Source organism: Chrysoperla carnea, chromosome 5, assembly GCF_905475395.1.
Source record: "Chrysoperla carnea chromosome 5, inChrCarn1.1, whole genome shotgun sequence".
NCBI lineage: Eukaryota > Metazoa > Arthropoda > Insecta > Neuroptera > Chrysopidae > Chrysoperla > Chrysoperla carnea.
This window is the reverse complement of record NC_058341.1, coordinates 27,978,049-28,266,406: the sequence shown is the minus strand read 5'-3', so window position 1 is coordinate 28,266,406 and position 288,358 is coordinate 27,978,049. Positions and strand designations below refer to the sequence as shown.

Here is a 288,358-nt window from a genome sequence, read left to right as displayed (position 1 = left end):
AATCGGTTAAAAACTTTTCTCTATAATTTCTTCCGGATATTGTCTATAACCTCATTCGAAATTCAATAAATAGACGAATAAAGAACCGTCTTTGCTACTTTTGAAATTAGTTAATTATATCCGAAATGTAATTCGAATTATCACCATAGCCTAGGTTAGGTTAGGTTAGGTTATATTGGCTGTCCCCGAAGGACATACTTAGGCTATAGATTCCATTGTGATACCATATTATGTTTTTTACCACCTTTCCGCTGATAATTTCATTTATCATCCCCTAAATTTCAGAGACTGAGTGCACCTCCTTCATACATGTACCATGCACTACACAAACCCATCACAACTATTAATTAAATTAATTTTGTTGCGACGGCGAGAATCAAACCTGCTACCCTAAGCATACCGCGGACGGAATTGGTTACGCCTTAATCAACAGACCTAATAGGGCGACAATTATGATCATAAGAAACAAAACATTTTGTTCGAATTGATTATTTTAACTTAATATTGAAGAATGAGCTTTTAAAACAGAATTTTTTTAATCAAGGTATCCCGTACAAAAGGATTGTAAAATAGATTAACCTTTATCACTGTGGTCTTAAAACCTGACATTGAAGTATGAAGAAAGGGAGTTATTTCATTTTAGAAACAATTACTTCAAACATCTGCATTTTAATTTCTTTGTATATTACTTTATTTTTAAAGTGATTTTTTTTTTTTTTTTTAAATAAAAAGTGTGACAGTAAAATTTGAGAAATAATAGAAGGTACCAAAAAAAAAACAATTTCTTAAGAATGTTAGGGAAAAAACTCACATATACCTACACCTGTCTTAAAATAAAAATCTTGGATGGTATACATTTAATAAAAAGGGTTGAAACATGGTGTAATATATTTAATAGTCGGTAGTTTTGATTTTTACTACTTAATTAATTTTTGTATTTTTTTTTTCATAATGCTTCTTAGTTTTAATTCTAAATTTTTAATGAATAGTATTTTTTTCTAAACGTTATTAAATTAATTTAGATGGAATAATATGATTCACCTGTTCATTTTTTTTCTGTGTCTTTTTCAAACGAACAATTATTTTGTTTTCGAACCGTGTTTATAAAAAATTTCAATTTCATTTTTTAAATTGTCTTACGTCAAGTTTTTGAATTGAATGTTTTATAATAAGTCATTATTTTTTATATGATACAAAATTTCTGTCTGGATGATTAAAGGATTTGAATATCTAATTGCTAAGGTATTATAATGACTTTTTTAAAGCTGTTTTTAAGTGGGTCTCTTAAAGAAGAAGCCAACTGTTGAAAGTATTTCAAAAATTGGAAATTAATCAGTTTTTTCGTAGACATGTTAATTTTTTTAACGTCAATTTTTTAATTTTTTTAAAAACGGGTTTATTTCAAACAAATATTTTGGTTCAGAAAAAAAATCCCGACATTGATATAAGCAAAACAAGTAACTTCTCTCAAGAATCGGACGAATAAGCAGCTGCGACCTTCCCTTAATCCGTTATCTAGGAATTTAAATAGACTTAATGATTTCAAAAAAATGCTGGAGCACACAAAAGATATTTCTGTGTCATGCGATACAATTACCATCAAATGACCAACCCCTACAAGTTGCGATAAAATAACATTGCTCGTATAGAATTATTTATTTGTGTAAACTTATCATTTCAAATATATTTAGAAAGATTTGTTTGTTAATTTATTTTGCAAAACAAATTAGAAAGATATAAACTAAAGTATTTGATGTACATTTTAAGATTATTAACACCATAAATAGAAATTGAAATTATTACCAATATTTAAATGTGGATAATAATATGTAGATATTTATAATGCATTTTAAAATTTTTATTGAAATAAAATACATACTTAGTGGCTGATCTACACGTATACTCAATGTCACAAAAAATGCTCGTTTTAAAACATTCTAAGTGTTACTATTATAACATAACATATGATGCGTACGCTTAGAATGTTTTAACTGTGGCACTTTTTCTGACAGTGAGTGTACATATAAAACATATTTTGCCTGAGACGAAAGGAATACAAAATTTAATAGGTGGTCCTAATATTAAAATTTAAGGAAAGTCAATGTGTATTAAATATACTAGAATCGGGAGTAAATTGACGGTTTAAAGTCCACTCATTATTCGTAGCATTTCTATAAAAAGAACTATCGGCCAAATGTTCACGACGATTAATGTTGATTGATATAGTTATAAGTTACTTTAACATAAAAATTCAAAATTTAGGTAATACTTAAAACAAAAGATTTTGTCAAAAAATATCGTTCTCTCATGTCATATTTCAGTTTTTTATACAAATTACATTGACACATAGATATAGTATAAGGTATTACATTGAAGATACATTCATACAAATTAGACTTTAATCAAGTGAAAACAAACAATTGAGTGAGTTAATTGTTGAAATACCATGTATAGACAGTGTTGATTACTCTGTCACATTACACATACATACATGTCACACAGACATAACTGATATTCCCATATAGTATATACTTTACAATTTGCGCTCTCACAGATCAACAGTGATGCTTACGACAAAAATGTTTACAACAGAAGTTGTTTACTTTTTTATAAGGAACTCTTAACATTTACACTTTACATTTAAACTTTTTTTCTAACTCTAACGATTAACAGGGAGTCAAGACCTAGGGACCCAAGACCTATGATGCTCATTTACTAACTCGACATCACTTTTTACGTCCTTAGCTCGCTATAAAAATTTCAGCTTGATATCTCTATTCGTTTTTGAGTAATCGTGATGACAGACGGACGAACGGACGAACGGACGGACGGACAACCGAAAATGGACTAATAAGATGATTTTATGAACACCTTTACCAAAATTTTGTTCATAGCATCAATATTTTTAAGCGTTACAAACTTGGGACTAAACATATAAGTTTCTTGGTATATTTCATGTACATGATATAAAAAGTTAATTTTGGATCAGGCATTAAATTCTAACTAAATATATTTAATAATATGAAACATTGTATGGGTGTAATAATTTTTTTAACATTATAGTATTTCGAGTACACTATACAAAATATAATAATAATTCAAATTGAAAACAAATTTAAAAAAAATGCAAATCAATAAAGTTAATAATACCTTGTTAAACCTATGATTTCCAATGGTATCTATGTCATTATTATGCCACTAAGCATTTAAATTTTGGGCTTACTTTTGCTATTTACAATTCCAAACCTAAGCAACAAATATTTATAAAAAAAACCATATCTACTGAAAATAAATATTTTGCTCGCACTATAATTATTTTCCTTAAAGGTCGCAAATGACGGTCAAGTTATTTCAGTCTTTCGATTTAAGTCAGTTGTATTTTTTTATAATAGAATTCGGAAAGTAGAAACAAATATATTTTGAAAACCAGAAGACTTAAAAAATATTTGCAGAATATACAAGTAGAATTGTAAAAAAATTGAAAAGTAAAGTAATAGTTTGTGTATTAAAACCAGAATAACAGGATTTCTGGGATCAAAACGCTACGAAGAAGTCGTTATTGTTTAACAATTTCAGAAAAACTCAATTTCCACAAATTAGACACTCAAACCAATATTAAAGCTTCTTTTTAACCCTCGAACCAAAAAAGGGGTGTTATAAGTTTGACCGCTATGTGTGTCTGTCTGTGTCATCGTAGTGCTTAAACAGAGGAACTGATTTGATTCGAGGTAAGGGTTCCGTATCCGAAACAACAGTTTGGAGAAGGCTCCAATGAAAAATTAATTTAATGGAGTGTTCTTAGATACGTTTTAAGCGCGAGTTTAGGATTCCATACTCTAACAATTGCTTGGGGGGTTTTGACCCGAAATTTCGTATATGTTTTATTTCTAATTTTTTTTTAAATCGACCCTGAATTTTATGAATCAAGGATACGAGAGATTGAGTAATATTTATTTTATATATGATTTTTAACAGTGTAAAAGATATTACTTTCAGTTTATATTTAATAATATAGACAATAATAATAATAAACCAATAATCATAATAATATTATTATATTTAAACGAACGAACCAAAAGGTGTTTATAGTATAAATTATATTCAATGTCTGTGTTCAATTTTATACACAAAAGTTAATTCTTTTTAACGTTTTTTAAAAAGAAAAAAAGTATTATTATATGCATATTATTTTGTGGTTAAAATAATTCCATTCAACTAACAAAGTTCATATAACAAGCTCCTTCCTCTCTAATAATAATACTCAAGTTGTGTGGGCATTTATCCATTATAATATATTATGCGAGTGTATCAATATTTTGCAATTTGATTGCCTTCTCTCAAAGGTGATACCAACTGTAAGTGTGTTATCTATTTTTTTTTACCAATAACAATTGAATCTAAAATGCTCACATTACTTGTATGTACAAGTGACTATGTCTGGCAAAATGATGTTCAATGCAGATTTGATATTCTTAACATATTCTTTGATGAGAATCTAACAATATCTACATCGAGATTTTACCAATAAAAGCAGGAAAATCTTTTTACATCGACAACAAAGTAATTTGTCGAAAAAAATAGAATTAAGAATTTAAACAGATAGAAGTTTCAAGAACTGTTTTTCCCCGGTTTATTGAAGTAATATTGTTCTACATCACGCAAACAAAATTTTATTCACTAAACAATATTAACAAAAACCAAACAATCTTGAAAAGTAATATAACTTGAGTCCCACTGATGCTAAATTTTATGGAACGCAGTTTTGCTTTTTGTTTGTGTTTTTATAAAAACACCAATTTCAGCGATGTAGTAAAAACGACTGTTGTAAAGCAATCGTGAGAAGTGCAATGCAAAAATTTCCAATCAATCTCAATTAAGTACCTGCTATTTTCTTCAATTTTTTAAACTATAACATTTACTTAGCTTGTTACAATTTTAACAAATTTGGTCATAAGTTAGGATTCTGTAGAGTTACTTCTCAAAAGCTATCAAAAAATATTGAATCATATAAAAATAGATTTCTTGATGTGTAGATGGAAGTAATAATATTAGAATTCATACAAATACCTACTCATCTTGGTTAAGAAAGTTACTCATATTTGGGCAATGACCTTTATTAAAAAACCTATTAAAATATTATGATTATTATTTTAAATAATAATTAATATCTACTTATTTAGAAATATCTATTAAATTCAATCAATATTGATTAGAAAATTTATTTCCATGTGAAGTTCTTGTTTACTCAAAAACTCATGTATTAGAATCTACAGTCTTAAAAAAAGTTTTATGGATTTGAGCAATATCAAGAAATTTATTTTTTCTCTAGACGCTTAATTTTCGAAATAAAAATTCTTGAAAAATAAAAAATGCAATATTCGATTTTAAGAAAAAAGTGATATTTTTTCAATCTCTGATTTTATGTGGTTTCTAAGACTGGAAAATTGTGGAATCTCACTAATATTCCTTACTATTTAATTGCGCGGACTCAATTCTGAAATTAGAAGCCTATATTTTTATTAACCCACGATGAAAAGGGGTGTTTTAAATTGACCGCTATGTGTCTATTTGTCTGTCTGTGGCATCGTAGCGCCTAAACTGATAAACCGATTTTAATTTTTTTAGTTTCATTTGAAAGGTAATTTAACGGAGAGTGTTCTATGTTTCAAGTGCGAGCTTAGACTTCCGTTTTCGAAAAACTAAAAAATTGGCGATGATCTTCAAAATCGATTCAGTTTGTAAAAGTCATGACGTATAATTTTAACATATAAATAATTACTATAGAAATGAATGAAAAGTGAAATGGTTAAATAATTAGGTAATTCAAAACAATAATTTAAAAGAACAAGGTCAACTCAAACATATCAATTTTAATTAAAATATTTCCAAAAATTTTTCCCAAAATACGATAACTCTCTACGTATCGTTTTCATCTCATCTGATGTCCTTGACCATAACTTTGATAATGATTTAAGGAGGAGTGTTATTTGTTTAAAGTGTTTGTCTGTGCGTCTGTGTGTTTTTCAGTGGCATCGTAGCCCCTAAACGGTCGAACCGCCTTAATTGAGAACATTTTATAGCCAAGTTTCCAAAAGTCGGTTTTCAAGGAATAAATCGCATCTGTCGGAGTTTTGTAAATTTCACTTGTGTTTTTCTGGTATTTAAAAAAGCTGTTTTATTTTCTCGTTTAAAAACGTTAAGAATATTATTTTACTTTAAATTTATTTTCATTTTTCAATTTGAAAAAAAAAATTACAATAAAAATAAGATAATTGTTTAAAAAATAAAAATAAACATATTATTATAATAAATCATACATAAAAGCATAAACATAAAAACGATGTAATAAATGTTTTAAATAAAAATAATATTGAATATAAAGGAAAACATTGTTTAGTTATTGAACGAAATATAGCAAAGCATTATATTCAAGAGATGAGAAATATCCATCAATCATAAAATAACAATTTTAAATCTGACACAACATTTATGAATTTAATATATTTATTTAAATCATAGATATAGTTACATAAAACGTATATATGTACATAGAAAAATTGTTTTAAGTTTTGTTATCATTTTATGAAACAAACAACGCAACGTATAAAACTTTTATTATTTCACTTTCTTCTTCTAGAAGAAAGTACACGAGATATTTGAAAAAGAAAGGATATCTTTATCTACGTAAACCTCTTTTCATATTTAATTACATTTTGTTTTATACGGCAAAAGTTGTGTACCTTCTAACGTCTCTCCATTTGACAAATAATAAACTATGCATTTAAGGTAGTACCAGCATGAAATCACTTTTCGACAGATTTGGCCGAATTTTTTTTCTCGGGTTATAATAGCTTTATTTATGAATTCCTAAAATTTCATAATTTTTGACCGTTTAGATCGCGAGATATTTAAAGACAAAGTTCGCGATTTTGAGGGTCATGTCCCATTTAAAGCATGTAAAATGTCCGGTCTCTCCAACTATTTTTTATGATATTATTATATATTGAAGAAAAAGTAGAAAAAAATGTTTATACAATAAAATTCTAAAAAAAAAATTTAGAAATTAATTTTCACTTTCGAGATATTAATTTTGACGTAAATTGATTGAAATTGGGACGTTGGCATAATTATTTCCCATTTTAAACGGTCAAAATTTCTGAAACTTTGGGAATTAATAGTAAGCATTATTAAATTCTTAAATTTAATTTTTCGTTAAATTCTGTCGAAAAAAAAATTGTACCATTGCTTTAACATAGAAACTGCAAATACCATGCTGGAACATCCTTAAGGATGCCTATTGTATTCGAATGTCTATGACATGAATTCCTATTCATAGAACAAATAAGTTAAATTTACAAAACTTAAAAAATCTTCTACAAATTATTCGGGTATGGAACCCGAAACTTGCACTTGAAACATATCTAAGAACACTCTTCATGAAATTACATTTTTCTTAAGAGCCTTCTCCAAACTTAATCGATTTTGAGAATCACTGCCAATTTTAAGTGGTTTCGGCTATGGAACCCTTAAATCGCACTGGAAACTTAGCTAAGAACAATCTCTTTTAAATTACCTTTCAAATGAAACAAATAAAATCAAACTCGATTCATCCGTTTAGGTGATACGATGCCTCAGACGGCAGACGGACAGAACCACAAACACACAGCGGACAAAGGAACTACTTTATGGAAAAACATACCTTTTTATTTCTAAAATTTTTGAGTGGTGTCAAGATTCTGCAAAAGACATGCCAAAAAACAGTATTTTGGAAAAACTTTTCATACCTCTTTTGCCTAAGTTGTACTGTTTGTGGAAAAATGTTTCGAACAAAAAATGTTACTTTTTGAATCGCTAACAATTTTCTAATTTAAAGGGTTCATCTTGTTACCAGTTTTGGAGTATACTAAGCATTTCATAGGTCAAGTAGATCAAGTTTAATGTCTAGGTAAGATATAGGCTCCACATTTTTTTCTTGAAGATGACATAATCTGAACCGAAATTGATCAATAATTTATGAAATAAAATAAAATGAACCAAAATAAGTGTGACAAATAAACAATTGATAAAAATAGCTACAAATATTTAAAATAAATGAAAATAATTCACTGATTTTGATTGGAATATTTTTGTTTCACCAATTATAATGAATAACAACTCTAATGAAATTGACATATACGAACATTATATGTATTTTATAACATGTGGTAATAATTCGAAACATAGATAAAATCTGGCAGACCAAGAACATCATCATAACACATCGTCAACCACAAAGTGAGTACCACAATCACCGCAAGTCAGATGATAATAGCGGTTACTTCGGTCTTACCTCATTTAGCCGTCTATTTTCTATATATTCTAAGTGAAAACACGTGAACATATATGCATATGAGCCCTATGAGAATATAATACGTTTGGCTATGTTACTCAATTTAATTTATTTTTCTAAAAAAAAAAAAATATGTATATAGAGCCGTGGATACGAGCATGCAGATATCATAAATAATAATTTCTTTATTTATAGTAAGGATTCGTAAGGATTGTGATTGAATGGTATTAAGAATTGTTAGTGAATGATATATGCAAAGAGAAGGTGTACTCAGCTTATTAAAATAATTGATTAGCTGATAGATGAAATAATCAGCGGCAAAGGTGGTAAAACACATACATGGTATCACAATGGGCGCTATGGCCTAAGTGAATCTCTCGTGGACAGCCAATATAACCTTACATAACCTAACCTCAGAGTACTTCAAGAAAATTCAAGAACGATGACTGAATAGATTTATACATAAGCCGTATCTTAGTGTAAAGTAATAAGAGTCAGCAGATCTTCAGTTTTATATTCAGGCATTATAAAATTTTACACCAACGACCGAAGTTACTTGTCACATTCGTATGGTAATTGGAGTGTAAGTTTTGTATACTCAATCAATGAACCAATTTGTCGTACAAAAAGCTCGATAACAATCGAGCGGTACAATTTGGGTCTACTCTCGTTTGTAATTGACAATGACATTCGTTACCCTGCATATAAGATAAGGTTAGCTTGCCAAGACTGTGCTAGTTGACGATACTTATGTTATATCTCATTTATTTTGAAAGGATGAGTGCACCACTTTTATACACATGTAATTTATTATTTTGTACTATTGCTTCACACCAGCCCATAGCAACTATTATACCATGTATATGAAATATACATAGTATATTAAGTTGAGTCCCAAGTTTGTAACGCTTAAAAATATTGATGCTACGAAAAAAAATTTGTTATAGGTGTTCATAGAATCACCTAATTAGCCCATTTCCGTCTGTCTGTCGTCTGTCCATCTGTCATCACGATTACTCAAAAACGAAAAGAGATATTAAGCTGAAATTTTTATAGTGTGCTTAAGACGTAAAAAGTCAGGTCGAGTTCGTAAATGAGCAACATAGGTCAATTGGGTTTTGGGTCCGTAGGACCCATCTTGTAAACCGTTAAAGATAGAACAAATGTTTAAGTGTAAAAAACGTTCCTTATAAAAAAATAAACAACTTTTGTTTGAAACATTTTCTTGAAAACATCACTGTTTACCCACGAGGGTGCTAATTAGGTGAAAATTTTATAATATATATTAATATGGGAATATCAGTTGTGTATGTGTGGCTAAAGAGTGGATATCTTTCTTTATTTGCGTGACTTCAAAAAACAAACGATTGCGTCATCAACACTGTCTATACATGGTATTTCAACAATTAACTCAGTCAATTGTTTGTTTTCACTTGTTTAAATAAAATTCAAACTCGCAACATAAGATATATCTCGAGCGGATATTGCTACGTTTTAACTAACTTAGTCACTTGATTCGCCCCTCTCCTATCAATATACAATCTGAATGTTTTTTCGTCATAAAATTTAGATATTAATTTCAAAATTGATAAACATGAAAAAAAATTATGTTGTTTATTTGAATTATGATGTGCAATTATATATAAATATTTTTTACGCACAAATTATGTACTAAACAGATTAAACGAATAGCAAAAAATATATTTAAAAAAAATTGAATAGCTTACGGTAGAAATATATTCTATATACTTTGTTTTAAATGATAATAATTATTAAAACATTAAAACATAAGTATTGTGTATTAAAGTTGATTAATTATTATGTGAAAGAATACATTTTAATGTCACTGATAAATGCATTTGTGCGTTTGTATATGTATTTCATGTATTATATTTTAAATAGTATAGTAAAAAAAAACGTTGGCCTGAACGCCACACAACTTCAGTATAAGCATGTAAAAGCACGGAAAGCACGGAATCTTGGACACGTTAGATAGCAAAAAGCTCTTAGCTTTCGCACCATCCAAAGCCATTTTTTCGTCTGCGAGGAGTTTTTTTATAACAAAGCTATAATAGAACTTTTTTGTTAACTTATTTAAATCAAAGGTGATTTCATTTTGGCATACGAAAGTTTCAGGATGATGATAATTAAAAGCTACAGCAAGTTGTTCTCGAAAGGATAATTTGAAAATAATTTCTTTAAATTCAAAAAAATCATTTTATCATACAAGAGTGTTGGGTGTAAAATTTCAATTCTTGTAAATATTTTATATACAGATATTGGTAAAAGTAAATTCATTTTAAAATATCTTAAAAAGCACCCCACGCTTTTTTGCGATAAAATGTTTTTTTTTTTTTTAATTCAAAGAAATTATTTTCTAGCTTTTAGCTCAGATTGTTACAACAGCGTGTTTTGTTGGTTTCTTTAAACTATTATTTATTTTGTGTTTTTTAAATATAAGGTATACTAAGTTTAGTCCCAAGTTTGTAACGCTAAAAAATATTGATGGTACGCAAAATAATCAACACTGTCTATGCAAGGTATTTCAACTATTAACTCAGTCAATTGTTTGTTTTCACTTGTTTATCAAAAATTCAGTATGAAATATAGTGGGAGCGCAAATAAGTGTGTATATTTTCACATATGGAAATCGTCAATCCTGAAAATCCAATAAACTTAAATTATTGTATTGTCATCGGTTCTCCTAAACTTCGGGTTCGTAAACTTTGAAAAAACATTTTATTTCGTTGTAGTCCTCTATATAGAGGTAAAAAAAATATAATAACACAATTAATCTTATCATTGAAAATTATCTTTAATGATTTATATTAGTCGTCTGTTGTTTTTGTAATCTAACTTATCGACAAGAGAACATTGTACACTGTTTTTTAGTAATAAATATAGAATGGGATATTTTTACTTCCATGATACTTTTATTTAATTGAAGATGTGCATTCTCCATTCATGATCTTACAAAAATAATAAGCATTTTAAGACGCCTTCTTAAAAACCTGTCACTAAATTTTAAGAAACTCAAGAAAATTTTCAAACTATCGATACTGATAGTTTTTAATGAGTAGACTATAAAATGGCTCCACGAAGTAGTAACTGCTTGAAAGCTTATCTCTAGCGTAATATTCACTTTCCAATAAAAAGCACTTTATAATTATTATTATAATTTTAACTTGTCCAAAGAGATTAATAAGGTACACGAAAGTATATTTTTCATCTTATGAATATCTGTGTCATGCTTACAATATAAGGAACATAGATAACATACAATTATGGATCCAAAAGACCTCAATACATGAAGTTTTAAAAACTCCTTATTATAACCTTTCCAAGGCTTTTATTTCTAAACTTTTAAGTAAAAAATTGGATCATGGTCCTTAAAACATAAAATATAAAGGAAATTAAAAAAGTTATTTTTAACACTATGGCTATACCTTAACGATATACTTTGATGGTTTATAATGGAAGTTTGTTGATGGCGTATACAAAGTTGGTTTTTTTTTCTTTATAAATTTTATTTACATATATTTTTGTGAAGTAACATTCTTTGTGTCTCACATGTAATATGAAATGGAAACGAAGATGTTGTTTACCATAATATCGTATTGTCTTTGATCACACAATTCAATTCATTAGAATTTAATTTCTTCATATTTTATTCGCATTCCATTTGATAAAATATAATTTTATTTCTTCGTTATCAGTTATTAAATTTTTTTATATAGTTTGATCTAAAATTAACAATGCTTAAAAAATCTTAATGTTTTTATACATTTTAAGTTTTAATGACTTAATTAAAATGTTCAATAAGCGAGGAATTAAGATGTAAAATATAGATAAAATTTTTGTATAATGGATTCGTTTTAATTTTATAGATAGAATTTGTAAAATAATTTACAAAAAAAAAAAAAAATTAACTTCTTAACAGGTGTAGTTATTATTTTTATTTAAATGTCACACGAAATAAGGCGAACAATCAGACAAAATAAGATGAACAAGAAAGGCTTAATTATAGTACACTATAAGACACTATTTGGTGTAGAGTTGTTTTCAGGAAAATTGGTAAGTAAAAATAACTAAATAACTTTTGGAAATTTTTGAGTGAAACGTGTATATAATAACACATCGAAAAATTCGGAGTTTGAGCGAAACATGGGTGACTTTAACCTTCATAATAATCTTTAATTTTTTAGGAAAATAGTGAAAATGATGCAAACTTCTCCGTGTTGGGTCAATAATGATTAGAAGTTTGTCATCACTTTTTTAATTTAAACAATTTATTTTCTATCTTTTAGTTCAGCTAGTTACCAAAGCGTATTTTTAGTTTTTTATATTAATTATGTATTTTCACGCGTGCTTTCAATGAAAAAAGCACAAAAAAATATTTTTGAATCCTATTAATGAACGGATAAATAAGAAATCTGAAGAATCAAAGTTATATGAACATTTAAGAAAAAACAATTTTAGAATCACGAATTTATTCGTATCGCATTATCGGTTACTCTAAGATCACGCATTCAAATAATATCGTTCAAACAATTAAATCGAACTATCCATAAATTCGAATTTTATATACCTTAACCTTATTTTTTCTAGATTTGTGTCACTATTAGCTAGTTTATATAAAATTATGTCAAAATTCGATGGGATATTTCTTAATATCTTCGAAAATTTTTTATATATTTTTATCATAAATTTGGGAAAAAAATCAGTTTTAAAATAAATAAGATCTGTCTTTAATCGAAATCGGAAATTTTCCACTGGGTACCTTCAACAAGCAACTTTCATTACCATTATCGATCGTTTATTTCAAAGTATACACCGAGTAAATAAATAATTGACTTCTGTCAATTGTCACTTTCAACTTGTATATTTAATATTTAATGAAATACTTTTAAATAACATAATTGTATGTGTTATTCGCAATACCAGAAGTTGATCATACCCTGACTTATTTGTCTTTTCTCAGTTTTAACTTGTAGGAGAAGACCAAATTATTGTTTAAGTTCCAAGGATGCCTGATGTTTCTGCTACTATCGAGTGTAATTGCGAAGTTCTAGCTTTCGAGGATAACAGCTCTTGTAGTGTGGAGGAGAAAAAAAGATCTAAGCAATTTTGTAGTAATTTTTATTGCTCGAGATGCCATATCGTCTTTGCAATAGATGCTGTTTTTCTTTGTTTTAAGAAAGAATTTAAGAATACTCCGATAAATTATATTTTATAATATTTCATTTTTGAGTATTTGAGGAATGAACAAAAAGATCATTGCATATTTTTTACGCATGAAAAAAGCAGAATGGATAGATTACGCCCTCAGTTTTCGATATTAGTCAATGCCTACACAGAAAATCTCGAAATGATAGTGACTGCTCAACTGTTAGATCATTTATAACTGTAGTAAATATTGTGAAAAATATTAATTTAAATCGGTTTCTCTATCTAAGTGTGACAAATTATTAGTTCGTAGGGCCATTAATATATTAAGTTTGAAGTGACCGTTTTCAGAACTTCTGCTGCTAACAGTACTAAAAGTGTTCCTTTAACAAGTGAAAACAAATAATTGACTGAGTTAATTGTTGAAATACCACGTATAGGCAGTGTTATGATGAAGTTGTATATTTTTTATAAGGAACATTATTTCACTTAAACTTGTGTTCTATCTCTAACGGTTTACAAGACGGGTCCTACAGACCCAAGACCCAATTGACCTATGCAGCGCATTTACGAACTCAACCTAAATTTTTACGCTCGTACCACGCTGTAAAAATTTCAACTTGATATCTCTTTTTGTTTTTGAGTTATCGTGTTGACAGACAGACGGACAGGCGGACAGACAACCGAAAACGGACTAATTCGGTGATGTATGTGATGTATGAACACCTGTACCAAAATTTTGTTGGGACTAAACTAAATATACCTTAATATATTTCATATACATGGTATAACAACCAAATAAAGCTTAAAGTTAATAGCTAGGAGAGTACTCTACTGTCAGTAGCCTTTTAATCGAAACATTGTGTATAAAAAAGTTTTGGTTTATTGCTGAATTCGTTGGTTGCAATAACAAACATAGAATCCAAAAACATAATATCACTGTGAGTAATCGTCAGAGTGTACTTTATTTGATGCTGTATGTATATATATACTAGTGTGCTGTACATATTTAAGCATATTTTAATATAATACTCCAAACTAAATTCCAACACGAATACTGGAATGTAGTACACATACATTTTACAAACAACACACAATATACTAAAATAATCATCTACCATATTGCAAAGGCGAAAAGTTTAATGATACGAAAAATGAACTTTCATTGATTAAAATACATGTCGAGAACAAATATGTAATTTTACACTTCAATTATATTATGTACACAAAAATTAAACTACTAAAAACTTATACATTTACTATAAAAACATGCAATTATTTTTATTCAATGTGTGATAAACATGCATTTTTTGTTTAGGGAAATGTGTGATTTTAAAAACACTGTAAAAAGAAACCCCTCAAATTTTTCTAAATCATATTCCAACTAGCTAAAACTACATAAATAATAGTTTAACAGAGAGCCATAAGGTATAAATAGTTCAAAATTTTGGAATCCAGGGCCGGTGAATGAATCTTTACAAAAACTGTTCGACTACACTGTTTAAAACTTACTCAAAGAAGTTAGAAACATGAAAATGAAAAAAGTTTCAAGTCATTTGCACAAAAATTAACGGAGTTAAAGTGAAAACAAAGTTTCTTGCACCCTTTCTTTTTATGTTTTATTCAGCACAAAAATCTTACCACTTTCCAATTTACTTTATTTAGGTACTGGTTACATTCTCAAAATGTTCTGGTTGTAACGAATATATAAATGCAAAAATTTTTTTCGAAAAATATAAATAAATAATTTTATCTTTAGATAAATCGAAAAAAAAAACAAAGTTAAAAAAAAGTTTAGTAGGTAAAATATTTTGCTGAAAAAAAGCTATATTTGTTCCCTCAAACTTCTTTCTGTTTACAAAAATTTTTACCTCTAGGTGGGCATTTTACTTAAATTAAAACTAATAAAATATATAAAACCTCGTTACTTGAATTTCTTCTTACTTTACGTAGTTTAGAGTGGTTTAATGATAATTTGAAAATGTTTTTAAAATTTAATTTTACACCCTTTTCAAAATTCTTTTTCCTACCTGCATATTCATTGTTTTCTTCAATTTATTTCTCATTGGACACTTTTTAATTAAATACGAACAATATATTTAACTTCAATACATTAGATTAACAAATTGGTTTATAAAATAAACATAATCAATAAAACTCAAAGTAAATTACGCTTGATAAAATATCTCGGAAAAATTATTTGTCGTACAAAAATTTAAGTATAGGATAAATAGAATCTGATTCTTAAATTTTTTAGATGGAAATTTCAGATAATGCTCCTCCTTTGAAATCGAAACTAATAAATGTATTTTCCAGCACCCTTCGAGACCGAAACATGGAGAAAACGTGTCACCTTGATCATGATTTTGATTTTGTCTTTAGTTGAAGAAAAACCGAATAAGTTTTCTTTTTAATTAAAAATTCTATTTTAATTGCGTTGATTTTACTAACAACCAATTATCTTCAGAAAGTGGACTTCAAAACTTCAATGAACTTGTTTTCATTCCTTTTATTATTCATCATCATCACAAATGTACAGAGGTGATTATCACATAAACCTAGCATGTTGAATCAGATGAAAGTTTTTTTTTCAATGTTTTGACTCTGATAAGTATAAATTACTTTTAAAATTTCTGTTTGACATTTGTAATGAAAATGACAGATTTCATTATGTAAGTTAATTCAAGTACATTGTTTACATCACCAATATTTTGTAGTTGAAGGGCATGCTACAAAAAGAAAGCTATTACAATCAAAACAAATGTTAAACATAGCACAGTCATATTTTTTCTTATCATAACTATTTTAACTCACTGCAATGAGTATTACTTTTATTTATAAGATCAGTAACTTAGCAGGTAGTAGTAGAAATAGGTGTATTTAAGGCTAGAGAGTATCAAGTGTTAATGCATAAATTATTTGCTGAGACTTCTTACATAACTTTTCAAATTGTTTGTACAGAATCCAGTGCTGGATTTAGGCTTAGGCCCGTGAGGCCCGGGCCTAGGGCGCACAATTTTAGGGGCGGCAAAATATTCGAAACGTCAAAATTTTAAAAGCAAACCATTTCAAGGGCAATCCCAATTTTTTTCAATAAAATTTATTGAATAATCTAATGATTGAAGTTACTTTTTAATGTGCCGCAATGTTAATTTTTTAATAGATCAATTGGCTTTTATCAATATTAGTTTTATCCATAAGTATTATGGATTATTAAAAAAAATAAAAACAGAATGCTGAATTGAAAAATTTTGAGAACTTATGTACCTCTTTTGTATTTTCAGTGAAATTTTTGTATTTTCAGTATAATTAATCTCATTTTACAATGTACAGAACCCTGAAACAATTTTTATTTATATAGTTCTTCATTAATTTACCTAATTAAGCTACTTCCGGTTGTCTATCTGTCTCTCTGCCAACACGATAAATCAAAACAAAAAGAGATATCAATCTATAGCGTGCTCAGGGCGTAATAAGTGAGTTTGAGTTCGTAAACGAGCAACATAGATCAATTGGGGTCTTGTAATTGTTAGAGATAGAACAAAAGTTTAAATGTTAAAAATCTTCCTATAAATAACGGCTGAGAGGGCGGCATATCAAACCGGGCCTAGGGCGGCATTCAGCCTTAATCCGCTACTGACAGAATCTAACCTAAATAAAAGAAAAGCAGAGGACAAAGTATTTCAAAATTTTTTCTATACTATTAGTAAAAAAAATTAAGCTATAAAACAAATTATCCCTATGTAGTTGTGTATTTAATCCTTTTCATTTAAGAGAGTTCTTACAAAGTTTATCGACTCAAAAATAGCACCTACAAATAAACATCTATCCCCTATTTAACAATCACTTCATTTTGAAAAGTAAAATGATAGCTCTCTGAGTATCCTTTTCATCTCATCTGATGTCCTTGACCATCACTTTGATAATGATTTAAGAAGGAGAGTTGTAAGTTTAAAGCGTTATTTGTGCGTCTGTGTGTTTCTCAGTGACATAGTAGCCCCTAAACGGTCGGAAAGAATCGGAATAAGTCGGGTGTTTTAAATTTTTTAATTATCACTTCTCTTGTTTATTCAAATTACAAAACGTATCGTTATTATTGAAAGATACTATAATTTTGATTTAAATTTTCAAGGTGAATACTAATAATTTTCTGCCGCAAAAGTCTAAAATTCCAAGAAGGTAAATAAATATGACATTACAACATAAGTTAGTCTCTCAGATAGTTAGCCTCCTGTTGTAGAATGTCATATCCCAGTGTAGTATACATATATACATTCAATCTCAGTTTATTTATCGTTTGTATTATTCTATACTCAATTCAATGGATAGATAATAATAATATAACAAACAGTCAGCCATTGCCATATGGATTCGATGGTTTTTATTATTATTTGATATTGTGTGCAATAAAATCAGAAATAAATCAATATACAATTCAATAAACATTATTATTATTATTATAAGATGGGTACCTATAGATTGTTGTAACAAGATTTCGATAAATAAATATGATTTCTATTTGTTCGTTTCGAAAATATTACATAGAATGGTATAAGTATTACGTCTTTTTGTGTCTTTTATTTATTTTACTCTTTATCGAGGTTTTCTTACAAACTTTTGGTAAATTAGAAAATATGGATAGTATGCTTATTGAGAAATACTAAACCATGAGCCGTCACAAAGAAGATAAAATGTTGCCAGCTTGTCACAAAACCACACGCTTTAAGGGCATGCTCTGGAAAACGCGTAAAATTCAAATCATATGTAGCAAAACGATTTAGATACCATATTCATGGAAAAAAAAGGAACCATCCTGTAGACACTTTCGAGAGTATGAGTATCAAAACTTCCCCAAGACTATTAAAACTTTTAGATAGGTATTGCCTGCTAGTCCTACTGTACCAGTTTCGGTGTTAAGTGTTTTTAAGTTATCGTGATGACAGATGGACAGACGACAGACAGACAGACCGAAAATGGACTAATTTAATGATTTTATGAACACCTATACCTAAATTTTGTTCATAGCATCAATATTTTTATTATTTCATATATTTCATAGCATCAATATTATTTTAGAGTTACAAACTTGGGAACCAAACTTAGTATACCTTGGTATATTTCATATACATAAACGAAAATACATAAACAAAAAATCGAAAAAAAATTATGGTTTCTGATTTGAATGAAACTTAGTATATAAGGTAATTTTGACCCAAAAAATTCAAAAATCGTATTCATTTGATGATTGGAAGCATAGTTTTTGAAATATCACCCATTATCCCATATTTAGGCTCGATATCTCCGAAACTAGTTTCCTAATCGTTATATAAATACGATTTTTGTAAATTATGGGTCAAAATTACCTTATAAACAGAGTTTTATTGAAATCGGAGCCAACATTTTTTTTTCGATTTTTTCGATTTTTGTAAAGGGGTACCCCTTAAAAGAATTCCAAAAAATCGAAAAAAATTTATGGTTTCTGATTTGGATAAAACTTATTATATAAGGTAATTTTGACCCAAAAAATTCAAAAATCGTATTCATTTGATGATTGGAAGCAAAGTTATTGAAATATCACCCATTATCAAATATTTTGGCTCGATATCTCCGAAACTAGTTTCCTAATCGTTATATAAATACGATTTTTGTAAATTATGGGTCAAAATTACCTTATAAACAGAGTTTTATCGAAATCGGAGCCAACATTTTTTTTTCGATTTTTTCGATTTTTGTAAAGGGGTACCCCTTAAAAAAATTCCAAAAAATCGAAAAAAATTTATGGTTTCTGATTTGGATAAAACTTAGTATATAAGGTAATTTTGACCCAAAAAATTCAAAAATCGTATTCATTTGATGATTGGAATCATAGTTTTTGAAATATCACCCATTATCCCATATTTTGGCTCGATATCTCCGAAACTAGTTTCCTAATTGTTATATAAATACGATTTTTGTAAATTATGGGTCAAAATTACCTTATAAACAGAGTTTTATCGAAATCGGAGCCAACATTATTTTTTCGATTTTTTCGATTTTGTATAAAGGGGTACCCCTTAAAAACATTCCAAAAAATCGAAAAAACCAATACTTGTAATTTTGGAATAATTAATAATTTTGAATGGAATACGCAAAGTTAATTTTTGATAAGGAACCTTTTTTACATTTAAACTTTTGTTCTATCTCTATCGGTTTACAAGATGGGTCCTACGGACCCAAGACCCAATTAACCTATGATGCTCATTTACGAACTTGACTTCACTTTTTACGTCCTGAGTACGCTGTAAAAATTTCAGCTTGATATCTTTTTTCGTTTTTGAGTTATCGTGTCCACAGACGGACGGACGGACGGACGGACAACCTGAAATGGACTAATTAGGTGATTTTATGAACACCTATGACAAAATTTTTTTCCTAGCATCATTATTTTTAAGCGTTACAAACTTGGGACTAAACTTAATATACTATGTATATTTCATATATACATGGTATAAAAATCGATCTATTGTTAGATAATAAGCAGTTAACCTCTCTACAGAGTAAAAACATTTTACATTTATTTATGAATCTCATGTTACACTCCTCCAATTCTCGGCAAAAATTACAACCCAATTCAGCTTCGCATTTATAGCAATTGACAAAGGAGGTCGTTGGATTTTCTCTACGATTAATGATGAATTAATATCGATTGAAAATTAAACAAGCTGTTTTCATAGTCGTGACAAAGTCGACATTTTAAGGAAACTTATTATATAGAAAAAAGTTTAGAGGTTTTTGTGATTAGCTTTATTAATCAAGATGAGTGGTTAAATGTGTCTAACCTGACAAAAGGTTAATCAAATTAACTAATCGACTAAAAAATTATTCGATAATGCCAATACTGTCAAGCACATAATATATTTTAGAACTAATATACATATAAAATATCTATAATGATATAAAAAGAAGTTTTTTTCATATTTTTTGTTTATATCTAGATATTTTTTGCACAAGTAGGTAAGTATGTGTGTACCTACTTTGATCATACATTATATAAGTGCACACATGAGACGACATTTTCCAGTAAATGATATTTTATAATATCGTCTCTAATAGCTGAAAGAAGTTCTTTCTATTATAGTAATAGATACATATATACATATACATAGCATACCATCATATTATCTAGTAGTCTACTTCGTTCCAGATAGAAAAGAGTTGTGAATCACTCTCAAAAGGATTTTCAATGTTGCATGTCACAGAGATACGTTATGTATAAACATATACCTATCGACTGAATCCATATGTCGAAAGTTTTCCAGTTAAATGCACAAATATCAAGTAAGAAATATGGGTATATAATGTTTTATACCACATCTTTCAAAAATTCTACATTTAAAATAACGCAATGCTATTAATAAACGAAGAACAGTTTAAATTGAATAAGGCCGTAACACAGGTGATTTTTAAAAAGTATCCTATCTTTTTCAAAAAGGGTTTGGAATATCAAAAAACGGAAAATGCTGGTCCAATTTTACTTTCAGCGGGTGTCTTTAAATGCAACAAGTTATTTTTTGTAGCAGATTCAGATCTTTGGTTAAATCAAGTCTAATTTTATTCGATTTTTTTTAATTGACTTCAACTTTTGGTATTTTATTTTACGCATTTTATCAGGCTAGAATCTGTAGGAATATTCTAAGCAAAAATTACTTTTCGATATAAAATACAAATTTGTACAAAAAATTATTATTTAATTTTGTTTAAAATTTTTTTAGTGGAAGCCTTATAGTAACTAAAAAGGGGCCCAGAATTGAGGTATAGGAAAAAAGTTCTCAGATAAAAGTGGTTTTTTTTTCGGCAAAGAATCGAAGTGTGGTAGAAAAGTATGTAATTCAGTTTTGAAAATTGATTCCTGATTGAAGACGCTCTCAGATAATAAAACTTGATACATTTTATTAATTCCTCCCGAAAATAAGTAATAATTTCGCCGGTGTTTTACCGTCTTTTAATATTCCTGTACGTTTTCAAAAAAATTTGCTGAAAACTTTTAAATAAATCACCCTGTATATTTAAATGTGTGTGACAATTAGCTACGTTGTAACAAGAGTAATACTCTGTACTTTTGCTAAGTAGATTTCGAAACCAATTAAGATAAGTGATCAGGACATCATTTAAAGACAGTTTTTACATAACTATGCATTTGGTTTAATAGGTACTGTACCAAAAGCTGTACATTGTCTTGATACCGTTTCCCTTCTACTTTTTTTCTTACCGCTTGGCAAAATGCATATTGCTCTTGGCTACTTTTTAAATTGGACATTTGATAAGATGGAGAAAACCCGATCAAAATATACCCTTTTATAGATTACGTAGGAAAGCGTCCCCAGCTCAATGACCATAGTGGCAGCAGTACATGTACTTAACATGTAACTCATCACTTATTTTCTAAAATAAATATTTCAAAGTAATTGGCATGGAAAAAAGGGAAATAGTTATTGGATCAATTTTTTAATAAATACTACAAAGATTTACAAAGATTACAAAGATTTTAGTATTTTTCAATTAACCTAAAAGAAATTTCAGACTTTTGATATACTTTGCAAATAGATTAGGAAAATGTATATATAATAAATTGTGATTTCTTTTATGCAATTGATATTGAAAATATACATTTCAATATTCATAGGGAAAGTCTTGGAATAAATATTGTAAAATATGTTGATTTTCAACAAATGTCATATCCACTTTCTTAAATGAAAATTTGACGTCAGAAAGTCTCCATAAATAAAACTATAAATATTTAGCTTTCGGTTGTAATATATTTTAATTTTTTTTTACATTGACAATATTTACGTAAAAGAAACGTCGTTTCTTAGAAGAGGCAGATTTATTACCGATAAGTCAATTCAATTTACCTAATTCAATTAGATTATTCTTATTTTAACAATACGAAGATTGTCCAGAACATATCATAAATGATATAGGGTAAACGAAAGGAAGCGGTAGGTAAGCAGCTATGGCCGGGTTTGACCCTTGGCTAGCTTATCCGGTATTCACCTTTGTGTACATCCAAACCATTGCTAGAATATCTGGCACTCATTACTTATGATGAAATACCTCTCGAGTATCTTGCATAAAGTGATTTGGTAAAGAATGTTGAAGACGTATCGGAATTAAACGAAGCACATAAAAGTTTAAACTGTAAATTCTAAAGTACAAAAAAAGTTAAACTAAAAGATTTTCCCCAGATGAATAGATATTCAATTTTTTACAAAATTGGTTTATTACACCGAATACCGACCGCAACAGATATTCAACAATATCTCTGACAGAATTTTAAATATTTCTGTTGAAAACTATCCACCTTTCCCAACAACATTGCTTTTCTAATTTCAAAAAGCTCGCTGTTTTTTAACCAAATAAAAAACTTGTTTTTAGGATTAGTTATTCATCGGATAAATGTTATTCTAATGCCTTATTTCTACCCATGTTTCACAACAGGAAGTCATAATAAATTGATTCGTACAAATTGTCGTAAATTTCAAATTTCAAGCAGGTTAAACAAAAAAAATAAAAGTTTAAATCCAAAATCCCACATTCGTTAATAAAATGTTCAAAAGAAACATATGCGCATTAAAAAAATGTATTTAAACAAATATTTCCCAAATTCCCACGGCTAACAATCTTAAACAAAACATTCGAAATCGTAATCAGAAGTTGACTGATACAAAGTTAATCGATTTATATTATTGATTTTTCTCACCACTATCAAATTTTTATGATTTCTTCCGCTCATCTTTTTCTCTTAGCGATAGCAAACAATTAAAATTAAATTAATTACATCCGAATTTAAATTCCCACACACATCCTTACAATACTTTTCGGTAATAATGGTTGGTTATTTTTCAAAATAATTTATAGGTAATAGTAATTATTTTTATTGATCTAACCAAAATATAAAAATGTCACAATGTAACCTGAAGACTTAACCATCATGTTTGAAAAAAAAGATAACTTTTACACATGAAAACAGAAAACACACACATGTACAAGAATAAACGTGATCACATAAACACCTGGATTGTGTGTATGAGGGTTGCAGGTAAAATGCGCGAGTTTTGAAGAACATAAAGCCAAACCGTAGGTAAGCGATAGTGAAAACAAAAGGTCTAATACATTCTTGGTTTCCGAAATTGGTCCCGATGAAAAGATGAAAAATTGGAACAATCATAAAAAAGTGCGCTGAAAGAATCCCTTATAGAAGTGCTAGGTTCAGCAGTGTTATTACAGAAATAATTTTTCTTGTTGATAACTTATCACTTTGTAAAGAAGTAAATTCTGTTTACATTCTTATCACAAATATAAATAAGTAACACATTATTTAAATTTTTCGTTGTGTAATCGTAGCTAATTCTTTCGAGGTCATCGTAATTCCAATGCGTGGAATATATTTGTAAATATAAATTTAAAAAAAATAATTCTGTATAAATATATTGTAAAATTAAATCATTATTGATACCTTTGTAATTTTCTCGTACGTATAATCGGGGTACAATACCCATATTGACGGAGAATCGTACATCTAACATACGATAAGCGCCAGCCCTTCATTCGGCAATTATTCCATCTGAAAGTACACTAATCATTGCAATACACTGAATATCTATGTAAATCTGGTCTCTCTGGGATTTTAATTTGTACATTACTTTTGTTTGTACAGTGGCCATGTTTGCTTAACTATTCATTAAAAGTTAAGAGCTTAATAAAGGAAATTTAAAACCGGGAAAAACATTACGAAACTACAAATGAAATATATAGTGAAATGAAAAGTAATTTTCTATATTTTGGTTAGTTTTGAAATATCGAAGAATAGAATTTCGGTTTAATTATTCTTCGGCATTTTTCAACTGTTTATCTAACGAGCTCGTACTTCCTTAATAAAACATGTGTGTTTTAATTGGTGGAATTTACTTGCTGGTTGTATAAAAAACACCTTTTTCTGTTATTCAATCTATTCTGTTTGAATAAGAATACCGTATCTACTATATTATCGTAATTTAAATTGATGAATAATCAATCGATCGATGAATGAATATTAGAATATCAGACAACATTAATGGATTGTAATCACAGTATTTTAATAGTAGTATATGGGGTATCGTGTTTTTTTTATATATTATATGGCTTTTTAAAGAATTTTGTTCTTTATTAATCAACTTCAAACAAGGAATACTACCAAACCTGATGAGTTTTGACCCGACGTTCATTATCGCAAGTTACACATATTTTTGAGGATGATGGCTTTGCTGGAAAACATTTACCTTCGCAAAATAAATTTCGTTTTCAGCTGAAAATGTTTCAACTATATTTAGTGTTTAAAAAAATTTGAATGTCGGAACCATGTAAACTTTTCTTCTATTTTCTGTAATACGTGAATTGTTATTTCTATACTATTTACCTGATATTCCTTTCAATGTCAATGAAAAGACAGAAAAACAGATTCAAGCTAAAACCTTTCATGGATTCAACTAGAATTTTTTGTTTGTTTGAAATTTTGAGTGATTCAACCCTTATAATAAATGCAATCCGAAAAATCGTTTCCAAGAAATAACACGACCATTCAGTTGTATTTAAAAATACAGATTTTTTATTATTGCATTATCAATAACAACCAGTTATGCTTGTAAATATGACTTATGCCAAATATCCTATCATCCGAAACTAATCACCCAGTACTTAACTCAATTTGTTATGACTTTGGTGGTAATGAAACTTTATATTAATTTCTTAATTACGTATTTACAGAATAATGTAGTGATTTTGAAATGGTAAATAGTAATATTTTAATTAAAATCGAATAATAGTTATGAATTTAATTAACTATAACTAATTAATCTGATATTCATTTATGACTTAATACGTTATGTAGACTTTAATCATAATTTTTTGTGTCATTAATAATAACAGGATTGGTATATTGAGTTTATTTTCTATTGGAATTACATGAGCGTTAAATAATTACAAAAAGATCTTTGACTCACTGAATAATAGACTGGAGTTGGGCTTGTCTTAAGATGCATTCCGATTCTGATACAATCCACATAAATTATGGGGATAGAGCTATGAGTTTTGGAGCATTGTTTTAAAAATATCTTTATTTGTTTTTGAAATGTGCTGTGTCATTTAAAATTAAGTTCTGGCATTCAAATAAATTTTTAGTTCACGTCACAGGGCCTGTAACATGCGGACGATCAAGACGCTTCCAGTGATAACGCTTTTGTCAAATGATGGTAAGTAGTTTAGAAGTTATGAGGGAAGATATGAACATATATAACGGCCAAACACATAACCCTCGCCGCCGTCGGTGTAAAAATGAATGCGCTTATGAAAATTTTGTTTTTTATACTAAAATTGTAGGAAAATTTTTACAAATTATTTAAATTTTTAAGATTACTTTTAAAGTATTTAATTAAGTACCATGTTGTACCTTAACGTATTTTACAGTATTAAGGTACCAGGTATGCAAGCAATTGTTTTTGATAACAATGAAAGACTACAGTTCCAAACATTAGTTAAACATGAAGTTAAATAAAAAAATAAGCTGTACTATTAATTTAAAATTAATTTTTTGTATAATTATAGTTATAATTTTAACAAAAGGTTGGTCAATTTATTACATTCTGAGTGAGAATTATTTTTCTAGAACGAAAACCAATCTACTTTCATTGCTACTTTATCAGTTTTTCGAGCGATCCATCGCAAACTGTGAAAATTTGATGTTTCGAGAATAACAGCTTATAATAACAACATGAAAAGAAACTATCATCTTATCCTAAACAGTTGCATGTCTGAGCCAAGTGTAATTCTAGAACAAAAAGCGAAAATGTTCAAAATTAATTTTCGATTTAGTAGTTTTCAAGTAATTTGAGAAAAGTGTTCTTTTTCAACTTTCATATCTATTTCTCAATTGTTATGCTTTTTCTATGATATTTATAAAAAATTATCAATATTACAGTACACAGTAGTGGAAATATAAAATTATGTCAATATGAGGAAAAAGTGCAAACATTAAAAAAAATAAATCCACATCCATGTCCACGTAAGGGTTTTGTGACGGTTTTTGCTGCAGGACATTTAGGTAATCATATAAGTCAATATGCTGGTGTATGGTCTGTTGGCCGCCTTACAGGATTAATGCCAATTGTTCCAGGTAATTACTTTAACTAATTATGCATTTGATTCAGCAACATATTACGTGTCAAAGCCTTATTTGCAAACACATTTAGATCATTTTTCAAAAAATATTTTATTACTCATTTTAAGGTTTTAGCCTTAAAACTTGGCAAAAGTTTTTGACTGTCAATATAACTTCATTATTACACATTAATTGGATAATATCTTTCAACTCTTTATAACTGCTTTCCTTTGTAAAAACCCACATAGTTAAAAAGGACCACGGATATAATACCTACATTGTTTTTTAGTTTTTTGAAAACTATGGATTAACGTAGTTTTGATCATGCTAAGTTCTTGAGGGCTCAATCCTTAAAAACCCTTCCCATTTGAGCTACATCCCTTCAAAGACGATGCGTTTTTACATAATTTTTCAGAATGTATTCGAGATGATTTAGATAATCTGTTTGAAAATCTGTCGCTACCCTCATTTAGTCAGTTTCATCATTGTCCAAAGCTACAGGATCCTGTTGTATTAGACAGAGCAAAAGACAAATCAACTGAAGAATGGAAAGTTTTCAATCAAAGTGTAGTATTATACCATTTTTACCAAAATTTTGATATAATTATACCATGGATAAAAGAGCTTCGACAAGAATTTAAAATTAAAAAAAATTTGATGAAAATAGCACAAAATATTTTACATGACGCCAAATTAAATGTAACTGAAAGTAGCCAAAGTATTAATTACGAGATAACGTATATTGGTATTCATGTACGACGTACCGATTACATTTCACTTTTGAAAAGATATGGTGTTAAAGGTTTCGTTAAACCAGAGTATTTTTTACAAGCAATGAAGTATTTTGAAAATAAATTTCCCAATGTGATTTTTATTGTTATAAGTGATGATCCAAAATGGTGTAAGAAAAATATAGGAAACCATCAAAACGTTTATATTGCAAGTAAAATAAACTTATATAATACAACAGAACAAGATTTTGCCGTAATGGCGGCATGTAATCATTCAATTATTGACTATGGTACTTTTGGCGCTTGGGGCGCAATTTTAGCAGGTGGAGAAACAATTGTTTATAAGATTCCAAATATGCAACCGGGTCATACAGGGTCAGAAATAGCTGAATTGTTACCCAATTGGCACTATTTGTAAAAAGTAAAAACTGTTCTATTCCGTTAGGCAACAAAAACATGCTTTGGAATTTTTATTGGGGTTAAATAGAGTTTCAATAACGAGTATATATTTTTCAGACATATATATCAATTTGAAATGGCTGTTTGAAAATTAATTATACTTGTTATAATTAATTCACCATTGGGTTATCAACATTTGTATTCAAAACATGAATCCAAATATACACATTGCCTTCACTGCTTCCAGAACTTATTTAATTTTTCATAGCTTTGTCTGAAGTTTATGTTGTTGTGATTGACCCACAATATCATCACTCAAATATCAACTTATTTCAATTAAACATGAAAAGGCATAAGCAATGGATATAAATAAGATAATCTTCAATGATTGTAAAATTTAAATCACAAAATAATCTGATTTTAAATAAATAAATATATTCATACAATCTCATTTAGTAGTTTATATTTAGTTAATTATTAACATTTGCGCCCTTTTTCTAATTAAAATAAATATATGTAGGTACGTGTCTGATTCCCTTCTTCACCTGTACACGAATGTTATTCAGTCTATATGGAGGAAAATGCGATTCAGTAGAAACGATACGATTTTTGTAGTAAAAAAAATTCTTAGCCATTGACTATTTGGCAGATACTTAAGAATCGTTTCAATAGGAAGTGAAAATTAAAATCGTTTATTATTTCTCACTCCAACCAGTCAAATTTTACGAGAGGAATGAGTAGCAAAATCCAAACTACTCGGAGCATGTGAAGAGTACTCACTCTAATAAGAACCTAAACAAAAATTATCAAGTGCCTTCAGAAAATAATTCCTGTGCTTTATGATTTTTTTTAATTTTGAAATTACCATGTGTTTATTATTTGGGTCAATTTTAACTCTCTTTTATCTCATTTTATATAAATCAATGCTTTTCACACTCTAAGCACCACAAGACGCCTGTGGATTTGGTTTATATATGAATGGAAAGACTCTACTTACCTATTTTAAATAAATTATACATAAATTCAAACCGAAAAGTACACACGGTTCAAACACCTACTCAACACAAGTGTGGACACAATTGGCTCATGAATCAATACTACGCTGTGTATCATTGTGCGCGAATTCATTTGAAAACGTCGCTCATCAAATCTACGCAGCCTACGCCTGCACCATATATTTAAAAGTAGTTATTAACGTTACAGAATTCATCAATCTGTCCACCAAGAACCTGGTTAAATATATGGTTAAGTACACCTTGTACATGCAGTACATTACAATTACCATATTTCTTGAGTTCATTATCGCCGCATATATTTACAGTGGCAATAGGTACCTAAGAATAAACGATATAGTTAATTTACATAAATATAATATTTTATTCTTGCATGTAAGTACTAGGTATCCATATACATCTAGGTACCACTAACAAGAGAAAATACCTATTACTAAATGACTGACTACGTGTGGAATTTTAAATACAGAATGATTCGATTCACTTGCAAAAGTTGAAGTAAATTTATACTTTATGAGGTAAGCAAAAAATTAGGATTATCGGTGTTAAAACTTGTAAGGAAAAACTTAAGCTAATTTGTGCCCTACATACACAGATATCAGGACATTGTGTTTTTTAAATACATTCAATGAATTTATCAAAATAATTTTCTTATATATAATAATATTGGTATGCAACCCGAACAATTTTATTTACTTTAACTTACTCGAATAATTTTCATGAACGTTAAGTTCGAGTAATCACAATCGAAGCTAATTAAACAATCGTTAAAACGTTATTTGTGAAAGAAAGCGTGAATGACAATAAAATAATCAGAGTAGGATTACAAGGAATTACCCCCCCCCCAACTAGATAAAAGGGGTGTTATAAGTTTTGCCGCTATGTGTGTGTGTGTCTGTCTATCTGTGGCATCGTAGCGCCTAAATGGATGAACCGATTTTGATTTTTTTCATTTCGTTTGAAAGGTAAATTAATGGAGATAGTCTAAGGGATGTTTCACATGCGAGTTTAGGGTTCCGTACTCGGAAAAAACTATAAAATTGGCGATGATCTTCAAAATTTCTTCAGTTTAGAAAAAGCTTTAAGGAAAACCGTAATTAAATGAAGAGTCTTCTTAGATATGTTTCAAGTACATGTTTAGGGTTCCGTACACGAAAACTTTCTCGAAAATCCTGATATGAATTTCAAACAATTTTTGAGATACTTGCTTGTAAATACAAAGACAAAAACAAAAAAGTTTTTTTGTAGGTGGTAACGCGTATAGATCTTTAGGTTTTCTCAGAATATCCTGTACAAATAACCAAAAATTGGGAAAGTGAGTTAAATGCAGGAAAAATAATTCTCTCCTCTTTATATAATATAAATGTTACACTTCAGGTACGATCTTTTGTTTCCCCTTGAGTGTTTAATATCGTTAAATTACCAAAAGAGTGTTTGTAAAGTATTAGATACTCGCTTGCTATCGGTATGGTAGTGTATTGTTATTTTACGTTAATAACTTTCTGATGAAAGTTTGTTATTTTAACCCCGAAAACTGGAATAGACGAAACGAATTTTGTAAATCGTAACGTTTTATTAATTTTAAAGAACAATAGGCTAAAAATAATTTTTTTAATTTTATTACCGGACATGTATTTTTTTTTAACTTTTTTTAATGTGAATATTTTTTTTGCGTTTTCTCTATTTTTTCAAAAGGGGTGCGTACCCCTTAATAAAAATTGCAAAAAATCGAGAAATTTTTTGTATCCCCAATTTCGATAAAACTCAGTATATAAGGTAAATGTGACAAAAAAGAGAATACAAAAACTGTAAAACTTCTCTTTTATAATTAACAAAGAAGCAAATTTTGTTCAATTTGACAGTCAAATGTAAAGATTCATCAAATAATCAGAAAGTTGTAAGCCTGGTGGTTTAAAGTCTAGCCACCACAGTGAGCATAAATGTATAAATAAATACCTGGACTGAATTAGATCTTAAGTTTACTGGGCTTGAACAATAGAAGATGCGCATTATAAAATAGGATAGCTCTTTCTGTGTATTTGATAAACTCTTTATTAATCTATCCTTAACTACTTACAGATTTCAATACGCAATCAACCCAAAGTTGCTTGACAAGGCTGTATAAAATACAGAGGCTCACTTTTAATTTACATGAAAACCTAAGCGAAAATCACATTTCCATTTTAACTTTTCTTATTGTATCGTGGTACAATAGAGTACCAAAAACAATTTGGGATCAAGCTACAGGTAACGAGATGATTTATTTTATTTAACCGTTCCATGCTAACTAGTCAAACTGGCACTTGAATAGTTTTATTTTTATAACAAAACTAGCAAATTAAGAACTTTGGTTTTTTTAAATCCATTTTTCAAATTTTACTTTTATAACACTAAATAAATTTCTCTTATATTTAAATTTTAGCTTGTTTATTCCAAGAAAACAAAATTTGTGTGAAATTCATAAAAGTATTTTAAAGCCTTAGAAATCCGCTATGTTAATTATTGACTAGTGAAATTTGTTACTAAAAATTATTACCCTTTTAGCAAAAATCGTATGCAACGAAACATTCCATATTTTTTTGTGATAACTGATTTACAATTTTCTCCTAAAAAAGCATGTTTTGTTAAAGCATGAGGCCATTCTTAACTTTGACATATTCTGTGAATCCAAGACTTCAAAATAAGCGCTATTCAGAAATGATAGTTCGACATTCTAAAATTTGATTATTTGATACGTCAGAAAACGGGTATGGCTTTTTGTTTAGTACGGCAGAAAAAGTACTGACGTGCATTTTGTTTTTTGTTCTGTTTTCAAAATATAAATTTATATGTTAATGAATTACAAAATTACAAAAAAAAAAACAAAAAAACAAAAAAACAAAGTATAAAGTAAATGTCTTTTAAACGATATGATGGTTTAAAATAATGACTTTAACATGAAAAGCTTTTGTAAATTACATATGTGTATATGTTCTCAGATAAAAGCTTTGTGAATATTGTGTGTTCATCACGTAAAATTTGCATTATAATATAATGGTTATATAAGCACTAGATAGCAATGAGATAGCTAAATAATAATCTTTAAAATATATAAGTATACATAACATTTTTAATATGTTCACTTCGTCAATTCATTCGATGTTTTTGCTTTCTATTTGATAAAAAAATATTGAAAAAGGTTTTTGTTGAATATTAATTATTTATTTAGAAAAATGTTTATGAATTTATGTCCATATTTTATAAGCATGGTATTAGAAAAAAAAATTTTGTCTCACCAATGATTTTTATGTAGTCATGCAGGATAGATGGCAGTATTTTGTAAGCAGATTTTGTAAGCAAAATTCAAAAAATCCCGACAAATGTGATTTATTCCTTGTAAACCAATTTTTGGAAACTTAGCTATAAAATGTTCTCAATCAAGTCGATTCGACCGTTAGGGGCTACGATGGCACTGAAAAACACACAGACGCATAGATTAACACTTTAAACTTATGACACTCTTTCCTTAATTATTATCAAAGTGATGGTCAATGACATCAGATGAGATGAAAAGGATATTTAGGGTCCTATCGTTTTTTGGGACAAAATTTGGAAATATTTTAATTGAAATTGAAATATTTGAGTTGACTTTGTTCTTTTGAATTATTGTTTTGAATTACCTTCTTATTTTACCATTTCACTTTTCGAAATGAGTTGAGCTAGGTTCATTTGAGCATTCATTTCCATAGTTATTATTTATATAGTAAAATTATGTCATGCATTTCCAAACTGAATCGATTTTGACGATCATCGCTAATTTTTTAGTTTTTTTGGGATACGGAAACCTGAACTCGCACTTGAAACACAGCTAAGAAAACTCTCCGTTAAATTACCTTCAAATTACCCAAAAAAATTAAAATCGGTTCATCCGTTCAGGTGCTATGATGCCACAGACAGACACACACCACACACATAGCTGTCAAACTTATAACACCCTTTTTTTAGTTCGAGGGTGAAAAATGTATTTATAAGAATTAAACAATAGAAAATAATGTTTTTAAAAAAATCTCATTAAGATCGAAAAAATCTCTATGAATTTTATAGTATCAGGTGTTAAAAACATTGTTTAATGAATTATAAGATTTTATTATTACATTCCAGCATATATTAAAATGATCTGTAGCCTTATGTCAAAAATTATTTTGAACACTTGGATATTTTCATAATGAAATTGACTTTTATGTTCTTGTGCAGCTATTAAAAACTTATACTTTAACAAAATATTTATGCGAAGACCTGGAATATTTTATAAGGTTTTTAATGTGTAGAGTAAGCACATGCTGTTTCTGTCGTGATTGCTTTTTATATCAATGATTTTCATTCATTTAAAAAAATTCATGGTATCGTGAAAGGATTGATTCATAACACTTTAAAATGGAAACCTTAAAAATGTAATTTTTTTATTAATGAACGTACGAAAATCTGTAACAGGTTAAAAATTCATTCAAAAATATTATCATTAAAAATACTTTTAAACAAGCACTTGTACCAACGTATGTTTTATCAGCCAAACACGCATTATTGTCAAGCTTCATTATTGTTGATCAAACTTAGAAACATATTTTACGAGGTTCAAGTTAGTTTTGATTAACACGCTTTTATTAGCTTGACCTGTATTACAACACAATAATTTACCAAGTTTATCCTAGTATCTTGACCAGGATAACCATGATTAATTTAATATTTACTACTTTAAAATGATTATATTGAAATATAAAAATTATTCTCAACGGTCAAAAGGTGGAGTGGCAATGGTGGCCGCTCCTCATGTGGAAGGTCATAAGGTTAAAATACATCTAAGTTTTTTTTTATTATACTTTGTAATCTAAAGCGCAAACAATATTTACCTTAAGACCAGGTATAAACTTTATTAATATATAATTCAAAGCGAGCAATATCAAATTTTAATGGGAGTCTCATGTTTTCCAGTAATAGTTGGGATTTTCGAAGTATGATATTTGTGTTAGCTGAGACTAAATAATTCGCTCCAAAAAAGGTAAAATAATTTCATTTACTGGCAAGGTCACGACTTTTTGTTTTTTCGGGAGGTATACGTGGAATAAAATTAGATAGTATCCTAAAAAATTGACAACAATTTACAAACTCAGTGCAGTATTTGACACCACGAAAACACGCCGCATTGGGTGATTGGGTGATATATTCTAGCGGTGGTCCACATGACAGTTAATCGTTCGGTCAGATCTTCTTTGACAGATTGTTTCCATGCTTAGGAAACAGTTGTAGCTCTTTTTAAGACCATATTTATCATGATTTGAATCGATTTATACAAGAAGTCTGGGTTTTAACCTTTTTATATTTGCTATCTCACACCAAATATCAATAGTAAAACAACTCCCGAAATCGGGTATTGTCAGTAATATTAATTTTAAAAAAGTTTCATACATAATTTAAAACTTGAAAATAAATCACAATCATTGAAGGAGTAAAGTAAGTAAGTATTTTGATATTATGTAAAACATATTTAATATGCTTTCGATTGCCTCCTTTATAATAACAGTTGTTTACTTATTCAAATAATGGAAAAATTGTGCATTCAATATGGCAGATAATATATTTAATGAATAAATAATCGACCACCAGAGACAAGAAAGTATATGGTTTGATATAATGAATGGTATTTTTTTGTTACCATATTGTATTGTTGTCAGACCATATACCTACCTACCATCGTTGCGTGCAAAATTCAAAAGTAATATTATCGAATTACTTATACTAAATTATTCGAAATAACGATATAAAGTTTACATTATCTATTTTATTATTTCAGCTTATAATGTTACTTCTTACATTAGCTGATATGACTCGCCGCTACCAGTAGCGTGATTTTGATTTATCGTGGATATTAAAAAAAAAATCAGACGTGAACAGCCGAGCTCACTACTAATGTCATATTTTCCCCTCATTATATATTCATAATACACAAATATTCCGTTACAAAGATACATTAATACATGGATACATACTAAGCTAATACAAAAAATTCACATTTGATGCTAACCCAATCTGCATATCGATTTTCAACACTCAAGCTCAAATTTGAGAGGTTCTCCAGATGTTTTAAACCATTAAAATAAGCATTAATTATTGATATAATAAGGAGGAAAGGGGCTCTCACCCTCCTCATAAAAAACTCCGACCGACTTTCAACACTATAGCTCAATTTGATGAAGCTGTACTGAAGTGATTGTGCTCAAAACGTTGCTAAAGTGGTATTTCCACCAAAGATCCCCTCTCTTCCCCAAATAAATGCAATTAACTCGCGCCTATATATCATAGATTAACATCGTCAGCAACCCTTCACATCGTATTTCATAATATTTGAATTAAAGCTGGGAATGCCTTAAAGTTGCGAAAAAAATCCATAAGCGTGGGGATGATGAAACCATTGAACTTTGTTCAAGTGCATTAGTCTATATTTTCGGGGAAAATATGACTGAAAAGAAAAAAGAATTAATGGAGAGAGCTGTAATTAATTGTGCTGTAGATTTAATTGAATTTCGTTAAAACATATTATATTTCCAGCTTTTAGTTTATTTGCATGCAGTTCAGTGTAGTTTGTTTAGTTATTTATAGTAACCGATTGTTTTACCTTTCGCCTATAATATATAATTTACTCGTAAGATATGTCTGAAATATTTCAATTTAAATATTAATTATTTTTACTTTAAAATAGCATATTTGACGGAAAAGCATAAAAAACTACTAGAACTAAAGCGGTACTATTTTTATGTCGTGGCAAAAAAATTCTTAAAAAAATTTTTTACCAGTTTTACCATGGGCAATAACTATTTGTTAAACTCAGTATTTCAACAGGCTTCGAATTCTTATAAATCAAGAGGTTTGCCAATTTGCCAACTTTCATCTGGAGCGATTCAGTCATTCGATTTCCGTTGAATAAAGACGAATCAGATTATTATGTTCAACTTCTTTTCTACAGTCCAACTTCAAACGAATTATTTATATAATTTCCTGTTTGGTCGGAGGCGGGTGGCTAATACATCAATTTAATACATCAATTTGTTCAGGGTGTAAGACTATTTTCAATACCTGACTCAGCAATCAATGCCCAACTGCCTAAAATGATATTAATTCACACATCCATACGTTAGAAAATTGTACAAAAAAGTAAATAACATACACAGAACCGTACCGAAAATGTATAAACACTCTGTACATAAAAATATTTTTTCATTATATCCTCCACCGGAAAATAAAATATAGTTTGACCTAATAAATAACGAGACAATTAATGTTGTCAAAAATTAATTGTATTTAAATGAATACAAGTTATATTTTATTATTTATATAACAACAAAATTTAAATTTCTAATTAATAAAATTAATTTTATTCATTAAATAATATTGCTAAAAGCTATATTATTATGATAATTTTATAAATTTATTGACAATTTAACAAGAATGTATAAGATGTTAATTAAATGGTAAAATATAATCGGTTTGGTTAATTATAAAATTACAATTTATAATCGATGTTCTGAAATTTATAGTTTGCAATGATTTTACACTATGATTATTTTTATTTTTGGCCTTTAATTAAAATATGTTTGGACATTTTATTTTAATATGCTAACCTATGAGACATTTTATTTGGCGTGTATAATAAGAATCTACATAGTTTTTTGACATTACGAGATAGGGAGCGCATTACAATTCAATTAAAAAATATTTATATTAACTTTTTTTCCCAAGGAATTGAAATTGTATTGTTTTTTAGATTTCTTTATATACTTACTAGAGTGATACCCACCCGCTTCGCTGGGTTTAAAAGTAAATATTGATAAAGATTGCTCCCGCTTATCCCTTTTCTATAACACTCGAAATAATGGGGATTGCTTTACACAGGTAAAATACATTATTTTTTTAAATGTATAATAGTAATTATTCATTGAGTATATCAGAAAAGATGGCTATGTAAAATTAAATTTAATTTTTTTTAAATATATCTTTATAAATTATATCTCATGTGTTATTTTGATTTATCAGCTATATTGCTGTACAGTTTCATTAAAAACCATTCGCTAGTTTAAGCGTGAAAGCGTAACAAACAAACATGTTTACTTTCGCATTTATAATAATGTAGAGATATCAAAAAATTTTAAAAATCCAAAAAATTTGGTGTTTATTAAAGTTGAAGAAAATCAATTTAGCAATCATTGATACCCTGATAATTTTTTTCTCTAAAACTTCAGAAATAAATTCGATACTTGATTTTATTCAGTTGTTTATAAAAAGCACATATATCTATAAAAATTAAAAAATTATTATTGCAATATTTATTTAAGACAGTTATGGAAAGATATTTCCATCATCTTCGAAAAGATATAACAACATTTCAGTTTTTTTTTCTTCTTATCTTATTCTGGGAACTCAATACTATGGATCTTAATGGTGGCAATACCATGCATGACTTGCTTAAATTAAATTTACGGGTACTGTTGAAATGAACTTTTTAACAATGCAATGACTTTTTTATCCTCTTTTATGGAAAAACATAAAAAAATTTACCCTATGCTTTCATCTGATAATAATAACTTCAAATTGCACATATAAAACCTTTAATTCAATTTAAAACAACTATAATTCCTAATAAAATACATATAATCATATTTTAAATTTACCCTTAATCTACTTACCTCTTCAAAATATTGCAATTATCACCCTTAAATCGTACACATTATAATTTCTTTTTTTGTTGAGGTTTTAAAAAATATTCATACTGCACTTAATCTAAATTAAAATCTAAATATCACGCTGTAGTTAGTGGCTTATAAACTTAGTATATACAAATCGTAAATTTTAAATTTAAAAACATCTGCATGTAATAAAGTTTGTTGCATATTATGAAGCGAATAAGTCATAATGAAAAAATCATAAAACAAATTAAATTATTAATACCTACATCTTTAATCTTTTTTTTAAATCCATAATACGTTGCGTCAAAAACTTCATTGGATAGAATCCAAAAATGATTTTATTGCAACATAGAAGTAAATAAATCGTATTTAGACATCTCTTATGATTACAAGAGTAACTTGGTTTCACTTGAATATGCATGGCATACATATTCTTTTGGTGAAAATGACCAAAAAGCGGCGAAGCTAGATATTAGGGAGTGCGGTTTGGTTCCTGAACTAATAATAATTTCGTAACCACCAATAATAGTTTATAAATGAAAGAAGGAATTCTGCTACAAAAGGAACTTTTTTGGTTTTAATATTAACCATTTCTATCTATCGTTGATGTATTTATTAACACCCGAACTAAGAAAAGGAGTGTTATGAGTTTGACCGCTATGAACTGATTGTGATTTTCTTGGTTTTGTTTGAAAGGTTATTTATTGGAGAGTGTTTTTAGCTATGTTTCAAGTGCAAATTTCTTCTTTATCCGAAAAAAACAAAAATTGTCGATGATCTTCAAAATCGGTCAGTTTAAAGAAGAGTGTTCTTCGATATGTTTAAAGTGCGAGTTTAGGGTTCCGTAGCCGAAAAATTTGTCGGGGGTTTTTTTAATTTTGTAAACACTTGTATTGAAGTGTTTGGCGTCCGAAATAGTTTTATTTAATATTTCGTCAGGCAAGCTTATATGTTTTTATTGTTATATTTTAATGTTTGGCTAGGTTGTAGATCAATGATGCGTAGGTAATTGGTCTCATTTGGGTTGAGGAATACGTTCAAATCGACACTAATTTAGATATTACTTTGATATGAGTTAGATAATGTCGAAAATGGTTGACCAAATGTTATTAACGATAAATAAATCATCCTAAAGAATACATGCCAAGGAGTATCTAGATATGATTAACAAAACAGATATTAACATCATAGTTGTGCCTACTGGAACATTCTGTATATTGTTTTCACTATTAACAAAAATATTATTATATTATCTATTAAATAAACATCTGGTAGTTCCTCTCGGCATCAGACGTGTGTTTTGTTGTATATTGTAATGTGAAAATTTTATACGCTCATAAAAATATTGAAATAGGGATGTTAAATAATAATAACTTCTTATATAATTTAGCTAAGTAGTCATTTTAGAGGCTCTTATCATAAATCAAATAAATTTCGTAAAACAAAAATGCTATTAAAATGTTAGCAATCGTAAAATTTCAAGGTGATTTTAATTTCAATTTGATTCAGCTAAAGTCCTATGAAACTATCAGAAGACTAAAATAGCAGGATTATTTATCAAATTTACAACATTGATGACGAATTTTGCTATAACAAGATGAATTAAGACTAAAATTAAGATTACATTTTTCGATATCTGACTACATTTTTGAATAACTATATATTGAATGATTAAAATGAAATTTCCAATTTTCGATATTTCTTCTAGTTTCGTCAAGTTATCATACATTATCAAAACTAAAAATATAATTTATCCATTAATTTGAAATAAAAATATTTTTATGGACTTTTTTTTCATTTTCATCAGCTAGATCTAGCCGAAAATTATCAAAATATTCCGATCATTAAGACCGATCATTAGACTAACGTCTAATGATCGGTAAAAATCCCTAAAAATTACAGAATTCATTAAGCGTATTTAAATAGTCTTAATATCCTAAGAAACGGTATAAGGTTGACTTGCACCCATCTGATATCCAAATGAGACATTTTTTAAGACATTTTATTGATTAATAAACAATAATTTGATAGCTTGCCTATCGAAAAGTGTTTATGGGTATTTCTATTAAATAAATTAAAATAATTTTTTTTTTCATAACGGCATTTTTTTTATAAGCAAATTTTTTTTATGTATCTTCTGATACCACTTTCGATTGGTTTACAGGTCAGTGTGATACCCATCTATATTGACTTACGGTTTGAACAGGTAATTGTTGTCACTTTCAAAATCGTTTGGAAACAGTTTCGTTGAACAACAAACAACACACTTTAAGAGTGGAGCATGTTTTGTACCACCTCTTTCCACGTTAAACATTAGCTGTTTGTAGGCTTAACTTCTGTTTTTATTTGTTACACAATTTTAATTAACTGATACGTCACTCCTTTTTCGCAGTACCTAATAAAGATCGAAAGAACAGGATTTGCACAAAACCAACAAATTTTCTTCTATATGCAGTACGTCTATCTGTTGTTTTCAAGGATTTCAAGAATAAATTTGACAATATTTGAATATATTTTAAAGACAGTGGCGGATTTTAAAAAAGCTCGGTAGGGATAAAAATGGCAAAATAAAATATTTTCTTAAATGATAGTTATCAAAATGGCGAAATAAAACATTTCCCTAAATGATTGACCTTTTTTGCGAATGTAAGTACAGGGCCTTGACCGTTGAAATTTGCAAGCAATCGTTGGGAACAGAAGGGTTAACAGAATAACAGTCCCATCATAAAATCATTTGTTTTCAATAAAACTAAATTTATCATTATCACGACATAATTTTAGGATTTTAATCGTTTATTGACCACCCACAAATATAATGATTTTTAAACGTCTGAATAAATACAATTTATTATTTAGCCAAAGGAAAGAACAATAATAAACGAAGCTACATGTTTGCATTATAATTTAAATAATTCTTATACTGTTATAATTCATTAATAATATGTTCATATAGGGGTAGTTTAGTTGTTAATATATGTTACGGACATATTTATTTAGGGATGAATATTTATATTTGATTATAGTTTTCACAGCTTTCACTATATATTTCAAACTAAATAAAATATTATGAAGATTAATGTTTTATTTATGACTAACTAAAGCTATTATGTGGAACAAATCATTTTAAATTATTATTATTGTTTGCATAATTATTATTTTCTTTCAACGATTTTTAAGAGTGTACCGTACCCAAATGATATATATTACGAGTGAAATGTACAAAATTTTAAAAATCCCCGACAAATTTTTCGGTTAGCGTAGCCTACAATCGCGCTTGAAACATGTATAAGAACAGTCTCCATTAAATTACTCTTTCCCTTAAAGCATTTTGAAGATTGTCGCATTTTTGAGTTTTTTTTTTTTTTTTTGAAAGACTAAAAATTGGCGATGATCTTCATAATCGGCTCAGCTTGGAAAAGGCATTAAGGAAAAAGATAATTTAATGGAGAGTATTCTGAGATATGTTTCAAATGCAAGTTTAGTGTTCTGTTATTGTCGTGGTTTTTTTAATTTTGTAAATTTCACATGCATTTAAAATTCGCCTGTCAAATCGATAAATTGCCAGAGCGAAGTCCATCATTTTATCGCTTGTGTGCAGCTATAATAGAATATTCGCAAATTTAATTTCGCGTAACGTACAAAATTTTAAATTTTTTCCAAATTAAAAATAGTTTCCTATTTTTTTTTCAGTTTTAGGCAAAAAATTACTCTTCTGATTTGTTTCTCTACGTGCATAATTTTCGAAATTAACATTCTTGAAAAAATTTAAACGCAATATTATATTTTTTAAAGCAGCTTCTGCTCCATGAATTTTTTCAATTTGGTTTGCCAACAATGGTATCCACCTTTTTGAATTCGGCCGATATTCCATCTTCCGATATTTAAATTATATCTTGTTTGATTAAACTTGAATTACTGGTCCATTCGTCGAGAGTAAGTTATATTCTCCCAAAAGAAGGATAAACTAAGTTTGCGGTCAATTTATGGAATAAGACACATTCGTGCTTTCTCTTTTACACTTTGGTGAACCATTCCTTTAAAACTGCTATAGTATATTCAGTAACTAAAGGGCTTGTAAGTACCTAACTAATAGATCTTGAATGTAATTTGCAAAATGTGTAATGTGAATTGAAATGATCTTTTTCCCAATCTCCATAATAGCCTGGGCGACAAAACGTTTTTCGGTATAATAAAAATCAAGTTAATGTTTCGTCAATGGCATCGTTCAACGAAACGATTTACTTTGTTATACATGAAAATTCGATAAATAGTATTTTCTCTTTAACACGGCTTGGAAACATTTTAATCGCACTTGCAAGTAATATTTAGACGGATTAATTAATATGAATAATACATGAAACATATCGATTTGCCCGACTTTTGATAAAATGGGAGGTCCGTTGTCTGATACAACGTACATCATCTTTAAGTAAGTGTCAGATAAAACAATTTTTGCATTTACTATTCAATTATTTGTTTGAAAAAAAAAGTGAAAGCTTATGCGTACGCCTGAAATGTTAACGAGGCGTGTGAAAAAGAACATACCACTTACATACAATAATTTTCGTAAAATAAAACATTTGGAAGTCTTGTCGAAGCAAAACCACTTACGAAATTTAAACTTGACGTTTATATCATCTCGACGAAAACCTTTTGGTCTCCCGGATCATAAAACTATTTAACCAACAGTCTTTTAAAGGTATTTAAAACTATTAATAACTTAGAAAATCATAAAAGAATATTCTTAATACAATATCTAGAGCTAGATAAAAAGGTATGCGAAGAAGTCATTTGAATACTCTAGCATGCATCCATGCATATTTATGAAACTTATTATATTATTATTAAACGAAAGACTTGCGTGCGTGATAAATACAATTGAATCATTGAAATGTAACGACACCCTGGAGCGGCCATTTTATATACATTTTAATTGTTATTTTATTATTATTCTTAAAATTATTATCTTTTATTTTGTTCATTTATTATTATACATATTTATGATTGGTGGTTGCTTGACTTAATGTACTACTTATAATAATACCAGAATACCAGACTTAAAAAATATAATATATTTAAGTATTATAATTATATAAAAATGTGTCTTATAATTATTAATAAGCATATTTTAAATAAAATTATTTACCTTCTGGGCAGGAAGTTTTTGTTTTTGTCTCCGAAAAGTGAAATACAAAATAGTATTGATATTTTGAAGTGTCTATAGAATGATTGAACACTACTTTTTTAGTGAATTGCTGAAGGAAATGGAGCTATTGCATTTGTACTGATGGTGGAATTTTGGAAAAATTTCTTTAAATATCCATTGATCCTACCTTATAGATGTCACAAATGACCATCGTTAAAATTATATGTACAAATATATGTATGTATATGTAGGTATCTATACGTTTATGTGTCTGTAAACTCCCTAGTGGTCGCAATTTAAGACCGGTTAGAATAAAATTTGGTATCAAGGAGGGTTTTTGTATTTGAAAAGTCAAGTTTTTTCGAAAAATTAACCCATAAACAAGAGGTGTTCCGCAAAGTACAAAATTTTGAATTTTTTCTAAATAAAACTTTTTGATTAGTTTTAAGCAAAAAAGTATTCTTGTGATTTTTTTTCTTAACGCTTAGTTTTTGATAGAAAATTTCGATTTTTAGAAAAATGTGTTATTTTTTCTATTACTGAGAGAATTCGCTTAGCTAACGCAGCTCCTGCGCTACGAATTATTTAAAATTTTAAAAGATAGCAGAGCTAAATTGAACTTTAATTTCTAAAGATTACATAGCGTAGAAAATAGGGGCTTGTATTTGAGAAACATAAATATTTTTTCGTAAGTAAAGGTATAGATAGTAAAATTGTTTGACCATTATTAATATTGTGTTTGGGCCTGTTGCCAGTCTAACACACATAGAGTTATTTAAATATATTTCTTTTAAAATATGAAATAATAATTTCGTTTTCTTAATGAAAATTATTTTAATTAAATCGAATTTCAAATGTCTTAAATACTAGCTAAAAGTCAACATGCTTCAACATCCTTTTAACAAACCTCTTAACTGCCTGTTTTTTAACCCGCGAACTAAAAAAAAGGAGGTGTTATAAGCTAGAAAGCTATGTGTGTGTGTCTGTCTGTCTGTGGCATCGTAACATCCAAACAGATGAACCGATTTTAATTTTTTTGATTTCGTTTGAAAGGTAATTTAATGGAGATTGTTATGCTTCACATGCGAGTTTGGGGTTCCGTACCCGAAACAACTAAAAAAATTTGCATTGATCTTCAAAATTGATTGTTTAGAAAAACAGCTTTAACGAAAACGGTAATTTAATGAAGAGTCTTTTGCCATATGTTTCAAGTGCGAGTTTAGGCTTCCGAACCCGAAAAATTTATCGGGGGTTTTTTAAATTTTGTAAATTTCACTTGTTATGTTAATAATTTTTGGGGCAGCTTGTATACATCAATGATTAAAAAAACTACTGATCTTGTTTCTAATGCCTATATTCACCACGTTATTTTCAAATATTATATTTTCTGAAATATGAATATTTTATTTCTAGAAAAAAAATGCATGGTTGGTTGTTTTTTTTACATTTCGTTATGGTAGACTAAATTTAATACTAAACTAATTAATGGGTTAACTCTATTACGGGCATAAAAAACAAAATGGCGGATATATTTGTTGATAATTGTTTTTGTTTTTTTTTTATCAGAGTAGTGTTGTGTGACTTACAAATTAAAATATAATTTTTTGTTCAACATGTTGTTTACTGTTGGTTGGTTTATTTTCCGTTGGCAGGGAGGGTAGAGGGGAGATTTGCGCGGAGAACCAATGTTAAATAATTTTTGATAAATATGAAGGTAAGATAAAGTACCCCGGATAAAATGTACCTTGAACTTATCTTTACTTTCTGGGCTGATATCGGAACTTTATAACAAAAAACGTTCTTTCCTACATATGAAGAGGCCATGTCATGCTTTACTGGACAATTCAGAGAACAGATGCCTGTAAAACAAAACTTTTAGAGTTTCCAGTATTTTAATCACTTATATGAGACTATTTTCTAGACTGAACTGCAAAAATTACATGTAGAAGGCAGAAGGTCTGGCCTATGGAACATGATGTTATTTGACAATGGATCACATACTTTTATGGATAGCTGTTTTATATTCAAATTATCAAAAAATGCAAGAATGCAAGTGTAGGAATGTTATTGCTATGGGAAAAAGACAAGTTATCATTAATATGTTTTTAACCCCAGAACCAAAAAGAGAAGTGTTGCAATCTTGATCTTTTTTGTGCGCCAGTCTGTGACATCCTAGCTCCTAAAAGAATGCATCGATTTTAATGTTTTTTATTCTTTATATAAGGGTAGTTAATGAAGAGTGCCGAAACAGCTACAAAAGGGGCGATGACTTCCAAAATTGGTTCAGTTTGGCGAATGTAATACGGAAAACGGTAATTTAATGGAAAGTGGTATTGGCTTTGTTTCAAGTACGAGTTCAGGGTTCCGTACCCGAAACACTAAACGGGAGACTGTTTAACTGTAATGTAAATTTCACTTGTCAAAAATTGTGTTAATGTTTGATCCCCGACACTAGACTTTCCCCTATACTATAAATTATTATATTATTCATGCATATATTCTCTCTCATGGGACATCGTTAATTAAAATGAAATTAATATTTTTTAAATTTATATCTATTTAAAATTTTAATTAGATCATTATTTATTTATTTATATATTTATATTTTTTTTGGAAATATAACAAAAACACAACACACGGAAGATCTTTCACTAAATTAATAATAAAGTAATAATTTTAATTTGAGAATTAACGATGTGGACGCGATATCGTTTATAAGCTTGTTAATAGATCTAATCACTAAATAATTTTGGAAGCGTTAATTTTTAAATAGCTAAACTTCACTGTAAACGAAATCTTTGATTCTATTCAAGCAACATTTCTAAAATTATTTATTGTTAAGTGAAATTAATTGGTTAGTGTCTGATTCAAAACAATATTTGGGAAAAATTTAATATTCATTTTAATATAGTTATTACTCCAATAAGGTCATTGCATCTTTCATTCATAAACCAACTATTTCATTTAAAAATTGGACTGAAAAGGAATTTTGGAAAATTTTGAAGCTCATTTAATGAAGATAAATCCTAGGGCACGAAAGGGCGATCTTCTTACGGAAGGGCGAAGGATAAATACTTATAAGGAGAAAGGGTCAGAAGATGGATCATGCCAATTATCTTCTCTTTTTTTGATACTTTCTTACATTTTTGAGTTGCGGTTATCGCACGTTCGATGAATGAAGATAGACAAACAAAAAATGGTTTCCACGTGTGATATAAAACCTATGATCAACACATAATGTACTCAAATGACTGATTTAATTCCTTTTGCCTGGACTTATATGTTCTAGTTCCCTAGTAGCTCAGTTGGTTAATGCGTAACTATTTCCGTGCGCAGTATGCCTATAATAGCGGTTTCGACTCCCGTTGTCACAACAATAAATTAATTTAATTAATGATTGTGCTGTTGTAGAGCCTGGTATATGGATGAAGAAGGTGTACTCAGCTTTTCTAAATATTTGAAGAGCTGATAAATGAAATTATCCACGGAAAAGGTGGTAAAACTCATGTATGCTGCCACGCCAATATAATCTAACCTAGCCTATATGTTCTACTGAAATTGAAATTCATCTCTCCATCCTCAAATAATACACAATCAACATTTAAAATTGGTTGATTAATCATTTAATGTAAAAACTAAGACCAATTTGCCATGAATCATAATAAAAAATAGTATAGTTAACCAATAACGTTCAATTTAGAACATTTATTATGGTATTAAATCAAAAATAAGTAATGTGTTTAAGCAAGTACAAAATTAAGAATAAAATAAAAGAAAATAAAAATTATCGGAAAAATATTTGCAGTCGGTAGTTGCTATTATGGTGGGTGGGTGTTGTTATACTTCACACTTAAATAACCGTGTATAGTTCAAACTAACATTGGCACTATGCACCACTGTATAAGCCATTGCCTACAAACAAACTCCACCATGCCTCTATTTCATTCTTCTCTAGAATAATATGTATGCCGTATTATATTGTAATAAATTGTTAAATTATTGCCACTAAGTTACCTTGTTTCTATTCTCCTTTGGTCTTTGCAGACTTGGTGCTGTGGTAAAACCACAATCCTGTATATTTACTTTGTATATATGTCACAGGAAACTTAATTAGTCGTTAAATTAGCAACCTAGCCTTTTTATCAAACGGCACCTTTTAACAAACGGTATTGGTACCTGAACGGTATTCAGCCATTCAATCAAAAAATAGATTAATGACTAGGAGCCGTTTAACAACTTGCTTATTCTATTCATTCTAATTTAGTTCCACTTTCTGCTACCTGCCGCTGAAACCCACACGCTGTCAATATGACGTCGGTACACAACAATATTATTGGTATTTCTCACAGATTGCATTTGCGAAAAAAATACAATTGAAAAGGAACTATGATAGTATTAAAAGCTAGTTTTCACGGCAAGAGTTGCAGTACTTAGATATAAACTATGGCAACGTTATTTCAGAAATTATAATTTCTTTGAGAGAGGCTGTGGCAAGTCGGTTGCCTTTCGGTGTCCAGGGATTCCAAAAATGTAGTTGTAAGCCTCCCGCGAATCACTGTTGCGATAATGAATGTGTTTGTTTTAAAAACAAAGTTCTTTACCGATCAAATTGCCATTCAAGTAAACTTGCGTTAGTACGTAGTATTATTACAGAATTTATAATATAAAATATTTCATCTTTTTTGTAAAATGATCACCCTATTCTACGAATGATCTACGCATTAGCCAGTCAGTTCATTAAATGTCGTTGTATTAAACACTTTGGCTGAATAACATTCAGGACGTTAGTTGAACGGCGCTGTTTTGTAAAAAGCCCAGACTGATAACTGAACGGCTAATCAAGCTAGTTGGCGGCGTCATATACATACAAACACCCATTATTACAACAACTGTATTGGTGGAATACTTATAGAATCTGCAGCAAATTTTACACGGTGAGCCAGATTATAATATCTGATTCATACGATGACGAATAAACATAATCGATGAACTTCTGCTGATAAAGCATTATTGAAGGAACCACGTGTCCATATAGATTTATCCTTGGCTGTCCAAAAATATCAAAAGTTAGTCGAACTTATTTCATTTAAAATATAAAATTTTGTTTTGTTTTTCAATTTAAATATTTCTGGGTTTGAAACAAGAACGCTGTAACAGAAAATGAAGCCGGCAATCGCTTGAATTTTAGACATCAACTGTGTTAAATTCCGTAAGCACACTTATTTCTAGGACTAGTGACTGCTTGAAAAGACTGTGTGTTGTTGCTTTTTTATATTATTTATAGTAGTTTTTTTATACACACGTTAATAATTTCAAGACTACTCATGGTCGAGTTTTCCAATCGAGTATCGAAGAAACAAAGCCACTCCATGACAGACTTGTTTTATAAGATATGGTTACAATAATATATATTATTCATCTTCTAGAATCTTAAAATTAAAACGACCATAGCTAACTAACCCTAATTTACTATGATAGTTTAGTAATGGACGGTATTTATCTTCATATTTTCTTAAATATGTATAACGTACCCAGATTGTACATTACATAAATAATGTACAATGTTAAAGGTCTGGAATATTGAGGGGAATGCAAATTTAGTATCTGTTATAATTCTCTTATGAATACCCTTGATATTTAACCACGTACTGCTGCAATATGAATTTCAAAATAATAATTTGTATGCAACTTACAATCCCTATCCCTATATATGATAAATATGAAAGTAAGGATGTTTGTTACGCTTTCACGCAAAAACTAGTGAATGGATTTGAATGAAATTATACAGCAATATAGCTCATACAGTCTGTCTGTCTGCCTGCCGTCTGTCGTCTGTCATCACGATTACTCAAAAACGAAAAGAGACAGATATCAACGACGTTATTGCGACGTTCTTTTTTTTAACACTTACACATGTATACAGATCGGTGAAATCTGCAAAGCAAATTTGAAACGTGACCATAATATATTATTTCATATTTCTTAACTAAAGGCTTTAACTCAAGGCTAAATGTCGATAATATAGCAAGCTACAAAACAAAAGAAAAATAGATATGTAAATAGAATTCTGTGATATAGAAGGAATTTTATGCAATTCTATGTGAAAGTGTACAAATAATTTTTTTTGTGTCATTATAGTTTTCAATCGTATTCAAATAACATTTCATGTTAAAAACCTATACAATAAATTCTAATAAAATATGACTCATCTAGTATATTTTATATTATACAGGAAAAATAAGGTAATGTGTATAAACGTTTATTCATACACCTATATAGAACATACGATATAAATATGGGCTTTCTACCATAGAATATAGAGGATAAAATGTTGTACCTTTATAACAATGTAACTTCGGTGATTGTAACTTAGTAACAATATATTTTTATGCAAATGACAATGTTAAGTATGTAAAGAAATGACCGACATAAAATCAGATCTGATCTATTTATTTGTGGCATCATATCTTGAATGTTCTATTTTTCAGGAATATCTATCAGACCTTATCATCACTTCTTATTTAATTGTTATCGGGTAGGGAACCTTAAGCTCGCAATTGAAACATACCTAGGAACACACTCGATCAAATTACCCTTCTCAGCAAAAACATTCAAAATCGGTTCATATATTTAGAAGCTACGACGCCGTAGAATCAAGTCTAATCGATTCGCTTGTGGCATCGTAGCTCCTGGGCGGATTAATCGATTTGTTATTTGTTTGCTTGAAAGGTAATTTAATCGAGAATGCTTTAGATACATTACAAGAAAATCTGCTCAGCCATTTTCAGATAATCACCTCTTTTCTAGATTATATTGCATAGGTAGGATCATTCTCAATCATAAAACATCAAAATCGGTTCATTCAATTAGGAGCTAAGAAACCACAGACAAACAAACAGAGAAACATGTACAAAGACACATTAAACTTGCAACATCCCTCTCTATATTAGTGGTGGGCAAAAAACAACCTATGCTAACAGTGCAGTGTGGTTATCCCTTTGATTTTACTGCCAAATTCGGTTATAACGACATAAAGCGGTGCTTTAAAAGTGGTAATATACTTTAATATACTTTAAAAAATGGGCAAAAATATTAATTATATATACTGTGATCAAAGGTACAACACTCTCTCATACTCATAAGAATTTTAAAATAGTTATGTGATAACAGATAACAAACATTTAAAAACAGTAGCATTATAATAACAAAAGTTAGATTAAAAAACAATTTTATAAAATAATGGTAGAAGACATTGATGTAACGTATTCAACTCGTGTTAATTATTTTTAATTCTTTTGTTGTTGTATGAATTAATGTGAACGAAAACTATTTTGCAAGCTAATGAAGTGTATAGTTTTTAGTAATGAACCAGAGCTGTTTATGTTTCGCATAAAAACCATTTTACTGCATAGAAAATTTAATTTAAGTACATGTTATTTAATAAATATTTATAATACCTAATACAATATTAGATTTACACTACTGAGAAGCGGGTCTGCAGTTAATCAGAATCGTATTGAAATAGGGTGGTAACAGTAAAACTATGACCAATAGAAATAATTCAGAAGAAATATTTTCTAGTAAGTTTTTGTGTTCATACATTTTTACTGAAAAAAATTTCTTTTGCGTCGAATTTGAAAGCCTTGAACAGTGACTATATTTTTGTTGGCATTTAAGTAACATAAGTGTTTTGTTATTTCTTTGACACCCGATTCTTTTAAGACCCAAAAGGTGTCACTATATGTTTTTGTTAAATCAGTTCAAAATATAAATTAATGGATCTTCTTATGCTTGGAATAAATACTAAGAAAATTAACCTGCATAAATATTAACCAACAAAAAAATACCTCTAGAAAAATAATATTGAATATCTCTAACAAAAACTAGAACTTCCTACTGAAAAATTCTCTCAGGGAAACAATTACTAGAACAAAAGCTTCCTGAACACAAATAAAGCTGATGGCTGGCTAAACTTCCCATTTATGATGGCTGGTGAATTTTTTGTCACAGGAATTAAAAGTGTAATTAATATATTTGATTCTTCTTTTTGATTTCCACTCCTTTTCCAAAAAAGGTGAAAATTTAAAGAGAAAATTCGTTTATCATAAACCAGATCCTAAACACTAATTGAACTCTACTGCAAATATATTAATCTTTTTAAATATACCGATTTATTGCTTAGATTTCCTACCTTTTATATTTATAAGGCCTTGAGACATAAACATTCAATAAGAAATCAATATTGAAAATAAAACCCTTAAAATTTGTCATGTATAACAAAAAGGTAAAAAATAAATACATTGTTTAAAAAATCAAAAAAGGATCACGCTATATATTCACGTGGATATCAGGATAATTCTGTTTGGTATATAAATACAAATATATCGGATATACCATATAATGCATACAGTTTGTTGATACCTTATACACGACGTTCGACCTCGCGCTTACCGATTTATACCAATAAATCACAATTATCAACCCCTAACAACAAGTACCTATATCTACCAACAACGTTTAGGTTTATACCATTAATAGGTACGACAATTTTAACAAACCTACCCCTATATTATCTGACTTACTACCTATATACCTATTATTATTACAGTTCAAGCAAAATATAATGTATTTGACTCAATATGCAAATACATTAAATCAGAGATGCGTGGAGTGCATGTTTAAGGTAAAGTATTTGAAATTCTATCACAATCTTGTGAAGGGGAAGGTATTGCATGTGGGCCAGTTTTAAATAGCAGACCGTTTTCGATAAATGAATTATGGTAACTGGAAAAAGTAACTATTCGATTGTTATGCACTCAGTGATGTTACGGAAGACCCAATATCGGGGTTTTTTCAGCTAAATTCGATCTAGGCTCAAATATTAGCAATGAAAAGTTATAGAATATTTTTGTTAATTTTTCTAAAAAATTAATTTTAAAATAGCTTTTAGTAAGGAAAACACTTGATATTATCAATATATCAAAGATATTAATTCTAGTTCTTTATAACGATGAAACTTTGAATTGAAAAATACCGAAAATACGTCATTTTTCCTTCGTTGTTAATTTATCTGACACTTCTTAGTTTTTGTATCTGGACTGGAAACATACAGTTGTCATTTTAATTAAATTTAATGCATGTATTCGCCTGCGTACAGTTAGTTGTGCTGTAAGCAGTTGTTTTTATAAGAAAAATAATTTATAATATTTACATAAGCATTTTTGTATGAAGACATTTTTTAAAATTAAAAAGAAGTTTGAAAATCGAGGAACTTTAGAAATACAGGCAAGAATAGGTACTGCCTGGAATCGGTTCTTGAGTTTTAAACTTATATTTAAAAGTAATAATAATATTAAAATAAAAGCAAATGTGTTGAATACATGAATACATTAATCTTGCCGATCGTGACGTACGGTTGTCAAACATTGGCATGCAACCCAAGGTGAATATCGAATGGAAAGATCATTGCGACACATACATCTATCACAAAAATGAAATTCACCAAAATAAGAAATAAAACAGAAATTATAGATGTCTCTATTAACAATCAATGCTTTAAATGGATGATGGTAGAACACATTGCCAGGTTCAGAGACGATCGATGAACGCTAAAAAGTTCTGTATGGACAATATATAGCAATACAAGGAATCGGGGGAGACCGTTCAAATGATAGTGTGCTGTGTTTGTCATATTTACGGGTAAAATACGGATGAAAAGGCTCAGAATCGCAATCTGTGGAAATATTTAGGGGAGGCTTTTGCCCAAACATTAGGGTGTTAGGTTTTATTATAATTTTAATTTAATATTGTTTTCATCAAATTATTATTTGAAGAAACTGTATATTTATTCCAAAACTAGTCGTCAACTAAAGCAAACTGATTACACAACGCAGGATATTGACGTTAAATATGTCTTTAAATATAGCCATTTATCGAATCCAATACCCATTTCGTTTCCATTTTCCGTATACAAATTTATTCCCTATTCATTTCACTTTAAAAATATACAATAGATTTTATATTATAGGTATATATATATTTATGATTCAATATTAACATTTTCTATTTCTATATAAATGTACATAAACTTATTGTGTTTGTCATTTTAAGGGTTGGACACAATCGTTATTTTTCTATTCACCTTATTTTACGTTCATTTTAGTGAATAATTATCATTACACATATGATAATGATTATAATATGTGATTATTTAATTATATTACTATCATATATATTTAAGGGGTAAAACATCCGATTGTAATAAATTAATAATACCTATGTTAACGTACGTACGTAAATTAAATTTGATTCAAAGTAAGGTATAAGGGTTGTGGTTTAGTTACATAGCACATGTCGGAAGTTTATTGATCAATATTGGTTTAATAAATATTGAGACTACATGGGAACCTGCTGGGGCATTGTCAGTTCGCTACTCAGGGTTATTTTAGTTCAAAATAAAAATTTTGTATGGAAATCTACACCACACAAGTGAAATTTTTGGGTACTTAATCCTAATGTCGCATTTGAAACATATCTAAAAACACTCACCATTAAATTGCCTTTTTGCTTAAAGCCTTTTCCAAACTGAGCTGATTTGTAATACCTCCGTCAATTTTTACTTTTTTCGGGTACGGAACCCTAAATTCGCACTTAAAACATTACTAACAACACTCTTCATTAAAGGCACACACACATAGCGGTCAAACTTATAACACCCCTTTCTTTAGTTCGGGGGTTTTAGTTACGATTGCGTAATTAAATTTTGTTACTGGGAAGCAAAGTTACAAATAATGTGGGTGGGATTGGAAATCTTTTAGAGATAAACGCCAGCATGACCTCATAATCTATTGCAAATTCTTCCATAAATTACCCCTAAAATAGTTCGAAAACTACCCGTTAAAAAATTTTGTAGCCGTGAAAGCTTTTGACCAAAACGACCTGAAGAACATTTTGAAGGTGGTTTGAAAAACTTTCACAGAAACCCATTTTCCTAGTCATATCGGTACACTTGTATGTAAACAATTAAAATACATAAGAACTAGTAACTAAGAAAACAAGCTATAAAATCGGAACTCAGTTACTAAACATGTTTGAATTATTTTCAATTTAAAATCTGATATTGTATAGTCCGGTATAATATTTTTTAAGGCCCTGTATATATTTGACAAAGTTTTATCCTATTCCGGTCATTTTCATATTGCTGGAATTATAAAAAAAGATGTTGAGTGGTTTACTTTATTTCCTTATTGAAGTCTTATAAACTCAAAATGTATAGAAAATAAATCATTAATCAGGAACTACTACAACAAAAAATTTAAATAATTCATTAAGAATTATCTAAATATCAAATCTATTTCATTTATTTATCAGTAAACCTTTTTAAAAATGATCTTTTTCATAAATATGTTATTTAAATACGTAATATACTCTATAGTACCTACTAGTGTACAGACAGTATGAAGTAGTCATCACACTTATTATAGTATGATTCCTTCGGCGAATCAATAGACAACAAACTACCGTTTATTTTTGGCAAATTGCCGAAGAAAATGGAGCAAAGTATACGATTTTTAATTTATTCAAATTAAAAAATGTTTGTATTCAGCAAAAAAGGATTATTGCAATTTTTCTTCTAGTTTAATGTGTTATTTTTTCAATCTGTCCGGAAATTTGCTCCTGTGCTAAGTAAGTCAAATTTATGTGGACGTAATCCTTAAGTAGTAAAACAACCATTTCTAATTTGATGAATACTTCCTTCTTTTTTTTATTGAAAGAAGACATTCGAATTCTCGACAATACCGATTCTTTCCGATACTGAACAACATGTCGTGTCCGTAGTCCAACACTTCAAAAAGTTGAATGTTCAAAGTGTCAGACTACGAATCCGTAACTGCGTTGAGTGTGTTCAAAAATCGAAAGTGTTGGTCAGTTGATTTTATTAAGTCAGTTAATTCCTATTAAATCAGTCCTATTTAAGTCAACGATTCCTCTTAAAATATTAAAATTAGAAACATGAAAATTTGCATAAATTTTAAGCTGGGAGTGTAATTTAAAATGCACTTGTATCAATTAGTCAACACAACTACCAAACACAAGACAATATTTTTGATTCATTGGAATAAGTAGCTTTAGTAGTAGACTTGATTAACTTAAAAGATAATTTTTATCAACTTGTCAACGTTAATCTAAAGATAATTTTGGTCGAAAATACACTGTTCACACATTCAATGATTTTTAAAATAATGTAGATTTTTAAAGTAATGTAGATTTTTAAAATAAAAGAGTATGCCTGTCTGTAGGTTTACGCTAATCTCGGTTAATTCGTTTTTAATGAAACTTTCACAACAAGAATGTTTAATGTTTTCAAAGTGAAAAATTTTTCTCATTTCCTGGATACTATTGGATTCGGTTTCCTATAACTGCTGTCTCAAGTTGTTTGAGGATAAATTAACCCCCGAATGATTGATTCATTCCCAGCTATCCTGTAGCTATAGTTACCTAACCACAGTTAGAGTCAAAGTTAGTTAGCTAAACACAGTTACAGTAAAGTTTTGCCTTTTTTGATAGACCGCATTATAAAAATAAAATATATTGTAAAAAAAGCAAGAAATGCCCAGTATATTCATATTCCGGCATGTATTAACATAGGACCTAAATCCTCCGTACTAGTATTTTTTTACCTAATCTACCTAAACTGAATCTAACACACTATTCTTGTATCATATTCCATGTGTTTTTCTATATCTTTATAGTACTTTTACCTATTCAATACCTATTATAATATTACTATATAATATAAATTATGTAGATTAATTGATAATATTTAAAATATGTTGTTCATCAAACGACTATAAAATAAAATATATATATAATTTATTTATCATTATATTTTATTTATTATTTTTATTAATATTCAGTTTAAATATTAGAAATATGAAGGAGAATAAATTAACACTGTGGAAAAAAATATTTACGTATCTTTAATTTTATTGCTAAAAGATACGCTATGGCGTATAATTGCCAAGCATAAAATTTTGAGAAATAATTTTATAGATACAAATTCGTGCCTTAAATAATCTTCTGACGTCATATCGCTTGCACTTTTTATATCATGTATAAATGAAATATATACATTGTATATTAAGTTTAGTCCCAAGTTTGTAACGCTTAAGAATACTGATGGTACGAAAAAATGTTGGCATGAGTGAATCACCTTATTAGTCCATTTTCGTTCGTCCGGTTGTCTCCGTCCGTCTGTCAACACGATAACTCAAAAACGAAAAATTATATATGAAGCTGAAATTTTTACAGCGCACTCAGGACGTAAAAAGTGAGGTCGAGTTCGTTAATGAGCAACATAGGTCAATTGGATCTTGGGTCTGTAGGACCCATCTTGTAAACCGTTAGAGATAAAACAAAAATTTAAATGTAAAAAATGTTCCTTAAAAAAAAATAAACAACTTTTGTTTGAAACATTAGATGCAAACTTTATTGTATGCATTAATATGGGATTATCAGTTATGTATGTGTGACATGTATATGTGTAATGTGCCGGTAGAGTTATCAACACTGTCTATACATGGTATTTCAACAATTAACTCAGTCAATGGTTTGTTTACACATGTTCTGGATTAATTTGAATACTTACACAACATTTTTGAATTCGAAGGTAACAGGCTTCTGAGGAAGAGGTGATATTCTTAGAAACCATTTCCTATTATACTGTTTTGAAAGTTTAAAAAAGGAGCTTAAATCGAAAAAAAATTATTTTATTTTTCAATTTATTGCTTATTCAAATCCATTCCCATTTTTAAATCAGAATAAAATCCATGCCTCACTTCAATGCAATATTTAATTATATTGAATTCAATTGGAACATTAATTTCTTTGATAAAAATTCGATATTCAATAGTTCTAGATTAGGATTGATTTTAAATCCAGCTGAAAATCGTCATCATGTCATTAAACTATGGGTGTCTTTAAGAATTGAACTTAAAGATACGAGCTCGTATCTTTATCCACGACGATATATTTCTTAAGCTTATTATAATTATTATTATTAATTAAAAGAAAATATTGTGTTTAAAATTTTTTTTTTAAATATCTTCAGTCACATCTTTTAAACTTTACATCACAAATCAGTATGTTATATAGTGGCTTCTAAATAAGTTTCCTTTTTTAAAATCAATTAATAAGTAATTTTTGATAATTTATTGCTTAGTTTAAAAAAAAAATATGTTGAATTTAATTAGTTAATGTTGAGTATTCTCTATCTAAAATTTTAATGATTCTTAGAGAATAATCAAAACTTATACTTCTTTTCCTTAAATTTCATTCATACATAAATCCATGTTATTACTAAAGATTCTTTTAAACTTAAATAACATTTAAAATTGCAATCTTAAATCGCAACTTGGTGGAGCAATGAAAAAATATATTCGAGTGGAATTTTTGCCCAATGAAAGTTCGTATATCTTAAATTTTTAATTCGAGCTTATTCAGGCTGAAATAACCAGCTTTTGAATAACCAGAATATTTTGAACTAACTGCTATCAATACTTTAATTGTTTTATCAAGGCCAACTTTTTCAAATTTGAAGGGTGTTTTCGAAACCAATAGTTCCTACAATTTAATTGATTCGAATTTATATATTTGCTCAATATAAGTTATTTTAAATCAGAATTAAAAGATCGAACTACTTAAATTAAACTGTGTGCTTCAAAAATGTACTTTGTTTTTTTTTAAATGTTTGCCTCGACAAAACAACTCAACTATATGAACAAAGTACTCTTTGAAAAACGATCGGAATGAAATTTGCTTTTGGTATAATTAAAACTATTTCTTTTTACCTTTCTTGTTAAAGTACCAAAATTTGGGTCTAAATATTGATAAATCGAGAAAGATACAAAATATATATTAATTATATTGAAATTATAATAACCGAAGCTGTGTAAGTTTGACAGTTAAACTATTATTTTTTATAAGATTTTTTTAAGCAGAATTTAATTCAATTAAAAACAAAAAATATGTTTCTTAACGAACCCATTGTATAATAAATTATTTAAATAAAGTAAAAAATTAAAATGAATATAACAATTAATTAATTAAAATAAAATTGTAGCATGATATATTTATTGTTCTGTTCATTTAAAAATAGTAATAATAGTTTTTTTTTTTTACTGAAGACATATTTCTTTTAATTTCCACTAAGATTTCTTCTTTGTTGTAAAAGAAAAAAACACACAACTGAGTATGTTAAATGTGTTTGTATGCTATCTTCAAACTTATATTTACATTTAGAGCAATTATTTTCTATTATGCAAATATTATACATCGCATAATTAAAGTTTAATATTTCTATAAAAAAATACAGAGGGTTTAGGAAATGTGTTTCGATTCCCGTCATCGCAACAAAATTAATTTAATGAAAAGTTGTGGTGGGCTGGTGTAGTGCATGGTATAGGCATGAAGAAGGTGCACTCTGTCTCTGTAATTGAGGAGCTGATAAATGGAATTATCACAATGGGCTCTATAACCTAATTGTGTCCTTCGTGGACAGCCAATATAACCTAACCTAACCCTAGGAAATGACACTTACCTAAGCAGCATTAAAAAGTTTTACTAAATCAGTATTAACTTGGAAAATAGGTAATTGAATCTTAGATCTCACAACAATTTCGAGAGTCTATTTAGAGACAATCGACTTTCGAATATATACTTCCTGATTGAATTGAGTTGAGAATGAAGTACAGTTTACACGGTTTACGGTGGTGAGCGCTACTTAAACAACTAAGTTTAAGTCTGGCCATTTAAAATTACGTGCATTAATTATAAAACTGAAAAAAGTGGCATGATACGAAATTAAAAATGAATTTTTTTGTTTTAAATTTATGTAAATACTTTTGGTGTCGGCGATTTTGGTACCTTTTTAGGGAATATGTTTTAGTTAACGCAGTTATGGAAATCGCCCTCAGGTGGAAGATTGCGTGTCTTTTTTTTTAATATCAATTTGTTGGTGTTTCCAGCCCTTATAGATACATCAATTGTTAGGATTTCTTCAATTAAACCAAATCCGTTTCAAATTTCAGGGAAAGTGAACCAATACGCTATATTTTACAAGCACTTCCAATTCAGTACTGGTACACCTGGCGATTGGTTTTACTCTTTATTCTATTTTGAATGAAAATTAAAAGACAAGGCTAGAATGATAGGCTTTTATAGAAATGATATTGGTAGGAAATTCTACATTGGCCTATACAGTATTGAGAGGGTCTAATAAATATTACAAATGATGTCTGTTTTATATGTGAAATGAAATATAAAAGATTTAATGTGATTCATGCAGGAGAGCTATTGATATAACTAAAGTTTAAAAAAAGGAAAGAAATTAAGGCAAGTCATTAGAAAATCTCTCATCCATTTTAAAAAGTTTCTAGAAAATAAATTAGGCCTAGAACAAAGTAATAAATTAGGATGACAAGTATAGAGGAATCCTCGTCGTATAAGACGTGGGACCAATTTAAATTTAAGTTTTTGTACCAAGGAAGACTTTATGTAATAAATATGCGGTAAATTAAATGAAAAAATTAAAAAATTTAGTGAAAAAGAAATTTTTAAGATTCTTGAGCTAGGACGCGCAGATGTTGTTACTTTCAAATTTTCTCTGATGAATAATGCTTCTTCGATAAATAATTTTAAACTTTAATGCTTTAAAATTAATAAGCTCTTTATGTATTTCAAATGTTGTCATCTATAAAAACGAATACTTATTTCAGTTGAAATCGCTTATGTGTCAAAGATGTTAAGGTTAAAAAATATCGCATCTTGTGGTTTTTTCAGCATCCTGTACATACACACGTAAGTAAGTGTATATATAGGTACAATATATTATCTATTATTAATTAACTTTGAAAAACACTGATTTGCTTTTATCTGTGATCACAATAATTCTATACTACCTTTATAGTAGGCAATTTTATTATTATCATTATTATTTTTTTAATTTTATTTTATATTTATTTTTATTTTTTATTGTATTTTATTTATATGTTAGTTGTTTGTTGATGTTGTGCTCTGCTTTATTTCAATGCAGTAATTATTTAAATAATTTTTTTTATTGTTTATTACTATAATACATTGTTTATATGCATAGGGCAAAGTGTTATATCTTGGAGACAAAATACCATGAAACACTCACTCTTCAGTTGCACCGCACATAAATTTTATCTATTGAATTAAGAATGTTAAGGATTATTTAAATTTTTTCAAACCCTTCTGAAATTGTGTGAATTTCTCTTATCACGCGACTAAAGATGTAACCAGAAAAATGCTACCTTCGGAAATGTTTAAACCTGTTCCTGTACATTTTTTATTAGTCTAAAGTACACACTTACGAAAGTTTGTGAGTGGCTTCATTTCAGTGTAACCTACAACATTAACATCTACGAAAAATTTGAAATTGGGGAGTTTTCAATATGGGGAAGACGGGAAACATGTCAATTAAATGACCTATATAATAAGAGAGAATAGTAGTGGCCTACAAAAAAATATATATTTTTAAAATAGTTTCAAAAAAAAAAAAAAGAGAGCAAATTATGGCCCAAGGCTCACCAGGCTCCCATATATTTGTACCCCCTTCTATATCGTCATATGCTTCTGCTGCTGTGTAGTTTTCTTAAACAATTATATGCATTTTACAACAAAGTTGTTTGTTGTTTGTTGTTGTTTGTTTGTATGTATGTTGTAGATATTATTATAATTTAATATGTTTATAAAATATAAAGTTATTTATGTAGATCAAGTATGTGCAATGTTATATTTTATGTGCACTAATGAATAAAAAAAATTGTTTATTGGAGGTACGATTCACAGTACTGTACTCGATGAATCAGACGGGAAGAAATTGTGGATGACATTATGGTGGTATTGATAAAAGCGTAAAAACACCAAGTAAAGAATCCTAAAAAAAAAAATTTCAACTTTTTAAACGCTGAAATTGAATCAGTATAGCCAAAGTGGTCATACTGGTTTTTCTCACGATCCTTACTCTTTCCATTGCTTATATATAGTTAACTTTCTTGATACTGTCAATAATACCATTTAAATGTAAATTTTTCTCTAAATAATTTTTCATATGATCATCACGCGAATCTGTTCACCTTTTTTTTGTATATCTTTCCATTCATATTCACAAAAGTAATCGATAGAAAAAAGTCGAATGAAATCATTTATCTCGTCCTGGTAGTGAGCATAAAATTCTCCTTGTTTTATTAACGAATTTAATGGACCTTGTTTGACTCTATCAATAAGAGAGACGCAATTCTTGCAAAGATAAAACATGTATAAAAATGTTCTTTTTTCCTTTAAAGCTAAAAGAAACGAATGTATTAGACTATTGGTACCAACAGTATCCGATCCACAAATGGAATTTTAAGTATAGAGACATAAGACATATTAATAAAGGTATACCGATAAATTAGTAGGGTCCTCTAAATAATTTAAAGATTATCTGAAATGACACATGAATTTTGAAATGTAACCGAACCCTAGGCATAGGAACTAAATGTCGGTATAATTAATTTTTAGGAATATTTAACTGCCCAGTGTAGAAAGTTATTGTAATGGGTTCGATTTTCGAAATCGAAATTTTCAACAAATCAATACATTTCATAGTCAGAACAAGGCATTTACACCATGTGTATGTGTGTGTGTGTACGTACGAACAAAAACTGGTATCGATTTCTTTGAGGTATCCATCGAAGCATATTAACGGTAATATGATCCTTTTTTTTTATTATAACTCTGTTATTTTGGGAAGTTGTTCGTGTGGACCTCAAGGGTCGTACCTACCCCACGGCTTTTTGCCTTAGTTTTGAAAGAGTGGCTAAACAGCTCAAAATAAATATTAAATACAGGAGCTAACAAAGATTATATTTGCCTGGTAACCATATATATTAGTAGCATAGATTCCAAGAAAATCAGGATATTATTCTATAAATATACGAAGTCATAGAAACTATTATTTTTCCAACTACCACATAATTAATTCCAATATATAGATATGAATGTATTCATTACATTTGATTCATGCATAAATTAAAAAATAATTTAGTCTACCATAAATTTAAAAACCAGATCGCATACAATGCAACAATTTATATATCCCAGGCAAATCGTACAACTTCAGCACATCTTTATAAAATACCTGAGAGATCGAAGAAATCTTTTAAATATTAAAAGAATATCGATCGTGGTTTTAGTTAAATGCATGAACTGCTGAAATGGAGTAATAAATGTTCAGTTTTCCAATTTCGGTGCACGAAACTTGGAAAACTGTAACAAATAAAATAAGAAACAAAGATATTGAAGAAAATGGAAAACTAGCAGTATTCAGTCTATTTCTTCACGTTGAGTTAACAAGGTAATGACATACCCCTGTTTGTCTTATTTTTATTTTTATCTTTTTTTAATCTTATTTTTTAATATTAATAATACATCCAAAACAAAAGTTTAATTAAAAATAAGCCAGAACATCGACAGCTCAAATAAGAAATACTTTAGAAAAAAGAAATGCATTGCAAAATTATTCTAGTTGGTTTGACATTTGTTTAGAAGATCTTGGTTACTCCTTTGGCCTTTTCATGTACTAAATTCGAAAAATTCGAAGAATGTCTATCTCGGGTTATAAAGATGACACATTGTTTAATGAAGAAACTTAATATTGGTGTAATGATCAAGTTGTCTTAAGAGCTCGGCAAATGGAAATTTTCGGTATGTTCAGCGCATACCGGCTCAAATGAAATACCTCTCTTACTTTTGGAAACACTAGAAATACTTTTGAGCCTGCTCCAGGAAGTAAGAGACACATGGGATCCCACATATGTTTATTCTATGGCTTAAAACATACAAAATGGTTTCAAATAAGCACTTGATTGGCGAAGATTAAATTTTACAATTCAAAACGATGTTCACGAACCATTCTTTTTGAGGTGATTGTTTACTTACAGTATTGTAAAAAGTTTGGGTTAATTCCACTGTACATACATATAAACCAAATACAGCTTTATCCAAGTAATGAGTTATTTTTAGCTTTACAATATCACGTAACTACAAAAATATATAATATATTGTGTGCAAGTGATGCTTATAAGTTTGATAGTACAGATATCGCTCTTCAATCATAAATACTTATCTAAGTATAGTCGTCTCTGTTCGTCAAATGATGTATCTTTGACGAATAATTAAATGAAAGGTTGTTTTTATACCAACCTTATATTTTATGGTATTATTATAAACTACAAGATTGTCTAAATATTTTAGATAGTTTTTTATCACACTCTCGAGATTTTTTGATATAGAAATATCAAATTGAAGAGGATAATCTATATGAGTCATCATTTTTTCAGCCAACTTTGAACGACAAAATAATGATTAAAAGCCCAATGACCTTGGAATTTTTTGTGAATTTTGGCAAATTTGTTAATCAAAAAATGCATTCATAAAGTTTTATTGGAATCCCTAGTATTATTCAATCCTTGCTTATCTCCTTAAGCTATTGATGTAAAAAATGACTACGGTTTAGTTTTTATAGTTTCTTGTTTTTTATGTCTTGGACTATTATCCTGGTGCTATGCTTGAATTGCACGATATGCCTGAGACGTATAGGCGATATATGTATAATGAACCTACTACCATTATTTATTTATATGCTCGTGTAAATGAACCAAACCTCTAACTTATAATATTATACTGTATGTATGTATGTAAGTAACATGACTTAGTTCTTATTGTTTTGTTCATCAGTTCAAGGTAAACGCAAGAAGAGGTAAACCAATTTGAAATCAACTCCGCCTTTATGAAATCAACATTTCATATTTAATTTAAAGTTATTATATAGATACACATATTTATTTCTTTTTTTTTATTATTCATTTATGAAATATTATAAATCAATAAATATATAATGTTTTGTTAAATGTATTTGATTTGGTTGGGAAGTAATTTCTGTGAATTAAGGTTATTCAATTAAAAGACAATTAAAATTGCTGCGTCGATTGAAACAAAATTTACTTTAACTTGGTTTTTAATAGGCATGACCCAGTAAGTCTATAGGCAATAATCAATTTTGATTATAAACTAGCCGTTCGATCCACATGAGTTCTTGTTTTAAATAAACAAGCAATAAAGCGGCCAAGAAAAAACGTTCATTGAAAAACAGTCCGATTTAAAACTCAGATTAGTGAAAACATAATATCGAAATCACGAATTAAAGATGTTCCATTGAAATCCAAGATAAAAAATGTTCGGGGGCAAGAAGATAGAAGAAGAAATATTTCTTTGGTCCTAGGCTCACAGAGGTTCGAACAGCCAGTGACCCGCTGAGCAGGTTGCTTGCTGTACTGTATGTCTTTTTTATTCAAACTTTAGCGAAGTAAATTTAGCAATTTTTGAACCTTTAATGAATAAGAAGTACACATATCACATTCTACCTACAAAAAAATGAGGCCAAAAGAGATACAAAACCTATTCTAGCTAAAAGTCATTTACATTATTTTTCCTTACACATTTTTTAATTATGAAATCGAAGAACCTTAAAGCAAATAAAAAGTATAATAAAACTTAATTGAAAATTAACATTTTAGTACTTTGATCTGAATACAGTTTTATAGTCGATAATATAATAATATGTATTCATTGCAAAATGAAGTGAAAAATTCTATTTGAACAGGAATATTAATCAGCGTAATCAATTGGAAATTTGTTGTAAATTCAGCAGTGCAATCACACACCTTTCTCATTGAATTGTTTATTTTCTAACTGTAAATTTAATTTATATGACTTATTCTTATCCATCTCAAATATAAACATTTAAGCAACGCCTTTAATAAGTGCGCACCTGTGTCTAAAAATAAATTTTTAAAACTTTTACACAAATAGAGCAAAGTAACATTCTCACATATATAGGGTGGTCCATCATTTGACTCCCTTTTGAAAGGGCTTTTAACATCTTCACATTCTGTAAATGGGTTTTCTGCTTTTTCCAAATTGTTTGTGAATCAATAGTCACTTCGACTCCAAGCATTTCATTTTCCAGCTTAAAATTAACCAAACAATGCCTAATTGTTGAATACCAAATTACAAATGTATCTATTTGCCATTCTAGCCAACTTGATCATCGGACAATTACCCTGACTTGAGAAAAATATTGTTTATGACGAAGCTAGTGTGGCTAATTTCGATATCGAGTAGGAATTAAAACATACGCAACCATGCATTTTTTACAACAGTTCTAAATAAATTTTAATCTACCTCTAAATGCTGGATTTTGCGAAAAACTTACCACAAAACTCATTTAGCCCCGCCTGTTTGGTTTTCTACTTTCATCTGGATTGATATTCAGGATTTTATTGGTTTATGCAGTGCCCCGAGTTTTTTTTTTAAAGAAATACGTTCATTTACATCTCTCAAAATTGTTGGATAAGCTTCCGTGCGTTATTGCTTAATGGAGTCAAGATTTATTTGGAAAAAATCTTGAAAACATTATGTCGTAAAAAAGAGTATTCAAAATGTCCTTGGAAAAATCTCCTTAAAACAAATCCGTAATAAAATGAAAATAGCCTTAAATCAATTTGACAAACATCTCGTGATTGTTCTAACTAACATAATTTAATATTTCTTGGTTGGATGACTGACCCTGCTTAAAGGATCTTTGTCGCTACTTTTTGTATTGGCTTATTATCTCTACTCACGGCACCTGTTATACTACCTGATTTCCTGATGGCTCACCCTTTACATTAACCAAGCCTTTTTAACTACTGGTAATAAAATTAAAAACTAAAAAAATGTATATAATGTTGTTATTCCTTGAAATTACACACACACACACACACACATCAGATCGTATTCCTCTGACAACGTGTATAACGACAATGTGGACTTATTACAGTATTTTTTTGCCAGTTATGTGTATATTTCTACTTTAAACTTACTCCTTCTGCAATAAGTTTGAGTGTTTGCGTGACTTTCGACAATAACATTCAAACGACCAGTGGACCATTGCGACCAAAGTGATTTATTTACTTCTCAATAAACATAATTCTTATTTTATCATTTATAGTCATTTATAGTGTTGGCAGTTTTGTTTTTTGTATTTATATATTATAATATCCAAACATTTATTAAACAATTTATCTTTTTTCACATAAACATATCACACAGCAATGTGAGGATTATTTTTTACTAGTATTTATCCGCCGACTTCGCTGGATAATTTCAACTTCAAAAACCAAGACTACCGTGCTCTAGATTGGATTTCCCTTGTTCTCACCGATCCACCTTTTTGTTTAGAATTTTATGTGTTCAAGCTCTTTGCTGCGACAACCTGATTCTGTTTTCAAAGCCAACCGTATTACTTATTATCCCTGAATAATGTTCTATGAGACACATCTGTACCAAATTCCAAGAGGATGTTTTCTGTAGTTCGTTTTTTTTATACTCTCAAATCTATGTAGCTTTTTACCTCAATAAAATCTATCACACGTGTTAATTCATGGAATATTCCCGAAAATTGTTAAGGCACGTCTATATTTACATTTAAGTTTATACGTCTTTTAGTTTGTTTTTTTATAATCCCATAGGAACCTTACGTTTTTCTAGTATAAACCCTACGTGTAAATTCAGGTGATAAACTATCTTTTTTACAAATTTCGTTAAAATTCATTGCCGTTTTTGCAACATGGGGTAACAAAAATTCAAACATACAAACATACACACTTTAACATTTATATAATTAAAGTAGGACGGGATAAAATGGTTAGTAGCTATACGAGTAGTAAATCCATGGTGACTGACAGACAACAGCACGCTACATAACCCATACCATTCAATTAGTATTGGGTTTTTAAATTGAATTCATGTTTATGTTCAAATAGATTTAATTTATGAAATTGTCATCGAATTAACGAGAAATTAGGACAGAGTTGTTGTTTTTGATATGCAGATACTTGAAATTCAGAGAGATATGTAGCAACATTTCCGCTGCTCGTCAACATACGACAATATTGATAAATATACGCTTTGAAATTATTATGTGACTGAATTGAAACTATGCTGAACATTTTTTCTCTGTGTAGACTTTTGTAAGTGGCCGTGAAAGTTTTTAGGAATTTAGGAAAAGATATTTGCACAAAATAAAAATATCTAATCCAGATCTTTCAAACCAATGATACCCGTTGATCACCATTCCCAACAACCTTTTTCATGATTTTTATGGTTTCGAACGTAAAATTAGGCGCAATAGCAGAATGCTTGTAAACAGTTGAACTGCAAAAGAAACTCTCGAAAAAGTTACTTGCAGTACTTTTGGGAATGTTTTACCAAACTTCGTGATATAATTCCCTGTTAATGTCTAATATAAAAAAAAAAAGATGATGTACCGAGGCAGCCTTTTTCCTTTATCGTGACATTAGAGCTACGGTTAAACCTTAAATTTTCAAATTAATTTGAGTTCAAACTCGCTAAAAAGGTAGCTAAAAAAGGATTTTCACTTCATCATGAACCCACAGTCTTATTCTGTGACCTGGTATAGAAGTGAACAACAAGCAATGTCAGTTTATCCCAAAATCAGTACAATCAATCTACTTAGCGTAGTTTTTAACTCATTTGATACTTATCCATGCCTATTGTTGTTTGCTGTTCGCATTGATCTGATGGCAACAGTATATGTTGGCATGGTAAGAAATTAGAATTCATCGAATTGCTTTTAGATTAGTCCCTCTCCAAAAAAATTGGTGATAAAGCCCTACTAAAAAAGAAGCAAAAGTCTTTGTAAATCCAATTTTCGGTCCATTTTCTATTCCGTTTTTAATTTCAGATGAACAACAAACCTATATGCGTTTTATCAATCACTTTCAGTTTTGGACTGTCATAAATGGAGCTCAAATTTAACGAATAAATTTTTAATTGTTATATATCGAAGTTAACATCATTGAAAATTAATTATCGAAGTAAGCTAATATGTTTTTTGGGGAATATTTTAGCAATAAATTTGAGTGGCGTTCAGATTGGAACCTAAAAGAATTTTTCGGACTATACTCGCCTATATATATTATATAAATTAGTTATTTATCATTTACCTGAGTCCTGAGGGTAATGCTCAACGCAACATGTTCAAAATACGCCTTGTATACAAATCAATGTTTAATAATTTGAATATTTAGTCATAAAACAGTATCAATGTTTACTTATTAAACGCCATTTGAATAATTTCAAAAGATATATACGTACAACAGCATATCCGGTACGTACCTATATGACTTTCATACATAGTAACACAGTAAATACAATTAATTATTAATAAATATAAATACATAGGATGATTATAAATATTTAATAAATGTGCTTTTAAACATATTTGTTGTATAACAACATAGGTACAGAAGAACATATACACTGCGCAGTGTGTTCTTGTTGTTCTTGTAAATTTTTAATATTATTAATTTTGTAAGATATGCTATGCTACAAAGACGCTAAGATAAATTTATGATGATAATGTATTTATTATCTCAAGAAAATGTTATTAACAAACTCATATTTTACAAAAATAATAAACATAACAAGCAATGGTGGATGAAATCGTAAGTGGCCTAGTCTATGTCTTTCTTATAAACAAATTTCTACGCTGATTAATTCGTTACAACTGTTGATCAAATTATTTCTAAGAATATTAGTATAAACGATATACAAAATGGCCCATTTTACGAGACACAACCCCTTCCTGCTAACACCTTTCGAGCTTTGACGACAATTTGATATCGACAGCACAGGATATTTGGGCAAAAAAAAAAGTAGCCACGAAAAACAAATGCTAATATCCCTTGGAAATAGCTATTGGCTATTGTTTCATAGCACGCATTAGAAGAAGAGTAATTATAGATTAACGATTAAATATTTATTAAAAACCCTTTTTTCATACATTTTCCGGCGATTATTCGTTTATTATTTTTGGTTTTTGCAATTCCAATCTTCCCATAAAAAAAAGTTAATTCATAGCAGTCCTACTTACAAACTTTTGAATTGCATTGATAAAAATCTGATGAATGAATTTTCGGTAAAATTTGTATTTTTAGAGTTATCAAGAATTCAAATGTATAAAAAACAAAAGAATATTTTTTTTTTCAGGGTGAACACAATACATTTTTTTCAGACACTTAATAATAAACATAATACTATTAATATTCTCATAAAATGTTTTATTTAATGTAATACGCGTTAAAATTACTACTTAAGTCGATAATATATGTAAGGTTTCTTAAATCTATTTGCAAATTATAATATTAGCACCATATTATAGGACTAAAAATATTCTTTTTATTATTTCTCGGGTAAAATTGATAAATTATGGTAGGAAATTAATAGTAAATCATTTAATAATGAGGAGGCTCAAAAAATATAAGCGATACCAACACTTTTATCTGTAGTCCACTCTTACCTGTGAGAGAGTATGATTTTTCACATGTAGCATTTAATCGAGAGTAAAACAATACTTTTCAGTTTTCACATTATCTTAATGTAATAGAGCTTATATCACCCGCTTTGCTCCAGCAAGCCCAACTTACTCAAAAATATGAACCAAAATTCATTTAAACAATACTATACAATAAACGAACTTTCAGTCACGATACTGTGATTCTGTTTGCAACATTCAATGGCACTCTTTCTTTGAGAAGTCATTTTTGTGGCCCAACACTTAACTGGATGGACCGAACAAGTTTCCCTTTTGTTCTGCCCATCGCAAATGTTTGTTTCTCGATCTTCATCATTGTACTGATTCGAATTTAAAAAATACTTAAGAAATACAATATTATGTTGGGAGTTCAACGCAGTTCTCGATTACCACTTAATTGTCCGATCTGAGCCTGAATATTTTCGCTATTGAATAGGCAACATTTCTCTCAGCGATATTAACTACGTCAATCTTTTGTCGTACAAAATTTTAATATTTGTATAAAATTTACATGTTATTTTTATATTTGGATTATACTTCAAAGGGTTAAATTTTGTTTAATATTAAAAGGTGTCATGAAAAAGTTTAAACTTCGAACACAAAGTGTGTCAAAAGTAAATATACTTGGTTTTTTTTAATATTATTCATTTAGTAGAGTAAAATTACGCCTTGTGTATGGATTAAAAGTTCGGGAAGCGAAACTTTGGGGTTTTTCTATTCACATCAAAAGAAGTATTTTTTGAAATTTTTTACTATCGCGGAGTGGTGCAACATGTCTATCCAACTAAATGGCGTCAAAAATGGAATTTTTTTCAGAAATTTTATCATTTTTATTTTATATTCGCAAGAGGAGACATCGGTGCATATCCAAATTTGGTAGGTTTGTAGTCCACGTTAAGAACTACTCCTCATATTTGGGAGGGGGGTTCTGTCCCTTCCCCTACCAGTTATATATATATATATGTATATATACATATGGTAAAACAGTTCATTTGACTGTAACTTGAAAAATATTTGATTGATTTTAATGAAACTGATATCAAAAGTAGGTTTTATTACTTTCAACTTTCGGTTAAAATTTTAGCGAAATCCGTTAAATAGTTCGGCCAAAATTTTCAATTTAGTGAATTGTTTAAAATGGCTGCCATTTTATGCCATTTTGTCCTACGGGGTTAAATCCAATCCAATTATGATGCTCTACTTGGTATATAATTTGCTTATCACCTAATCCATTTTTCAAACAAAAAGTTGCGTTTTTTTTTCGGGTAAGTATCTCTTTGGTAGGCAGCCATCACTACCTCTAACGTATTGTTAATGGCAAAATTAGTATGCTAGGTACTTAATAAATATTTCTTCTCATTGCATAATACATAATATAACACATCTTCATAGAAGACAGAAAAATAAAAATGAATTTATTATATAACTTCCACATTATTTTTGAATCTTTCTCTTCATATTATGTAAAAGTTGTTCTCTTCTTAGAACGTGAAATATTTATTAATTTCATACGTACCAATAAACTTTTACAGAAATTTATAAACTTTTCTGATTAAATGTCAACAAATTTATGATTAGCGTTCGTGTAAGTTTTTTCATACCTATTATATAGTTAATAATAACGGTTCAAAATATGTATTTTGTAAGCAGATGATTTAGTACAACCCGTACGTTCATTTTATAAAGTACATAACCATATTGAAATTTTATTCATACAAAGTGGCTTGTTGAAAATTAAGTTTATGTAATCAATTTTTCAGTAATAGGTACAGAAAAACGTCTTGTGCCACTGAAATCAATCTCAAACATCTGAGGATCAAAAACGACAGGAATAAAGACCGATACTATGGTATAATGGAATTTCTGAACAAAATGGCAACATAATGATTTGTCAATAATAATAAATTCAGTAGAAAATTTGGTTTACGATTTTCCTTAAAACAATCTTAAACGAGTCCAAATTCTATATCCCAGCAGCATATAAGCAAACAATGTGACATTTGCAGATTGTTCAAATAAAAATAATTGATTCTTCTTTACTTTCTGTACAACTAGTATTTTCTTGATTTTTTTTCTTTTTACGAGAATGTTTCACAAGACCACTAGTTGCAGAAACTTGCAAATTTTAAACTTTCTATCTTTTGGAGAAAATGGACACTAGGGTATTGTCCTAATTTGCACCCTCACGGATAAACAGTTGCGTTTACGAAAAAAAGTTTCAAGCACAAGTTGTTTATTTTTTTATAAGGAATATCTTACCATTATACTTTTGTTCTATCTACAACGGTTTACAAGATTAGTCCTACGGACTCAGGACCCAATTGACCTATATTGCTTATTTAAGAACTTAGCCCCACTTTTAACGTCCCGAGCACGCATAGCCTCACTTTGAAATTTCAGCTTGATTCGTACTATCGTGTCCGCAGACAGACGGACAGCCGCGCAGACAACCGAAAATGGATTAATTAGGTGATTCAATATTTTTAGGTGTTAAAAACTGGGGACTAAACTTAATATACCTTGATATATATCACATATATACAGGGTATAATTAAGATTTTAATTCGATTTGGTGATAATATTAAGAGAAACAGCTATTTCTCATTTTCACGTAAAAATTCTTTTAAGTGTAACTTAATGTTTTATTAGAATTGGATAAAGACTCTTATCCAAGTTATCCAAATTGTACAATTTTGACCAACAAAGATATTTTAACGAAGGTGGTGCCACTTTTATGAAATACGTAGCATTTAAAATAAATGAAACTAATATCTTTAAATGACAAGCAAGCATAATATTTTATAAGTGAACCCCTTGAAAATAATGGCCTAATTGATAACATTTCACTTAAGAACCCATAGTTAACAAACTGATATATTACATAACATAATTACATTACTAACACTTAGTACCGTTACTCTACATCTGTCTATAATATGGTACACATTATTATTATGAATAAAGTGAAAATTACATTCCTAATCAGAATCTAATTAAAATTTTCCTTTTGTGCAATCAACGTTTGGGGAGGGTGATTAATAACTAACTTCTTGGAAGTATATACGAAGTACCTGAAAACTTATGAGACGACATTCAACTCCTATAGGAATACGTATCACGTTTTATATATGAACTTGTATATATAACTACAGCTACACCCCTCATGTCTTTGTTGCTGCTTGTGTTGGAGTAATATTCACTTCAATATTCATTGAAAGAAAATGAACTAATAAACATAGGACTAGGGTTTATGGAAGCTAAAAGTGTTGAAATGAATTTAACTTTTTATTGGGCTAGGTTGTACTCGGCCAGTGGAGACTCAGAAAGTGTTACCTTGTAATAACAACCAATTTATCCTTTGCTATTTATCCAAATTCCTTATTTTGAAAATTTTTTCCGAATGTTATCAAAGCTTCAGTTATTTAGATCATGAAGTTGATGCGACAATACATACAATAAAAAGTCAAAGTGAGCCACGTTTTTAGAATTGACTAATTTATAACTAATTTAATTAAATTTGATTAAACATATACAATTTAGATACTTAAAAAAATCCATGTATGTAAATTTTTTTAAATGCTTTTTTATTCACTTTAAGCTGGCAAAAAATGATTTGGGAAAATTGCACATTATTCTGCCTCACCTAACCCTATTTTTGAATGAGATAAAAATTGAATAGTTAGGCATTTGTTTACACACATAAAAAAATAATAACATATACAGTAAAGAAAATTTTATAACCTAAGCTCACTCAAAACTGTTACTCGATGAGAAATAATTATGATATTCCTTATTGATAATTCCTTTTAAGACTATCATCCGAATTCAAATAGAAATGATTCCACCCACACTACCCAGCCTAGACAAATATATAGTCAGAGTGCTCTATAAAAAGCAGTGGGTTTTTGACAAGTTAAAAATGTTCTGATTAAATTTTATTGAAAGAAATCTGAGAATTTTAATTTTTCTTTGTGTGTATATACTTTTTGAATTTTCTATATTGTTAGTACCCACATACAACATCGTCCGAAGTTTTTCACTATTTAAAAGGTGGGTGGTATTTTCTTTTTTGTTTTTATTTATTTTATTTTATTTTTTAATTACTCGTACCTAATCCTGATTAAGTTTATATAATGAATTATAATTAAATACCTTTGTTAATCAAAGAACATTTTTAATCAAGAGTTTTCATAAAAGTATTTTACTTCTAATGATTGTGTATGAAAAGTCTTTCAGTGTACTTCTATAAAAAAATTAGCTCATTAAAAAGCAATATGTAGGTAGTCTGGAAATAAATACGCTTCCATTTTTCAAACATACTACGAGTAAAATTGATACCAAACGCAAAGTAAAGATAAAAAAGAATTTATAGATAGAGGGAGTGAGCCCTTTTATTGGATCCAAGTTCATGTATGAAATTTGAATGATTCAGATGTTGGAAACAATTTGGTGATGTTTCTTCCGGCCCATTCGTCAACCTCATCATAAAATTATTTTTTAAATCTTTCTTTTAGTTAAACATAGAGGGCTGCATAGCCCGAGTTGACTTCGAATAAACAGAATCAAACATATGAGAGTGATGTAAGAAATTGAACGCTTGGCGACCGGATAAAATTGAGGTTGCCTCTAAGTTCATATCAACAGGATTAATTTCATGGCATTATTTTGTGGGATGAACCATAAAAATGTGAACTATACAAGTTGCATCTAAAATTGCCACTAATGTTCCCTATATTAATGGCTAGAAAACAAGTAACCATCTTCTGTGCAATGCCAAGCACTTGACAGTGATCCCCGCTTTTTAAAGATCTTAAATTCTCCGATTTTCTATTTGATTCCAACTGCATGTACAAGCTTAAATAGAGTGTTTTTTTAACTAAACACTTGCTTGAAATCAAAAAATATATTATTTTAAAAAGAGGCTTCAAAAAAGGTTGACTACAAAAGCCGGAGGATGTTTTTATTCGACAAGCCCTTTCCAAGTCACTAAAAAGTTCATTCTTCTTAAATAACTGATAATAGATACTAGAATACTTTTACTAAAAAAAAGAAAGTATTTTCTTTTAAGCCGATATTTCGAGTGTATGAAACATATTTTTGAAAATCGAATAGAATTTTTGAAAAAAGTACGACATCGAGAAAAATTTAGAAAATAATGTTTATATAAAACATAGAAACTGTTTTTGATTGAAATTTTTTTGTGAAGAGCTGCTACTTACCTTTTCCAAAAAAACAATTTCAAGTAAAACTTTGCAGACAATTTTTGCCTAAGCTAAGAAGTCCCCCTTTGGAATAAGGAACAAATTTCAAATTAAAAGTTTTCTTCTATTTTTTACAATTTTCTCTACCTTATTGAATCTGAAAGGGAAACCTAGATCTACAATAGTGTTTTCGTAATATGTGCACCTATAAACTCAACGGACTTTGTTTGAAGGATTTTTCTCAATGAAATTTCGAGCAAATGTGAAATTAAAAAAACATCCTGTATAAATAAAACGTTTATTCGCATTATTACCTATTATTATAATCTGAAAATATATACCATTATTAATAAATTAACAAACTGAAATAATATTATAACAGCATTAAATATTATTTTATACTTTAAATAGTCTGTCTGTTTGTCAGTCAGTCAGTCAATCGGCAATAGAGGAGCCAACGATTTCAACCCAACAAAGAGTTGTTTATGGAAATTAAATAATCAGCAACAAACATCAATGTAAAATATTTGATACTAGCACGCAATAATAATTGGAAAATATTATAATATCAACGTAATAATAATATATTTAATATTAATTTAATTTATTGTACAACAATTATAGAATGAAATATATTTAATTAAAATATAATATTTATAATTGATTGATTATATTAATTCAAGTTTAATAATGTGACTTCCGAGTATTTATGTGTACCAGATGTATCATCCAAGTATGTAATGTAATTTTCATATAACATGTGATATTTCATTGAAATATATTTCACAAAAAGCGTATATTTTTTACAAAGATTTTGGACAGAGCGAAGAGATTTTCATTTAAAATTAGGAACGTAGTTACTAAAGATATTCGGGAAAATTTACGAAACACCAGTGTTTATCATCCTTTCGATTCAATGGTGACCTATTGAACCGAAATTTCGGAATAAATAAACACAATCTAAAATCTTAAGTCTTTAAGTTCGTACTGAAAAGCAAAATTCTACTTAGTATTAGCAAACGGAATGGTTTACGCTCGGTTCTAACATTGTGCGCAAATTAAAATAGTAAATATTGTATCTAGAGTTACCAGTAGGAGTTATTTACATAAATGTGAGTAGGTATTTAATAATTAAAAAGAAATTCCTAGCGCATGAGCTGCGTTAGCTAAGCGAATTCCCTCAGATATTGAAAAAAATAACACATTTGAAAAAATATTGCATTTTTTTTTCAAGAATTTTTATTTCAAAAACTAAGTGCCGAGAAAAAAAAATCACTAGAGTACCTTTTTGCTTAAAACGTACAAATATATTTTTTTTTGTACTTTGCGGACTTGCTTCATTTCCTTCGACAATTCACTAAAAATATTTTATTTCTCATTATACAAACAGCATACCACTAATATGTTAATTCCAAGAGTTGGCCGGAAGCATAATATTTGACTCGTCTTCGGTTTCATATCGATACAATTAATACTAAATCGGAAAGCTTTTACTATCATTCTCGGGGTCGTATCCACAATGACATATGTTTGTTTTTTTCGAAATAAATTTTCATACAGTGTTACTAAACATTTAATTAGTGAAATATTAAAAACAATTTCATGTTTGTGCAATGAATGCTGTCGCATGATATCACGCTACGCGTTTTCCTCAAATCCCCAGCCATTGCATTCTAACAGTAAATTAATTAATGTTTCATCATATAACCCATATTCTATGAAACTTTAATACGAGTGAAACAAGGTCCTTATTAACAATAAACAAAATGAGCCTAGAAAGTAGGAACATTTGTAAATAACTTCCTTTAATTCTAGCGTTTGTAGCGTTTGTATTTGAATGTTGAAAAATGTAAGAATTTGAATATGAAATGTAATGGTAATCATTGTTCTGACTATGAAAATAACGTTTATGTTGAAAATTTCGATTTGGATTTTCGGATCCATTACCATAGCTTCCTCACGGGAAGTTAAAAATTTATTGATTTATTGTGATCATGAATTTTCTTCATGAACAATTCATACCGTTTATTGTGATCATGAACAATTCATTTCATACCGTAGACAGATTTTTTGGTCGGTTATGTTCGATTATTACGGAAGTAATTTTCCATTTTGAATATTGATACAAAAAAACTTACGTACTTAATAAACTATAATTTTGTACTAGGAGAAATAATGTTTACAATGTTTTAAAAATTCGATGGGTTTTCGAAAACCTGAAAACACTTGGACTGCGCTAAGAATAAATCTGCTCATCAATTTTGTATATTCTATTGGAGTAACCAAAGGCTTAGGTGGTGCTGTCTTGTACGTTTCATTTAAAAATTTATTTTGAACAAGTTGATTTGAAATTATTATTATTATAATCAATAAAACCAATAATAATAATAATCAGCTTTTAATTTGTTGTAAAATAAACAAATTAATGTTGTTTTATTGATATTTACGATTATTTTATACAATATTTATAAATAATGTATTATGCTCATGTACTGGAATAAAACATTGGTTGTAACTCTGTTGGCTAGTTTCAAGAGTTAACAGTGAATCAAACGTTTGGGAGGAAATAAATATAATTTTTATTAAAATTTTATACAAATTATTATTAATTACAAAATGTCATGTTTTTTAATTCGTTTGAAATAACACACTAATTATTTATTTTATTTTGGTACTGATATGTAAATATAAAATATACTGGGGAACCGAAAAATTCACTTTTTTTTTTTGTTGATAAAATGAAAATTGTGTTTTTAATTTCTTATTAATATTGTCCTACGATAAAGATAATAGGCGTATTGGTGTATTTTAACAGTGGTCTAAGCTTAATTGAAAAAGTGACAAAAAACCATTGATTGAGTTAAATGATGAAATACCCTATATAGACAGAGTTGAAAGATGATGCTTGCGTTTTTCTAAATTAGTTTTAAAAACAACATCATTTATGTAGGATAATTTTTTTTTCTGTTTTGGATTCTAAAAACGAATTTTATAATTAAAAAAATAAAATCTTTAATAATATCAAATATGTTTGGAATGGCCTGGTTTGAACTCAGGAAGCTCGGGTTTGATTCCCGACAGTGGATCTAATTATGTAAGCACTAGTTCTTACACATGATGATGCATTTTGAAGAACAAATAAATAATCAAAATATAATAAAGTTATGTCCATAATCTGAGGAAAATGGTTGCTGGCGTAACAAAATAATGTTCCAATATGGTAACCATGGATCTAATTGACCTTTTATAAAAGAAATGAGAAATAAGAATTATCAGGTCATCATTGTATGAAATGGATTGAGTTATCGTGTTCGCGAACAGATAAACAGAAAGACAGACAGTGTAAAATGTGTTTATAACGTGATTTTGAATACTTAAACCAAGCATTGTTAGTACCATAAATTTTATAAGAGTAAGGACCTCGCAAATTTATTAAATTTTTTCTTTTCTTCCGTCATCTTTAGTCACACAGTTATTTTTGTCATATTTTTCGAAATTTCGAAAGTTATGACATTTTAAGTTGTGAAAATAAATTTTCAAGCTAGCTCATTTTAATGATAAGATTAGGAGAGATTTTGGAAGAAGTTTTGCTGTTCACGATAGTTCACGTTCTTAATATTATTATACTAAGTTGTCCATTGGAAAATCAAAATTGAATATTATATCTCTTAAGATTATAGACACAAAAAAACTGTTTTTTGCTTAACAAGATAAAAAATGATTAAATATCTTTTTTTTAATTTCACACCCTATCAAAAAAAGGGAGTAGGTGCACTGAAAACTGATCACACGGTATATAGGGTATATAAATATTTCATCAAATAATGGCGACCTAAAATAATAAACTGTTTCGTGTAATAGAAGATTTATATTCATGTACAAAATGGTTTATTATTAATAAACATTTATTTACTCCTTCACAAAAGTGATTAAATTTCCACATATAATTTAATAAAATATAATAAATTTTGAAAATCTAATTAATTCAAATTGAAGTAAATAATAATTTTAACTCGTTGTTTCAACTTACGAACAATGTATATCAATACATATAATATAGAAATATATTGAGTGTTTCAACAAAGATGGTACTTGTATGTTATGATCAGAGGTGTACTGGGGGTGGCTCGCGGTGCCTCGAGACTCTTGATCTTCTTGGCATGCATTATTTTCCAACAGAAAGTGTTTGAAACAATTTGTGAATGGTAGTAATTTGTGAGAAGAAAACCAATCTATTAATAAATCTATAATTTTAAAACATATAGACAGACAAAAAAAATGAGCATAAAATAGTAATAAGATGATCATTGATCATGATAGCCATATGCAGCCAACGCTACTCTATGCTAAATTTTTTTTTGCTAGAATGAGATAAAAATTAATCTTTGATGGGTTTGATCTTTATTGCTTGTATAGTTTATTCGAAAAATAATTTTTCTCGGCTGTTTGAAAGAAGAAATAAAAAACTGCACAAGCACCCAAAGCTTAAATCGTTATCTATACTTCAAAATACGATGACAATTACAAGTGAGACACACTGTAAAATATTGCAACATACTTTTAGTTAAATAAAGCTTGAAGCGATGTTTGTGACAATGCAGTTTAACAATAATTCTGCATTTGAGGCAAATATATACCAATTTAATACTTAATAATATAGAAATGTTACCCACAATAATAATATAATGTTATATAATATCTATAGAACGGAAAACCACTGTACTAAGCATTATAATAATAATAATAATAATAACAGAAATACAATTATTCTGTCATTTTCTCAATTTTCACAGTCGTCAATGTTACATGTTCTCTAGTTCCCTCTCTTGTGATGTTATATATATTATATCGCTGATGGTAACATTAGAAACATTGTTATTGCCTTCGTATTCTAACTGTTTCTGTAACAGACTGTGACTCGAGCTTGTAAGATATTGATGGCAAGTTTACTTTAATTTTTAAAAATTGGTTTACATGTTTGTGGTAGTGAAAAATTGTAGCCCCAAGAGTACGAAACCTGTAAAGCACTCCTAATCAATATTCAGGAAATATTATATTGGGATATCGTTTATGTATGTGTAACATGTATGCATGTGTAATGTGTAAAAGTAATCAACACTGTCTATGCATAGTATTTCAACAATTTACTCAGTCAATTGTTTGTTTTCACTTGTTTTCCTTAATTTTACGTGTGCTCATAAGATCTAAAAATTTATGAGATACAGGCATGTATTTATTACAGATTTGTCCCAGGCAGAGTTTGAATCAATTTATGTGCTTCTATAAGCCAAGCACTATTGATCACACAACGAAATTCTGCATAGCAATACTTTATTATTTAGCTTTGGCGAAGGCTGGTAAACTAATGTTTGATAGAAAAACTGCTGGCTAAGCATCAATACCACCGTCATCGTTGGTAGATCCTATATGTGCACAGTACCTATTCAAAACTTCTATTAAAATACACATAAAATGTATTATTCGATGTCAATACAACCCTCAGTATATGGAAATGTATAATAGAAATGCAGTGAATATTATCATTATTGTTACAATAGACAACCGGTACCTTAAAATACCTTTAGGCTCTTCAATATTAAGTTTTCCATTATATTTGTACATGCAAATAATCAAATTTGACTAATGATAAAAAGTATTTTAACTTTTCATGTCTGTCTCGGTATTTCTCTGAGCATTATATCGTGTTTTCTTTTATAAAATATTTTCAAAAAATAAAATAAAAGAAACGACTTTAAACAAGGAAAGCATATAACGGAAATACTGTTGAATAATTTACTTCGTTTAGCTGAATCCAGACGAAGTTTTTCACATCTTTTCTATAAACTTGTTGTTTTCACCGAAAAAACGCGACGTTTGAAAAATAATGGTAATTTGGTAACTTAAAAATATGAACGTGGTTACCATTCGAATTTCATAAAAACGTAGAAAGACTATATTGTCAGCTTCAAAGATTTTTCACCACTATTTGCTTAAAATTGTTTATTCACAACCCCATATACAGAAATTAAAAATAATTTTAAAACTAATATTTTAAACTACAAAAACAAATATTTTTTTGGGTTGATTTTTTATTGAAATCTGTTCAGGTAAAACAAACATCCCACATATATGTAGGTAATAATAATATAACTAACTTTATAGACAAATATAAAAAAAAAAATTAATATATATGCTAATTTTAAAAATTGGATCTTCCAATTTATTTAAATTTGACGTTTTATTTTTATTTTTTGAAGTTTTTTATTTTTGATATTAATGAAGATATTTACAATAAAAAAACACACACGAGAATGTGCTAACCGACATCATGGTGAGTTTGTAGATAATAATTTATGCAAAATAATTATGTTAAAAGAACTGTAACAGACAAGTGTGTGTATTGGAAATAAAAGGGGATCCGTAATGATATTGTTAGATGGGATGGGAAGATCTTAAGGTCGATGCCGGGTGCCACATAAAGAGAGAAATCTCGCCTGAATGTAACATCCTCAACAAAAACTTTGGGATTTAATGGATTAAATTAAAACAAACTACCGACATTAAAAATGATTTCAAAATTAAGAAAAACTTGTGAAGCTTATTTTGGAGGTTAAAAAATTAAACTGGATAAGCTCCTATACTGTCTCTTTCTGACCAAAAACTTAAAATCAGAAATGTTCATAATAAAGTCCACTGTTTTGAATAATTCAACAACTTTCGTTTGAAGTATTCTTTCTAGAATAAAATGAATAGGCATTATTGATGTTAAATAATTTTGATTTTGTTAATCTACGGTCCATTAAGAACATAGATTTTCAGTTCGAGATTCCTCAATTGAGTAGAATCCCAGGAATTAAAAATTGAAAATTGTATTATAAGAATTTTTTTGTACTCAATTAAATAATTTTGTTTGAACAAATTATGGAAATTTTTATGTTCATAAGAAATGATAGAGTACCGAGAAAAAAATTTTTGTGTGTGTGATAATTTTGACATAACTGAAACGATATACTCAAACTGATTTATTCAAATTCTCCTCAATTAAAGATCTTACTGGTTTTATGGACTCCAAAGTTAAGGTTTGTTATACGGTTTTGACTTGTAGGCTAGGTTAGGTAAGAGTGGTTGTCCTGGGGTGGGACACATTTAGACCATGGGGCCCATTGTGATACCGAAAAAGGGTTGGCCCATCCCCGGCAACTAATCCATGAACCATTTTGAGCTGTTTAAGAACAGCAGGAATTCTTTAACGTCAATGGACGTTAGATCAGACAGGCCGTCAAAGAGAGGCGGCTCAAATACGTTCATCTCCACAAGGAAAGAGCTGAACAGTGACAGAGAAGATGAGACATCATCTCCTCCTCCTCCACACTGTGACAGCTCCTGCAATAGTCGTGATGCACTGTCAGGCCCAGGCGTTCGGACTTGTAACATCGTTAAATTCATAATTCATTGCGACTTAAACAAGGAAAAAAATTGTTTTATACTAGAATTTATTAATTTAGAAATATTGTGGTAAACAGAAACATAAATTCATCAGATTATTATGTTTACAGGTGTTCTTTCACACAATAATACCATTTTTAGATTTTTTTATTTAAAATTGATTTCACAAATATTAATTTGTAATGATTTTGTTGAAAAGAGGGCTAAAAGATTATATTCTACCTGTTAAAATAATTAAAAACCTTTATTAATCAAATAAAAACAATTTATTGAAAGATTTTGATGCTAAATATTTGTTTTATCAAGTAATTAACTGTTGGTTTTTTTGTTGGTTTTTGTAGGTAAAAAAATTCACCTGTTCTTTTATTTTTAAAATTCATGAATAAAATTTTAATTGAAAATACTTCAACAAATTAAATGAAATAAATACCAAAATTATTCAGTTGGGAGCCAGTAGACAAAATTAGGATCGTATAATTACGTATTATTTACTAGATTTGCCGGAAGATTGGATTTAGTTATATTATAATAAATTGTTACAACAATAATTACTTTACCAGGTGCTTTTGATAAAATTATGTTTAAATCAAAATTAATTTAAGTCTTTGTAAAAAAATGGTTTACCTAGCAAAATATCAAACTATACAGTAACCTTAAAGGTAGAATTTTTTACTTGAATACTGCTGAAAATAATAGATTTTCACAACAAATCTTTCAAACGAAGTTTTTTTTATTCCGTTATTTGCAAAGCGAAAATAAAAATTATACTTACTTCCAAAACGAAGGTAATTTCGTTGTGACCCAGTAATCTTACATTCAATTTTGAGCACTCAGAAAACTACTAGAATGAGATTCTCAATTTCAATAATAAAAAATCTTAGGCGAAGCAATGCATTGGTTTTATGTTTAAAAAAGTATTTTTGATTTAAAGATTTGAATCCAAATGAGACGAATGATTGACGGATACTGATACAAATATCCAACTTAAAAAATGCATTTTTTTTAAAATGAAATATATAAGTAATTAACTATGAAGTAACCCGCTGTGGTGGACCTAGAACCAAGCCACCAAAAAATACTTTATGTATTGTATAACTCAAAAAGATGATATTTGTTTTCTGATTATACTTTCAATATATTCTTTCAATTTTTTAATTTCATTTTCTCCATATGATTAATAATAGATAAAATATATATAATTCAAAAACAATTCAATGATATTATGATTGAACAATTAATTTTTATTTTCAGTTGATGGTCACTGATAGACACTCTAAAAAATATGGCCTTAACCTAAACATGTGTTATTAGGTTTGTAGGAACTTAACGCCAGACTCAATTCGTAATAGTCGTGATGAAAATGATGTCTTAGTGCTAGACCAATAATTATAGTTTCTAATTCGGAAGTAATTTTATGAATTTGTTTATGAAAACTTTTCGAAAGTAAGATGTACATAGTCTTTCATGGATTGTAGAAAATTTTGATCTTTCTTTTGATTTCAAAAATACGAAGTTTAAAATACCCACTATAAGATTATTTGGTCAAATTTTCCATGAAAAACTGTGGGGCTGGTATTAATCACTTGTGAAAAATATTGATCGGTTCACGATCAACTTATGACACGTTTCTTTTTTGCCAGGCGATAAGAATAGAACAGTTAAGATGTAGGTTGTATAATTCACTATCCCTATATATTATAAATGTGAAAGTAAACATGTTTGTTTGTTTGTTTGTTTGTTTGTTACGCTTTCACGTTAAAACTAACGAATGGTTTTTAATGAAACTGTACAGCAATATAGCCGATATATCAGAATAACACATGAACTATAATTTATAAAGATATAAAAAAAAAAAAATTGGATTTAATTTGACACTTACCATTTTTTAAATTTTTACAGAAATCTTTTATTTATGGTTCAAAATGATTATTATAGATGGAGCAGATCTAATATCATCGTTTTGAACCATAAATTAAAGAATTCTGTAAAAATTTAAAATAGTATATGTCAAACAAATCATGGCCAACTATTCTGATATAAGTACTCAATGAATTATGACTATGTTATATTTAACAAAATTGAAAACTTTGTATATCAAGAGAGGATGGAGGCTATAAACCGGTGGTTTTTACTTTACAGTGGGCGGGTATCAATCTATTGAGTAATAAATAAATATTTTTTCAAATATGGTTTCTATTATCAGGGTGAACACAATAATTTTCTTTCATAATGATAATAAAAATTTTTTGTATTGTTCTTAATATTATTACTATTTAAATAAATTATTATTATTTTTTATTACTATATTATTTATATTTTTTTGATAATAAAAAATACAATCGAATTTAAATAGAAAGTCATTTGTATATTAATTAAAATTGTTTTTGTTTTTATTTGATTGAATATAACTTTGTATTATAAAATTTCTAAGAAATTCATTAAAATAGTCTACGATAATAGTGTGTGAAGATCTTCCATGTTAATAACGTTGAAAATAATTTAAATATTAAAGATTTTTCGATAGTAGATATTTTATTAACCAATGTATTTTTCTAATCAATTTTAAAACATACTCGAACCAGTTTTAAGTTTTAAATATTCAAAGGAATAATATCGAATGAATAATAATAATCTTAAGTTATGTGAGGTAAAATAGGGGAAAAATTATACGTTACTAGCATACCTGGTCACGCGTTGCTGTGGCTTCAGCTATGCTAACACCAAAAATTGAAAAAGTAAGAACAAATGAATTTCACTGCATTTTCATTTATTACAAAATAAATTTAGGTTTAGGTCTTTGTTTGTTGATGGTTATAAATGTTTCGTGTGACGGAAACGCCACTTCGCTCAGTGTCGAATGATTTTTGAATTTTTATTTAATTATCTACTTATTTTAGACATAGCGCACAATAGTGAAATAAGTCCGATTTTAAGGTCATGCATCTTGTGTCTCATTCATACGTATAAACCTGAAATTTATTTGTAATTAAACACCAAAGAAAGACGTTTATAAATCTCTTATAGTCAAAAATAACTTCGTATAATCTTTTCCAAAGAAAATAATTATTTAAATCAATAAAAGTTCTTGAATGAAAGAGCAAACTTTTCCCTGCCGTCAGTAAAAATATTTCAATTAGGGAACAAGAAAAGAAATCCCTTACAGAACTAGTTTGCTTATTCAAATAATAATATAAATAACTATTAAGATATTGTAAACATATCTATCTTTGTTCATTGCATTGAAATTGTATTATACGCTCTCTTTGTCTTCTTTTATTATGTGACAAAATTGTTGTTAGGAAAAAAAAAGTTGGAATGTTTTTTTTTACTTTTCTGAATTCTTTCTTCGCTAACTTTATCAATTATCTGCACCCTTTTCATTTCCTTTTTCCTGTCATTAGACTATTATACCACCAGCCTGTTATTACAACCAGCGTTACGCTAACGTATTCACTAATTTGAACTGTTTTGTGATAGCATTTAGTCCAAGCTCCTATAGCAGTAATATGATAAAACCAGCAGATGACGTTTGAAAATAGTTGGCAACAAAAAATGTTAGTTATTCCATTCTGAATTCTTGAATTTGCGGTTCATGGCACTGCTAATCGCTGAAATCTAATAATGTTTGATTTTTTCTGCAAACATTAGTAACCTGATTGAAGAAATTGTGGTTTTTTGCCACATTGTGGTTTTTTGCATCAAATTACTAGTTTTTCACTGAAAAATTTATTTTATAGTGGCAGACCGTGTACCGTGTATAGTGAAGTACCGTGATTACGTTTTCTTATATAAAACAGTATCTTACAAAATATGTTTTAGTATTGATGACTGTTTGAGAATAGATTGAAGTATGAAAGATTAAGGTAGTACGAGCGCCAAGAGAAGTTTAGACTTGTGATTGAAATTATTTGTACCTTATTTCAACTTTGATGATGAATTTTGTTATAACTTCATGAATGTAGACCGAAAATAAGAATAAAATTTTTCTACATCTGTCTTGGTTTTTGAAATATAGAAAGCGAAATAATTTAACAAAATTTTGAATTATAGATATTTTGAAATGACTCCAGAAATCGAAATATTTGATTCTTATTTTTCGTCTTATATTGTCAAGTTATAACATAATTCACCTTCAAAATCGAAAATATATTTTTATTTTTGTGTCCCCACTACCGTGGGTTTTTTTTTTTTTTTTTTGCAAATTTTATGGACTATTTTTTGAGAAATTTATGAAAACATCATCCATCTACCGCTCTTCCATAAGAACTATGCTAAAATATGCCTCCTTTTGAAGTCATTTATTTATTTAAACAATCGGGCAACCCCCTCTAAAATAGAATTGATTTAGACTTAGTTTAACTTCATATAAAAAAAAATCAAGCATTTCATGCAAAAATGATCAGGCGCTCGTACGTCCTTAAGCCGTTGTAATGTTTTATTTCATAGTAACCATTTTTTTCATTATCAAAATTTTCAAAACATTGAATTTATTGGTCTGATTGAGTCTCGCCACGTTTCTGTATTTTTGACCTATTTATTTCACGACGTACCTGTAAGTGCTATGATATCTTGGACTAATAGAAAAGCTGCAGCGCTTACCTCATCTACTACACCTTTTTTTTATCATAGTCTACGTTTCGTTGAGTAGTATCCTGTATGAGAGGTGGAGGATATCATACGAACACTGTGAAAGAGGGTTTATTATTAACGTTCGGCACCCTTCTTTTTATCAACATTTAACCACGAGGAACACCGTGGTTGTTCATTGAGTGTGATTGTATTACATGTATATAAAAGTAAAGCTCAGCTTTTTATTTAATGGTTAAATTCCTGTCAAATGCACACGTGGACATGCTGATGCCAAAGGGCAATTTTAAAATTATTGAATTTAAAAAAAAGTTTCGTTGTGTAATCAAATTTTCTACAATTGCATTTAAAAATTATCCAATATATATTCTTTTGTGTTTTCTTCAAAATCATACTTTTCATGCATTATTTACCCTACATTTTAGTTTTATTTGTAGCTTAGGTTTATAAAAGTTCAAATTCGCCCCAATTTCTAGATTTTTTTGCATCATGTATACGTATTTTCATTTGACATTAATTTAAAAATTTAAAAATCCCTCGTCAAATTTTCGGGTATGGAACCCCAAAAATCGCACTTGAACTTGATTATTCTCCAAATTGATCCGATTTTGAGAAGATCATCGCTCCTAAACTCGCACTTCAAACATAGGTAAAAACACTCACCATTAAATTTCCTTTCAAACGAAACAAAAACAACCAAAATCTTTTTTTCCGTTTAGACATTACGATAGCACATACAGACAGACAGACAGACAGACACACATAAATAGCGGTCAACCTTACTTTTTTGGTACAGCGGTTAAAAATGCTCTCATTTAGAAAGCTAATTTGCATACATACAAAAACTTTAGTTTTACCAAATGTGTTACAAGAAAAAGTCCGTAATTGTTCAAAAAAAAAAGGGTGCTACGGAAATTATTGCGGTATCAAATAAATGATTGTGTTTCTATTTCGAGAAGAATAATGCTTTGAATTGCAAATGTTCCCATCAAACACATTTTTGTTTTATTACAAAATTAATAGATATATTTGCATTCAACCAACTTGTATTATCATCTTTTGGACGTATTAAAAACTTCATGGACTAACTTCACTTGTGTTTTGTTTATTTTTTAAAATTTATTGGCTATCAGTATAAAAAAAACTTTTGAAAATAATTCAAAATTATTCTCTAGATATTTATAATGATTTTAAATTTTAAATTTAATTATAAAGGATACCCTATTCGATATGTAATTTTCTAGTAATGATTTTCAATTAGAAAATTACATGGTGACCTTTTAACATATTGATAAAATAATTACAACACGTGCGTTTTATTCATCCGTTTATAGTTAGTTTGTTCGTATGTGAAAACGCAGAGACTGAATTTACTTTAGGTGCTTGCACTACAATATAACATATTATTGTGTTAAAGTTATCGAAGAATAGCTAGCTATATTCAAAAACTTGGAAACAAACTTTAAAAAAATCTGAACAATTTGCAACAAACATCTATCATAAATGGTAATAAGAGAATAAGCAGTTTTGTAGACAACAGTTTGTAACACGAAAAATGAGTCAAGACTCCTTTCAGGGATCTTCACGCCTATTGCTTTAATTGATAGAATCTCGAAAAGAATATTTCAAGCCTCCTCAAATCATTTTTATTCATGTTTACAACGAAAAATAACTGTTTTCATAAATCGATATTGATAATAAACCCGATTCAAAAATGGGTCAATAATTTGATATTCATGAATTTTACTTAATGTGAACTCTTTCGCCTCAATGTATTCAATAATATTTTACCTGTTTATCAGTTTTGCTTTTATCGATTGTATTTAAACAATTTTAAGATTCCATTTGCCCAACAGAAAGAAAACAATAATTGAATCATTGTTTTTCGAATTTGAGAATTATCGGAGGTTGCAAATACTTTTAGAAGAGCTCTAATAATTAAAGCAAGTAACGTTTAAGTCAGAGTCCCGACCTATTTTTCGAGGTAGGGACTGACCTCTTAATTGAACAACAAAGTAAAACTGTGTTAAGTGCGCTAAATTGCACAGTAAAAGTTTTTATACAGTAAGAGTTTTTGAAAGAAATATGTATGGTATAAAAGTGATAGAGGGTATAACTAAAGTTGACCTCAGAAAATCATTTTTACGTAGAATAAAAGTAAATGTTTTCTATTTAATAAAATCAAACATTTGTTTCCTAATTTTTTTCTCTACCTAATTTTAAGAGAATAAGATAATTAATTAATAGCTTTAGTTGGTATAGATGTCTTGTTTTTATTGCATTTTATCGTACATTTCTATTGAATAAGTGTATCAAACAGAAAACCTTTTATTATTGAAAAAGTTTTATCCCCTACAAACACACACAAACACGTCATTGTTGATAGCTACATATTTTCCAAGAAAAATACTATGCAGGAAATGGAAAGAACATGCAATATTTGCATTGATATTAAGTAAGTTATTATAATTTTAACGATTCGTTTAAATTAGATTTGCTTTTTGTGGTAAGAGTTGCTGATTGATTAGAATATAATTGGGTGTTTACAGTTAGAAAAAGTTTTCAAAACAGTTTTAAATTAATTTTAAGCAACGTAGTTGTTTTGCAAACAGTGCTTACACGAAAACAAAGATCCCGTTGCAACCCATACTGCACTTAACAGTAGGATACCTTTGATCGAATATTTACAATAAAGTAATACACTTGACAGAAAGTTCCAAAAAAATCGGAAACTGCACGAATGTACGAGGCAGGAATTTTATAAGTAAACCAAAAAGTTCCTAATCATCCCTATACATGGTAAATGTGAATGTAGGGTTGTTTATTTGTTTGTTTGTGACGCTTTCACGCAAAAACTACTGAATGGATTTGATTGAACTTTTACAATAATATAACTCTTACCTCAGACTAACACATGAGCATACGCTATCTTTGAGCATCATAAAATAAAGATTTCTTCAAAAATGGTAAACGTAAAAATGTGAAAATGTTAAAAATAAAATTCATGGCCATCTGTTCGCATATACTCAATGAATTATGACTATTTGACATTTAATAACAAGTGAAAACAAACAATTGACTGATTCAAAAACAATCTTCATGAGTAACAATTGCCCAACTAAAAACTTTATAAATGATTCAAATCCCAGCGTTCATTTAAAGCCACGCTTTATTTGTGAAATAACTGAACACAATCATATTTGACGACAAAATACATTTACAAAGGTTTGAAAGGAATTCACCATATTTTTTTTTCCATTCATTAATATTTTTTTCATCCTTAAGGAAAAAAATTCTAGGCAATCTTATAGAACAGTTCATGCGAAAATTTATATATATATTTTTCTTTTTTATACGAAAAAGATATATTCTTTCAATGTGTTTGTCGAGATTTCATATACGGTAGGAACGTGAAATCACACGCGATCACTAACTTAACGGAAACTGCCTTGTGGTCAGTTTACCTTGACAAATGGTATCCGATGTGTACGTTATCAAATACCTATATATATCCAAAATCTGTTGTACACCATCATGCGTATACCCATTATATTAGGTTTTATTCTTTTTCGTCTCTCGATTTGATTTGTTTATCAACATTGGCGTTTACTTACCTAACTGTTTTATAATTATAAATTTACAAGCAGTTGTCAAAACTCGCAAAAGTCACTGGCCACACTTGGACAGAATACTTTTATAAGAAATTATTGCACAACATCACTTCATCTGTTCAATTTATAAATCGATCACGCGTAGTTTTTAGGCAAAGATATTTTCGTAGTTATATAATTGTTTATTTCATTTATTCTTACTTTTACCCGTGGCAAGTAAACAAACAAACATACGGGGTTTCTCCATCGTATGGTTTAAGTTGAAGGTCTGCGACCACAATGATTTTTATTAGCTGAAAACCATTTTAAATTTGTTCTCCGAAGAAAAATTTTGTTAACTGCCAATGGTTCTTTCAGTATTCTTTTTGATTTTCGATACTGAATGAATGATTATGAGCGACTTATGTTTGAAGATAAAACTACAACCAAACCAATATTTATATGCGTTATACCACCAAACAATTTTACTGGAAAATTCTTTCATTTTCGTAATGGTTAACAATATTTCAACAAACCGATATTATATTTGTGAGGTAAAATAAAAACGAAGGTAATCTATACATATGTGCTAGTATAGTAACTTGATGAATTATTTTCGGATTTCCTCAAAAACTTAGTCATGTAAGAAAATAGGTCAAGTGCGAGTAAATAACTAAACAACAAAGGTTCTTTTTCAAAACCAGTCACAGTACTGGATTTAATGAATAATTCTACATCTAGTTGTTTTGTCCATTTTTCTAATAATGATAACATTCGTAATTCATAGAATTATAAATATTGTATCTAGAACTAAACTTTACCAAATTTTATCCAACGGATATGATCATGAATTGAATAATTATTAACTGAATATATCGTCTATTATTTGAGCTGGGCTTAAATTGAAGAGATAAAAATTGAAGAGATGATAATCATTGAAAATGCACCAACTGTTCCAAATACGCGTTATTATGCTCTGCATTAAACATCTACAAATAGCACAATAATTGAAACAGTGAAAAGTCTGATTGAAAATAAAATATCAAAACTGAAATTTACAAGCAAATAATGGACAGAAAAAAATTGAAAAAATAAGTTAATGAGACAATATCATTTTTTGTTTTAATGGTTTAGTTTTGAAATTGAACTAATATACTTATTTGAAATAAAATTATATATTGGATTGTTTTTAAACCTTTGAAGATTTTATTCATCGAAATTCTAATACTATCACGGAACCCTAAACTTTTTTCTTAAATTCACAAGTTAAATTGAAAAATGATAAGAAAAGTACAGTTAAGTTCTTACAGAAAAAAACGCATTTAAGGTTTGTCAAAATGTAAAAATTATTTTAAAGATTATTAATGCCACCCAATCAATGTCAATATAATATTTAGATATTTCTTTTAACCTAATTGGCTTATCCATTTCGGCAAAGAAACATAACCTTATAAGAAAATGTCTATTTCAATTTGCAGATTTAGATTTGGCTGAATTCATGAAAAGTTTGAGGTCAACTCAAATTAATGTCTCATTTCCTATACCTTTATCAGGTATTAGCTAAGAAATTTCGTAGCCTTAAGTTACAGAAAAAACTGCCTTTATTCTGTAACATTAATATTACTTAATATTTTCGAGGGAAATAAAGTGTTAAGTGTAAATATTTTCTAGGGAAATGAAATGTGAAGTTAATTAACAACAAATAAGTAGAAATCAAAATACCAAATTTCGCCATCGTTGTTAATGGTGAAAAGTATTTTCAAATGACAAGTTATGTTACTAATTTCAACACTACCTATTATTTTACTATTAAATGAATTAATTACCATTCCCAAAAATTTTAGAACTTCTCTACATAGAAATGGCGTAACTAAACGCCCAGAAAGAATTCATATTCTACTTTATGTAAAAACAAATGCTCGTATCGTCATTTTTCTCGAAAATATGTATTTCGATGAATGAGTTGATTTTAACAATTAAGTTTTACTATGCTTTTAAAACATTTCGTGATACAAAATTCAAAAAAAAAAAAATTGCAATGTAATTAACACATTTCCAACTGACAAAAAAAGCCTTTTGGTATACCTGTAAAGTACGTTAGCATATGTATATCTACGCTAGTAAAAAAACATTAAAAAAAGTTTGAACCTTTGATAAAAATAAATGGTTGTTAGTAATGTAGTATTTTTTATGCATGCGTTCCGTTTCCAAAAATTTTTAAATATGAGGTATTTGGTTTAATTTTGGAAATTTGTATGATGGTATATCCCGTAATAACCACATTTTTACCGCATAGTTTCTGTATCGATAGCCAGTAAATATTTTTTTTTAAACTCTTTCACATTTAGAAAGATCTTGCCGTTGAAAGAAAATTCTTAAGTCTTCCTGCGATATCCAAAGTTATCTTTGAAAATGGATAGGTGGCATATACAATAAAAAGAACAGTTGAAATTAATTGTAGTAGACGAAGGATAATGATTTCTTTCATATTAAATCGGATAAAACACGTCGAATAATTTTTGTGATGAGGGTTACTATCTAGCAAACTTATAAAATCTGAAAAATGTATATAGAAAAGCGCTATGCATGCATCATATAAACTAATCGAAATTTTGTTCATATTTTCAAATTGTCGCAATGTTTCCTCGAAACACGGCGTTGTTGTTTTTATTAATGTAGCAATACTCAATATTAAATCTTAACATTTTTTATGTTTCTCGCATCGAGAAATTTTATACAAAACCCTTTTATTGAACCTTTTATGTCAAAATTTGATTCACACTTGGCCAGTTTTGTTTTGAATTGTATTTCATTTATATTTAATCATTCATATAGATATCACCATGTAGAATCTATTTTATATGGAAAAAAGGTGAAAAAATAATTATAGGTCAGCATTTTCCATTTCAACTGGTTTCTGAAAAAAAAAAGAGTTTTATAATTGTACATAGCATTGTTAATCAATGGTTTTAATTGAGCATGTTTTTTTTCCTCGCTGTTTTGAAAATTTCAAACGTGTATCAAAGATTTGGAAAATATACTAAGCAAATTCATCGGATGCAGCTTAGCTATTCGGTTTTGATAAAAAAAGTCATTTGTCTGAGTATTATTTGTGTTTTGTCTGGGAGCGATTATCACTGTCGTCGCTTGGATAAGAATGAAGTAACCAACTCGAACAATTTTTAACATTGAAGACATGTATTCTTCATACAGGATACGTGTACTTTACACGATTAACCTATACAGGGTGCTTAAAAATAGAGAGCAAAAGAAAAACGGCGAATAAAGGCTAGAATTCAAAGACTTTTTTGAATTGATCTTTCCATCCTGATACCGTTTATAAATTAGGACATTGTTAATTATCGTTATTAATTTAAATAATTTCCCGGATAATATTTAGAAAACCGAAATTTTTATAACATGTAAAGTTTTAGAAAATAACATTTACTTTTAATATTTAAACGTAAATATATACAGACTTTACGTTCAAAATATTTAATTTGAAATTTTTTTCTGCAATTTCTATGAAATTAAATTTAATAATTTCCATAAAATTTACATTTAGGAATTTTAGAATTTTGAACAAAAATTTGTCAAGATTATTCTTAAAGTGAAAAAATAGTCTGGTAATAAATTGCATTAAATTTTGTTTCTTAAAGAAATCATTATTAAAATTCTATTTTCAAATATTACTTGGGAAATTCTTAAAATAAATAACAATAATTAACGAGGCCCTAACCCGTTAACGGTGTGTCAGATTAAATACAAATTTTCCTGTTGTTCACTATTTTTGAGACACCCCGTATATCCCTCTTTTAAATAATATAATACGTTTATCTTATCAAATAATCGAATCACTAGACTTCAATAGTGTTTTATTCAGTTTTTGTTCAAGTTCAAATCTCTTGGTTATTTTTTTCTTTATCACACTGCGCTGCTTTTTAATCCTAAATCTGGTCTTACGACCGCTAACAAGAGATAACTGATAACAAAACAAAAATATTATTTAAAGTCTTTTTTTTTATTGTTTGGGAGTAAGTATGAACTACTTTACGAATGTTTTTTTGTCCATTGTATGTATGGCATATAGACTTACGATTATTATTTGGTTCAGATTTCTTGTATTTGAACTTTTATACTAATATTTAAAAAAAAAAAATCAATGAGTATAAAAAAAATGTAGATTGAGAATAAACGTTTTCTCTCTCAATTTACTATAATACAAGCTTTATGACGTAATATTACAATTGTAAACTGACTGTATTAACTCATAAACTTTCTATTCATAAGCAATTTTCCGACAAGCCTTTTTGTGTCGTAATTCTTCTCTATTTTATGTGTATATTTACAAGAATCATTTTATTGGATTTAACACATTGGATTCATGTCACGCCACCTAACCAAAGTCAAATAAAATATTTCCAGGATTCCAATGGTACTTCAATAATTTCAGAAGTAAAACTATTCCAATAAAATTATTTGTGATTTACAATGGATAAAACATGGTGGAAATATACAGTTCCTGTATCACTCGGACTCTTTTCAGTTTTCTAACAGTGCCTCATTTATTATAACAAGTGATATTAACAAAATTTAAAAAACCATTGACAAATGCAGTTTTTTCCTTTGGCATCTCTGCAAATAGAACATATTTCTTTGTTGAAACATAGCTAAGAACACTCTCCAATAAAGTGACCTTTCAAAAAAGATATTTGGATAAAATCAGTTATTCTATGTAAGAGCTACGATGCCATGGGCAGCCACACAGATATACACGTTTAACTTATAACATTCATTCCTCTTTTTGCGTCGGGGGTTACAAATCAGTTTAAGTAATCTGATACTCTTTTCACAAATTCCAAAAAACAATAGATATGTAAGGGTACATTTTTTCGAAATAGTCGGACTTTTATAACGATTCGAAGGACGTAGTATAACAATATCGACATATTAAACACAAACGCCCGTTCAATAAGTAGAAATCATATAATACATCCGTTCTACTTATATACAATTCCGAACATCATTGGTTCAATATTGGTAAGTATATCTTATCAATTTTGAAAATCACATAATTCGCAATAGAGTTTCTTAAAGGATAAGATTTTAAGGTACTTTATACTTACCAACCAATGTGAGAACACACACAAAACCAAAAACCACTGACCGTGTGTGTGTGTGTGTGTGTGTTTGTGTATCATTGATAAACATCTACTTCAAAACATAAGTTTTGTGGGTACACACATATTAAAGGTACCTATATACCTACAAAAAGTATATGCCATATAAACTAATATTGGTTGTAAGAAAGGCATGATAGCGAGTAGATACAACTAAAAGGCCTTTTTACAACACATCTGCTTTTACAAACGTTGTAAAAAGGATATTTATTATAACATTATTATTACATACAAGTAACCATAATATACACATATCGACGGGAAATATAGGTTTATGATACTGGGTGAACATAGTTGAAATTGATAAGAGGAATAACATTTTTATTATGATTTTACAACGAAAAGTCTTCTTTTATAACAATCAGGAATTTCCGCGAATGGAAAAGAATAGTGATCCATTCAAGCACAAACAATGGCAGAAAGAATACTACAAACTATTCCTATGAGAAAAGCTATTGATTGATTAGCTAGCAGCACCTATTTTTACAGTTGTAAGTTGTAAACATATTTTGAATTGTAAGTGCTACCAACTAGCCATCATTTAATTGTAAAGAGACAGAACTTTAGGCAGCGTTCAACAGGTTCATGGTTGAACGGCCTTAAACCCTATCAAAATTGAAAAGTGTCCCCACTACCGTACTCATACATCCTTAATTAGTCGGACACAACGAATTTATTTTATTTTCAATAGTTTATGAAGGTTTTAACTTAAATTACATTTTTTTTTAATTACCACGGACTAGTTTTGGTGAAATCTATAAAAACATATCAACCATCGATCGTTTTCCCATAAGATTAATCTTAAATATCCCTACTTTTGAAGTCATTTATTTATTTAAATAATCGGGACCCCCCTCCCCGCAAGATTTTAAAAATTGATTGAGATTCATATAAAAAATAATCAGGCCTTTAATCTAAAATTGCCCTGGTGCTCGTACATTCTTCAAAAGATAAGTTTAATACTTTTGCGGCTATAGGGTTCGAAAATGTGATGTACTACTTGAAGCAACCCTGTATATACTATATAGCTAGTCGATATATCAATCACTGATGGATTTAGCTTTTTCGACAGAAGATTATTAATTTAACATATAAACTGTACTCTATGTTATTCCATAGGATTTAATTTATTTAAACGTAAATTACATATACATACATACAGAATATAAACCATTGATTTTATTTGTGTACCGAAAAACGATAAGGATTAAAAGGACTGGGCGGTTTATGTTTTATATTCATTGACAGTCGTAAGTCTAGTGTATGAAGTATTTATTATTTATAATGTATGGATGCATACATAGTTTTTGGAGAATCATCATTTGTTTATCGTATTCATAAAATTATTAATACATGAAAGAAATTTAATTATGAATGGAATCCAAATGAAAATTATGATATAAGTAAATTTATTTAAAAGAAAAGGGGAAAACGATTAAAAACGAAGTTTAACATGTACGTAAAAAACAGAATTAGATAAAATTTTTATTCAATTTCAAAACTTGTTGCCGTTTGAAGGATGTCCCTTAATAAGATACAATAGTTTGTCGGACGAAAATCTGATTAAATATCATGTTTTGAACAGATAAAACCTATTTTCGATTTTTAAGTAATTTTACGTTAAACAGATAAACAGATTTTGTGAAAAATTTAAAAAAAGTTTGAAAAAACTCCAAAATTAAATTTTTCCTTCTAATCTACATATACCATTGTTCTTCGACTTTCTTTTTCATCCTATGTTTGGGCTTTATGGCGCTCTAGATACCAAACGCAGGAACCAATTTGCCTATTTAATATTTCTTCAAGGTTACTCTACTTAACATACTTAGTGGACCTTCATTTATTTTTTTTCATAATATGACGTCTGGTGGTCGTCATATGAAATTTTCATTACTACCATATCTTTAGTGACCCTCGCCTGTATAATGCCACATAAGAAAACGCATACATACATACATACATATTTTGACTGATAAACCCACTACCATCCCATGAGCATGAGCAGGATTTAAAAATAGTCAGAAGGAGTAACTTATGCTCTACAAAAAGATATGAGGAATGTAGACCGTAATCTCATGTTGAATTAAAATTCTATGATTCTTGTAGCCTTTTGAGGGGAAATCAAGTAATCGATTTTTGTATTTCTACGGTATTTTTTTGCTAGCCGATAATGTTTGTGGAAATTCAATACGAAAATCGAACAACAATAACATTAAAGTCGATTGAATAAGAATTTGTTTCGCATTAGAATTTAGTTTCTAAGGTTTCTAAAGATACACATATTTAAAAAAAAAAAAAATCACAAAATTCAACTAGCAAAGTCAATTGAGGCCTACTATAAGCTCTTCTCATCAATAAACCTGAATGCAGCCAAACAAATAATTGACAATAATTTATTATGAATAATTTCCAAATAAGAAACTATAATCATTATCTCCCGTTAATTAATATAAAAATTGCACTAATAAATTGACTAAATTCTTTACATATATTTTTTTTAATTCCGTTAATTTTATAAATCGCTACAATTCATTTGTGTTTATGTGTAAATGATTTTACACAAATAAATAAATTCAATGAAGAAATGCAGATCAATTATTATGTCTTAAAACAATCACAACATAAAATTTAAACTGTGTGTACGAAACGACAAGACAACAGGTCTTCTCTCTTTGTAAAATGTTTAAGTATACTTATAATATGCGGCCTTTGGAAATACAATTGGCGGTATTTTATAACATTTAAGTATTAAATTTTATTACGTAGAAACTAAACGAACTATAAGAGATTCACTTTATTTTCATCATTGTTGTTTGAGAGAAAGATGTTTTGTTGGCTTGGTAAAAGTATTTTGTATACTACTTAAGTAATGTTTATATAGTCTAAGTAAGGATTATTATTGTCATATGACGACACAACATTGCAATACCACACACAAACTAAGGCTAATTGGCTCTTATTGATTCATTTAAATTAATTTAAATATGTTTGTACAATATGATTCAAGTTTTGAACTATTCACAAAAGATCTAGATAGTTTAACTCCAGACCAATTTTTGGATATTGTAAGTATCCGAGTAATATTAATACAATAAGTGTCCAAGCTAAATCAAATTTTATAGAGTTTACTTTTTTTGTTTGCGATTATTTCCAAGTATGCGACAGTTTCATAAAAAAAGAGTGCTTGAATAATAATTCAATTTTAATTATTTACCTGTTGCTCGTTTCAAATCGAATAGAGGTTAATTATTGTACGTAAAAAATCCTGCGTACCTTACTATTTCCTATCTCAATAATTGAGTGTCAGGAATTCATTATAAAAAACATTTTTGTTAAATATTTTATTTTAATTCACATTCGATTACTTTTGAATTTAAGGTTTCAAACGATAGATGCCATTAAAAAATTTTGCCGTGCAAAGCATAATAACTTGATATAAAAATAGCTGAGTTATATAAATTCAGGCAACCTCTACCAACTGAAGTGGGAAACGAACTTCTAGGTATAGTAAGGGGTGAGGCAAGCTTTCTTTAAGGTAGTACCAGCATGAAATCACTTTTCGACAGATTTGGCCGAATTTTTTTTCTCGGGTTTATAATAGCTTTATTTATGAATTCCTAAAATTTCATAATTTTTGACCGTTTAGATCGCGAGATATTTAAAGACAAAGTTCGCGATTTTGAGGGTCATGTCCCATTTAAAGCATGTAAAATGTCCGGTCTCTCCAACTATTTTTTATGATATTATTATATATTGAAGAAAAAGTAGAAAAAAATGTTTATACAATAAAATTCTAAAAAAAAAATTTAGAAGTTAATTTTCACTTTCGAGATATTAATTTTGACGTAAATTGATCGAAATTGGGACGTTGGCATAATTATTTCCCATTTTAAACGGTCAAAATTTCTGAAACTTTGGGAATTAATAGTAAGCATTATTAAATTCTTAAATTTAATTTTTCGTTAAATTCTGTCGAAAAAAAAATTGTACCATTGCTTTAACATAGAAACTGCAAATACCATGCTGGAAATACCTTAAGTGAATCTCTAAGTATTATTAATTGGCACGTCTAACAGAAACTGGTAGTAGGATAGATTCCAGAGTCGTAGAATCATCTTGCCATGTATGGACTATAAAAGCACTTGATGATTGCTGTAGAAATTCATCAAAGCTACTAACAACAAGTAAAACGCTTATATTATCATTTCAAACAAATGAAAGCAAAGCGGTGACTTTGATACTAACGGTATATGACGTTAGCGGTCAGATTTTAGGACTACTGGTGTTCAAACTTCGAAAAAAAAGTTTAGACTTTATTACTGAAGATATATGACACCAATGATGATATTTAAGGGTCCAAACTAAAAAGTATTGAAACGACCTCTTAAAATATTATTTTATTTTGTGGCCAAAAATCTGCAACATTCATTACTGATGAGCAACGTCTTGTGTATTTACAAGATCTTACGATTCATCATTTATTAGTCTGGTAAGAATCTTGACATCATGCTGTATTACGAGAGTTTTTATACTCTCGTTCTATGAAGATATTTGGAAAATCATATCATAATCAATCCAAAAAGCCGATATCTAAATTTATAATTGATCCCTTCTGTCAACAGGAAATACTATTTATTTATCAACTTATATTTACCTTGACTTCAAAATTAAATATCCTTTCAAATAATAAACCGTTATTTTGAAGACACAGTATTATTATTGCATTAAACATTGTGCTTATTATTAGATGTTTTAGTCTCCCTCCCACAGTATATCCATACCGAAGAGTAATCTTCTTCATTTTCAACGTTTATTATACATCTTTTAAGTCCTTCTTTGGTTGTTTGCTTATATATTTATTTACAGCAAAAAGTATTTAAATATCACCAAGCGTATAATTCTTTCTATGTTTCCTATCTATTCTGAATAATACGGTTTTAATCAAAGAATTTTGTACTACGTATATACAAATTATGTAACTACGTTAATAAGTCTTGTTTTTTAAGGTTTATACATAAATCCTACACAACAAGTTACCTCCAAGGTAACTAGAGTATATTCATACAGTATGTCCTAGAAGAAATATTTCAAGCAAAAGTTGCTCGTATCTAGGATTGGATCTTAACCTACAAGATTAGTAAAATGTGAAGAACGCCACTTTAAATTCGAAATTTGTTCTTTATAATAAGACCGTTATTTTGTTTTTTGTATGATGCTATTTGTTGAAATAATCTTTAGATTTGACAAAAATAGAATGTACAAATTTACTAAAACCACTTAATTTTGGCTACAAGTTTGAAAGTTTTAATAGAAATACATTTTGACATTCAAAAAAACGATCCAAAAATCCTACGCTAGGGCCAAACTAGCGATGGATGACGAAAATAAATCGATGAATCAACTTTCAAAAACATTCGACTTTCAAAAATTAATCGACTATCGAGTGAAAAACATCGATGTTCGATTAATCAGACGGTCTGCTCATACATACTCCAGTAACCAAAATTCCAAGGCATTGCGATGTATACGTAGATATTAACATTCAATTACCGCCGAAAATATTCGTATTTCCAAATGTATTTCACATAAAAATGTTCGTCTTTGCGTAAGAAAAATCTTTGTTATTTAAAGTGACCTGTTATCTGTCACCAGTAATGGACAGATCTTGACCTTTAACGATGGTTCAAGTTCAAAGTCGAGACCAATGAAGGGTTGATTTCATTGAACGGTGGATATGCAATTCTGAGACATGCTGTGTAAAAGTTAAAGTGTGCTTGTATGTGTATAAATTTAATTGAAAATAAAACAGAGGATTTATACTTTTATAAATTGTTTATTAAGCATACAGAAAAGATCTTCGGAAGTGACGTAAATCGAAAAGTCAGAAATTTCACTCAAGTGGCAAAAGTTTTACCAATTTTAATAGGATTTTTTGTATTCTTATCATTCTTCAAGATGTTTCCAATTTTTCTCTACAATGCAAGAATCAATGAATTGTACAAAATTATCTCAGCTCTTTGGTTAAACAACCGCTGATCACAAACCAAAAGGTATAAGATTCTATTTGAATTTTCCGATCACATGGCATTTCCTATCTGGAACAACCGCAATCGGTCTAATCGGAATCGAAAACTAAAGATGCCTTTTCTTTATCATAAAACTGGGTGTTTTGAAGTTTTGCAAAGAAACAGTGATTCAAAATCTTCGTTGCGCTGAGAAAATATAAGATTCTAATTTTAATTCTTTATGCTTCAATAATAGATTTAATATTCGGAATAAAAATTCAAACAAGTTTCTTAATAAACAATTGTTACTTATAATAGAGATACTAGGAAAAATAAACAAAAATTATTGTTTAAAAAATAATCACAACATTTGAATTTTATCCAGCTTGTAAAAACAAATTTGTATGACTTTTTGTTTCAACACAATTATTTCAATAGAAATTTTTTTTCACAATAAATTATCCCTGGGTTTTTTAATACCAAAAAATAATCAACATATACAAATCCATACAGAAAGCCATTGTATATTGTTAGTTAATTATATTTAAATCTGGATTACTGTCGTTTTATCTTTTTTCATATTTTCTCTTCCATAATGATAATATGATGTAGTACATACTAGTTGGAAATTGTCCTAGCTCCCATTGCAGATACAACTTCGTTAACGGAAATAAAACGATGTGGACACTAGATATCTTCTTGTATGCTTTGTAAGACATTTTTTAATGGAAACTTCTCTTTATCAAATTTAAAGAAATTTCCCTTTTTCAATTTTTATCCAAAATTTTAACATTTTACGATTTAGAGTTGTCTTAAATCGACATATCACGTGCAAGTGTACATTCGCAAAAACGATCATTGATACTCAAAGTAATTTTCACCGGAAATGAAAATTAGTCATAGATATGTATAATAATTTCTTTCTTTTGTATACAAGGAAGTTAAAAAATGTAGGTTAAATACATCCAGAATATAAGAAGGCCAATTATCCAGTTGAAGCGAATTACGGCAAGTCTTCAAAGATAAACTTTAAATTAAACTTTAAGCTCTAAATCAATAAACTTAAAAAACCGGCCTTCAAAATTTTTGCTAAAAAGATGCACTTCTTTTAGATATAACTCTACTTATGGAAATGGGATGAATAGCTTCCCATTATAGAGCGGAAATAGCTTTATTTGACTCACCATGACCTATTTGTGTGGGATTGGTTTTTTGATCCAATTTGTTCCATTTTATTGAGTATTATTTTATAGTTTCTGAAATCTACGTGCAAAGCTTCAGAGCTTTACCCCAAAATACATTATCGAACAGCGAACCGACCGTGCAGCTTCGACAATATAGGTAGTACTATCTATAAATAAATTCCAGCAATGTTCATGTTATCAGATTTATACCTAAACTAACTCTGACTCGTTGATAATGACTAAAAGCTATTATTATATATGATGAAATATAACCTCATTCGGCAGGCAGCATCATCTCTAGGTACACATACAGTTTATGTTTCCATGTTCGTAGGCATTCCAAAATGACCTTGCCTAATCCAATTATAAATGGTTTCATGGATTATAAGAGTTGACACATGCGATCCATTCTAGTTGGTGATTAGTTAGACTTTCGCCTGTTTATTTCTTTATAACTTGATTGAAAACACGAAGTAACTTATACCTATTTACCCAAATTGTTTCTTTTTAATTTTGGTGATTGTAATTTAGTGTAATTTATTATAAAGTAACTCAAGCAAGTTGGCTAGTTGAATATTTTAAACCATTTTTTCGATATTGGATTTTGAATTAAAATAATGAAAGCATTTTGCAAAAATTATCACTACAGCTTGTTTAGGTAAAGGTTAGGTTAGATTTGGTTATATTTTATTGGCTGTCCACGAAAGACAAACTTAGGCCATAAAGCCAATGGTGATACCATATATGTGTTTTACTACCTTTCCGCTGATAATTTCATTTATCAGCTCCTCAATTTCAGAGGCTGAGTGCACCTCTTTCATGCATATACCATGCACTAAATCAGCCCATCACAACTATTAATTAAATTAATTTTATTGCGACGGTGGGAATCGAACCCGCTACCCTAAGCATACCGCGGACATTTGTTTATGTAAAAGTTTATAATTATCAATTATTTTATGTCTGGAAAATTGACTTTTAGTAAAATATAAGCTGTAATAAAAAATGATTAACTCACAGAATCCCATCTTTGAGCTATTTATTCACCAACTTAAAATTCTCCGAAATTGTTGTATGAGCTACACAAAATAAATATGTTTTTCAAAGAAGAAAATACGTTAAATATAGAACATATACGAAATACTTATACGAAAATAAATATCGCTTCTAGCCTTTCAACTTTAAGTTAAATATACACAAATTAATTAACTAATTGGGGGGTATGTGTATACACTTGAATATGATTTTCTGTTTTTCATTTTAATTATTTTCACTTTGTACTCTTAAAATAGCTTCACAAAAATTAGGTAAATATAAAATTTACTATCGTATCAACGTAATAATCAGCTTCATAGATATTTATAATCAGTGTACAAACAGTAAATACGTTTATTTACGGATGTACAAATTTGATAAAAAAAATTATTATTGCATTCTGGTTAAAAAATATACTAAGAAACCCAACATTTTTAAGCTTAAACAAGTGAGATTTACAAAATTAAAAAATTCCTCGAGAAATTTTTCGAATACCGAACCCTAAACTCGCATGATTGAAACAAGTCTAAGAACATTCTCCATAAAGCCTGTTTCAAACTGAGTTGATTTGTAAGATCATCACAAATTTTTAGTTTTTTTCGGATACGGAACCGTAAATTCGAACTTGAAACATAGCCAAAAACACTTTCCGTTTAATTACCTTTCAAACAAAATCAAAAAAGTCGAAATCGAAATGATATATTAACTGAAAAATGATAAATGAAAGCTTGTGAGTAAATTCAAAAAGCATAATTTTTGCTGTGAAAGAAAATAAATCGAACAAACATTTAGCACGGAACGGCATAAATAATTTTTTTTTTCTTAATTGCTTGCGGAAAATTTATGCGTTTTATGTACGATTTCAAAGACCATACAAAATAATGAGTTAAATAATTATATTTCCTAGTGATAAGCTTTCAAGTAAACTGAGGTATATTCGATCAGTTGAACAGGAAAACAGAACAATTACAAGTCTGTCTGTCTGTCTGTGGCATCATAGCTCCTAAACAGATTAACAGATTTTTTAATAGAGTGTGTTCTAAGCAATGTTTCAAATGCGAGTTTATTGTTGCGTACCCGAAATAAATAAACTAGAAGAGATATTCTTAAAAATCGGCTCAGTTTGGAGAAGGCTATAAGGAAAAAGCTAATTTAATGGAGGTTTCCCTACCTGAAACAGCTAAAAAAAAGCGAAAAAAGTAATTGAATGTAGATTTTTCTTAGCTATGTTTCAGGTTCAAGTTTCGGGTTCCGTACCCCAATAATTTGCCGTTCAAAAAAATGTAAATAAAATGATTTTTATATTTTGCAAAAATGATTTTTAGATATAATCAAATTATTTTCATTTATATGTACATCATTTGAATGTAAATATTTTATAAAACATTATCAAAGTAAAAATAATATATAAATATTAATTATCTATGTGTGTATGTCTTTAATATGAAAATTTTAATTAACGCTTTCAATAAACAACTTTTTTTTTGATATCGTTTATACGAAGAATCTATTTACATGTTAACACGTTAATAACATCCGTTTGAGCATTTCAAAATGTTTTGCTACCAAATATGACGAATTTAATTAAAACAAGTGAAAAATTTAATTGATGGAGTTAACTGTTGAAATACCATGTAAAGACAGTGTTGATCACGCAATCGTTCGGTTTTTTAAAGTCATATAACTAAAGAAAGATAACTGATATTCACATATAATTTAATATAATTTGCGCTCTCACGGATAAACAGTGATGTTTACGAAAAACTTTTTCAAACAAAAGTTGATTGACATACGTTGTTTAACAAAAAAAAAAAAAAAAATTCAAACAAGATCCAATCGACCTAGGTTTCACATTAACGAACTCAACGTGACTTTTTATTTCCTGAGCACGCTATAGAAATTTCAGCTTTCATAGCTCACATATCTTTTTTCGTTTTTGAGCTATCGTGTTGACAGACAGACGGAGAGACAACTAAAAATGGGCTAATTAGGTAATTTTATGAACACCTATTACAAAATTTTCGTAGCGTCAATATTTTTAAGCGTTACAAGCTTGGGACTAAACTTAATATGCCTTGATATATTTCATATGCCTGGTATAAAAATCGTTGGATTCAGCAACATCATTAACATAATTTGAAAACCCAAAAAACTTGTGGGTTTATAATCCAAATATGACAGTTAATCTAAAGTTAACGTACAAACAGAATTGATTTTTTAAATTAAATATTAGGATAATTAAATAATGCTTAATGTGTCAAAAAAAAATTTGTTTTAATAAATTTTTTTAATTAAATAAATTTACATTAACGCGATTAAGTATTAAAAGATGATCTGTGAGTAATTTCATCCAAATTAGATTGTATCAGCAATCCTTCTTTCGATAGTGTAATCTTGCATCGTGCTGTTTTTATAATCGTGTCTAGGCATATGCAGGGTGTCTTTTCTATGTTGACATATGCTTGAACCTCGATAAATAAATTCAATCGAGGAAAATGTTTCAAACGAAACCTGTTACTTTCAAAGCATACATCATATACCGGAATCGAATTCGATCCGAGTTTTCATGTTCAATTAAAACCTCACTCTGATTCATAAGTGGCAAACATTAAATTAACGCAAAATCTCGTTTTCTACAAATTCGACATTGAAGCCATGATTAAAACCTGTTGTTTTTTATTACAAATTTGTCTTTACCAATCTTCCAATTAGCAAACAAAAATAATCGTTCCATCTTCGCTTCATTATGGATTCACAGTCTGCGTGTTGGCTCTGCAGTTACCGATTAACAAAAAAGAAATTATCTTACCTCTCGGCGTTTCCACCAATTTATCTCGTACAAAAAGATGACTTTTAAATAACCTGTTAATTTCTTCAGAAGTTAGTTCTACGGGTTCATATTTTAAACTCAGTAAAAAACAACGTTGGGAAGGTTAAAATAGCTTTCTTGCGTTCGATTACGCTCGTTGATACTCGAATAATAGTTACACATGCAAAATGCTAAGCAAATGCACAAAAATAATAACTCATATTATAAAAAATCAGACATTCAAAATTTGAATATTAATTTGAAATAAAATTTACTGCTACTACTACTAAACCATGTTTTTTTGCAAATGGATTTAGGCAAAATTGTCATTCAATTCGTTATACTATTATTGATAGATTCAATTCAATTAAAGGGAAATATGTCTGTGAATAAAAACGACATGATTTTTAAAAATAACAAAAAATAAATTAAAACATTCACTGAACCGTATCCCAATCAAATTAATAATGGCAGAAATATAATAACATTTTTTTTCAAAATTACATTAATGTTATCGAATATTGATTCTTAATTTTTTATAATTTTTCCAAAAGTCAAATGCCCATTAACCATTATTATTACATTAGGTCGATTGTTATTTAATTTGTGTTTTAGTGAGTTGTTTTAATAATTATTTTTCTGAAAAAGCTATTTTTAACTGGATACATACAGTGTGGGCAGGAGAATGGTGTCATTTTTAAAACGCGGTAAAATAAAAATTCATCAATTTTTCAAAATTTTTTGTTATCTCTTATCTTAAAATACATGAAAAAATATTTGAATAAAAAAAAAGACACCCTAACATAAATTGAATTTTTAAGTAAATTAAGATTTATAATTTTAAGTAAATATTATTTATCAAATATGGTTTAAATCACTCGAATCTCACAATAAGGGATGAAAAACTTATTAACCTTCATAGATTGTAAAAAAAAATGTCTTTTTTTCTTTATCTGTAAAAAAAAAAGTTGCATTACTTATTAAAAACACCTCGAAATTTTTTTTAATATTTTTGATTATTGGTACCTGATGGTATAGATTTAAATGAGCCCCGACTGTTAAAGTCGCTTTCTAAACTACTGGACTTGTTTCTTTCTTTTCAGATTTTATATATCGCAATCTTAATTTTGAGTTTTTTATTTATTTTATTTAAGACTCTTTAGTGTCCCAGCACTAAAAAAACCCTTTTATTTTACTATTTTAAAACTTTAAAATAAATATACTATTCCAAATTATTTAATTATTATTTTTTTAATCTTGTTTTAATTTTTTTTTATTTTGATACCCTACTATGTGTTTTTTCTAACACATATCAAAGAACACTTGGATTTTTGAGCCAAACATTATAGAACTTTACAAACAAATATAAATACATGCATGCCTACATACATATAAGATACGCGCGAAAGACATAACCACTCAAAGCCTTTCTTGAATTAAATAATTGAAAACAACCTTATTCACATAAATAATTTAATATTTAAAAATATTTGTCTCATAGTATATTGAACAAGTGAAAACAAACAATTGACTGAGTTAATTGTTGAAATACCATGCATAGTCAGTGTTGATTTCTTTATTATAAAATTTCCGCCTAATTGGCGCCCTCACGGGTAAACAGTGATGTTTACGAAAAAATGTTTCAAACAAAAGTTGTTTAATTTTTGATAAGGAACATTCTTTACATTTAAACTTTTGTTCTATCTCTAACGGTTTACAAGATGAGTCCTACGGACCCAAGACCCAATTGACCTATGATGCTCATTTACGAACTTGACCTCACTTTTTACGTCCTGAGTTCGCTGTAAAAATTTCAGCTCGATATCTTTTTTCGTTTTTGAGTTATCGTGTCCACAGACGGACGGACGGACAACCGGAAATGGACTAATTAGGTGATTTTATGAACACCTATGACAAAATTTTTTTCCTAGCATCATTATTTTTAAGCGTTACAAACTTAGGACTAAACTTAATATACTATGTATATTTCATATATGCATGGTATAAAAATATTTATTTTAGAAAACGAAATAAAATACAGAAATATTGAATTGAATAATAACACGACTGTACATTATAAGTTTTACAACATACGGTACAGAACAGACATTATTACATTACATTACATTGCATTTTAATATGTTGTAATGGTAGTAACATAAACTTATACAAGATTTACATTTACTATATTGTATTTGTATGTATAAAATACAAGTATAAGCATACTGAATATAGTTATAGTCTCATATAGTGTGTACTGCATATAATACACGAACGATGTGGACTATATCCGACTGAATAATATGCTGTATGTAGGTATACTATGTACACTTATATTAGGAAAAAGTGATCGACCAGTGTAAACTAAACAAATTAATGGGTGTTCTACTAAGAACGCCGGTTTTGAATTTTAATTAAAACAACAACGGTTTACTCCCGATAACTAAAGTTAGGCAACATTGAGTACACTTAGTTCTAGAATAGGTGATCGCTTGAAAACACTGTGTGTTTTTGCTTTTTTTAAATTTATTTATAATAGTTTGTTACTAAAACGTTAATAATTTCAATTTATAAACTATGAAATTTTAATTTTTTTGAACTATAATTAATTAAAAAGTTTATAAAACAAGCACAGTTATTCTAAAGTGTTAGTAGGATCCAAATTTAGTAGGATTACATACTTGGTTTATCAAAATTGGATAAAATTTGGATGTGATAGAACAAAATTAAATTTTTTGGATTTTGATGACGTCATCAAGTTAAAATATTTGATTTTTTTTTATAACACAGGCAAATTTGATCTGAACTTATTGGAATTTGTTTTGCCATCCGCTAATTTTGGGACATTATTTTCAGTTATGATGTCAATTTTTTGCTAGCTATCACTTAAGAGCCTAACTCCGGGACCAGGATTTCAGATTCTTGCAACCTATTAGAGCTAGGTTAATTTTGATCATAATTTGAAAATTATGAGCCAAATTTAATGGGATTACATATTTGGTCAAAATTGAATTAAATATGAACGTAATAGAGCAAAATTTAATTTTTTGATTCTAATGACGTTATAAAGTAAAAAAATTCGATTTTGAAACACAGGCAAATTTTATTCGATCTTATTGGAATTTTTTTTGAAACCCGCCTATTTTGGGTCATCCTTTTAGCTGTGATTATGGCAACTCTCCCCTATTTTGCCTTTACTCTTATGTTAAATACTATCAGTACACGAATTTTCATCAAAATCATTAGAGCGGATCCCGATATATATATAAGACGCAACTAAATACTTGCCACCAGCGCTATGTACCCTCGTTAAGGCCCTGCTTCCATGTACTCTCAACTCTCGAATTGACCGTTAAAATAATTATATTTTTAGTGTTTCTTTTAACTTGAAGCATCTATTGATAAACGTTAAAGACATATAAAGTGAAGATAACTTCATATATGTTGTATCTTAGTGTACTTCAAACGTACACCTACAACATAAATAAACGAAATAATATATTCCCAAATGTACTGACGAGAGGCCGTTATATTATTTTGTGTACATATAATTAAATAAATTAAGAGATATAAATAAATACAACTTACATTTTATAATGAAAAAATAATATTCAAAGCTTATATCATATCTCTACCCACTGACTGTGTGGTCTATACAAATTTTGTAAATGAATTTGTTCAACAATTATTATTACCAACTTAGTTAACTTGCTTTCTTTTTGTAAATGTAAATATTAAATTGATTTCGACAGCTAATGTTTTTCATGTAAATATTTTATGGCAGAAATGTACTTGATAAAAACATTTGTCCGATGTTATTATTAAATCTGAGGATATAATCATATCTCTTATTTCTTAAATCATTTAACTGTTTGAGGTTATTGTTGCTTCGTCGACCTTGCAACATGATTTCATTATTCAGAGCTATTTAATTGAGAAACAACTGAATATCTGGATCAGTGTACTGGATCGTAACAATGTTTTTTGGATCCAGGATGTGGCCTAAGATGAATTATTTATCTGTAGGTAATGGTGTTACTTTTAAAATGAGCGAGAAAATGATTCAACTTAAGTTTGTGACAAAATTGCCTTATATACTGAGTTTTATCGAAATTGGAGATAAAAAAAAATTTTCGATTTGCAAGTTTTTTAAGGGGTACCCCTTTGAAAAAATCGAGAAAAACGCAAAAAAAATATTTGTTTTGGAATTTGATGAAACTTGGTGGATGGGGTAATTTTGACCCAAAAAGTATAAAATCAGGTTATTTTAATGATTGGATCCAGAGTTTCTGAGAAACCGCAATATTTGAATCGATTTTAGTCCGTATCTCAAAAACTATTCGACCAGTCAGCAAATGCACCCGATTTTTGTATTTTCCGGGTTAAAATTGCCTTATATACTTAGTTTCATTGAAATTGGAGATAACAAAAATTTATCGATTTTTTGCAATTTTTTTAAGGGGTACCCCTTTGAAAAAATCGGAAAAAACGCAACAAAAATTTTTGTTTTGGAACTTGATGAAACTCACTGGATGGGGTAATTTTGATCCAAAAAGTATAAAAACCAGGTTAATTTAATGATTGGACCTATAGAAAGTTACAATGTCAGCGACCATCATGGACAAAACTTCATTTTTTAAAAAGGTTAGACTTCCCCACCAAAAAGTTGAAATCCATAAAATTGTGAACAAAAGGGAGGATGATGGCTATAACGTGATAGTCTTTGTTTTTAAATTAGAAATTTTGTTTTTAAAGCAGGCGGGTATCTGTTAGTCATTTTTATTTTACCCAACGTATGGTTAAAGGTCTATTGATCATCATTTTCTCAAACATATTACTTTACGAACACAATAAACTTGTATGTAAAAATTTGAATTGAATAGTCTTAAACTATGTAATGGATCGAATTATAAGATTGTGTATACAGATAGTAAAGATACACCATACACCATACAACCACAATATAAACCATATCGCACGTATCACAACAAAAACAAACCCTAAAACCAACAATATATACTTACTCTTTGTTGTCCTTATTATCAAGATCCATGTGCAAGATCTGCATATTTCACTCCCATTTGATCGTTCCAACATATGTTTGTGTCTCCATGTCCATGATTTAATAATATTTACCTGTCAGAAATTTGCACCTGGTGAATACAGTAACAAGAAACAATATGGTATCTTAAATGTATTAAATATTTTGTCCGTAAACAAACTATTTACATCCAGGTATAATACTTTTTTTTAAACTTCTATATACTATTTATATGTGGATGAGATGAGTAAAACACCATGAAAATTTTTATTCATCATTGTATTTCTGTTTTACTATCGACTGAAGCCAAAAATATTATTTTATCTATTTACAAAATTAAAGAAGGTTGAATGTTTATCCTCTATATATTATTGTATACATTGGGCTCTAAGTCATTGACATATTATGGCTGAGAAAATCAAAAAAGATAAATACTAAGAAAAAATTTTCTTTGCAGGTTTCAAACCTAATGAAGATTGTGTGTATTTATGAGAAATACTCTATTATTATAGATCTTAACGATATTCGTAGCAAAAATTATTAGGAAAAATGGTATAAAATTTTTATACCATGTATATGAAATATGCAAGGTACACTTAGCTTAGTCCCAAGTTTGTAACGCTTAAAAATATTGATATTACGAACATAATTTTGGTATAAGTGTTCATAAAATCACCTAATTAGTCCATTACCTGTTTTCTGCCCGTCTGTCCGTCTGTCAACACGATTGGGTCTTGGGTTCGCAGGACCCATTTTGTAAACCGTTAGAGATAGAACAAAAGTTTAAATGTAGAAAATGTTCCTTATAAAAAATATACTTTTGTTTGAAACATTTTTACTGTTTACCCGTGAGAGCGCAAATTATAGAGTTTGTAATATCTGGGAATATCAGTTAAGTGTGTAAACGATTGTGATATCAACTCCGTCTTTACATGGTATTTCAACAATTAACTCAGTCAATTGTTTGTTTTCACTTGTTTGAATATAAAATTACAAACGATAGTCAAGTCTCATTTTGTTATGATTGAATCCAAAATCTTTTTCTACATAACTTCAACCCTTCCTAAATTTTATAGATTCAAAGCTTATTGTTCTATTTAATTCATAGAGTATTAAATAGAAATATACAAGTCTAACATATAACACAAGGTCAAATGCTGATCCTTGTAATGAAATCTAATCATCAAAGTATTTATCCAGCTGCTATCCCTAAATGCCCCCACCGTTACCATTTCCATTAATCTTTCATATTACTCCTTTCAAATTTCCATTGCATGGAGACATTTGTAATTGTCCTTTTTTAGATTTTATTGCTATTCGAGAACTCTACCAGCGTTTTAAAAACTTGTTACTTAATAACATAGTTTCTCTTAATATTCTCCATTTTTCGCTTTCATGGGTTGAGTATCTTACACCAATTTCCTGGTAAAAGATGTAAAGTAAAGCATATAGGTAATGCCTTATCTTCGACATGATAATTCATGTAGGCCCAGGAAATTGTACTACCTATATTTACTGTGGTGCGTTCTAAATGACGGTTCACTTACTTAATCAATATTACTTTTATTTATTATTAGTAGAGAATTTTATTGAATTAGTATTCAATTGCAATTAAAGTTACACTAGCATTAAATTTTGTATATAGAGGTTATATGAACAATTTCACCAAATTTTTGAATATTTACTTGAATACAAAACTTCTGTTTTGACACTTTGATAGTTACAAAATATTGTTTTACTGAATTAAAATGCCTGTAAATTATGTTGAAATTTGAACTCATAGGGTTAGTATAGGATGCCATACAATATTACATAGTTTTATGCCTATTTTCGTATTAATTTTGGTGTAAACTGATTTCATTGATAAAAAATTATAATGGAATTCCATTGTAATTATTTGTATTCAAAATAATTCTGTGGTAATGTAATGGATGATAGATATCGTATTTTACGATGGGCAATTAAATAGTACGATGGAGATAATTAGTGTACAGAAATATTGGCAATGAAATATAACTCATTGAATAATCAACAAAAATGCCGGTCTTAACAATCTATTTATAATTTTAAAAAAAAACGAACGGTGCCATGGGACTTCCTTAATTTTATAGCTACTTTTAGTTTTTACTGTACGAAATAATTGTACGATTAGTTTCTTAAAAAGTTTTTAAGAATTCCGTAAAATAGATAACCTGCAAGATCTGAAACTCCATGCATTAAAACTCCAAACTTCAGGTCTACCTACAAACTCATTTGACGGAATTCTTCATCTTGTTCGCGAACGTGTATTGTTAATTTCCATGTGAAGTTGGCACCACATGATAAGTTGCAAAAACTTTGGCCAACTGACCTTAGAATTGTTAAACAGCTGTTTAGTATTTAATTTTCAACTATTAAATTTTCTTACTTGTCTATTTATTATGAAACTAGCTTGATATTTGCCCGCTTCACTGGGCTTAAAATTAACATCCACCGCTTTATAGCCTCTAGCTCTCTTGATCTCACTTATCCTTCTTCCATAACACTCGAAGAGATTGTTTTACACAGCTAAAATATACCGCACCGTTTAAAATTTTTTAAAGTGTCAATTGTCATAATTCATAGGGAATCATATAAAATATATAGGGATATCGATTCGATCGGATTGGTTAGAATTATTTAAACAAAAAATTATATATAGAGGCAAGCAGAGCCAGTATGTAATGGGGATTTTAAGAAAATAGTTCAGGATTTACAGAAAAAAATAGCCGAGTTATTGTATAATATATATCTATGGGCTAGCACTTATAATTAGTTTGATATACATTCATTCATCCCCACAAAATTTCACATTTATAATATAATCAGGATAACCAGAAACCTATTCATATAAGCAATAAACATTTCTTTTAACGATGGTATGATTCCCAGGAAAGGACGGTTATTGTTTCAGTGTATAACTAATAATAATATTTTTATTAAAAAATTTAAATGTTTACATATTTGAGAACATATGCACTCATACAAAGTCCAATGTAACATTATAATAATGGATTAATAATATTGTGTTAGTCTCTACAGGTTAAGATATATAAATATATTAACAATGTTAGTATAACAAATGAGTATTGAAAGTCAATATTAAAACCAGACACTTTAAAATTTCCGCACGAAAGCACGACGCGGTGGACCATATCATTGGTATATTTACTTATATCTTATGTACATATATATATGTAACGTACTTGAAGATTCCAGGTTGACTTGATACGTTTTTAATGTATGGGTATTATTAAAATTTCCAACTTAATTTGTTTTGGTGACTATATTCTCTCTGGGTGTTGCGGTTACCCATATTCGGGACATATGGTAGAATTAAAATTTTGCAAGATTTAACACTACTACCATGATACTAAAAGTGTCAGGAAATACGCAAGCAAAAGTGTTCAGTGGAATGTTGAAAAGAATGTGAGGAGGACTGTAAAATCTAATGAAAGTCGAAAACTCTTTAACTGAGTCGAAAATAATAGTCAGCAATGATTATCAAATTCTTCAAAACTTATCCTAACTCTTAAAATCGATAAATTCTCACTTTCTGGAAACTTTTAATTGGAACACACAGTTAAAGATTTCGAATGTATATAATGTCAGTTGGGTTCCGGTAGCACCCATGTATTTCTCCACCTTCTTTTTGATCGGTATTTTGCTGGAGATGTTTCACTAACAACACTATCAATTGTCACGTCATACAAATATTAGTAAAATCAACGAAGCACTCAATTTTATTACTCAATAATAAAATACAAAATATATATTTTTGTATTTTATGTATGGGAGTTAAAAAATGCATTTTTGAAATCTTTTTAACAATAAAAATATGTGTGTGCGTTATTATAATATACAATCAGTAATAAACTAATATTTATGGTGTTTATTGTATAAAATTCTATTAATTTTTTATCAATATTGAAAATATATAATCGTGTCTGTGTTATTGTCATCATTCGTATATTTGCGATTGTCAGATTATATTTATTACACCCCCACATAGTTCACGGTCAACTCAAGCGCAAAATTGGCAAACCGTTGTGATACGTGTGCTTTTGAATTGAAATATTCTCCTTAAACTTGATAAATTTGAAATAGGAATTTTTAAAAGATTTGAAAATTAGCGTATGTCTGTTCTTTCACTGCCTCATTCATTAACCGATATCCTTTCTAGAATGATTCTTACATTTTTTAGCGAAGAGTAAGAAATATTCTATTTATGAAGTCCTTATGCAGTATCTTCCACCGAGCTAAGGTCAGTGTAAATTAAAAAAGCTCATATCATCCGAGAAGCTACTGCGCTTTTGCTAAATTTCCATCGTCAATCATAAGTTTATTTTTAGATTTGATAAAGGGGGATGGGCCTTGAAAGAAATGTCAATCTTACTTTACTGTAATGCTCTTTATATTGAGTAAAAACTTTTTTCTGAACGGGAAAAACCTGTTTTGCTACGAATTTCGACATTTTCCGTCAAAAATCTAACGTTTTTCATCGTGAGTAGGTGAATCGATTGAAAATTTGCCTATTTTTCCTGTAACCGGCTTCATATAGATGAAACTGCTATCTATTTACAATATAGGCCAAGATTCCGAGAGACTTCACAACCACTTTCAAATCGAAACACAGCCTTACGGTGAGAGGTTGACTAACATTGTCTCCAATTTATGCCCATAACAAAATTCCTTCAAACTGTTCATTGATCTAGATCTATTACTTTATCATCGGTGATCTTAAATCTAACCCCTATCTCCTTAGCTATTGCGTTTTGAATACGAATGTTGTCCAATTACGAAAAGTTATTGTAACCACCAACGGAAACCCTGTGCATGGTATTTAGTAGTTCACTATGTTAGTTGAAATTATATCTTATGCCTTATTGATTATACCCTTCGATAAATAAAAACGTGTATGACCTGATTATTGTGAGGGACACCCGGTACTTATTGACTAAACTGAAAATTACATAGTAAAGTATAAATAATAATCGATTCAAGTAAATTGTTATCCTCAGCTTATTTATTATGCTATTAGCAGTTTTAAAAGTAATTCCTTTTAGAATTTCTTTATATATCATTTTAGTTTATATTATTTATATTCAAGTTTTCTTTGTGGCAACAAAGTAATCGAGGATTAAGTACACTGTCATACTTTATCCTAATTGATAGTGTTATTGGCTTATGTTGCTATTGATGAATCATTCTATATATGATATGCAAAGTGTCTGGTAATAATAAAAACGACAAAAAATTTATAACAATGGTAGAAAAATTGAGCTGTCGCGGAACGCCTGGCAGATGAGAAACATTGAAGCATTTTGTATTTAAAATATTTATGAAAGTATAGTTTAGAAAAGGAAACAGATGAATATTTATAACATAGTATTTTATGTATACACTAGCTTGATACTCGCCCACTTCGCTGACTTTAAAAGCGTTATAGCATTCACCTCTCTTGCTCTCACTTATCCCTCTTCCATATGATTCGAAATACGGCTAGAGATTGATTAGCAATACTATTAATATTTTAGAATAATCAACAATTAAAAAAGTGTCAATCGATCGGTTGTTGTGGGGTATTTTCTGTTGTCCCAAACCAAAAAGAGTAAAGTTCCTAAAATAAAACTAAAACTATACATACACCAAATTAGATGTATTCTACGAGAAAATACGATAAGAGACCGAGAAGATTGAAAAGAGAATTAGAGGATATTGCTAATAAACCAGACTTTATGATATTGATGTTTACCTATAAATCTAATTTTGCCTCGTTTCATGGTGAGCCCTATTTTCAAAAAAATAATTAAAACGTTATGTCTTGGAAAATAGGGCTTCGATACAAATTGAATTTTGAATATCCTTCATCGATTCTCTACCTAAAGTTACTCTAATGACGTTGATAATCCTTGCCCAATGCACTCAATAGAAATACAATACAATTTTTATATTTTACAAAACAATCGAGAGACTTTTCAAATAAACCTTATGATGGATGGTTATATAAATTTAATAATTATTTACACGATAATTATAACAAAATTTATTAATCTATTAACCATACTATTAAAGTATCTGCTTCCATTTTAATTATGTTTGTTTATTATTTGAAATTACTGTGAAAAATGATTTAAAAACAAAATAAATAGCTAAAAAATGTATTGTTATATGTTATTTTATAACATATAAATCAATTTTTGATAACACGATATGTAATAATTCAGTTAAGTTTTAACTTTCTGATACATAGGTTTTGTTTTCACCTCGAAATCCGATGTAAAATATTTTTGATATTCCTACGTTTTAAGTGCTGAAATAATTCAGTCGATATATAAGATTTGTAGACGAACTTTCTTAAGACCTTACAATTTTTGCGAGCCTATTTCTACCAGATTTAAGAGGAGAATTTGTGAGGATTTTCAACAGTTACAATATTGCCAATTGTAGTATGGTTACTGAATGAATTCTATATTACAATTTCGCAGCGGCAAACGATAGGCGTTTTTGATTGAAGAGAAGAAAGGATTAAAATAAGATAGTAATTTTCTAAGGAAAAATGAGAGGTGATGCTATTTGGTTCTATTTGGGTCTAAGGAAATTATTTTCTTAAGACTAGCAAAACGGATATCTGAAAATAAAATTTTTCGATAAGCTTTTAACTTTCAATGCACAGCGAAGTACACGTCTAAGATTTAGACACCTTAATTTGTTGCGAATTTGAAACTTTTACGGATGAGGGTGCTTTGTAGTAAACGGTTATGTCAATTAATTCCCAATTAAATTAAGGAGCAGAAGTGGAAGAAATTTCAATAAATACAAAAGATGAAATTTCAAAGTTTATTTCAGTTAAATAAAAATACATATCGTAAGGAAAGTTGCAGAAAAGAAATTTTCTCAATATAAGTTGTTGAAATAATTGAATGAAATGAGTGTCATGGATCTGGTTCTTAAAGTCTACATCCACCAAAGATACATTTTATTTTAATGAACTCAAAATGTCAACATATAACAAACATGTATATTATTTAATAATAGAAAAATATTTAATATTAAATGAAAAAAAAAAAATTATTTCTTCATGTACGTTTTGACATTTCAATTAATTTTTCAAAGATTAAATCACATATAATGTGCATGCGCATATGTTTGGTGAAACAATGAAAAAAAAAACCATATTATGGAAAAATATTGTTTTTTTAATCAATGTGAGGTTATTTGTAATCATTTAAAATACGTGTGTTAACCAAATGACCTAATATGTCAAAGTGGAGGAAATCAATTGATTTTTATTATTTGCGTTCTGGAATTAATTGTCTTCGTTGTTGGTTGCAACGAAAAACTTTTTTTGACAAATATAGCACGAAATATTAACCTTCGTGAAAGCAATAAAAACTAATCATTTCATTTGAGGAAATATTTTACGCCAAGTTCTTAATAGTTGCATGAAGATTTTTTTTAAATAGCTCAGAATCCCTTTGAGATACGGCTGTCGGTTAACAGTAGTTCTTATCATGCTAGTCAAATATAATGACAAACTAAAAGTTTTCAATTGAACAATTTTTTGTAACTAGATATTAGTGATAAAGTCCTTAGGCACCTGATTTGATTATTTTTAGTATCATGGCCTAATTCCCACATAATAGGTTGATAAAATAATTACCGACATATATTAACACTTACGAATCGATACACTTTTCAAACTCGAATCTTGTTCATACAGAAATATAATTGGCCGAAAGTCATTTCCAAATAGAAGCATTATTTAATTACGAAAGAAAAAAAAATCGTAATTTCACACGTGGGCATAGCTTAGGGGCACATCGGGTAAAACTTAAATAATATTTATAAAAATACCTCAGAGTATATAAAAATAACAAAAATTACTTGAATTTTAAATTTATTACTGATAATTATCCACCAATAATCAGTAATAAATTTCTTAAATTTATTTACAATTAAAAAAAAATATATACAGTTGTTAACTTAATAACAGTCGATTAATATCTACAGAAAATAATCGATGAAAGTGTGTATCAAAACTGCATCACTTACAGTTCGGAAGAAGTAATTATTATAATAATTTTGTAAAAAAACTTCCATGAAGCATTTTGGTACTAATTTTTTAAGTTTATATATTAGTTTCTCACTCACTTTGCTGAATTTAGCGTCCAGCTAGGTATTATCATCGATAAAATAAATGGGCGTCACTAGTTCAGATGCATGAAAGCAAGCGTTAGTCAATAAGTCACGCCGTTTTTATTTTCTGTCATCTATATGCCATTTGCCTAACTATTAATCGTTACATTCGAAAAAATATCGTGTTCAGTTTGCTTAATAATTCCCCTATTAACATATACCTTTTTTTAGTTGCTCGGTCACCTATTTAAATTCTAACAACAAGCCAAATTTTTATAAATCAAAATATGAATCGATTAGTTCAGTCAGGGGAATAAACCAAAGATAGGAAAGTGGTGGCTTAACTTTTTTTTAAACGCCAAACATCGATTTTTTGTAGTGTAGAGTAAAGCAACAAAACAAAGTGAACTCTGAACTTCTTGTATCACGTTGTTCACAAAAATTGGTCATTTTAGCATTATCTTCATTACATTGGAGACACTGAAGAGCAAGTTCCATGCCACACAAAACATCAAAGCTTCGACTTATTTGGGTTGTAGTTCAATGATTGCACAGTTTTATAAAATTGAAATGTGACTTGTTCTATGTCTTCATTTGATTAAGTATCTCTTAATTTTTTTATAAAAATCCAGGATGATCAAAGTGTACTTAAAATATTTAATTATGCCTTACATTTTCTTAAACTTAAATGAAAACGAAATCTTTAAAGAAAATATTCAAATTTATCCAAAAATATATGTGTAAGCGGTTGATAATGGTATAAACGACTTTACTGGTATCATATGTTTTTGTTTCCTGGTAAATAACTAAATTGTTTCATTAAAAAAATCTTGTTAGAATACCTACGGATCCTGTTAAAAAATTCAAAATTATTCTTTGATGAGACTCTTTTTATAAAATGTGTAGGCGATTTCTAAATACATATGTAAATTTCTAATTTTTATCAAATTTTAATATTTTAAAAACAAAGTAGCTGGCTTATTAATCGCGATTAAAAATCCATTAATTTTTATTATGTGTATACATATTGAAATTCTTCTTCTGATACTTTATACAAAACAAAATTTTGATATAAACTTTATACGTTTATTGAAAAATAAGGAATGAAATTTCTTTTGATATCATAATCATTTTTGTAGTTTAACAGCATAGGTAATGTTATGTTGAGTCAAAACGTAAAGCAATTGATTGACTGATTCAATTTGCTTGAGTGTTCCAATTTACTCTAAAAGTATGAACCCCGTACAATAATATGGGGCCCTATAAATTTTGTTAGATGAAAATTTTACTAGCCTTAAAAGGATGCAACATCTACATCAGATAATTTGCATAAAATTTTTTTATAAAAAGTAAAATAATATTGTAATTATAATCAAACAAGAAACTTAATAAATCGTATCACTGTTTATAATAAAGTACGTTCTTCATGTTGCAATCATTTAATGGAAATATTAATCAAAGATCACAAAATTCCAATAACATGATACATTAATCATTTCTGATAACATATTTTTAAGTAATAATTATCCAAATGTTAACTCATATAATGTTTAGATGTCATTGATTGTAATACGTTTGTTATTATTAACCAATAAACTATCAGTTAAAATTTAAATCAACTTGAATGCAATTTTCTTGAGTATTCTCTGTTCAATGCCTTCACTGTTTAGGTTATCATTGTTAGAATATCAAGAGGTGCAATTTTATTTTTTCAACAAAATTTTTAACAATAAAATAATAGTTATTCTATAAGAAGATCTCTCAAAGAAATTTAATTTTACTTTGCCTTTCAAAATCGTTTAAAAATCCCCTTACGCTCATAGCTAATTACCGATTGATAAAAGAAAAATGTTGTTGTTTTTTTATAACATTACTCACGACATTCAAAGTTTTCTCCATGCCTTACTGTTTTGAAAAACTGAATGTATAAACACACTTTAATATACTTTTGCAAAAATTAATTGCGTTTAGGTACGAAAACATAATACCAAAAAAAAGTTGTGTTAGTTGTTAACAAAGAATAACTTTCTTAGTCATATTATCTGAAAACAAGAAACAATCAACATTTTTCGAGATTACAGTCATATCTTTAGTATATCAGCAATAAAGAACAACTGGTAATAGTTTACAAGAAATTTAAACAAATGGAAGCCAAAACTGTACAGCCAATGCCGTCTTGACTTTTTTATAGTATCATTAATTTTTCGACGAGTAATTTTCTTTAATAATATAAATGTGTACATTGTTCAAGTTAAATAAGATAAAAAAGAATTATATTTTTTATGATTGATGTATCAATGATTTTAAGATTCTTATAAAACCATTTATATATTATTATACTTCCATACAAAAAAGTTTAGGGAAGGGTGTAGCATCTAGAATCAAAATTTATATAAAACTGTGTTATAGCCATTTTTTTAAATATCAATGAAAAATGTATTTTTTATAGCAGTTATTTCTGAACACTTTGTATTCTTTAAGGAGAGTTTACATGTTTAAGTCCATCGATAAAAACGTGTGAACCATGTTACAACATCATATTGTTCCATAGCTCACATTCCTAAAATTATAATAAAAATTATAAAACTAGAATGTACCTAAAATTACTTCTCCTCTCTCTTGTACTTGAACAACAGTTTTCAACACAATCGTTACAGCTTACTCTAAGGAACAGAATAATAATACAAAACTACAATGGCAATCAGCCATCAGCTTACCTATATTCTGGTAAAATACATTCATTTTTTTACAAATCGAGAAACACAGAATGATTCAAGGTACGTTGGGCTTGAGGTACTACATCTTACCTTACTTCAGATCTGTATAACTATATATTTATAATAAACATTTATAAATGGAATTATTAATATTATTTTTCAAATATGAACGATTTTATGAATTCATTTATAACTTTTATTACCTATTATTGTTATGATTACTGCTATGGAATGTGCAAAGGTGTACCAAGCGTTTAAAAAATGTACGAATTCTAAAAATCTGATACAAGAGGTTGTTACATTTCTAATGATAAAAAAAAATCGATAACTAAAAAGTGTTCAGAAGAGAAAATCACCTAAAATCTAGATTCTGGTTTTCATACAGATATATTTGCGATTTTTTCAATTTTTTAATGAGGTACGCAAAAAAATTATTAGATGTTTTTTTCAGCCAATTTCAACAAAAATGTCGTTTAAGAAAAATTGGAGCACGGCGGAAACAATGCCTATAGCCAAAATACTTTGCGATTTAAGATTTTTGAGATATAAGCTGCAGTACTGATGTGACTAGATTAGGGTTTTGTGACTCGGCTCACTCGATTAAGTTTTTAATGCCCGTGTAGTCGTACTCGTGTGTTCGAGTCACTCGAGCTATATCTATGTACACTACGTGTAAGTCCACCAAGATTTGCTTGAATATTGTTAAGGATTTTTTCCACAATTCCTATACACGGGAACAGCAAGCAAGCATAAAATGAGGAAGAAATTGCCGGTGATAAAGAATTTGCCACGAATTCAGTATCTTATAGTAGGAATATTCCGAAAAAAACTGAACAATCTGTCTACTTGTAAGAATTCTAGAAAAATTGTGGATATACTAATTTTTGAATACCTTCATTCAATTAGCAATATAAATTATAAGTAAAAATTAGTTATTTATTTATGTCACTGTATCTACTCGGTCGCACCGAGTTGATTCGGTAATTCTAGTGTAAACGAACTATAGTCAAATTAAAGTACGAATTTGATCAATTCACTCGAATCATTGGAATAAATACAGGACTCGAGTTGCATCTCCCGAATTCAGAACAGCATTTTTTGGATGAATTTTTCAAAACCAAAAATGATCCTGCTAGATATTGTAATATTTGTAATATTTTTTAAGCTCTAACAATGAAATTAACACTTTTTAGGAGAATATGTTCAAGAACTCACGCTGAACAATTTTTTCATGAATCGAATAACTTAAATAAAAAAGAAGATCAGTTATGGCACTATATTATGTCAATGTTAATTTCATAATTGTATTAAATTGTTTTCGTTGACATAAATTTATTATTTAAATAATTATATTTGTAATATAAGTAAAAACAGTATAATATTTATATAAAACATACAACATATTAATTACCAAATTAATTAAGTAATATTTATTATGTCAATACTCTTTCATATAATTAGTAAAACAATACTTAAAATAATTTTTATTGCAATTTTTTTTTTGTAATTTAATATTATTTCATGATTAAAATATATAGTACAGTTATAAATAAACTTTTTTATATATGTATTTTAACGTGCATGGTGAAAAAGTCAAAAGATGTTGCTCATGTTTAAGCATCTACATCACAACCCCGCGTAAATGAGAAAATCACCCCTTAAACTACCCCCTTTCTTTTTTAAAAGCTGGAAAGATGGAGTTTCTATTTTACTCATGATTTTTTAATGACGTGGAGCCAAGGCCGAACGCACGGGTTAAGAGTGAAATGTACATCATAAGATATTTATTTAAAAATTAATAGCTTTGATTAAACTGGTCAGATTTAATTTACAAAAACTAATAACAATTTTGAATTTTATTAATATCATTTGAAAGAAAAATGATTAATCTTGATAGAATTATTTTCAAATTTAGTTGAAGTTGTTGAATCGACTATATCTATAACAATAATAATCTTAACTTTTAATTTTTAGCTTGGTTTTTAATTTCGAATTACAAACAGGTCAAAAAGAGAAATTTTTTCTTTTATAAAATTTTGTGATTAAAATATAAACCACATTTTTCATGTAGTAAGTATTATACTTTTGTTTCATAATAATAATAATAATTTTTTTTAAAGGTGAAGTTGAAGGTCTAAATATTCGGTACTAACTTCTGTACACCCAGCGGGATGTCTATATTTTGATGGTAGGCCACAGTAGGCTATATCTGTATATAACCGACAACAAACTGTATTATGTAGATTCATTTCGTTTGTAATTTTATTATACGATGTGTTAATTCGTTAGTTTTTTCGAGATAAAATTAACGTCAGATTTTATAATTTTTTGAAATTTTTATTTGTATCTTGAAGAAATTTACACTTCTGACTAGGAGTGGTTCTATTGTTTCTAAGAAAATGACTAATTATTAAGCAAATGTGAAGCAAGTGCAAAAAATAAACAAGCTTCCTCGACTTTCATGAATAAATTAAATGGTCTTGAGGTGCCATGAGGCAAGAAAATACTTAACATAAAATTATCATCGTACACATCGAACGATAAAATTTCTAAGAAAACTATTGTTGAAATTATTTGAAAGACAAATAGTTACTATCTTGAGGGTTTCAGACGTTCTAGTAAATATTGTGTGAAACTTAAGTTATTAATAATGGGCCAGGTAGAATCACAGATGTAAGGTCGAGGTCAGCGAGGTCGAATCAGTGATCAATGATTGTAGATAACAAAATTTAAAAAATCATGGTTGTAAACGTCTTTAAAGAAATATGACACAAAAAACTGTTAGCAGAATGGGATATTTTTCAGTTAATTATATGTTTTCTAGAGGGCCGAATCTTGTCTTTGAAACAAGTTTACTGTTTTTGTCTGTCATTTTTTTCTTATTCTTGATGTTCCCTCAAGCATGTTTTCGATTTTCATTTTCTATTCCGCCTTAAGTAATCATAAACAAATCAGGTAACGCTCCCTTTTGAGTTCCACTCCATCATTCCCTTTTTACTCAGCACCCCCTTTAAAATCCCCCTGAATTACTCAAATTTACAATCTTCGAAATCAGTTCCGCAAGAGAACTTGTCGTGATAGTTTTTTGATCCAGTTTCATTTGATAAAAAATCAATAAGAAACACAAAAATTATGTGCAGTTTTTAGATGCAGACCTGTGATTATCAATAGATTAACACACGGTATTTAATATGAATCTAACCTAACGAAGCATTGTATAATAATAATAAAGATCATACACAATTTTGTGAGTTTAACGATATACATGAATATTTCTTGAAGATAACTTACTGATAACAATTTTAGTTTATGTACTCTCATATAAATTGTACTTAAATATTAAATGTATATTATATTATATTTAATATATTGGTTTATTTTTTATTATTATTATTATTATATTTTACAACATATCATTTTTATATTAAGAGTAAACCTATGTTACATATATACTAAATGTTGTTTAGTTTAAACTTATGTTTTAAATAATTTTGTAGAGATTATTAAATTTTAAATATACTCAATTTATTTTATTTAATAACATTTATTTATGTACATACCTAGTTAAATTTTAAATTGTTTGTATAATAGAACGGATTTATTGGGTAAATTGCATTTTATTATATTGTATCAAATTATACAACACACAATTATCGTGCATTCTTTTGCCCAAAAGTTTGATACAACAGTTCATCCTCCTGACTAACAATGAAATATCATATATCGCATAAATTTTGATTCTAGGCACTACACCTTCCCAAACAACAGCACTTGATTTCCAAGTAACATTACATAAAAGTAGATTTTTCATTTATCTAAAAACAATTTCAATTTTTTACAAGCTTTTATTTAGTGGGAAACTCAAATGTTTTAGTTCAATCGAACGATAATTAACTTCCCAGTATAGGAAGTTCTTGTAATGATTTCGATTTTTGAAATCGAAATGTTCAACATATCTTTACGTTTCATGGTTAGGACAAGTATGTGTGTGTGTGCGTTCGTTCGTAGACATTTTTTTCGTCATCAATATCGCGTGAACAAAAAATGATATCGATTTCGTCAAGGACTCGATCGAAGCGTATTTTCAGACATATGATCCAAAAAGAAGTTCATAACAATCGCTTTAATCGTTTCAAGTGGGGCGAGTTTTTTTTTTTTTTTTTTTTAATTGTTTCTTGATCGATATCGCGCAAACAAAAAAAGTAATATCGACTTCGTTGAAGTGTCGAATAGGATCCGAAAAACATTTCATAATATTCGGTCGAGTCGTTTCGAGTTGGGTGAGTTTTAATTTTTTAAACTATTAATTATGTTGGGAAATTATTTGTGTGAACCTCAAGAGTCGCAACAGACCCTACCCACGGCTTGTTTTAATATTATTTTCAACATTCATAAATTAATAAAATTAATTCAACTAAAACGAAACAATCTATTATGAGCAAAAGTCTTTCGTCTCAAGTACACTGTCATCGTGATCACAATGTGGAGCTACATTTTTGTACGTACTACAATTTTTACTATAATTTAATAAATATAATTCCCTAGTTTACATTAGGTACACACTTGAAAATAAAATAGAAGAAGCTATAATACGCTATATACTACTTAGAATAATAGTTATGGACCTAGTAGACAAATAATACTATAAAATAAAATAATTGAAGTTCATGTTTTATCATAACGAAGATCACCTACTGTATATAACAATAGTCAGTCTCCATTTTTTTTTAGTATTTCAAGAGATAAGTTTACTGAGAAAGATAATTTATATTCACAATGATACTTCACCATTGGTATGTTCACGTAATTTTATGTTTTCTAGTATACAGGGTGAAATAATACAATAACATTTTCGTTGAATCTTTTCAAAAAGACGTTATTCTGTTCGAATCGCTTCCATATTAAGCTTTTATTCGCCTTTTACCTAAGCAAGAGCATAAAATTGACTGCTAATACCATATTTTTAAGGACAACCACACCGCGTATGGTTTTCAGGGTTTGTATTGCTTCAAAAGCCTTGTCTAATGCTTCAATTTTATTTTATTTGTTTAATGCTTGGGTGTTCAGCAGGTACAATATTTTTTTACTCAAAGCAATTACTTTCATATAATGTAAAAGTTCCAGGAGCATACTCGGTTCGTATATTCATAGAACTGTATCATTGGATTTCAATCTCCAATGGCCTATTCAAAAAATATTTAACTTCAATGACACAAAATATCACGTGACACAGCGTGTACTTATTTTCGATGACAATATAATTTAAATATTCTGTTTCACATATTTAAATAATACAATAATGACAATTGTAAAATTGTAAAATTATTGGCAGAAAATTATTTAGAATTCAATACTAAAACAGATATTCTTAAGATTTTATTGATCTAATTTCATAAATGATAATCGCATTAATCGTTGTGTCTTATTATGTGAATACTTGTCCATTTCTAAGGAAGATTTATTGTCAATATTTCGAGATAATATTTTTAAAGTAATAAAAATATTATCGTTTATCCTAGTGGTCCTGATCAAGATATTATGTATTGACTGTTAAGACTTGAGGTTTTAGAGTTCAGTACTGATTTTTATATTTGAACATAAAGATTCTTAACAAATAGAATATCAACATTAGTTTCAAATACAAGTGAAAATTTTCAGGTACGGAACCCTAAACATAGCTTAGAGCATTCTCCGGTAAGCTACCTTTCAAACGAAACAAAAAAAATCCAAATCGATTCATCCGCTTAAGCGGTACGAGGTCACAGGTTGACATACAAAGCGGTCAAACACCCCTTTTTTTTGGGGGGGGGGTTAAAAAAAAACTACTTTGGTTTTTCCTTTGGAATTTTCAAATACTATGGCTCAAACCATAACTCGTTGGCTAAATGTAATTGTAAAGAGAACTTTATTTCTTAATTTAACTGCATTACACAATTTATAACCAAGCTGTATACTAATGATACATGGATGACATGTTTACCTCACAGATGATTCCTCAATTATTTGATGTAATTTTATTGTCCTCTCCAGGTGACTTTTTGAATAGAGCAAACAGAACAACACACTTATGGTTATAAATAATGGTTAGTAATATATCATAAAAAAGGACATTATATTATGATGGTCAGTCATACTATTTCTATGTTTTTTTTTCTTAATTTTTTGTTTTGTTCTCAATATAATAAAATATGATTATATAATATTATTTGACATAAAATAAGATATTTGTACCATAAAATGGCTTAATCGGACACTTCGTCGATTTGTTTTAATTTTCCGATAGAAAGTGGTTATTTTCATCCTGGAAAATCCAATACAAAAATTATAAGATACAGATACAATACCGATGGCTACAGTTTCATTAGCTAGAATCAAAGACTCTTTACTCGCTATGTGAACAGGACGAAGAAAATTGTAGCTGGGATAGTAGAATCTAAGTAGCTCCGATCTTAGCATCGAAAACTGAATTTAATAATTTCTTTATTCAGTTTACATAACATCTTTTGTTGAACTTTATTTTAATGGCAAATAAATGTATGAGCAAAAGTCTCACCTTGTCAGAACCCTTGCAGTTATTACCTCGATCTGAAACCTTATAATAATAGCATTTGTATTGCGATATCAAGGCAAATAATACATTTGATACCATTTTATGAACATCAATAATCTTTTGGTTGGCGTTCAAATCATTCAAATGTCTGCACAATTTATGTATAGGTAACCGGTTAAAATATTTTGAAGATTCCAAGAGGCTTTATTATTATAAAAGCATGTGTGCAAAACAAAATTTAATTGTTACGTTTTTATTCCTTCAGGTAAATCTTTCATGTAACAAGGCCGTACGACATTCACCTGGTGTTTATTTTGCAATAAAAGTGCTTAAATAAACAATGTAAATAGTTTGTGTCATTTTATTTAATCCTTTCTTTTTATTTGGGAGACAAATTTTTCTATTTACTAAAAATGTATTATGTTCTATTTAAACATAATAATCATAATCATAATCATAACAAATATGGCGGATAACGAATATAAAGGTTTTTGTTAAAGATTAAATTGAATGTAAAGATTATTGCTTGTAGATAAGTTTTCCACAACGATAAATTTGTTTACATATTGAAATATATGTGACCTTCTTTTTGTATATGTAAACTAAAGCACAGATATATTCTTATACAGATCGTATTTCATAGAATTGTGTATAGACAAGCAACATTACAAAATTACAAAAATCGCCGTTGTAAAACAGTAATATTTTAAATTTCTTGAAAATTAACTACATCATTTTGGGTGCTACAATTATTTATTTTCGTAGAAATTAATATCCCTAACAAGATTATCTGCAATCTTGACTCAAAAAGTACAAAAATCGAGGGCATTTGATGACTGATCGAATAGTTAATAAGATACGGACTAAAATCGATCCAAATATTACGATATATCTCAGAAACTCTGCATCAAAAAATTAAAAAACGGCTTATTATGAGAAACCGTTTCTTATTACATGTACCAAATCGATATATGAAATGCTAATCACAGGTCGAAACATAAAATTTTAGTCAAATTCTTTGTTGGATCATGTCGTTTACTGAAAAATTAAAATTTACTGCTTACTTTATGTCCTGATTTCAAGATCTGCTTTGAGCAAAATGATTGGCGGATGTACCTCATCACATCCGTTAGTAAAAGTCAAAAATTCTTAAAAATATGTAATTAATGAAGATAAAAATTTTAAATGTATATAGCCTATTGTGTGCGCCTTTTGACAACTTAATAAATTGTTAAAGAATAGATGCAATGCTAGAAAAATTTGTTCGATTCTAGCTCTATGTGAATATTTCTACATAACCACAAACTTTATTGTCAAAAAAGTTAATGTGGGTGAACAATTTAATTGGTGTTCCTGGTGAGGTGACTAGAAGTACAGGAAACCCCAAACAGTACACAGCGTACAGAAACCTGCGCTGTCAAATCATCTCACCAAGATCCCTATTTGCACTCAGCCTTAGTTTGTAAAAGTGTATATACAATACTAAAAATTACTAACCGTATTATATTCTCTTATATGAAGTATATTTTGTGTTTGTGTATATGGGTAGTCTAAAGAAAGATTCGTTCAGTTGATTAGAAAGGGTAGTAAAGTATGTGTGGTAAACATATTCTATAGATTAAATAAAATACGGCTCTCTTCTTCTACTAACAACGTTATGGTTTTGCAATAAAATAAATTTAAAAAAAAAATAATTATGACGTATTTTATTATTTTTAAAGATTATTTTTTAGATGTTTTCTCAATAGATTTGTCATTTTGTTTGTTTTTATTTTCAAAATAATAAAAACATTTACTGTTTTTAAATAAAATTTATTGAAAGAAAAATATTTTTTCAGTTGCACTTTTGTGATAAACTTTCAACAGATGGTTAGAATTTGTAGAGATGCTTATAATAACACAAAATTTTCTTATAACTGACTCGCTTCAGGTCACTTCTTGAATTTTGCTCACATAATTCAACTTACGAATGTATTTTTTTAATCTTAAATGCAATTTTGTCCTTATGCAGATGAAACTAAAACGAACATGGCATTGCCTTGAATTTGAGACGAGTTTCAACAAGAATCGAAAATCGAATCTACAAAGAATGATTCAAATTGGTTTAACAGACAGTATCATCTCAATGTATATCAAATTTCGCACGTTTGTTTCGAATATATGTACTTAATCGTTGATAAAAACGGCGATCGACGCGATTAAAATTGTGATTCAAAACACGTGAATGATATCTACCTGAGTAGACTAGAAATGCTTAAAGAAGAATCCTGACAATCGATCCAAAATTGATATGGAAATTGGTTGACTCACAAAACGACCAAAAGAGAAAAAAGTGGTAGCAAAATATTAATTTGCTTAAATGCTTCAAATTGAGAAAAGATTTGCAAGAACCTTCAAATTGCATGTCCAAATTCATAGCAGATGAATACAATGGTAAAAAATTTTCGATTTTATCTAACTTGTTGACAAAATATAGAGAATTTATGAAAAAAGATCACTGATTTATTCGACATTAACTGTAATTTTTTTGCCCATTTGCAACGGATTTTTATTTGAAAAAAAAAGATACAATTTTTCACAAAGACGCAAAAAATAATAAATACATCAAATTATTCTTACAACCACTTGAAAAAAAACCTGAAGTATCGTTTTATCGATATTATCGTTTTAGTATGAGAACGAAAGAATATCGTATACAATAAAAATTAAACAATGACACTTATGTCTTCAATATTTTAAGAGTAAACAAAAATCACTCCCATTATAATTCACATCCAAAATTAAACGATGTGACAAATTCTTTTTAACCACTACCAACAACAAAAAAATTTAACAATAAAACCCACAAACTTTTCAGTCCACAAAGTATATTAAATCAAATTCTGTCAAAGTATTTACATTGTTTTGAAGACCTCCTCCTGGAGTACCTAGAGCACACACATTAATGTACGTTTTTTTTTAATATTAAAAATATCATTTCCAGATAAATCTTAGAAATAAAATATGTCAATTGCTTTAGAAATAATAAAAAGTATTGATTCCAACCCTAAGATAATAATATTACGAACAATACATACTCATTATTTATCTAACTACGCACAACAGGCCTTCTTATAAATGGTAAATAGGCCTTAGGTAAATAATGTACTATGTATAGATGAAAAAAAAAACGGTATTATTGACAAAAAAAAATTATATGCTATCAAAATTTCAGATCAAACATCTTTATTTTTCAAAGAATATACCACATTTGTGGCTGAGATTACTTGAATTATTTTGGTTAGGCTTTTATTATTCGATGTCATTGTCAATATTTTGAATGCATAATATGAATGTTTGATTTTATCATTAATGGTTTAAGAATTGATTTAAATATTTCAAAATGCATTATTGGCGCCTTTATAAATTATTTTACTGTTCAGTGGTTTGTGTGAGATGTAATAGGTGGCTTAAAAAATTACGAATTTGACATTCCGATGGCGAGGCTAAAAGTGTGTCCAAACGATTTCAAAAAATTCGATTTTTTTCATAGCACAAGCAAATTCGATCCGATCTTATTGAAATTTTTTTTAAAACCCACTAATTTTGAGTCATTCTTTTCAGCTCTGACGTTAGTTTATCGCTAGCTATGACTTATGTGCTTAATTCCGGGATCAGACCTCCACATTCTTGAAACCTAGTAGACCTAGGCTAATTTTGATCACAAATTTGAAAATTATGGCCCAAATTTAATAGAATTACATACTTGGTTTATCAAAATTGGATAAAATTTAGATGTGATAGTGCAAAATTACATTTTTTTGTATTCTGATGACGTCATAAAGTTGAAAAATTAGATTTTTTTGATAACATAGGCAAATTTGTTCCGATCTTATTGGAATTTTTTTGAAACCCACTAATTTTGGGACATTCTTTTCAGCTCTGGTGTTAGTTTTTCGCTAGCTATCAACCTAAATATTACGGCTCTGAATATAGTTATAATTATAATTCTGCTCACTGCTTCGTCTCTGCTCTATTAAATTTTATTATTAGATAAATATGACATGTTTATACCAGTTATTATGTATAATTTTGTTCGCAAATTTTGATCTAAATAAGTAAAGTTAGATAAAAGCATGTTCAAATAACACTTGTTTTATTTTTAATATTCTCTGAAGTGGTAAATGAATTTGCTTCTGTGCATAATTTCTCACCACCACATATGTTGACAAAAATAATAAATAATACACCCAAGAATAATACCTTAATAATTGTGTATAATTTATGATCGCCTGTCGTATCCTTAAGACGACGATGAAGATATGTGAGAACCCATTTTAAGATTCTTTTTTTTTTTGTGTGTGTATATTCAAAAGCACTCTACCTCATGCAGATTTATTGTGTAATTTTTCTCTAACAACATTTTAGAAGAAAAAAAAGCTAACAATCTTCATGTGCTTGGTAATATATGAGTAAATATATTCTTCCTTCCATAGGAATGAAAATTTTCTTTCATACACACACACATAAACACACTGTTGTGTGTATTAGTCCAAGCTCCTACGTCAGAAACAAAAGACGCCATACAAGCCCATTTATAAATTTTAATCATAAGTAATGTTTTAGAAAATCAATTAAAAATTTACGAATATTAAATTTAAAAAAAAAAAAATTTCTGAATATTGAACGCAGAACTTTTTGAATAGAGAACGCTTGCTGAGCCCCCAAGTTACATATCATTGTTAAAATAAAGTAATTTATAATCTAGTTTTTTAAGCCGATTTGGAAAGTTATTTTCATAATCTGGGAAATTGTCGTAAGGTAACACTCGCATGAAGAGCTAGCTCGTTAGCTAATTTCCGAAGGACATGGAGGTTATGCTTTTGTACTGATGACGGAATTTCGAAAAAGTTAAATATTTGGTATCAAGGTGGGTTTTGAAATTTTAAAGGTCAAGTTCGTTAATGAGAAAAATCGACATATAAACAAGGGATGGCAGGGTACGCAAAATACAAAATTATGAATTTTATCAAAATAAAAATTTTTTTAGTATTATTTAATCATCCTTAAGCAAAAAGGTACTCTTGAGATTTTTTCTCCAGGTGCTTAGTTTTTGAAATAAAAATTCTTGAAAAATTAAAACTGCAATATTCGATTGTAACAAAAATGTGTTATTTTTTTCAATATCTGAAGGGAATTCTATTAACAGCTCTTCTGCTATCAATTTTTTTAGGTGTTTTAGAACGTATATGTTGCCGCTACTGGAGCTTGGATTATATATTATTATTAGATGGATAGGAGCTTTCATGAAATAAATATACAATGGTTATTTATAAAGCTTTACATACACTTAATGTTATTGTGTATTCATACATGGTGATTACATCAAAAAAATTGTATGTGCTTCATTTTTATGTGTGCGAGAACTGTAAGTGCAAAGCTTTGTTTTCTCAAATTTTTTGTTATAAATATATTGGTGCGCTGTTATTACATGAAAAAGAAAATGGGATGCGTGTGGAAACAATGATTTTGAGTGATCGTACTTATTTCGTTACTATTTACACATTTTCTAAAATAATACCGAAATGTAAGTGCTAGTTTAATTGGGTAAATATCATTAATTCCGCAATGCCTTACACTTTTTAAATAGAACTGTCGACAAATACAAAATTATAAATGAAACAAGGTGTTACAAAAGTCGAATATTCTGTTATAGTTTTTAAAAAGTCTTATATATATTTATCAATTTTATTTATTTCTCTTAATCAAAGTCTTAAAATTTATACCTTCATAGCTAACTCGTTTTACTCCTCAAAAACTCTGAAATATGATGCTATTGCTTTTTAATAATAATAAATCGTACAGTGATTTTGATACAATGAAATTTGTCAGCTAACCCTTTTTCAACAGAATTCTCAAAAAAGTTAAAATTTTTTAATTTTTAGGTTAAATTTATAAAAGAATGGTTAAAAATGTAAACCCTAAAATATTATTATTTCAATTTTAGAAATGATTTCAACGACGTTGATTTGTAATTCCCGTAGTAAAGTAAAACCACTTATTTGATGATTAAACGGACTAAAGCTTATGTTACCAAACACTATGTCGATTAGACGTTACATGGTTCATACTGGAAATTTGCTTTGGATAAATTTAACAACTGATTAATAAAATCTTGTTATAGAATATGAACTTTTACATGCTTAAAATATCACAACCAAAATTTGTGAGCATTATTGGCAGGGAAAGATTAGGTTAAATCCAATCTTGCTAAATGAAAATGTGCATTACCCATTCAACAAGCTAGAAATATTAAACAAATGAGTCGAAGCATGCAAATATATGTTATTAATTAAGCCATATATAATTTTCAGTTCAAAATTTTTGTTCTGTGTATTACTTCATAAAGTAAGCAATTCCAGAGCCTTTTTATACCTACATCTTTTGCATACACCGGATATTATATTCGTTCTTACAGCGATTTAAAAATTTTAGATCCACAAAAAATTTCTTAACACAAAGATATTTGCACAAGAGATAAAGAAAGAAGAGTATAAAACGATTAAATCATTTTAAAAATTTATCGTTTTTATTGTTATCGATTTGAAATATACAAACATGAATTGCATTTTAAAACCTACTTCAAACGAAGTTTTGGTTTTTAATCCTTTTGTATAAAGTTAAATCATTAATCTTTTAATACTTATGGTTGCATATGTCTCCAAATCCTAAACAATTATTAAAGAGAAGAAAAAAAGGAAATAAAATTCATTCTTATAATTTGATACAAAAACTAAAAATATCTTCTAGTTTTAACAATCTGCAAATAAAAATTTTATACATTTTATTATATGAAATCCAATGTTTACAATACATTTTTAACAGTAGTATATCATTATATAATAAAAACAAACCGTGATGTCTATGACTCTTGAACACCAGAACATTAACTTTCTGGTTAGGTAATCCCCGTCTTCGCTGCGGCTTGAATCTTCTCTATCGTATCAAAACGGTGTCCCCGGAGCGGTCTTTTGAGCTTACTGAACAGCCAGAAGTCGCACGGCGCCAGATCAGGTGAATACGGTGGTTACGGAACGATATAGGTTAATTTTTTAACGAATTGATCACGAATAATGAGTGCAGTATGGGATGGTGCATTATCGTGGTGTAAAAACCATGAATTGTCTTCAAACGATTCCGGTCTTTTAGGCGGATAGCGTTACGCAAATGACGCATAACGTTCAAATAATATTCCATCTTGACTGATTGGCCCGGCGGAAGGAATTCATAATGCACAACAAACGCGCGCAGTTTAAATTCAAATGTCACCTTATTTTTTGGACACAGTATTATATTCCAATTTCATTTCTTACCCTTTTTATGCTCCACATATGTACCCCAAATTAACAGCGGATATTATCAAAGTCTCAAAGAACAATGCCTTCAATTCAAATTTCAATTTATTCGTTTAGGGCGTACGTTTACCAACCTGTTTTGCTAAAATTTCATAAAATAGTTTTAATTTTCGAGGTAACAATAATAAATTTCTCTTAAAAGGTAAAAAAATAAAATGGAATATGTAGAAAGTACTTGAAATATTCCGCTAGAATTAAACAGACAATATAAAAATTGAATAAATATAGAAGCTCTTATGAATGCGAATTTAATTTTAAAAAATTATTCATGAATAAAGGAAGAATATAATAGTGCTTGAAATATTGTATTTGGAATTTCAAATGATATTTTTTCTATAAAAATTAAACCAATTTTTTTAAACTGTGTTTTGTTTTAATTTAAATAAATTTTTTATTGCATCAACGCTCGTTCGAAGAGCCAGGCAATGCTGTTAAGATGATACTCCACACACTAGCTACTACAATATCGGCTGAATAACGAAAATCTCGAGGTGATACTTTTGGTGTTTCACCTGTCCTCACCTCGTCTTGTTTAAAACTTCGCTTAAAACGCTATAAAAAGGATGCTCCCAGACGAATATAGTTTAATTTCACCTTTGCATTCTCGTGATACTTTTGTAGTTCGATAGCTATTATGGCCTATAGAAAACAATGTTTTATTGTTGGTAGTGGTTAAATTTGGCGAGTGTATTGATCGAGGTAAAAATAAAAATTTTGATTCATGACAAAAAGTAATTTGTACCACTTTTATTGGAAGTGTGAAGTGTTTGTGTGCTCTGTATACACAAACATACAAATAAAATATAAACACGAAAAGGTTACATATGATTTGAGTCACTCACATAGAACAGGTGTCACGGAGTTACGTCTCAAACCGAATATTCAGTTGTAATTTTTCCAAATACTATTAACTTAAGCTTAAAAATTAATGAAACAAAGAGTCATGATTAAGGTACCATGGTAGTGAAGTGGCGAATAGATGCTAGTAGCTGTAATAAAGTATAGGTATTTTCATCATTATGTTTTCATTGATAGTACCTACATATAACATTATTTCATTAAAATATTTGTAATAATAATAAACCACTAAGTTACCTAAAAACATCTGTACGAACGTAGTATGAATAAAATTAATTACAAAAGATATGATAATATTGATTACACTGGTATATAACTGCAATTAGAAATTCTGAATGGGGACGATATAATAGATAATTCTATTAATAATATAGTTAGTTATACAAACCACATTATTCCTTACTTATTCTTAAGGTTTAAACAACCAACCCTCCTTTTACTAGACAAACGTGTGTAGTTTTACTGTGTATATTATATACCTACTAGTGATAGCATGGTACATGTTCTTCAATACCATAGATTGCTTGCTACTGTCTAGATCAGGGGCTGCGAAACTTTATGTATCAACGTGTCATCTTTTCTAAATAAATGCGGCCAGAGACTTGCCACTAATTAATTTTGAAGTCATGATTATTAGGTTTCGCAATTCATTCTTCCTTAATGACGTTTCCTACACAATATCGAGCTAAAACAGTTAAATTTGGCTATTTAGTGACGTCAGTCCTTTCGTTAAGACATGGTATAAAAGAAACTAGCGGATTTGGGGTTTGTTTCAAAATGCCAATTGAAATACACGATGTTAACATCACTCGCTTTTGTTCGTTATAAATACTTGATAGTGAACTTTGTGATAGGTGGAATTCCCAAAATATTATGTCGCGTGTAATCAATGACAAGCTTGTCATTGTTTTGCCATCTCTGGTCCTAGATAGAATTACTTGATTATGTAACTCTTCGTCCATTGCGTGTTAAGCGCGGCGCCGATTTTTTTTTAAATTCTGAAATAACTATCAGCGTTAGAAGTTCACAATAAATGTATATATATATATATATATATATAGTATTCATTGAAACAAATTTCATGCTAATTGTTATTTGCCGAAAAATTTATTAAATAATTAATTTTAAATGTCTTGGAACATGAACCCTATCTATTACGCGACCAGAGTCAGATTGATTTTGAGCACAATGTTCTCAGATACTCAACCTAACCGTGGTTCCACCTATATTTTATTATTTGATTTATATCTTATTACGATATATGACGCTATTATTCTACGATTTATTTGTAAAAATAGGAATAAGTACCAATAAAGAACGAAAAAAGAAACATCTCGATGTGAATCCTGCTTTGAAAAGTTATTTCGGAGTAGTTATTTCATGACTTATTTCAATTTACGCAAGATAGAAAAGAGCCAATATTTTACCCGGATTAAGAAATTTTGCGATGAATGACAAATTGTTGTTTAAATGTTGTTAAAGCTGACAAAAAATTGTCACCCTTCTGTGGGGGTCTGTGATGTATGTTTGTTCTTTATATCATACTATCTTTATTAGCAGGCATTCGTAGCACAGAGTTTTTCTTTGTCTACTACTACGCTCAAAATTAACCCATGCCCCAATCATACTCAGATTTTTTTATCCTTTCTAAATACGACATGAATTAATCCCCTAACAAAACTCCCTTTCTTGTTGTAAACGAGTTTTTGGTTCCATAGTTAACCCGGTATCAACCGGTTTAGTCTTGAGATCTCACCTAGCATGCAAATGTTGAATCTACATTGAATTTTTTGTTTTATATAGACTAAACATTGCCTTTTTTTTCGTACAGTGAGAAATGTGCCAACATCAGAGGTAATTGCTTAGCTCAGCTTGGGATATTTATTAAAAAAATACATTACTCAAAATAATATAGGGATATTTATCAAAAAAATATACATTAAATATAGGGACATTTGTAAAAAGACATACATTGAATGTCAAATTTGCATACCCTTTTTCGCTTTTGGACTTAAAAAAATACTTATCACGTATCACTTTACATTTTTTTCTTACGAATCTACAATGGTTGGACCTAAGCAATTACCTCAGATGTTGGCAGGTTTAAAATCGTTTGACGCTCAGTCTATATAACTCTAACGACAATGATCTACTCTATTTTATGTATCTATATACATCTATAATCCATGTAGAACGTAATATTAATACCACACAATAACAATACAAACATATATAACAACAGAACCAAAGAATTGAACAGTTACTACATCTACTGTATATACGTTTTCTTGTTTCTTATCCTATTTTCTTGTTTAACAATAATAAATGTGACATTTTGCCCGAAAACAGTATTATTTTCACAAAGGATAAACAAAATCTGTCTTACGATGTATTGATACATTACAGTTAGCAACAACGTAACATTATATTAGGCCTTGTATTCAAGTCTGTTAACATTTTGAATAATCATAGTTTTGTTTTTTTTTTTTTAAGAATTTCAACGCAATTCAAAATCAATAAAAATAACCTACATCACCGTATGTTTATTTATTTAAAGAAAAACAAATTTTTTATTTTTTTATTTTGAATCAAGTTCAAACATTCGTACCCAAAAAAAAAGCTGTTTACTTAAAGCTATTTTTTTTGCGTTTTTCTCGATTATTTAAAGAAATTTCCCTCTCCCCTCCAACTCACTTTCTGTGCGCCGTTTCATTTAATCTCTTTAGCACATCTTTGATGTTATTGTGCATCGCTTGGCATAAAAACGAGATGATAAAGCCTTTTATTTAGGAGAAGTCGTGAACGAAAAAATCCGTTTGATATGCGTTTTTCTCGATAAAACATCATCTCTATTTTCTTGAAAATTGAATAATACGTTTAGAATTTGTTTAAATATTGCTACTTTTGTGAGTAATCGGAGAAAATTCCGAATAATGTAAATTAAGCTTTATCAACTTATGTTGAGCTGTATCATATCTACGTGGTAGACCATTGTTTTAGAGACACCCTGTAGAGTTAACATTCCCATAGGTTTTTTTATATTAACCACCTTTGTGATGTCTAGTATTTCACAATTTATTACAAACAAATCAAATAAAATTCTCTTAATTATTCGAGCGTCTCGTCAATCAAATAAAAAAATTGTTTAAAACCACTTCGCATACAACAACATTTCAATTGTCATTTCAATTATTTGCTACCACACATCACTAATTACGTTACCGCTTTAGGATATCTTCGTGAAAAAGTGGTCTTCAGTTAATTTTTTTTCTTTTATTCAATTTACGCTTCTAGTAAAGGCATTTGTTAAAAAAACAATGAAAGATAAAGTTCTTCGGGGAATATCGACATTCGTCTTATTAAGTTGCCTCGTTCAAATGTTCGATAATCTACCAAAAAAATCCGTATGCATCCATACAATACCATTTTTCTTGTCAAATCATTTTAAAAAATGTGTCATCGCGGCTTATTTAATTTTTAACTTATTAAAAAACTTTTTGGTAATTGTTGAATTTTGGATCTGTGTCTGATTTATACAGTATAAGACATTTAACCTTAAGACATAAGAATCATCTTACTTGGTAGAAATATAATTACAACTTAGAATTTTCGAGTTGACATCACAGACTTCAAAATTCATAAGATCTTAAGTGGTTTTTGGTTAAATGATAAATTTATTTGTAAAAACTAGAATTTGAATATCCATTTTTTTGTGACTGTTTCAACACTGATTGCATCGGAAAGTAACAGGCACTTAATTTCTTTTGTATTAATTTTTAAAACGGTCACTGAAACTCCTTCGTTTAAGACTGAAGAATTAGTTCAATTTTGTTTTCTCCCAAAAAAAGACAAATAGAGTTGTTGTTCAAGACATGATAAATTTTTACCTGTCGCAGAAAATAGCAATGTCATTAGCTGATGCATGATAGTAAAAGTGATATTTTTCAATATTAATAGCTACAAACAATTTTAATGGCCAATTATAATTGTATTAACATAATTCCGGTAAAGGGTTAAGAATTCAATATTTAGAAATACAACCAGAAAGTCCCTTCATTTACTTTTTCAAAATATTTTGTGTTAAATCTTTAGAAAATAATTATCCTATGAAGTGTATGAAAATATAAACAAGCAACATAGTTTTTAACCCCCGGCCTAAAAAAAGGGGTGTTATAAGTTTGATTGTTATGTGTGTCTGTCTGTGGCATCGTAGCGTCTAAACGAATGAACCGATTTTGATTTTTTGTTTGTTTGAAAGGTAATTTAATGGAGTCTTCTTAACTTTGTTCTAAGTGCCAGTTTAGGGTTTCGTACCCAAAAAATTCATCGGGGGTTTTTTATATTTTGTAAATTTCATTTGTAAATCAAAAATCACACAGTTTCGTATAGTTCGTGGGATATTTTTGTATGGCAGCGTCAGCCTTATGGATATTTCATCCTTTATTACTATATGGTTTCGATTACAAAAAAAGGAACTGTTTTCTTGTCGACCGCCTAACAAAGAGACGTACAACATTAACGTGACATGACTTTGTTTTATAATACGTATCTTTTTTTCTGTTTTTGCTAATATAATTAACTTTCAGTTATTAAAATTATAATAATGTTGGGTGGCCTTTGTAAAAATTATGATTTGTCGTAATAAAATTTATAGGTACATGCAACCAGCGGTGATTATATTTCAAGTTCACAATATCGTGTGCGAAATGCTCATATAAAATAAGTAATTTTTAACTTCCCACAGTGAAGTTCTTGTATTGGATCCGAAAATTCCATTGTTTCATCGTTTGGAGGCATTTTTAACGCGCTTTTATTAGCTTATACCTATATCATTGTATCTATGTAAGGGCGTGTTTGAAGATGATTTTCACCCACTTTAAAACGCCGGATTTTATTGAAACTTCGCATACTTATCAAGAACAGATGACAATACAATAATTGAATAAGTAGTTTTTTTACGATACTGTGATTATATTTTCATAGCTGTATTTTTTTTTTTTTTTTGAACTTAATAACGTTGAAATTTTTCTTAGTAACTAGAAATTTATAGTAAGCAATCATTGTCGATATTGAATAATTTATCCACCGATTGCTTTTTCGTACAAACTAAAATTTACAGAAATATTTACAAATATTGAACTTCATGAATTTGTAGATGATGGTTGGTCGTTGATGGTGTGGACTATAAGGATCTTACTCACATGAACAGCTTTTTTTTTCGTTTTTTGCCACAAATAATAATAAACACTTATATTACCTGCGTAACAAGTTGTATCACTGACGCCAGTTGAAGTTGAATAAACCACATATCCAAATCCTTATATAGACTTAGTGAGTTAAGGTTAGGTTTTATAATATACATACCAATACGATCATATTATATTTTATTTTATAATAATAATTATTTACTAATAATTAATTAATTTTTTTTCAGAAATTTATACAATTAAAACGTAAGTTAAAATTTTTTTGTAATCTGATAATTCTTACAAAAAAAAGACGTGGAGGTGATGAACTTTTAAGACAAGAGCAATAATTTTCTGATTGGGAAAACTATTATTTTCGTAAATTTTTTATTCTTAATGAACCGTATCTTCTATAATAACACATAAATTAAAAATTTAAGGAAACAAAAATCTGATCGTTTCTTTTGTGGCATCCTAGCCCCTAAACGAACGAACCTATTTTGATATATTTTTTCGCCTGAAGGGTAATTTGATCAAGAGAGTCTTAGCTATTTTTCAAGAAAATCTCTTCAGATATTTGAAAATCATCACCTCATTCTAGTTGTTATCGGGTAAGGAACCCTAATGTCACACTTGAAACATAAGTTAAGAACTCTCAATCAAAAAGAAAATAAGTCACAGGCAGGTTAACAAAGACACGTTAAACATACATTTAATAACATTAATTAGGTTCAAATGTTAAAGACTTTCTCCTGTGTCAAGATCCTAATGAAAAATGTTTAAGAAAGGTTTGAGCGCTCAAAGCTTTATCAGAAAGAAAAAAAAAATTGGCTTCTTTATAACCTCCGAAGCAAAAAAAAAAGTGGTATAAGTTTGACCGCTATGTGTGTATGTCTCTGTCTGTCTGTGGCATCGTAACGCCTAGACGGGTGAATCGATTTTGATTTTTGTGTTTCGTTTGAAAGGTAATTTATTTCGAGTGTTCTTCGATATGTTTCAAATGCGAGTTTAGTGTTCCGTACCCGAATAATTCGTCGTGGGTTTTTTAAATTTTATAAATTTCACTTCTTCGTTTACAAAAGTCATTTTTAAAGCTTTTCTATTAAATTTTCAATTTAAAACCAAGACAGCTATTTCATAAAAATTTTAATTTTTAATTTTATGGATCTCAAAATATAAAAAAACAAAATTTTATTTTGATTTTCGTGACAAATGCCATAATTTCTCTCCCGTAAATTACAAATTTTCTTTTTAATCTGATAATAATTATAAATAAAAAATTATAAATAAAATTATTTCCCATTTTCTTTCGTTTTTAGTAAAAAAAAATTAATTTTTTGTGTGTAGGTATATACTCAACATTGAATAAACATTCCAAAGTGTTGTCGATTTAATATTAATGGATACTAAAATATTCATATTAATACAGTAAAACCTGTTAGTACAAAAGATAATAAACGCGTATTTAATTATTAATTCACATCAAATGTGGCACGTGCTTAATAATAAGCAAACAATGAATGATGCCTGATTCACATGGGAAATGAAATAATATTGGCAGATGATATTTTTTTGCTACTGTTCTTTCATATTCTCAATAAGAGATTTTTGTGTTTTTATTATTCATGATATGTTTACCTATAAAAGACATATCAAGATCTACAGCAATGATAAAACTTGAATAAAAGCGTATCGCAAAATAATGATGAACTAGATGTAAGATAGAACACTATTGCGATCAGTTTATGATTTTCTTTTAAAATACGTATTTTAAAAAAACTCTATTTTAATGATAGAAAGCCCATTTGCTTTCAAATTTTGGTTTAAAATCAGGACATATACATTGTAATAAGTGAAATTTGCAATCTACACAAAATTACCTAATCCTTTGAAGCATTTGGAAGATCTTTTTTAGTTTTTCTCTTGTACGGAACCCTAAACTCTCACTTGAAACATATCTTAGCATACTTTCCGCTAAATGACCTTTCAAACGAGTCCAAAAAAATTAAAATCGATTCATCCGTTTAAGCGCTACGGTGCCACCGGCAGTCAGACAGACCCACAGAGAGACACACACCCATAGCGGTCAAACTTATAACACCCCTATTTTTAGTTCGGGGGTTAAAAATGATATTAAAAGCCTCAGTGACTGAAACTATGTTTAAAATTTTGATCACAGACTAAGTGTATTTGGAATAAAAATTGGCTGATAACCGCTAATAATTATAAATGTTTTTGATCACCGCAAAGCAGGGTATATTGGAAAAGGCTCCATATATACTAAATTCTACTTATAAACATATTATAATTTGACGTTATATACATACTTTATAATATTCATTCTTTTTATTTTATTGCATGAATAAAAAAAAGTAAGATAAATATATATAAAAACTGAAGATTTACGTAATGATGCTTCTAATCTGTTTGGTTATTAAATAAAAGTTTCCATACGTATAAAAAAAAAAACACCACCACCAACTACCCTCCAATGGGGATGGATTGTTGGTAAAAAGAAGTATGTAGACTGACATTATGTACAACATAAACTCATCTCTCACATCATTATGATATGATCGAGAGATAAAATAAAAACGTATATAAAATGTAACAACATATATACGCTATTAGTTATTCAAACAGATCAAACAAAAAACCATCATAACTTTAATATTTCATTTGACTGATGTATTTAAAGCCAATCAGTAAACATTCAACTTTATAAGCTGATCGGATATAAATATTTTAACTCATATATTTATGAATGTATACGATGATTCGTACAAGGTGACACAAAAGTAAGTAGAAATCAGTACATCACAGAATTTTTCCATTTATTACCCCACACATTCTAAATTACGTAAGTCGCTTCGTTTTAGCTTGTCTACGCTAACATAACAAAGTAAACAAATCAACTTCGGTAGTCCGTAAGTACAACCTTGTTACAAGTGTAATTTACAAAATTTAAAAAACCCCCCACAAATTTTTCGGTTACGGAACCCTAAACTCGCACTTGAAACATATATAAGAAAACCCTCCTTTAAACTACCCTTTTCCTTGAAGAATTTTGAAAATCGTCGCTTCTAAATTTTGATTTGATAGCTATGAACACTCTCTGTTAAATTACCTTTCAAACGAAACCAAAAAAAATCTAAAGGTTCGAGTCCTGGTTCGAGTGTATTTTTTTCAATTCTGTTTAATTAAAATCTAATCGGTTCATCCGTTTAGACACTATGATGCCACAGACAGACACACACAAATAACAGTCAAACTTATAACACTCTTTTTTTTTAGTTTGGGGGGTTAAAAATGTTCTCAATCGAGTCGGTTCGACCGTTTAGGGGCTCCGATGCCATTGAGAAACACACAGATAATAACTTTAAACTTATAACACTCCTTCTTACATCAAAATCAAATTGATGGTCAAGGACGTCAGATGAGATGAAAAGGATACTTAATTATTTTACCTTTTCATTTTTCAAAATGAATTGAGCCAGGTTTATTTGACCCTTCATTTCCATAATATTCATTTATATGTTAAAATTATACGTCATGCCTTTTCCAAACTTTTTCGAGCACGAAACTTTAAGCTTACACTTGAAACATAGCTAAGAACACTCTCCGTTAAATTGCCTTTCAAAATAAACCAAAAAAAAATAAAATCGGTCCATCCGTTTAGGCGCTACGATGCCATAGACAGACACACACGCATAAACTTCTCAAAGGCGTTAAAATGGCAAATCTGACCATTGAGGGCTCAGTTGGTACTCGGTAACACACAGTTAAGAGGCCAGACAAAAATTTTTTCAGGAGACAAAAATCAAATATTTTGAAAACTCCGGATTTCAATTTTTTAACTATCAAACGATTAGGAATTTTACAAAAGGAGCTGTCCTATACTATAATTGTTTAAAAAGCTTGTTAGTCACATTATTTTTGAGACACGTTGTTATAAACATGTTGGTGTAGTCTTTTATCACTCAATAACAAAATATTTGTATAAATATAAATATTGTTTGTTTTTCCTCTTTTATTTTTTATTTTTGCAGAAAAATGGAAACTTTGCAAAATATTTATATTTTTTATTTTTTTCAGTCAATTTGTAAAATGGGTGTATTATTATTTGCGTATGTTTCATTATATTGAAAACATATGCAAAAACCATATTCCCCGACTAGAAATTTTCACGTGCTCCCATTTGGGACCCAGCTTGGTTGCCCAATTGGGACCCCAAATTGGGCTGTAACGCAGAAACTTATTTGGGGCCCGGTGGGGCTATCCCAATTGGTTCCCAATTGGGCAGTCCCTATAGGTTCCCGAATGTGCAAGCCCTATGGATTCCCAATCGAATAATCCCGGTCTGTTCCCGCTTAATTTACCTTATTGTAAATCATTTGCCCCTTGTTAATCAATACAATCATGATGTAGCCTATAGCTTCAAATTAAAAATAAACTGGAAATTACCAAGCAAATTTTTTTATTTATAAATTTATAAAAATACAATAGATTCAGTCAATAGAGTAATCATTTTTTTAAACGAAGAAGACGATGGCCATCCCAATCTCGAGCACCTTGTATCACTGCTGTCATTGCCTTCAAAATTTCTTTATCGTCTAGTGGGTTTTCGGGACTGGAAGCTAGTTTTTTAATAAAGACATCTATAATAATTAAAAAAAAAAAAATTATTAATGTAAGAACTATTTTTTTTAATAATTAAAATATAACTTGTGATCGAAATTTTTACCTTGTATACTTGAATAAAAACTTCTGGTCCGTAGACGTCCAAGTTCACATTTTACATAACCTCAATCTCCAATTGACATTTTCAATTACACAAAGTTCGTTACACATATGTCAAAATAATATAATTCAATTAAACGTAAATGCACTTAAAAAATTTTATGATATAGTATGATGCTGAATTTTTATAAATTAAAATAACAAAAAAAAAACTATAAAAAATCACTTATTTTCGATTCATACTCGATCGTTTGTTAATCACAGTGTTTTTATTATGACAAATAAAAAACTTCTCGTAGCGCCATCTGGTGAAATGTTTTAAATAAATAAAACGCGGAAAATTCAAAAATGAAGAACTGATACTTTTGATTCAAATAGAAGGGAAATAGGAATAACAGAATAATATTAAGAGAAAAAAATAGATTATGTAAAAAACGAAAAGTTTATAAATACTCAAAGTACAGAGTTAAAAGTGAAGTAAAGCGTTTTGAATTAAAACTTTTTTAGGGAAATTATTTTTTTCTAAATTTATAACTATTTACTTACTATAAAAAAATAACTTAAACAAAAAAAATTAATTGAAAAATTATGATTGTTTTTAATAAAGTAGGAAATTTTTTAAATCAATTAACTGTACTAAGATTAAGAACATATATATTTGCTTTATTCCAAGCAATCAAATTTTTCAAAATCCGGTAAAAATAGAGTAAAGATTATTTAATTTTTAAATCGGGCTATCCCAACGTGTTCCCAACCAGGTCCCACTCAAACAATTAAACCGTTGTGTTTATCATTTAATTTAATTTGGGCTTTCCCAATAGGTTACCAAATAGGCCCCAGTTGGGAAAAACTATTTAAAATCGCCTATTTTTACATTGGGCTATCCCAAAAGGTTCCCAATTGGATCCCAATTGGGATAGACCTATTTTAATTTAATTTGGGCTTTCCCAATAAGTTCCCAAATAGGCCCCAGTTGGGAAAAACTATTATAAAATCGCCTATTTTTACATTGGGCTATCCCAAAAGGTTCCCAATCGGATCCCAATTGGGATAGACCTATTGGGACATGCCCCAACAAATCCCAAGCGGGCCCCAATATAAGTACTGGGACAATTTCTAGTCGGGTCTATATCTATGTACACGAAGTATGTGATATTAAATGTTTATTATACGCTTTTTTTTGTTGTTTGTTTGAAAATAAACATTTTATGAATATTCTCACATATTCTGGAACAAACACACTAGCAGAGAGGTTAAATCCTAAAAAGTTTAATTCGAGAATTATACAAATCTTCACGTTCATGGTGATATCAGTTGTTTTAGTCAAAAATAAAACATTTTTGTTATGATTTTGTTTATTTGTTATGTTCTCAAACATTATTTAGTCAGATTACTCTTTTGTATTTAAACCATAGTGGGTAGGTACGATTCTTGGACATCGGATAATCCTGATTCAGAAGGTCATCCTTTTTATCCGCAGATGTTACAAATACAATTGAGTCATTTACAAACAACGGCGGTGATAGAAAGCAGCGTCCAAGACCGGACATTTTTATGTCCCAGATTCAGATTCCCGGCTACGGTGAAAATTTTTTAAATTATATAAAAATGACACAAAATTAGAGCGAGATTTGGTCTAGCTAAACTAACTCTAACATATAGAGCTCTCGAGGTAGATTTGATCTACATTAAGCTAAATTCAATAGATTAATATAGCTCTATTCTGTTTATTGGCTAGAGAAACTACTTCAAATGATATATCTTGGGAGCAAAATCTAGGTTCAGTGTCAATAGTTCCCTCAAGTTTGTCTACCTAGAGGTAGTTGTGGGAAGATCAAATCTATCTTTCTTGTATTATTTCCCTGAAATTACATCGTAAACACCTATAATAACAACAACAAAAACTATCGTGCAAAAACGAAGGTGCAAATTCCACAAACTAATGGATTAGAACACAGATTGCGGACACTTATAAAATAGAGGATAATCCTGATGTCGAATCGGCAATATTACCCATGAAATGTAAAACTAGAGTTGGTAATATGACAAAAATTTGAAAGAGAAATTAAAATTGATTAAAAAACGAAAAATCTCCTTTAAGCAAACCAAAGTTTTATATGTAATCTCTATGGCGATAGTCAAGTATGACGTCCCTAGTGGGTATCTTCCTCTTTGCTAGGAATTTTAAACATTCATATCTTGCATACTAGTAAATATTTTAAAAAACCAACTTCACTTTTCTATTCGTGAAGTGAGGATTCTTCATCTGAAGTGATACAAAATTTAGTCCGATCCCTTATTATGATAATATAATAGAGCAACCACATGTCATAAATTACAGGAAAATCACACATTTCAACAGAATTGCGGTCGAAGAAAATTTAAATACATTTTTAAAATTGATTTTAAAATTTGTAATACCTAAAACACCTTGACTGCAGTAAATAAAATTTTAAAATACACATACATCAGTTTCAAAAACATTGTTAGTAGTTAATAAATAATATTTCGTTTTTATGTGAGAATTTATTTAATTTCTTTTGATGCTATTAAAATGTCTTGAAATCAGCCTCTACTATTAATTTAAATAACACCTATTTGAATTACTTTATGACGTTCGTAGTCAAATAAAAATTACATGTTTATTGCATTTATATGATTTTTATTTTTTAATATACTTTAAAAACATAATTTAAAAATTATTTTAAATCAAATTAAATAAACGACTCTACATCATTAATTAGTATATTAATGATGTGGAGTCGTTAAGTAAAATGAATCATAGCTCGTGCCCACATTGCGAAACATGAACAATATTTGAGAAGAAATTTTATTTTTTATCCAATAAGTATGGAAAAAGTTTGATGCCAACGGAAGTCATGTCAACGGAAGTTAACAACATAAATTATTACAACTTATGCTGGGCTATGAAATTCATTGACACTGCTATCAAAGGACTTTTTATTACCAATTCCTTGTTAAAAATTTCTCTTCAGGTACCTCGGAGAAAAATTATGTAGCGATATCTGTGCTCAACGAACCCAAAAGCCCCCGAGTAACGAACTTGGACCGATTATATAACGAATTTTTCGAAAACTCCACGAGTTATAAAAGGTTTTACTGTTTATCTGGGTACCAGTTACCTCGGAGGCCAATTATGGCGCGATATTCGTGTTAAATGACCTAGAAAATCCCCGAGTAACAAGGTTGGAACCATTTTCATCACTATTAACCGGAATGTGAATTTAGTATATTTTTCAATTATTTAAAATACATGCATATTATTTATGGAAATAGCATATTTTTATATTCTTATAAATTAATTTACGTCACAAAATTTCCTGATGATCTAACGTAGCGAATGCCGCATTCAAATTCGACTCACTATTCAAATTTTTTTAACTTTATGCTTCGTTTCTACTCTATTACTTATATAGCTTATTAATGGATTTACTACTTTAATGAGTGCGTATTATATTCATATGATTAAAAATATTTGTTCAAGTTCACATTCAAGTTGTATTTAATATTTACAACGCAGCATTACGAAATGAATAGTTCGGCATAGGTGTAAAAAATTTTATTCAAGATAGGTTTTTAATATACGTAGGCAACAAAATTATTTATTACTATTTATAAACAAAATATAGTTAAATAATATTCTTTTTTCCTAAAAATAACCAGAATAAACATGCCAAACTTACTTATTAGATGTATGTTTATATATTTCGTTTATAATTTAAACACGAATCAAATTCAATTGCAAAATAATTTTGAAAGCCAACCAAAAAGTTGAAAACTAATCTTTTTTTACCCCCAAACTAAAGAAAAGGGTGTTATAAGTTTGACGGCTATGTGTGTCTGTATGTCTGTCTGTGGCATCGTAGCGCCTAAACGGATGAACTGATTTTGATTTTCTGATTTTGTTTGCAAGGTAATTTATTGGAGAGTGTGCTTAGCTATATTTCAACTGCGAATTTAGGGTTCCGTTCCCGAAAAAACTATAAATTGGCGATGATCTTCCAAATCGAGTCAGTTTGGAAAAGGCTTTAAAGAAAAAGGCAATATAATGAAGAGTGTTCCGCACCCGAAAAATTTTCCGGAAGTTTCTTAAATCTTGTAAATTTTACTTGTTCTATAATGACCCTTATAGTCTGAATAGTCAGAACGCCTTAGACTTTTATGTTTCTTAATATATATTAGTTAAGCAAATAGGCTCATATACCACATTTATGGAAAGATACCTTATTTTCTTGATGCCGAGTATACCTTACTCTCATAAACAAATATATTGAACTAAACATGCGTCATAAACAAATCTATTGAAATGTATTCATGAAAGAAATAAACGCAGTTTGAAATGACTAATGTGCGTTAAAAAAAATTAAATTAAAAAAAATTGGTAAATATATAAAACAACCGTTAATAAATGATAATTTAAAAAACCTGATTAAGAACAATTATCGAAATGACAGATATTGCGATATAAACAACTCAATTTAGTTAAATCCCAGCTGGATATAGTTCTAAACATGCAACAAATTATTTTTTTATTATTCTTAGCGTAAACACTATATATTTACACAGAATTTTATGGCATAAATAATTTTTGGGGTCAATAATGTGTTAGGGTCCATTTTAGTTATCTTATCTCTGTTGGCCAACCGTTAAAATTTTGATAGTCGATAAACGAACTTTTACATTTGCTACCAAAGAAAACAAATCTGCTTCTGTTCAACAGTATTACCTTCCAATCAAAATTGCTAAGAAATGTGATCTGAGATTTTAATTAATTTGACACATTTTCAATTTTGTTTATCCGATTATCCTTACAATTCAAAAGAATGGATTCCATTTCAAGTTTTAAATATATTTAGTCCTTTCTTTGTAAGTACAACGAAAAACTATGAATAAATAATAAATAATAAATTAAAAGTATAGTAATTGCCGTAAATAATAATTAAAAGTAAAAATTTCTGCTGAATCAAGGGTAAACTCCACTATACGTGAACTATTATATCGGGCCATTTTGAGAGAAAAATTGAATTTCAGAATGACATTTGCTGATTCGTTCTTAAGTGTTACATAACCCAGGCTTTTTTCAGTGAAAACTTCTATAATCCTAGATTCTCGCTCGTTACTCATTTGAATATTACGGCAATTTTTTTACTTAAAATTTTTATGATTTCTTTAATTGCATAAGAATCGGAGTATCATGTATCTGCGTTATCCACTAATCTGCACGTTTGTTATATTTTTCCTTAATTTAATACCAAGGCTGGTAGTATTCTTCTTTCTACATAACTTTTTTTAATATAATCATTTATAACAACCGCTTGTTCGGTGACATATCATTTACTTATTTGCACCCGATTTTTGCCTTTATTAAGTGTTCGCAAAAAAGTGAAATGTTTTGAACATGATAAGAATTTATAAGAATTTAAAAAGAATAACGTTTTAATAAAAATTTACCGGTTTTTTTACCAGTTACAGACTTGAGCCGTCCGTATGTTACACCTATGACTATAATTAATTTTGCATTGACTGCAAACTTTTCCACGCAAGGTTATCTGTTCAAAAATGCCCGCTCTATAAACAGTATATACATAAATTCAGTTGAGGTACACATTTATTCATAATATATTTATTCCCACATTCATACATATAGAAGAAGTGTTTTTATGGTGGTTTTATAAAACGTCTGGTATAAATAGTGTTGTTTACTTGACCATATTACAACCGATATGGTTTTCCATAGGTATGGTAGCGGGCATGAGGTAGCAGTACTTGAATTGAGTAGAAGACTGCAGGGTATTAATTATTATTAGTATTTGTATAGTAAGGGGGGTGGTATGATATCTCGTGTATCATAACACCCCCCATACTTCTACTTCTACTATATGATTTATTGCTTGTATAAAAAGTTTTTGTATATGGATTCACTTGGTCGGTTTACCTCCGACGATTTTGCTTCTTTTTTAACACGCTTTTATTAGCTTGGTATGTATATATGTAACGGACTATTTGAATGTGAATTTCACCATCGTCAAAACCTTAGATTGACTTGAAACTTCGCGCACTTGTCAAAAACCGATGACAATACAATAATTTAGTAAATTTATCCGATTATTTCGACCCGGATCTTCAGGATTAACGGTTTAATTAAAGGCCTAAGAATCTGTTCAGGTACTCAATTAATATTAAAAGTTAAAAATAACGATAATATAATGTAGTTACAATTATTGTTATTTTTTTATTTCGGTGTCAGCCAAGGAAGCATTGTGACAGAATAGTTTGCTACCTTAACCGCTGACACCGACTTCAAAAATTACAATAATTGTTACTATATTATATTATCGTTATTTTTTACTTTTAAGTGCATATTAATTTGTTTGGGAATTGTCTTCAAGTCGGTTTATTTTTATTAAAAGATTTTTGTTTTGTCACTACAAAAAGAATCATCGAAATCGGTTGACGAGATATTGAGTTATTCGTCCATTTGTCGCGCACATACTTAATGCAAATTTAAGACTTATATGGTTTTCTCACGAATGCCATTGTAAGAAGTGAACCAAATGGGACCACACGGGAAGTACTGGCTTTCAAATAGAAAAAGAATCATCAAAATTGGTTCACCCAGTCAAAGTTCTGAGGTATCAAACATACAGTCAAATTGAGAACCACCTGCTTTTTTCTTTGAAGCCGGTAAATGAAACCGTACAGCAGATATATTGAAATGTATAATCAGTGTCATTTGAGATGATGGAATGATTTTAACGATACTCCTCAACACTCAAATCTGTTCAGGCATTTAGAATTAATGAGTGGATTAAGAAAGTCACATACATACATGAATCCCAAAAATATTACACTCCTTTTTTTGGGTCAGCTGGGTAAAAATGAGAATAAAATTTCAGAACTTGTGGGAATTATCAGTGTGGTGAAAATCAACTTATAGAGATAGTGGGTATTTATAAACATCCATTGAATAATTCAAATAAAAATGAATAAACTATAGGTTTATACTACTAGAAATGTTGATTATACGTAAAATTATTTTTATTTTCTATTGAGAGTATATAACAAATGTTTTATTAAAAAAATATTAGTACAAGAATTCTGTTAAAAAAAATTAGACAAAATTTGTATCGAAGCTTCCTTAGAGTAAAGTTTGGTAGACATTATCTCAAAGGAGAGTTCATTTAACTTTCTAGTCTTTGAAACCTATAAGTCTCACATTGTGTGTCAACAGAGCAAACGATTATCATTTGATACTCTTTCCATTAAATACGGTCGTTATTCTTCTGAAATGGTGATTCCTCCCACAATTATGCAAACTATGTTGATTCTTTGCTAATGTATTTTAGTGTTGTAGAATATTTGTTTCTTTAATTAATTAAAAATTTAGAAACTATCTACATTACAAGAATTGTGTGCATTTTTCGATAAACATCTTAACCATTTCACATGAAATTCGGTGCTCGAATCCTGGGCGATTTTCTTCCATTCTCTGTTAATAAAGTCTTTATTCGATCGGTTAAAACAATACATAACGAGTGCTTAATTTAAAGAGACACAAGGAAATTTTCAAGTTATTTAAAATGTTTTTTCTGACAAATGCTTGTACTAAAAGTACAACGGATGTTCTTTCTCTACAGAAGAACATACTACTCACTAACTATAGATCATTATTTTACTAAAACTCTTAAAAGCAAACAAATATAAACTCCTTTACATAATGTTTACTAAATGTATTTATTATTTACTTATTTATTTCATTTCACTATGCAAATACAATAGTTATGTAATATCCTATTTATTATAGTTTTATAAAAAAAAAATTATATAAGTACTCTATGTTTTTTCTAGAGATTACGGATCAAATGAGGGAATCATTTATGTTTTATATATTGTATATTTAATATTTATTTAGCTAAATAACATTTTACTAAAACCGATACGAACACAGGTATGCACAACAAGATTTTCCTTTTCATCTGCGTGTACTATTTATGTTAAAGTATTCGAGTGTTAAAGTCAATATATTATCCATTTCTTTTTATCTATGTCTGGTTTTCTTGCAAAACCCAATAAAAAAAATCTGAAATTATTAAAAAAAAATATATATCAATAATTGAAGGGGTTATGTAATAATACCAACTTCTGAAATTGGATTGGATGATACATGGGATGAAACGAATAATGATATGATATAACGTCATAATATGCACAGCAACAATAATATTATGAACGAGTGAAAACAAACAATTGACTGAGTAAAATACCATGTATAGACAGTGTTGATTACACTGCCACATTACACATACATAACTGATATACCTATCTAATACATACTATACAATTTGTGCTCTCAACAGTCAAGTTGACGAAAAAATGTTTCAAACAAAAGTCCTTTATTTTTTTATTCGGAACATTTTTTACAATAATACTTTTGTCCTATCTCTAACGATTTACAAGATGGGTTCTACGAACTCAAGATCAAATTGATCTTTGTTGCTCATTTACAAATTCGACCTCACTTTTTACGTCCTAAGCACGCAATAATTTCAACTTGATATCTCTTTTCATTTTTAAGTTATCGTGATGACAGACGGACAACCAGAAATGGACTAATAAGGTGATTTTATCTACACCTTTACCAAAATTTTGTTGGTAGCTTCATTATTCTCAAACTTGGGAATAAACTTATTATACCTTGATATATTTATATATACATGGTATAAAGGGTCCATATACATGCATGAACTACATCTAGTGCTATAGCAACGGTAGCTTATGCAATGGATTTTTTACGTGTATTAAAATTTGAGCCTTTATCAAATACTCAAGCTTGATCCAAAATCTGACATCGAAGATTGACAAGAATCTCTTCCGAGATTTAAACCAAATTATTCCAATTATTTACTACATGGTTACTATTAAAATAGCTCGATACAAAAATTGATGTGAAGTTGCATACTTATAAAATAAATCAAGTTTAGAAAATGGCGAGAGAGAAAAATATTTCTAAAACGTTTTAAATTATATGCAAATCGAACGATAAGTTTATTTAGGATTGATTTATTTTCCTCTTAGATGTATTGCACTATTTCCTTCCTACTGTATATTGTAAACATTCCTTATATATATTTTCTTTCTATAAAGAAGGACAAACAGGATATAAACGATAACTATTATTTATTATTTTGTTTTTCTTAAACAAAAAAAATTCAATCATCATTTTTCTTGAATATAAAAACCATTTTTCAAAATTTAGCAAATACAACAAAAGATTGATTTACATGCGACCAACGACTTTGACAAAAAAGAAAACAAAAAATGAAAACTACTCACTAAAGATATTTTATTTTGTCATGTCAGCAGATAATCTTCCGTTCAAGGCGACATCTGTCGTCAGTTCAGTGAAATGGAAAGTTGTATGACTAAAGAAAGAGGAAATTTTTTTTTTGTGTGTGTATTGAACAATTACGTAAACATCTTATGGTGATAGATGAACATAAAAAAAAATCATGACAAATATAATGAAAAAAATCATTTGAATGCTCCATAAATCTCTATGTTAGCTATCTAATTACCAGATGTTACATAAAAGACGAGAATTTATAACAAGTAAAATTTACAAAATTTAAAAAACCCCCGACAAATGCGATTAATTCCTTGTAAACCGATTTTTTTGGAAACTTATCTATAAAATGTTCTCAATCAAGTCGGTTCGACCGTTTAGAGGCTACGATGTCACTGAGAAACACACAGATAAACACTTTAAACTTATAACACTCCTCCTTAAATCAATTTCAAAGTCATGGCCAAGGACATCAGATCAGATGAAAAGGATACTTAGAGAGCTATCATTTTTAAGGACAAATTTTTAGAAATATTTTAATTGAAATTGAAATATTTGAGTTGAATTTTTCTTCTTTTGAATTATTGTTTTGAATTACCTAATTATTTAATCATTTCACTTTTCAAAATGAATTGAGCCAGGTTTATTTGACCATTCATTTCCATAGTAATTATTTATATGTTAAATCTATACGTCATGCCTTTTCCAAACTGAATCAATTTTGAAGAAGATCCCCAATTTTTTAGTTTTTTCGAGTAAGAAACTCTAAGCTTGCACTTGAAACATAGCTAAAGCACTCTGCGTAAAATTACCTTTCAAAACAAACCAAAAACATTAAAACCAGTTCATCCGTACACATGAAAAGTACAATATTTTTGAATTGTGTTTTAGTTGGTTCTGGAAAACCAATTCTCAAAATCCTGTGTATTTGTAATGTTTTCAAACTTTCGGAGAAAAACCGTTTGTATCCTCAGAAAAATATAATAATTCTGGAAATCATTCCCTTCTATAAGAAATTTTTTTATTGTTGAGAAAAAAATATTATTGGAAAAGTCCATTTTCTTCCGAAATAATGATTGAGAAAAATTTATTTCCTACAATTTAGCTGATTTATAATTTCAAATTTATATAGATAAATCGATAAGTTGCAGATTTTTTGTTTCGCTTTTCGGGTTGAAACTATAAGTGACAAGCAGGGAGTTTAACAATAATCAATTTTTTCTGAAAAATAGTTTCAATATGAATGTTTCTACTTTTAAAAGGCCCAATTTCGAAAAGAGATATATTGTAAGGTCAGGATTTTTAAGGTCGTTGGAATTCAATACTAGAGTTAATCTGGGACAAAAATGACCATAAGATACTAAATTGGTTTAATCGATTTTAAAAGATTTGTTGTATGATTTGATCAAAAGTCTTTCATCTAAAATTATTTTAAAATGTATACCTTCAAATAGCATTATTAATGATTTGTTAAAATATAAATTTTTTTTTTTTTTTAAATTTTATAAACCTGCCTGTATTATATACCATCAGACAAAACTATCCAAACAGACATATATAAGAGATAAGCTAAGTTACAGCAGAGCCCGTATAATCTAATGACATAATGAGACATGTATCAAATTATTACATGATATGTCTTGGAAACCCCCCGTGTGCCAAGCCTTTTATCTGACAAAGGACCTCATTATGAATGTATATACACACATACGTATACACATATATTACCTACTTATACTTACATAGTATCTTTAGTATGAACATCTCTTGAGAAATGATATAGCATATTACCTATGATATTTAAGGTACTGTTTTCCTTTGAATGATGTAACCCTTTTCAAAACTATTATCATACTTCTCGAATATTTGTCGAATATAATTATAACTTTTCACCGTATCTAGAGACTTTGTATCAAATATTTTTTTAATACAGTCAAACCTGGATGAGTTACACCTCGATAAGCGAAAAAACCTAAGAAGCGAAAGTAGTTTTAACTAATATGTGTGTTTATTGACCTATTTGTGAAACTTGCAAACTTCCTACAGTTGACACATACAAGTTGGCACCAGATTGGACTTAGACATTATGACATCGTATTGGACTTAGTTCTTCGGGCTTCTTTAATAGTCAATTTAGATCCTAAACGGTAAGAGATAGAAAAACATATTAAATTAGAAAGTTGATTCCCATAAAAAACAAACATTTTTCAGCTTAAATATTTTTTCGAAAATCGTCAGCTTTCGGAAAAAATACGAATTAAAATATCTATGTCTTAATCGAAAGATAATACGCTTACTACGGAAAAATGCTTGATCGAAAAGTTGTCAAGGGATAGAGGATATTTGCCTGTGTCCATGACTTTGACCTACAATTATCGATAAAATTAAAGCATATTTTCTTTCGAATAAATACAATAATGATATACCACTTACCGTTTAGAATCTAAATTGGGTATTAAAGAAATCTCTAGAGCTAGATCTAAATTAACTATAAAACTGAAGTTAATTTTTACTTTTATGTTTTAACCTGGTGGGTAAGTCAGGTACATACATATATATTACGGGACAGATAAGCATTTAAAAAAACTTTACGATCCGGCAAACAAATCTCGATTTGCCACACATGGGCGATCCTGTACGATACGCACCTGTCCAACAAGCAGATTCTCCAGTGCATGCTGTCCGGCCATTTAAGACTTTTGAAATTTTAGGCCAGCGCATTCATTCTAATTCATGAAATAGCAGATGCCTGGGTAAATTACTTGTGCATCTTGACGTTTTAAATTTAATTTCAACATTGATATGCATCAAAGCTTAGTAAACAGTTTAGTAAAAAGAAATCAAATGTGTACGTAAAATATATTTCTCTACGCTTTCTACACGTAAAACAACAATAAAAATAAAAGTTATAATTGTTGTGAGAAAGTTAAAAACATAAACATACAAACACATATATACAAGCGTTAAAACTGGTTAAAAAAATTATGACTTCAATTTATTACAAAAAAAAACCCGCATTGTATTGATTTCCATCAAACAATTAATGTCACAATATATTATAAAAGTTTTAATATTCGTTCAAATACTTTCCATGTCATAGGTAATCATTTTGATTAGTTTTCAATCAGCGCAACATTCTTAATTCATCAAAACAAGAAATACGGAATATATTTTTTAGATATTTCTTCACTATCTTGAAATACTCAATATTAGTGATGGGCAAAATTGTTTTGGGGCTTAATCTTGGTTTAATATTTGTGGTAGCTACAATATTTTCAAGACTAAGCACTTTTTGTGTTCAAAACTACAACTTCGCTCATCATTACTAAGCTTGACAAAAAAAAAGGCCGCCATAGATAACAATTTATTGCTTAGTTTTTGTATTATGCCAGGGAAAATCTGCTGTGTCTCAAAAATGAATGATCGCAGATACCAGCACTAGGAAATTCACGATAAGTCAAAGCCAGTAGCTTAATAATATTTCTTAACTTAGTTCTTATTTTCGTATCAGATTAACTAGGAAAAACGGCCCATACATTTTTGACGTTGACTCTGTAACGGATTTACGTTACGTAATAGATAGACAAATACCTTATAATTGATGTTTGAGAGTAAGATAATCCCTTCCATATCGTGACCACTTTTGCGCAATTCGATTTGAGATTATCAAATAGATGACGAACACCGAATGAATTTAAAACATCAATAGGTTAATTTATAAAACGAAGAATAAGAACATGCGACATCCTAATTCATGATATTTTAAAGAAACTTTCTTAATTTGCAGGAATGTATTTCTTAATTTGCAGTAATTTTTGCATTGTTTTTTGTAATTACCTAACGCACTTTTTTGGCAAAGTTAATATCAATATCTTTATTGAAATTAATGGTTATATGACGTTTATATAAAACCAGTATTTCGGCAACAGTTTATGGGCCGAGCAATTTAATTATTGTGAGTGCTACAAAACGTTTACCACTCAAGTAACAGTTATGCATAAGATCATCAGTTACACAAAGATGGACTTATCATTTTCAAAAGAATGGATAAAACTTTACACAAGTGTATTATTCCACTCCAGTTCTTCAAATTAAGAACCATAAATATTTGTTTATACAGGATGGTCCAAGTCATAACATTACGACTTCATCAAATGAGAGATAACGTTATAATAATAACAATTTCTCGTCACAATTATCGGGAAAAATTTTCTAGATGCAGACTGTTTGGAAAAAAGAACATTTTTGTGATTATTGCCAAAACGTCATCTGAAAAAATGGAACTACAGTATGAGCTAAGACTTCTGGATGGTTTATGGTTCATAGTGATAAGTTACAAAAACCAGCGGTAGAGAAATGAGTGAACCATCACCTGCTTCCAAGAAAAAATTTCTAGCGCCATTGAATTTATTGCAAATTCAATAACGATATGTATGTCCTCATGCTTGGGGCATTATGTGCCACATTTCCAATTCGCTGTTATAACTTGGATCATCCAGTATTTATAACAAGTTATCAAACATTTAAATTTCAAATAATTATTAAAATTATTATATTTTAGAAGGAATGAAGAGTAGAGTAAGAGATGTGTAACAAATTTTCAAAATGAAATTAGTTATGTAAAATGAGTAACAACAAATATATTTATAATAATTCTTATCCTCATGTGACCTAAATTTTAAAATAATTGTTCCCAATATTACATTTTAACAACAATCATTATTCAAACATTTTGTGTATTGTGTTCTTGCTGTTGTTTATTTTCGCTTGTTTGTATATGAATGACGGATTCGTTGGTTTATGACAAAGTGGTTCAAAAAGTTTTACTCCTATCGAAAAATGTATTTGATATTACAGCTAGATTTAATTTATCTGCTCATAATTACTTATATTTGTAAATGCCTACCTTTTTGTTTCAAAATATATTTAAAAAAAAAGAAAAATTAATTTATACCATGAGAGAAGGTGGAATGATTGTTGGTATAATAAAAATTTTATGAACGCTCAGATTGTGGAGAACCATCAGCTGTCTGAACATGGTTGATGAAGTTAGTACGCTCCTGAAATTTATCAAACAATTTTCACACCAAATCACTCGGTTTTTCGAGTTTATATTCTACAGAACTATTTGAACCTTTCACAGTTGTAAGATAGATTGCCATGCGTTCATCCATTTGGTCGAGAATATCTCTATTGCGGCTGCATACATTAAAGTAAAGTTAAATAGCAACTACCAACAAACTGTTGCACCAAATTCCCTTCTGCAGTAGTTTTACGCTTGATGAGCTGCAGAAGCATCTCAAAACAATATTTCTAAATCAAAATCAATGAAACATTGAATTGAATCGTAAAATATTTCATTGCCGACCCTTCAAAACAAAAATCCATGCAAAGTATTTATCTCTAATTCCCTTTTGGCTTGCCCATTAAAGTGTGAAGCACCGTATAGTGCTGAAATTTTGGGGTTAGGACTATTATACCTAATTCTGCTCCTTTAGTCAGTACCTAAGTTAGAAACATCGGTTGTTGTAACATAATTAGCTTTTCTCTAAGCAACGTAAGTGTTTAAATTGGGCTGTAAATTTGTGACAAGCCTATAACATACTCATATAAATGAAAGATAATGAGTAGGTAGTTAAAGATTTGATACTTAATTAATTTTTTAAGTTTGGCGTTTTTACTCTCAACTGCTGCTTTTCAACAACAACAAATATTTTTTTTGCACCACCTTGTACATGTACTGTGTGTTATGTATGTTTATTTTGAGTGTGTTACATATAATAATAATAATAACATTCATTTGTTTATATAATGTTAATATTAATTATCGCAATAATGTAATGGGAGGAGATTCAATGGTGACGTTGACGATATGCCATTATATATTTATAGGAATGAGATGCCATCAAATAACTGATTTGATTATAATGTGCAACTCATAAGGTAACTAATTATGTACAATAACTATTTTGATACAGTTGCTTTCAGAAGGTAGACTTGATTTATTCAGTCACTTGGAAACACTACCTGATTGGGAGTTAATTTAAACGATCCTAGGTCCAATCATTTCCTAAATACTTTTTCTTAGCGTTTCAGAATCTCTTTAAATCATACACCTTTTTATAATATCGGAAAGCCCAAATATATGAAATTTATACTAACCCTAATTTCAGTTTGCGATTGGTCTAGTTGATACCCAAACAATTTATTAAAAAATTAAATCTATTATTACTAAGTTCACAAAGTTTAAGATATTAAAACAATTTTCCACATCAAAAGCTTTATAAAAAATAAAAAAATGTTTTTCTTAATTACTGAAAATTATGTTTTTTTGGATACATAGGTTTTTAAATCTATGAGGACAGTATAAGCCTTAGCCTGTAAATGGAAGCTGTGTGATTAATAACTGAAAATTTTTTCCTATTCGTTTAGACTTTTAGAGCATAACAAATTAAAGTAATGTTTCATGCATTAATAAGAATGTTTGTAAAGCTTTTATCAGACAGGTATGTTACTATTTAGCGGCTGAAATATAACCTTGAATCATTAAATATATTAACTAACAAGGGGTATCGCACCGAAAAATATAAAAGTTTTAATTGATAATCATTTTTAAGGGCAATACCACTGTTTGCTTTGTTTAAACAGTTGCACTCTAACAAAATTACGGCCTTGGTGATTGTTTTAATCGTTTTTTTTTTTTTTTTGACGTTCGAATCGTCTTGGATCAAATATTTTGCTAAAATATACCATGAACGTAAAGGGGACGTATTGGATCAAGTGTTTTGCAGGACAAAAGGGTTATTTTAAATGAACAAATATAAATTTCGATTTCAAGGTAGATCTGTAGTATGTAATAAGGAGCTAATGACGTAAGGGTTTCGGGGAGTGTGATATGATTTGAAGGAGGTTTTTCTAAACAAAAAAAAGAGCAATAAATAAACATCGGAGTAGAAAATTTGAAATAATTCATGGTAAACCTTTTTACTACTCTTCTACGACAGCACAAACAACCTTAAAACTCCGAAAAACGATTTTAACTCTTTATCTTTCTCTTTTTACATTAGTTTGTTTCAAGTGTTCCATGAAGTTGTAAAACTCTTTCATGAAACACAAGGTACTACTTGCTATTAAAATACATGAGGTGCTGACGTCCGGTTAAGCTATGATAACAACAGCCAACAATGTCCCATTATTTTCCCAACATAATATGTTCCTCTCTGTTACCTACACATAGGCATCTGATATATATTATGCGTCATATACCTATCTAACCCATAAATATACCTATATATCTTTACAAACACACAAAACACGTAGGTATATGACATAATGTGTACACACTAATTAATTACAATGTATTTAATAACGAAATACGTGTCCTTTTAATCATTATATTTATGTTATTAAATAAATAAACAAACAATTATTTAGTATATATATGTAATATAAATGTTGTAATTTACCCATTTGTTGGGTGCAAAACGAAGCTGACGCCATAAAGACCCATATTTAGTTAGAAAATTGAATGAGGATAATAATTATTGTTAATTCATTCCTTCCAACTACAATTGTTGCCTACACGATAAATTTGAATCTAGTCTACTTTGATAGTTTTGTACTACTCTCATCATGGGTATAGGAATATTTTAAAAACTCTCATTCTTAACTTCCGAACTAAAAAAAAGGGGTGTTGTGTGTCGGTCGGTCTGTGACATCGTAGCGTCTAAACTGATGAACCAATTTTGATTTTTTTTGAAAGTTTATTTAATGGAGATTATTCTTAGCTATGTTTCAAGTGCGAATGTAGGATTCCGAAAAAACTAAAAATTGATCTCCTTCCAAATCGGCTCAGTTTGGAAAATGCTTTACGGAAAAAGGCAATGTAATGGAGATTATTCTTAGAAAAATTTGTTTATTTTTTTACAAGAAACAGTTTTTATAATTAAACTTTTGTTCTATCTCTAACGGTTTACAAGATAGGTCCTACGGACCCAAGACGGACAGACAGACAGAAAGATGGACACCCGGAATCTGACTTATGAGGTGATTCTATGAATACGTATACTAAAATTATGTTCGTAGTATCTATATTTTAAAGCGTTACAAACTTCGGACTAAACTCATTCATACATACATGGTATAAAAAGCACACGTTCGGATGATTTAGTTTTTTCGAATTATTATATAATTAAAATAGTAATTAACAATGAAATAAAGCTTTAAAATAAAATATTTTGTATTTACTCTTTAGGCTTTTCTTAAAGGATGTTTAAAAATTACCTACGTAGCTTCTCGCAAAAAAAATCTACTTTTTCAATGTATTAAAGAAAAATAAAAATTTTGGCTTTATTTTACAACGGACTTATGACATTGACTCTAGTTCTCTATGAAGCATATCTGAAAAAAAGTGAGCTACAGAATGTAGCACAGCGCCTACCGAAACAGAAAGTCACTTGGAAAAGACTGAAATTGATACAAATATATACTGTCTTTTGAAAATTTTTAATATAACTAAAAAACATGAAATTTATTTATTGAATAAATACTTTAAATAAATACTAAGAATTAAATTTAATATTCATTCAATTTCTGTATTTGTATGTGATGTGTGCGTATTATATACACATAAAGAAGAAATATGATTATTTGTCGAGCTTAAAAGACACATGGCTTTATTAAAATAATATAACATAAAACAGATGTGTCAACCAAAAAACCAGATACACATACACTAAGCAAACAAGTGGAGGGATAAAAAATTGGAAGAAAATTATATTAAGAAAATAATCATAGATTTTATATCAAATAATCCGTACAAGGCGCAACAAAAGCGACGCCACTTTGATTCAGGCTGCAAACAATGGTAAATATTTGACATATTAATATTTTACTTGACATGAAATGAAACCTTTTTTTCCACGGACTAAAGAAAAGGGATGTTTTAAGTTTGATCGCTATGTATTTGTCTGTCTCTCTGTCTGTCTGTCTGTCTATTTGTATGTGGCATCGCAGCGCCTCAACGGATGAATCGATTTTGAGTTTTTTGGTTTTGTTTTAAAGGTAATTTAATGAAGAGTGTTCTTAGATCTGTTTCCAATGCGAGTTTAGGGTCCCGTACCAGAAAAATTAGTCGGGAATTTTTTTAATTTTCTAGATTTTACTTGTTAATTAAAAATATATTGGATACACGACGTTCTATTCATTTTCATAACCTTTCAAATAAAAATATAAATTATAATTAAATTACAATCGATTTATTTATTTTAGAACGATTATTTCTCATTTAATTACTTCCAAACGTTGTTACTTTAATTCATTGTGCTTGTTATTTAATACATAATATATCTAGAAAGATACTTTGTTCCTACTAGGTGTCCAATGATATCTCATGTGCTTTTCTATAAAGTAAATCAGCACAAAAAATAATTGATCTCCTTTTTATAACATGGGTGAGAATTGAGAAAGGATTTTAGAAAATTAATCTCCTACATGGGTAAGGCCAGAAGAAGGTTTGTTTGGAAGATCGTGGGCACTCCTTTTAAAACGGAACAATTTGCAATGTTTGAGAAAAGTTAAATGGATTGTCAGATGTTGGCAATGTAAAATCTCGGAGGTCACTTGACTGGTGTTAATCGCGTGAAAAATATGCATAAATATGTATTCCCTAACTTTTTTTGCCCACTGTACCATACAAATACACTCACATAACCAGTACGTTAGTTTCTTTAAAAGACTAAAAACATTCAGACTCACAGACATTTATAATAATAATAATAATAATGATAAGATGATTATTAACACATTTAAAGTTCCTCCAACAAATAACATGAAACTAATATAATTATAAGTCGTAAGAGACAGTTGCATTCTTCATATTAATACTATTTTGTGAACATTACCATAAATTTAACTTACTAATGTGATTATAAAACATATATCAAAACCAATAATAATATTATTACGACTTACAAATACGGCATAGAAGACGAGAAACTTTATCAATACACCAGGAGAATGTATTGTCGTAGTGTACGAAGAACCAGTGATCGTGGTTATATATCATCATTCAGTGGGGATGATGGCAGCAATACTGTTGTTGTAAGGGTGATACTCATATTATCATGTATATTAATACAACATATTAAATTAGTACAAGTGACATCATTGTATTCGAATGTTAGTGATAATGTTAGTAGTGACGATGATGATGGTAAACTTCAAAGTGATAACACTATTCACCATTATGTAAATTCAATTCAAGATGCTGCAACTATTACTGATAAGTATGATATGAAGAAAATTAGTAATGAAGGTACTAATCATGATAGTAGTTTGTTGAAGACGGATTCAGCTATTGATGGGTATTATTTAGATTCGTTAATGGATATTTTACCTGGGTAAGAAGACATATTGAAACTGTCACTAATATTCTTAAAATACATGAACATTATCAAACATTTTTTTTGAACTTGATGCAGTTGATCAACAGAATTTTGTCGCAAAATTCAATTTTTTGTGTTGGATTTCAGAAAAACGAAAAACAATTCTGTATCAATCAGGACTCATTTAAAACCTTGTTCTTTTTTTTTATTCTTAAGTTTTTTTGATCTCCTACTTCTTTATGTAGAGGAAGGATAACTACAATGATATCTTGGAAATTTTGATAAAGTTAAAAAAAAAATGTTTACAGGAAATTCAATAAAAGTACTCTAGCTTGTTTCTTTTTTTTAACCCCCGAACTAAAAAAAAGGGTGTTATAAGTTTTAATCGCTATGTGTGTGTCTGTGTGTTTGTCTGTCTGTGGCATCGTAGCGCCTAAACAGATGAACCGATTTTATCTTTTTGGTTTTCATTTAAAAGGTAATTTAACGGAAAGTGCTCTTAGCTATGTTTCAAGTGCGAGCTTAGAATCAATTCAGGTTGGTAAAGGCATGACATATAATTTTAACATATAAATAATTTCTTCGGAAATGAATGGTCAAATAAACCTGGCTCAATTCATTTCGAAAAGTGAAGTGGTAAAATAATAAAGTAATTTAAAACAATAATTCAAAAAAACAAAGTCAACTCAAATATTCCAATTTTAATTTCCAAAGATTGGTCCCAAAAAATGATAGCTCTCTAAGTGTCCTTTTCATCTCATCTGATGTCCTTGACCATCCACTCCGATATTGATTTAAGAAGGAGTGCGTCTATTTGTTTCTCAGTGGCATCGTAGCCCCTAAACGGTCGAACCGACTTGATTAAAAGACCGGTTGAACCGTATTAAAAGTCATCTTTTAAATTCTAATTAAATCTGTTAAAAAAAAAATTGCCTTTCTCATTTTTATTTTTCTTTAATTATAGTCATTCAAATGGACCTGGTACAAATGGTGAATTAGGTGTGTTAAATTGTCCAAGTGACAATGTAATTAAAACAAAGTACAAATGTAAATTAAATGATGAGTGGGTGGATTGTACAAGAAAACATTGTTGTAATGATTATACTTTTATTGCAGGACGGTGAGTATTTAATTGAAATCAATTAATTAATTCTTAATACAGAATTTTAAAACAAAATGCTCTATGCATGTTCATCGTAATAATACCTATGCGAGTTTAAATGAATTATTAATTAGTAAAACTACTAGTTTTATACATTGTTTTTTTTTTTTTTTTTTAGTTTTAACTATAGTATTAATTCTAAATTTCTTTGTTTTTATGTTTTTACACAGCCGAATATCATTAGTATCTTTTAAATAAGATATGATTAAAATGAGAATACTGCTTCGAAGTCTGGGTAAAATTTTTCGGGCCACTTTTATTATCTAATAGAGCATCAAAATTTTATATAAATATATAAATAATTAAATTGAAATGATTTATGTGAATCTTGTAATGCTCAATTCTGGCTTTTTATAAAACATAAGCTCATGTCTGGCCCGATTTTAAATTGAAAGTAATCACACTATCAAAGGGAAAAGTAACATCGTGAATGTACACAAATTTTTAAGTTAGTTTTAAGTATTAATACACACAATTTTTGAACCATTTTCACATAGGCTCCTAGTTGATAAACAAACTGTAATAAGAAATTTGTATCTAAACAAATTTGCGCTTTATATTCTTTGTTGCAATGCAGTTCTTCGAAATACGAGCATATTAAATAGATTAGATTCATCATAGATAAATTATGGAGTATTTTGGAGTTGGATTTTATAAATATTACTTTCTTAAAATTTATATTTTAAAGGGAATGCACATCCAATGTGAACAGCTTTAAGATTTTTACGTAGATTTATCTAACTTTCATCTTTACATACACGATTCAGTACCCTGATTAGTAAAGTTCGTTTTACTTCGAGTTTAGTATCGATACTAAAAACAGTTTTTATTTTCAGATGTGTACACAAGTCGATAGATCCGTGTACATTAAATTTATGCGAACAAAAGTGTACTGTTTATTTGCAACGAGTTATTTGTACGTGCCACGAAGGATATACATTTAGTCCCGAAAATCAAAGGAATAATATTCGACCGTTTTGTGTGGGTAAGAAAGCATGTATGCATTAAAATAATTACACAGAGTGTAATTGTTGACATAATTTTTGGAAAGCTTAAATTAATTAAATCAACTAATAGCAATTAATATTTACATTATAATTTAGACGTGAACGAATGCGACGACGACAATGGTAATTGTGAACATACATGTGTAAATGAAGTAGGTAAATATCATTGTAAATGCAATTCTGGATATCATTTAAGCAGCGATAATCATAGCTGTGAACATGATAACGATCCTTTGTCAACTCTTCAAAGTCAAGAGAGCACATCCGGGAACGAAGAATCTAATCCAATAATTTTTGATTCTCAACCTGCAAAACGTGATCGTTGTTTTGCAAATTGTGGTACTGTAATGCGCTTACATGATAAACTTAGAACTTTACAAGAAAAGGTAATTTATTTTGTTAAAAATTTATTGTTATGATACAAGGGCAGATATTTTTATAGAAAATTAAGCACGAACTTTTGGAAGATCTGATATTATTAAAGTATGTTTGAAAATAGATCTATATTTAAAGCTAAGAGCTTAAACAGAGTTAACATGCTGAAGGACAATTAATAAAATAAATTTAATCGGTATTCACTCATAGTAATTTTGATGGAAAAGTCTTTGAAAGCTCCAACTCTAGATACAAATATGAACTTTCGAAATTTTGCAAATTGAAATGATTTTTGGCAATTTATGTTTTCTCAATTGCGTCATTTCACCTTTTGAAAACCATAACTTTGATAAAAATTAAACGACTTGACAATAAATTGATTGAAAGTTTTATATTATTAAAAAGGTCCGAGAAATAAGTACAGCAATACGATTATCAACATATGCATCTGGACCACCAGGACCGCCAGGCCCCCCGGGTCCACCAGGCCCACCAGGAGTGCGTGGATTTCCAGGTATAAATTCACAAAAAATTACTTCAAAACATTTGGTTCAATATTTTTTTAAATATAGGACACGACGGTGGACCTTTATTATCAAACAATCCAGAAGACTTCACGTACTCGGTAATGGACACATTTGTGCCATTAGAAGGTGAACAATCACGTTATTGCCGATGTGAACGTGGTCCAATTGGTCCACCAGGACCACCCGGAGCAATAGGACCTAAAGGGGAAACTGGAAATCGAGGCCAACGTGGTATGAAAGGCGAACAAGGAAATTTCGATTATTTATTGTTGCTATTAGCTGATATGCGGCACGATATTGTACATTTACAACGTAAAATTTACAAAGACGGGGAAAAACCACCTACATTTGATTTAAAAACAGCCTTGAATCATCATCGTATAAAGGAAAAACATCGATTTATGCGACAACATCGTTTATTACATGCCTATGTAGCTCCGCCAGTAGAAGACAATCATGAAGTTCATCAAGCGTCATATAGTGCACCGGAACAAAAAATTCCAATCTCTGAACAAACTACTGAAAGTATGGAATACGATAATGAGTATGTAGACGAAAATATTAGCAACACAACAGAAATTAGTTATGAAGACGAGTATTAACGATAATTTTATCTTTTGTTAAATGTATAAAAAAGTATTTATGTAATCCCTAATTTTTTTTGTAAAATAAATAATTTATTTAAAAAGAGATTTATTATATTTCCCATAGCTGACAAGAAACGGTGAAAAAGAGATTCTAGGAGATAGATATTTGTGACTCGTAATAACTTGGAAACGCTGTCGATTTTTCTGTCTGTATTACAGAAAGTAATGCAAGGAATTGGAGATACATTTCATATACAAATTATTGGTATATTTTCAATAGACAAATGAACTTAATGAAATAATGAAAAAAAGATAAAGATAATCTATAAGAAGATTTAGTATACTTTACTTTAATCTGGTTTAAACTCTTTGAAAAGGTTTTTTGAATTTTCAAGGGTCAATATTTATTATTTAATTTTGAATTTTAATGATAAGTTCCTACAATAAATTTCAATTAAACAATATTTTCAGAAATTAAATTTAAACACCAAGAGTTATTTTTTTATTGAAATCATCGACCTATCGGTAAGTTAATATATGTGTAATTCTCTTTGATCGATGCCGATATTTATATTATACACTACTTCAATATAATGCAGTTAATTTAATGTATAACTAAACTCTATGTATGTAATATGTATGTATACATAAAAAACTATAGTAATACGCATATTGTGAGAAAATGGCATCTTCAATAATATAACAACAGAGGCTTGCATTAGTTAATAATCACCACACATGGCTTCCGATTATTTTTTTTATATGGTTATTATAAATAATATATATTTTTTTTGTACCGCGATGTTTAAAAATCTATGTGTTTCGTACTTCGGATTTTATATAATTTAAAGGTCGCGATGTAAATGCGATAATCCAAGTTTTCTTGATATATTTGTTCGATTTAACGCTTCTTTAATTTCAACCAATTTCGTTAGCTATTTAGTAAGTTTGAATACGTAATCGCAGGAGCAGTTATCCCCTTATATTTTCTAATAAATGTTTTCTAGGTTTGTCAATGGCTGCTTCACCTTGAAATACCACTTCTTTTAAAACTCATTTATTTACTATCTCACTTATTTTAACTCTTTTTGCTTGTTGAGACTTTATATACGAGTTATGTAACTGTCATTGAAGCAAAACTAGCTGTGGAGTTTAAGAAGATATGTTTCAGGCAAGAAGTTTAATTCTTTTTTGCTTTAAATTACAGAATCTATCAAATTTCTTCGGATTTAGTGAAAACGTAAAGTTTTCAGCAATAACTACCGATATCATTTTATTTCAATTAAAGGGCACGAAAATGGTGAAAATTGGAAAATAAATGAAATTTTCATGTACCAGTAACTACATGAACGCCTTATGCCCCTTCTTAATTTTTGAACATTTCGGTAAAGAAATTTTTTGTATTTATATTGTACAAAATTTTTTGTGTTACAAATCTCATCAATAAATTGACTTAATTACAAAAAATATTTTTACACATGTTTGTGTGTGTTATTTATTCAAAAATTTATTTTATTCCCAATTGACAAAACTAAATAAAAATTTGTTTAATTAGATATATACGTAAAAATACCTACTAATATGTGATCATTATAATTCTTATTAATTGATTAAAAATAGTTATTAATATCTGTCATTTATCGAACCTAATTAAAATTGTATAAATGTGGTGTATCATTTCTAGTTAATATTAAATATGTTACGTTGACTGTTATCTTAACCTTACGGAAAAAGTAATTCGTTATAGAAATACCCACCGTTATTTTTAAACATATTATTTGTTTCCGTTTAGTAGGTACTACGTATTAAATCAGATTATGGCATTAACGCTATATTTTTCTTTTTTAAAGGAAGCATTTTTTTTATTTAATTAATACTAATGTAGTAATTTTTTAAACTGGATACCGATGGTTTCGGAACTAGTGACACCAAAAGCTATCAACGTATGGCGAATTTTTACAATAGTACCTGCAATAGTAAAATAAACAGTAAAATCTAACGTATACTTGGCAGGTTATTAAACAAAAAAAATTTTATCCTCACCACGGAAAGTATTTGAATTTGAGTATTTTTATCGACTGACAGAGTCTGATATATACATTTGACGGCGGTATATCGCGTGAAAATCTTTATAATAAAGGTTTGTTCATTTTGCGTGCTCTTTCAAGATATTTCGGGTGTGACAGCCAAAGAATTGCGCTTAATATGCGTCTGTTAAAAAATCTGTCAAATCTATTAATTTTTATCCTTGTCTCGAACAATATAATTATCTTAATATATATATTTCTTGTGTGCGTGTGTATGTGACTGAACTCCTCCTAGACGGCTGGACCGATTTCGATGAAATTTTTTGTGTGAGTTTAAGGGGATTGGAGAATGGTTTAGATTTACAATTTGGTCCAGTACAACTGTTTTTGAGGGCTCCGTACCGAAAAAATGAAATTTCATTAAATGGTGGGAGCGCATATAAATCATATCACATTATGTATACTATGTGTACTATGTATTTTTAATAGTATTCAGGTATTGTCAATAGGCATTTATTAGAGCCATATGCGAGCGCAGCGAGCTCTACTATCAAAGGTCAGGCCAAAGGTCGAAGGTCAGGCCACTCCAATAAATAGGAGTTAAAATGGGGTTTAGCGGGATGGGTTTAGCGGACAGGCTAAACGTAGTATAGGTATTCATGAATTGGAGTTACGTTTTTACGGGACAACGTCCGTCGGGGCCGCTAGTACCATGTATATATGAAATATACATAGTATATTAAGTTTAGTCCCAAGTTTGTAACGCTTAAAAATAATGATGCTAGGAAAAAAATTTTTTCGTAAACATCACTGTTTACCCGTAAGGGCGCCAATTAGGCGGAAATTTTATAATATGTACTATTTGACTATTAATACAATTTTATTGATCAACAGTTATGTATGTGTCACATGTTTGTAGAGATCGAATTTGGAAGTTTGCAAATTTCATAAGAATTTTATATCCGGAATATTAAACAGAATTTTTCGTTCTTGAATGACACAAACAAAGGTTTTTAAATTTTTATATACTTTTTGTTATTGGGAAGTTACGGTTAATAATAATATAATGCTATAATTAATAACTATCACACTTGCGTAATACAACGTTGATTAAAAGAAAAACGGTGAATTCTTTTTTATATCTTTCTCTAAATGCTATTAAAAATATTTAAATATCATTGAATTTAATGAAGATGTTTTTATGTATATTCAACTACAAAAAAAAACCATTTCTAAATATGCCTAAACATCGTATTATTTATTATACACCAACTAATAAGTAGATAAACCCATCTTATAAACATTAAAAAAAACTTTTTTTTTATTAATTCTATCGATAAAACTAATAGTCAAAAGGAGGAGAAAAAAAAACTGAATACCTAAACTAACAACTTTTAACTAAAAAAGAATGAATAATAAAGAACAATTTCTTAATTAGTGTAACTCGAACTCGTGTGTTACATTAAAGACACTATATAATGTGAATAAAGAAGAGGTCGTTGATTACTGTTCTACAAACAAACAAACTAAAAAAAAAACGAATTCGTTTTTTTGTCAACTTTGTGATAGAAAGTTCTTGTCGTTTTCGAAATCGAAATCAAAAGATAATATCTTTGATATTTTGAATTATCAACAGTTCCGGAGAATGCAACTTATAGTCGAAGGTACCAAAACTTTCTTTTAAATCTACACCTTAGATTAATCTAAATTGCTTAAAACCGTCAAAAATTTTACTGTCTATGTCATTTCCTTTGACGAAGTTGATTTCTCATGTCATAATACAATACCAGTAAGTTCTGTTCTACAGTGTCGTACATGACACATTTAAAGTATGATATTAATAAGTTGTCTGGCACATCTCCTGATTTTGGTGAAATATATCGTTGAATTTTCTTCCAGGTCGTTTTGTGGCGAATCTAGAATCTTAACACGATTAAATAATTGCCATCAATTTCTGGATGCAGCCCCTTTCAACAGCATCACAGTCTTATCAAAAGCTCTCCAACAATGGATGTAATTCATTTTCAATGATCATACCGCTTATTAATTCTTTATTGTAGGAAATAAAATTTTGTGTATTACATTTTGTCTGATTAATTTTAACCCACGAACCAAAAAAGGAATGTTATATATTTAACCACTATGTGTTTGTGTGTGTCAGACTATCTGACTATCTGTCTGTGACATATGGATAAAACCATATTTGTCAGGGGTTTTTAAAATTTTGAGAATTTTACTTGTTTCTGCCTAATAAAGAGATTTGAAACCGTTATTTGATCGTTGAATGTAATCTTATATATTTAAACGAGCAATTCTTGTATATATATATATATATATATATATATATATATATATATATATATATATATATATATATATATATATATATATATATATCAAGGATCTTGGAAATGGCTCCAACGATTTTCATGAAAATGAGTATGTAGGGGTTTTTTGGGGCGATAAGTCGATCTAGCTAGGTTTCATTTATCAGAAATGTCGTTTTATCCGTCTTTTCATGAAAAATTCATCAGACATCTATTGGTGTATAACGTAGTTAATGAAATACAATGCAAATTATAACATAACAAAAAGGAGGCGTTTGAGTAGTCTAAAGTGAAAAATATGACTCTTACTGACATCTATTGGCGAATAACCGAGCAAAGCTCGGTCATCCAGATATTAATATTTATACTCAATCAGAAACATATTCGCCTGATGTCTGAAAATCATCATCACCATGGTAAGTTTTTGTTTGTTTTATTATTTTAACTAACTTTCTTTCTGTCCTTACAAAAGATAGAATCCTATAGATACACATATTCAAAATGTCGTGTCGTCACACATTTGTACCAATGTATACAAACTATATTACATATTCGTTCTTCTTTCTAGTACGTTTACAACACAAAGTGTTTTAATTTAAATGTACACAATATGCTAATCAATTAATGTATGCTAATTTGAGAATTTGTAATTCATGGCAAAATTTTATTGTAATTATTTGATTCTGTCGGATGGAATTATCTTTTGTAAGTACCTGGCAAAACAGCATTTACTTTTCCATAAATGGGAAAAATGACATAAAATTGGTACACATTGTGGCAACAGATTATGATGCATGTGTGCATTGTTTGGATTTGTTCTATGAGAAAAGGTCTCCGCAATATTAGGTAGGAAAATGGCTTTCTGTGAAATTTTTTTCTAACTTAGGCTAAAATGTTCGTTAGATACAACATTTTGGGGGTGGTTTGAAAAAGTTTCACAGAAAGAAATTTTCCTAGTCAAATACTGAAACTAAATATATTCATAGCTTTGATCGTCCGTAGCTCGAAAAGTACCCGTTAAAAATTTTTGTGGCCGCGAAAGCTTTTGATTATAATGATCCAATTAACATTTAGGGTTGGTAAAAGAGAGCTTCCCACCTCGTTTATTCCACACAACCGTTTGTGCATTAATCACTTCGTTAATTATAATTAACAAAATTTTCTTTTTAAGATTCGAACCGACAACTTCTTTTCAAATTTGCATGTGCTTAATTTCAGACGTAATTTCAAAATAACGTCTGATTCTGTATGTTACCCAAATAGACTAAAGAATAAAGAACACTAAATGATCACATAAAAATAAGAATGATATAAAAATAACACCCGGTAATTACACTCTAGATTATAACACACAGTGTTCCTTGTGTTAATTGGAATGCTGTTCAGACATTGTATGTGTCACCAACTGTTTCTCTTTTTTCTTTAAATTTCGTATAATTCTATCTTTCTAACCTCTATATAAATCCAAAAACGGATTATGTAATATAGAAACTATGTCTTCAATAGTTATTTCAAAGAGAAACTATAAATATAAAATATATATGTTTCCAGTCATTTTGAGAAAAAGGGTTTCGGACTATATCTTCGCAATCGCGCACTAATGACAAAAATGGTAATAACTTTTATTGTTACCCGCCCGCTTCAATGGGTTAAAAAGTAAAAACCACCGCTTTATAGCCTCCAACTCTCTTGATCTTACTTATTCCCCTTCTATAACACTAGAAGGAATCGCTTTACACATCTAAAATATTTGCACAATTTTCAACTTTTTTAAGTGTAAAACAGTCAACATTCATTGAGTATATCAGAAAAGCAGGCCATGAATTGTTTGACATTTAAACTATTATAAATTTTGATAAATGTTTAAATTTATGGTTTAAAATGATTATCATAGATTGAGCAGTAAAATGTCAGAATAAATTTAATTCTTAAATTTTTTTTCAATATATCTTAATAAATTATAGCTCATGTGTTACTCTTATGTATGAGCTTTACTGCTGTACAGTTTCATTCAAATCCATTTGCTAGTTTTTGCTCGAAAGCGTAACAAACAAACAAAACACCAAACAAACAAACATCCTTACTTTCACATTTATAATATAAAGGAATAATTAAATTTCGTATCTTTTTTGATAAATATTTTTTTTTTGAATCGTAAAAAAATTTCAACTGGGGGTCGCTATTTTTGCAGGTAAGAACGAAAGTTATTTACTGCTTATTATGCCACTATCGTGAATATTTCTTACGTATTTATAGAATTTTCATCATTATACTATGATGCATTTATTGAATGTTCATCATTCGCTTTACATACTTGGTTTTTTAACCTTGCGCCATATCTTCAAAACAATTAAATGCGCTTTTCATAGACAAAAACTGTGACATTTGACACTAGTTAAGATGCAATGAATTGACAACGTCATATATTATGCTTTGTTAGATTTATTTTTCTTGCAATATTTTCCAAGAATTGACTGAAGTCTGTCTATGTAGAGGTTGTGTGGAGCTCTTAAATTTCATTACTAGTAGTATTGTCGTGGGTTGATAGAACCTTACCTAAGCTACCTACCTAACCATAATGTTGTTTCTTAACGTATTAGATGAAAACAAGTTGAAGTGTATAGTTTGTTGTTAATAACCATGAAATAACAAATTTATTGAAATTTAAACATGATTTATACATTTGATTTTGAATTTGTGATTAATTTGGAAACCTATATTAAAAAGTAAAAGAATAAAAAAAAAAATAAATAAATAACATATAACTCTCACATAGATACAAACTTACATAGCGCGATAGACACGAAATGTTGACTTTTATAGAAGGAAATATTTATTAACCAAAATTTTTTGATAATAATCATCACATAATACCACCATGTTTTTAATTATAATGTTTAACTAAAAAAACACCTTTAGTTTTTTTATATTGAAATTTTTTTACCTCTGTGGTATGTGATAGAGCTAGCGCAACATTTTTTGGAAATATTTTTTCATGGTTAAAAACTCGCCCCGGAAAGCGTAATTTAACGCAGGTACTTATTTGCTCGGTAAATTTATATAGTTGCTCTGCCATCATAAAATTGATGAATACTGCTTTTCTTTTCTTATTTTTAATGAAAGATATTCCATACTCCGACACAATAGATTTTGCCCAGCCCTTGAATTTAGATGTTTAAAACGTCGGACTTCAGATAAGAGGCTTTATGGAGTCTACGACTAAAGTCCTTAATGTCCTTATGTCGGGGAGTCGATTTTCTTACTAAAATAAGAAAAAAGCAAATATTCGTCAATTTTAAGCTAACGGGCTCTAAATTTGCCCAAATGTACAAATTTAAAGTTTCGATGTCCCTTAAATGTTGTCATAGGCCCGCCCGCCCGCTGTAATAAATAGTTCATTTAAATTTTGCTAGTAAACTATTTTCAATTTAATTATGCATCCATCATTATTGACAAAATTTTATTGTAACTCGATAGTTACAAATTCTCAAGCCCCACCTGTTCTGTGGCAGCAGAAACTTATTAATCCAATAACTTTTCAGTAAAGTTGTTCTCTTATTGTTTTTGTCAGTATTTGGGAGTGAAAAATCTATTCCAATGTTCGACACAATTTTGGGTCGATGGCAATTTTCAATTCTTTCTCTAGCCAGATATGATAACAAGTTAAGTTTTAAATGGCCCATCCAGGTCAAGTTCCAATCCAAGCAACTCTATTGAAACATTTATCTGCATTTGGCTCATCAAGAAAGATTCCTAATTAAAGAGTGGCAAAGGAATTTTGAACATACTGTTGTTATCAATAAAAACTATCGGTTATACCACTATAGTTTATTAGTCTACATCCAAATGGATATTAACTTTTTAAAGAAAAATTATCAAAGTTTTATTCCAGTGAATGAAATGATAATGATACTGCAGATAAAATCTTATGTTTCTTAAAATAATTATATTTAAAATTACTTTAAATATAATGACATAATTATCACTTAAACTTATCAAATTATTTTTGTTCATAGAATTACTTAGAAATTTAATGAAATGTAACTCACACATATTTATATCTTTTTTATTATAAAATCATAGAGAGTTTTTCTATGTGCGATCATTACTGGTAAAATAATTACGGTGTCAAAATGGAGTGTTTTTACTTTCATTTTAATTATCCACTGACTTAAAATAGCTAGTTTTAAATAGGCCACAGTAAGTTACTAAAGATACAATTTTAAAGAATTTCAAATAATTTATGTTACATACAGTCGATTATTTATTTATACATAAGCCGGAATGCGTTCTTCGCGGGGAAGGACAGGCGGACTCTTCAATAAATTGTTTATTATAACTATGCCCTGAAGAGTACATGGAAAAAACGTATGGTTGGGATTGTCCCTCTTACCTAAGAGTTTTCTATGAAATAAGATGTTTGACCTTGGAATGACCTTGAAGGTCATGGTCAAAGTCATATTTGGACGTTAAATATTCTGCTCTTTCCAAATCCGCAATAAAAGGGGTTCCCATTTAAATGGATTTCAAAATAGATTTTTGATTCGCTGTAGCTTTAAGAGTATAACCAAGGTCAAATACAAGCCACCATTGGATTCCTCTTCGAAATATACGAACACCTATAGCAAAATTTTGTTCGTAGCATCAATATTTTAAGCGTTAAAAAGTTGGAACTAAACTTAGTATCATTGACATATTTCATATATACATGGTATAAACAGTCTTCGCGATTTCAGGAGAATTATAAAATAATGAGGCATCAATACTTGGGGAAACGATAAAGGTGCCTTTTTAAAGTTTGTGTTCAAACTCGCGGACATTACCTAGTAATTTTATTAATATGTATTAATTATATGTATCATTAGAATTCAACTTTTAATTAGTTTAATAATAACTTGTATTATTAAAATATTCTGACCTGACTATTGTACACGTTATACGTTTTATTTCTCAGCTATAAAAATTTTTCAAATAAACTGATTTAATGGTGATAAAATTTATAATGCATATTTATGTTAGACGATCATACCGTTACTAATTAGTTAAATAAATGTACGACTCAAAAGATTCTTTTCAATATCTATAAAGTTTAGCGGAGTGAAAATAATATTTTCAAAAGAAACGTTGTAGAATAGAAATATATTTATAAATTCCGTCAAATGACGGTACAATTTCGATGCCCAAAGACAAAAATAATATTTGTCAAGTTCGACCTGACAACTTACGTTATTCGGGATTCGCAATTCTATTGAGAATTCAGGATGTGATTACCCTTAAATAAGACAACAATTTCTTTTTCGAAGTAACAGGTTGGTAATTGTGGCAAATTTTATATCAGATCAGTACTTCATGAAGATACTATATTATAATCTTAAAAACTCGTGGTATAAATTTTTTAAGGCCGATCCAATTATACAGAAAAATGTTAATAAATAAATGGTCACCCAGAACAACTGTTGTTTTAATGTTATTATCCCGTAATAACACAGAATTTAAAACAATATAATTTTGAAAATAATTAGTAAAAAAATATTATAAATAAATAAACTAACCAAATTTTAAACATAAAATGAACTATGTCAAAAGAATATGTGTGTCTACTACAATAGGCTAACGTAACCTAGTTTAAATATAAAATTGCATTACTGTAGTTTTTGTTTTTTGTTTTTCGTGTGTTTTTTAAAACATAAAATTGTGGTTGACCACCGAAAAAAATATGGGCAATAATCCATATAAATAAAAACATATTTAAAACGGTAAGTATACTCCGATAAAAACCAAAACTATGTAAAAAATTTACCACATTTAAATTATAAATATTTAGTTAATTTGTTAAATTTTTAATTATTTTATAAAGAACAATGTAAAAAATACAGTTTTGTGGTAATACTTTATTTGTGTATGTGTGTGAAGATGTGGTGTGTTTACGGAATTGATCATGCATATTTTATTATTAGAAAAAGAAGGTCGCATAGATTGAACATATTTTTGACTAAGATCTTTAACTTTTCTTTAAGAAAATCGAAATACTCAAGAAAGGACTATCCCCTTAACTAGAGAAAATTGGATAAATCGAAAAAAAAAAATCATTAAATTTAATAAAAGTATAATCAAGATTAGCGCCATTGTCGTCTAGGCCCTTCACTATAAAATGATTGAAAATCAAATTTAAAAAATTGAACGAAATAAAAACCAACGAAGGTTTTTGCTCTGATATTCGAAATTTCAATTCGATAGAATGAAGTGATCGTCCCAAATGCTTCAACGAAATTGCATTGAAACATCAGGGATTAAGGCCTTGATGATATTACGGCTTTATGGCTTAGGTTCTCGACAAATCCAAGAATATCTTATCAATTGGCTGGGAATTTCAGGCATAAAGCGATAAGTTGTTTCGGAATGTATCGATAATAATTAATAGAAGGAACACACATAAAGAATTTAATTTTTGTTATTGAAGTTTCGGTCAAACTTGAACCATAATTTTTCTTTGAATGAGTTTCTTTAAAAACTATATTCTTCCCTTGAACTTCATTTATTGCTTTGAAGATATCGTAGAGAGCAATTAATCAACAACTATTTAAAAACCGAACGGTTGTAAATATTATTATAATGCAAAAAATGATTTTAATCAATATTTTAAAATTTTTTAATAATCGTCAATTGTTTCGTTTTGCTTAAAAGTAGTTCTTATGTATGTTTTGATTTCATGGGCAGTATTAAAAAATTGTTCATAAATTGTTTTTACAATTTTTAAAAATCAAACCGTAAAAAATTTATAATAAATAGTTTAATACAAATTTTTTGTTTCCATATCATCTTCGTAAAATGTGCATGCAATAATTTATCAATTATTAATGTAACAATTTTATGATGTTATTTTTATATTAATATTATTGTTATAATAAAAATTATAACTATATAAAAATAAAATCATTTATTAATTGTGAGAAAAAGTTTTTTAACAATTTCTTCATATTATTATATCTTCATTCTGTTGCAATTCTTAATTAATTTTAAATAAAATTAATTTTAAAATGATTATTGTGCGATAATATCGTGTAAAATTTATAATAGTAATGGTTATAAACCTATGAGCATGTCAGAACATACCAGAAGTTTTACGCCAGGCGTTTAAAGTCGAGAGTATAGGAGATTAACTCCAAATTAAAATAAATTGGCAGTACATAGTCGGTGTGGTACTGAAGTCGTGTGAATGCGACCCCTGTAGTCCACTCGATCTCTGCAGTCCAACTTCCCGGAGGAGGAAAAAATATTACAAAATAGGTCTTGTTAGCCTTCATAGATGATTCTTCGAACATGTACTGCAGCTTAAGCTGGAATGATCATTACCTCCATCGATAAATGATATGTTTTATCCACTTTTCAGATTCTGTTTATTTAGTTTTTTCCAGTTTTTTTATGGACATTAAAAAACGGCTCAACTTATGCCGCTGAAAGCTCTTTCAGTTCTTAAATACGCGATTACGCGTCTAATAAGCCCAGTCACGTGTAATGTCATTACTGGTTCGCGAGTACATACGTACACACACACACACACACACAGACATCACATTGAAAAGGATTTCCGCCTTGAAACCGCGGAAATATGTAAAACTGGAGATTTTTAAAATTGGATCCATTACATTAACTTCCTCTGGGAAGTTAAAAAGAAAATAAAGTTTTAGTTGGCGGGGAAATGCAAACAAATGGTCGGACCCAGAACGTAATAAGCATAACGTTTTCAACAATTTCTTTGCTCAGTGATGTGAGACTACTTCAGATAGTACGTCCTATGTTCTCACAAATTTTTTTTTTTTATGCTATATCTATAACCTAACAGAATAACAAATAAAGATATTGGAAATACTATGGATGTGAAACCGGCATTATAAATTAAAAAACTATTTGACATTAAATGAAATATTAATTTTACACATTTAGGTACAGTCAAAGAATTATGAAATTGACATCCTGTTTAAAATTATTGCTTTATTTTAATTAATTAGTTTTAATAATATCTGACAAATATACGGTTTTAATTTAATTGAAAACCTGTTATATTTACAAATAATATGTATAAATGTTCAATACTCTACATGTAATAATTAAAAAAACATTTAAATTTAATTATTGGATAATTATTTTAAATATATTCCCATTATTCAATATCGATTATTTGTCTTACTCTATTGGATACGATATACTGTTTAGCAAGAATATCTGTAATATATTCTATCTGTAGCAGTTAAAGCAAAGCAATAGTTGAGAAAAACTTGTTTGGTCTGTCAACGTGATTTAAGTTGACATGAGTTTCTATAGGTGTCCATGGGCTCTGTTGATGACAGCTTTTTGTAAGTTAATTGACCTCACATGCTAATATCAATGAAGGAATGTAGAAATTCGATTTATATTTAGTAAACTTTAACACTAAGTTACGATTTTAATGATTATATATAGAAATGAAATCGAAAATAAATTTTTAGCATAACAGCTATTTGTAAGTTAACTGACCTCACATGTTAATAGGCATCAATTTTAAGAATGTAGGAATTACAAACTCTGTCATATCATAAGTCAATCTAGCACACAATACTTCTTGAAAGTTCAATGTTCACAAATGAAAATTTTTTATTATCAAGGTTAGACATAAAATATTAAAACAAAAAAAATAAAATACAAATGGTTGAAACATCAATCATATTTATAATTGAGGATTAATTTGAAATACATGTAACGAATTAGAAACGGATTAAAACATAATTAAAAATATTTTTTGATTATATATAAATTTTCACTTCCATTACACGCTTTTGATGGAATCTTATTATTTTTTAATCACAAACACAGGCTTCTCATAGTATTCAAATTCCTTTAGGTATGCACAATTTTGTGCACTGTTCATATGGATGAAAAAATGGGCTAAGAATTGCAAGATAATGCTGATTTAAATCCGTATCCTAATAATTTTAGTCCGTATCTCAAAAATTTTTCGCTAAATGCGCCCGATTTTTGTACTTTTCGGGTCAAAATTACCTTATATACTGAACTTTATTGAAATTGGAGATATGAAAACTTTCTCGATTTTTTGTAATTTTATTAAGGGGTACGTACCCCTTTAAAAAAATCAAGAAAAACGCAAAAAAATTTTTGATTCGGAATTTGATGAAACTTGGTGGACGGGGTAATTTTGGCCCAAATAGTATAAAAATCAGGTTAATTTAATGAGTTTCTGAGATATGGCAATATTCTGATCGATTTTGGTTCGTATCTCAAAAACTATTCGACTAGTCATCAAATGCAGCCGATTTTTGTACTTTTCGGATCAAAATTACCTTACATACTTAATTTTATCGAATCGGAGAAATTTTTTTCGGCTTATACTTGTTATGAAATGTCATACAACATTCAATTTGAACGTGCATATTTTACAGGTAAAAAATGGCAGGAATAACTTTTTTCAAATAAAATAACTGTGGACGTTATTGCTAGAATATTATTTGTTCCACAAACAACAATGATTAGGTTTGAACTAATGCAGAAATGGAAGTGAGTGTGATGTTTTACATGTACTTAATATTTATTCATTATATATATGCACAACAAAATACATCATATTAACACTAATCTCACATATTAAATAAAATTATTTGATTCTATCAATAAATAATACAAACCTACAGTAAAATTTCAATCTAAACCACTTGAAAAAATCCTAATACCAAAGCATAATAAAATCACCATTTCATTTCCGGGTTAAAGATACCTAAATATCATTGTTTATACATGCCTTTCATCAAATTGTTATCAAATCGCAAGACGCCACTGTAATCGCAAAAATTGTTTGCATAATTTTTGAAGATATCCTACAGAACAATTAGTAAAATTTAATAAATTAAAAAAACTCCCGACAAATTTTTCGGGTATGGAACCCTAAACTCGCATTTGAAACATAGATAAAAACACTCTCCATTAAATTATCTTTTTCCAACTGAGCTGATTTTGAAGAACATCGCCAATTTTTTTTTCGGATACGGAATTCTAAATTCACACTTGAAACATAGCTAAGAACACTCTCCATTACATTAAATTTCAAACAATACTAAAAAAATCAAAATCGCTTCATCAGCTTAGGCACTACGATGCCACAGACAAACAGACAGACACACACACACACACACACACACACACACAGCGATCAAACTTTTTTGGGGGCTAAAACAAAGAAAGAAAGAGAAAGTAGTTAGTTTATCTACAAGAAATAACTATAAAAAATTTAAAACAATCTTGACTGGATAATACTGGGGGGTCTAAAACGCGAATATTACTTCCACAAATTCAGATTCTTTTTATAAGTTTGTTTTAAATATTTGTTTTCCTTTGGCGATAGGTAAAGCTTTAATATTAGACTCGGTAAAATCCGTCATTGAACATGAATAAGTTTCGAATGGAATATTTTTGCGGGATCCCGTTTAAAAAATGCCACTGAAAATAAAAGTACTGGTTGCGGGAGCGTAACCTGATAGGTTATTGTTTAAACTAACTTTTTTCAAACCAATAAGTAATATTCACCAAATCGATTCGGAAAATAGTTTATCATATAAATTAGGGCTAAATTAATAACAAATATTCAAAGAAATTTTTCTCTAAACCCTCCAGTTCGAGTAAAAACGTATAATCTGCAAAATAACTGTTTTCTGTTTTATACATGCTAGGAAGATGGAATTTTCACCAATCAACTAGAAATATTATCCGAAAAAATATATTTTCCTCCTTCTCAGAAAATCCGTAAAAACATTTTTACGCCTTTGGGGAAAGGGTGGGGGGTTATGTCGCAGAAAATGAAATATTTTGAGCTTTTAGTCGGAAGTTTAAACGCGTAGCACGACTAAAATGTATCGTCCTGAATAAAATTCATATTATATAAGTGCAGTTGAAAGTAAGAATTTAAAATTTTAAATGAAGTTAATAAATGTTTAAATATAATTATTATGACATCACTCAAATATTCAAAATTTATATTCATTAATGATTGATTGACGGATATTTTTTTCAATAATAAAATTTAAAAAAAAAAACACTTGATTATAGTGTATCGATAACAAAAACATAATAATAATAAAAATTATAATAATAGTAATAATAAATTTTTAAGAAGAAGAAATAAAAATCTAATACATAAATATTATAAAAGTTTTTATTATTGGCTGATATCTATCCATATGATAGCAGACAGACAGATCAATTTAAATTATTGGTGTTAATAAAGACATATATAATAATTAGGTATACATTTGAATCATCTTCTTATTGCTTTCATCTTTTATTTGGCTTTCTAGCAGAAATTTAAGGTTTCCACCACGAAAGTCAATTAATAAAAATGGTATGTAATGAAGGTTTATTTTTATTCTCTTTTTTTTTTTTAACTCGCAGTCTCTGCTTGTCTGCCGTAAAACCATTGGATCGATATTTAACTCTTTTCCCATGATGAAAGTTAAATCTTTGCAGGCAGAATCGTGGCGATAGTAAAAACAATTCTCTATCTCCTTGCGAAAAGTACGACACAATAATAGTTTAAATAACGGTTGCAAGTTTTTATACAAATAATTTAAACTCCCTCCATTTTGATGCTTTCTATACAGAATAATAGATAGCTAATGATTGTTATATTTAGGGAGATGTTAAAGCAAAATTTGGTTTTCCGGTTACATTGGTTACCTGTTTGAAAAGGCATAGTTACCCGTCTGTATAAGGTGGGCATGTTTACCCGCTAAACAGCTTTTAACTTTTTTTAAAATATTAAAAGTCATAGCCACTTTTGGGCATGTAAGATACTCGCTTGACAAGTGATAAACTTGTTTGATTGGGGACTCCCTGAGCAACTTGATATCCTTATTAAATCGTTAGTTGAAAAATTTTTAAAAAGATTGCCAAAAAAGATCACTTAGGGCATTTTTAGCTTGTGTTCTGAGATGCCAAAAGTGTGAAAATTCACTTGAAAGGCCAAAGTGACAGACATTATTGATCACACTTTCATGCAAATTTTGCCAACAGAGAGTATTCAAGCCAACTTTTTTGGATTTGCCAAACTTGACCGTTCACATGTAACGATTTAACTGTGCAGATCAGTTTACACAATTGGCGCAAATTGATCCTGTATTGGAAAGTCAGTTTGATCCAGAAACTTTTTTTATATAGCCCGTGAATATTCAAAGGAATTGAAAATATTAATTATAAGCCAAGTGGTTAAACAAAAACAGTGATCTATTATATCAGAAACTGTTTGGTCTGGGTTCTAAGAGCCATGTACAACGTAGATTTTTTGAAATGTTGTCTCTCGGACGTATTAAATATTTGTTATTCATCTATCGATTCTTCTGTTGCTTCTTGTTTAAAAAAATAACGTGCATTATTATGTCTTAATCACTTAATGGAAAAAAATCATTAAGTTTCATCCAAAATCGTGTTTATAAAAAGTTTATTTAGTATTTATTTAATTTGAGTATACTATGAAATAAATAATCGGTGTTACATAATAGTTTGTTTCTACAATTAAAAAAAAAAAAAAAAAAAACAAAACAAAACAAAAAAAACTCGTGAACAGCAGAATTTTATCACCATAAAAGGCACCATCTTGACACTAGCCCAAATAACATATCAATTTTGAACACTAGCTCATTTTGCTCCTTTAGAATTTTTGGGGTCACATTATACAAATATGGGTTAATTTGCAGACTTACATCCAGACCTTACTTGATAGAATTAAAGTTCTTGTTTAAAACCTTTTAATCTTTGAAAAACATTTAGTTTTAAAAGTAGGATCAATTTGTTTTTACGAAATATCAAAATTATATTTCGTAAACCACAATTCATTACAAAAGCATTAAACGATTCCAAAAAAATATTTCAACTCCCATTTTATTTATGTATAGTCCGTTATCATTAAGAAACATTATTCAGCTAATGACTCCGCTATAGTATGTGTCCAAGATGGTACACATATAGATACACCACCGAAGTAAATATTTAATATCACATTCTAAAGAATTAAATTTTTATGATAAATTTAATTTAATGGTGTTAACAAATAAAAAAGATTTATGAAGCTTTGTTATATACAGCTACTAATTCATTTCTCATACATAATAATTACTTTTCTCTGTAAAAAATACTTAATAATAAATATTTGAGTATAACTCAATTAGAAACGTAAACTGCATCCCGGTATTGGTTGTTGATAATTGTTAAATAATTAGTATTTTTATACCCTGTATATATGTAATATACATGGTATACTAAGTTTAAAAATTTTGGTATAGTTGTTCATAAAATCACCTAATTAATGTCCTGTCTGTAAAATCACCTGTCTGTCTGTGAACACGAACTCAAAAACGAAAAGGGATATCTATCATTTTTTAGCGCTCAAGACGTAAAAAGTGATTCGTAAATGAGGTTCGTAAATGAGCAACATCAATTGGATCTTGTGTCCGTAGGATCCACCTCGTAAACCGTTAGCGATAGAACAAAAATGTAAATACAAAAAATGTTTCTTATAAAACAATAAACAACTTTTGTTGGACTAAACTATGGTGTTTATTTTCTCCAAAACTAATAAAGATATAGAGTTGAAAATTTGCAAGTAGCCTCAAATAGTGGTCTTGTGAAACATTCATGAAAAACGAAAAAAAATTGATAGGAAATGCTAATAAAAGGTGACCGAAAGGCCTTCATTCTTGTGCTGGTTTTTAAAACTCTTCTAAATTATAAAAAAATAATGCAAGCACTGAAATTAAACACTTTCTATACAGGTAATTTCTATACAATTAACTTAGTCATTTGTTTGTTTTCACTTGTTCATTGCCATTGATTGTACAATCATCAAAAAAAAACTTTAACGACACCATATGATTTTAACGACACCGATTTTAGAAGGCAAATTTTTCAAATAATCGCTTCGTCGTAAATTCTAAAATAAATTCAATATTAATAAACATTGATGATAGTATCTGAAAGAATAGAGGATATTAATAATTTATCGATGGATCATCATCATAAAATAAATATTATTACTCCCATGAATCTATACTTCGAATAACTATAATACATAAATGTAATAATAACTGGTATAAAGTTTATCTTTAATTAAGAAGTTTTCCAATTTTACTCAACAATACATGCATATAATGGATGCTTCAGGGCAAGTGGATAATGAGTGACAACGTGTTATCCTAGACAGTATGATTATATTTGTAAAGTAAAACGTTCATTGACATTTCTTAATTTTAGAAATACATACAGTGCACAAATATCTGAAGTCTTGCATGCACGCTTAGTTTGGATGGCAATGCATGGTAAACTAGGTTAGGATGGGTTAGGTTATATTAGCTGTCCACGAAAGACACACTTAGGCAATAGAGCCCAACTGGTTTTGACATCGCCTATTTTTTAGTTGTTCCGGGAACGGAACCCTAAACTTGCACTTGAAACAAAGCTAAGAACACTCCTCATTAAATTTCCGATCAAACGAAACAAAAACATTCAAATCGGTTTAGGCGCTACGATGGCACAGACAGACACACATTGTTGTCAAACTAATAACACTCTTTTTTTGGTTTGAGGGTTAAAAAGTAGTGATCAATATAGTAACTTTCTTAAATTCAAGCCTTTTATTCCGAAACTTTCTGTATATGATAGTAGAATTAAACTATACACTATAGATTTAATTTTAAATGCTTGTTACGCCATATTGATATCTAGTTGTGAAAGTATCGTAACAATAACAATAATACTGCATATGTGAGGAATAGAATATGCCTTATAGAATAGTATTTATAGTTTTCTCATTAAATTAAATTTATAACGAAGATACATAGATAACTAATAATTTGTTTTAATTATGACACATTTTACAACATAAAGTGAGACTCTAATATTAAATTACTCCGTTAAGTTTTGTATACTGTATACTCATTAGATGTGTGATATTTTTAGTCAAAACTTACTTTTTTCACGAGACTTCGTCGTGGATAATTTTGGATGAACAAATAATCTTTTAAAGCTTTCCCCTTTAATAGTTTTTCTTTTGTTGTTAATTTACTGACATCCTGTAGTCTGATCAATGCCTTGTAAAATGGTTAGATTATTTTTTCGACAAATAGAAATTTGACGATCGTTAATGTTAATTTTCATTTTTTTGGAAAATAAATGCTTATAGTGGTATTGTTAACAGGCTCACTTTTTGAAACCACCACTTTTTAACCTATATCTAGCCCAAAGTCACTTTTCTCGCCTTCAATATATTTTAAAAATATTACAATACATCTGTTCGATATGTCTTTTCGTTTTTCGGCTTATAGATCATTTTGTAATCAGCCAATGAAAAAATAACTTTAAAAAAATTGTAGAGTGTGATGGGTGATATCATTTGTTCTGATATCCGATTGGGCCTAGTTATTCGGGATGCATTAATGGCTAATTTATATTCTAAAAGTTGAGAAATAGAATAACACTAAATAAGAAAGTTGATCTTCATAAATAAGGGAACAATTTTTGTTTAAAACATTTTTGACCTAAAAATAAGTCATTATTGCATTTGATCGAAAGAAAATTCGCTAAAAGTTTATCAATAGTTGTAGGCCAAAGTCATGGACACAGACAAATGGTCTCTATAGCCCTTGAAAACTTTCGGCAAAATCATTTTTTCGTATTTTGTGTGTGGTTTTTTTTTTCGATTCCAAGACATATTTTTAATTCGATTTTAAGACACATTTCCTCTGAATGCTGAACATTCTCGAAAAAAAAAAACGTTTAGATGAAAAATGTCACTTTTTATGAGGAAAATGCAGTTCCATCTCTGATATCTCTGATCGTTTAGGATCTAAATTGGCTTTTAAAGAAACACGAAGAACTAAGGCCAATCTGATGATGTCACCTATCAAACTCTGCAACTAAGTTTATTTTCTACCTTATTACCTACAAAACGATCTATGGCTCATTATAGATTACTCATCATGACAAAATTACTTGAATGAATTATTTCAACTTTTTATTTTTGTGTATTTGTTTGAATAAAAAATTACACGTTTTGAAAGTTATTATTATCAAATGTAATAACTTCTTTAATGATTCTGACGAATACATGAGATATTTGAATATATAATAATTGTCAAGGAATTACAATAAACAAAACTCATGTGTTAGTGTTATCGAGGAATTAAAGTTATAAGGTATATATTATTTTAGTAACATTTTTGTTCGTTATATGTTGTTTGTTTTTAATCCATATGGGATTTATTTCTATAATATTACTAAAATGAAATAATACTTGATAATATTTAACACACATTATTTTATAAAGTTTTGTTTTATACAATATATGAAAGTTAATTTGTTATTAAACTTTGTTAATAATAATGTTATTATTATTCTGGTTTTAATAATAAGTCCTTTATGTTGTAGAGTTGTAGTCCTTAAAACATCATATTATAATATAGTTTAGTAATCTATATAGATTGTGAATTTATTTCTATATAGTTGGAATTACTTATTTTTCATTATTTTTAAATATAGTTTTAAGCCTAAAAAAATTATTTAAAGAAATAGGATAGATTAAGAAGATATGCAAGAATTGAATAATAGGTACTAGGGATTTCAATAGAACTTTAAAAATACATTAACAAAGTTTCCATAAATCACAAAAAATTCCTAGGTCATCGGATAGATATTCCACCGTTTTATCTTTATAAACAAGCGATCTTTCTTTCAATATTTCCTTCAATCACGCTTTCGTTATGGTTTCAGGTAATGGAGATCTACTTCGGCTTTAATTGGCACAATTCAGGAAGTAATCTAGACTATCTTAATCAATAAATAATTTCTTTTACCTATGATAAACCCCTACCCATATTAGTTGAAATCAATAAAAATAAATCGCTTTGGATAAATTTAATAATTTCATAGATAAAACAATATTACTTAGGTACAAGACAGGAAATTCTTTAAATGAATGCGAGTACTTTGTAAAGAAGTTTGTGCGGATAAATACTGAGCACATGTGTGTACTGATGTATATTTAAAAAATAATAATCATAATAGTCCTTGAGCCCAGCAACATACATTGTCATTCAATTAACTTAGTTAGTAAGCCACCTTCACAAACCAAAAATGTCAAACCCAAAATTAAATATCAAATATATCTGGTGGATTTTTTTATACCAAAATTCACTAAAATGGTGATCTGATATAAACTGTGACGCCAGAGTCTTCTATGGCCATATGCTCCTTAACTACTCCATGTTAAATTCTGTATTGCTAAAAATAGATACCAACAAATTTTTGTCGTCTTTTATTTTATTTATGATTGTCTATATAATGTTTCTTTGATGTTTGTTACACGTTTTAAAGTGCAAAAAAATGTACATTCCCTAATAAGGTACGTAGTAAATATTAGAGGTGTGCTCATCGAAGGCCATGTTTGTTGATTGGCTCCGGGAATAATAATAATACCTGAGTATAAAAGCAATCAAATGATATAATAAAAACTAGTTCGATAAATGAATTACTGACTCTAGTTGACTACATTACAGAATAAAAAGCCTTGTTTTTGTTTAAACTGTTAAGAAAAAAAACCTTTATTGATGTAATGGTTAATCAACGACATTTATACAATGAATTACTGTCACTTAAGAACGGATTTTAGGCAACTAAAAAATCGGAAGTAAGACAGTATTAATTGGCTAATGAAATGAATAAAAAGCTTATTACAAAGTTTTAAACTTTGTGTCAACTCAATGTAACTTTCAGGGTCTCTGGCGCAGCCCAGGTTTAACGTTAGTACAAAATTGAACCTTTTTACAAACCAGATTAAAATTTTTTACTTTTACGAGTAGAAGATAAAATTGATCAAATCTTTGTGTTGATAGGAATACTATTACTATTATTTCGCCACATCATACAGAAATTCATTATTAACATTTAGTCTAAAATCCGTTCTTCAGTTATCACAATTAATGTAGTATACAATTATCTTTCAACGTAAGTAATACGACATTTTGTGCACCTGTCTAATAGAAATAATCAAGCACTTTAAAAAACTATCATGTTAAGAAATAAATTAAAGCACAATTCAACAAAATGGCAAGAAGTTTTTTTAACACACTCATTGAAAAATCACTCAAATGCTTAGGATATCTTGAAATTTTCGGGGTTTCCTTTTCCTAGGTGAAAATTACTTTTACTATTAGATAAATAGAACTAATAACTCCATTGTATATTTCTGTAATACATTCTGTATAAGATAGTCGTGTGTAAATGAAACAGTGGAAAAAAAGACAAAATATTTTAATTAATTCGTGAACTTTATTTAATTTAAAGAGGTAAATTAAACGGAATTGAGCGAGTATTGTACCATACTATTTTAATTAATTTATTTTTGATTCCAAATTTTAAAATTTAACACTATTAATTGTTTGACCATGTGTGTGTGTCTGTCAGTCTATCTGTCTGTGGCATCATCAGCGCCTAAACGGAAGCAGAGTTTTTGTAAATTTTGTTTGTAATAATATGGACCTATATTCTAGTCTCTTGTGTACTTTGAATGGCTTCCACTGTTTCTACAGAGTGACCTTCTCCTACCAGCAGGTAATCATCCATAGGATATTTGTGATTGTTACTTCGAACCCTACACATTTTCATTGGAGCTTCAATGATAGCTCTTAATGCTTATTTCATTGAGTCCACTTTCCGTACTTACCTATGACAAAGAACAAAATAATTGCCACATTAAAGCCATTCAATTTAAGTCGTTTGTTGGACGACGGAGGCTACTGGGATGATCTCGTAGATAGGAGTACCTTCCAAGAACTGATGAATGAGCCCAGTCAAGGTACAACAATCTTCTATACGTATAATAATTACATTAATACCAAAAAAAAAGATATGATATATATTTCTAAGAAATATAAAATATTTTAGCCTAACGGTCATACAAATTGTACACATTTTTTTTATTAATAATAATAATAATAACAATATTTTTTTTGTTCATATTTTTAATGGAGATGTCAGTTTTGAAGTAATATACTATTTGTTGGACATTATATGCTAATTTTTGATAATCTAATTTTAATTGTACTTGTAATAATAATAATGATATCAAAAAAAAAAAAACTTAAAAAAAAGACAAAGAAATTATAAATTCTGTATATTATTTTGAAAATAATTTACATGCTTGGTTAAACATTATTTTTAAATAATTAACAAATACATTAAAAACATTTAAAAATTTAAAATTGCGTTTTGGTGTTCTTCAAAGTTTTATTATACTTTGTAATTATTGTAGTGTAAAAAATTTAAATAGTCACCTTTGGAGTTAATGCGTATTAAAAGAAGTATTTAAGGCGAGTACTTTGTTTTTGAAAAACGCTTCACTGAAACAACGTTTTTGTCTGACAAGCAAAAAATATTTGAAGCCAGTAGTTAAAAAAAGAATGATTTTGTTAAATAATGAAGGTGGTTCAAAATTTTACGGCACTATTTTGTTGCGTGTTCTGTAGATCAAAATAAAAAAAAAATGTTTTTCAAACAAAAATATAACCGAAAATAATTTACTACTGAGATACTGCACGGCAGTAGGTTGATGCTATTGTATTAAGCAATTCAATATTCAGATTACCCCTTTGAAAAAATCGAGAATAACAAAAAAAAAATTGTTTGCAGAATGATTGGATGCAGAGTTTCTGAGATATCGTAATATGGATCGATTTTAATCCGTATTTCAAAAACTATTCGACTAGTCATCAAATGCACCCGATTTTTGTACTAACCGATGAAATTATCATAAAAATTAGTCTTCTTTAATAGGAATAAGGACCTGTCTAATTCAAACTTTCGTATCCGTATAATATGTGGGATGTTTAACAGTAATTGGGAGATGCTTTGTGTTTTTTTATATTTTACGAATATGCAACAATTTTATTTTAAATGAAAAAGTAAAGGTCATATATGTGTGTATATTATAATAATAATTACACCTTTAATTCTGTGATACTGTAACGTAATGGACTATGTAAACTTATTAAAAATTGTACTGCCGAGATACATACGAAATAGTTCAGAAACTTGTGGATGTTATCTTGTAAGTCAAGATTAACCGATGTCACCTCCTACATAGGAAAAGGTGGTCAAACTTTTCGACATATGTACAACGTCGAAATATTTTCGAGTTCTTTATTCAAATGTTACAATATTGGTATGTAACTTTCTTTTGATTTGTTCATATTTTTAGAACTATTCAATCTTTCTCAAAAGGGATCGTTTTGACCGAACTATATAAAAACGTTTTCTTACATTGAAGTCTAAACAAAACATTGACTTGGAGATCAAATTACAAATTATAAATAACCAGCTGAATTTACTGTAAAAACCTTTCTGTAAATGTCGCGAGTAAAAAGTCAAGTTAACTGGTCAGCACACGACGTGTGTATTTTCTTAAATGTCAGTTTTTATGACTGGACATTGTCTTTCAATAGCACAATGTCTAACTGGAAAGTCCACTTTCTGAAACTGCATTCTTAGGAATCTCTATAATAAACAATCTAAAGAACTCAACATTGTACCATTGATAAAGGTTTTAAAAAACCTCTAAGAACGATTGCCATAAACCACTTAACTACAATGCATACACTAACCATAAATACGAGACATTGTGAATAATCCACTGAATAATAAATTTTATATCTTAATTATATACATTTTTGTGGTTTAATTTCTTCTTTTTTTTCCGTGTCTGTTTTTACTACTATAAAAAATAAAGTGTGTGAGTAAATGATTAACTGTTGCCTAACATTTGCTTGGGATAAAAGTTTTGTTACAAAAATAATACATTTGAAAACGTATCACGTTCTTTATTGACGTAAATTAAAACTAACTTGATGCAATAATTAAAAAAATTACTACTGACAATTGCTGAGAAGTACGTGTTAATCTGCCAATTTTTATGCACATAAATTATTGAATTATAATTATAGAATTGTTTAATATTTTTATATATCAAATCACTCTATCGTGATTTATTTCAGTAATAGTTTCAATGTGATTAGCTGATCAAATAAGAATTATTTTCTCCAATATTTTGCAAGCTAAAATTACTTAAACATAAGAAACGAGGGAGAGATTTACTGAAAACAGGCATCTGACATTGATCAAATTTAAATTTTGAATTTTAAAACATTGGTAACATGTTACCGAATTTTCGGTTTATGAATGAAATAATTTATTTTTAGAAATTATATAAACGTAGAAATTATGTCAATTGCCACAATGCTAGGTTAATTAGAACGATAATTTTGCTATTTTTGTTAAAATATGGCTTTGGGCCTAAGGACCGCTTTCTAGTGATGTATGATAGTCGACAGTTGTGTCACTTTATGATCAAATAATTGGTTATTCCATCTTAAAGACGTTTGTATAGTGTACACGCAAGGCTTAAGGATTTACTAGCGCCAGGGTAATTTTGGATAAAAGGCTTGATTGATGTAATGAAAAAAAATGATGAAAGTCATTGACAATCCAACATTTTTCGTGAAACGTCCTCATACAACCACTGCTCGACAAATAGGTAAATAATCCGGTTTTGAGATAACGCTTTATTGGAGCCAGGTTCCTTTATATAGGATCAGAATTTTTCAAAAGAAAGGACATATATTAGTTATCCAGTGAACCTAATATTATATGGTGAACGATATTATTTTTATGGAATTAATTTAAATTTAAAGTATATTTATATCCTTCTAAAACATATCCATTATAAACGCTTGTTCTCTTCAAAAGCTACGCTCCTACAAACTTCCAATTATCAGTTCTAATATAGTTCTTTTTCCTCCATCGACGTCAAGAATGAAGTTTTGTAAATAAAAGTACAGAAAAATTTAATAAGAGTGGAATGTTTTCTATCTTTTGATGGATGGATTTAAAGAATGCACGAAATAAATCTCATGCTTTTTGGCAGTACATTTTAAATAACAATTAAAATAATTAAATTATTTTATAATTTATTCGTTTTTAAAGCATGATAGCCGTGGAAACGTTTTTAAAGCCACTAATTTAATAAAGCGATCAAAAATATGCAGAGCTATGATTGAGGTCGATACATAGAAGTCATATCTGATCTTCATTATTTTCATTTCAATTCGGTCATAACAATGAAGCTAATCGAAACAGTTTAATCTATTAAAATTTGAGTATGTTTTTGTAAGTTGACAATAATCTTTTATCTATGGAATCCAATTTCATTTAAATACATAAAATTTATGAGTTATTGTTTAAATGTACATAAGTTCTTTAAGACCACCCACTGGATAAAATATTATTTAATTTTTTTATTTAAGAACAAAATTACTTCCCACCCTTTAATTATACAGCAATAATGAATGCCAAATTCATGGTAATAACTACATATATATAATATTATAGCGTTTATGAAATTCTTTAATAATATGGTTCAATCGCAAAATCTTAACTAATCGACTAATTTATAAAGACCATTTTATCGCCATAATACAAGGTTATTAAAAAATGATATCCACATTTTGAAGCCATAAAATTTCAAAACAATACGATCCTCTTTCTGCTAATAAGAAAACGAAATGACATATTTTCTGGTTTTGTGAACGATATGGCAGGATTTCTTGGAATTCACCGTGAAAAGAATATCAACAAAATATTCATTCGAGTACGACCCTTACAGTTGACAAAATCAACTCCCCAGGTAATGAAAATAAATGGTCATAACTGTTTTAAATACTGTAATATTAATTATTTGTATACAAGAAGGTGTGGGACGCGATGCAAATCCTGAGATTGAAATCCTGGCAAAAATTCTTGAACATTCACCATCAAAATGGCAACTTTTTAAATGGAATTTTTAAATATCTCTTAATATTAAGTAGCTTCCATCCTTGATATTTTTAGAATTAGAAAACTATTTTTGTGGTTTTGGTTTTAATTAACATTTGACTATGAGAAAATATTAAAAAAAAAGAAAATTTTATATTAGGATTTAGTATAGTATACCAATATATTGTAGTAGATCACAGATAAATAAAATTTAAGTAATACTTTCTTGAACGCCACATTGTTTCAAAGAATTTTAATTAAAATGCTTGACAAAATTACGAAAAAAAAAAATACTTTACAGTGGACATCACCATTCTATATACCCAGTAGTCGTAGTTTGTTTAAAAAATGTTGGTACAATTTTTATTTAGAATATAATAAAAATATTTGTTTTTATAAATTATCAGAATGAAATTTTTCCAAAGAGATACACGCAAATGATAAATTTATGAATTTTGAAAAAAAAAGAAATGTTTATTAAATTATTTTTATATCATTATATTATTTTTATTTAAAAATGTATTTGTTTCAATTAAATAAATACAACACAACATTAAGTAATTCCTAGAAATTCTTATTAAACTCATAACAATTTAGATTATTAAAAGAATATTATTTATACGTAAGTTTTGAATAAATTTTTTTGTTTCTATTCTTCTGGAAAAATATACCATATGAAAAAAAAATTGAACTTGTTATAATATTTACAAGAGACATCCTGGTTTAGCTCTTTCAATTAAGTAGATATTTTTGATTTGAAAGTACCAACTATCCGTCGGGAATATAGTTTAACTAACGAAGCAAAACCTTCAGAATTTGCTTCTGTAGTTCGTAGTTTTTTTTATGCAACCAGATGGAATGTGTTGTTTGGAGCGAAGTTTCTAAAGTCACAAACACACATTTTGTATGGGATTATTTTCGAAAGCGATGTTTGTATGGGATTATTTTCCACTTTTTTTCCTATTATTTTTAACAAATATACCCTTGTTTGGATCGTTTATACCCCGTTTTATCCGTTTCAAGGTACAACCACCCTCCCTTTTTTGTTTGAAAATTAAAACCTGATTTTTACATAATTACTTCAAAACTATGACTTAAGATGCGCCTTTAAAAATTAAAAATTGACTGAGTAAGAGTTTTAGAAAGGGATAGTTACTTTTTTCCACGTGACTTTATAAATCATTTTTGACACCAAAAGAAAAGCATAAATGAACATGAGCCTTAAAACGTTTCTATTCGGAGCTACGGCGGCACACATTTACGTGTGTCATTTCAAGTTTACGCCGAATATGTAAGGCTTCTGAAGAAATGTTTCGAATAAAAGTTGATATTTACATCTATACAAGCTATTTATATCATAAAATAAAAATATCATAAGGTAAAAAAATTGTCCGAAGGTAGATTTCTTTTAAAAAACAATAGTTAAGAAATGATAAGTTTTTATTTGTTATTTAAACAGTTAAATAATTCTCACCTGAGTTAGAAAGAAAAGAAAATTTTTCACCCTGTCGATATAAGCAAAGATTTAGATACGCTTTTACAGCAAACGTCTCACCATTAGACAAGGGTTGTAAGACCAAAACTTGGTTAATGAACCTTTATTAAACGTACGAAGATTTAATCCGTCATTTAATCTTGGTCTAAACTTGTAACTAGGGTTGAATCAAAGCTAGATTTATTTACTTTGGTCCCGATTTACCTATTTTTGTGTTAATATAACAAGAATATTGTATATAAAAATAAAATGTGAGGATATTTATTTATAAATAATTATATTAATGAGAAATTATTTATTATATTTTGTTGTGGTGTTTTTATATAATTTTTTTTTTGTGAGATTAATAATTTAAGGAAATTGATCCAATATTATGATAGATGAAATTTAATTTTTTACGGATATGACGTGTAACACGCTATACGGTGAGTTTATACAGCATAGGTATATACAATGATTATTATAATAATATTATTATATACCTTCTATAGGTATGTATAATATATATTACTATATCCGTACACGTGTCCTGGAGCGAAGAAGCATTACTTTTAACTGAGTGTGTTTGGTTGGATTGAAGAAGATGAGATGATGGTACACGCATGGTACATTTTTATTTTTTATTTTGAAAAGAAAATTACACTGATTTAAATAGAAATTTTGTTGAAAACGATTATTTTTGTTATTATTTTTTAATTAGATGAATATATGTAGATTTTAATTTTTTTCAAGGTAATCAAATTGAAATAAAATCGAAAAAATCAAATAATAAAACCAAACTAATTTGTAATTAACTGAAAATGATAAAATATTCGAATACTTTCACACTTTAAGGTACAATGGCTAAATATTCTCTGAAAAAGGTTTTGTAGGTAATATCCTACATATAGGATTTGATCAAAAATGAATGTCAAAGATCCAATTTTGATTGACATTCAAACGGCCTTGGGCATTCATTTACTGCCGTAGTCTTTCTCTTAAATAAGCATAGGCAAGAACATTACACTTCGCATTTAGTTTTTCAGGATCTGCTTAACGATCTTCACGTCAGCTTCTACTGGCCTGTGTATTTTTCCAGGTTTTAAATTAAACTGTTACGAATTAAGAGTGCACCTATTTTTTGTATTCGATAATTTTTCTTAATTTGCATCCAGTTTTCCACTATTCAAGGATATGGCACAAAAAAAATCTATGAACCCTAACTTTCTGCTGCGTGATAAATAAGGCCTGTTAATTATATCAATAAAGCCCGGTACCCACTAATAAAGCATGGCTATCAGTTGCCTTACAAGATCTTCCTAATTATTTTACAGTATTCCTTTTTTGTTTTCACTTTTTCTACCATTAACACTATGCCTTTTTTGACTTACATGACAAGTTTGTTTTTTTTAGTGACTCACATGAGCCTTGTTCTTCAATTTATGTCTCTAGCCTTAACACCGCCATAGGATACCTAAATCTGGAAAAAGACTAGAGTAGTATTCAACAAGAAACGGTGAATTAGTATCCACACGGAAAGCTTCTATGAAAAAAGTTTTGGTTTGGTTATTATTGGTTAAACTAAGACATCTGATAGGAATTAGATAATCTCTAGTCCTACTTTTTTTTAAACTTTGGAATGATTTAATTTTATAGATTCGTTTATAGGAGAGATCCGCAACAAAGATGTGCAGATAGCTTCAGATAGAGACACATTAATTAAGAATAATTAAGAATACATTTGAGAGAAATGAGAGATCTTAATGATTGAATAGCAGTAGGTAAAACTATATGTAGAAATCCAAATAAAAAATGATTTACTTATTTTAATTCTAGTTGAAATGTATTTTTTAAATACCCGAAAGCTATAAAAAATAATGTTTCTATATAAATATACCATAAGTCAGTATATTATTATAAATATACTTATTTCATATGAAGCTTGTTGAAACATCAATGCTGCAATCAGAGTGAAATTTTATAAATTTCAAAGAAGACAAGATGAAAATTTCGATTTGAATTTTCATATCCAATACAAAAACTTCCCTATTCTAGGAAGTTTTTAATAAAATTTTGTAACTAAGACGCTTGTACTAACTTTTTTTGCCATTTCTTTGTATAATTTACTTTCCCTTGCTTATTCATCACTACATAGTATAAAACAAAGTCGCTTTCTCTGTCCCTATGTCCCTTTGTATGCTTAAATCTTTGAAGCTACGCAACGGATTTTGATGCGGTTTTTTTTAATCGATAGAGTGATTCAAGAGGAAGGTTTATATGTATAATAACATCCATTAAATAGTGGAGAAGTACTGCTATTTTTGAAAAATGTAAAAAGTAAATAAGTAAGAATGTAGTGTATGAATTTAGATATTCCAAAGATAGCAGGAAATCTTCATGGTATAGGGAAAGGGGGATTGTTTTACTCAAAATTTAACGCGTGCGGGCCACGGGCAGTAAGGAATTAATCAAAACTACTGGATCGATTTTAATCACATAGGCTATATATTTTATACCCGTGCGAAGCCAGAGCGGGCCGCTATGTTTTTATATACAACGTTCACAGTTTTTCTGTAGTGTATTTAGTATCAGCATTGCACCCGTGCGAAGCCGGGGCGGGACGCTAGTTTAAAATAATTTAATGCGCTTCTTTTAGTTGAAATCTATAAAACAAAAACGTTAACTGTTTAAAAAAAGAAAACATTGGACTGGACATCGAACATCGCAGAAAATCTTAAAACATATTACGAGAATATAACTTGTAAGCGTATTTAATGTATTTTTGGTGGATAAAATACAGGTACAGGTAAATTAAGCTAGCACGAATATTTTTAGGGTGCCACATTTCAAACTTTCTTTTTATTTTGGAACGGGTATTTATTGACATTTCGTTAAAAAAGAATGCCAATTTATTAGATGCGATTAGCAGAATCGTTTGAAAAAGGAAAATAGCCCATTAATTTACGATTTTTAAGATAGCAAAAAAAAAAAAACGAAAATCCTTAGATAAGTATAAAGAAGTTTGTAATCTTTATCCTATCAAGTAATCTATTAATCTCGTTTCAAACCAGAGATATTTTTGAAACGGGACAAATTTTTATCAGGAAAGTAATACTTGGATCCACCAATATAGCCGCAGGATAGTGATTGCTTATTAGATATACAAGAATAATTGAAACATACCAAGTTTATTGATTTAATTTGATACAAGTGGAAACAATTTTTGTTAGAATATGGAAGTTTTGCTGAAGCTATTGCTTTTATGACATTTTTCGTCGAAAATTCTCGCAATAATCCATTTTTCGACATTAAGTTTTGTAATGTCACTTATTGTGTTAAACTCAATATATCATATAAACTTAGTCTTATTCTAATTCTTATAAACAAGAACTTCTTACTAAGTTCGATGTTATCTCTCACACTTTTATTTGCAACATCGATGTTTTACGTTAGGCGAACATATCCAACCCCTCGTTACCTTATCATCAACCAATTTGGTTGCCTCTAGATCGAAAACTTGAACTTCTCACAGAATTAATTCAACCATTACAAGAAAAGTTACATAGTGTTCTTCAAGCAATAAATAGTATCAATTACCAAACACTAATACTGTTACTAACACCGAACCAGGCATAATTCTAACAGTAAAAAAAGCGTATTCAAGTTTCATTTAGTAAAACTGTAATTTTAATATGTATTAGCACTTTACTGGCACGCATTCCATTTAAATTAACCTAACCACTCTGAGATGTAAAACGTACATCATTCCTACCTAATCGAAATAAAGAAAAAATATCCGAAATTCAATCGCCATAAACTAAACTCTCGAATGTGTTGCCTGCTCTCGTACGACCAGTATAAATATGATACCGCTGAATTTAAATTGTGGCTACGACATAACATATTTATGAAAAATATAATCATATATACAATATCATTTAGTCTGAATCATAACGAATAGTGAACTTGAAGCGTTAAATAATTACATGTCATTAAAATTATGAAAAAATAAAATAAAAATAAACTTATAAACATTAATTCACAAAAGTCAAGTTTCATTATGCAAAAATATTATTAATAATAATTTTCGCACATACATTTTTGTATCCTTAGGAAATATTTAAATAATAACTTTAAATATAATTATTTTTTTAAAAAGTTATCATGGTTTATGGACAGACGATCCATATTATAATATGTACCTATACCTGTATATTTTATTATGAGCGAAACATTCAGATTTATTATGCATAGTATTTTAGGTAAGTAGGTAAATTATATACACAATCTAAATCTAATACATTCTATTAGATCAAAGTTAATCTGAAATGTTAATATTGTAGTTTAACCTTCCTTTCGCAGACCACATCTATAACAGAGGCCAACCATATCATTATTATTAATCTATACTTATTTCTTAAATTACATCTGAATATACAATAAATTTTATGATGTGGGTGGAGTCGGTTACTTCGTTCTTATCCATGCGACGACAGTGTGGTCAATTTATCGCCCCATTAACTTTTTGTTAACTCTGCCGCTGTCTGGATTCGATAACGCAACCTCCCAGCCTGTAGTCAAAGCAAGTAAGGACATCTTTACATCTTGTTGTAATAAGCTGCTGGAAAGTACAAAATTAAAAATTTCGTCATTCGTGGATTTTCAAGTACAGAAAATATGTACTTACAACTTATGCGTACGACTTTAAGGGTTATATAACTTGTTTCCCTCAGATTATTTCCCAGCAACGACTGATTGTGCTATTTAATAGCAGATATATTACACATCTAGGTAGCAAAAGTAAAGAATATCTCAGATCTCATGTTCATTGTCACCCGAGGCGAAGGCGACATTCTTTACTTGCTCCGGTGGTGTGTATACTATTTTTCTCCCCGATGGAGGTAGAAAGCGGTTTTGCAAAGCGGAACGAACGTCGACACTTTTTGAAATTTCTACTAGACCGTTTAAGTTTGTACAGTTTAACGTTACCATTTATATGTTTTGCATTTTTATCAAATTTTGAACATTGCTATCAAACTATGGTTTTGGGATTGACTTTGGAATAGAGAAGGAAAGTACCAACTTGAAAGGATTAAGTATTTTGCTTTCGTATTTTGTCCAAAGTCGCTAGCCATATTTAGATAGCAACGATGGAAAACTGAAAATTGCATACTTACATATAAGTGGTAACATCTTATTGAACAATCCCGTATATCTGGTTTAAAAAAATCTCAATCAATTCAAAAAATTATTTAGCAGACTGCAAACAGTTAAGATTCATGAATTGAATCTCATGAATTGAATAATATCAAATGCAGTGATAATATAAAAAAAAATATTATGAATGACATTGTTTATAAAATAAAGCAAGTTCTATATTAAATATCAGGTTTTACAACGAGAAATATTTCTATAATTCTAAGAAATTCAAGGTCTTGTTTTCACAATCAATATAATTAATATTGACAAAGTTATGTACAGTTACAATTTTTTTTTTTTAAATTGTAAGTAGATTTATTCAACTTAAGTCAGTTTAGATATTGTGATTAAAATAATTTTATGCACTTGTTTCGAAATGACAGTGGTCTTTATTTGAACCAATTTGTTTAATAACGTCTTATTTTGTTGGTTAAAATTTTGTTGACCCTTGTAAAATCATTTTTGCTTGTATCAATAAATATTGTATCTAAGATTGATTTGAAAACATATATACACTATACAGTTTCTTCAATTAGATAATGAACGTTAAAATTATTACTTTTAGAAAAAATACATTTTAAGGTCCAAGAATTTATAATTTATGAATGGTACTTACTGAAAGAGTGAAAGGTAAAAAATTTCAATTTATCATACAGGACATGATTTTACAATTGGTTTTAAATATTTTTCCGAAATATTATAAAGTTATTACTATGACATAAATCATTTTGTACTGGGAGTAATAAATAGTCTGGAGGTGGAAAGAATATTTTAGTACTTATAAGACAAGGAAAATATTATTAAATATCATAGATTTTTTAAACCTTATAAATAATAAGAAAGAAAAAGAAAGTTAGTCACGGAGATTGTCGACGGAAGTGAAAACTTAAAACTTTGAAATAACTGTGTTTTTCTTTTTTTTTAAAATTAATTACAATACAAATAATTAAAATTTCATAATTATTAATGTGTGCTTAAGAAACTATTATAAATAAAAAGAAGCAATAACAAAATGAGTTCTCAAGTGATCATCCATCCTAGTACTAAGTGTGCTCAGTGTTGCTAAACTTCAGTGATCGGGTGATAACCGTTGTTTTTAATGTGGTATCTATGGACCTTGACATTGAAGTTCTATGCTTTTTGTTCATCCAAAAATGTGCTCAACTCGCCTAAAGAAGTTTTTACTTCAATAAGAATCGGCACATGTAGCGGAAATAAATATTTAAAAAAAAATTTATAACTTAAATATGACAATTTTACCATATTTACTTTTGTCACAATCACTTATTAGGTGTAAGCTTTTGATATAAAATAAAAATGAAAAGTCGCACATTTTCCTTTATCATAAAAATACAGATTTAAGTACAAAAAAAAAAAAAAAAAAACTAATAAAGAAAACTTAAAATGAAACAAACTGATTATAAAGCGTTTTGAATGTACTTGCATATTTTAAAAGTTTTTGTAAATGAATTATTATCCCTTCAACATTAGTTTTTACCATATAACGAACGCTACCACTAGAGCGCAGTTGTGCTGTACGAATCATCATTAGTAATGCAATGGAGTGTTAAAATTGAATATAACAATAATGAACAGAGAGACACAAGAAGAATCTTTTAAAAAAACGCGTTGTAGGAATGCCTCTTAGATGCAAGACCAATAATTTTCAAATAAAGTGAATTGTTGTAGGTTTTATCGATCGATAAATTCTTTAATTTTATTTTACACCACTATACAAATATATTATACATACCAATCTATCGCTAAAAACTATAAAACGACAAAATACGACAAAATAAAACGACGAACAAACGCCTATCGATAAATTTCAATAGTATCTAGTTTAAAATGAGTCTGTCTGTGGCATCGTACCGCCTAAACGGATGACCCGATTTTGATTTTTTTGGTTTCCTTTCAAAGCTAATTTAATTGAGAAAATATTCTTAGTTATTTTTCAAGTGCGAGTTTAGGGTTCCGTACCGAAAATACTAAAAACTTGGTGATGATCTTCAAAATCGGCTCATCTTGGAAAAGGCTTTAAGGAAAAAGATAATAAAATGGAGAGTGTTCTTAAATATGTTTCAAGTGTGAGTTTAGGATTTCGTACCGAAAAATTTGTCTGGGGTTTTTTTAATTTATTAAATTTCACTTGTTCAAAGAAAACGGAATAGAATAGAATACCTACGAAGAATACTTACGTTTATGGTCATGTTCTGAGGGGAATGAGGATTCTGAATTAAGTTTTGTTTTGGCGTCTTCATGGTCAACTATAATTCCATATGTTTAAGTGGAACTGCTTTTTTTTCATAAACCTTTATTTTTGAGATTTTATTTCAAAAATATCAACTTAAAATTTTCCAGCAAAAAAATCAATATCAATTACACAAGTAATAATTTTGTGTAATAATTCTTAGTTTTTATCGAAAAACAAATAGCATCTGGCATCTGGTCAAAAAAAAATTTCCTGTTGCTCTTTGTATAGATTGAAAACTTGCTTTAACAATGCACTTTTTATTTTGATTTTCGGAATAAAAACAATCACTTTCTATTGAAAGTTAAAATAAAAGAGAAACTAATTAAACAAATACACTTAACTAGATATTAAAAATAAAATACATTTTTTTCCATAATTCATAATAAGAATGTAAATTAAGTTTTTTCATATTATTTTTTTAAATATTTATCATACGAATAATAATAATTATACACAAGAACTGTATTATCTTTCCTGAGAGTCCAACGTACACATAATTATGTTTCTTTTTACTTAAGAAAAAATGCATTTTTTGACAATTACATATTACATTCATTTGTCATAAGAGATTTTTTTTTTTTCTAAAAAAAGAAAGCTGCGTTAGTTTCATAATTATTAAAAGTATTACATTGGTATGTTTAACACCCGAATTCATAGTATTTTTAAACCCGGAACCAAAAAAAGGGATGTTATAAGATTGACCAATACGTGTGTCTGTTTACCTGTGGCATTGTAGCGCATAAACGATTGTACTGATTTTGATTTTTTTTTTGTTTCGTTTTAAAGGTGTTCCTAGCTAATGTCAAGAATTATTTAAAATGTATCAAGTTTTTGCGAATAGACATGAGTTTATTGAAATAAATATTTTCTATTTTTTAGTGCAATATAAAAGCTTGCCCTATAAAAAATATTTTACGTTAAAGCAAAAAAAGTATATGTTTATCAAATATGGTGGAATACTTCTCAGAAAACCATTACTTTTGATAACCATATCATAGGAGCATATAAAAAGTAACTAGTCCGCTATCTTGTCCACCATGTTAGATTAATAATGACGCTACTTAGCTAGTCAAGCATTCACTTCTAAATAAACGTGTATCCAAAATTTTTTATTGAATTTTATCAAACTTACAAAGAGCATGCTAGATCTCATACATAACGATATATTTTTCACTTAAATGAATGAATAAATTCGTTCAATGGATGAGCTTTTGGTTAAAAACCTGTGTCACCTTTCAGAACTAATTCCGTACACCAGTTTACATATAAAATTTTATATTATGACATTACGTACATTTTTATAATGGCTTTAATAACAAGGAAAATCACAAAACATGAAAAGAACAAAAACTGCATAATGGCAATAATAATAATAATTGTTCTAAAAACATCCGTAAACTACTCCAAATAGGGACCAATTGTGAGAGCAAACTTTGTAACAATATATATAATAATGGATAAATGTATTGTAAGTAACTAACGCCATTGAAGTATACACGGAAAACTGTAGAAGCTTCTTTATCAACGATAATTATGATCGTTATGTTTTATTTTTATAATGCCATACCCATCAAGTACATTTACATCAGTTAATGTAAATCAGTTTAAAACTTTCAATATTTTTTCAAAATTAGAAATGTATGAAAATCATTAGCAAAATTCACCCAAGCACCAAAATTAAAGCAAGAATAATTTTTCTACTTTTTCAGATACATAAATTTCTGGTAAGGCAAAGATTCCCTGAAATTCGGGCTATTATACCCTTAGTACGTAAATAATATACATCATTTTCAAAAAACTTACCGATATCATTTGTCAATGAGAAAAATGCTGGTTTATTCGACTCGATTTGAAAATTGCAATACAAAAACGAGTTTCGGCACAAATTCATTCCCCAAATAAGAAAGTTAATACCAATAAATTATTTGGTTTATATGGACTAAATTCATTCGCAAATAGGAACCTAATATTTTGTAATCATTTTTCAAATTGAATAGTCTAACGAATTAGGAAATCGATATTTATTGTACAACACATGTGGTCAAACCGTTTTTATATGTGTTTACATGAAAAGACGTTATAGGAGACGTTAATGGCTTTACATCTTTGCCACAACAAACGGGTATAAAATTACATGCTCTCATGTTTCAAATATTGTGTGCTGTTGTCTCGAATCGTTCACCTATCTATAGTTACTATATGCTTGCTTCATGTTATGTACTTCATGTACAACTTCTAGCTATCATCGTAACGTATAACGTAATGTAACGTTCGGTGGTGTTTGGTTGTTGGTATATCGACTAGCTAGCTCTAGAATTACTCACATTTTTGACGATGATGAAAAAGGAAACACCTTCATCCAACACTTTATTGTTATATAATACAATGAGGACAATATAAAATTATTTCTTCAATATTAAAGAAATATCAAACTTCGTACTTTTCGAAAACCATATAATTTAGGTGGTAATTCAACACAGCAACTTATCTTTTCGAAAAAATAGTCAAACAAAACTTTTCAGGTATTTTATACGGGCAACCGTCATCTGCCAGATTCGCTTAGCAAAGCCAAACCTATACATACAGGTGTATCACTTTGAGTTTAGCTGCCCTCATTTTGCAGTAGATGCAGGCAAGCAACAGTTGTATAATGGAAAAGATTTCCTTCGTTTTAAGCATGACTTCAATTTTAAGTTTCCGCAAGAAGTAAAGCCGCAGGAAATTTTATCCACATTTTAAAAGAACTATCACCAATGTTTTCTATGGATTTGGATTCTCTCTTGGGCAACGATTCAAATATTTCTTATGGCAAGATTAATCTGCAGCGAGGAATTGCACGAATTATTGCTAAACAAGACATCTTTTATAAGCTTCCATTTGAAACCCCATTTCTAGAAAATAAAGAATATCATCAACCTTAACAATTATATTTTAAAGAAATATTTTAAACTAAAATTGTAAAACATCTATTTTCAAATTGAATTTCGCAACTAGAGGATTCAATTAGATAGTAGGTATTTTAGGAACTATTTCATATTACCAACTTTTAATTCGCAAAACTGTATTTCACAACGCAGGCGATTCGTGATTGATTTAATATATAACATACATTCGTTGCAATGCGTCCCTACCAGGTCAGGCAATAGCCATTCTGATCGTGAATAGTTTTTCACTTCAATAAAGCTAAGGCAAGGCTAGATTACGTGTACAATTGTTATCAACAATCTTTTTATGGGGCTAGAAAATGGTCTATGTCAATTAAAAAGGATTTTTCATATTGAACATTTTTGATTTGCTTGTAATGTATCCTTTGTATTGGTTATTGTGTCCTTTTTAAATGCTCTTACTATTATCATGCTATAAACAAAGTTTTCTTTATACTTTAGTTTGTTTATACATGGTGAATCTTTCTCTTGAAGAATTTCAAAAATTAAAAAGTTAAAATTAACAATTTGATGTTTTATTAAAACTTTTAAATTCATCCAAAACAATGTTTAAGAATTTTTAATCAGATAGTAGATAATCGTTTGTGTTACTCGAAATCCAAATTGAGAACGAAAATAGTACTTCTTGAATACGTGAGTAGTTGTAGGCAATATACGAAAGACAAGATGTTCAAAAAGATCTGATATATGCAATAGTTATCGTCTAATGTACCTATATCTAGAGCCAGGATATTTTGGTAACTCATTTTAACAAGCGCGGATATTTCGAAAAGTTGTGTTTATCGACTACGAAAATGGGAGACCCTAGAAGACGATAATCGAATCAGAAGATAATTCAAGTTTAAATTTTATTCGAGTACTTTGCCCATTGTCAAGTTTAAACTAATTGCTGTTTTCTCTACTGGCATGACCCAAGTGCCGTTTGTAAAATCAAACAGTTTTTCCCTATTTGAAGTGCTTAAAGTGAGTTAATGATTTTTTATGTCAAACTTCCAAAATTCAAGTCATAGCGTAGTTTATAAACATCCTTTAGTTTGTAGATATTTTGGTATTACATTCCATCAATAACTGTTATCGATATACATTGTCTATTAGTTAATTCGAAAGTAAATATCACTAAAAGGTTATATAATATGTTAAATTATTGATACTGAATTCAAAAAGTATCAAACAATTTTTTCTTCTTGAATTTTCCTGTTTGAAATTTGATACTTCGTAAGTTAAAAACATATAACGGAAAACAATTTTATAATAAGTTTAAAAAAATATGTCTTCAAAGTATGTCTCACAGAAAATTGAAGTTTAAATATATGTCAAAATGATTAAAAAAAAAAGAATAATAAGAATAAAAAATAATAATTTTCGAATCAATATTATTCGAAAACAATAAATCTTGAATATAACACAGTAGAACTCTTTTTCAATGTGCGTTAATCACTGGAAAACCAAAAGAGGTAATAATTTTTTCCTTTATAAAGAATTGTAATATTCTAAATAAAGTATTATTATTATTATTATTATTATTATTATTATTAATAATCTAGTTTTTTTTACTATAATACATGTGAGTTCTTTGTTTTAATAAAACATGACAAAAATCCTGAATTTTATTCATTACAACAGATTATTTGGTTTACAATTGAAATGACTTACTTTTTTTGTATTTTACGATGATAAGACAGTTCGTATCGAATGTTCACAAAATGCAAAATGCATTCTATGTATTTTACGCATGTACTTAAAATTCATAAAGATTCCATTATGATAAAACTTTACAGATATAAATGAATAGATACCTGGGTATAAAAACTAGCAAGAAATATTAAAGGTTTTATTAAAAATAACATCGATATTTCGTGTTGATATAGAAGATCAGAGCTAAACTCTGAGAGCAGCGCTGATTATATAGTTTTGCGAACCTATTTATCCTTCCATTATTGACATACATTTTTTAAACATTATTTTATGCAGCATTTATAACAATACGAGCCAAATATAGAGCAAAGTTTGTTAGGAAGTAGAAGAGGAAATATCTGTTCTGCCTTATAAAAAGTAGTAACCTTGGTACGAATACGCGGGCATCAGCTAGTATATAATAAAATGAATACCAATCTGTTAAAAAAAAAATTATATTACTGAAAATTATTCAATTTAAATTTATTTATTCCTCCATGCGTTTATTTTCGATATTGAATTTAAATGAATAATGTTTTTATCGTTCTTGTTTTCTCGACAATTTTTTCGGATTTATTGCTTTTTTATTATTCAACCCCGTTTGTATTTATACAGGGTGAGCCATTTTCATCTGTAAAACTTAATATCTCGTTTTATAGTTAACCAAACAAAAGTTGCAGAGTTCAATGGGAGACATCATGTTTTGACATCAGATTGGATTTAGTTCTTCGAGTTTTTTTTTTTCGAAAAACGTGACTGCGACTATGTCGTTATTGCATTTAATCGAAAATTTTAGTCAAAAGTTTTCCACGTAATAGAAGATATTCACCTGTGTCCATGACTTTGGCCTTGTTATTTTTTTATGAGGATCAACTTTTTAATTTAAAATGTTATTTTATCTCTTACCATTTAGGATGTAAATTGGCTATGAATGCAACCTGAAGAACAAGGTCCAATATGATATCAGAATGTAATGTCCCACATCAAACTCTGCAGCTTTTGTTAAGGTTATTTTTTGAATTACAAAACAACACATGAAGGTGTATAGATTAAAATGGCCCACTCTGTATATAAAGATTTTATGGAGGGTTTACATTTTTTTCACACATCAATCATTCTTCGTAGATCATACGACTAATTACATTATTGGCCTACTACATTGGGTACTTCGTTGTTTTTGAAATTTATATTGAAACAAAATCGAGAATCAAATGATTTTTTTACTCACTAAATGCAGGTTATACATGACCAGCACACACAGAAATTACTTTGCGCTTCCAAAATATCAAGTTATAAGAGTTACTTAGAAACACTGGGTAACTGGGAGTTTATTGCATGGCATAATAGAGGCTTTTGCACAGCAACAGTTTTATCAGTTTGTCTAATTGCATCAGTTTGTCTAAGTTAGCACTAGAAATGATCTGGTAGAAAGCAGAAAATCGTACTGCAAGAATAAATCAGCTCACAAAATAATATTATAACAAAATTAGAGTAATGTTTAAAAGTTCACCAGCATTAAACTTTTAGTTTTAATTTGAAAATATTTGTTAAAGTGAAAGCTTATATTGTGCTAGAAAGTGAAAACTAAATTTTTTCAATGCTCATATTCGAATAAAGTAATCCCGAAAAACATTTAAAAAATGTCAAACATTTCTAGAAATTGGTAACAAATCTATTTTTTTTTAACTTCGCTTTTTTAAAACCCGCCAAAAATTTCTTTTGTATATGATCCACATATTTGTAGATTTATCAAAAGTAATATTTTTGTGAGTACACAAATTTTATTTCACATTCCATGCGGAAAATGTTAAAAAAATTGTTAAAATTTCTAATAAAACATATTTTTGTTTTCTGCGCATTAAATGAAAACAAGCAAAATTTTCATTATAAAAATCAATAAAGCAAAAAAAAAAAAAAAAATATTGATTCAACGAGAAAACACTACAGAATATTCTGCCATAATCGTATTTAGTGAAAAATGAAATGTTTAAGTAAAGGAAAGTTTGTGAAACATAATACCCATGGTTTTTTTCCACCAAGGGAGTATTTCCAGACAGTGATCATTAGAATGCAATATGCATATAACACAAAAAACAAGCAAGAAAAAAAAACACATTTTCAACAAGACATTTTTTATCAGAAATATCAGCGTACCAACACATAAGTATTACAAATTGTAGTAAATATGACTTTTAAAGATCAGGCCAATATTTTTGTTTTTTACAATTTCTCATATTCCCCATTCCTCAGGCAGTTTGTCTTTTCCTCACGATAAACGATAACCAGCCGAAAATTCTACCTTCTTATTTTGTAATATTGCAATCGTATAAATTAGAAAATAGAACAAATACCATTCTAATTTCGAGAGGATGCTTCAACATGGATGCTAAATTTTGTTCAAACATCATGGAAAAACAAACTTTATATTTATTAAAATTTTGAAAATCTATTATTTCTGGCTTTCTTTGAGCTCCTGTTTAGGTCTCATGGCTAAAATGAACCCGAAATCTAACGAGATGGAAATACTAAACACACTTAGAAAAATAAAAATTAGGGATTACTTTTTCAAGCAATCTTCATACCTTTAGCTTTAAAGTATGTAAAAATATTATAGATATTTTAATATCGTCAAATGTTTTATAATTCGAGCTGTGAGCTTATCAATTTACGATGCATTTATGCAAGACCACTTTGTGTCAAAAAATGCACGTGTTTTATCATTCTATCTGTAATAGTTAAAATATTAAATGTGAATTACATACTGTTATAGTAGGTTTTGAAGAAATAACTTCCAAATTTTCGTTGCTTAGTCCACTGTTTTGAACAAAAACAGTGGACTAAGCAAAGAAAATTTGGAAGTTATTTCTTCAAAACCTATTATGGAGTTCCACACAGTAAAGCTCTCTACAATCAAATACTGTTATAGTATTGCTGTCTACGAAATTGGTTTATATTGGCCGTCCACGAAGGACACATTTAGACTATAGAGCCCATTTTGATACCATATATGTGTCTTACCACCTTTTTCACTGATAATTTCATTTACCAGCGTTCTCAATTTCAGAAGCTGAAATTGAGTGTTGGCTTCAGTTGACTTCAGTGCACCTCCTTCAAGCATATAGCATGCACTGCCCTAGCCCATCACAACTATTAGTTAAATTAATTTTTGTTACGACGGCGGGAATCGAACCCGCTACTCGGAATTGGTTACGCCTTAACCAACTCAACTACCAGGGTGACAAGAAAAGGTCTTGAATATAAAAATATAATAAACTAATTTGGAAAAATATAAGGAAAGGTACTTGATGAAGGTTAACAATAAGAAAACTAGCACATACCTTCAGTTTGTCCGTTCTTAGACCATCTAACATTGCGTGGACCAAATCTCTTCGCTTATATGACCAAATTTTCACTTCGTCTATTAGACCAACTTTTTTTTCTGGATTAAAACATCGCATTTCTATTACAAAATTACCAAGTATTATACTTTGCAACCAACATTATCAAACCACCACCATCTTTATCATAATGATAAAAAAATTCTTATATTTCCCCTTCATATACACTCAACACTGACTCTGGGTGTGTTTTCTTTTAAAAAGTTGATGATGAAGTATTAATATTTAAAATTAAATAAACGTACGTATATGCATGCAAGTATAGAGGCAATGTACTTGTACAGGAGAGTGTAGTACCCGGGATCAAAATTAACCAAATATGAATTTTTTTTTTAATTTTTAAATATGGCTATGGGAAAAAGTTTTTGCTTATAGCACGCTTATGCTTACACACTATTTATTTGTATTTTAGATTTAAAACATCAAATGCCACCGACAAAATAATGTGGTAATCCGTGGTACTAGATCAAAAATGTGACATGGATCACAGTTTAGTGTACCAATGGTCACTCTAGGAATTATATCATATAGAAACAGTTAATCAAGATAGCCAGTCATTGTGCTTGACAATATGATTTTAAGGAAAATCTCATTGTCATTTTCCAGATCTTTTTTGTCAAATATGTTTAATGAAAATTCTGAATTTCTGATTTTCATAAGTACTATATATGAAAATTTTCCTATAAACTTCAATCTTTCATAGCTTTGGAAAGAGGATAACTTTGATTGACATTCATAAAAATAGATTGTCAATTACAAAATAGATTGCCAATTATTCACAACTACCATCAATTTTGATGTTAAATCACAATTTTTGTCAATATTAATTAGGCGTGTCTGATTGCCTTTTGAAATATGTGAATGATCAAAACATATTCTTCTCTTGTATCCAGTAAGCATATATCAGCTTCAACTGGTATTGTCGTCTCGCATTGAATGTGACTTTCAGCACTTATTAAAAATGATTTTAAAATCTAGGGAGTAGTAATGATTATGGATCAATGGTACAGTACGTTTTTTGATTCAAGATACATGACTGTGCGTCTTTTAAACACAACTTAGGTATTACACGTTACCCTACTCATACTTACATATTTATACTAAGAATGCGCTGCGTTTTCTTCAAGTGCAGAGATGGATTGAATGGAAAGGGGAAAAGAAAAACCTCTTTCATTTATAAAAAGAAATCTTTTATGAATTTTGTGTTTATAATTAACTATTATGTTTTTAAATACCATTTTCATGATATTTAATACATGGCATTCATCCATTCAATGTTATTCATTCATTGGTAGGTTGAATGAATCCCTTATCATTCATTTTAAGTTATTGTAGACTAGATAAGTAGTTAATAAAAAAAAGTAGAAAATATGTACACCAATGTTGGTGTACTACCAATATACTTTAATCTAATCCCACTGTGATTTTTAAGAATTTTCCAAATCGCTTATGGCCAATAGTGGGATCTATAACGTACGCAATTTAGTATAGCTAAAATATGGAAAAATTATAATTTATAGAATTTCAACAAAGAAATGGTTACTATGAGTAACGGTCGAATGAGTCCCTGTACAATATTTTAAAAATGGAAAAATTAAATTATTTAATAAGACTCAAATGAAAATAACCTTTCTTGATACTTTTTTGATCATATTAACGAAACAAAAACTTTTCCCCGAAACCAAATAATAGTTTCATACTAAGAATAAGATTACTGTTCCGCGAAAAAGCTATTTTTCCCAAATGAATGTTCAGGAATGACATGTTTTGTTTCGTTAATAATATCGTAGCTGTAAGATAGTTGAATAGCTTTAACAATAAAATGGAGTAGGTTTAAAATGGTTTTTCTCTTCAAATTCTACAGGTTGAAATATTCTTTTGAATATAACAGGATATAATGATTGTAAATTTCCATTTGAAGATGGCAATATTGTAGCAGTTGTTAATTTATAGGTTCCGTTTTTAGAACCTTCAAAACGAAAGTCGTTTCAACTGGAAGTTATTGGGTAATCATTCAGTGGTCTGGCGGTTAACTTGAATGACATACCTAGCTCGATTAAGCTTATGAGTTCCCTTAAGTCGTGTCACTCGCACATGGAAACAGATAGAATCCATCTTATTATGGTAGAGTTTCAGTTTTTACCAATACTATTGACAGGCTGGCATATAGCCCCAAATATGTGTTGGGATGATGATCTGAATGCTAGACATGTCTAGTCTCTACGACAATTTTAATTCACATTTACCTCGAAATATAACATCGTTTAATTTTTTTTTATATCGGAGCCCCATATATGTCAATACAAAAGTGAAAGAAACTGATATATATTTTGATGATTAATTATTTAACTTCAATTTGAAACAAATCCGAAATAAAATCAATAATTTGATAAACAAATGACTTTTGTTTCATTGCCTTCTTCAAAAATCCCGATACCATTTATCAGTTTTGTCTAAGTTATGCACTTTTTATGAATAATATAAACTACTCAAGATTCCATTTGGGTAACAAAAAAAAAAAACAGTCGTTAATTCGTTTCGTAGTTTTCGAAACGATCTTGATTAAAAATAATTGAAGCAGGCTATAAATGTTTATTTTTAGGAATTCTAACAATGGATGTCCATATTGTAGCCCAAGTCCATTTTTCGGTCTTTATAAATTCGGGCTTTTCAAAAAAGTTTAATTTGATTGAAATGATTTAAATGAAATTTTGTGTACTATTAATATTTTATAATTCAATGAATATGCAAAACATTTTATTTAAATCATTTAGTTTTTCACCATTTCGTAAACTATTGCAAAATTACGTATCACAAATAATTTTTTTTTAAAACTGTTGCAATTGTTTCTTTTACTGCGTTATTGTTACAAATTTTTTTATTCAATTAAATTAATTGAAACTATCGTTAAGTTCTGTCAGTTCAGTTGTGACAAGACATATATATTATAAAGTAAATTATACCATTTATGGCAAGTATTAAATTGGAAGTATAAAAGACGATACAGGAAGAAAAAAATAACGCAAAGAATGTTTTACTAAATATGGCTGGCGCTTATTGTCTGATATATTTTTAATTTGTTTAGATTTACATTTTTTTACATTTTTAATCTTATAAAGAATAGAATAATAGTCTATAATTATCTTAGGAAAAACTTTCCTTCGATAAGCAAGGATATTATTGCAATTAAACGTTCATTTTTCTGTTTTTGATTTTTCACTCCACTTAACTATAAGAAAAAAGTTTTTTTCTTTCACTATATGTACCTATATATTACTCACTTTAGATAATAAAGATGAATGTTTTCACCATGAAATTCAATATGAAATGTCTCCTTGAATTTTTATGTTTTGAAGTACGATTGTTCCAAGTTGGATTGACGGAAAAAATTTCATTTTTTAACAAAAAATGATATCGTAAAAAATGAACAACGAATTCTTTAACAGACTTTCGTGCGTTGGTTATAACCTCACTGTATTTAATTCACGTGCAATTCTGTGTTACATACCTTTAAATTCTTTTCTTCCATTTGAAATAAAAAAATCCAATTAATTCTAGCAAGGTCAAGTCAAGTCAACTCACCATAATTCAATCCAGCTATGTTATATTATGACGAAAATAAATTAAACCATTGGAATTGTATGTCAAATGCTTGTGACAATGCTATTTTGACTAAGGATATTCAATATTTGACTAAGGATATTCAAAAACTTTTCTGCCGTTTGACTCCTGCGGGAATTTTTGTCGAGGTGGAAGTTATGCTTGACTAAAAGTTGGTCAAAAATTATTCAGCCACTTAATGATTTCTGACTGCAACAATCAAAAATTTTAAAACATCCTCTAAGAGTCTTATCCAAATTAGAATGGTTTGTTATTAAATGAATATTGTCGAAAGTTTCCCTCATTCATTTTACAGTAATTTTTCATTTTATCTTTTCCATATTATATTAGATGAAGGTATATAGTCTTTGTTGAATTATTTTGCCTTTGGGTATTTATTTGCCTGTTTGCTTGTTTGTTTGTTTTTTATATATATAATTTTTTTAAAGTTTCTTTTATTTTTTTGTATTTATTATTTATTATTACATATATTCATTCCCAAGACCATAAAATATTATCATAATGTACACATTATTTGTATTTCTTATTTTCTCTATTATAATTGGAAAAATAATAATTTAGAAGTTTGAGTCCAAAGTTCAATATTTAGAAATTGTTTAGAAAGAAAATTTAGAAAATTTATTATACAGCTCTCAACTTCATTCTTCTCTTCAAAAAATGAAATTGTCAAAAATACACAAAAATCATCACATACGCAAATATTGTCAAAAATATCAGATTTAAAAAAAAAAAAAAATCTAGTGCAATAGGAAAAACACACGCAATGGTTAGGGTAATCATAATAAATTTAATAATACAAATTATATAATTTTTGACTCTGCTCCAATTGGACTAATTTTAAGTGGGCAAGAAACTTATCTAGTGTCGAAATTTTTTGGTTGAACACATTATTTTCTCTTTTGTTACCCTAAGCGTATTTATGTTTTATTAGTATTTAGTATTGAGTTCTAGTTACATTACTATTTGTGCTATTTTATAGTGTATAGACTAATAATGTGCAAAGTACACGGTAAAAAGGCAATTTCATTTTAAGGAAATAGCATTTTGTTAACAGTTAAGCATTTTACTTACACCATATCTTTTTTACACCACCCATATACACATTTGGTATTGTATACGCTATTTTAGTATTGTATGTACGTATATGTTACCCATAATTTGTTTAATACGGTATTTTATAAGATTCATGTTCTTAAGACTGGCTTAAAATTTTGCAACCGACATAGACGTATTTATTATTGTTTATTTCAATTTCAATCATAAATTCGAGAAAATACAAATAATTGCTTGAGCCGTTACTTATTACATGCGCCATTTGAGATTTTCCCCCTGTATTTTGAGTAATTAAATAAATAGTTAAAATGTTGAGTGTAGTTCTGAAGGGGTCCACTTTCGAATCCAAATTAAAACAACAAATGTTAAATTTGTATTATTTTATTTATTTTTGCGTAATCCACTTTAAAAAAAATTTTTCAAAAGAAAAATAAATTGTTTTATATGTATTCGATCTCTTTGATCATCTTTAGAATATAAAGTTAAAATTAAAAATTTTACAGGTTTATACTGCTTGCTTATTATGTAATTACAGGTAATAAAAACAAGGTAACAACTTGTTCAATATTTTGTCAAAAATCATATTATTTTACTAAAACTATTTCTATTTAAATTGAAGGTCAAGTAGATAAAAATTATTTAATAAATTTATTTTTTGTTTAAAAAGCTATTATCAGTAAATATTTTCGAATCCCTTTTCGTGGGAGGTTTTTGATATGTTATGATATAGAGAATAAATACTGCTAGACTTATTTGTACAAATCCTGTATACTTGTCGACAGTTGAAAACGTATATAGTACCGCGATATCTGAAATTTTTTATCTAAATTTAAAAAAATTTTTGTTTAATATATATGAAGAGAAGTATACCCGAGCGGATATTCGAATTCTCAACATCTAACTCTTCGTCCAACAAAAATCCAAATTGCCATACTCGAGCTGTAAACTCAATCAAACAAAAAACGGGTTTAGTTAGCACGAATTTTCGCTTGTTTTTTTTAAGCGTTCTATATTTGTATTTTGTACTTTTCTAGTAACAAGTGTACGTATGTATGGATGTAAATAAAGTATAGCAAGCACCTATCCATTCGTGACTTGAACACGAATAGCAAATGAAAATACCATTAAATACTATTAAAGTATTTCCCTTACACTTTTCCTCTTATTCAACAAATTTTTAAATGATCAATAAATAAATAAAGTATATAACTTGGTAGGTACCTACTACATATTCTTTATATTTAAATTCGAAAACAAAAAACAATATTGAACACTTTTATCACATACTAACAAAAAGTTCTGTTAAGTGTACATTTTTCCAATAAGAAATCATGAACAAAATTTAGAACTAATTTTTTTTAAATCTTTTTTTGGTATGCTTACGTTTATTACATTCCATTTTTTGAAGACTTAAAGATGGAGTCGATTTCTAAACATACATAATCAAGGCGACTATTAATCTTTTATTTTTCGAGTCAGTGCATAAAATTGTACTGCGTTGTCTCAAGTTTTCTTTTTTAGAAATTGAAGTTCTTCAAAATTTTTGAAGAGTAACAATCACAGAAATTTCCCTAAACGACAGACCTAGCCCTGCGTTAAATTAACAATAAACAAACACTAAAAGTTGTAAACGAGAATTGCAGAGATGAAATGACGTGGATTTTTCGCAATATCTTATGCATCATTTATTGCGCCGAAGGGGAAAGAGGGTAACTTCGTATGATATACTTAAAATTAGAAAAAAAATTCATGCATTAATATATTTTGTAACGGCAAGTCGACAAATGAGTGCCAACGCTCCATCGATTCAAAATCCCTTTTTCAGTTCGGGGGTTAAAAAATAAACCTTAATCCAGACCATTTAAGGAAACTTTACCCGATCATCATACGTTAACAGCTTGTAAAATGAGGAGTTATTTACATATTTAATGTTTTAAATTTCCTCCATGAAAATTTACATTTTAGCACTATAATTGCCACTTTGTATACTGTAAAATAAACAAAAAAAATTTAAGTTAACCTAAAATCACTCAGCCAAAATAATCATGTTTTGTATTTTGTAACTGTTGTAATTTTTTATTGGATATACTTGGAAATAAAAAAAAATTACAAAAGCACATACTACGAAATAAACATCACAAGGAATTCTCATTTATTTGAAATAATTTTTATTTTTTTCTTTTAGCGCGTTTTTATTATATGGTAACAGAACAGAAAAAATACAAAGTATTCATTTTCATAATTTATAGAACGATAATAAAAACCCATTTTTAAGGATATTAGTAAAACAACTAATTTCAGTTAAAAATGTCTGAAAATTAAATTAAAAAGAATATATTTTCTGAGTTAAATGTGTAAAATTCAACCTATTATACTACTTGTGGATGTTATTTAATCTCTCTTACTATATACAGTCTGTTTCGTAAAAATAAATTCAAATATTAACAAGTTAAAATAGGAAGAAAATGCCCTACATATCGTTTGTAATGTCACTTTCTTTCTCTCAAAATTCATATCTTGTATGAGACCAGTTAGTTCTTTAGATCCCAGAAAATAATTAATATTTTTGAATCTAAATAAATAAATTCCTTTACCAAATTCATACACTTATGTAGTCAAGTATTTCAATTTTGGACGAAGAATATAACAAAACATATAATTATTTTGTTGCTGCGTTTTAAATCATACAGTCTCAAAAAAGATTATGCTCATATTTAAAATGTTTTGATAAGCTGATGCATCTCTAAAAACGCTTTTTAACTAATATAGACACTCTGGTCTTAAATATAAAAACCTTTATGGAGACATTCTCAGTTGTCAAAATACGGCAGTATCTTGATATTATAAATTTCGAACGTACTAAGCTTAAATATTTATTGTTTGTACTAATTCGTTTTTTAAAGGGTAAAAGGCAAGAAACTTTCCCAAAAATTTTTAGAGATGATCCATGACAGTAGCTTTGTGCTATTTTCTACTAACTGTGGTGTCATGGACAATTTGAATGCAACATTGTATTCAAACTTGCAATAAAAATAAATAAACAACTTTATAAAGCAAAGCATTTTAGCGATATATTTTGGTTGGAAATTTATTTATTGATATAATCTCTTTCTAGATTTGAAAGTTCTCATTTTGCTTTATTTTAAATCCAACGCGAAGTTTGGAAGTGATACCACGTAGGACGAAGGAAATGAGGCGATATGATATAATACTGATAATTATCGATAGACAAACACATAAATATTCTTAAAGCAAGCGATAGATTTTCCAACCAATCTATATCGATTTTTAATTTCCGACAAAGAACTAAACCAAAAAATTTCCGTCTTAATGCTCTACTATTTTTTTACTGCAAATTCTTGTTATACGTAAAAGCTAATCATATATTAAAAATTGTTATTATTATTTGAATGTCGAAAAGATTTTAAACTATAAAAACGAGATGAATCGATAGCAAACATTTACTGATATAAAAGAGATAAGACATGAAGAAAACTAAGTACGTATATGCTATATATGAGGCATATTACTCTATTCTAGCCTTGCCTGGACACAACACTACAAACAAACGGAAGAACTCACTAACAGTAACACCCTATACATATTTTGTAGATCTGTAATATCGACCGACCCATAAGTAGAAGCACCATATTATATTATTAGATAAAATATATATTATCCGTATTTAAGGCCATTTATTTTTATTTTATTTCTCTGAGAAGAATCACACTCGCAAAATAGTGATGGGGCTTTCTATAAATATATACTTTTTTTTCTTACTCTACAAATTCGTATATTTATATAATATACTAGCTGACCCGGTGAACTTCAACCAAATCACAGTCGATTCTTTTCATTTTTTAATACTTATTCTGCTATTCGGGACACCGGTTCAGCTAGTAATATAAAAAAAAGGAAAAAGAATGTTAATAAATCAACAATTACATTATGTCAAAAAATAAAATTATAAAACACTCAACAAATTCAAAAACCTATTTCCAATAAATCCAAGGTCATGTCAGCGTAATAGACAAAACGAAGACATGAAGTTCGATAAAATATTTACGAAATGATCAGTTTTGGTTCCAATTTTAATAGTTGATGTAGCTAGGGGAGGGGGGACTGTCTCAACCAAAGAATTTTTTTTAAACCCCGACTTAAAAAGGGGGCGTATGTGTATCTGCCTGTGACATCAAAGTTGCTAAACTAGATAAAAGAGCACTCTAAGCCTCAAGCTTCAACATTGTATGCTTAATCGATTTTGAGTTCATATTCGTACTTAGATATACACGTATAGACGTCACCCTAAAAAAGTCTTTAACAAAATGGGTATTGATAATGGATATTTCGGTTGACAATTCAACACCAAAGTTTTTTTACGATGCCAATACTGTTTTTACATTGTACTAGTAAGTAAAAAGATAGTTAATAGCATTTCATATATAATTTGGCTATATCGCTTTAATATTGAATTCATATTTTCCAATGATATTTTGGCAACGGTCCATCTCGTTTACTTTAGTGTGATAAATTATTATAAGTTAGCGACACTAATCGGAATTATTTTTAACGATGTGTGTGTTTGTATATGTATGTGTGAGCGTGTTTGTATTTCGCTTCATCTTGTAAGAATACATGTATACAACTTTGTAGTAGTTAAGAAGCTGACATGTTTCGTCGTGTAAAAATCCGAAATATCATAACTTGCGAGATTGAGAATTGTGAGTGAAATTTTCAACTATCCCCAACTATGTGGAAACTATCCGGATCATTTTATCGCATATTGAATGAAGACATTGTGAGACGGAATTTATCCCGCAAACTTAACTAACTTAATTTATTTGCTAATTTCTAAAATAAATAATGTTCTGTACGCTTTTAAAGCACATCTGTGACCTGGCAATTTCGTTTTTTAAGTATCTATCTAAAAATGATCCCAGCTCTTATAGACCCGTGTGTACCTACAATATCTTCTTTAAAATTTTAAACTTCGTTTTAGATCGAAAATACTTGACAGTAAATGTAACAACGAAGAGATAAGATTTTAAGATATTCGATGTTGCTGGAGAGAGTTGAATTAAAACTTTTATCTTGTTCTCTAACTGGATCTGATGAGGCACCAACTGGCACTTGGACTACGTGTTCAGAAAGAAAATTTAATTTTTACCCCTTCCAAAATCCTCTTTTCATGAAAGATTTCTAAATCTACAAATAAGGTTTCATATTAACAAATTTACCATTGAACCTATAGAGGAAGCAAGTTTTATCCTAACCGTTGGATGCTTAAGTTTTTTACATAAAAATGTCATGTCAGCTCCTGAATTACATGTTTTATACACAATATTACACAGGCTTCTTTTTTGCACATGGTGCCAACATTAATTAATATAATTAGTTTTGTCAACACAAGATGAAACCACAATGTGGAAAAATAGTTCAGTTTTATTTTTTAACTGCTTTCAAATACACAGGAGGTTCTCAGTTCCAGTATTTATTGCCAGACTCGTCATCATGAAAAGACATTGAAAAGACATGTGGCAATATGAGCAACCCATACACAGAAAGGAAAAACAAATATTTTCAAGAAATATTCACGTATAAGGAATGGATAGTTTATTCATGAAAATTTCGACCCAGCATTTGGATTGAAAAGGTGATCTATAGCTGATCAAACTACCCATCCTCTTGAATTGCGAAAACTGTTGGCAAGATTTCAATGAAGGCTTGAGTTATTTCGCTTGAGTTAATTTTTGGGAGAAAAACCTATCACAAACCAGCACCAATTATTTAAGGTCGTACCTACGTTACTGATAACAAATGCATACGAATGTAAGAAATGATTTACAAAATCTATCGATAATTATTGAAAAAAAGATTTCAATTTAGGCAGTTGATGTTTTTTTTAAATTGATACTATTTTTTAAATGTAACTTCTTTTCTATTTTTCTGCACATTTATAAGTTATTTATCATTTTATTTTGGCAGAAATATTAATTTTACTTTGAAAAATTGTTTAATTTATTTTACGTATATCGTTTGTGAATGGTATTACATTAAACATAAATTAAATTTACATGAAAAGCAAAATAAAAAAATTGTTTCTTTGAATGTAATTTTAATTTTAAGAATTCACTTGGTTTGTGCTTTTTGATTGATGTTACCGAAATTAATTGTTTTTCTACTTTAATTTTTTTATTTTTAATTTTCTTTTGTTCTACATAAAACATACAAATAACAGCAGGAAGACACTCAACAGCAGCAATAATGAAAGCAGCCACATGTATTTTGTCTCATATCACGTACGGCTTTGCTTTTAGCACCGCAAAAATATTTATGTCCACATAAAATTTTTATAGGTTTCGGCCAAATATTAAACCAGAACTAAATCGAAGTTAACAAAACTGCCTTTACAAAAAATAAATTTGCACAAAAAGATTTAAATAAATCAACGCACGAGCTTAGGATGAGGAAACGAATGATACGACATTACGAATCATGATACGTAATGTAAAAATAACATTTATAAACATATAATATTATTGACGAACAGATTTATTTAAATAATATCCTTTTTCCTTTATTTTGTTTTCTATACAATATTTATTTCCGTTATTCCGGTATACCTTGAACCTTGTTTTCACAGAACACAGCAAAGAAAATATTGTTACGTAATACGAATAAAATGTTTTTTTTTAGAAAGCCTTCGGTAAAATATATCAGTATATAGTCATGTAAACAATGCCAAAATTCAAAGATCTTTAATTTAAGCGCTGTTTTTAATTATTTCCCTATTTCAAATCTTAAAGGCACTTTTAAATGAAGAGACCTTCCGAGGTACTAATAAAAAGATGATTAATGATGATTTTAAGCTAATGGCAAATATTTTACTAAATGTGATTGACGTAGGTAAACATACGGTACGTTATGTTCATAACATTCAGCTTTGGTGGTCATTTTCAGTTCAAGCTTCAATTTTTCATAAGAAAAACCAATGGTGTTAATGACTTAGTCATTTTTTTTTAAATATTAAAATTTTTATCGGATATATTTTGTTCTATCTCAAAACAAGATTCAACTAGTTACTATTTTCGAAATTAAATAAAAAAAGCGAATGATTTTTCTACAAATTCTTAATAAAGTAAATACTAAAATTACTTTATAAATTGAGAAATCAAACATTAAACTTGAAAAAGTTTTTTCTTTAATTTTGGTCAGTCTAAATTTCAAGAGTGGGGTGATCTCTTTTGATCTCATCGTTGTAGAGAACCTTTTTACTTGATTCTATTGATATTAATTCGAACACAATTATATCAATTATTATCTCCACTAATGACATCATAATTTGATCCATTCTGTACTTGCGTCATCCCTTCTACTTTATTATTGATAATAAAATGGATGAAGCACAAAAAAATAATAATAATATCAGATAAAAATTCATTTTTGTAACAATTGTCACACAGCTTCATCTTCACAATAAATAAATTGATATCTTTTGATAAATAAAGACGATTTTTCCATGTATTGTGTGTGCCCATACATCGTGTAAGGAGTAACGCAGTCATCCGCATATCTATTATTTCCTTTCCACAAATATGTACTTCTATCTTTCTTATTCTGTTGCTTGTATTTTTCTAAATAAATATTCAATATATGAAAATATTTATTTGTAATATATGAAATGAAATCTATAAAAATGTCTCTCCATCGACTTCTTTTGCTTCTGTACTTGAAATAATTCAAATACACGCGTAACTTATTTTATTTTTTACCTACTTTTATTACTTTTTGTCCTATATGTGAAGTGTTCCAAATATGTTTTACGCTTTTCCTTGATTCTATATTTGGCTTCCCAATCATTACTTCGAGAAATATGAAAGTTATTTGCGAAAGGATAGACGAATTATTTTGATTCATTATTAAATGCATGAAAAATTCATCAATGTCAAATTTTAAAATAGATATCTCATTCTAGAGATATCTATTGCAAAGATAACTCAAGCTAAATCCTTCCAAAGTTTTGGACAATCAGTAAGTACATAAACAGCATGTTCAATTTGTCCTTTCGAATGCTCTACTTACTACGGAAACGTGGAAAGAACTTTCGAATTTTTCGACAACCAATTGATTCTCAAATTCGTAAAAATAAAATAAAATCTCTTAGGAAGGGTCAAATTGACCCATAAGAACTCACAATCGAATTTGTTCGGAGTGCTTTGTATTTTTTAAATTTTTAATTGCTGGGGGTGTGGGTGAAAGGATTCATAATTCAAAAAATTCAACAGCCTTATGTTCTAAGGAAACGGTCTAAACATAGCCCAATCATTGTTTAATACCTTCCAAATAATAGCAAAGCTCTCACCGATCTAAATTGCCCGTTACAATTCCGAGTATTCTTAATTTTGTGAGCTCGTTAAAATAGTGGAAACATTCATGGGTTTGCAATGCAAAAAATGTATATATTTACGTTCCATAAGAGGAAAGCGGATGGGAACGCGAAAACATCTGCTGCCCATGCATAGAAATAACTCACGCACATTGATGATGTATTTAGGTATGTTTTACGTTTCTTTTTTTGTGTGGAATTCTTCAAGTATGAAGATGTACATATAGTAATAACAATAAAATTGAATGTCTGTAGCTTTGTGCAGAACGTTTATTGAAGAAAAAAGTAAAATCTATGAAAGACACAATGCTTCTGGCTTTTCTTCGACAGTATCCTTTATAACGTTTTAAATTTGTACATGATGTTTAATTTATACAGCCCAGTAAATTAACTACTGTTTCGCTAGTGTATATTACTCAATATCAATTTTAATAAAAACAATGAAAACCCCACACTCTTTTCTTTCACAACTTCTATGACCCCGAGTACCTAATAATAGTTGCCACTGTATTGGTATTTTTAATGACTCGGGGTGAATGAGACTTATTTTTCCCACTCATACTTCGCTTTCCTTTGCTTGGAAACTCATTTGTATTTGATTTATTTGTTTTTATTTTTTTGAAAATGCCAAGTTAACAAAAAAACACACTCTATATAAAGTTTTGTAATTGTCAATTTTTAAATAGATTTTGAGTATACAAACTGTGAACTTATCTTGCAAAACTTTTTATTTTTAGTTTTTTAGAAGACAAAACCACAATGACCATCAATCTTCAGCCTACCTGCATTTGCATAAAATACTCTCACATTTAAATGCTTTTGAGATAATAATAATATCTACACAGAAACTTTGAAGGTACTTTTGACTTTGAGTACTCCATCTTACTCTATCATCGAGAATTTTGCTGACAACAATGTGTATATGAATTCCATACTCATTGTTGAATTTAATTTCTTATATTATCCCTACATATGTTACATTATATTAGGCTATTTTTTATACTATATACAGTGCGCATCATTATCAGTCAGTCTTACAAGACATTGCACAAACTTGTGATTAAAAAAATACGAATATAGCAATAAATAATTTCTGTGAGTGATTTTCTGTTTGAAGGGAATGTGCTTCCTTATTTCCTCAAAACAAAAGGGAATCAATATTAAGAAACGCTATCCTTGTAAAAGTTTCTGATTCGATGGTTTAGTTAAAACATATGTTGTGTTTTTGAACCTTAAACGCGTTCGTAAGCGCAACCTCTTATAGTTACGAGGTGGACTTCATTTAGTTTAATAGGGAAATATATATATACGATATTCAATTATCTAGTATTGAACTCTCGAAAACTTTACCAGCTCTCGTTCCATAATAAATTCAGGAAAAACTGTAATTTATAAATAAATAAAAATACTATAAAAACGTCCATAAATGATAACAATATGTACAAGAGCCAAAAAATTATAATAATAATAATAATAATATATTACAAAAAAATGTTAATACTATTATGAAAAACTTTCAACGACATAATAATAAATAAAATAATCATAGGATAAAATGTCGTACCTAGAGTCAAATTTACCTTGACTCATTCTGTCTTTCTAGGTAGATATTGTAATTATCTAAACAGAATATGTATTGAAATGAGGATATTATATGATAATGCAGACTAAAGACTTTTTTTTGTAAAAAAATTAGAAAATTCTTTGCTGACTAGCAAATTTTTAACGATTTGAAAGAGATAAAGATTGAAATGCGAAAAATCACGTACCTTGAATCTAACAGTATCATGTAGCTTGATGCATTGGAATGATACATAGTTGCTTTTATTCTAGTTTTTATGGGTTATCATGGAAGGAAAGTATAATTGGAAAGAGTCTCACCATCTCATTAAATATACCAGTTCAAGTTATTGCTGAAATCTCAAAGAAGTTTGTTTTTATCGAGAGTTGTTAAATATTTAAATTTTCAAAAAAGATACATTACGACAATTTTTGAAATATTTTATGCATGGTTTTAAAAGACTCATTAATGTAAATTTTGAATTTAGGTACTACACTTTACCCTATTATTAAAAACTAAAAGATAAAATCTTATTATTGTGATTTATCAATATCTATTGAATAGTATTTAGTATATAAAACATAAGTTGTTAAAAACTACATAATACCAATGATAACGAATCTATGAAAATGCTATTATCTTTATTATTATATTGTGTTCAAAGATTTTATATTAATCCTGATCTACATGTTTACCAATTCTGGTTATTACTCATTTCTCTCATGTCGATGATTTTGTCCGCGAGTTTCAAAGGTTTTAACTCCCCATCTTCTACCTAATAGTAGACGCTCCAGAAAAAAATTCAACCGAAAAGCGATATTAGTTCTGCAGGTACGTACTTTCTTAAGTCTCTAATAACCAAGTAATTAGACCGGAATTTATAAAACATACTTGAAATCTCAAGAGGATTCATTTCATTAAGTGTCTTATGGTCAATTTCAGAACGTTTTCGATTTATTAGTTTGTGGTTTTATGCACAAACTGATCTCTATTATAAAATAAAGTGTGACCCTTATGGTTCACATCATCAATTTCCCAGATGATGAAATAACTTTCATTAATCACTGCAATATTAATTATTCCGCACATATTGAAGTTAGTACGCAATTCCGAAATTAGCGGAAATTTGAGATCCTTAGCAAAAAAAGATACACATCCTTATACACAGACGCCATAGAATGAAATTGAAAATTTTGATTTAGATTTTCGAATCCATTAGAATAACTTTCCTAAGGAATTTTACAGCATTTAGTCACAATAAGTAATCACACCTTGATTCCCCATCTATAAGTGTAAAATTGTCATTATTTTAGTGTTATCTCCTCCACTCGATGAAGTGCTTTTGCTATAACTAGGACCACTCTTTCTAACTTAGCAAAAATTAGAAGTAGAATTTTCAGTTCTTAGCCTTCCCGCTAAGTGAAAATAAGAGTTGACAGCAAACAAATAGAAAAATTTTAGATATAGTTCAACGCATGCACTCCAGGCATTAGGATTTTATTAGTAGAATGCTATACAATGGAATGACTAACGATTTGGTTACAATATGGGTGAATATACCATGTTTTTTGTTTTCTTTTTGTAGTTTCTATATTACCTAATGTTAATATTGTGTAATGTTCAAATATATATATGGAAAACTTTTCATATAAAAAGAAATGGGTCATGATATATTCGGTAGATAGTCTCCCAATAATATTCTCATATTTTATGTTTTTCTAATAAATGTTTGTTCAATTTAAAACGAAAACCTCGAATTATATACATAGACATAAAAATATTTGTGGTTTATTTTGTAATAACTCCTGATAAACTTTTCAAATATTTTAAACATGAGAGGTCCTATTTAAAAGTTCAGATGAATCAAGAATGGCTTAATTTTGAAACTGAAAGAAAAAAGTTTGTTTTCGCGGAAAAATACAAGCATCTAAATTTAATTTAAACGCCAAGCTGACCCAAGTTTAACCATGAAGACATCCCCTTCTTGGGATGTATAAAAATTGGGATGTATGCCATTTATGTATACTTAGGCCATGTTAAGACTCTGATTTAGACACAGTTCACAACAGTTCTTGAGGCTCCTTTCAAATATTTTTCTAACCCAATCCTCATTCACGTTTACTTCAATATATACCGATTAAACTGTTGCTTTTTGGATTCGTGAGTTGGATCTTATCTAGAAACTAAATAAAGGCTTGTAAAAAAGTAAAAATTTACAGTATGAAAACTAATTACTTGACATGAATCCAAGAAATCTGGGCTTGAGTACTGGTTCGAGTGTATTTTTTTCAATTCTTTTTAATTAACATTACTAGACAAGATATTTGTCAATATTTAGTTTACGCCTGTATGTATCATATTAAAAACATCAATTATAATCGAGGGACCTTGATGTAAATAAATATCGTATGCATGGTTAAAAGTAAACGAAAACAAAAAGTAATAATTAATACTAAATTTTAATAATTTCTAGAATATTTTTTCACATCTGTTATTAATTTGAGCATTCAGAAAATAAATATGATAAAAGTTTGTAACGATGCGATGCTGTATGGATAAGAAAATAATAATACATATTATATTGGTCATAAAATAAATCTTCAATTTTTCCCGATAATATAATAATATTATTACTTACTACTTACAATAATAATAATAATTTCAAATGCTTTTCAACATAAGTATATACTTCAACTTATTATACAAGGGAACCATCCAAACAAAACTACCATAGTAGACATAGCAAAGAGTCGAAATGAAGAAAGGAAAAACTCAACAAGTTATAGTGAAATGAATTATCTGAAAATCTTTTTCAACCAAAAATATATATGATAAAAAAAACAAGTTGTGATGGATATCACTTTTAAAGGCAGGACAAATAAGTCAACTTTGATTGAATAAATTGTTATAATAGGTTCTTGATATCTGCACAGATTATACTATAACAAGGGCCAAGTCTGCCGCGAAATTATTTATTAATTTGAAAAAATTTATCTGTGAAGTACGAGGAATGCTAGTTCTTAAAATTTTTCGTATCCGTAAGTTATTTTTGAAACATAAATAATTTCCTGCGAAGCACCATGACGTAAAATTGTGTGTAGTGCTCACCTAGTTCACGAAAATTTTGGGTGATTTTTAATGTTTCATGAGCAAAAGAAGCTAAAAAGAATGTTATGGGACTTAAAATTATTTTTCAATTTTTAAAATAACATGTATTTAATTTTGATCTACTTTAAATTGGTCATAAATTTGTTTTTTGTTATCCATCGTGCTACAAAAAGTACACATCAAGTTTTTATTAAAGTGTTATAACATTCTTGAATCGTTGAAAATCATCTGTTTGATGGTATAATATATAACGATCTGTTAATCAATCGAAATTGATATGAGAAGAAAGTATTTAGGAAAAAAAAGGGACAGGCTTAAAATGGTTCCTGCAATTAAAAATTTCCATGAACAGTGTTCGATAGACAAACTTGCAAAGACGAGTTTATCAATCAATAAAACTTGAGAAAAATATGTCTCATTTGGCTAAGTTAAAATTCAACGCATCTTCTCCTATTCCTAATGAAAGAAAATAAAACCAAAATAAAATTGCCTAAACTGCTTAAATTTTATACATGATAAAAAATGTTTGTTTTCGATTTTCGGCAAGAAATTAATAACTTTCTATCCGAAAATTAAAAATGAAACTTTCTCATCTTACAAATGTATTTTTTTGCGAGCTTTTATTTCGTTCCATATTATTATTATTGTCATCAATAACAATAAATTTAATTAAATTGGCTACATTTATAGAAAATATTGACATTAGTCAGAGAACTATTTTATTGGAAAAGTATTTAATATCAGTGAACATATTGATTTTATATTATCTATAATAATATTTTTAAGCAGTAGATAGTCTGGTTTTTCTCTGCGCGTTCATCCCTAGAAAACGACTGAAGAATAATTTTTAAATTTATCGAAACCACAGAAAGTCGCCTTAAGCAAAATTTAACAAATCTGGAGCAAAACTAGAATACGCACTCATTAGAAAATTAAATGTCAAAAACTATATGAATAAATTTTGCAAAATTAAATGTTTTAAATTAGTTTTTATCCATTTTAGATTCCCCGTTAGATTTAATCACCAACATTATCAAAGGAAGCTTTTTTTTTTTAAATAAATGTTCTTAAAAATCACATAAATTCGGTTAATCTTGAATGCAAAATCTTGTGTAAAAACCTCTTGTTACTCGATTTTTGGGATTGTTTAATGTTTGAAAAGAGTATTTTTATAGATACGTTGGGAGGGCATCAAGAGTTAAACGCATATGAAGAACCGATAGATTGCGGTAGATCTTATTTATTGTTCCAGTCATTATTTTATTTGACTACATTCCAAAGATTAAAGACTGGGGCACACAGGCAGAAAGCTACAGGCAGAAGGACCATAATCTCGACCTCACAAAAATTAACTCCTCAGAATTTGGTAACGTAGTCGCGGATATCAGCTAGTATTCTTATATTGTTGTATTTCACAATACTACCATTCATGTATTCTGAAGAATTTTTTCTTTTTTTTGAAAATATTAAAACTGAATTATTTTGAAATAAATCAAAAAGTTCACCAATAAAATTTTTTTGGATATTTGCCAATACAGTCTTTCCAAACCATATCCAATTGATAATTCTTTTGTATACAAAAAATTTGTACATTAATATTGAAGAGTAGGTACATGAGATAAGATAAACATTATTTAATAGAAAGAAGTTATTAAATGATTTTATTTTGAGCATTTATTAACATATTTTCGAGAAAACATAACTATTCTATCAAAAAAAACTAAGAAATAAATTTGAAAAATTTATGATAACGATATACAAAATGTTCACTTTGTATTGGATAGCTTTATTTTCAAATTATTACGCTATCTATGAGCATCATTTTGAACTTTAAATTATTTCTGTAAAAATGTTGAACGAGATACAATTCATGGCCACCTGTTCTGATATTTTCAATGAATCAAGATATAACATTAAAAAAAAAATTAAATCATCAAATTAAAAATGCATATATTTTACCTGTGCAATACAATCTCTACCCCTATTTCATGTGTTATGGAAGGGGAATAAGTGAGAGCAAAAGAAAAGGAGGCTATAACGCGATGGTCTTTACTTTTAACACCAGCGAAGCGGGCGGGTATCAAGCTAATACAAAATAAAATAAAAAAATGTGATTGATCCATTAAAAGATTATTAATAAATTAATGTCACAGGCGCTAACCTCTAGTTAACCTAAGATTATATTGAGTTTGACAGAATATTTAACTCGTCCGCATTTCATTTATTACATTCATAAGTTCTTTTGTTGGCAATAATCAAATGTAAATGATAACAATGAAATGCATATTTTTACAAATATTTTTTTTAAATTCCCATCGAGAGATGAAAAAAATACAACTTTACAGTTAACTTTAAATAAAAGGAATTATCACTATTATAAAGTTTATGAATGTATTAACGAATTTTTTCTTATTTACTTCCTAATAAAGTGAATGTGTGCCTTCTCCACATTTTCTGTTGTTATACCAGTAAAGATTTATATCTCAAATTTACCCTACCCGGATAGCCGCTGCACCCAAACCTAAACTGCTTAATGCAAGAGAAGCACATTAATTAGCCTCGTACAAAAACTGGATCTCAAATATCTCTTAAATTGTATTTTTTGTAAACATATAAAGGGTACATGCACTTTCGAATAAGAACGATGTCAAAATGGGAATGAGAGATAATAAGCTGAATTTGCGTATGTAACTTCATTTTAGGGTTCTAAATGTTGTCTCAAAAAAAATATCATAAAAAATCACTTTTTCTTGATTATCTCGATTTTTTTGGTCCAATGGCGTTAATATCTTTTATAATATATATTATAATAGTAGAACAAAAATTTTATTTGAAACATTTTTTTATGCGCTCAACCGTTTTTGAGGGCGTGCCTTAACTGAAGCTGACTGATCTATACAAAGTCTAAGGAACTGCTTGACATGATAGAAAAACCTGCTGGGCAAATTTCGAAAAAAAAAAGTAGAAATAATACCAAAAACTTTAAGCATATATTCATGTATGAAAAATTGACTTCATAGCGCATGTAGATACGGCCGATCGCGACATGTTAAATGTATAATTTAAATACACATAAACATATTCATCCATATAGCGTTGACAAGAAAACAATATACACAAATCGATTGATCATAATCTGTACCAATAAAATTGTTGATTGTAGAAGAGTTGTTAAATGGTTCTTGTGAGCTGTGTTACCTACTAAGCTCTTTAAATCACTGCAATACTTGCTATTATAATTTATATTTTTATTTGAATTTTTTTTTTTTTGAATTCTTATTTATTTACTCTCCGAGAGAAAGTTATTATTGCATGTTACACCCAGGGAATCGAAATAAATTTTGTAATATATTCACATTTTGAGGTGAGATATCACGCCAGTATGCTCATTTGAAAATGCAGCCTTTTCGAAAAATATCGTAGAGAAAAGTTTGGTAGACATAAAGCCACACATGAAGTTTGAAGTATATTGTCTAGGCCGTTCAATCATGAAAGTGGTGAACGCACACTAAATGTTCTGTCTTTGACAGTTAAACCATTGAAGTTGGTAGCACGTATAAATCAAATAATATGTTTTTGCAACTAATAACCGTAAAAAATACGTGCAACCGACTTTCTTTCTGTTCTGTTTTTCGGTGCTGTCTAGAGACACATGGTCTCAACGCCATTTCTTAAGTTAATTTCAAGAATTAATTCATTCCGTGCGTTGGAGGAACATATTTTCTCCAACATCAATTTCATGTGGTAATTCAAGTTTCATTTTTTGGTTAATTAGTGTTTAAATTCAAGTAAATATGTTCCTCCGTGCCTTTTTTTCCACGTGCTTTTAACCTGTTGGCATTTGTGTTTTGATTAAGAACTTTCATCTTGATTTAATAAGTGTACTGTAATTTTGAATCCAATACTTGATGCATTAAGTTTCTTGGAAAACCGACGTGAGAGTTTTGCACATCGTTCACGAATTATGCAGCATCAAGATTTGATCGTCCTTAGGAAATCTTTTTTCTGTTTTTTCCGACCAAACCTTAGGCATACATAGTATCATTGAAACACATGTAAGTACAAATAATAATTTCTTTTTTTGTTTGGAACAAATGCTCCTACATATGTATTTATCATTAAAAAACACCGTGGTAACGGTCTAAATATTTATTTAGTTGAGAATCAGCACTTTTCTCAGAATCCTATGCTGTATGGCTAAATGTAAGAGAAGGCACATTTTTTGCATCTTTTTAATCCTCGAATTTATTGAAAATGTTCATTTGAGAAGAAAGGTTATTTTTATCAAAAAAAAACAATAATTGTTAAAGTTAAAGATTTCAAGATTTCTAAAATTTAATTATTATATTATGATATTTTATTTTTGTATTTGAGTACAGAACTGTAAAACATATTATTGGCCTGACCTTTAAGATCACATTCACCACGGTCTTGTTTCATTCTCTTTTCAACATTTAATTTATTGTAAATCTCATATCTTATACAATATTTGTAATGTGATTATTATTATAAATAATAATAACAATAAAAGACATTTTGGCACGTTGAACATATAAAGGTTTTATTACATCTCAATTAAAGGTTCGATGATATTAAAGGTCAGTTGTTTGTATTTTTTTTCTTTCATTTATATTCTTTATGTGAAGTATGATCACGTAAATTATTGTGGTAAACATTATTATAGTCTTTAAAAAAAATCATACGATTCTACACTCTTCAGATAATATGAGCGACAATAACAAGCAACAAACTTTACATTTTGGTAAAATACTTTACATCTAGTTCAATATCGATGCGTGAACTGCCTATTATAAATATTGTGATAAGGAGATATGCTTGGATTGGATAATACTAGGGATTTCAATAAAACTTTATAAATACATTTTTTGATTAACAAAGTTTCCAAATATCACAAAAAATTCCTAGGTCATCGGGTATTTTATTTTTATTTTATGGTTCAAAGTTGGCTGAAAAAAGGATGAATCATATAGGTTAACCTTTTCAATTGAATATTTCTATATCAAAAAATCTAGAGAGTGTGCTAAAAACTATTTAAAATATTTAGACAAACTTGTAGTTTATAATAATACCATAAAAATATAAGGTTGCTGATGATATAAAAACAAAATTTTAATATAATTATGAGTTCAGCGAAGATCCATCATTTGATGAACAAAGACGACTATAGTTAGAGTATTGATGATTGAAGAACAATATCTATCAAATTTATAGGCATTACTTGCACACAATATATTATATATTTTTGGAATTGCGTTTGGTATTGTAAAGCTAAAAATAACTCATTACTTGACTACAATGCATGTATTTGGTTTATATGTATGTACCGTGCAATAAACCAAAACTTTTTTACAATACTCTAGATTTACAATCACCTTAAATTCAACAAAATTCTTTAATTTTTATAAAACTTTATTAACATTATAATGGTGTCTGGAAGAGTTTAAGCAACGGCAAAACTGACTAACAATTATAATTTAGTGAACGTCCAAATTGGTCTTTGAATCCATTCAAATTTCAAAAATTTTGGTAAAATTCAATATTTAAAATATCTATGGAATTTAAATCATAGGAAGTAAACCAAAATAGTGATACAAATTATTATGAGATAAGTTATAAAGCATTCATCTATTTTAGAGATAAGAAATAGCGGTAAAAGAATTTTACTGTTGTTACTTGGGAAATGGAATAGAATTTGCATTTATTTATCTATTTTTTTTTAATTTCATTTTGTTTAATCAGGGGAAAAAATGATGGCCACTTCTTTTCTCAAAGTAATTTGTTCAAAAATGATTTCGACTTAATTAATTAGAAACAATTGTATTAATTTTTAAAGTGATACAAAACTTTTCTAATTTTTACAAAATCTTGTCTAAAGCCAACTTAGATCCAACGAGTATAATGGCACGATTCGAAAATCGAAGTGGAAAATTAGAAAAACTACTTGATGAGATAAAAAACTGAAAACGAAAAGTATAAATTTGATTACATTGATCAACATTGACATACTAAGACATGCCAGGGAAGTAAATTATGGAAATATACTAGAAGACTTCAGTTGAAAATATCATCAATGATATCCTTCTTGGCTGAGCACCTCGAGCTTTTATTATATTCATTTATTGGTGATTCAGGAAAAAATTTATTTTGTTAATTATACTAGAAACTAGTAGGCACAAAGGGGCTTCAACTACTCTGTTCAATTGTTTAATGCTTTCAAATATTGAACCCATAATAAAGCGAAATTATTTTTTTGTGAGCCATTTGGGCCATGGATGAGAAAGTTAAGTTTTAACAGTTTCTCGAGAGTCAGATTTGAAGCAATCGATTTTCATACCTCGATGATTTACTTATTGCATATTAAAAGTTATTGACAACGTTATATGTAGAAATAAATCGTAGTTTACGAAGTTTCGAAATATTATTGAAAAACGAAAATTTGCACGTCTTTCCATTTCAAAAACTGCAAGCTTCCCGCTATTTATTTTTGATTAAGGTATATTAATACAAACGGTTAACGAAAAAAATTCCTGAAAATACAAAAATCGAAACCAAATATTTCGATTTATAACAGACACACGTTCGATACGGTTGTGTGTATATGCTTAGTTTGAACATCTTGAAGTCTGTGTATAATAAAATATATTTACAGAGACCCCTTATAAGACAAATCCACTCACTGTTATTTTAAAGTTCTTTAGTTAGTGATGCGTATAATTTTAATCTATATTCATATCATCAATAAATAAATAAATTATGTATTTTTCCAATACTAAATTTGTATATTTATTTGTAAAATATCGTAAGAGTGTATTATATACACTTTTTAGACGTATTTTTTCACGTAAATATAAACTTATGTTCTGTATCTCGATTGTCAACGGAGAGCGATGAATGTTTGTGATGCAATCCGTGTTTTGACTCAAATAAAAAACATAAGGAAAAACAGTTTTTTTGGTTTTTTAAAACTTTGCGGAGACATGCTAGAGGATCCAAAATTTCTTTATAGGTTTAGATACTGTCAAAAAAGTGCCTTTTGAGGATGATAAACTGTCAGCTCCATCTTATTTGAATGTCGGAATATCATGTTTTCTGCGATTTCCAAGGCTTTACAAACCAACACAGTCTCTTCAAAATTGACTTTGTTGGTTAAAAATTTGTGTATAAATGAAGGTACTGTTAAGGATATTCCTTTCAAGCAACTTTCCAAGTTTTTCCTCTACTTTTTATACTAAAACATCATGTTTCTATGATTTTGTTGATTGATAAATCTGAGTTAAGAGAAGTCACTATTGGTAGATTAATTATACGATTAAATGTTAAGGAAGTGCCGTTTTCTGTCAACTTCAACTTTTCGACCTTTGTTATAGATTTTGTGTGTTTTCCAATAACAATTATTTTTTCAAAACGCATATGAGGGGGAAATATGAAATTAGTGATGAACCGTTGCCGCTCACGAGTTTTTTTGAAAGATATCGTTAAATTGAGAGACTTCGAATAGTATATTATACATTATATATAATTTAATATTATTTCGTCCCTTTTATTTTAATATAAAAATAAAATAATATTTGTAAATTGTATTATCATTATTCTATTCTGGTTTCCATAAGTTTCAAAAGTATCTATGTATCTGCAGTCGTTTATTTTATGCGAAAGTAATATTTTTGAGGTATTTGTATCCAACTTTTATTATTTTTTAAAATTATTCAATAATCATGCATCTTTATTATTATTCTTTAAAGCTATCAAACTTTATGTACAGAAGGTATACTTAGTCAAATATATTAGATACTAGAGAATCGATCGAATAAATTGAAAAATAACTTTGTTAATATCTATGAGCTTTTAAGCACAGCTAAAGTAGTCAAAAGTAAAATCCAGGATAGCAATAGAAGGCCATGGATATTTTCTTTTTTGTAACGAGAGTCATGAAAGAACCTAACTGGGGTAACAATCTTGAGGTGCGCTCTTGCAATAAAACTAAAATAAATTTATATACATTTTCAGTTTTATCTAATGTCAATATGAAACATATTTCTACATACTTCAGCCCATAAACAGCCGCTTTTACTCTTTCATGAGTTGATGTTGTAACCTATACTTCATTTATAATCGGCTCAGTAGCAGTGCGAGTGAAAGTGCAATCGACTTTTCTCGCTTGGCTACTGACAGGTTGTGGGTTCGAACCCATGAAGCGACCGTCTGATCAATTATAATAATAATTTATGTGGCGGTAAATTGATCACACTATCGTCTCTTGGACTAGAGCGAAGTAACCGACTCCACCCCCATCATAAAGTTAATTGTATATATGGATGTGGTTTAAAATATATAAAGATTTAAAATGATGATGTGTTTGGTCTCTGTATAGATTGATATCTGAAAAACGGAGGTAAAATCCAATTATTATTATTGTCATTACTATTATTTATTTATTACATTTAATTTGCCTTAAAACGAAAGTGACTAAAGCCAAGCATAAAATTTTTGGTACCTTTTTTAAATACCACGTATTTTGCTGGAAATTCAGTTGCATCTGGATCATACACGTGGTTTTGATTTTTACTCTGAGACTTAATAAAAATATGCATTCTAACTTGTTTAAACGAATTAAATAATAAATTGAAGCTGTTGTTATACACCAACAAAAAGTATACCGACTTAATTTATTTCTTAATACGTGTAAAAAAATACAGGAGACAAGATTGTCGCCAAGAAATCGAAGCGAAACCCATTCCTTAAAAATTCATTTCCCTACCCTGCATCGCTTCTACATGGACGCCCAAATAAGTTTAGTCGATACATTTTTGATAGCATGTGATGAACTATGATGATTCTTTATCAAAGGTAAACTAGTTCACACAGTAGTATACTTAGAAGAAAACTAGTTCAAAATACACCTCTGAAAAATGCGGAAAAACTTATTTATTATATTATCAGCAGGGTCAACAAAATGAAAATAACAAAATAATTTTTTCATAAATTTTTAACATATTTTCTAGTTAGTAAACTTATTTAAATAATACATATTTTAGCTCTATTGTGTAAACAAAGTTTAAATGTAGATATTTATAAAAAAAAATAAAAAACATTCTTTCACGACAAATTTTTGACACATTAAAAAAAAAAGAAAATGAATTTTATCTGCAATATATTTTTATTCAAATATGTATTTTTTAACATTTTAAGAAGGAAGGACATTTTTATGGGTCAAACTATATTTTTGATATACTATAGTTATTTCAAGTATTCCCATAAAAGCACTTAGGTAAATAAATAATTATAATTATTTCATTTTCATAATTTCATGCATGATAATGTTCTTATTATGAACTCCCTAATAGGTATAATCTTTCTGTTTTTTTGACAGTGTTAAAAACGAATATTTTTAGATGATATTTATTGCGTGCTCGTTATATAGTAATATTTGGGTAAAATGACGAATTCTGACGGATGACGATTGATCAATCACTGAAGTTGAGCAACATTGAGGACAGTCACTACTTGGATGGGACACCTTAAGAACATTATTTGTTTCCATTTTATTTATTATTTATAATACTTTTTATACTCACAATAGATACTTATCTCTTTTTTTATTAAAATTAATAAAACAAATTAATATCGGTTCATTCGTTTAGGCGCTACGATTCCACAGACACACACTCATAGCGGTCAAACTTATAACACCCCTTTTTTAGTTCGGGGGTTAAAAAAGAGATGAATGTCCAGTGTCTTCCTAGACTACAAAGCCAGAGCGGAACATGGTTAAACTAGAATGTTAATTCATTTTTCAATTTATAGAATTTATGAAATTTATAATTTAATTAATTTAAAAAAAAAAAAAACACACACACAGTGATTCCAAAGTTTCAAGTTTTTATATTTGTCTCAAGCCCCCATGGTTGCCTATCATTTTTTAATCAATCGCTTGAAAATGGATACAAGTAGAAAATTGTAAGTTACAAAAACTTTTTGTTTTGGATTTGAATACAAACCGTCGCTTTTGGCAATTGTTTACAAGCTAAATAAATGATTCAAAATTATGAAAAAAGCAGACAAATTTTCAAAAATTTCAAAAACTTTTTACAGAATATAAAAGTTGTACATCCCGCACACATCAAATCATATGGAAATTTTCAAGTTTCATATTAAAAATTATTTTGTTGCCTTGTGTAGTGACGTTGGAATGCTTTTGTGGAATCTGCATGGTTGCTTTTAATATTATTAATGTGCGTTTTACTACTGTTTGTTTTATTTTTTGTACCATTGTTTGGTTACTCAATATTAAAAATAATTTATTGCGTGTGAAATATAAATTGGTGACTAAATGTCTATGACGAATGTTTTTTTTTCAATTGTATATAGGAAAATTATTCAAGTTTTCCTATCACACATCAAACAATACCTTCAAAATAATTCTTTTGTATTCAGTGAAATAATTCTGTATACAAGTGGAGAAATAACTGAGCTAGCTAAAGTCTATAGTCATTAAAAATCCTACGATAAACATAAGAAATATGTTCAATAAGATATTACCACGTAAATGGAAGACACACGTTTTCCAAAAGGATGTTACCATTTGATGAGTGAGGCGTCTATTTTAAGAATATATATTATTTTAATATAGCTATGTTATTATACATCTATATGCTGGGCAGTTTTTCCTTTAAAAACATAAACTATCACGTTATAGCCCTCACCTTTCCGATTTTATGGAGTAATTTTTTTGATAATGAAGTTTTGCCCATGATACTCGCTGACTTTCTATAGGCTCAATCATTAAGTTAACCTGATTTTTATACTTTTTGGATCAAAATTACCCCATTCACCAAGTTTCATCAAATTGCAAAACAAAATTTTTTTTTGTCAATTTTTTCAAAATTGCAGAAAATTGAGGAATTTTGTTTGTCTCCAATTTCTATAAAACTGAGTATATAAGGTAATTTTGACCCAAAAAGTACAAAATCGGGTACATTTGATAACTGGTCGAATAGTTTTTGAGTTATGGACTAAAATCGACCCAAATATTGCGATAGCTCAGATATTCTGCATCCAATCATTAAATTAAACTGATTTTTATACTTTTTGGATCAAAATTACCCCACCCACCGAGTTTCATCATATTCCAAAATATAGGTACTAATCTCTACTTTGTTCTGAAATTGTGGGGAATGTATTGAGTTGAAAAGAAAATGTGAAGAATCTCTTACGATCTGAGGAACGGGACCTATAAATAGACCAAACGACGGCTTTAACTGAGTTACGAACTCAACGTTTTTTAAAGTCTAGATAACTCTTTTGATAAATATAAAGTGAAAATAGAACAAAAACAGAAAAATCAAAAATAAAATAAAAACTTTTGATATGAAACAATCAATAAATACGTTTTTACAGAGCTAGTTAAAACGGTTTTTAATGGTATCATTAAGTTTCCAATCTTTTGTACTAAAATGATTACCGTTTACGCTAATGAAATATTGCATCGTCTTCAAATTTACGTAAAGTAGGAAAATATTTACAATGAATATAAAGAGATCTTTATAAAATGATAATGCAATTTAAATATTTAATGAACGTGAAAATTATTCAAAGTAATTTAAAATGATATACGGATAATGTTTTTAATATTTAAATTGAATTAGGTTGTTGTGTTATTATTATCCTAAATGTGTATAAAGTAAGTTGATGTTTATTTATTTAATTTTTTATTTTTTATTTTTTAAGTAGGTTAAATATGAACCTACCAGGTGTCATACAAGGATTTACCCCTTCTAATCATCCGAACAGGCAATAATATGAACACGGAATAAAACGAACGGGAATAGGCAAGTAATAAATGGTTACCTATATGAAATCGTACAATTAAGGGTTGTATTAAGTTTACGGAATTATATACTTGCCCATTTTCTTTGTTGTTTTTTGATTTAAAAAAAAATTAAATTGAAAGCGGAAAAAGGATTCTGTACGGTTAAAACTCTTATAATGGGTTTAAATAGTTGTATTTCCGTTATTAGTAAGTCAACTGCATCTGAGAGTCGATTATTTTCTCCTCAGAGAGAGCAAAAAATTGGGAAGTATTCGTCAATTTTAAGCTGAGTCTACGCCCTCAAAAATTTTAATATGTTGCAATAAGTTCAAAAAAATGTACGGTAGCTCTAAACCTACGATACTACAGATCTGGAACAAAGGTTTCAATTAGTTGTTTAAATAGAATTCAATCAAATAACTCAATGAAATCCGACAAACAGTTCAATAGGTTTAAATTCTCATTTAAAAAATTGCAATACTATAAAATAATTCATTTATTTCGACGACAAAAAAAGGTATAATGCCCCGAAAAAATAATAATTATCGTACAATATTCAATTCAAGTTTGATAACACACATATTTTAACTTCCTTGTACCATGTGAAATAAGTACTCATAGATTCCACGAAAATTTCCCTGTTACTCATCCTTGAGTCCACTTTATTAAATTTTCCATTTAATATACTTTAGCCTTGGTATTATCAACCATGCAGGAGAGGAAGATGAAAAATAGTGCTCATAGAACCTACACCCACTTTGGGCCCTCTTTTCTAAAAATCTATCAAAAAGATTAACAACGGCTAAGCGTGTCCTATCAAAGTTTTTCGCCTACTACCCACATATCATTTTTAAAACTCAAACATCTCAAATATAATACTCGCAGAAATTTTGATTACAAGAGTGTGCAATAAAAAACCATGAGAACAAAATATCGGTCAATATTACTTTCAAGTATTTGCACGGACAGAAAAAAATTATTTTAGGCGTAACATTTGTCAAAATCGATTTTTGGGAGAAATGTCTTCCCATAACGGCCATGATTTATTAAATAAATATTATTCACCTCTCGTCCCTGCATCGGTCTCACGTTGTAGTTGAGTTCTTCGATTTTTAAGGAAATAAAAAAGGATGTAGCAATTTTATTAATCGGTGCAGAAACTTGATAGTGGCACACTCTCTACAGCGATTGGGATAAATTGTTTAAAAAAACATGAGAGGAATTTTTTGTGGGAAATAATCAAGAAGGACAACTGGTAGTAAAGATATATCATTAGTTTTTAGGATATGGTATTTTTTCTCTCTAATTTTCTCTCTAATCTTGCTTCTGCTTTACATGACGTGATTTCGTCTCGGCAAAGGAATCTGTAGGATCATCAAGTTTTGTCTCAAAGTTAGTTTTATAGTCAATAGCTAGGAAGAAGATTACGAGAACTTCGCCCACATCTTGAAAATGTTGTTGATGGCTCTGATATAGGATTTTATTGAGTCTCACATTTCCTAGTAAAAATTTCTTTTTCACTACCCTTGAATTCATTTTCATTAATTTATAAGTGTACAAGGGAGTCTTGTGATATTCACATCAAATTTTTTTTGATTACATAATACACTGAATATGAAGTTATAAATATTACAATTGAATATGATGTAGAGCACAAAATCAATAATTGGATGTTTTCAATAAAGGGAATAATTAAAAAAATTCAATAAACGTCTGCCTGCTTGATTATATATTTAAATGTGTATTTTAAGAGTAATGAAACTATGTCATAATGTAAGTGAAAAAACAATGTGATTTTTAGTTTATTTTGAATTGTAAATTGTGAATTTGTTACGCTTTAAGGGGAAACTGCCAAAAAATAGAGATTTGTTCAAATAATGAAAGAGCTGATTGTAACAAAACCCTGCTTTTTAAACCTAAAGTTATATTTTTGAAGTTAAAACTTATTTAGGCGCATGTAGCACTTTTGGGATGGTAAAAAGGCACTGAATTTAGGTGACCGCTGAAACGAATCGATAAAAATTCAATCTCAATGGTACCTCCAAAAAGCAGTAGAATCCTTGCTGGATTGCCGTGAGAGATGTCCAAAACCGTATATATTTAAATTTTAAAAATCAGACCTAAGGCTATGAAGTTATGTCGAATTAGAGGATTTATGGCCTCCGCATAAGGTGATTTTTGAATAACGATGTACGAGATTGTCCACATTATTTTTAATTGGCACCTTGCATTGTCTAATACTCCTAATTTTGCTTTATAGTATCCATGGAACTCAAAACAGCCCAAGTTTACTCGATATGAAAAATAATATTTATAGTTATAATTTGTATGGTCATGAATGGAATACATAAATGTATATTATGAACGTAATATACCTACCTAACGTATTTAGCACAAAATAATTCAAAATCATAATAATTTCAAGGTTTAATCGCGTCCATTATAACTTCAAAATGATTATACTACAAACCGTTTATTTTCTGTTATTATATATTTTTTTTTTTTCTTTTCTTTTTCAATTATAATAATACTTTTACAAAAATATTATGATTATTATTTTATTAGTTGAAACATGTTGAAAATATATCAATTTTCAAATATAAGTCCCTTACCAGAATTAATATAAATTTATTATTAATTGTAAAACAATTATGACTTGTGAACTTATAAAAAGTGTTCCACATTGCTCAGAAAACTGTGATCATTAACAACCTCCGAATACATTAAGAATTAATGATAAATGCAGAAAAATGCCTCTTGACTACCAATTAAAAACGATGGAGTTTTTATCTAGTAAAATAATTTAATTTTTCTTTATCCATGGCCGAAAGCATAGGCAAAAAATAGTAAACATCACACGGGCAGAAAATTTGAGAGCCCTGAAATACGCGATGATCAAATCACGCAATGCAATAATATCAAAAACTCCTTGTAGTGTACACTATAGTAGAGTACAATAAGGGATAACAATAAATAAAAATGGTTTGAAATGCAGTGAAAGTGTTGGCAATGATTTTCAATCCCTTTTATCGACTGCAGCAAAGGTTCTCTAAACAAGGTAAAGCATGCTGCGAGTGAAGATATCGGAAAAACTTTATGCATTTTGAAAAACTGAAAATCGAAGGATATTCAATGAGGGTACAAGAGATCCGTGATACACTGACCCCGAGTTGTTTTCTAATTTTTAATAGACTATGTAGAAACGAAATTGTGAATATTTTAATATTGCGGACCACGATAGCCAAATCACAGAGATTATGTACGCAGAGTACATTCTCGAAATTTTATATTTATATGAAATCAAAACTAAAATTTGTAGAAATAAAAAATTTTTTTTTCAATTATACGATATAATAAGTTTGTAGGTTAGGAAGCTAAAAATTTAAATATCATTAAGAAATTTTTTTTCACTTCACAAAATCAAAAAAACATTACTTAAATATACACTCTAAGTGCGAGTAAGTGATTGACCTCTTCATTTAATTCATCAAAATTAGAGAGCAACAAGTTGGATTTGAAATAGATATTATTACTTACTGATCACATGCTGAGAGATATTATTTTACAGTTTTTAAAAATAATTTTTTGCTGACTCATTTTTTCGGTTGTTTTAATATTTATAATATTATCATAAATGGAAAGTATTTTAACGAATATTTCTGTTTAGGAAACAACTTATTTAAATAGTATTTAAGTATTTATAGGATGCGGAATATTATTAGATTTCCATCGTAGTTTCCATCATAGTATGTTGAATTTATTTATAAAATCTCATTTTACTTCAATATAAAATTTTATCAATTTAAAAAATTGGAATGTAGGTTAAGCTAAATAATTATATTCGAAATTCCATTTAAACCTTAATGCCCACAATAAGACCGCGTCACAAATACTTACTTGACACTTCGTGAGTGCTTTCTTTTTGACGAGTCTACCAAACTTTCCGTTTCGATTTTTTCGAAACTGCTACGTTTTCGAATGAGCATGATGGCATCATATTTGAGTTAGCGTTCTGAAAAAAACGGAATAAGGAACTCCGTTGTCAGATACTATGACCACTTGATAACATTAATTATTATTATACGAACAAATTCCCTGCTGCGTTTTTTCAGAACGATAGCTCAAAAATCGTGGAGGAAAGTTTAGTAGACTCGTCGAAAAGAAGCTACTCACAGAGTTTCTAGTATGCATTCATCATAAAAATAAAACCGTGGTGTCCCACGATCTAAACCAAGATATGTACATACACAGAGCTGGAGTTTTTCGTTTGGAATATCTGAAAAAATAACATTACAGTTCAGTCAGTCAGGAGTAACTTATTCTCGCGAATTGCAAACTCAATTATAAACATAGAAATAACTAAATTCTAGGTAGTTGTGTATGTGTCTAAAATAAGGGAAAATCGGATTTGAAAAATAGTCGTTTTTATGAAAATGTCAAATGTTCCCCCATTTTTAAATAATTTTTAACAAGTGTAATTGCTAACAGAATCGAGAGAATCTTCAAAACTACGATATCAAATTGAATTCAACGTAAATTTATTTCAAATTTTCTTTTATTCGTAATTTTTATCCTTTGTTTTAATTTTGAATTGAGAATATCAATTTCCCCAGTTTTGGATCTTCAAATTCCCCAACCAACAACTTTTGCCATGATCAAAAAGAGTTTCAAAATTAATAATTTTTTAGAGATATAATATGTTTTGTGGTAACACAGTGCTTTTGGATCAGCTTCTCTGTTCACATTTACTATTCTTGAAAATTATGACATTCGTGGAAAGTACATTGTGTTGAAAATCGAGTTTTAAAATTATTTATCGTGATTGTTACACTTAAAGTTTTTAATCGAAAGTATGCAATTTTAAAAACACACCTCTTAACATTTACTTTAAATATGTATTGTATAGGTATGATATTTATTACAATATTTTGAAGGCTATATTTTATTGATTTAAATAACAAAATGATATTCACTTTTTGCCTTTCAAAACATTACATTAATTTGTCAATATAATGTTAATATTAATACATAATATTACGGAGACATTGTTTAGATTTTTTATAGACTTAATAGGAAAAACTTATTTAATTTAATTAATTAATAAGTATTTACTTTGACGCATATAAAGTACACAAAAATTCGAAACAAATGTAAAAATTTGGATTTCAAATAAATAATGAGATCTACAGTTACCATCTCGCATATATTACTTTGGTTATGATTACGTCCAATTACCCTCAGAAAGAGGACTTCAAGACACCAATCACGTTGTATTCATTTATCTCCACGTTTCAGCATTCATATGTAAGAGCAACTTCTTACAAGTTTCACAAAGGATGTATTACAATTAATCATCGTAAAAATTTTATTTCATAATAAAAAAATATGTAACTAATGTCACAATTTGACACTATAATTTTTAAAGTGTAAAACACTTATTGCCATCGAAAGGGTTTAATTAGAGCCTTAATATCTTCCACAAAAGGAAATTCCTACCGACAAGGCAATTGAAACAATAGATAGTTTACAGGGAGTTAATTTCCCAAAAAACAAGGAATTCTCGAGATAAAGAGCGGACTTAGATGATTACATAAGCATATTCGGGTGGTAGAACTAGAGTTTAATTTCCAACTTCTAAAATTGTATTAAATAAATTTCTTAGTGTGATGAATCTTGATTATAATCCAAACGTATGTATGTCAAGTTTCCTCTAGTTTGAAAGATGCTATATGTAGGTTGCGTGGTATTTACCAGTTAGTTCTTAAGTTCTTTTTCGGTATTTATAGTCGAGAAACTGTAACTTTTGAAAATATGTTATTAATCCCTATCTATTAGTAATAAGTTCATGATTTATTTAAAAAGGCTTGGTATTAAAGCATTAATATCTATTATTATTAAAATGCGTTTATTTTATATTAAATTTCTTTCTCTGTATAATATGTGAAAAGTGAATCTTAATTTAAAATAAAAAAACAAATAACAGTTAAATATTTACATATTGTTTATTTCGTACGCTACGCGCTGGTAGTTCATGCGATAAAAACAAGAATATAGATATAGCACTTAGATACCAGACCACTAATTTCAAATAAATTTATTCACAGCTTTTAAAAAAAAAATTGATTTATTGGTTTTAGCTCAAAGTCCAAAGCTATTAAATTATATATAATTTCAATTTGGGGAGTAAAAGCAATAAGTAGATGAAAAAAGAAAGTGAAAAAAATTAGACTTATGTTTTGCTGATAAATTATATCCATATTGAATTTTTACTTATTATAAAAATTTCCATTTTACGAGATACTAACCGAGAAATCTCAAATTTATCTTTTGTTATCTCCTCCTGACTTTTGTTACGCTTTCATTTCACCTCTAATATTATTTAATCAATTTCTCATAGATCTGCATTATGTTCAAGAATTATCACACGAAAAAATTCTAGCAACAGGCACACACATGCCTTAACACACAAAATTTAAAAAAAAGGTAATTTTTGCATTATGCACACCCTAAAACGTAAATATATAGGAAATTTTCGATTTCATTTTTCGAGGTGAAACCAATGGGTTCCGATAAGAAAGACAGTATGCATATTGTAAGATAAAAGAAATTGAATTCAATTTGTCATGATTCATATTATTATTTAAAAGATGGGATTGTTTCTTGCTTCGACATTTTGATTAAATTTGATTTTTTAATAAATGGTTTGATTATTTTATTACAGCATAATGATAGTATTTTTTTTTGTACTTTCAATTTCCTTTTCTTTCGTTGTAAGTTTGTTATTATTTGTGTTACATAAATTAAATTTTTTTTTACATTAATATATGTAAATTTATTTTAAAATAAACTGTATAGACGCACCTATTGTTTCGCAAAAATTAACACTTCCTACAATCACTTTACCTATATTTCAACAGATGTGAGAATATTTATGAGTTGTATGTGCTAGATAGAAATTTTGAAGTAAATTAATTACTGCAGACTTAATACAAAAAAAATTGAAAGTTGGAATTCATATTCAAATATCTATGTAAATGGGCTAACACTCAAAAGCACATGATTGCAATTATACTTACAATAAGTGAAATTTAGCACCCCACGCTTTTTTACGATAAAATGATTTTTGAATTGAAAGAAATTATTTCCTAATTTTTAGTTCAGCTAGCTACAGTGTTTTTTAGTTTTTTAAAATTATTATTTATTTGGTGTTTTTTAGTTTTTTAGAACATTATTTATTTATCGAAATTTCAGTAAAAATATGGTGGGAGCGCAAATAAATGTATATATTTTCAGATACATCGTTATTCCTGATAATTTAGATCAGAATAATGAAATAAACTTATTAAAATATTGTATTGTCATGGATCTTTGATAATTATGCCCAATTTTGAGTTGATCCGACGTTTTGAAGGAGATTAAAATCATGTTCAAAGTTTCCGGTACATACTAACATACAAACATACTAACATAATAACATACGTATGAAGCTAATAAAAGTGTTCTATTAAAAAACATGATTTTAATTTTCAAAACTTTAAAGATTACAAATTAAAGATACAAAAATTAATGACATTAATGAACAATGATCGTTTCCTTCAAATTATGAATCTTAAAGAAAAATATGAAGTAATTTAACTTTAAATAGATTACATAATTAGCCCAAGATAAAAGATATCCAAATAGGGATATAATTTTCAATTTTTATTTTTAAATTTATCACGCACTAGAAATAGCAAATTACTTTTAAATTTTTTATATTATTTTTTCGGATCTAAAAGCAATAACCAGCTTATGATTTATATGCTTGAAAGTCTTTTTTCAAATTTTTGAACAAAAATCTTAATCTGAATCAACCCAAATCAAAGAACCTTATCAACAGTACCATTAATAAATCAGAATGAATAACAATTTCAAACTAAAAACTAAATATGCAAGATATATTTATTATACGGAAGTTAATATTTATTATTTTAAATAATCTTTTCAACAATATTTTAATCCTGAAATAATAAATATTGCATTTATTTTAAAAGTTGGAAAAACAATATATGTGCAGTGCAGCAGCCACCAACGAAGGATTGTTGAAATAACTTTTTCAAAAACAGTGGAGGTAGTCAAGCTATAGAGATTTTTTTTAAAAAGACAATATATTTTAATATAAATATAAACTTAATATTATTATCCCAGTTTATTTATTATGTTTATTTGATGATGGATTTATTATAAGGTCTTTGAAAACAAACCATCTTATGAACTTTCTGATCGAAAGTTATTGAGCTCATTCCGAAAAACAAATTGTCTCGTGGGGGCTAAAACATATTGATAATATTTTCCTCGTTTTTCAGTTCTTCGATCTTACTTTCATTCATAAAACAAATGTTTTTTGTGAAACGTGGCGTCCTTTCTATTGAGATAAAATTTTTATAACGTAGAAAATTAACTTGTTAGTTTTGAAAATCAGGTAGGAACTTATGAACTTACTTACGAATCTCCAGGTCACCGCACCGGTGATCTCAACACAATCATGTTAACATTTTGCCGTTTGCTACCTCAACACCCGTCAATTTTTGATGCTACATTGTCTCAGTAAATATGGCAGAGATGACAGCATGGTAACTTTTTTGTTTATTAGATTATCTTGCCTATGTAGCTTTGTATCTGTGTGTCTGTTTGTTTATCTGTGGCATTAAAGCTCCAAAACGAATTAATAGACTTTGATTTTTTTTTTTTGCTTACAATGTTATTTGATTAAGAGAGGTCTAAGCTATGTTTTAAGTGCGACTTTGGGATTCTGTACCCATTATCACATTTAAAAGAATTAATAAAAAGTTAAAATAATATTCAAATTAGTTCTATTTTATATCTTCAGATTTTGTGCTTGGAATTTCTTTAAATTTTAATTTATCAATTTTTATTTTGTAGAATTTACGAACTCTAACTAAAATTTTTTAATGCAGTTAATTAATAATTAGTAAATGAAGATATTGGTTCAGACAAGAAGGTCATATCTACCACATTTTCTGTTCTATTTATATGTTATAAACATTATTATAATTAATACTATTGTACAAGAGGAGACAACTTATTGAAAACTAGATGATAATTTAGTTTATTTTGTTTAATACTCTATAACTTTTCTAGTAACCATGAAGTAGTAAGTTTATTACAGAAGATGGTTCATTAAAAAAGAGTGTTGGTGCCTACCAATTTGATTGATGTTTCTTGCAGATTTACCTTTTCTATGGACAGTTTCAGTAGAATTCAACAAATAAAAGCGGTCTTTTTTTTACATCAACAACATTCAAATTTTCCGACCTCTTAGGCCTAATCTTCCACTGTGTTAATAGAATCATGAGGTAAGAAATTCTTAAACTAGGAATTTTAGGTATGGACCATACTATAATCTCTTTACATGATTTGATTAAATTTTTATAAATAAAATCTATAAATTTAATTTTTTTTAAAAAAATTCCATTTTTTATCTTATCTGGATGAATTTTTAAGACACGATAAAGTATAATTTTATTATAAACCATTCAGTGTGTTACAGTTACAGAAAATAATAAGAAGCCTGTTGTTGTAAGTAAATCCTATATGAACGAACACATATATTACCTCCCAGTGTGACGTCAAAAACTGAAAAAACACATATTGTTTTGAAATTATATCATATTTCATTTCTAGAATATTTTTATTAAAAGTATGAGTTGGTATATTATAAAACACCAACGATTTTAGTGGATTGTTTCTTAAATGAAAATACCAATCCTAAAATTCAACTTCTTTGCATTTCTTTAGCAGTAATAAGAACATAGGTCATTAAGAGAACACGAATTTTAGTCCTGGCTTCCATGTAATGTCCAGAGAACCGGAGTTTGATCCTAAATTCTGTGTAATGTTTTCGATTTTTTTCTTTTCATTCAAATGAAAATACGTAATTTGTCTTAATCTATTGAAGTGTACAGTTTCATCCTCATATTTTATGTGGTATAATGTGTTTAGATGGAAAAAGGTATTAAAAGTATCATGTATGAGAGGTTTTGACTTATATAAAGTACTACACAAAAATTTGAAACCAAAAATTTTTTTTCATAATATAAACATGACATGTAAAGTTGGTCCATATGTTATTGCTAGTGACAAACTTCTAAGATATCGATGGTTCTCCAGAAACCAAATACCAAAATCAGTGGACATGTTCGCGTCAGTGATCAGCTAAGACGAACTTCAAATAATTACCACGAAGCTTTGGATAATCGTTTATTTGAATAAATGGTAAATCGAAAGTACTACAGCATTTTACCGCGAATACATAGAATACCTCTTTGTTCGTCTCATGGATTTCTGGTGAGGAGACAATTTTGGTTACTTGGTAACGGATTTTGTTTAAGACAATTTCGTTTAAGGGAAAACAGATGTCAGGTATCATGTTTATTTCGCAAGGTAGATTTTACTTACTATTTCTAGCGTATTGTCAAAAATTTTTGTGGAACTCTAGGAGTGGTGTTTATTCAAATTGGAATTTATGTACAAAAAAAGGTAGTTAAGATGCCATCATCTGCGATGAATTTCATAAAAAATTTTCATAAATAGACTAGAAATGAAAATGGTGTTTGGGGGTAAGGAAATGACACGCTGAATTTATTGAGCGATTCTGTATCAAATGTCAAAATTTAGCTATAGCATTATTTAAGAAAGAAATTGCTAATGAACTGTTTAAGGTTTTTTACTTTATAAATTATGAATTACGGCCTTGACAATTAGTAGTGTAATCAAGACCAGTCTATCTATATTTTACCGCCTGTATTCCAGCCACAGTCTAAGGCTAATAATATCATGGGAAGATCTTTTTTAGAAAGGAGACTATGGGCTCGAACTTAAGTGTCCATTTCGTGGAATGGTATAAGAAACAAATTTGCATCCCGACTCTGCAGAATTAACTATAAATTTATGAATTAATATCTGATAATTCCCGTATCTATAATGGGAAATAAGAATTGTATGAATATAAAAAATGCATTATTAGTAAACGAATTTGAATGAAATACTCTCTTTTTATAAAATACTGTGTGCAGGCACAACACACGAATATTATATGTGTGCATATACCGCCTTTATCGCCAGCGAGCCACGAAATTTTAATATTTCATATATTAAAATAACACATATTTATTTATTTTGGTCCCACTGTAAATTTTCCAAATCATATGTACCACTACAATACAGTGGGTATTCATATTTCAAATAATATAAAAAGTTATCATACGGTGCAACGTAAACTAAGAGAAATCCCCTTTGAGAATAATTAAATATTGTTCCTTAAAAAAAAATTCGAATGGTTTTTACTCTCAACAACATTTGCTATTATAATTTCATCGAGGCATTAAAAATTAAAATCTATGATTGACGATTGAATTTATCCTTTCGTCGAATTGAACAAGTAACTTTCATGCAAAAACTGTCGAATGGATTTGATTGAAACTGTACAACAATATAGCTCATTCGTTAGAATAAGACATGAGCTATAATTTATAAAGATATATTTAAAAAAATTAACAAAATTAAATTTAATCGGACTGTTCCATCTATGGCTATCACTTTGAACTATAAATTAAAGATTTCTGTAAAAATTTAAAATAGTAAATGTCAAACAAATCCTGGCCATCTTTTTTGATACTGATACTACGGATATATTTAGGCTCTGTAAAACAATCCCAGTGAGTGTGTTTGAAAGAGGATAAGTGAGATCAAGAGAGGTGGAGGCTATTAAGCGGTGGTTTTTACTTTTAAACCCACTGAAGCGGGCTGGTATCTCGATAATGCTATATATTTTGATATCCTCTACCGTTTTGATCAACACAAATGGGGTTGGTCCAGCCATATGCTACGTTGTAATAAAAATAAGTGGATCAAACAGATTAATTTATGGTATCTACGGGGCAGTAACAGAAGACATGGTCGTCCAATAAGAATATGGGAAGATGAAAGACGCCTCACTTTGGGAACTTACTAGACAAGAATTGCAGAAGACAGAATACAGTGAGGACAGTTGGAGAAGGCCTATGGAAAAAGACACACCGAATTGAGAGATATTATATTAACTCTTAAGAAATGACCTACCATTCGGAAAAGAAAGCTATTATTATTATTATTATTATAAACGAATTTTTTTTGTTCCTTTTATAAAATTCCACCATCGGCACAAAAGCAATAACTTATTTTATTTGAAGCGAAAATTCGTTACAAAGTCATATTGTGTGCAACATAATGTTTAGTTAATATAGTATTTTTAATATGCGACACATATGTGGATAGTACATAATATGCATTTTAAATTATATGCGAATAATAATTTAAGGTATATGTGGATAGTACAAGTGTGCCATTTGATTAAATTCATGGTTGGTATCTTATTCGTTGATGTGAAAGTCTAAGCAAAGTTAAAAAATTGAAATGACAAAAATTACAAGAAAAAAACCAGATAGCAGCGGGAGCAGAAAGGTACCAGCAGTTTTTGTTTCAGTTTTTAAGTGTACCTATCGTACATTGACTTGATGTAATTGTCTGTGTAATGCATATGAAAATAAGTTATTGTAAGCGTAAGTTAAATAGAAATAAATTAAATTTCCTTGTAATTTTAATGAAAAGTTATGAATTCGTTATGTATTTACTTAGTGGAATTCCATATTCAAATTAAAACAACAAATGTTATATTTGTATTACTTTTATTTACTTTTGCATAATCAACTTTTTAAAAAAAATTTCAAACAAAAAAATTAATTTTGTACATGAATTTGATCTATTTTATCATCTCCAGAACATAAAGTTAAAATTAAAAATTTTATATGTTTGTATACTGTTTTGATTATTATATAATTACAGATAATAAAAAGACAAGTTAACAACTTGTTCAATATTTTGTTAAAAATACATATTATTTTAATAAAACTATTTCTATTTACATTGAAGGTCAAATGGATAAAAATTATTTAATAAATTTATTTTTTGTTTTTCAAAAATTTGTAAATATGTCAGGTGTAATTTGTATAAATAGCTATTATATATAAATATTGTCAGATTAATGAAAATACATGTTATATGTAAGTCGTATGTGGAAAGCTAAAAACATTAGAAGGTTAAGATTTAAACTTGTATAACTTCCAATGACACTGATATTGAAGGGCCTTCTTTGTGTCTAAACACCTCTAGTGACTCTTGCAGTATAAGTTTTTGTCTTTTAAATTTAATTCGAACTAAGCTCTTCTTCTTTAAAACATGCGGCTTATATCAAAAATTTATTTCAATGTAAAAAGAAATTCCTTAAAAAATACCATCCGCTATTTCTAAAGTAACTTTCGATTTTAAAAGAATCGTTTGTGGATATAAATAAATAATAATTAAATATTGCATCGTATCAATATAAAGAAACATATTTAGCTTAACTTTAGTAAGATTACTTAATTTTAAAAGAAATTCACTCGATTAGTTGTTATCACTTACTCAGGAGTCAGTGAAAAACAAAACTCAAATCTGAATAAAATAAATAAAAATTGTATATACATAAATATATTTACTAAATAATTTTACTAAAATATTTTATAAGGTACTAAATTAAACACAATTAATTATTAAATATATACAAACACGTGTTTTTTTAATGACATATAAAATTATTAATATATTTATATTGCAGATATTAAAATTTGATGTTAGGATGTGAAGCTTTTGTTATTTATTAACTTATATTATGATAATAGCAAAAATAATAAAATCTTTTCTATTTGGAAAAAAGTCAAGAATTAATATATTTTCCAACAACTTTTGTTAATTTTTTTAGATGAGTAAAAATATTTTCAAAAATAAAAACTATCTGGTCAATTTTGGAACAAGAAATTTTTTTAAAGAAAGGTAAAACAGGCAAAAGATTAACTCCTTGTTTATGGAACTCGGATCCCTGCACGGGAAAATGCGAAAATATCTATTATCTCTAAAGAGAGAAATTCTAAAAACGGGGGGCTTCATTTATAAAAATTATATAAAAGAAAATATTTAAAAATATGAATTATACTTTTCTTGAAGACACTTTAATGATTTTGACTTCATTTCATTCACGACAAGAAATAAAAACGATAATAAAAAACGAAAAACAAATGACAGCTGTTTTTTATATATTTTTACGACTATTTAGAATATAAATTTTAAGGTACTTTAAAAATTTTTTATTAATAAAATTAAAAATTAAAAAAAATATTTTTAAAACTACAAATAAAAAATGCTTATACTAAACCGATTTGTTAATATAAGCTGATTAAAAAAATTTTTTGTCTACTCAATAAAAGAAAAAAAAATATATTTATAATTAAGATATCAAATTTGAAAAAATTAATAAATAAAACTATAAAAAAAAAAAAAAAAAAAAACTAAAATAAATTTTATTACAAAATATTTGTAATAAAAAGCTATGTTTGATAACTATAAATGATATGTTCATATCCGTATAAATTAAAGGAGGTTATGGTTGCTTTATTTTATTCAAAATTTTAGTACTTAAAGGGTTAAAATCATACTTCAAACTACCACTTAAAGTGAAACATTAAAAAAAAAAATTGCACACGGTTAAAATTATGCATTCCAGAGGAAATGAGAGCGGAAAATAGGAAAGGAAATTCTGACACTTATTTTTGTAAGCCATATATTCTTTCAATGTAGTGTCTATTATTAGAGAAAATAGCAAGTTCATAAAAACCACACGTACACAAAGAAAAAGCCAAAACTGACAATTTTTGCTTTACAAGATGCACGAATCAGAAAAGTCACTTATGAACTACTATCGCTGAAAAAAATATAAGCATTCATACACGAATATTCCCAGTCCATGGTCCCTAGATCTGTCGAACAGAGAAAATTAGGTAGGTCATACAAATAAGTTGTTCTGTTTATAACCTTTCTTTCTCTGCTCAATAAACGCTCGAGTTCTGAAAGAAAATTTTCAAATACTTCCTCACATTTTCTAATACGCAAATAATAATCAAACTGTATTCGTTCATAATCAAAAGAATGTCAAAGAATACAATTAGATTAATTTTGTCTTTTGTACTCAACCTCCTTGATTAAAATAAATGAGGACCAATAAAACAGTGAGCATTTTGGATATTCAAATAAAACAACTCAAAATTTAAATATTTGTTGTCTATAATAAATTAATTACCACAATAAAAAAACGGTTATTCCTCTAAATTTTATTTCATTCAGAATGAATTCAAAAACTTTTAAAATACTCATGTAATAAAATTTAATATAATAATAATGGCTAATTTTTTGAGCTATGTAGTTTGTTGGGTATCTATGAGTTTGGTATTCTTACAAGAGCAAAAATATAAAATCATAATATCATAATTATCTGTCAATCGAATATTATTTCATTTTGTAAATACTATAGTGTATAAAAAACTATCAGAGGTCTGTTCGATTCGTCTGTGGCATCGTAGCTCTCAAACGGATGATCCGATTTTGATATTTTTCGTTTGTCAGAAAGATAATTCGTTAAATAATGTTTTTAGCTATGCTGCAAGAAAATCTGCTTAGTTATTTGAAGATCATCACCTTTTTTGTCTGTGGAAGAACTAGAAAATAGTTGATGAAATTCAATGGGGAGAGCAGAGTTTCTACAAAATTTTTTTATTGAATATAATTTCGCTTTCCCTTGGAAAATTGAAAACTTTCCTTCTATTTCTAAATATTCCAAATGTACTTCTAAATGGTTTTGATATTAATTTTTTCGGGTTGAAAGAGATTTTTAAAATAATCCATAATACAAAGAAAAGTTTTTTTTATATTTAATTTGTAGACTTTTTTGCATCATTTTTACATCCTATTTACAAGAATGGTATAATTGCAACACTCATTTTGTAACAGGTTAGTATTGTATTATCTAGTATTGAAAACATCAGTTTTGGTACAAGTACCTTTTAGGGTTTGGGGACTTTTTCCCAAGACGAGAAAATGTGAAAATATGTAAATATATTGTTTATGAAGATATTGCTTTGTTGCATAACCTTTTCTAACTCTATAAAAATATTTGTCGAATTGACGAAGAATTGGTTCATAAAACTAACATGAAAAAATGTTCAGTTTAACACAAATAAAATATAAATTAGTTTTTTTTATAGGTAAGAGCTAGTTAATGGCATATTTTTTATCATTCATTATAAATTTTATTTATAATAAAGATTTGAAATATTAATGATTGCACCACACAATATCAGGGTCTGCTACACATGGCTCTGACTGAGTCTTTGGTGAACTTTGGTGTATGTCAGATTATGTCTTTACTAAATACTATTTCATCTACTTCTATTTTTAAGTAGGTATACATCTACTTGAGATAATTTCTTCCTATAAGCATAAAAAACATAAGAAAGGCATCATATTAATTCATTTTCAAGTATAAAATGTTATTTATTTCTTATCAACTGGTACACCAATTAAATTCTATAACAAAATATGAACAGTATCAACAATGTATTTGACGTTCTATTTTAGATGTTTAAATAAGTAATAAATCGCGATAAAAAGTTGAACCACTGGGAAATAATGTTTGATTTTTAGTATTATTGATTTGAAACTCTAAAATGTGGCTATGAACCGAACGATTTTGTCTCAGCAGAGCTCTCAGTATTGATATCAAACATAAAGAAGGTAAAGGCAGGCGTCAATGCTGGATCGTTAGAATCTCCGTTGTTACAGTCAGCAGATAAAAATAGTCGATAAAATTCGAGAGAGGTTTAAAAATGCATATCATATTTTATTATATCGAATTTAAAAAAAAAAAACTTAAATTGGGAAAACACAACTCGATTTCTTTAAAAATGAATAACTCTGCAATAGACGCATGAAAGCAGGCATAATTTGTAATCACTTGAACAAAGGGATCTATTTATAAATCGAAATAGTCATTTTTAAGGCTCTTCATGACCATTTCAGTCTCAAACAAAGACTCTCCTGCTTTTACATCTCCAACACTTTGAGAACGCTTACTCTATGATAAATTCTGACGGTTACATTTGTAGTTTAATCTTGCGCTTCTCAAACAGATCTAGTATTAGGATGAATGATTTGTCACCTCCTTTTCGAAAAAATTAATTACTTTTGGATTGGAGCATTTTCAGTTTTTGTGATTTTGATTGTATAAATGAATATGTGTGGTACGCACGTATGTTGTAACTAGTGATGTGTCGGATCGGCAAAAATGTTGATGAGCGGACACTCATACGGATGTAGATCATCGGAGTCTAGATTCGCAGCTAAGGATACAAATCAGTAATTTATAGTTGCAAATTTCGTTTAAGGCATGTTTAAAGAAAAACATTGCATTCTGTAATACGTTGTTGTTTTTATTCTTTTTAACATAGATAAATATATTAGCACAGGTTAAAATGGTTCTCTTTTTACCATTTTTTTGTGAATTTCGGTTAAAAAATTTAAATCTGCTATAAAATCATTAGAAGAAAGTCATAAAAGAATTCGTATAAGATACGGATGCGGATGTTTTATTTATAGCGAGTGTATTGATACGGATAGTGGTACAAATATCCGGTACATCACTAGTTGTAACCTCACTAACAAACATAAATTGTAAATATGAAGTACTTGTCTTTAATCTAAATATAGAATAATTTAAGTATCATCTATTTAACATAAATCCACACTTCTAATTAGAAATGTTCTTTAAGTATTTAATGTACACATTACATCATGTGTCATAGATCTTTTAGTCCTAGATTCATTTGTTGTGTAAACATAATATCCACGCTTGACTGTTTTATCTTGACATGTGTCCTATATAATCGATTCATTTTGTACCTTTATATTTTTGTCAACCAAAAATTCAAGAATAACTTTTGGGTATACCTACTGATAATGTTAATTGAAAACTTTTTTAATTTTTAACCAACATTTTTATTGTGATACAATTTTGTTCTAATAATATGAACTGTGGTTAATTTTGGAAGGTTATCTGTGTTGGTCTTGATTTTGAGTAATAACTCTGTTCAGCTTTTCTGCATTATTCGAAATTAAAAGTAAGCAGTCGATTCCAAATATAACTCTTAAAAAACTGTTGGTACAGGGTCGGAGCTCTGCTCGTTCCGGATACGAGACTGACAAACAAACCCACAACTCAAGAAGCCTGTCTCCTACCAAGAAACCACAAGTTAGTGATCCTTCTTCAAAGAACGTAACTGTTTTAAGAAGATTTATTAAGTCATTGTTTCTTTTTTTTTATTCAAAATAGATCTTAAACTAACCAATAAATTTCATCTAAATCAATTCGAAATGATTATCAGTTCTGAGATTTTATTTGAAAGTTTAACATTATTTACTAACAACCAGAATCTTAATGAGTAAATACTTTTAAAACACAAAACTATCTGGAATTTTGATAATAAAATTGGGTTTCATTGCTGAACTCTAAAGTTCCCAGATAATTTTTCCAAAATTAAGACTTATTTGTATACTTCTCAAGTTTGATTAATACACATAAACTCGTAAGTAGATCTTTGAAACGGATCAATGTGAACTTAAATTTAGAACAACATAAAAATTAAACAATACCTGTAGTGAATAATAAAAAAATCCAAATGTTAAAAAGAAGGGGAAAGACAAGAAACTGTTTTTATCTATTTAGATGCTTAAATTCAAATTAAAAAGTCTTTCATGAAGTGCTCTTAAGCAAAATTCGAAGTTTTAAGACACGATAAAAAACATCTTTCGATAAAAAAGGCTGTGTATTTTTGTATTTATTTTCTCCTGTCTTCTATTTTCACAGCCTCAGTATTGTCTTCTACTATCTTGATGTATTACTGTGGTGTTTATTTTAAATCTGACTTCTTTATTATGAAAACTGATATAAGAGCGAACGCTAATTATTACACAAATATCTACGTGATTGTTATTAATTTATCCAGGTTCTGTGGATGGCGATAGCACATTGTTTACGGCATAATATATTATAATTTCATACTCATAAGAATGTATATATAGGGTGTACCCTGTTTCGTTTAAGGTGAAAGAATACTTTGGAAATATTAATATTCTATGTGCAAGACCGTTACAACCGTAAGACTGGTTTCACGATAGTAATTGGCTATGAATGTTTATATATGTTCAATAATATTTCTCCTATGTAAAAAAAGATTAAAATATTTTTATACCATTACCTTATTACCTTAAATAGAAAGTTCAACCAAATGAACATAGAAAAAAATTTTTGCAAACATTCCTTTTGCAAAAAATCGATAAAAATTTTGAGTTTCCTATTAAGATCAAAATATGTATGCAATTTAGACCCAAATCGAAACTGGTATATTTCGAGAGCAGCGCATCAAATCGCAGAATGAGAATCTTTTTTGAATTGTTTGGTTCTAAATTACCTTATATTGTAAGTAATCAGAAATAAAAGGCATTTCTATATCACCAATTTTTAAATCTTATATATTTAAACGAGCAATTCTTGTATATATATATATAAATATATATCAACGATCTTGGAAATGGCTCCAACGATTTTCATGAAAATGAGTATGCAGGGGTTTTTTGGGGCGAAAAGTCCCTACGGTTCATTTTTAAAAACGTCGTTTTATCCGTTATTTCAGAATAGGATTCTTATATTAGTGGTAAAATTTGTACCTTTTTAACTCAGAAATTATCGAGCAAAGCTCGGTCACCCAGGAACTGTTTATTATTTCCTAACGAGCGAATGGTACGTATAGCAATATTCCCCCTTCTTGATTAAAAGTGAAGATATTTTTATGCTGGCAATCAAATAATGCAGTGCCCACTTAAAGACCTGATAGATGTATGTGTTTTCTTGCAATTGAAGTGGAATGCTCTGGTTTTAAATATCAGAAAACTCTTATTTTCTTCATATCAATCGAATATAGGTTATTTGCAAAATAGTTACGATGGAAATGCAATATTCATGAAAGATACAAATACATCAATGGTTTAAGAACTGAAATTATTTTCGTATGCAAGACCTCAAATTAAATAATAACTTTTGATGATGAATGCAATATTCTGCACAGAATAAAAGTAATATGTGTGCTAAAGGAACTCTCTCCGCCTGAGTATGGATGGATTTTTAAGTAACAGCCTGTATACAAAATTTATGCTATGTCTATGCCCTGAGGGCGTTTAATATTATATTATATTATATAAAATGTAAAGTCGACAGTGACGATTTATTTAAATCAAATCCATCTCGCTGGTCTTATTTTCCGCCTCGAGTGTTTCACATCTTTTCACTCTGTTGTTCAGATTTCAATGTATAGTATGTTATCAATGGATTCATGCATATACAGGGTTATTAATTCATTGAGTGAAAAAATGATAAATGTTTTTTTCAAAATTTTCGCCATTTGGAGGAGGAAATACAATCCCGATCTCAGATATCATATCAGTGGATGGTTTCTTATGAGTAGAAGGTCAGCTTCGTGCATTTAAATGGAAACGAATAATATTTTATCCGATTTTTTTTCGGTAAAAAATATAATCTTTTCATAGGCTTAAATTTGAGATTGGTTCTGGTCTGAAAACTAATAAAGTATAGTTTTTATTGATTTTATCAATTTTCACTCTTAGAATGATAATATTTTTAGTTCTTTGTAAATTTTCTCAAAAATTTTAATAAATCAACGAAATAGATTTCCTGACTCTTCTAAGAAAAACTAATCTGCTAACGACAAAATTAGTTTAAAAAAATGAAATTTATCTTTTTGAAACTGCCGTTTTATGAAACCTCTCACATCTGGCATGCATTCCTCCTCCAAACAACGAATCGTTTACACGAAATTTTTTGGAAAAATTTAGAATCTTAGAATAAAACTGCCTGATTCGATTGAAGTTGATCACCCTATATGTGTTTCTATGTGTCTGTGTGTCATAATAGAATAGATGATGATGAAGAAGAAGAAGCAACCCGCTAGATTTGTTTCGTGTTCTGCCTTGTCAATCTTATGACGTTTGTTTCTTTTTCATTTTCATATAGTCGTCGGCGGTTTCTTCTTGGGTCTCATCACACTTATTTTTTATTCTTCAATATATATATTATTATTATATTGTTCTTATTATTTATTTTGAATAACTTATAAATTGTGATTTTATTTTTCATTCTATGCAGTACTCACTCGTTGAGGTAAATAATAATTCGTACAAATAACGTGCTTGTCTTCGTAATGAATATTAATAGAGTTTCCTAAGGAATATTACTTCAGTTTCTGATTTATTCTAATTACTTCGGAAGTTGAAGAAGGTATAATATTTGATGATGTTACAAACAATAAAATTAAGTTAATACAGAAGAAAATAGATAGCCCGGGAATCGAACACTGAACACTTTGATTCAAACAGTGGTGTATGACAATGACAAAATATATATCTGTAATAATTTTTAACTGTCCGTACAATAGCAAATCGATTTTAAGTTCTCTTGAACATAACAGGGTAGTCTTTGTTTTAAAAGTTGAAATTTCCCATCTACGCGAGTTTATAACTAACTGCTAGTGTCATATATTTATCTAAAACATTTTTAATTTTCAGAGAGTCTCGGTAGGTAGACAACCTCGAATAAAACTTTACCTCTTTGCTTGAACCAATATATAGTTCCATTATTTCTCAAATGTAAAAAACATAATTTTATATTTTATTACGCGTAATATCCACAACATTTCGCATATATTAATCTAGATGTTGTTTGTCTTACGGTTATAATTTGTCTTATATTCATCTGTATTCCATTATTGTATGTTTACTTACATTTCTATATTATATGATATGAACAATTTTGATTTAATTGTGATGGATTATTATACGTCTCAATTCCATTGAAATATTAGTTGCATTACGAGTGATGATGCACATATATTTCACACGTATATATTGTTTAAGGATGTATGAGCATGGCAACAATAATTGATTTAAAGGCTCAAAATTGTATAAGTAGACTTTTACTCAAAGAATATGTGGTTAAAATTTCAGATTTTCAATTTCAAATATCGCGGATGATTCAGAGCGTTTCAAACTTTAACAGATAGTCATGTACGAGTAACTTATAAGAGATATTATTTGCTACTTTTTAGTACAATAATTTTTTTTTCAATTTAAAACTAAAAAATGTTAATCAAATATGGTGGAAGGTATGGGAAAATCAAATCATACTTACTATAAAAATGTCGCCCTATTAGCTCAGTTGGTTAAGGCGTAACCAATTCCGTCCGCGGTATGCTAGGGTAGCGGGTTCGTTTCCCGCCGTCGCAAAAAAATTAATTTAATTATTAGGTGTGATGGGCTGGTGTAGTGCATGGTATATGCATGAAGGAGGTGTACTCAGCCTCTGAAATTGAGGAGCTGATAAATGAAATTAGCAGCGGACAGGTGGTAAAACACATATAATATATAGTATCACAATGGGTTCTATAGCCTAAGTGTGTACTTCGTGGGCAGCGAACATAACCAAACCTAACCTTCTATAAAAATACAAATTGTACATGCATGAAAAATACCAGTTTTATGGGTAACCGGAAAGTGGGTGAAACAGACATGTGAAATTCAACAAAAGCGTGTAAGAACAAATCCGTACCTAATTTTTTTTAAGTGGACCCTGAAATTTAAAATTTTATGTTGATATAATAAAGTATTATATAAACGGCCAGTAAATTTAACCGTAGAATAAATCAAATTTTTTATTTGAATAATTGTATTCAGAAATTACAATCACTTTCGTCGTACTTGCAAGTCAACCTTCGTGCGCAATTTATAAGTTAATTTATTAGTAGGTATTAATTCTAAATTTTCTTAATTTCTTTACTCAAATTTTAAAATCATCGAAAAAGATAAAAGCAATAAAGCGAACTTTGATGACTTGTATGTATGTTTAATGGAATGGATGTCGAGTTTTGTAACCACTGTTTGAATGAATGACAAGACGATTATTTACGATGGTTATCGGATGACTAAAAAGAAAAAAAAAACTGAAATTCATTTTAAAATAAATATTAATTTCTTTTTCAAAAAAATAAAATAAAATAAATAAAAACTTAAATAATAGAATATAATACACTCACTACACACTCATATGACATATTATTTGGATAACATACAGGGGTAGAGGTAACTTTGCATGATTTACTTATTTGTAATTGGTGATAAAAAATTCAATTTTCATATAAACACGCAATATATGTATACCCAGTAATTTTTGTGTACGTTTGTTGTGTGTGTATGTTTTGTCGTTTGTTACTCAACAACAACCGATAGTCAACACACAATAAAATATTTCAAAATAATATCAAAAATCTAGATAACAATTTTTCGTTATGTATACATTACAGGATTATTTTTTTTGGTAAATGTATGTAAAATATTATGCTGTAGGCAAAAAGGACATTCGTACTTAAAAATGTTATATGAAAAATGTTGAAGAAAACCTTTTGTGTGAAGCATAATTATTTGATAAAACAGAGAACGTATTTAGATCGTATTCAAATAAAAAATCTCAGTTACGAATCAACCAATTAAACAATTTTTACGAACGTGTAAAATACCAACTAAACAGAAAAAAGTTTGCATTTCTACATTGTAAAAAACCTACCCGTTGCCATTATCCCCGTTTCCATAAACAAAGCTCCAGCAGTGACGCACAGTGTTTCGTTTATATGGAGCTAGCGGGACAAAATTATTTTTTGGCTTATTTTCATTTTTTATGTATTTTCCAGGTAGACTGTGCTATTTTAAGCGAGAATAAACATAATTTGGATACTGTAATGTATATAAAGCCTAGATCGGTATTGATATCTAAATTTCGCTCGTTTCAACACCATTCCCGTGGTGAAATGTAGGTGAGGACGTTGTAATTTGAGGTATATACCTACCGACGTACCTTATTTACTACCTACTTTAGGTAGAATTTATCATTTATGCCTACTTCAGGTAGATTTTAATATAAAAAAAAAAATAAATAAAAATGAATTGTCAAAAACTATATTTGATTAGGTTTCAATAATTTTCAAATTTTTATATATTAAATTAACTAAAATATCGTAAAAAAAAAATAAATAACTTAGGTACTAAGAAATAAGCTAAAAATATAAAAAAACTTAAAAATATGTAACAAATACTATATTAAAAAAAATAATAATACTAAATAAAAAATATATATATTAAAAAAAGTTAATCAATAAAAAATGTAAACTTAATAATCGTCATCAGACTCATCGTCATTACTCTCCCATTCTGTAGAGTCTGAAAACAAATAATCTTCTTCATTAATTTCGCCTACTAGTGACGTCGATTTTGGTGGCATTGAAGGTGGGACAATCAACTGCACAATCTCCGGTGGCAAAGAGCTGAACTTCTTTCGCGGTAGCTCCCTAAATGTGTTTATTACAGGATCGGAAGTAATCAGTAGCATTCTCAAAAGATCTGTATTCGTAGCAACACGTGACCTCTTTCTGGTGTTGTGCTCACGGAATCTACGACAATCTTTATTTCTTGCTTCCTGGGCTTCCTCGGAAAGCTGCCCAATTGGAAGAAGATTTACAGTCTACGTAATAAGCCAAAGCTTCGTCTGCAGTTAACTGCCTACTTTACTCACAGCTCGTGTTATTTTTTGAGCTTTCGCTGACTTTTTTTATTTGCTGAGCAATACTTCGGTGCCCTTCTTTTCTGGAGGCTAATTCGGCAGCTGTAATTAGCTCATTTGCAGAACGAGTTTCCAACAAATCTTCGACCCTTCGTCTCTTTGTTTTTATTGATAGGTCATCAAATGATTTTTTTGGTCGGCCTACATTCTGACCTCCTGAGGACGTTGAAGACGTTGAAGGGCACGGCTGGTTTACACATACTGTCAATTCCATATCGCAACCATCCATTCCAATTTTTATGTTTCATTAAAAACATTTCCTTGTTGCATTTTGATGATGCCCACTTTTCGCTAAATTTCGCGGAAAGACTTGAAATTTTCATTTTAAGTTTTCGTGTAGATTCTTCAGACATTTCATTTAGCCTATGTTTTTCACATAAAACATCAAAAATGCGATGAATTCTATCATTTTTTTCATGTTTTAGCCATTCGTCGAAAAAATCCGATTTCGTCATAGTTATGACTCGTTCTGAAAAAAGGACAATATTTTTACTTGCGGGCATTTTCGGGCGTTAAAATTTACATGAATCTATTCTTAAATGTTGTAAATATAACATACAGAAAAATCTAGCTGGATACATGTGGATACAAAAAGTTGCAACCCTTTAAAGTTGAAATTTAGCAAAAAAAATTAATTATTTCTATCATATTACTCTTAGCCATGGTACACGGAAAATATGAGTAATTGAATAAAAAAAAAAACATAAAAATAGAGTACATACCTTCAACAAAATAATCCATCACGAAAATCACTTAACACTAAACCAGAAATTTAAAGAGATGCTATCGTAAGTGTGCGAAAAATTCAACTGATTTGCAAATACAAAACTACCTTTGTTATCACTGTACTTTGAACACAAACACCTACCTGGGTGGGTGGTTTAGCCCAATGATATTTTCGAATTTGGTACCTACAAAGGGTTGTTTACAACATGGCCTTATCATTTTTTTGAAATTGCGTCATGACTTTTGTCCCGCTAGATAGCATTAAACGAAACACTGTGTGACGTAGTAGAAAAGTTTTTTAGGTGATCTTAGGTACTATTTTATCCACGCACGTGAGATAAGAATTACTTTTCTCACTCAATATATGTGATAAAATTATCGCACTTGCATTGTAATGAATTCATTACCACACTCTAAATGCCACACTATAGAATGTCAAAGTGTAAACTAACAACAAGTCACTATAGTAACTTTTTTAATGTTCTATTTTTTTCAATAAGTCAAGACAACTTTTAAATAGTAATTATCGTTAATTTTCAAATTTTAGAGACGTAGATAAAGTTTTGTACGAGATTGTTTGTAAACTTAAAGAATAGAAGAAAGCATTTCACATAGATTTTCCAGTCTCCTGATTCTTATTCTCTAAAAATAAAATTTACAAAAAATCATAGAACCAGAAGTGATCCAAGTTGAGTTAAAAATTTATAAAAAAGTAAATTTTAACCTAACGAAAGATCTTCTTAATTAATTTTAAAACTGGAGCAACCCAATTAAAATTAGTTTGGTTCAAAACTTTAAGGTTCCAAATCATTTAATTTGCCTACGTTGTAATGTTTGAACTGTGTATGAGTGGAACCACCTAGTATTAAGCACGTAAGTACGCAACGATCGCTTACATTTATAACAGGAGCAACGTGCGAGCGATGATATAAAAATATAAAAACACAGAATAACAAAAAAATAATTTATGTATCCTAAATGAAGTGAAAACGTACACAATATTAATAAATGTGGCAATAAAAATTAATAAAGTTTTTTTTTCTTTGTACCCTTAAAAAATGAAACGTAAATTCTTACCCTCACAAATGGTATACATACATGTATACATTATTTGTGTGATTTAAGTACCCTATTTAAAAATTATCATTCGGTGCAAACGTTACTTATCGTATACCGTGATACAAATTTTATTCAGTTCTGCGTATGAATGAATGACTGTCTGTTTTGTCTACCCCTAAACAAAAGATATAAATGAAGCATATAGAGCATAGTATAGCGTGACATATAAAAGAGAGAATGTAGACAAAATATCATTAACTGTTATCTATTAGTGACGAAAATAAATCAATATTGATTTATATTACTTAAAAGTTTGTAATTTCGAAAAAAAAGTAATGTTTCCTCGAATTGTGCAAATCATTTGTAGGCAAGTTGAAAAATATTAATGAAAATACAATAAAAATGACTTCAGATACCGTATTCAATAGATTCACACTTTTTTTTTTTTTTTGATCCTAGATCCAAAAATCTTGATCCAAGAAAATATTAACTTGCTCTATTCGAATTCTTAACCAAATGGGTGAAGAAATATTTATTTTTTATACGTTGTATTTACTTATAGAACATCAGATGTGCACAACAAATCCAGAAATGGGTTAATTACTTTTCTTTGTGCCCATTAAGACATTTATTCAGAATGCTTAGAACTATGACATTTAAAAAACTTGTTCAAAACCAAGCAGGAAATCAATTTGTATATGGTTTGTGAGCCTTTCTTGGCAATAAACCATTTAAATTTTTCCAAACATTTAATTTTGTTTAAAAATTAATCATAAGACCATTTATCTACTCTTATCTCTTTAACTTCCTTGTAAGCGGACGCAAACCTACAACGTAGTAGGTATTTGTCCGCTTGTAAGGACACTTTTCACTACATCTTATTGACGTAAATTCTTTTGTTGGCTTAATGGACGTTAATTTTTGAGTTGTTAATATTTTGTTTGTTTCCTAACCATAAGTATGTCCTAGTACGGACACTAAATGCAGTTTTTTTTAGCAAACTTTGCCTATTATAATTCGAAATCGAAACTTGGCACAAATGTTATATATACCGATACCTTTAATTGAAGATTTGGTTTCCTAAGGAGTCCCTAAAGAGTTTGAGAGTACAAAGTTTACTTACATAATTAGCAAATTAACAAGAAGCTGGGTTTAGACGTTTTGGGTTTAGTATAGGTCATCTTTTCCGAATTTTAGATCCTTATGCTACCCAAAAGGCATCATATCAGTCCAATCTAAAATTTCATTTTTGCATTTCTCCAAGTATGAACGCCAAAGGGTGAAATATTGTTTTATCATTATACTTAACAAAATCTCCTTGGTATTATATGGTATTATACCGGCCTCTTCCATATTTTCTTTTTATGTTTGTGTATTCCTGAAAAACGTGCATATATCGAAATCCTACTTCAAATACTTCAATAAACTGCTTTTTTAGGTAGGTTTTATAGGCAGAAAACTAGGTAGGTAGCTCGAGTTTCTACACCTTGCATTGAAAATATAACACTAGTGCAAAGTTTCAATCCTGATTCGCGATTTGCAAGGTTAACGCAATTACTCTCTTAACTACCCATCTATATCCTAATTTTAACTCACTATACACATATCTACGTGTATACATGTAACTAGAATACTTTTTAAAAAATACACCCCTTTGTAAGTGGTGCGTACTATATTCGTGTATTCTGTGTTCGTATGTAGATGACACCCTTAAGTCGTAAAAATGTAAGCACAAATGTACTATTTCTGTTATAGTTATGAGTTGACAGATAAATGGTAAGTTATGTCTATTTTAAACTGTCAACGAACGATGCAGGCTGGTTTTATACTACTCATCAACATTCGAGAATTATAATATAGCACAAACATAACATCAAAAACAACAATAACAAAAACTTTATATGTAGTTGTATGTGTGTGTGTGTGTGTGTGTGTGTGTGTGTGTGTGTGTGTGTGTGTGGTTTTCGTAAACGTGATGAAAGCTAATTCAGGAAATGAACGTATATGTATGGTAACATTGTAAAAATATACTAAAGAAAAAGTTGACATGTCAAGAGGTAATGGAAAAAAGAGTACTCAACTATACGAAATATATTATTCGAACCGTAAAAAAATGTTATTTGGGTCTAATAGAAAGTCAATAAACAAACAGTCCTTGGAAATAATTAAAAATACACTAGTATTTCTATATATATTTAAGGATATACCAACATAGTTCTGCATAAAAATGATTATCCTTACAAGTCAAGATAACATAAAAATGATTATCCTTACAAGTCAAGATAACAAACTGTGTTTAATGTTTAAATACCCTGCATATTCTTTGCTATCAAAGTTTGAATTGCATGTAGTAATTAAGATTGTTAAATTACAAAAAACACGTTCTGACAGATGATGAAGAGACTTGTGAACTGCTAATGTTTGCTACGCTTTGAAATACAAATCACGGATCTACACTCGCTATCTAATATTTCTCGCTTGCCAACTATAAGTATATAAAGACAGTCTTCGAGCTAAAAATTAATTCTTCTATACGAGTAAATTATTTTGGGCTTTGAATATAGTTAACAAAAAAATAAGCTTAAAATCGAATTATCCGAATGATCATCCTTCTTCGGAGGCTATACATTTACCCTCCAAACATGGCATTAAACATAATGTGTGGCATTTTTATTTTACAGTTGCCTAGCGAAAACTGAAATAAAAGGGAATGATGTTTTGAAATATTGGTGAATATACATTTTGGACTGATTTTTACAAATTCAATGATTTTGGGATGTAAATAAAATTTTTGCTTCCTTAACTTAAAATATAACAAATTATTTTTTCGTCTCCGGTAGCAGAAGTGGTAAGTGAGAGTTATCTTCTTTGTCTCCTATAACCTCAAACCTTTATTTATTTATGTGACATGAGTATGTGACATTTAACTGAATATGTGTGTTCATCGTTCTATTTATAACGATACAAACTGAACATTTAGTTTACAAAATAATATCTTTTTTTTCACAATAACAAAGCACACCTCTTATACATACACTAATTCCCACTCCTACAACTCTTCACTATCCCTTATTAAAATGGAATTCATTTTGTTTACTATAATCACTAGAAGCACAACGAAAACTACGAAATTCTAAACACCACTTTCGTGTATGTTATTTTATATGAAATTTTACGGTACAAAGAAAAATGTCTCTTAGCAAGGTACAGATTTCAAGTAGAAATTTTCCTTTCAATCATAGAGTATATAGAATAAGTAGAGTTTCCTTTCAACCATAGTTTAAGATGAAAGGGCCTTCTGTAGCGAATTCTAATTATATGGGCTATGCCAAGTAAGGTTTAGGAAAACTATTTCTTATACAACATTACATAAGGCTAGAGAAATATTAATAAATATTATAGTTGTCTTGAGCAAAGAAACTATTTTTTTCTGTGCACAGTCGTTTAAATTAAAAAAAAAAAAATTATTATAATCTTTACTTTCAGTAATTATTTCCAATGTTAACGCTTTAGCAGAAAGCAAATAATGTTACTTTGAGCGTCTAAGATTCTAGTTTATTTATTTATGGACATTTTACTCCTAGTAAATCCTAACAAAAAACTAAGTTTTTATCGAATACGATTTGGAAGTTGCGTATGGTAAACCTCCAATTAACAAAAGAGCATATAATAGCGCAACTCAAATCAATGCTTATAATCCCTCTAAAAACTAATTTATAGCCTACTTCGATAATTTTCATTCACGTTTACATTCAACGATAAAAAATTTTTTTCTTAAATCTGTACGTCCTTTATGTCAATTCTGACAGTTTTTAAATAATCGCATATGAAATCCTTAAATTAAATTAAAGGTCGTTTCAAAAAAAGAGCCGTGATTCGAAGACTTATTTTTAACAGTCTGCCTTGTCCTAAAATATGCACAAATATTGACGCAACTTTTAAGTTTTATTTTCTATTTTCATCTTTTCAATTTCTATTGAATAATCTAATTCGTTTTATTCTTTCGCTTAATTATTTTCTTTTTTCGAAATAGACTTGAATGAAACCTATCAAAGTAGGCTGCTAATATTTTGATTTTATGGAAGAATTCTAAGAATTGATGTGTAGGCAGCAGTGTCGGAGTCACGACTCGTTTTTCAGACCAGAGACTGTCCTATAATCAATTGTATGATGAGTAAGCAATCACTATTTCGATTTCTTGGAATAAATTTCTCAGAGGATGAAATAAATAACAATTTTGAAGACGTTTTCATTCACAAAATTACTAAAAACAATAATGAAATATTTAATAATTTTAATTCTGGCTGACATTTATTTATCACGCATCCGGTATAAATTAAAATACCTAATATATTTTACGAGTGAAGACATTGATTCTTAGTCAATATGATGTATTCAATATCTACTCGATCGTTCGATGGTTCGTTTATGTATTCTATATCCATTATACGCATCAATTGATTAATTTAAAACATGACTATAATTATTAACACATGAATTAATATTTTCTACTAACAATAATAATAAACAACAAATAATAACAACAACAACAACAATATTATTGAACAAAATATATATTAATAGCATAAATAATAAATTGCATATTATTATACCTACAAGAAGATAAGTTATTGATTGATTTAAAGTATATGAGAAGTAGAGTATTTACCTATAAATCAGTTAAATTGGTAGCTGTTATAGTCCAAGAAATACTAATTTCAAGTTCAAAAATTTGAGCACTTTTGAAGAAAATTTGTTTTCAGGGTATTTTAAAGGATGTAAATTCAATGCCATGTTGACTATCACGTGGATCTTTTGGAAAGTTTGCAAAATGAAAATAAAAAAACAGTTTTCCTCCAACAACTTGAAGAATATACTTAAACTGGAAAGAGTTTAATGTTAAAGTTGTAAATGACGTGTATATTGTGTATATTAAATACGCTGTTTTTTTACGATAAGCACTTTTTTGAATTTGTACCTACGTCGGTATGCCGTATAAGGATAAATTTTAATACATTTTCGCCAATATTTTCAAAACTTCATTTTCAATTGAAAAGTATTATTTTTGAGTATTGGCTCATAAAATGCATAATTTTGGCTGCGAAAAACCTTGTAAGCAATTTTATTATCGTCAAAGCTTCATGAATTTTCATACTACTGGCTCTTACTACAGCTTATTCTGAAGACGGATGTACGAATAGCAATCAAATTTTCTGTTATTTTCTGTATAAATATAATGGTGCTTTCGCACATTCTCGATTCAAATTTGGGATTCAACATTTTTTTATAACAGAAAAAAGTACTTATTAAAAAAAAGAGCTTATTTTACTACTTTTACCACTACTTTTATGTCTTTTTAAGTTTATGTATAAGATTCCATCTGTTATAGGAAAACCCATTTTGTAATTTTAGTTTACAACTAATTTTTTTAGTTCGCAGTAAAGAAATTTCTCTACTGCTTGTGCTATTTGGTATATATTTGTAGTCCATCAATAGCTACTGTACAATTTAAAGGTGATTACACAAGTTATAAGAATAACAAATAAATGAACAGATTAACGGCCTGAAGTAATTTAAACTACCATTCTACCAACTAAGCCCTATTTAAGATATTTATATCTCGACTTATAGTATTATGATTCGAGATTCTTATGATGATAATCAGCCTTGATTTTTTAATCTTGGTTCACAAGATCTATAAGATTAAGCCTACACAAGACTAACAAGATTACATCGAGAACAACACCAAGACCAAGACTTCATATGTATGCAAGACGTTATAACCAAAGCACAAAAACAGAGAGCCAGACTTTTGTGAAAATTTTGTGGACTGTGGAAATTTCCCTTGTTTTCATAAATTATTGTAGATGAAAATTCAAAACCATGGTTTTTCTTTTTTCTCAGCATTTTTGTCAAATTTATCCTGTTTTACGCCAAGCTTGCATTTTTTATGCCGTTTGTCGTTTAACTTTCTCTAAAACAGTTTTAAATAATATTTTTCTAGGAAAACATAACAATCGAAAGGGTAAGAATTTTATCACTAAATCTACAATGAGACTCTATGATTTTAATATTTTGCTGTTCCAGTCGAATTTAACTTCGATTGGAGGTATATATTTTGAATTTGTCTCTTCCAGATTAGTTAGACATTCACATTTCACGACTTTACAGTTTTATTTAAATTTGTGTGGTAACGACTTAAAAAATCCGTTATGTCGTAAGACTTATCAACGGTAATTTATTCTCATGCTCAATTTTATGGTGGGTGGTTAGAATGTTTTCGCGTTTAAAAAAATTCTAGTGTTTTGTAAAATACTTGATTCATAAGAAAGCTTTAAATAAATCATGTTACTTGGCAAATAAATATACATATAGTTCATTTTAAAATAATTGTAAAACCGCCTTTAATTAACAATATCAGATTTATTTTCTTTGAAAATTTACATCAATTTAAGCAATATTTAATATTGGAGTTAACTAAACTGTTTACATTTTCTTTACTTAGATAGTAATTATAACATCTGCGTCATAGATATTAAAATTTTGTAATTATACGGAAATTCAATATATAATTATAAAAATAAATATTTAGAGTATTCTTAATTATATGGTTTATAATTTTTTATTGGAATTATGTTATGACAAATCTTACAACACTAAATAAAAAAAATGGAATTGCTCCGAAGCAAAAGAGGAGAATTTATAATATTATTAATAAGATACAAATAATACATTAAAGGTATTCCGTTTTTCAGCCATAGCGTTAGCCATTTATTTTATATGAAGTAAGAAGAGTTCTTACGGTATTTCTTATGTATAAAACAAAGAGGGATTGCACATAACCGTAAAACAACAGAACACATTCCCTCTTTGGCTAACGAGATAGCTTACAATCGGTAAAGGTATATATCTAAAGTCTTGAAATGATTCCAATAATTTCAAAAATAATCGTTCAATTTTGCAAATTTAACAAAAAGTTCCCTTAAAAAAATTCCAAAAAATCGAAAAAAATTTATGGTTTCTGATTTGGATAAAACTTAGTATATAAGGTAATTTTGACCCAAAAAATTCAAAAATCGTATTCATTTGATGATTGGAAGCATAGTTTTTGAAATATCACCCATTATCCCATATTTTGGCTCGATATCTCCGAAACTAGTTTCCTAATCGTTATATAAATACGATTTTTGTAAATTATGGGTCAAAATTACCTTATAAACAGAGTTTTATCGAAATCGGAGCCAAAATTTTTTTTTTCGATTTTTTCGATTTTTGTAAAGGGGTACCCCTTAAAAAAATTCCAAAAAATCGAAAAAAATTTATGGTTTCTGATTTGGATAAAACTTAGTATATAAGGTAATTTTGACCCAAAAAATTCAAAAATCGTATTCATTTGATGATTGGAAGCATAGTTTTTGAAATATCACCCATTATCCCATATTTTGGCTCGATATCTCCGAAACTAGTTTCCTAATCGTTATATAAATACGATTTTTGTAAATTATGGGTTAAAATTACCTTATTAACAGAATTTTATCGAAATCGGAGCCAACATTTTTTTTTCCATTTTTTCGATTTTTGTAAAGGGGTACCCCTTAAAAAAATTCCAAAAAATCGAAAAAAATTTATGGTTTCTGATTTGGATAAAACTTAGTATATAAGGTAATTTTGACCCAAAAAATTCAAAAATCGTATTCATTTGATGATTGGAAGCAGAGTTTTTGAAATATCACACATTATCCCATATTTTGGATCGATATCTCCGAAACTAGTTTCCTAATCGTTATATAAATACGATTTTTGTAAATTATGGGTCAAAATTACCTTATAAACAGAGTTTTATCGAAATCGGAGCCAACATTTTTTTTTCGATTTTTTCGATTTTTGTAAAGGGGTACCCCTTAAAAAAATTCCAAAAAATCGAAAAAACCAATACTTGTAATTTTGGAATAATTAATAATTTTGAATGGAATACGCAAAGTTAATTTTTGATAAGGAACATTTTTTACATTTAAACTTTTGTTCTATCTCTATCGGTTTACAAGATGAGTCCTACGGACCCAAGACCCAATTGACCTATGATGCTCATTTACGAACTTGACCTCACTTTTTACGTCCTGAGTACGCTGTAAAAATTTCAGCTTGATATCTTTTTTCGTTTTTGAGTTATCGTGTCCACAGACGGACGGACGGACAACCGGAAATGGACTAATTAGGTGATTTTATGAACACCTATGACAAAATTTTTTTCCTAGCATCACATTTTTAAGCGTTACAAACTTGGGACTAAACTTAATATACTATGTATATTTCATATATACATGGTATAATAGGAATGTTAAATAAACACAATAGTCAGAGAAAGAAAAACTTATTTAAAAAATAAAAGTTTTCGTACATAGAAACACCAATATTTTCTATAATCATTATATGATTAAAATAGTTTTTTTTTGTTTCTATTTGTTCATTACCAGCAAGAATATGAAATAATCTCATTATATTTTTAGTTGAAAACTAATTTTGTTGTAATTTGAACTAAAGTGAAAAACTTTGGTATTATCTTTCTCAAATAATACATTTAATTATTTTTAACACAAATCATAAAACAAAGAAATAATAATAAAGAAAGTTTTTTGGGGCTTAGTATTTTTACCCAACAAGTAACAAATACTATATAGATAGATATACAAACCCGAATGATTACTTATTTGAAAACTATGTAAGAACAAGAATCATTATTCTGTTCTTCGTTTTCGATATATAATCATAGGGTGAATATTTTGTGATAATTTTTATTTATCAGAAATAAAGAATAATTGATTTATAAATGACAAACCCTTTTGTCAAAGTAAAGTAGTCGAGGTTAAAATCATTTAACTACAATGGCCAGAAATATTTGGATTTTAAATAAAAATTTATGTGCTTTTTTCGATGTCCTGTATCACCGTAATTTCTGCTTTTAATTAACTGTACAGTTTGAACATATTTTCTGCGAAATTTTAACCATAATCGCTCTCAAAGTATTTTTATTGTTTTCATTAACCATAGCTAGTATCATTCATTTACCTCTTGATCAGTCCCTAGAAACTACGCTTCCAAAACAGTGATTCTTCGAGCTCGCCTTCAAGAAGTTATTTCTACATTTAATTGTTTTATTACCTCCAAAGTAAAAAAAGGGTGTTATAAGTTTGACCGCTATGTGTGTGTGTCTGTGTGTGTGTCTATCTGTGAAATCGTAGCGCCTAAACGGATGAACCAATTTTAATTTATTTCGTTTCATTTGAAAGGTAATTTAACGGAGAGTGTTCTTAGCTATGTTTAAAGTGCGGGCTTAGGGTTCCACACTCGAAAAAACTAAAAAATTGGCTATGATCTTCAAAATCGATTCAGTTTGGAAAAGGCATGACATATAATTTTAACATATAAAAAATTACCATGGAAATGAATGGTCAAATTAACCTGGCACCATTCATTTCACAAATTTAAATTGTAAAATAATTAAGTAATTCAAAACAATAATTTAAAAACAAATTCAACTCAAATATTTCAATTTTAATTAAAATATTTCCAAAAATTTGTCCCAAAAAATGATAGCTCTTTAAGTATCCTTTTCATCTCATCTGATGTCCTTGAGCATGACTTTGATATTGATTTATGGAGGAGTGTTATAAGTTTAAAGTGTTTATCTGTGCGCCTGTGTGTTTCTCAGTGGCATCGTAGCCCCTAACCGGTCAAACCTACTTGATTGAGAATATTTTATAGCTAAGTTTCCAAAAATCGGTTTACAAGGAATAAATCGCATTTGTCGAGGGTTTTTTAAATTTTGTAAATTTCACTTATCTAAGGAATTGTTTCATAAATATCAAATTCATCCTGTGAATAACTATAACCTCAAACAAGAGAGTATTATTGTTTATATGTTCGTTCTAATTAAGCTTGTGAGTTGATCGGTATCTAGAAATAAAAGGTAGATATATGTCATCGTATAGTTTTGTGGGAGCACGTCTAACGATGTCAGTGAACAACAACAACAACAACTAAATAAGTAAATAGGGATTGGAATCATCCTATCATATTGTAACAAGCCCATTATAACTAAGCATATGTCTAAGCATTTTGGTTCTTTTGTCGTCTACAGGGAGGTTTTGCTTCCCTTTATACCATATCTTGTACATGTTTGTTGTCTATATCTAGATATATGTACAATTACTATTACAGCAACATGGACTTCTTTCAAACATTTATTTGAGCAAGTAAAGATATTTTATTGTATTTTACAGATTATTATACATATAGTGAATCTTCACCATAACCAGAAACTAATTTAGTTGAAAAGTGTATTTTTTCTATTACGACCATGTAGTTTTATCTTCCTTTCCCAAATTGTCCAAATCAAAAGTTTTGAAGGAAGCAAAAATATAAAAAGAAAATTTTTTCAAAAGTTGTCGCACAGTTTGTGAACGAAAATAGCAAAAGTACAACAAGATCTTTCTTTATTATTCATGAAAAACAATTGACAAACGGCTGATGCGACAAAATCCAGAAATTTGTTAGTCGATGAAAAAACTATTTGATGGAAATAACAAAAAAAGAAATGTAGACCAATCGATTGTTCTGGTGACCAATTCAAAACTTGGTGGCGTACAGATTTTTCAAAGGAGCGTCCTGCTATTGGTTTGCTGGTACAATCATAATGAGGGAAATCCAAAATGGGGAATTTAATTAATTTTTTCTTTTCAAAGATTTGTAGCTTTTATTTTCTTTAACTGTTCATGGACTAAGAGACAGCGTAAGGTCAATTATTGATTTTTAACCCCCGAAGTAAAATAAAGGCGTTTTATAAGTTTGACCGCTATGTGTGTGTGTCTGCCTGTCTGCCCGTCGGTGGCATCGTAGCGCCTAAACGGATGAACCGATTTTTTTTTTTTCGTTTGAAAGGTAATTCAATGCTCAGATTGGAAATGGATTTAAGGAAAAAGGTAATTTAATATAGAGTGTTCTGATATGTTTCAAGTGTGAATTTAGGATTACGTACCCAAAAAAAATTGTCAGAGGTTTTTTAACTTTTGTACATTTCACTTGTTAAATACTCCCATCATAGCTCTTTTATGGAAAAATGTTCATGGCTATTTTAAATTTAATTAATTTTAATCCATTTTTTCCATGAACATTTTTTATCAGGCAAGCCTATACCAATATTTTTCTAATAAAATTATCCTTCTTCTGATACTAATTTCGGTGTAGTTACCTATATTGAAAATGTTCGTATGGTATGAACAGATCTCTACCGATCCGTTAACCAATCGAAATTTGTATCAGAAGAAAGATACTTTAATTACGAAACTAATGGTAAAGGCTTGCCATTACCATAAAAAAAACCGTTCATGAAAAAAAAAATTATAATTAATTAAATTAAAATAGCCATAACCAACACTTTTCGATAGAAAATAATGGTTGAAATGTATAAAAAAATTAAATTTCATAAAAAATTGCCTCTAATACTAAAATTCCAACTCTTCTTGGTCACTTGAATTTTATGAATCTATTTTCAAAGTTAAGCTATGGTTTGGGTACTCCAGGTTGAGTAGAATCTGAAGAGCTACAGGGCTAATTGAAATCTGTCTTCTGAAATTATTTTAATATTTTGATCACAAATTGTCAGTTGCATAAACACAAAAGTCAATATTGTAGCAACTATTGCAAAGAAAATGATCCAATTTCCGAGGGTTAAAATGATTATACTAAATTCTATAAATATACTAATAAAAGTTTATATATATTCATTCGACAAAATTTGTATAACTGTGGATATTGAAAGACATTCACTAAATACATTGTGCACATATTTAACTGTATAAAAGCGTGTGTTGTCTCATTTATAAGAGCAGAAAATTCAATAATATAGTATCCGTTACTATCGAACTTTTCGAACAAATTGTGTTTTCTTATTTCATATTATATTATATACTAGTCCATGCAATGTAAGCATCAAACTTACGATCGGAAATATAATTACACCCGTATAGTTTGGAAAATAGCTTGCTTCTGAATGCATAGTGGTATTGTTAAAGTGGTATTGTTATTGAAATATTAATATTCCTGGTTTATCTACAGCTTTGAAATTGTCCACAATCTATTTTAAGGCATTTTTACAACCTTTATTGCAAAACACGTGTTTTAATCATGAAACCAATCGAAGAATATTTGCTGAGAATACCTTTATGACAACCTAATTTCCAGTATATTTCGGATTCACCGCATGAACTATACGTATCAATAGAAGACAATGTATATAATATGTATATATCAATAAGCATGTCTATCTCATTGTATAGACGTTTTCAAGCTCTTCTTATTGCACAAAATAGTAACAGGCTGATTCTTTAAAATTCAATTGCTCAAAAATAACCGACAATGTTCAGAAATTCTTCATAAATTTAGACGGATAGCCGTTTTGTATTTGACACACTCACGAACTCAAAGACTAACACTAACTTAAACTGGCTATACTAAATTTATTGTTGAAAAAAAAATGGATTTCAACTAGATTCTTCCATGACAGTCTTACATTATTATGAGGAAAAATCAAACAAATCAAAAAATCATTAAATTAGCCTGATTTTTATACTTTTTGGGTCAAAATTACCCCATGCACCAAGTTTCATCAAATTCCAAAAAATCGCAACCTAAAATTTCTGAATATATCTTCGAATGCTTATTCTATTAGGAAAATAATCGACTCTCCGAGATTGTCGATACTTTTGTCAACAACGCTAAAAATAAGCGAACTATGGACACGCCGCTTTGATGATTATTGAAGAATAGTTTACAGTGTCGGAGAGTCGATTATCCTCTTACAAGAAGGTGTGAGAGAGGTAATTTTTAAATTTTTACTGGGCATAAACCGGAGCGTACCTGTAAGTACCACCCTTTCTCAATGTTATTTTAGACTTGCTACGAATAAGTTCAAGAAATGTACGGTTGCTTTACATCAAAATAATGAGAAACTTTCGAAACACTCAATAAAATACTGATATTAGTATTGAATGTCCATTGTAACTATTTTATATAGTTAATATATAAATAGGAACTAAAACAGATGTATTGAAAAGTTTGTCTCATCTTTTGCATTTAAACTGAATATGACTACTATTACTCGATATATAGAAAACGAATTGAGTCATTGTTTGAGAAACAAATACTCATCGGACCATTACTTCATTTATTATTTACGATATAAAAAAGCTAAATACACTATTACGTGTGATTCTAGTTGAACAATATAAAACCTTATATTGAAATTTGTTTTGAACTTATTTTAATCTAAGTGCTGTTCAAAACTTTTTTTATAACAGTTATTTTATTACCTTTGTAAAATTTACTAATGAAAATTCATTGTAAACCATCACATATTTCGAATAATTATAGAAACAATAAAAAGAAATGTTGGTCTTTTATTGTGTATTAAAATTTGATTCTGCTGTTATATTTTTATATTTCTATTACTTGAACTTTATAATAGGAGAAACATGGACATACTGTTTCGTTTTATAGTTTCTATTGCTTTTTAGTTCTTAACCTTTGATTGGTTTTTATGATACTAATAATTATAATTTGTTATGCCTCAAGGAAATTATGACTTGAGTCTCTTAATTGAGATCGATTGTGTTATCGGAAAATTACAAAAGTAGAGACCTTGTATTACTGTCGAATATTTTTGCAAGATATGCTTATCTTTCTATAACTAAGAAATATGAGATTGGCATTTATTTTATTGGGAAATAAAATTCGAAACAAATGAACAGAGATGATAAGTAAGTAAGATGCGCAATTCTGTCTATAAATCGGGCTATACTGTCTATAGCAGTGTATGTCCTAAGCTAATGTAATACAAAAACTTTTATGTAACGGCTATTAAATTCAAGTTAATAGTTTTTAAAGGTTTATTGAATACCTAATCATGTTATTTATGGTTGTGGAGCCATGCTCTATGCAATTTCAGTTCCTACATCATTTTCCCGAAAGTGCAGAAAGTTTTCAAATTTGTCGGTAGCGTCAAGATGTTGGCTTATAGATAGATTCTTAATTATGCCAGCCTTAAACTTAAATTACAATATTAAGTGTGAAAACAAAGTAGGGACTGATATTTCCCATTCCTCAAGGGGTCCACGAAAATTTTTCGACTATTGAAAATAGAAACTTAAGAAAAGATGTAGACAGCGAAGATAAAATAAAATTTTATACGATTTTTCTATATATTGGGTGAAGTTTTATAAAATAAAATTTTCCGGCCGTCTACGAAAAACTACCTTAATAATATTATCATAAGACATCTATGTGACCAAGTTTTTACTTTTATGTTTTCCGAAATGATAAAGGATTAAGGATAAAGGATTGTTAAACCCGTTTTGGTTTGATTCATGAGCATTAAACAAATATAAGCAGACAAATATAAACACTTAGAGACAATTGAATAATTTCGGGTATAGTACAAATCAATTTTAAAAAAAATAGTAACATTTATTTAAAAACAATTATTTTACCATTTCAATATTAAACCATCGAAATCAATTTTAAAAATATCAAACACCTGAAAAACTTATAATAATGAATTTATTTTCTAATATAAAATATTCTACATAGATTTTATTTTCATGATACTAAAGAATAATTTTCACAACAGACAATCGTCAATTGTAAAACCAACAGACTAGACGAATAAAATGTTTGGTAAATTGTATTGTTGTTGGATAAATTTTCAAATTCAATTCAATCGTATCGTTATAAGTTTAACAGAATCTAAACGAGAGGTTTAGTTTACATTCCATACGTCCATGTAATACATACATATGTATAGCATTGCATCCATCTATATAAACCTTCTATCGCATTACCCTTATATGCAAAAGTAATAATGTATTGCAGATAATTTAGTTTTCCGAGTTACGAATCGTTCCAATTGCTATTATATTGTGTGGTCATAATAAACGGTCTTTTGGTTAAATGTTAGTATCTTTCTATGAATTATTTAGCTAAGCCTTGCAGTCTTAAAGGTTGGAAAAATTTTAACGTAACTTTAACACGGCTTCTCATGGTGGACAAACTGGCAAAAATCTTCACGTTACGGTGTGAGGTATGCTTTATGTGTATGTATGTGCCATATCCATGGTAACCAACTTATTATTTGTATTTATAGTACACAAATTTTGCACTTTTGTACTATTTTCAACCTCAACTAGTTATAAAACTTTGAATATACATATGCATAAGTAGTTTTGGATTTAAATAGTACAAAAATAACAAAATTCGTGTAAAATAATTACGTGCACCAGAGAACATCTACTTGACCCTAACCAAATTCACTATTAATATGTTAGCTGTCAAAGTGTTTATAAATTTACTTGCTTGATACTTTCGCTTCACTGGCCTTAAAACTAAAAACCACCGCTTTATAGCCTCCCTCCACTTCTTTTGATCTCACTTATTAACCTTCCAACACTCGAAGGAATTGCTTTACACAGCTAAAATATTTGCACAGTTTTTAATTTTTTTAAAGTGTCAAGTAGTCATAATTCATTGAGTGTATCAGAAAATAAGACCTTGAATTGTTTGACATTTACTATTAGAAATGTTTACAGAAATCTTTAATTTATGGCTTAAAATAATTATCATAGAGTAGTAAAATGTTAGAATAAATTACTTTTTTTTAAAAATATATCTTTATAAATAATAGCTCATGTGTTACTCTGATGTATGAGCCTATATTGTCGTACAGTTTCATTCAAGTTTTGCAATAGAGGTTTTCAAAATGCTTCTTTCCATTCCAAAAAACTTCTTTTATGAAATTAATTTGAGCCATTTTGTAAGGCACATATAAAGCACAATACGTGATGAAGCACATAGTGTTTGTATGCATGTTGATGTATCCAACATACTCAATACTTACTTATATACACTGAAGTGCAAAAAAAGAGCTCACATGTTAAATAAATCCATTACTCAATCACTAAACTTTGATAAGAGGTACTCGGTTGTTGCTATAGCATCTCTAGAGCTCGGTAATTAATGAATTAATGAACTAATAGAGACCGAATTCAAACAAGTTTAAGAGGCTTTTTGGGCATCATGGGCTACCTACAGTTAAAGTTACTAACAATGTTGTAAAGACTTAAGAATTTCTGGAAGTGACTCGATTTCTTGGTTCTTCGCTTGTTTAGTAAGATGTGAGATAAGCTATGTCTCGTGAGGACTATCAGCTCCAAAAAAAAATTTTTTTTTAATGTAACTATTCTTATAAGGATGGTAGCTCATTTCAGATCAACATCAACATAAAGGGCATATGATTCTGATTTTTGCCTTTTAGTGTATAAAAGGAATAGATTCAATATTTTTGCACAAACATGTATATTGTACGATATAAGTACAAATAAGTCTGTATAGAGTGTTTCAAAATTTCACGGTACTTTTTTAGATACGTATTTAATATGTATTTAACAGTACAATTTTCAAAGAAGTTTAAGCCTTTTGTTAGAATGAAACATTCAGCAAGATGAATTCATGTATCTTTGCCAATCAGTACAGCATCAGAATGATTCTTGATAGTTGTTGCGGTTTACCACATTGGATAACTAGAAAATTTTTGCGATACCTTCGAAGATAAAAACAACATCTTTCTTTCATTCCATTTGAACAAATAACAAAGTCTCCCAAAAGACCAAAGTCAACTCAAATATTTCAATTTCAATTGAAATATTTCAGAAAATTTGTCCCAAAAAATGATAGCTCTATACGTAGCCTTTTCGTTTCATCTGATGTCCTTGACCATCACTTTGATATTGATTTATGAAGGAGTGTTATAAGTTTAAAGTGTTTATCTGCGCGTCTGTGTGTTTCTCAGTAGACCCTAAAGGGTCCAATCGACTTAATTAAGAATATTTTAGAGCTAAGTTTCCAAAAATTTTTTTACAAGAACTAAATTACATTTGTCGAGTGTTTTTATAATTTTATAAATTTCACTTGTAAATTATTTTCGGTCATATATGTATCAATGATTTTTTTTTTTTTTTGGTATATATTGAGTTAGATAATACATACCTAAAATAGTACCGTGCTAGTTTGAAACACACTGTAAATATACATATATACAAGTTAAACTAACTTCTCTTTATATACAAATTGTTAAATTTATATGTTTACAATTGTTGTGAGATTTACATTACGAACTTAGTTATATTCAGTCACTTTTACAATATATAATAATATACATACATTTATTTATGTAATAGGTTAAACTATTTATAATGGTTACGTTTCACTATGTAAATATTATATCTACTACAACACAAAACCATACTTTAGGTAGGTTTAAGTAAATGTGCAATGTGGAAATAGTTATGCTCTAAGTGTGCTGCAAGTGTATATCGATATGCATATTATTATAAGTTTTTAATAGAAAAATTATTAACTATGTTCTGATTAAAAAATTAAAGTTTCTTTTCTGGGGTAATATAAGTGGAAGGCGCTTATAATAAAATATTATTTAGCACAAAGTCTAGACGTTTCAATCAGAAATCTGAAAAATAGTTTAATATTGGAGTATTTAACACTTAGGCAGTCATAATCAAATCCTAACAAAGTCTTACGTGCTTTTTATATGTACTTTTCCTATTCGTAATCCTGCTATACACCCATCGTGACAAAGAGTCATACGGGTGCATATCCAACTTTTTTATAAGGTATCGCTGAGTATACTCTGGACACCGTACCTGCAATAAAATTGATTCGTGGCTTTTTATGTTTTAGGTATTGGTGATATTTTCGACTAGCGGAGGTGAAAATTTTTATTTACATGCAGCTAACTTTCTTAT

At 28.7% G+C, this 288,358-nt stretch overlaps 2 protein-coding genes across 2 annotated transcripts; both read left to right on the top strand.

Moving 5' to 3' along the window:
* The first annotated feature begins 26,030 nt into the window (after positions 1 to 26,030).
* LOC123301089 (galactoside 2-alpha-L-fucosyltransferase SEC1-like) lies at positions 26,031 to 27,815 on the top strand. The gene is made up of 3 exons (XM_044883818.1): positions 26,031 to 26,131; positions 26,487 to 26,681; positions 27,334 to 27,815. Exons 1-3 carry the CDS (start codon positions 26,050 to 26,052, stop codon positions 27,813 to 27,815), a joined length of 759 nt encoding a protein of 252 aa, XP_044739753.1. The 5' UTR covers positions 26,031 to 26,049.
* A 138,257-nt stretch (positions 27,816 to 166,072) lies between these two features.
* LOC123300341 (collagen and calcium-binding EGF domain-containing protein 1-like) lies at positions 166,073 to 170,318 on the top strand. The gene is made up of 6 exons (XM_044882904.1): positions 166,073 to 166,616; positions 167,566 to 167,721; positions 168,600 to 168,748; positions 168,867 to 169,156; positions 169,551 to 169,659; positions 169,718 to 170,318. Exons 1-6 carry the CDS (start codon positions 166,234 to 166,236, stop codon positions 170,272 to 170,274), a joined length of 1,644 nt encoding a protein of 547 aa, XP_044738839.1. The 5' UTR covers positions 166,073 to 166,233; the 3' UTR covers positions 170,275 to 170,318.
* The last annotated feature ends 118,040 nt before the right edge of the window (positions 170,319 to 288,358 follow it).

What these genes read in the sequence shown, in the direction of transcription:
- LOC123301089 (XM_044883818.1), top strand. Translation starts at nt 26,050, where the DNA reads ATGAAGTTAAATAAAAAAATAAGCTGTACTATTAATTTAAAATTAATT. An exon ending in AGTTATAATTTTAACAAAAG is followed by an intron (nt 26,132 to 26,486) that starts GTTGGTCAATTT and finishes TCAATATTACAG; the next exon opens with TACACAGTAGTGGAAATATA. An exon ending in ATTAATGCCAATTGTTCCAG is followed by an intron (nt 26,682 to 27,333) that starts GTAATTACTTTA and finishes TGATGAAAATAG; the next exon opens with CACAAAATATTTTACATGAC.
- LOC123300341 (XM_044882904.1), top strand. Translation starts at nt 166,234, where the DNA reads ATGTATTGTCGTAGTGTACGAAGAACCAGTGATCGTGGTTATATATCA. An exon ending in TTAATGGATATTTTACCTGG is followed by an intron (nt 166,617 to 167,565) that starts GTAAGAAGACAT and finishes CTTTAATTATAG; the next exon opens with TCATTCAAATGGACCTGGTA. An exon ending in AGGAGTGCGTGGATTTCCAG is followed by an intron (nt 169,660 to 169,717) that starts GTATAAATTCAC and finishes TTTTAAATATAG; the next exon opens with GACACGACGGTGGACCTTTA.